This window comes from Odocoileus virginianus, chromosome 1, assembly GCF_023699985.2.
Source record: "Odocoileus virginianus isolate 20LAN1187 ecotype Illinois chromosome 1, Ovbor_1.2, whole genome shotgun sequence".
NCBI classification, from domain to species: domain Eukaryota; kingdom Metazoa; phylum Chordata; class Mammalia; order Artiodactyla; family Cervidae; genus Odocoileus; species Odocoileus virginianus.
This window is the reverse complement of record NC_069674.1, coordinates 106,143,622-106,431,106: the sequence shown is the minus strand read 5'-3', so window position 1 is coordinate 106,431,106 and position 287,485 is coordinate 106,143,622. Positions and strand designations below refer to the sequence as shown.

The 287,485-nt window shown below is 48.5% G+C and overlaps 1 protein-coding gene across 5 annotated transcripts; it reads left to right on the top strand.

The window, feature by feature from the left end:
- The first annotated feature begins 66,190 nt into the window (after positions 1–66,190).
- On the top strand, positions 66,191–283,659 carry GRB10 (growth factor receptor bound protein 10). Of its 5 annotated transcripts, XM_070472075.1 has the most exons (19): positions 66,191–66,396; positions 103,313–103,474; positions 123,555–123,597; positions 138,375–138,469; positions 175,620–175,710; positions 210,734–210,935; positions 216,110–216,251; positions 243,526–243,682; positions 249,848–249,963; positions 250,980–251,048; positions 253,360–253,497; positions 255,116–255,226; positions 256,877–256,975; positions 266,501–266,578; positions 268,217–268,333; positions 269,159–269,225; positions 269,430–269,517; positions 280,024–280,117; positions 280,838–283,659. In XM_070472075.1, exons 4-19 carry the CDS (start codon positions 138,389–138,391, stop codon positions 280,982–280,984), a joined length of 1,797 nt encoding a protein of 598 aa, XP_070328176.1. In that variant the 5' UTR covers positions 66,191–66,396; positions 103,313–103,474; positions 123,555–123,597; positions 138,375–138,388; the 3' UTR covers positions 280,985–283,659. The 5 variants fall into 5 exon arrangements, 4 of the variants coding, with proteins under 4 accessions (XP_070328176.1, XP_070328173.1, XP_070328179.1 ...); XM_070472072.1 differs by lacking the exon at positions 123,555–123,597; XM_070472078.1 differs by lacking the exons at positions 123,555–123,597; positions 175,620–175,710.
- The last annotated feature ends 3,826 nt before the right edge of the window (positions 283,660–287,485 follow it).

The following is a 287,485-nucleotide window of genomic DNA, read 5'->3' as shown; positions in this document are numbered from 1 at the left end:
AGGTAGACTCCCAATCTCCTCCTCTTTTGTTTGGTTTGGTGGGCATTTATCATGTTCCTTTACCCACTGAATATTTCTCTGCCTTTTCATCTTGTTTAGATTGCTGTGTTTGGTGTGACATTTCTGTATGCTGGAAGTTTGTGGTTCCTCTTTATTGTGGAGGTTCCTCCCTGTGGGTGGGATTGGACGAGTGGCTTGTCAAGGTTTCCTGGTTAGGGAAGCTTGTGTCGGTGTTCTTGTGGTTCAAGCTGGATCTCTTCTCTCTGGAGTGCAATGACATGTCCAGTAGTGAGTTTTGAGGTGTCTATGGGTTAGGTGTGACTTTTGGCAACCTGTATTTTAATGCTCAGGGCTATGTTCCTTCATTGTTGGAGAACTAACTTGGTATGTCTTGCTCTGAAACTTCTTGGCTTTTGGGTGGATCTTGGTTTCAGTGTAGGTATGGAGGCTTTTGGATGAGCTCTTGTCGATTAATGTTCTGTGGAGTCAGGAGTTTTCTGGTGTTCTCAAGTTTTGTATTTAAGCCTCCTGCCTCTGGCTTTCGGCCTTATTCTTACAGTAGCCTCAAGATTTATTCATCCATACAGCACCAATGATAAAATATCTAGGTTAATGGAGAAAAGATTCTCCACAGTGAGGGACACCCAGAGTGGTTCACAGAGTTACATGGAGAAGAGAAGAGGAAGGAGGGAGACAGAGGTGACTAGGAGGAAAAGAGGGGGAATCAAAAGGGGAAAGAGCAATTTACCAGTAATCAATTCCCTATGTGCTCTCCACAGTCTGGAACACTCAGAGAGGTTCATGGAGTTATACAGAGAAGAGAAGAGGGAGGAATGAGATAGAGGTGACCAGGAGGAGAAGAGGGGGAGTCAAAAGGAGAGAGACAGATCTAGCCAGTAATCAGTTCCATAAGTGTTCTCCACAGCCTGGAACGCCCAAAGAGATTCACAGAGTTGGGTAGAGAAGAGAAGGGGGAGGGAGGAGACAGAGGTGACCTGGGGGAGAAAAAAGAAAATCAAAAGGGGGAGAGAGCAATCAAGCCAGTAATCACACTCCTAAGTAAAAATGGGTACTGAAGATTGGATCCTTTTTTTTTTTTTTTAAGACTAGTCAAGTGCAGTAGTGAGAAGGGGGGAAGAGTAGAACAAGGAGTTCGATCTGTAACTGACTGTGAACAATCAATTGAGATAACTCACTACCTTCGGACCAGCCTGAAGATTGGATTCTTAAAGAAACAAAATTGATAACAAATACCAAAAAGCAAAGACTAAAAATCTAGAGTAGAGGCTGGACTCTCAAAAATATAAGATTAAAAAAACAAAACAAAATCACAAAAATTATAAATATATATATATATATATATATATATATATTTTGCTTTGAAAATAGGATCTTTTTTTGCAAGGTAATAGTAGGTTGTAAAAATGAAAATTAAAAGAGTAATAAAGAACTTAAAAAATATTTTTAAATTAAAAAATGATAATAGTAAAATATATCTAGGAATTTCTCTGGAGCTGTTGAGGGCAGTGTGGGGTCAGTTCAGTTTCAGATAGTTCCGTGTTCCAGCTTATACTTCTTCTCAAGGTCTATAGGTCCCTTCCAATGTAGCCAGTGCTACCTAAAGGGATTTAGTCTGTCGCACCTGTCACTTCCAATGCAGTTCCTTCTTATCTGTTTATTTTGGCTTCCGCTATTTGCAAGCCTCTTCAGTATCTAACTTCTGCCCTGACACAAGGGGGTGAAGATGGTTACTTAGTTAGGCTCAGTTGTTCAGTTGTGCTGTGGGGAGGGAGGGACACTGCAAACAAATATCACTGGTGTGTGTGGGGAGTGCTCGCAGTGTCTGGGCCACACTGGGTTCGCCCCGATCACGGCGTGTTGTGTTTGCTTTCCCAGTCTACACTGCTCAGGCTCCAGGTTGCTCTGCAGGGGAATTATCTAAACCTGGCCCTGGGTTGCATGCACTTCCCAGGTCTAAGCCACTCAGGTTCAGGTTCTCGGGTACTCCACAAAGGCACAGACTCGGTGGGGCCTGCATTTTGTGCCCTTCCCAGGTCTGAGCAGCTCAGGTGATCAGGTGCTTGGCAAGGGCACTCTCCCAAGTGTATGGTTCGTCTTAATCACCTCCCTGGTCCCAGCTGCTCGGTTTCCTGTGTGTGCAGCGGGAGCGCCCTCTCAGATGTGCCATGTGCCTCCTCTGGAGAGCTCATCTCTGACTGCGGCCCTCCTGGCGGATGTCAGCCGTCCAGGATCCCAGGAAGACTCGGTTTCCTGGGTGCGCAGCGGGAGTGCCGCCTCAGGTGTGCCGTGTGCCTCCTCTGGGGAGCTCATCTCTCACTGCGGCCCTCCTGGTGGATGTCAATCATCCAGGATCCCAGGAAGACTTGGATTCCTGGGCGCGCAGCAGGAGCACTGTCCCAGATGTGCCGTATGGTTGGCAACTGGGAGTCTTCTCACAGTTTGGTGGAGGATGCCATCTCTGGGGGTGAGATTGCCCCTCACCTTCTGGCTCTGGCCGGCGCGCACCTGCCTCTCTGCCTCCGGCGGGGGATGGGCTGATCCGCAGCTGGCTAGCTCTCCTTTGGTATTCACTCAACCCTTTTTTCTGTGAGCAGGCCTGGCTGTGCTTTTTGTGGGAAAGTTCTCTTTTTTCCTCTCTCTGGTTATGCCACAGTTTGGGTTTCTTCTCACATTAGCTCCCTCAGATTGTCCTCAGGGCATTCAGGCCAGGTCCCTACCCTAAACGTGCAATCCACGCCTCCCTGTTCAGCCCCCACTTGCTGGTGATGGGCACGAGCTTCTGGGCTATTTCTCCGCTGGGAGTTGCAGTTAGGCACATAATCTGTGGGTTTTTTTGGTTTTTGTCTTTTTCCTCCTGGTTATGTTCCCCCCGAGATCATAAAACTCCCCACAGAACGACCGGTGAGAGGGCTTCCTGGTATTTGGGAACTTCTCCTCCTTCACAACTCCCTCCCCAGGACAGGTCTCTGTCCCTAACTCTTTTGTCTCTCTTTTTATCTTTTATATTTTGTCCTACCTCCTTTCGAAGAGAATGGGCTGTCTTTCTGGGTGCCTGGTGTCCTCCGCCAGCGTTCAGAAGTTGCTCAGCATTCAAATGATCTTTCGATGAATTTGTGGGAGAGAAAGCGGTTTCCCCGTCCTATTCCTCTGCCATCTTAGGACTGCCGCTGACAGCAGAATTCTTATTGGAAAAATAGAAGTGACTAGACAATGTAGTAACATCTTTAAAATATTAAAAAACAAAAAACAAAAAAAACCTGTCGATCTAGATTTCTATACCCAACAAAGATGATTACTGAAAACAAAATAAATAACTTTTTGTTTATAAAGGCATGCAAAAAAAAATACCAGGTGGAAATCTATATCTTCACATAAAAATGAGCCTCTCTAGAACCCTAATGCTGGAAAAGATTGGGAAAGAAAGAGGACAGGAGGAGATGGGGACAACAGAGGATGAGATGGTTGGATGGCATCACCAACTCAATGGATATGGTCTTGGGTAGACTCTGGCAGTTGGTGATGGACAGGGAGGCCTGGTGTGCTGCGGTTCATGGGGTCCCAAAGAGTCAGACACGACTGAGTGACTGAACTGAGAAATATTAAATATGTGTATAAATTAAAAATGATTTTTTCTTAAAGTTTAAATATCTCTAAAAGATAACTGACTGCTTAAGCTAAAATAATAACAATGTAGTGAGGAGTTTATATCATATGTAGAAGTAAAATGTGTGACAAGAAAATCATGAAGAGCTAATAACAATAACACTAGTATCATAAAAATAGAATTTAAGAGAAAAATTGCTATTAGACGCAAAAGGATCATCCTCCAAAAATGAATAACAAATAGAAACACATATAAACCTAACAAGAGAACCTCACACATAAAGCAAGGACTGAAAGAACTGAAAGGAGAAACAGACATTTCAACAATAATAATTGAGGGTTTTGTTACTCCACTTTCAATAATGGATTAAACAACCTGACAAAATCAATAAGAAAAAAGAAGACTAAACCACACTCTAAAGCAACCAGACCTCACAGACACCTTGTGAACCCTCTACCCAACAACCACTATATACATGTTCTTCTCAAGTCCTATGAACAGGCTCCAGTTAGAATTTTTCAAGTTGGGCTATAAATTAAATCTAAATAGAATTTAAAGGGTTGAAATCATGCAAAGTACACTCTCTGACCAAAAATAGACTGCAACTAGAAATGAATAACAGATGGGAATTTGAGTGCTTCACAAATATGCAGAAAAGTGTTTTGGAATAATTTTAGATTTACAGAAAAGTTGCCAAGATAATACAGGGACTTCCTATATACCCTTTACTGAGTTTTCCCAAGTTGTTAAAATCTTTCACAACTATGGGATATTTGTCACAACTAGGAAGTCAGCACTGGGGCAAACTGCAGATTGCATGAAACTGCAGATGTCATTTGGATTTCATCAATTTTTCCATTAATGTCTTTTTTTCTGTCCCAAAATCCCATCCAGGATTCCATCAGGCTTTCAGGCTCCTATGTCCCTCCCATCTGTAAGACTTTCTCAGACTTTCCTGTTTTTTAAGACCATCAATCACCCTTTTGAAGAGTGCTGGTCAGGAATTTCATATGATGGCCATCAAGTTGAGTTTGTCTGATGTCCTTCATGATTAGACTGGGGCTGTGTTGCTGGAAAGACTCCCACAGAAGTGAAGTGTCCTCACACACCCTGTCAGGGGTCACTGACATCAGCATCAATGCTGAGGTTGACCTTGACCTAGGGTACATGGGGTCTGCTAGGTTTGTCCAGTGGAAAGTTACCATGTTTCCCTTTCCAAACTCAGAGAAGTTGAGTCTGTGGCTTTATAGAGGCGTTGAATTTTAAAAACTTACAGCACCTGTATCCCTTCTTTTTATTTATTTATTTGAATTTTAAAAACTTACAGCACCTGTATCCCTTCTTTTTATTTATTTATTTATTTTTGAGGCATCCAAGGACATCTGTAATAGAGTGCTTGGACTTGTGTCACACTCAAGGGGAGGGAAATTAGGCTCCACCCACCTCCTAGAGGAGGAAGTAACTACACAGGACTCCTCTCTATTGTTTGGAGTTCTTCAGTAAGAACTTGTCTCTTCTCCCCTTACTTACTTACTTACTTTTGCAGTCATTTTTTACATTTTTTTTAAATCATCAATGGAAACTCATGGATTGATCTGGCTTTGGCCATAGGGTACTCTTTCAGAATGACTCTTATGTCCTTTTGACATGTTCCCATCTTTCTTTCATTTTCCAAGTGTGCCTTTACTTTGGGGACCATAAGATGCTCCAGGGATCCAGTTAAGGGAAAGAAAAGTGTTAGTCACTCAGTTGTGTCTGATGCTTTGCCACCCCATAGACTGTAGCCCTCCAGGCTCCTGTCGTTGGGATTCTCCAGGCAACAATATTGGAGTGGGTACCCATTCCTTTCTCCAGGGGATCTTCCTGACCCAGGGATTGAACCTGGGTGTCCTGCATTGCAGGCAGATTGTTTACCATCTGGGCCACCAGGGAAGCCCCCAGTTAAGGCAGGAGGCTGCAACTGCTGGGCCTGATATAACTGAGGTCCTGCCTATTCCCAGGAGTCCCTGAAGAGGCGTCTCAAGAGGGTGGATACCATGGTTTCCACTTTTCTACATCTCCACAATTTTTGCAGAGGATGGAGTGCATGCTATAGTTAATAGTTACTCTGATACAGACTCCACTTCTTATACATTCCCTAGTCAGTGATTGATATAAGTTCATTGATGGATTGGAACCAAAAAGGTAGAAGAGGACCAACTCCTAGGGAGCAGATCCCCTGCTGCCCCTCTGCCTCATGCCACCAGGACCCTGTGTTTTTCTTTCTTTCTTTTTTTTTTAAATAACCATTTAAATCTAATACAATGCAACAGCCAACAATACATTTGCCAATATATCCATCAAAGTGTGATCTCAAATTCAGCATCGTTTTAACAGTGAGGAGCAGACAGAACTCTATGCTCTTCTTAGCCCTATAATGCAAATCACAATGTAATTAATGTTTTGGGCAGCTCCTTCACATCACTGACTAAGACTGAGCTTGTGGAAATTAAGTCCTATGAGGCTTTTTCATGTATTGCTATTGCCTTTTGGGGTTTTAAATTGAACGACAGCTGCTTTATAATGTTGTGTTGGTTTCAGGAGTACAGTAAAGTGATTCAGCTCTGTGTGTGTGTTCCCTTTTTTCCCTTTCAACTTTGATAGAATTCATCTATTGCATATATAATTATCTTTTGCCCCAATGTAGAGCAGATGTCAAGAGTATGTGGGCTTATTCTGCCTCTTGTTTAGAACGAGAAGATCTTGATTCTTCATGATTAGAATCAGTAACAATAGACGCCAAGTACCAGTCCTTTGGGCTGTGTTTCCAGTGAACAAGTCGGGAAGTCCACCACAGTGCAATGGGGCTGCCTGCTGAGTTCTGTGTTGGTGGACAGGAGGTGCTGCTACTGGGCCCAGATCTCCATCTTCTGTCAATAGTAACTTTTTAAAAGCTGGTCTTGTGGTCACGATGGAGAGATTTACAGATGTTCCAAGGAAGCTCTTTGCCTGGAATTTACACAGCAGAGCACATATTGACTTTGTGTCACTGAGAGCAGCAGGATTTATTATTCCTGGAGATGTAGTAACCTTGACTTTGGCTTGGTCAATATTTATCTCATGAGTCAATAAACTTGCTATAAATTGCAACAAAAGCCAACAGCTTCTGATCCTGGGCTGTGCTCTGAAGAGGACCCCACACACCTTGGCTCATTTTTGTAGTGAACCACTGATCAGACCTGTGAAACACTCTCAGGGATCCTTTATTTTTAGTGAATTCAATCTGGTTATGACAGTAGAGTTTATCCAAATAACTCGATGTGGGTGGAAATTACAGACTCTGAATCTTTCTGTCTTCTTTTCAATCTTTTTTTCCACTTATGCTTGCTTCTAGTTTTAAGTTTTACCTCTTACATTTAATTATATGGCCAATTTTTAAATTGGAGAATAACTGCTTTATAATGTTGTTAGTTTCTGTTGTACAATGATAGGAATCAGCTTTATGGATACAGGTCAATCATTTTGACCAAAGGAGCATCTTCTCGGCCCAGCTTTTTCTAAAGCTGATGTAAATGCCAACCTCAGCCCTGTCATGAGCAGGTGACGTGTGAACCTGTTATTCCTGGGCCTGTCACTCAAGGGTTAATCTTAGTTGCTTTCCTCCCTTTTTTTTGGTTTTTTTTTTTTTTTGGTAACCAGGATTTGATCCCCTGCCAGCCTCTGTGAACTCAAAATTCTCCTTTAGTGTTTGTTGGTTCAATAGCTTGTCAATGTTTGAAAGGATAGAGTACCCTAGGAACCACCAAAGCCTGTTTCCTCTATCTGGAAGTGACCTGGTGCTGTGTCCCCAGATGACGCCTCCTCTATAGCTTGAAAGGACCTCTACCCAGGATGGGGCTCTGGGCGGCCCCCTCTACCCCACCCTGTATGTTTTGGGTGTGTAAGTACGCCGTGTAAGTGAACACACACCAGCACTTCTGGTTTCACAGGGCAACAACAGAGGGGTGTCTGCTTGCCAGACAACTGCTGGACTTTACCATGAAGGTACTGGGGCCTCGAGGAGCCTGGCTCACAAAAAAAAATTTAAGTTTAAAAAAAAAGTTTGGTTCTTAAAATTGTTCTCTAGCTTTACTGAGAATTGCACAGTTCCACTGTGTAACCTAAGGTATACAATGTGATGGCCTGATATACACACATAATGTGAAATGAAGACCACAATAAGGTGAGTTAACAGCCACCACCTCACATAGTTACCTTATATGTGCATGTATTTTTTGCTGTTGTTTTGCTCTGCTAGCCTAGACTTTGAAAAATGGTTGATTTATACTGGAAACATTAAGATGGCATCACCTCTTCTTTCACATATCAAAAGTCATCAAATGTGAAATGGTCCCTAATGAAGGCAATCACTTACCACTTCATGTGCCTGAGTAAACATACAACAAAGACCGCTCAACATAAGGCAGCACCACTGCGGTTCATATTTGAAAAAGGTAGGTGTTTTCAATCTTTATTTGAAAACAAAGTATTGGATTTCCAGAAGAGAAAGCAGCTCTGCTTTGCCTCACAGACAAGCTGCTTTAGTCTAGAGTCCATTCGGCGTTCTCCTGCCCTGAAGAGAGCTGTTCTGATGTGTTGATGGCTCTACACAACGTGTAGTGGTGTGGTGACTCTCTACACAAAACTTTGCTTTCTGCTTCCCATCATAAATCTCTACTTCATGGAGGCCTTAGGAAACGGTTTTCCAGGTGCCCAGAGCCATATTTTCGTTCATCAAGACCTTCTTGAGACTTCCCTGGTGGTTAGTGGTTAAGAATCTGCATGCCAAAGCAGGTGACATGGGTTTGCTCCCTAGTCCTGGAAGATCCCATATGCTGACAGCAACTAATCTCATGCACAACAACTGCTGAAGCATGCATGCATAAAGTAGGTAACAAGCAGCCCACCTACGGCAACAAAATGTAGCCCCCACTCACCGCAACTAGAAAGAGCCCGCGCACAGCAATGAAGACCCAGTGTAGCCAAAAATAAATTAAAATACAGTAAAAAAAAATTTTTTTTTAAAGACCTTGTGGTGGTAGAGATAATGGTGATGGTGATTGTCTTTGGCGGGGGTGGTGTTTGGAAGGGAGGGGGCAGATTTATTTTATTTTACTTTTTTGCCCAAGTTGCTAGAGAAGTTACTGACAGAATACTGTATTCTATAAAATCTAAAACACAGACTGTGTCAAAAGGATTCCAAACAGACACTGAACCATTCAATGTCATAAAATACTTCCCAGATAATAGGATGTTTGTTTTCTAATATTTATGTTGGGAGGATGTGGCAAATAAAAGCAAGGATTCTGGAGCCAGGCCACCTGGATTTGGATCCAGTTCCTCCCACTTACCAGCTGGGTGACTTTGGGCAAACTAATTATCTTCTTGTGCCTGATTCTTCATAAGTAAAACAGAGATCATTGTAGTGTTCTCATTAGCACTGTTATGAGAATTGAGCTAATATTTGAAAAGCGTTTAGCATAGCGTAATGCACATAGTACCCTGGAGAAGGGCATGGCAACCCAGTCCAGTATTCTTGTCTGGAGAATCCCATGGACAGAGGAGCCTGGTGGGCTGTAGTCCATGGGGTCTCAAGAAAGACATGACTGAAGTGACTCAGCATGAATGCAAGGCACATAGTAGATACTACATTAAGTGTTTTATAAATATATTTTATCTTATAATGATAATGACTTTTGTTTAATAAACACTTGCAGTCAGCCAGTGTCTTCATGTACTTCGTCACATATAACCCTCACAATAACTCTCTAAGGCATGTTTTACTTTGCAGATGTAGAACTAGACACAAAAGAGATCATTTACTTTGCCTCAGGTGCCTGGGCAAGTGAAAAGATCTAGGGGTTTAATTCAGGTCTTTTGGGCCAAAAACCCTGATAGAACTTTCATTATAACATTGCCCCTATAAAATTCAAAAGCTACACTAACTGAGAAGTTATTACATAGTTGCCACCTTCACAGGTGTTACCTCAGTGACTGCAACAAACCCACTGAGAATCTTGCTCCCATTTTAAGGCAAGACCTGGAGCTCATGGAAATGAGTTATCTGTGTGTGTAGTAAACCCAGGGTTCAAACCCAGGTCTTCTGTGAACAGGCACCTGCCACCATACCCTGAAACCACAAGATGTCACATGTGTTGAACAGGCATTCTGAGCAGCTCTCACAATGGTATCCTCCCACACTCCAGCTTTTTGATTTGAAATTTTTCAGGTCTACAGAGATGTTGAAAGAATTAGATGATGAATACCTCATTATCCTTCAACTAGGTTCAAACATTGTTAGTGGAAGAATTTTTCAACATACAGAAAAGTCACAAAGAAATATTAAGTGGGCCAAGGAAGGCCACCTTTCAATAAATAATAAATTATAAAGGGTAAAATACACAATAAGATCAGTTGTGATGAGTATACAAGTATACATATCATCAAATTCATAAAGGCACTACTATGAGAAAAAACAGAAAGACACCCAGAGAATGACTTCAATTCATTTCTCTCCACTCATAAAACATGAAATAAAGACATGAAACATATATGACCTCCAAATAATAGTTGGTCCTCAAAGGAGCAGAGGGAGCCTAGAGACAGACTTGCTCCAAGGAGGCAGGACAGGAGAGGCATGACCAGAAGGCTTGGGAAGACAAGCAGGTGCAGATGAGCCAGTGCAGCCGGGAGCACGCCAATCAGAAAGGGCTCTTTGTGACCACACCTGCCGACCGAGGGAGGACTCAAGCCCCAGGCTGCTAAGTGGCAACAAAAACCACAGGCTCTGAAGAAAGATGGGAACAGGAGTCCTTCCTCCCTCTGCCAAACTATAAAAGCAAACAGACTCCTCTGAGTAAAGTCCTTCCCTTTGGGAATCACTCATCAAAGCAGCCTTTGCTTAGGTGGCCGGGGACAGAGGTCCTCAAAGTCAGGTGGCAAGTGTGCAGAAGGCAAGGGAGCAACTGAGTTGCTTGCAGCAAAGAGTGCAAGCGTGAACTGATGACTTCAGGGGTGTTTTAAAGCACCATGCAGATCACACGGCATCCCTGCCTAAGGGGCTGTATTCTCTTTCAAGGGCACCAGCTTTTCTTTCTGGATTAGTACCTAAGGTTTTCTTACTTCCCTTCCTTGCTCCAAAGTCTGAGACTGGGATTGTTTGAGCTGGCTGACTGCATCTGGTACAGAATGAGCTGCTAAGGATGAGTGATGTGTATGGGTCACAGGTGCCAAGCCCTGAACTGCGTGTGGGTCTGTTGGCATAAACTCTAGGCAACTTTGGCTCCTCTTAATTTTAATGCAGAGTTTTCTTTATAGTAAAGTGATAAATAGATATTTCATTTATTTTAAAGTATAACCTAAGGATATTAGGTACACCCAAAATAAGTACAAAATAGTATCTTCTGTTTCAGTGAGTTTTATGATTTTCAAACATTTTTGTGTCTATGGCCTTTTCTGAGCATCACACCTTCAGGCCATGAATCACCTGCTTCATGGGGCCTACAGCCATCTGTCCAAGAGACATGGCTGGGACAAGAAGAAGGGGCTGCCTGAATCCTCAGTACTGTGGAATCAGCTAGAACTGTGAAAGAGCAGGAATGGTGACAGCTAAGCCACTCTCACACTTGTCTTATGATCACGTAAAAATTGTAACAATTTCCACCAGTAGTGGAGTAAAATAACACCTAAAAATATTAATCTATGTGCTTTCCTCTTCCCACCGCCTCATAGGTGACCTCCTTCCAGGCGGCTGGAAAAATCCACGGGGCTTTGAGTTGGAACAGAATTGCCTCAGAGAGGAAGGGAAGAGGGGGAGGGAGGGGCTGTGGAGGGAAAGAGGAAAGGCAGAAGGAAGGATGTAAAGGCAGAAGGAAGGATGTAAAGAGAGAAGCTAATATTTACTTACATGCGTGTGTGTTTACTGTTAACAAGGACATGGGCCTGAAAGGGAAGGCTTCGGGGGAGTTGGGCCGAGGGTGTGGATGACCAGCAGAGCCCACCGTGGCGGGCTTGGGTGTTGGACAGCTCACGTCTTCTTGAAGAAGTGGAAGAGGCAGGTCTGGAAACTCAGCAGCCACAGGAGCACCAGCCATTCCTGCTCCTCTGAGGACATGACCCCGCTGCTGCCGCCCTGGCACCAGCCCCTCAGGCAGGACCCCTGCTCACTGCTCTGGGAAGCAACCAGGTCTGCAGAGGACTTGATTTTTTTTCTTCTTCAAATTACAATCTCCTCAAGACATACAGAACAAACCTGTGGACACAGCATGGGAGGGAGAGGGTGGGAAGAACTAAGACAGTAGCAGCATGGAAACATACACATTTAGTGTTCAGTTCAGTTCAGTTCAGTTGCTCAGTCGTGTCTGACTCTTTGTGACCCCATGGACTGCAGCACGCCAGGCCTCCCTGTCCATCATCAACTCCCGGAGTTTACTCAAACTCATGTCCACTGAGTCGGTGATGCCATCCAACCATCTCATCCTCTGTCGTCCCCTTCGCCTCCTGCCTTCAATCCCTCCCAGCATCAGGGTCTTTTCCAATCAGTCAGTTCTTCGCATGAGGTGGCCAAAGTATTGGAGTTTCAGCTTCAGCATCTGTCCTTCCAATGAACACCCGGGACTGATCTCCTTTAGGATGAACTGGCTGGATCTCCTTGCAGTCCAAGGGACTTTCAAGAGTCTTCTCCAACACCACAGTTCAAAAGCATCAATTTTTCAGCGCTCAGCTTTCTTTACAGTCCAACTCTCACATCCATACATGACCACTGGAAAAACAGACACATTCCCATATGTAAGATGGACAGCCAGTGTGAATTTGCTGTGTGACACGGGGAGCTCAACCCAGTGCTCTGAGACAGCCTAAAGCGGTGGGGTGGGATGGGAGATGGGAGGGGGATTCAAGAGGGAGGGGACACATGGACACATGTGGATATTCTTGTTGATGTACAGCAGAAACCAGCACAACACTGTAAAGCAATTATTTTCCAAAAAAAATTACAGTCTCCTCCAATCGCATGCGACTGACAGAGCCCAGGTCTGCTTGAACCTACGGGTCTACAGCCTGGCTGTAAGGACCCTGAGGAAGTGACTCCTGGCGCCTGTCCTGGAGCAAGGACTCATAACAGGGCACATTACCTCTACACAGGACAGGCGTTCAGAGGACTGTCTACCAGCCCAAGAGTAAAAGCGGAAGCAGACTGGAGAGAGAACGGGACAGCCTCCAGCACTGCTCACGTGCGGCCTCCCCCCTAGGGAAAACGCTAGGAAGAGAAGCGTGTGGGCAGGGACGAGAGCCAGGGGGCCCTGTAGGGCTGGGGAGGGGGCCCCTGGGCCCCCGGAAGGAGACGGCAAAGCACCCACAGTGCCTGGCACTTGGTGCCCACACGGCAGAGCAGCGTGGACAAGGTACTCACCGCAGGTCAGGAGAGCGCCCTGCAGCCTACAGGGCCTGGGCGCCGTCCTAAGGCCCCTCAGGACAGCCTCCCCGTCTTCCAGCAAGGGATGCCAGCCTGAGCCTTTCGGGATGTCCAGCTCCATCCCAGCAGCTGCATGTGGACCACCTCCCCTCAAGTGGCCCAGGAGCAATCAGCACAGGACATCAGCATCCAGAGCGGTAGGCATGTGGTGGGAAAGGAAGCCACCCCAGGACTCAGGGAGGCACTCACATGTAATGAAGCCCACCCCCACTGCATCCTAAGGGAGTAAATGCTACTTTTACAAAGAGGTTATCACATGGAAGCTAGACTGTGACGAGACAAGGAAAACACAAGAGCCTGGGAAAGAGCAGAGGCACGAACAAACACACACATGGAACTTGTATGTCTGCTCCAAAGCTCCTCCCACTGGACACGCAGGTGAAGAGGGGCAGTCATAACTTCACAGTGCAAGGCATGGTGACATCATCTCAACCGAGTGGGCTGACCTCATGGATACCTGGAGCAGGACAAGCATTTCTGGAGCATTCTTGCTGAAAATGCACAATCTAACCCTACTTGGGAGGTCGAGACATCAGACAATCCTCAAGTGAAGGACATCCTGGGGAATAACTGGCCAGCACTCTGCAAAAGGATCAAGGTCATGAGAAACAAAGCAAAACGTGGCAAATAAATGCCATGTGTGACCATGGGTTGTTCTCCTGAACCCAAGAAAGACATTAATGGGATGTGTTTTGAAATGTAAATAAGGCTGGAGATTATTACTCTAATTGCATCAATATTCATTACATGATTTTGATAAGTGGTCTACGGTTATGTAAGATTTAGGGAAGTTCACTGAAAAGTATGTGGGAATTTTTAAAATTTGAATCTTTTTTAAAAAAGTTATTTATTTTGTGGTCGCACTATACAGAATGTGGGATCTTATTTCCCTGACCAGGGATTGAACCCACACCCCTGCAGTAGTGTGGAAGCTTAGAATGTTAACCACTGGACCATTTTTGTAAGTGTGGGCTTATTTCAAAATGATAAGTTGACATTAATGAAATTGTATGTATTGGTGTACCAGAAGGAGAAGGAGGAGGAGATGTAGGATAGAATATTTCTATAGAGCAGGAACCAAGCCTGCAGATCACAGTTTCTGATGGTGAAGACTACCACCTGCCACCTGCAATGACTTACACATGGAAGAGGGAAGAGGGAAGTTGGTACGGCAGAAGTGCTCAGTCTGGAGCAGGACTCTGAGTTCTTGGGCTAAGCCAACATCATGGCTCCTTCCTTAGTTCTCTGTGGGCCCAAACCTTCAGGAGTGACAGAGTGGCTATAACAGTCACCCAGAGAGGCATGACTGAACCCCCAAACACTGGCACTATTGGCAGGCTTGAGCAATGTGCCAGTGGGGGATGTCCAAAGAGGCTGCACACGCCCAGGGAAGGCTGGCCTGTGGCCGCACAGCAGTAGCAGGTGTGTGCAGGTGAAGTCACGCCACTTCTCCAGGCTGCCTGTGGTTTATCTGGTGCACACAAGTGACTCCAAGTTCCCAGGTACCCAAGTGATACAGGGAAAGGCTGACAGTTTCAACAGACTGGCAGAACATGGGGTCTTGGACAAGGTTACTGAGGACAGGTCTTCAAAACTGAGGAAAGGACTTCACTTTGGGGCCAAGATGGAATAACAGGGCCATTGGAAACAAGTAAGAAAATGGACAAGACACGTGAAACAATGGTTTTTCAGCACTGGACATCAGGCAGCAGAGGGCAGGAATGCCAGTTGGGGGGAGGGAGAAGCTCAGGTCCACAGTGGCTGCAGGACCCTCCGGGAGAGCTTCCAGGGTCTGGTCAGGGAGGAACTCATCTGGCCGTGCCTGACAGTCCCCCTGAGCAGCGGGGCAGGGACACCGCGGTGGTTGTAGCACACAGAATGTGGAGCCACAGAGGAGAGTCTGCAGAGAGGGAGGGCAGCTCTGAAGATCAGTTCCCACACACTGACCAGGACATGCGGATGGAGACTGAACCAAAGCCAGAACCACCCAAAAGTGCAGGGGAAACAGCCGTCCCTCAACACAGAGGCAAGGGTAGTTCCTGCCCCAAGTCAGAATGCAACAGCTACTGGGTAAAGTACCCAGAAAATGGCTCGAAAATAAAGTAGCATGAGCTCTGGATAAAAGATTGCTTTGGATCTAACCAAGCTCTCAGGCCTCAAAAGTATCATACTGGCTGCAAGTAATTCAGTGGCATTACAGAATACATCAAAAACATTTACAGGAATAGAAAATACCAAGCATACGAAACCAATATGGAATTCATGATGTCTGCATCTAATAAAAAATGATCACTCATGCAAAGTACCCTAAATATACACCCCATAACAATGATAAAAATCAATTAGTAGGGGGACTTCCCTGGTGGTCCAGAGGTTAAGAATCCGCCTTGATATGTAAGGAATGCAGGTTCTATCCCTGGTCAGGGGACTAAGGTCCCACATGCCTCAGGGCAACTAATACCACTCACCATAACCAAAGAGCCCGCACACTGCAATGAAAGATCCTGCATGACACAATGAAGACCCCACGTCACAGCCAAATAAATAAATCAATTTAATCAGTTAGTAGAAACAGACCTGTCATGACACAGATGATACAATGAGCAGACAGAACCACTAAGACAGTTAATAGTTATTAACATTCCTTCCATGTGTTCAAGAAAGTAGAACAAGATTGAGCATATTAAGGAGAGGCACAGAGATATTTTAAAGACTCAAATCAAATTCTGGCGGTGAGAAAACTCTAAGTAGGATTAGACACCGAAGAAGAGAAGATTCATGAACCTGGAAACAGCAAGAAGACTTGTTCAGAATGAAACACACGGAGGAGAAAGCAGGGGTTGATCACTTACAAGTGTGACACAATGCCACAGGTCTGACGTGAAAAGATGGAGAGTGAGCCAAAGGAGAGAAAAGATTTTTGAAGAAAAAGGGCTGAAAATTTCCTAAATCTGGTGAAAACTTTAAAACCACAGACCCAACAATTTCAAAGAACCCCAAACAAGAAACATGAAGAAAATTCTGCTAAGGCACATGTACAAAATAATAAATAGAGACCTTAATAAAATAGAGACAAGAGGCCAGAGGGGAAGCTCCCATGCCCTAAGGTGGCAACAGAGTCCAGCAGGAAGAAGAGAGACTCCTCTTCTGGCCTGGCAAGAGCTCAGCCAATGACAGTCACTATTCAGTCAATGGAAAGCCTCTATATTTGGACCTCTCAGTTCCCCCAGTGGACCCTATTTACTCAATCCTCTTACTTCCCTCTTACCCTCTATAGGAGTTCTCCTCTCCTTGCTGTGGGGGCATTTGAACGAGGCTGACCCCAATTTGCAAGTCTTTGTTGATCCTGAGTAAGCCCATTTTTCTGCAGAAATAACTGGTAGTTTATCTGTTGTAGATCAACATTTTGGTGGCTCCTACAGGGATCCAGAAGAGACTGTTGACCATTCTGAAGCTGGTGAGGGAACAGGTGCACCATCCATAAAAAGCCCATTGATACTTTCCACTTCTCTCACCAACATGGGGGTTTGAGGTTGTGTTTTTATCCTGGATCTGAGCTCTACCTTGCTTGCTTTCTGAAGCTGTCCAGTTTTATTTGGAACCTATTTTAAAGCTTTGTCCTTTCCAGATCAATGTCTTGCTCTGTATTTAAGGACTCATTTGTCATTTTTCCCTGACTCCTCTGGAAACACTGTTCAATGGGAACTGGCTAGCCTTAGTGCCATTCCTTTGGAAACAGGAGCCGATTCATTGGAGCTATGCAGTTAAGACTGACTCCTTTGGGACTGGGCTATTTCATTAGAGCCGAGTTGAGCAGCCTTCACCTGGCTCTTTTGGGATGACACTGTTCCTTAGAACTGATTGGTATGAGGTCTACAGCTGCCTGAGTTACTAGAGCTGTTTGAGCTGGTTAGGGTGGTTGGAAATTGTTCTTATACTCTAGAGAAAAACTGAGAAACTGGATCTCAATTATATGTATTTTAAGGGTGCCCTCAACATAGGAAGCCCAGCTAATTTTATGTTTAAAAACTGTGATCCTTCTTCATGTGCATTTCTAGCTTAAACAGACTGACTTAACCAAAGGCAGTTTAGAATATCAACGGCCATAATGGGGAACCTCTGAAGTTCCTAAACTCACTTTCTTTAAAACTGAATTGAACAACCATAGCTCTAAAATTTTCAAAGTTGAATGGAATACCTATTTTGATTGGTATTTTGAGGCTTCCGAATGTTATCAGAGCCAAAAACTGATTCTGCAAAATAAGATTTTAACATTAACTGAGGCATTTAGGTTGCTTCCATATCTTGGCTAATGTAAATATTACTTCTGTGAACACTGGAGTACACACACCTTTTTGAATTGTAGTTTTCTTTGGATCTATGCTCAGGAATGGGATTGCAGGATTACATACTTAACTCTATTTTTAGTTTTTGAAGGAACTTTCATATTGTTCTCCATTGTGGCTGCAACAATTTACATTCCCACCAATAGTGTATGGGGCTTCCCCGGTGGCTCAATAGTAAAGAATTGCCAGCAATGCAGGAGAGGCAGGAGACCTGGGTTTGGGCCCTGGGTTGGGAAGATCCCATGAAGGAGGGCATGACAACCCACTCTAGTATTCTTGTCTGGAGAATCCCATGGACAGAGGAGCCTGGCGGGCTACAGTCGATAGGGTCACATAGTCAGACACAACTGAATCAACATAGCTTGCTCGCTTGCTCAACAGTGTAGAAAGGCGTCTTTTCTCCATACCCTCTCCAGAATTTATTTGTAGACATTTTAATGATGGCCATTCTGACCTGTGTGAGTTGATACATCATTTTGGTTCTGATTTGCATTTCTCTAATAAACAGTGAAGTGAAAGTGTTAGTCGCTCAGTTGTGTCCAACTCTTTGTGATTCCATGGACAGTAGCCCATCAGGCTCCTCTGCCCATGGAATTCTCCAGGAAAGAATACTGGGGTGGGTTGCCAGTCCCTTCTCCAGGAGAACTTCCTGACCCAGGGATCAAACCTGGGTCTCCCACACTGCAGGCAGATTTTTTTACCATGTGAGCCAGCAGGGATGTTGAGCATCCTTTCACGTGACTCTTAGCCATCTTGTGTGCCTTCTGCAGAGAAATGTCCATTTAGATCTCTGCTCATTTTTTAATTTTTTTATATTAAAGCTGTGTGGTCTATTTGTATATTTTGGAAATTAATCCCTTGTTGAACTGAACTGAGTTCCTCGTTGGGGGCATTGCTTGCAAATATTTTCTCCCATTCCATAGATTGTTTTTTCCTTTTGTTTATGGTTTCCTTTGCCATACAAAATCTTTAAAGACATGAAAGCAACCTAACTGTCCATTGACAGATGAATGGATAAAGAAGATGTGGTACATACATACCATGGAATATTACCCAACAATAAAAAAGAATGAAAGAATGCCATTGGCAGCAACATGGATGGACCCAGAAATTGTCATACTAAGTCATAAAAAGAAAGACAAATGCCATCATATATTATTTACATATGGAATCTAATAAAATGATACAAATGAACTTATTTACAAAACAGAAACTGACTCACAGACATAGAGCACAACCTTACGGTTACCAAAGGGGAAAGGAAGATAGGGATAAATTAGGAGTTTAGGATTAAATACAGACATTGCAATACACAAAATAGATAACCAACGAGGACCTAGTGTATAGCACAGGGAACTATATTCAATGCCTTGTAATAACCTACAATGGAAAAGAATCTGAAAATAAATATATATATATATATATATATGAATCACTTTGCTGTACACCAGAAACTAACATAACATTGTAAATTAACTACACTTCAATTTTTTTTTCAAAGTATTTTAAAAAGATTAACTGAGGCAAACAAATGATTAAAGCAAGATAAGGTGGCATCTGAAGCCTCAGGCTCCTCTTCCCTGGCTCCTCTGTCTCAGACTCGACCTCCAGCACCACCTTGCTCTTCCTGTCTATACCCCCTACACCTTCCCTATGTTTTCAATTCCCCAACACCAGTTCTCTGGCTGAACTTCCTCTCTTCTCTGAAACTCTCCTCACTCCTTTTTCCTTCTGATTTTGTCGATTCCTTTAAAATTAAGGATTCTGAGGACCCAGAGACTAAACCTTTAATGTCTTACCTTCCCTGAACTAAAACAGAACTGAGTCATAGTCAAATATTTTCCCAAAGTAATGAGAAATCCTCACTGATTTGCTGAGGAATTTAATATAGTCATTCAAACTTATCAACCTGACTTCTCTGACTTGTATCAGCTGGTTCACATGCTTTTCAGTGACGGCCAGGCCCAGCACTGGGTAAGAACCACTAATTGAGAAGATCCCCAACGGTCTCCAGGATTACAGTTGGGAGATCAGCCCACTAACTTATTAAGGGATCAGGCTCAAGCAATTGCTCAGTGACTTCATTCGGCAGACCCTGGGGCTTTTCTAAGGCCTCTCATTAGGACAAAATTTAGTCTTGTGCACAAAATATCAGCTGAACCTGTTCGTGACTACTATAGTCACCTTCAGATTGTTTTTAAGGAAAATTCTGGTCTTCCTTCCAATGTGGGTCCCACCTGCACAGTCTGAACTCTGTTTATTAATGGGCTGACCCAGGACTTTTCCATTCTAATAAAAATGAACAGGATAAGGACAGTGGTCCAGTGGCTGGGGCTTCACCTCTCACTGCAGGGGGTTGAGGTTTGATCCCTGGTCAAGGAGTTAAGACTCCCTATGCCTGGTGGCCAAAAACCAAAACATAAAACAGAAGCAATAATTGTAACAAATTCAATAAAGACTTTAAAATGTTCCACATTAAAAAAATAAATAAATAAACACTGTTCAATCCAGATTTGGTTAATCTGGCAAACCAGCTCTTTCACACTCTCTAGATGAGTCATCTCAAAGAGCACCAAAGTTCTAATCTTCAACTCCAGCAAAAAAAAGTCACCTAAACAAAGCTAAAACCCGTTTAGTTCCCGCTATTGTTGAAAAGAGCCAGGGACATTAGGAAAGGACTGTTACAAATCTAAACTCTTCAGGCACTTCAGTCTTCTAACCAGCTTTTCCAAGTCCTCCCAATTCTTCAACACATGGTTCCATGGACCAGGCTCTTTCGAATCCCTCTCTTATTTGACTTAGAGAAACATTTCTCCAGATGGGGGGGATGAGTTTCTTCTAGTCCTAACTGATACCAGAGCCACAGTCTTGGTGCTCAAACCCACTACCATAAACAGGCCTTGCCCCAGAGGACAAACACATTTCAAATTATGGCAATCTCTAGGGAGCCTCAAAAGGTTCTAAACATAGTCGCTTTTATGTAGGCCCTTTGAGAGAGACATAACCTTTTCTCCTTAGTGCCTCTACCCCCTATCCAGTCATTAGACAGAGACTTCTTAGAGAAGTATCATGCTGAAATGTACTTCTCCCAAAAGGGGGAAAGGAGTCAAGAAAATGACGGTAGTCATCAAAGTAACCCCCCATATGAATTAAATGACCCTCTGACGTCTTTTATTTCCTCTCTCTCAGAGCACAAGAGCTGATTCTGAAAGTGTTGGTCATTTTTCCCTGTTGAGTCAGCTACCATCCTCCTCATGGGGAAAATTTCCAGCTGACGGTGGCAAAATTCACAGTGCACCTCTCATCAAGATTCAAACCACCCCCTCAGAGTTTCTCCTCAGAATTAATCAGAAGTTCTCCAAGGTAAAAAGCCCATAATAGAAGATCAATCGAAGATCATTGTACCTTGTACTAGTCCCTGAAATGCTTCTATTTTACTGGTGAGAAAACCTAAAGGCTAAGGATGGAGGTTTGTCCAGAACCTCAGAGTGATAAACAGCATTGCTATCCCTTGATACCCTGCTGTTCCTCACCCTTCTGTGCTACTATTCATAACATCCGTTCCCCACAGGAAGCAAATTCTTAACTGTAATCATCAGGGCATCTTTAGAGAAGATGCCTTCATTAGAGAAGACAATTAGAAGACTTGGATAGAAAAGCCTCTGGGTTCTACTGAGAGTTCTTCTCACAAACCTGATCTGGATGATGTAAAATTCCCCAGAGGTTCTACTTTGTTGCAATGTGTGGATTTGCTTCTTTGCTCTCCTTCTCAAGCCTCCCTTCAGGAAGACAGCATCCACTGCTAAAACCTTTAGCTTTAAAAGGACCTAAGTTCTAAAAAAAAAAAAATGCAGTTGGTCGAATCCCAGATTTTATATTTAGGGCATCTGATATCAGAACAGGGCTACATCTAGATCCAGAGAAATTTTATAATGCCCTAAGTTTCCCTGACTCAACGGACATGAGTTTGGGTGGGTGATGGACAGGGAGGCCTGGCCTGCTGTGGTTCATGGGGTCGCAGAGTCGGACAGGACTGAGCAACTGAACTGAACTGAAGTTTCCCCATTCCCAAAACTAAGCACCAGCTGTGAGGTTTTCTCACGGTAGTTGATTATGGGGCTTCTCTGGTGGCTCTGACAGTAAAAGAATCTGCCTGCAATGCAGGGGACCTGGGTTCGATCCCTGGGTTGGGAAGATTCCCTGGAAAAGGGACAGGATACTCACTCTAGTATTCTTGCCAAAACTGGGTTTTGAATTTCTCTTAAGGCCACTCTGTATATTTTACTCCACAGTAGCAACCCCAGTATAATTTTGGGGAAGAACTGGTAACATAAACTTAAATGCTTTAAAAATAGTTTGATGATCCCACCTGTCCTTGGGTATACAAATGATCAGATCCCCCTTTTCCTTTTTGTATATGCAAAAGAAGGGGATGCCCCTGGGGTACTCACCTAAAGTGTGGTGACTGCCATTGACCCTTAGGATATAACAGGCAGCAACTAGACCTGGTGGCATAAGGATACCCTTCTTTCCTTAGAGCCACTGTGACCACTGCTCTTTTGGTTGAGGCCACCAGGAAAATCACGGTGGGACCCCCTTTACTGATCCACATACCTCATTCCGTAGAAGCTCTTCTGAATTGTCATCACACTCAACAATTCTGTCATCGGCCTCAATCCCTACGAAGACATTTTTTAACTGTTCTTCACATAAACCTTTGACATTATGACATAATAACTTTGTATTGTAATAACATTAACTATGCTGCTCTGTTGCTTCCATCATTGACACAGTCTCTCATTACCGTTCAGCACTGGCTGACAGAGCTCGTCTGACTGCTCGTGATGATCTACAGGAAACTCAGTGGTAAAGAACCCACCTGCCAATGCAGGAGACCCGGATGCGATTCCCAGATCGAGGAAGATTCCCTGCAGGAAGAAAGGGAAACCCACTCCAGTATTCCTGCCTGGAAAATCCCATGGACAGAGAAGCCTGGTGGCCCACAGTCCATGGGGTCGCAAAAGCGTCAGAAATGACTTGTAACTGAGCACACACACAGCTCCCTGACAATGCTGTCTTCTCATGGTTCACTGGTGGTTCTTACTCAAAAGGTGACAATGGCAAATACTGTGTGGGGTCCACTATCGCAACTCCTTTTAATGTTGAGGCAGCACATTTACCTATGGCTGCTTCAGCCCATCAGACTGAATTTTATCCTCTTACATGAGTGTATACTTTAGCCAGCAACAAAACTGGTAACATTTATACTGATAGTATATATACTTCTGGAGTAGCTCATGATTTTGGAAAGCTTTGGAAGCAACATGGCTTCCTTACTTACAGTGGAAATACAATTTTAAATGGCCCCTATGTTCAGAAATTGAATGTAATACTTTTCCCTGAAACTCTAGCTATTATTAACAGTCCAGGAAAATTCTAAACTTGACTCTCTGGTAGCTAAGGGAAATTACTTTGCTAATGTTTCTGAAACAATGCTGCCCTTAAAGGAACCAATAGCAGGCAAACCTTTATCATGGTCTAAAGGGATATCTTCCCAAATGATAACTTAGGAAAACTGGGGTTAGAGGGGCCCAGAAGTTGGCCTCTGGAAACAAAAAACATCAGAAAAATCAACAATTGTTGGTACAATAAAAAAAAGAAAGCTCTGGTTCAGGCCATATAATAACCCAGTCCTACTGGAGTATGTAGATTCCCATTCCTCACCATTGTTCATGCATTAAGCTACTGATCTACTGACAAGATGATAGCCATCATGAATCAATCTGGCAGGAAAACATTAACAAAGCTATAGAATGTGCCTACCTCACTTTCTCACTGTTCAAAATACACGTCAGGGAATCCTGTACTGTTCCCAGACATTTTAAGCTGCTTAATGGATCATTCAAGGTCTGGCAAGTAGATTTCATCAACTTCCTCCATGTCATGAACATAAATATGTCTTAGTCATGATTGGTATGTTTTCACATTCAACTGAGGCTTTTCCTTGCAGACAGGTCACTGACTTTTCTGTGGCTAAAAGGTCCTTACAGTTGGCTTGCTGTGGTTGTAGACCCCAAATTGCAACTCCTTGTTAATCTCAAATAAATCCATTTATGCTATTGTAGAAATAACTGCAGTTTATTGTTTTTGGTCAACACACATAATCAAATTGTTTAAAACCAATGATAAATCTTGAAAGCAGCAAGAGAAAAAGAACACATCACATGCAACAAAACAAAGTAGACTATAGACTTCTTGGCAGAAACATGCAGAGATTAAATCAGACAGGGAAAGGAAAACACAGACTTCGTTTTATTGTGCTTCACTTTACTGTGTTTCACCAATACTGTGCCTTTTATGAATTGAAGGCTTACGGCAACCCTTCGTTGTCTATCGCCGCCATTTTTCCAATAGCATTTGCTCACTGTATGCCTCTGTGCTACATTTTTGTAAATCTTACAATATTTCAAAATTTTCATTATTACCATACTTGTTAGAGTGACTTGTAATCAATGGCCTTTAATGTTACTATTGTAATTGCTTTGGGCACAACAAACTGTGCCATATAAGACTGAAGTTAAAAAATGTTGTGTGTCCTGACGGCTCCACTGACTGTTCCCTGTCTCCCTCTCCTCGGGCCTCCCTATTCCCTGAGACATAACAGTATTTAAAAACCTTAAATTTACACAATGTTATGTCCTGCAATGACCACAGAGTATGAAAGTGAAAGGGTTAGTCAACTTATGTGTCAAACTTAGTTGCTGTCTTAAGAAACTGCCAGGGGCAGGAGCCAAGATGGCGGGGAAATAGGACGGGGAGACCACTTTCTCCCCCACAAATTCATCGAAAGAACAACTGAACGCTGAGCAAACTTCACAAAACAACTTCCGATCGCTAGCTGAGGTCATCAGGTGCCCAAAAAAGCAGCCCATTGTCTTCGAAAGGGAGGTAGGACAAAATATAAAAGATAAAAAGAGAGACAAAAGAGCTACGGGACGGAGATCCATCCCGGGAAGAGAGACTTAATAGAGGAAGTTTCCAAACATCAGGAAACCCTCGCACTGGCGGGTCTGGGGGAAGTTTTTTAATCTTGGAGGGCAACCTAACTGGGAGGGGAAAAATAAATAAAACCCACAGATTACGTGCCTAAAAGCAACTCTCAGCAGAAAAGTAGCCCAGACGCCCGCATCCGCTACCAGCAAGTGGGGGCAGAACGGAGAGGAGCAGGCGGCATTGCTTAGGGTAAGGACCGGGCCTGAGTGCCCTGAGGGCAATCAGAGGGAGCTTTTGTGAGCTACCAACTTAAACTGTGGGATAGCAAGAGAGAGAGAGAGATAATTAACCATCCCGAACACACTGCCGGCCGTTCACACAAAGAAGGGACCGAGCAAGTCCAGAGGAGCTAACCGGCTGTGGACTGGCCCAGCCCCGCCGGAGGCAGGAGGCAAGGGGAAGGGGAAAGGGGCAGGCCTGGCCCCAAGGACTGCATCCCCTACCGCACTGCAAACAGGCCTCCAGTTTCTAACCAAAGACTTCCCGAGATTCTGGATGGTCGGCATCCGCCAGGAGGGTTACGGCTAAACACAGGGCACACACACCCGACTGGCGCGGGCGGGGACTGGGGCTGGGGACACAGAGGGCAGAAGGCACACACACCCAACTGGCACGGGCAGAAACTGAGGCTGGGACCGCGGAGGCGAGAAGGCGCACCGCACCCAGGGAGAGTGCGCCCGTCAAGCTCCTGGCTGCCTGAGATGCTTGGGCCGGGGAAGGCACAAAAAGCAGGCGCAACCGAGTCCGCGGTTTTGTGGAACACCCGAGGGCTGGAACCGCGCGCAGCACAGGGCCCGCTCCATATAGAGCAGCCGGGAGCCTGAGCAGCGTAGAGGGGAAAAGCAGCACCAGTCCCTCCCCGCAGCGCGACGGAAATAGCAACCTGAAGAAGAGACCACCTCCGCCCACCTGTGTCAGGGCGGAAATCAGGCACTGAAGAGACGGGCAAACAGAAGCCAAATAAACAAAGGGAACCACTTCAGAAGGGACCGGTGCAACAGATTAAAATCCCTGTAGATAACACCGACTACACCAGAAGGGGCCTATAGATATCGAGAAGTGTAAGCTGGAACGAGGAGTTATCTGAAACTGAACCGAACCCACACTGACCCCAACAGCTCCAGAGAAATTCCTAGATATATTTTTACCTTTTTTTTTAATTAAAAATAATTTTTCTTTTCTTTTCTATTTTTTTCTTTTATTTTCTTTTAAAATTCCCAATTACTTCCCCATTACACCTTAACTTTCATTTTGATAGATTTTCATGATTTTTTTATTATTATTATTAGGAAAAAATTTTTTCTTTTTTCTTTTTCTCTTATTTCCTTTTAAAGTCCTCTATTACTCCTCTACTAATCCTTAATTTTCATTTTCATTTCACTATAACCTTGCAAAAACAACAAAAAAAGAGAATCCCTATTTTTAAACTGAACTTCATATATATTTCTAAAATTTTTTGTTTTTGTTTTTAATATTGTATTTTTAAGAGTCTAACCTCTACTCTAGATTTTTAATCTTTGTTTTTCAGTATATGATATAAATTTTGGACATTTAAGAATCCAATATTCAGTTCCCATTTTTACTCAGGAGTGTGTTGATTACCCTCTCCCACTTTTGACTCTCCTTTTTCTCCCCCAGATCACCTCTATTTCCTCCCTTCCCCTTCTCTTCCCAATCCAATTCTGTGAATCTCTGTGGGTGTCTGGGCTACGGAGAACACTCTGGGAACACAGAACTGCATAGATCTGTCTCTCTCCTCTTGAGTCCCCCTTTTTCTCCTCCTGCTCATCTCTATCTCCCTCCTCCCTCTCCTCTTCTTCATGTAACTCTGTGAACCTCTCTGGGTGTCCCTCATGGGGGAGAATCTTTTCACCATTAACCTATAAGTTTTATTATTAGTGCTTATAGTTGGAGAAGTCTTGAGACTACTGGAAGAATAAAACTGAAATCCAGTGGCAGGAGACTTAAGCCCAACACCTGAGAACACCAGAAAACTCCTGACTACATGGAACATTAAGGGATAAGAGACCGTCCAAAAGCCTCCATACCTACACTGAAACCAACCACCACCTAAGAGCCAGTAAGTTTCAGAGCAAGACATACCATGCAAATTCTCCAGCAACGCAGGAACAGAGCCCTGAGCGTCAACATACAGGCTGCCCAAAGTCACACCTAACACACAGACCCATCTCAAAACTCGTTACTGGGCACTCCATTGCACTCGAGAGAGAAGAAATCTAGTTCCATGCACCAGAACACTGACGCAAGCTTCCCTAACCAGGAAACCTTGACAAGCCAATCGTCCAACCCCACCCACTGGGTAAAACCTCCACAATAAAAAGGAACCACAGACCTCCAGAATACAGAAAGCCCACTCCAGATGCAGCAATCTAAACAAGATGAAAAGGCAGAGAAATACCCAACAGGTAAAGGAACATGAAAAATGCCCACCAAGTCAAACAAAAGAGGAGGAGATAGGGAATCTACCTGAAAAAGAATTTAGAATAATGATAATAAAAATGATCCAAAATCTTGAAAACAAAATGGAGTTACAGATAAATAGCCTGGAGACAAAGATTGAGAAGATGCAAGAAATGTTTAATAAAGACCTAGAAGAAATAAAAAAGAGTCAATTAAAAATGAATAATGCAATAAATGAGATCAAAAACACTCTGGAGGGAACCAAGAGTAGAATAACAGAAACAGAAGATAGGATAAGTGAGGTAAAAGATAAAATGGTGGAAATAAATGAAGCAGAGAGGAAAAAAGAAAAAAGAATCAAAAGAAATGAGTACAACCTCAGGGACCTCTGGAACAATGTGAAACGCCCCAACATTTGAATCATAGGAGTCCCAGAAGAAGAAGACAAAAAGAAAGGCCATGAGAAAATACTCGAGGAGATAATAGCTGAAAACTTCCCTAAAATGGGGGAAGGAAATAGCCACCCAAGTCCAAGAAACCCAGAGAGTCCCAAACAAGGCGAAACACCCCAAGACACATATTAATCAAATTAACAAAGATCAAACACAAAGAACAAATATTAAAAGCAGCAAGGGAGAAACAACAAATAACACACAAAGGGATTCCCATAAGGATAACAGCTGATCTATCAGTAGAAGCCCTCCAGGCCAGAAGGGAATGGCAGGACATACTTAAAGTAATAAAAGAGAATAACCTACAACTTAGATTACTGTACCCAGCACGGATCTCATTCAGATATGAAGGGGAATTCAAAAGCTTTACAGACAAGCAAAAGCTGAGAGAATGCAGCACCACCAAATCAGCTCTTCAACAAATGCTAAAGGATCTTCTCTAGGAAACACAGAAAGGTTGTATAAATGTGAACCCAAAACAACAAAGTAAATGGCAATGGGACTACACCTATCAATAATTACCTTAAATGTAAATGGGTTGAATGCCCCAACCAAAAGACAAAGACTAGCTGAATGGATACAAAAACAAGACCCCTATATATGCTGTCTACAAGAGACCCACCTCAAAACAAGAGACACATACAGACTAAAAGTGAAGGGCTGGAAAAAAATATTTCAAGCAAACAGAGACCAAAAGAAAGCAAGAGTGGCAATACTCATATCAGATAAAATAGACTTTCAAATAAAGGATGTGAAAAGAGACAAAGAAGGACACTACATAACAATCAAAGGATCAATCCAAGAAGAAGATATAACAATTATATATGCACCCAACATAGGAGCACTGCAATATGTAAGGCAAACGCTAATGAGTATGAAAGAGGAAATTAATAGTAACACAATAATAGTGGGAGACTTTAATATCCCACTCACAACTATGGATAGATCAATTAAACAGAAAATTAACAAGGAAACACAAACTTTAAATGACACAATGGACCGACTAGACCTAATTGATATCTATAGGACATTTCACCCCAAAACAATAAACTTAACCTTTTTCTCAAGTGTAAACGGAACCTTCTCCAGAATAGATCACATCCTGGGCCATAAATCTAGTCTTGGAAAATTCAAAAAAATTGAAACCATTCCAGTCATCTTTTCAGACCACAGTGCAGTAAGATTAGATTTCAATTACAGGAAAACAATTGTTAAAAATTCACAACATATGGAGGCTAAATAACATGCTTCTGAATAACCAACAAATCATAGAAGAAATCAAAATATGCATAGAAATGAATGAAAATGAAAACACAACAACCCAAAACCTATGGGACACTGTAAAAGCAGTGCTAAGGGGAAGGTTCATAGCATTACAGGCTTACCTCAAGAAACAAGAAAAAAGTCAAATAAATAACCTAACTCTGTACCTAAAGCAATTAGAGAAGGAAGATGAAGAACCCCAGGGTTAGTAGAAGGAGAGAAATCTTAAAAATTAGGGCAGAAATAAATGCAAAAGAAACTAAAGAGACCATAGCAAAAATCAACAAAGCTAAAAGCTGGTTTTTTGAAAAAATAAACAAAATTGACAAACCATTAGCAAGACTCATTAAGAAACAAAGAGAAAAGAACCAAATTAACAAAATTAGAAATGAAAATGGAGAGATCACAACAGACAACAGACAACACTGTTGTCTGTATTTCAGACAACACTGAAATACAAAGGATCATAAGAGACTACTATCAGCAGCTCTATGCCAATAAAATGGACAACTTGGAAGAAATGGACAAATTCTTAGAAAAGTATAACTTTCCAAAACTGAACCAGGAAGAAATAGAAGATCTTAACAGACCCATCACAAGCAAGGAAATTGAAATTGTAATCAGAAATCTTCCAGCAAACAAAAGCCCAGGACCAGATGGCTTCACAGCGGAATTCTACCAAAAATTTAGAGAAGAGCTAACACCTATCTTACTCAAACTCTTCCAGAAAATTGCAGAAGAAGGTAAACTTCCAAACTCATTCTATGAGGCCACCATCACCCTAATTCCAAAACCAGACAAAGATGCCACAAAAAAAGAAAACTACAGGCCAATATCACTGATGAACATAGATGCAAAAATCCTTAACAAAATTCTAGCAAACAGAATCCAACAACATATTAAAAAAATCATACACCATGACCAAGTGGGCTTTATCCCAGGAATGGAAGGATTCTTTTAATATCCGCAATCAATCAATGTAATACACCACATTAACAAACTGAAAGATAAAAACCATATGATTATCTCAATAGATGAAGAGAAAGCCTTTGACAAAATTCAACACCCATTTGTGATTAAAACTCTCTAGAAAGCATGAATAGAAGGAACATACCTCAACATAATAAAAGCTATATATGACAAACCCACAGCAAGCATTACCCTCAATGGTGACAAATTGAAAGCATTTCCCCTGAAATCAGGAACAAGACAAGGGTGCCCACTCTCACCACTACTATTCAACATAGTTTTGGAAGTTTTAGCCACAGCAATCAGAGCAGAAAAAGAAGTAAAAGGAATCCAGGTAGAAAACGAAGAAGTGAAACTCTCGCTGTTTGCAGATGACATGATCCTCTACATAGAAAACCCTAAAGACTCTACCAGAAAATTACTAGAGCTAATCAACAAATATAGTAAAGTTGCAGGATATAAAATTAACACACAGAAATCCCTTGCATTCCTATACACTAACAATGAGAAAACAGAAAGAGAAATTAAGGAAACAATACCATTCACCATTGCAACAAAAAGAATAAAATACTTAGGAGTATATCTACCTAAACAAACAAAAGACCTATACATAGAAAACTATAAAACACTGATGAAAGAAATCAAAGAGGACACAAACAGATGGAGAAACATACTGTGTTCATGGATTGAAAGAATAAATATTGTCAAAATGACTACACTACCCAAAGCAATCTATAGATTTAATGCAATCCCTATCAAGCTACCAATGATATTTTTCACAGAACTAGAACAAATAATTTCACAATTTGTATGGAAATACAAAAAAAACCTCGAATAGCCAAAGTAATCTTGAGAAAGAAGAATGGAACTGGAGGAATCAACCTGCCTGACTTCAGGCTCTACTACAAAGCCACAGTCATCAAGACAGTATGGTACTGGCACAAACACAGAAATATAGATCAATGGAACAGAATAGAAAGCCCAGAGATAAATCCACGAACCTATGGTCACCTTATCTTTGACAAAGGAGGCAAGGATATACAATGGAAAAAAGACAACCTCTTTAACAAGTGGTGCTGGGAAAACTGGTCAACTACCTGTAAAAGAATGAAACTAGAACACTTTCTAACACCATACACAAAAATAAGCTCAAAATGGATTAAAGATATAAATGTAAGACCAGAAACTATAAAACTCCTAGAGGAGAACATAGGCAAAACACTCTCCGACATAAATCACAGCAGGATCCTCTATGACCCACCTCCCAGAATACTGGAAATAAAAGCAAAAATAAACAAATGGGATCTAATGAACCTTAAAATCTTTTGCACAACAAAGGAAACTATAAGCAAGGTGAAAAGACAGCCCTCAGATTGGGAGAAAATAATAGCAAATGAAGCAACAGACAAAGGATTAATCTCAAAAATATACAAGCAACACCTGCAGCTCAATTCCAGAAAAATAAATGACCCAATCAAAACATGGGCCAAAGAACTAACAGACATTTCTCCAAGGAAGACATACAGATGGCTAACAAACACATGAAAAGATGCTCAACATCACTCATCATCAGAGAAATGCAAATCAAAACCACAATGAGGTACCATTACACGCCAGTCAGGACGGCTGCTATCAAAAAGTCTACAAGCAATGAATGCTGGAGAGGGTGTGGAGAAAAGGGAACCCTCTTACACTGTTGGTGGAAATGCAAACTAGTACAGCCGCTATGGAGAACAGTGTGAGAGATTGCTTAAAAAACTGGAAATAGAACTGCCATATGACCCAACAATACCACTTCTGGGCATACACACTGAGGAAACCAGATCTGAAAGAGACACATGCACCCCAATATTCATCGCAGCACTGTTTATAATAGCCAGGACATGGAAGCAACCTAGATGCCCATCAGCAGACGAATGGATGAGGAAGCTGTGGTACATATACACCATGGAATATTACTCAGCTGTTAAAAAGAATTCATTTGAATCAGTTCTAATGAGATGGATGAAACTGGAGCCTATTATACAGAGTGAAGTAAGCCAGAAAGATAAAGAACATTATAGCATACTAACACATATATATGAAATTTAGAAAGATGGTAATGATAACCCTATATGCAAAACAGAAAAAGAGACACAGATGTACAGAACAGACTTTTGGACTCTGTGGGAGAAGGCAAGGGTGGGATGTTTCGAGAGAACAGCATTGAAACATGTATATTATCTATAGTGAAACAGATCACCAGCCCAGGTTGGATGCATGAGACAAGTGCTTGGGCCTGGTGCACTGGGAAGACCCAGAGGAATTGGGTGGAGAGAAAAGTGGGAGGGGGGATCGGGATGGGTAATACATGTAAATCCATGGCTAATTCATGTCAATGTATGACAAAACCCACTACAATATTGTAAAATAATTAGCCTCCAACTAGTAAAAATAAATGAAAAAAAAGAAAAAGAAAAAAAAGAAAAAGATAAAAAAAGAAATTGCCACAGCCACTCCAACCTTTATCAATCAGCACCCTGATCAATTAGCAGCCATCAACATCAAGGCAAGACCTTCCACCAGCAAAAGGATTACAACTTGCTGAAGGCTCAGATGATGTTTAGCATTTATTAGCAAAAAAAGTTTTTAAATTTAGGTATGAACATTGTTTTTTAGACATAATACCTTTGCACATTTAACAGAGCACAGTGTAGTTAAACATAACTCATGTGTGCACTGAGAAACAAAAAATTCATGGGACTCACTTTATTGTGATATTCGCTTTATCGTGGTGGTGTGGAACTGAATCCATAATATCTCCAAGGTCTACCTCTCTGTATGACATCACTTGTACATGGAATGTGAGAAAGCCAGATTCATAAAAACAGAGTAAGATGGTGGTTACCAGGAAGTGGTTGTGGGGGTAACAGGTGAAAAGTTGTTGAAGGCAACAAACTTGCAACGAGTAGATGAATGTGTCCCAGAAATCTAATATACAGTATAGTGAATATAGACAATATTCTCTCTCTCTCTATATATATATATATATATGTATGTGTATATATATATATATGTAAACGAATCAACACATTATTATTGCTGTTGTTGTTTAGTCGCTAAGTCGCATTCAACTCTTCTGTGACCCCATGGACTATAGCTCGCCATGCTCGTCTGTCAATGAGATTTTCCAGGTAAGAACGTGGAGTGGGTTGTCATTTCCTTCTCCAGGGGATCTTCACATCCCAGGGATTGAACCCATGTCTTCTGCATTGCAGACGGACTTTTTACCACTGAGCCACCTGAGCAGACCAGTGAACACACGGTATACCTTAAATTTACACAACATTATATCCAACACATTTACATAAATTTTTTCACCTTATTTTTACTGGAATATAATTGCTTTACAATGCTGTGTTAGCTTCTGCTGTGTGACGAAGTGAATCAGCTACATGTATACACACATCCGCTCCCTCTTGGACCTCCCTCCCAAGTAACACACAACCTGGAACCAACAGAGCAATGTCTTCAAAGTATTAAACCAGAAACTCCCCACAGAATTCTATGTCTATTGAAAATACCCATCAAATAAATGAAGTTAATATAAACAGGGACCTACTGTACAGCATAAGGAACTATACTCAATATCTTATGATAACTTATAAAGAAAAAGAATCTGAAAAAGAACAGATATATGTATAATACATATGCATGACTGAATCACTTTGCTGTACACTGTAACTAACAGAACACTGTAAATTAACTACACCTCAATAAAATGCTTCTTTAAATGAATAAAATGACAACTTTCAGACATGAAAAAGCTTTCAAAGCATACTTCAGCAGATTCACAGCACAAAAAAACTGCCCTTCCTTCGGGCAGAAGGAAAATGGCACCAAACGGAAATCGTGTCTACGCGAAGGTGTAACAAGCACACAGTGTGTTGGCAGTACAAAAGACCCCTTTTCCTGGTTTTTAAAAAGTCTTTAGGGGCTTCCCTGAAGGCTCAGTGGTAAGGAATCTGCCTGCCAGTACAGAAGGTGTGGGTTTAGTCCCTGATCTGGGAAGATCCCGCGTGCTGCAGAGCAGCTAGGCCCATGCGCTACGACTGCCGGGCCTGCGCTCTTCAACCAGGGAAGCCGCTGCAGGGAAGCCCTGCAGGGCAGCTGCAGAGCAGCCCCCACCTCCCATCTGCAGGGAAAGCCCACCTGGCAACAAAGACCCCAGCACAGCAGAAAACAAGTAGATAAATTCACTCAAAAATAATGAAAAGCCTTTAAAATATGATTGACTGCTTAAATCTCTCCAAATACAGATGCCTCGTGGAATTTATAACATGTGTAGGCATTGAAGGCATCACAATGATGCCCAGAGGCCAGGAGAGGGACTGGAGCACTGGGGGTAGGTTCTCAGAGTGATGTGAGCACCTACCACCTAATACCCATGTCTTCCTGCACTTGGACAGCTAGTTTGAAATCCTGGTTTCTTGAAGAGCTTTGAGAGACAAAGAGAAGGTCCACTGATGTTGACAGAAGATAAAATAGAGGTTCATAAACAATTTTTATCATTGCTATTCAAGTGATTCATAAGACATTTTATTTTATTTTATTTTATTTTTATCCAGGAAACTTTTGTTGCATTTTATTTTATTTTTTTTCCATTTACTTTTATTAGTTGGAGGCTAATTACTTTACATCATTACAGTAGTTTTTGTTACACATTGAAATGAATTAGCCATGGATTTACATGTATTCCCCATCCCAGTCCCCCCTCCCACCTCCCTCTCCACCCGATCGCTCTGGGTCTTCCCAGTGCACCAGGCCCGAGCACTTGTCTCATGCACCCAACCTGGGCTGGTGATCTGTTTCACCCTAGATAATACACATGTTTCGATGCTGTTCTCCTGAAACATCCCACCCTCGCCTTCTCCCAGAGTCCACAAGTCTGTTCTATACATCTGAGTCTCTTTTTCTGTTTTGCATATACGGTTATCGTTACCATCTTTCTAAAGTCCATATATATGTGTTAGTATACTGTAATGATCTTTATCTTTCTGGCTTACTTCGCTCTGTATAATGGGCTCCAGTTTCATCCATCTCATTAGAACTGATTCAAATGAATTCTTTTTAATGGCTGAGTAATATTCCATGGTGTATATGTACCACAGCTTCCTCATCCATTCGTCTGCTGATGGTCATCTGGGTTGCTTCCATGTCCTGGCTATTATAAACAGTGCTGCGATGAACATTGGGGTGCACGTGTCTCTTTCAGATCTGGTTTCCTTGGTGTGTATGCCCAGAAGTGGGATTGCTGGGTCATATGGCAGTTCTATTTCCAGCTTTTTAAGGAATCTCCACACTGTTCTCCATAGTGACTGTACTAACTTGCATTCCTACCAACAGTGTAAGAGGGTTCCCTTTTCTCCACACCCTCTCCAGCATTTATTGCTTGTAGACTTTTGGATAGCAGCCATCCTGACTGGCGTATAATGGTACCTCATTGTGGTTTTGATTTGCATTTCTCTGATAATGAGTGATGTTGAGCATCTTTTCATGTGTTTGTTAGCCATCTGTATGTCTTCCTTGGAGAAATGTCTGTTGAGTTCTTTGGCCCATTTTTTGATTGGGTCATTTATTTTTCTGGAGTTGAGCTGGAGGAGTTGCTTGTATATTTTTGAGATTAATCCTTTGTCTGTTGCTTCATTTGCTATTATTTTCTCCCAATCTGAGGGCTGTCTTTTCACCTTGCTTATAGTTTCCTTTGTTGTGCAAAAGCTTTTAAGTTTCATTAGGTCCCATTTGTTTATTTTTGCTTTTATTTCTGAAATTCTGGGATGTGGGTCATAGAGGATCCTGCTGTGATTTATGTCGGAGAGTGTTTTGCCTATGTTCTCCTCTAGGAGTTTTATAGTTTCTGGTCTTACATTTATATATTTAATCCATTTTGAGTTTATTTTTGTGTATGGTGTTAGAAAGTGTTCTAGTTTCATTCTTTTACAGGTGGTTGACCAGTTTTCCCAGCACCACTTGTTAAAGAGGTTATCTTTTTTCCATTGTATATCCTTGCCTCCTTTGTCAAAGATAAGGTGACCATAGGTTCGTGGATTTATCTCTGGGCTTTCTATTCTGTTCCATTGATCTATATTTCTGTCTTTGTGCCAGTACAAAGACTGTGGCTTTGTAGTAGGGTCTGAAGTCAGGCAGATTGATTCCTCCAGTTCCATTCTTCTTTCTCAGGATTACTTTGGCTATTCGAGGTTTTTTGTATTTCCATACAAATTGTGAAATTATTTGTTCTAGTTCTGTGAAAAATACCGTTGGTAGTTTGATAGGGATTGCATTGAATCTATAGATTACTTTGGGTAGTATAGCCATTTTGACAATATTGATTCTTCCAATCCATGAACACGGTATATTTCTCCATCTGTTTGTGTCCTCTTTGATTTCTTTCATCAGTGTTTTATAGTTTTCTATGTATAGGCATAAGACATTTTAGAAATTCACAATCTCGGGTCCTGCCCCATACCTACTCAACCAGAACTTTCACTATAACAAGCTTTTCGTGTGACTCACACATAACAAAGATGGGGAATCGATGCATGGAGACCCAGTGGGCGGAGAACAGAAGCAAGCGCCTTCTCTGAGTGAACACACTTCTTCCTGGTACAGTGTCCCTGCTGCCAGAACACAAGTCCCCAGGCATGCTTCCTGCACTAATGGCCAGCATGATCTCAAGATCAGCCGATGATGTCATGGCCATTTTTAGACTTGCTAACAGGCCCCGCAGGTGAGAGGCAAGTGCCTGGTGTGTATACAACTACAGCGGAGGAAAGTGCTGGCAGTGCCCAGCGGTGACCAGCGGTGCCCAGCGGCAAGGGGCACGTGATAGGGCTCGCCCCTGGCCCACCTGCGTCCTCCCAGGTCCCACTGTCACCCTGGAATGACAATTAAGGCTTTGAGAGATGCCTGGCATCATGCAAATCAAAAGCTTTTCTGTGGACAGTTTTTTGGGTATTTTCTTGTAAACCCGTGGACTACAACTTCTGTAAATGCTTATGAATACATCTCTCTTTCTTAGCAAGAGAGCAGATTTCCTGGCAGTGGATCAGGGCAAGGCCTCCCTCTGTGTGGGGAGGGCAGAAGGGGCGACTCCAGCTTCTCTGCATTCAGGTGGTATCGCTGTCTTTCCCACCTTGGGGGAAGAGCAAACACCCCCTGCTCACCTGAGAGCTTAGGCTCAGGGACAGAGGTTGTGAGCTTTCTGGAATGTGCTGGGTGGTGCAACTTGCCGTATCCTCCTGGAGGTACGGACAGGCAATCTGGCTTTGGTAGCCAAATGGAAGTGGACTCTTCATGGCTGGGTATTTATTCATGTTGTCTTCTCAGGCCACTGGCTATGATTTCCTTGCCTCTATAATGGGGAGCCCAGTTCCACAGTCTGTGGCGGGATCAAGAATCTAATTTTAGGGGAGGGATCAAGATGGTGGAATAAGAAGACGTGGAGCTCACCTCCCCTCATAATCAAACATGCATCTACATATGGAATAATTCTCACTGAAAGCTAAGTGGAAACTGGCAGAAAGACTCCTGTACAAGCAAGGCTGTAAGTAACATACACACGTAATCAGGTAGGAGGGAAAAATAGCATCATATCAAGACTTGAGTCCTTGGGAGGGGCCCAGAAGAAAGCGGAGATGCACGAGTGGAGATTCTCCCTGGGGAGTGAGCGGCTGCAGTCCTGGGGGCCCACATCTGGGAGCCGTGCCCCCTAGGCTGGTGGAAGGACCACTGGGATCGGCAGAAGGGCTGTGGGGAGCCTGGACTTCACCTGTGAGGAGTAAGCGCACTGCTGGCCCCCGGGGCAGGGTGGAGAGAGGTCTGCTCTCATGGCTGTGGGCTTCCAGTGACTGCTTCACTGTGTACCCTAATTCAAGTCAAGAAAATGCTCTGGCTATGCTTATTCCACATCGCACCATGACACTGGACCTGGAGCAGCCGGGTCTAGGGGAGAGACTCAGCAGGGGGATGCAGGGGCGAACCCGTCCCGGGATGGAGCCTGAGCAGTGGTGGAGGCCATGGCTGGTGCTCAGCCAATGGGTGCCCCAGAAGCTGCCCGGGGCTCTGACAGCAGCCCCTGAAGCACAGTCCGCCACCAGTGAGCACCGAGAATCCACGCAGGCCCTGCCACCGGGCAGTGTGGCACGCCAGCAGGGTGGGGGGCAGAGGCTGGGGCAGCGATCAGCTGTGAGCGACAAATTGGACTCGCTCCTGAGGCTGTGTCTGAGCGCTGCCTCGGGCGCCTGCACAGGCAGCCCATGGGACATCAGTCTGCACACGCGACCCACCTGCCTAAACACTTCCTTCCTTTGAGGCAAAGGTCGTGGTGCAGGGGAACAGAGAAACACACGCTTAAAAGGAGCACAGCCAGGGGCTTCCCTGGGAGACGAGCGGTAAAGAACTCTCCTGTCAATGCAGGGGATGTGGGTTCAACTCCTGATCCAGGAAGATTCCACATGTCACAGAGTGACTGAGTCCATACACCATAACTGCTGAGCCCACGCTCTACAGCCCGACAGCCACAACTACTAAACCCTCATGCCGCAAAGACTGAAGCCTAGAGCCTGTGCTCTGCAACGAGAAAAGCCACTGCGATGAGAAGCCCAAGCACTGCAATAAAGAGCAGACCCTGCTCGCCGCAACGAGAGAAAGCCTGCACACAGCAACGAAGACCCAGCACAACAAAAAATAAATCAATCAATTTTAAAAGAAAAGGAACAGAACCAGCCTGCACCCGACCCTCAGGTCTTCTGCTCCAGCAACTTAGGATCAGACCCTGCCCTGAAAGGGCAGTGACACTCACCAAGCAGAGAGGAAGTCCCACCACACAGCTGGCTCCAGCTCTAGCCCTTCCATCTCTACCCCCCACCCTCACCAAGGGGAGGGCTGCCAGGACAGCCTGAGGAAGAACACGGCTGGTTTCATCAAATCCAGCCCTCCCGCCAATGGTGATGGGCATATGAGATCTGTATAGGCACATTCCCTCACAAAAGCACCCCCTCAAGACCACTGTTCACCTAAATTCATAAAGATAGAGGTAGTTAAGCAAAATGAGGAGACAGAGGAAATTCTCTCAATGGAAAGAGCAAAATAAACAAGAACACTCCTGAAAATATAAATGAAACAAATTAAAAATCTACCAGATAAAAAATATAAAGGTTTATAAATAAAATCAGTAACTAAATTATGAAATTGATGTAAATAGTGAACACTTTAACATGGAACAAGAAAATATAAAGAAGACACAATCACTAATGAAGAATTTAATAGGTGTAACAAATACACTAGAAGGACTGAATAGCAGAATAAATGATACAGAAGAATGCATCAGTGATCTAAAAGATAGAATAACAGAAATTGTTGTTCACTCATTTAGTTGTGTCTGACTCTTTGTGACCCTATAGACTGTAACACGCCAGGCTCCTCTGTCCTCCACTATCTTCTGGAGTTTGCTCAAATTCATGTCCATTGAGTCAGTGATGCTATCTAACCATTTCATTCTCTGCTGCCCCCTTCTCCTTTTGCCTTCAATCTTTCCCAGCATCAGGGTCTTTTCCAATGAGTTGGCTCTTCACATCACACAGCCAAAGTATTGGAGCTACAGCACCAGCCCTTCTGATGAATATTCAGGGTTGATTTCCTTTAGGATTGACTAATTTGATCTCCTTGCAGTCCATGGGACTCTCAAGAATCTTCTCCAGCACTACAATTCGAAAGCACCAATTCTTTGTCACTCAGCCTTTTTAGAGTCCATCTCTCACATCTGTACATGATGACTGGGAAAACCATAGCTCTGACTATACAGACCTTTGCTGGCAAAATGATGTCTCTGCTTTTTAATATGTTGCGTAGGTTTGTCACAGCTTTCCTTCCAAGAAGCAAGTGTATTTTAATTAATTCCATGGCTCTAGTCACTGTTGACAGTGATTTTCAAGCCCAAGAAAATAAAATGTGTCACTGCTTCCACTTTAACAAAAGCAGACAGAAAGACAAATTTTACAAATTAAACGAAATTTAGGAGATCTCCGAGCAAACACTGAGCGTACCAACAGTTAACGTCACAGATGTCTCAGAGGAGAAGGGACAAGGGGGTCAAAGGCGTGTTTCAGGAAATTACGGCTGAAAACTGCTCAAACCTGAAGAAGGAAACAGATTCTAGGCAGGGGAAGCACAGAGAATCCGAAAGATGAGCCCAAATGAAACACACCAAGACATATCATAATTCAAATAGCAAACATTAAAGAAAAAGAATTCTAGAGGCACGAAGAAAAAAACAAAGTCTCTTACAAGGGAACCCCCATAAGGCTATCAGCTGATTTCTCTGCAGAAGCATTTCAGGCGAGAAGAGAATGGCATGACAAATTCAAAGTGATGAGAGGGGAAAACCTGCAACCTAGGATACTCTACCAACAAGGTTATTATTCAGAATTGAAGGTAAGATAAAGAATTCAGATAAGCAAAACCTAAAAGAGTTCATTAATACTATAATAAATCTACCTTAAAAGAACTTTTAAAGGATCTTTTATAAGTGGAAAAGAAGAATCTGTAGGAAAGGAAAATATATAATAAGGATTAAAGATCAATCACCTACATAAGCCAGTACAATTATTAAAAGGCCAAAAAATTATAAACCAATTAAATCTATAATGAACAAGGATGAACATGAAGATGTGAAATATATCATGAAAAACACAAAATGTGGGGGAGGGCAGTAAAAATATAAACCTTTTAGAATGTGTTTCAACTTAAAGCACTATACATTTAAAATACGCAGGCATAGTTATAGTTCAACATGTATGAATCACATGGTAACCACAAATCAAAAACCTACAAGAGGTATACACAAACTAGAAAGAAAAGAACTCAAGCATACTGCTAAAAAAAAATCATCAAACCACAAGTTCAGCTCAGTTCAGTAGCTCAGTCATGTCCGACCCTTTGTGACCCCATGAACTGCAGCACACCAGGCCTCCCTGTCCATCATCAACCCCAGAGTCTACCCAAACCCATGTCCATCAAGTCAGTGATGCCATCCAACCATCTCATCCTCTGTCATCCCCTTCTCCCCCTGCCTCCAATCCCTCCTAGCATCAGGGTCTTTTCCAATGAGTCAGCTCTTTGCATCAGGTGGTCAAAGTATTGGAGTCTCAGCTTCAACATCAGTCCTTCCAACAAAAGGAGATCCAGGACTGATCTCCTTTAGGATGGACTGGTTGGATCTCCCTGCAGTCCAAGGAACTCTCAAGAGTCTTCTCCAACACCACAGCTCAAAAGCATCAATTCTTTGGCGCTCAGCTATTTTTATAGTCCAACTCTCACATCCATACATGACTACTGGAAAAACCATAGCCTTGACTAGATGGACCTTTGTTGGCAAAGTGATGTCTCTTTTTTTTTTTCCATTTATTTTTATTAGTTGGAGGCTAATTACTTTACATCATTGCAGTGGTTTTTGTCATACATTGAAATGAATTAGCCATGGATTTACATGTATTCCCCATCCCGGTCCCCCCTCCCACCTCCCTCTCCACCCGATCCCTCTGGGTCTTCCCAGTGCACCAGACCCGAGCACTTGTCTCATGCACCCAACCTGGGCTGGTGATCTGTTTCACCCTAGATAATATACATGTTTCAATGCTGTTCTCTTGAAACATCCCACCCTCGCCTTCTACCAGAGTCCACAAGTCTGTTCTATACATCTGAGTCTCTTTTTCTGTTTTGCATATAGGGTTATCATTACCATCTTTCTAAATTCCATATATATGTGTTAGTACACTGTAATGGTCTTTATCTTTCTGGCTTACTTTGCTCTGTATAATGGGCTCCAGTTTCATCCATCTCTGCTTCTTAATATGCTATCTAGGTTGGTCATAACTTTCCTTCCAAGGAGTAAGCATCTTTTAATTTCATGGCTGCAGTCACCATCTGCAGTGATTTTGGAGCCCCCAAAAATAAAGTCAGCCACTGTTTCCACTGTTTCCCCATCTATTTCCCATGAAGTGATGGGACCAGATGCCATGATCTTAGTTTTCTGAATTGAGCTTTAAGCTTTAAGCCAACTTTTTCACTCTCCTCTTTCATTTTCATCAAGAGGCTCTTTAGTTCTTCTGCATTTTCTGCCATATGGGTGGTATCATCTGTATTTCTGAGGTTATTGATATTTCTCCCAGCAATCTTGATTCCAGCTTGTGCTTCCTCCAGCCCAGCATTTCTCATGATGTACTCTGCATATAAGTTAAAGAAGCAAAGTGACAATATACAGCCTTGACATACTCCTTCTCCTATTTGGAACAAGTCTGTTGTTCCATGTCCAGTTCTAACTGCTGCTTCCTGACCTGAATACAGGTTTCTCAAGAGGCAGGTCAGGTGATCTGGTATTCCCATCTCTTTCAGAATATTCCACAGTTTATTGTGATCCACATAGTCAAACGCTTTGGCGTAGTCAATAAAGCAGAAATAGATGTTTTTCGGGAACTCTCTTGCTTTTTTGATGACCTAGGGGATGTTGGCAATTTGTTCCTCTGCCTTTTCTAAAACCAGCTTGAACATCTGGAAGTTCACGGTTCACATATTGCTAAAGCCTGGCTTGGAGAATTTTAAGCATTACTTTACTAGCATGTGAGATGAGTGCAATTGTGTGGTAGTTTGAGCATTCTTTGGCATTGCCTTTCTTAGGGATTGGAATGAAAACTGACCTTTTCCAGTCTTGTGGCCACTGCTGACTTTTCCAAATTTGTTGGCATATTGAGTGCAGCACTCTCACAGCATCATCTTTCAGGATTTGAAATAGCTCAACTGGAATTCCATCACTTCCACTAGCTTTGTTCATAGTGATGCTTTCTAAGGCCCAGTTGACTTCACATTCCAGAATGTCTGGCTCTAGGTGATAGAGTGATCACACCATCATGATTATCTGGGTCGTGAAGATCTTTTTTGTACAGTTCTTCTGTGTATTCTTGCCACCTCTTCTTAATATCTCCTGCTTCTGTTAGGTCCATACAATTTCTGTCCTTTATTGACAACTGACAAATTCTGTCCTTTATTGTCCTTTATCTTTGCATGAAATGTTCCCTTGGTATCTCTAATTTTCTTGAAGAGATCTCTAGTCCTTCACATTCTGTTGTTTTCCTCTATTTCTTTGCATTGATCACTGAGGAAGGCTTTCTTATCTCTCCTTGCTATTCTTTGGAACTTTGCATTCAAACGGGTATATCTTTCCTTTTCTCCTTTGCTTTTCGCTTCTCTTCTTTTCACAGCTATTTGTAAGGCCTCCTCAGACAGCCATTTTGCTTTTTTGCATTTCTTTTTCTTGGGGATGGTCTTGATTCCTGTCTCCTGTACAAAGTCACTTACCTCCATCCATAGTTCATCAGGCACTCTGTCTATCAGATCTAGTCCCTTAAATCTATTTCTCACTTCCACTGTATAGGCAAACCACAAAGGAAGAGACAAAAAGGAGATGAAATGTACACAGAAGAATTACATAAAACTGGAAAACAAGTAATAAAGTGGCAATAAGTACATACATATCAACAATTACATTAAAGGTCAATGGACTAAATACTGCAATCAAAAGACTTAGGTGGTTGATTGAATTTAAAAAAAAAACAACAAGACCATAGGACTTCCCTGGCAGTCCAGCAGTTATGGCTCTACATTTTCACTGCACACAGTGTGGGTTTGATCCCTGGTGGAAATTAATATCCTGCATGCTGCATGGTGTGATCAAATTAAAAATTAAAAAAACAAACAAACTAGATCCATCTATATGCTGCCTAGAAGAAACTCGCTTCAGAGCTAAAGGCACAAATGGAGAAATATAGTTGAGGCAAACAGAAACAACAAGAAAGTGGAGGTAGCAGTAATCATATTAGGTAAAATAGACTTTAAAACAAAACTTATAACAAAAGACAAAGAAGGGTATTATATAATGACAAAGGGATCAATACAAGAAAAAACGTTATACTTGTTAACATATATGTACCCTATACAGGAACACCTAAACATAAAATGCAAATACTAACAGACAAAAAGAGAGAAATTGAAAATAATACAATAACAGCACAGGACGTTAACAGCCCACTTATATCAGTGAAGGATCATTCAGACAGGAAATCAGTAAGCGAAGAGCTGTCTTAAATGACAGAGTAGATCAGTTGGACTTAATAGATATCTATAAAACATTCCATCTCCAAACAGCAAAATACACATTCACTTCAAGTGTGCATGGAACATCCTCCAGGATAAATAACACACCAGGTCACAAACAAGTCTCCACAAATTTAAGAAGATAGAAATTATTACATCAAGCATTTTTTTCTGACCACAATGGTATGAAATTAGAAATCAATTACAGAAAGAAAAATGGGGAAAGAATAAACATGTAGAGGCTAAATAACATGCTATTAAAAAACCAAAGTGTCAATGAAGAAAAATCGAGAAGGAAAGCAGATGTCTCAAGACAAATGAAATGGAAACACCCTCCAAAATTTAGGCATGCAGAAAAAGCAGGTCTAAGAGGGAAGTTTATAGCAACACAGGCACTCATCAAGAAATAAGAAAAGTCTCAAATAAACAACCTACCTAAAACCTAAAGGAATTAAGAAAAAGAAAAACAAAGCACAAAGTCAACAGGAGGGAGGAAATAAAATGTTACGGAGGAAATAAAAAAATAGAAAAGACCAATGAAATCAAGAGCTGGTTTTCTGCAAACATAAACAAAATTGATAAATCTTTAGCCTGTCTTAAAGAAAAGAGAGAAGACCCAAATAAAGAAAAGAAATGAGAGAAATAACAAGAAGACCACAGAGATACAAAACAATTACAACAGAAAATACTACAAACAGCTGTATGCCAACAATGTGGAAAACCTAGAAATATACATCCTGCAAAACTGAAGAAAGAAGAAACAGACAATTTGAAGTGACTTATTACTAATATTGAAACCATAAAAACTCCCAGAAAGCAAAAGTCCAGGATCAGACAACTTCAAAAGTGAATTCTACCAAACATATAAAGAAGAACTAATACCTATCTTTTTCAAACAATTCCAAAAAAGTGAAGAGGATGGAATACTTCCAAATTCATTGTACAAAACCATCATTGCCCTGATACCAAAATCAAAGACAGTAGAAAAAAAGAAAATTACAGGCCAATATCTTTGATGAACATAGACACAAAAATCTTCAACAAAATATTAGGAAACCAAGTCCAATAATATATGGGCTTCCCAGGTGTTGCTACAGGTAAAGAACCTACCTGCCAATGCAAAAGACACATGAGATGAGGGTTCAATCCCTGGGTCAGGAAGATCCACCTGTTAAAATGACACTTTTCACAGAACTAGAACAAAGAAAAAGAAATGCAAGAAGGCAAAGTGGTTTTCTCAGAAGGCCTTACAAATAGCTGAGAAAATAATAAAAGCGAAAGGAAAAGGAAAAAGGGAAAGATATATCCAACTGAATGCAGAGTCTCAGAGGATACCAAGAAGAGAGAAGCAAGCCTTCTTAAGTGAACAATGCAAAGAACTAGAGGGAAACAATAGAATGGGAAAGGCTAGAAATATCTTCAAAAAAATCTGGAGATACCAAGGAGCACTTGGTGGGCACAATAAAGGACAGAAATGGCAAGGACCTAACAGAAGCAGAAGAGATTAAGAAGAGTGGCAAAAATATACAAAGAAACTATACAAAAAAGGTCTTAATGACCCAGATAACCATGATAGTGTGTTCACTCACCTAGAGCCCGAAATCTTAGAGTGTTAAGTCAAGTTGGCTTTAGGAACTATTACTACGCAGCAAGCAAATGAAGGTGATGGAATTCCAGCTTGAGCTATTTCAAATCCTAAAAAATGATTAATTGTTACAGTGTTGCACTCAATATGTCAGCAAATTTGGAAAACTTAGCAGTGGCCACAGGACTAGAAAAGGTCAGTTTTCATTCTAATCCCCAAAAAAGGGCAATGCCAAAGAACGTTCAAACTACCGTACAGTTACACTCATTTCACAAGCTAGAAAGGTAATGTCAAAATCCTTCATGCAAGGCTTCAGCACTACATAAATTGAGAACTTCCATGTGTTCAAGCTGGACTCAGAAAAGGCAGAGGAGTCAGAGATCAAATTGCCAACCTCTACTGGTTCACAGAGAAAGTAAAATAATTCCCCCCAAAAATCTACTTCTGTTTCATTGACTATGTTAAAGCCTTTGACTGTATGGATCATGACAAACTGTAGAGAATTCTTAAATAAATAGGAATACCAGAACAGTTTACCCGTCTCCTGAGAAACTTGTATATGGGACAAGAAGCAACAGTTAGAACTGAACATGGAAAAACAGGCTGGTTCAAAATTGGGAAAGGACCATGTCAAGGCTGTATATTGTCACCCTGCTTTTTTAACTTACATGCAAAGTACATCATGCAAAATGCCACGCAGGATGAATCACAAACTGGAATTAAGAATGCTGGGAGAAATATCAACAACCTCAGATATGTGCATGATACCACCCTAATAGCATAAAATGAAGAGGAACTAAACAGCCTCTTGATGAGGGTGAAGGAGGACACTGAAAAGGTTGGCTTAAAAGCAACATTCAAAAAACTGAGATCATAGCATCTGGTCCCATCATGTGTGTGTTCATGGTAAGTTGCTTCAGTTGGATCTGACTCTTTGCATCCCTATGGACTGTAGCCTGCCAGGCTCCTCTGTCCATGTGGTTCTCTAGGCAAGAATACTGGAGTGGGCTGTCATGGCCTTCTCCAGGGGACCTTCCCAACCCACGGGATCTAACTTGAGTCTCTTATGTCTCCTGCATTGGCAGGCAGATTCTTTATCACCAGTGCCCCCCTAAGTATGGCAGGAAGTGAAGAACTAAAGAGCCTCTTGATGAAAGTGAAAGAGGAGAGTGAAAAAGTTGGCTTAAAGCTCAACATTCAGAAAACTAAGATCATGGCATCCAGTCCCATCGCTTCATGGCAAATAGATGGGGAAACAGTGGAAACAGTGTCAGACTTTATTTTTTCCGGCTCCAAAATCAGTGCAGATGGTGACTGCAGCCATGAAATTAAAAGACACTTACTCCTTGGAAGGAAAGTTATGACCAACCATGACAGCATATTAAAAAGCAGAGAGTTACTTTGCCAAGAAAGGTTCATCTAGTCAAAGCTATAGTTTTTCCAGTAGTCATGTATGGATGTGAGAGTTGGACTATAAAGAAAGCTGAGCACTGAAGAATTGATGCTTTTGAATTTGGTGTTGGAGAAGACTCTTGAGAGTCCCTTGGACTGCAAGGAGATCCAACCAGACCATCCTAAACAGTCCTGAATATTCACTGGAAGGACTGATGTTGAAGCTGAAACTCCAATAATTTGGCCACCTGATGTGAAGAACTGACTCATTGAAAAGACTCTGATGCTGGGAAAGATTGAAGGTGGGTGGAGAAGGGGACGATGGAGGATGAGATGGTTGGATGGCATGACCAATTCAAGGGGCATGAGTTTGAGTATACTCTGGGAGTTGGTGATGGACAGGGAAGCCTAGTGTGCTGCAGTCCATGAGGTCGCAAATAGTCAGATATGACTGAGCAACTGCATTGAACTGAGTGCCCCTAGGAAGCCCTCTGGTCAAATCACTTCACGGCAAATAGATGGGGAAAAAGTGGAAACAGTGACAGATCTTATTTTCTTGGGTTCCAAGATCACTTCAGATGGTGACTGCAGTCATGAAATTAAGATACTTGCTCCTTGAAAGAAAAGCTATGACAAACCTAGACAGCTTATTAAAAGCAGAGAAATCACTTTCAACAAAGATCCATATAATCAAAGCTATGGTCTTTCCAGTAGTCAAGTACAGATGTGAGAGTTGGACTATAAAGAGGGTTGAGTGATGAAGAATTGATGTTTTCAAATCATGGTGCTGAAGAAGGCTCTTGAGAGTCCTGTGGATAGCAAGGAGATAAAACCAGTCAATTCTAAAGGAAATCAACCCTGAATATTCACTGGAAGGACTGAGGCCGAATCTGAAGCTCCAGTACTTCAGCTATGTGATGTGAAGAGCTGATTCACTGGAAAAGACCCTGATGCTGGGAAAGATTGAGGGCAGGAGAAGAAGGGTGCATCAGAGGCTGAGATGGCTGGGTGGACTGACTAAATGGACATGAGTCTGAGAAAACTCTAGGAGACAGTGAAGGATAGGGAAGCCTGGCATGCTTCAGTTCATGGGGTCACAAAAAGCAGGACATGACTTAGTGACTAAATGACAACGACAAAGAAAAGAGAATCCTAAAATTCATACAGAACTATAAAAGACTCCAAATTGCCAAAGCAATCTTGAGAGAAAAGAATAAAGTTGGAGGTATCATCCTCCCAGACTTCAGATAACCTACAAACTCACAGAAAAAAAAAAAAAAAAAACATGGTACTGTCACAATAATAGACACAAAGATCAATGAAACAAAGCACAGAAAAAAACTCTTGCATTATGGCCAATTAATCTACAACAAAGGAGGCAAGAATATACAGTGAATAAAAAATAGTCTCTTTAATAAGTGGTGTTTGGAGAACTAGACAACTACATGTAAAACAATGAGATTGGAACATTTCCTCACACCATACAGAAAAACAAACTCAGTGGGTGGATTAAAGATATTAATTTAATTTCATCTATTAAAAATGGATTAAAGATATGAAACTATAAAAGTCTGGAAGACAACATAGGCAGAACACTCTGACATATATTGTAACAATGTATTTTTTTGTCTCATAATGCTCCAAAATCACTGCAGATGGTGACTGCAGCATGAAATTAAAAGACACTTACTCCTTGGAAGGAAAGTTATGACCAACCTAGATAGCATATTAAAAAGCAGAGACATTAAATTGCCAACAAAGGTCCGTCTAGTCAAGGCTATGGTTTCTCCAGTGGTCATGTATGGATGTGAGAGTTGGACTGTGAAGAAAGCTGAGCGCCGAAAAATTTATGCTTTTGAACTGTGGTGTTGGAGAAGACTCTTGAGAGGCCCTTGGACTGCAAGGAGATTCAACCAGTCCATCGTAAAAGAGCTCAGTCCTGGGTGTTCATTGAAAGGACTTATACTGAGAGTTGACTCATTGGAAAAGACCCTGATGCTGAGAGGGATTGGGGGCAGGAGGAGAAGGGAATGACAGAGGATGAGATGGCTTGATGGCATCACTGACTCAATAAACATGAGTTTGAGTAAACTCTGGGAGTTGGTGATGGACAGGGAGGCCTGGCGTGCTGCAATTCATGGGGTCACAGAGTCAGACACGAGTGAGTGACTAAACTGAAGAAGAATGAAAAGAAATAAAAGCAAAAATAAACAAATGGGATCTACTTAAACTTAGATTGTGCACAGCAAAGGAAATCATTGACAAAATGAAAGGACAACCAATACAATTGGAGAAAATATTTGCAAATGATATAAACAACAAGGGAGTAATATTTAAAATACATAAACAGATCATACAACTCAGTGTCTAGAAAACAAACAACCCAATTAAAAAATAAGCAGAAGACCTAATTAGACACTTTCTCAAAGATGATATGAAGATGGCCAAAGGCACAAGAAAAGATGCTCAACATCAATAATTAGTAGATAAATGCAAAGAAAATAATGAGTTATCACCTTACCTCTGAATAACCATCATCAAAAAGTTGATAAAAAAACAAATGCTGGTGAGAATGTAGACAAATTGAAACTCTCCTATGATGTTAGTGGCAATGTAAATTGGGGCAGCCACTGTGGAAAACAGTATAAAGCTACCTCAAAAAAATAAAAATAGAACATACTATCTAGGGATTCCATTCCTGAGTATAGGTCGATAAAAAATGAAAATACTAATTTGAAAAGATACATGCACCCCAATGCTCATGGCAGCATCATTTACAATATCCAAGACACAGAAACAACTCAAGTGCCCATCCACAAATGAATGGGAAAAAAAGGAGTGGTGTGTATAATATATGTGTATATGTATACATATATTTATTGCATATATATGTATATAAACATATATTTTATACATATATATAAAATACATACAGACAATGGAATAATACTCAGCCATGAAAAGGGATGAAATCATCCCATTTTCAGCCACATGAATGGATCTAGAGAAAGTATTATGCTTAGTGAAATGTCAGACAGAAAAAGACAAATACTACATGATATCATTTATGTGTAGAATCTAAAAAAGCAATATAAACAAATATAAGCAAATGTAAACAAATATAGGCAAAACTGACTCACAGACACAGAACACAAGCAGGTGGTTACCAGCGGGGAGAGGGAAAGGAGGAGGGAAAGTTACGGGTCTGGGATGAGGAGATACAAACTACTGTGCATAAAGCAGATAGACAAGGACCTGCGGTATACTACAGGGGATTATAACCACCATCTTACAGTAACTGTAACAGTGTATAATCTGTAAAAAACTGAATCCCTATGCTGTACATCTGAACCTAAACTATGTATATACCTCATTACGAAAAGAGCCTATTTCCACAATTGTGCCCAGTCATGTTTGCTATCAAGCAAATTGGTGAAACAGAATGTAGAGCATCTGGGTGCCACAAAACAAAACCTACAGCTCCTTTTGAAGTCCAGGGAGAGTCTCCATGAGACCCCTGGAGGGTGCTTACCACAAGATCACAGCCAAGGTCCCAGCTGAGAAGTCCAGCGTGGGGCCCAGCTTGGCCTTCAGCAAATGCCACTTTCCTCCGCATCTCTGGCTTCTGTGCTTTCCACACAGAGCCCGCGGCCTTGTCTTGGCGCCACCGCCCTGCGAGTTTGATCCAGGTCTGCCAGCTTCCACATCAGACGTCCTTGGGCCCGAACAGAGGGGTGGGGCTCTGCCCCACGCCAGCTACGTCATCAGTTACCACTAACCTCCGATTGGCCACCGCGGGTCAGGTGACTTCCTGGGGCCTCTAAACTGGGCGGGGGAGCGAGACAAGGCCTCATCGCAGGAAACACAGCCTGGGGCGTGGCCATTGTCTGTCCCCTAGACGAATTAGCATGATGTTTTGTGTGTGTGGCTGCGCCCCACCGCGTGTGGGATTTTAGTGTCCCCATCAGGGATGGCACCCACGCCCGGGGCCCTGGTAGCGCAGAGTTTTAACCACGAGACTGCCAGGGAAGTCCTGGCATGATGTTGACCTGGGAAAAACGTTGAGCGACATCAAAAGTTTCTAGTTACAGCTAAATCACAGATTTCCTCTAAACCACCTTCCCTTTGCCGCCATGCCCTGGGCCATTTCTGCAGAGCTGGGCACAAGGAAGGCTCCCAGGCGTTGAGGGCTGAGAGGCAACGTCCCAGGCTGAGCGCTGCCACCACACGGAGCCGCTTCATGTGCTCTCCGGCCGTGACAGACTGCACAGCACACCTAATGTTTTTAAAAGGATATATTATGTGGTTTAAATAAATGTCAGAGGCCAGTTGCATGCAACAGAATCTGTAGCAGGAAATGCACTGAGCACCCAAGAGGTTGGGTGCAGAGGAGCCAGCTGCTATCTCCTTCCATCAGCAGTATCTCCATCAGTGGAGGGGCCTGCAAAGTGACCCCATTCTTCTCACCCATCAGGACATCTCTGACGTTGAGCTGCTCATCATCCAATGCCATGACAGCAGTTCATTTCAGCACAGTGCGTGTGAGCACCCCTGCCCGCTGGATGTGGCAGGCGCAGGTGTATATGGTGAGCGGGGTCCCCGTGGGGCCCCACCCCATTCTGATGGACAGAAAGCAAAGACCCACTGGTACAAACTATACAACCAAGGGGGCACAGAGCTTTGTGGTCAGGATCTTGAGTGTCTCTATGGAGGCTTCCCACCTCTGAGCCAGTGGTTCCCTAAGGCCAGCAAGCCAGGCTTGTCCACCCCCAGGGTTTGACCCAGTCAGCCACGGTGGGGTCCAGAATCTGAATTTCTAACAGGTTTGTGGGAAGTGTAGAGGCTGCTGACCATATCTGAGAACTCAGCTCTGCGTAGCTGGGGTGGGTCACTCTGTGTCCAGCCGGGCGGCTGAGTGGGCGGTAACCGTGCTGCAAGAAGAAAGCGGGGAGCAGGTCAAATCCCCCTGACTCGTAATGTCGAGTTCCATACTGGACCCCCCGGGAGAGGTCTGTGGGCTGAGAATGTGAGTCAGCTGAGGACATGCTGCCCTGCAGTTACTGGCCAGTCGGTGGAAAAGGGAAGTCATGGAGGTAGATGGGTGGGAGGCTCTGGTGGAGTTACCTGGTGTGAAAAGGAGTACAGATGCCAGGAGAGGAGACAACCTCGTCCTCCTGCTAGCCACCCCCTCCCCTCCCTTCTTCTCCCCCTGTCCCTCCTCCCTCCCTCCCTGCCTATCTGTCCCTCCCAAACACACACCTGAGTCTCTCCTCCCTAGTTTCCATTTACAATGTTCACTTCAGCTCTGACAGCAGGCTGTGGATGTGTCAGGCACCCATGTCCTTTCTCAAGTTCTCTTTACAAGCCCCACTCTGAGCTCACACCTAGGCCGGCCTGCAGGTGACCCTCCAGGAAGCTCCTAGATCTAGCCTGGCATCCTGCCTTGAGGTCCTCAGCCTTGGTTCCCAGGGGAGGGGGTGGTACTAAAACCTAGAAGAACAAGGAAAAGGAAGGAAGCAGCGAGGATGCGGCCAATAAGAAGCCATGTCCTGTCTCCCAGAGGGCCAAGGCTGGCTGGTCTTCATAAAGAACGTGCCCCAAAGGCCTCTCTGCTCAAGATGCATGTTCTGAAAGGTGGCGTGCATGGGACCATGGGGCCTTATTTAGGTGAAGGGGGAAATTTAAAAATAAAAAAGCACCTTATATTCCAGGCGGGGGCCCACCTTCCCCATGACTGCAGCTTGGGTCACCCAGGCAAGGCTGCAGGAAAACCTCTCTCCCAGGCCCCATCTACACCCGTGCCCAGAAAACCATGAGCCAAGAACATGGTGGTGGTTTTTGGGTGCTAAGTTTTGTGAGTGACCTGTGAAATTCCTTTGGAGACAAAATTTAACTAAATGTGCTGCCCTGTATGGTCAGCCTGCCCCCTCACACACCCTCCCTAGGCCAGGCAGCCTTGTGTGAATTTTGAGATGGTCTTTCCTATAAGCATGAACCACAGAATCTCAGACAGGGTCACTGGCAGTGAAAACAGTGCTGATGAACCCACGACGTCCTGAAGGATGCCCGTAACGAGGGGCAGAGGCTGTAGGGCAGATGCCAGCCAGTAGGCAGGCAGACAGGGAGATGTCCAGAGTCGACTGTCTTGTGCTCCCAGCGTATCCCCAGAGCAGCCTCTCCTGGGCAACTGGAGTGAACCTCCTGATGGAAGAAGAGAAGGCAGACTGCAGCTTTCTAGTAGATATGTAAAGGAATTTTTTATAAAAAAGGCAGCTGGTCCAAAGGTATTTATTGCAGTGCTATTCACAGCAGCAAAAAAAAGATAAAAAAGCCTGAAAAGGCTGAAATGCCCCCAGACAGGCCTGTGGAGTGGAGGGGTGATGTGTAAAGAAGGTACGTTCCAGCAGCTCCAACAAAAACTACAAATGCACCCCGGCAAGCACGTGGAGATAGAGACATGCACGTTGTGATGCTTTGGAAAAGGCAAAAGGTTATATAAATAGTTGACATTTCAGTATTTTTATCTGTTCCTGTAAACTTGCTTGCGAATATCAGAGAAATTTCACATGAAGTGAAAGCTCTTCTTTCTCAGATGGCTATAAAAAGATGTTCCATGCTGGCCCTCAGCATCGCTTTCTCTTTTCCTCCCCTCAGCACATCTCTATCCGCCGGTCCCTCCCTTGTCTGCCTGGGCGGGTGTCTCCAGGACTGAGTGAGTTCCCCCTTGGGGTACTTGGGGGGAGGAGAGGTCAGAGGGCATGGCTCAAAGCTCAGCTTGCAGGCCACCCTGCCAGACCTATGAACGTAACAGGGCGGGATGTGACAGGCTGTCGTGTCCCAGATGGGAGGCAGAGACCTGCTTTCTGTGGACACTGTCATCTGACTCACTGAGTGCTGTTCTAAGACTCTTCCTCCCCCAGAAGGCAGGCAGCAAGGCTCGTTAGGTCGGCCATCCTTCTGGCAGGAAGAGCACAAAGAGGAAGGGTCCTGGGGCCTTGTGAGCATCCTCAGCGTGAACTGATGGCTCCCCACCGATGCGCTGCTGTTTGCCCAGCTCCAGGCGGGGAAGGAGAGCAGAGAAAGCACCACAGGTGGGACTGGGGCAGCACGGCACCCGCTCCAGGCGTGGCTGGTCTGAGCATCACCGAGGTGCCTTGCAGGCGACAGTTCTGAGAAACCCACTGACAGCGCATGCTCCCGGTTGGGACCTGGCTGGGGACCCCAGGAGCCCCACCTCATCAATTCCATGCTCCTCTCGGTGCTTGTTCCTGTGGCTGAGGACACAGGTGATTGGATGAGCTGCACAAGACCCCACTTACGTGAAATCTGTGCTCTTCACCATGTTAAGAGTTCTCAGCAGCATTTCCGGGAGAACAGTTGTCCTCTATGTTGTAATGGGCATGTCATCCTCAAAAGACCCTAACATGTGCATTTGGGGACAGTGTTGACTCGGGTTGGGTGGGGGGCCCTGCGTAGGTGCCTTTTTTGCTGTTACTGAGGGCAGTTGGCATCAAATATTGGAGAGGTGCTCTGAGACATGTCATTGGAATGCCAGCAACAGATGTGGGTGATCTTATTCTCTAGAAAGTCTCCTAAAGCAAAGTGTTATTGTGTGTCTTACAAATATTTCTCAAAGACAGTAGAAATAGAGCATAGAGGAGTGTGAAGGGAATCTTCTGGAAACACCCAGGCTCTGTTGCAGCCAGTTTTCTGCATAAACCAGGGGATAAGGAGACAGCCCCGAGTCTCAGGAGAGGGTTAGTGCCTTTTCTAGAGGGGTCAGCATATGCAGCTTTCTGCGCCCTCCCTGGAGAGGCAGAGCACTCCACAGGTGATGTCATCATTGAGCCCTATGTCATGCATGAGGTCTGGAGTGACCTGTGCTGCCAGGACAGAAGGCAAAGGCTTCTGGGCAGAAAGGTGCCCCCTTGATGCTGCTTCTCTTTAATGGGTGTGTTCTCTGCGCCAGCTAAGTGGACATCTTTATTGGCCATGGTACTTTAAGCTGAGAGCGAAAAAGAAAACCAGCAGTCAGAAACCTCCATGGTGAGGATACATACTGACTCTTAGGACTGGAAGCCCAGGGCTGGGTGGTCTGAGAGAACTTCACAGGCTGTGTTCCCCTGCTGCTTCACTAGGGAGGGGGCCCATGGGTCCGCTTCCTTCTCAGCCAGCCCTGTGGAGCCAGGGGGTTGCTGGGGTAACAGGAGCTCCCTGTCTCCCTGTTCACAGCCTGTGGCCCAAGAGAAAGGACCTTTGCATGGTCTTGTCTAAGGACATCTGAAGGGGCGTTGCGGAGATGCTCAGGACACAGGTCCTGCATAGATACCTGTGTGTCCATGTTTTTCTGGGCATGGGGCATCCTCCCGACCCACTCCCTCCTGGATAGAAGCCCTATCTTGTCCTTGCCTGGGCCCTGAGGACCCGCCATGGACTTTTGCCCATGACTGCACCTTGGCCACCTCGGCCACCTCTGTGACGTCAGCCTATGATGGATGTTCCAATCCACCTCGCACCTCATCATGAGGAAGTTCACCCACTTGCAAAAGTCCTATCTCCTGGGCTTCGTGGGTTTGCTGCCTGGCTGCATCTGCTCTAACTGGGTTCCGTCTTCTCTAGGGCCGGCCCCTCCCACTGCCTGTATCCGAGTCTGCCCATCCTGTGGGTCCCTCTGGTCTCGATGGTCAGAATCCCCAAGCTAGCCTCCCAGCCAAGTCCTCAAACTCCCCCAAAGCAGCGGGGAGGAGGAGGAGGTGGGGCTTGCAGGTTAAAATCTCCAACTTGAATCATAATACCCTGAATGACTAATACTCTCCTCCACACCGGACTCAGGGCCACGTAGAAGTGAGGTCACATTTTGTTATCCTAAAACAGATGAGAGCCCTTTTCCCGAAGAGGGGATAGTTCATGATATTGAAATCTAATTGCAGAATTTTGCACAAAGAAATCCCACTAGGTCATACGTGTAAGTAACCAGTTATGTGGAAAATGACAAAATGACAAGAAGTGACAAGTGCAGACAGCGGGGGAGGGTGGGAAGAGTGGGACTGGAGCCAGACAAGTGCGTCTTCAGGCCCCAGCACCGTCCTTCACCACATGACCTGCAGAAGGCACCTCGCCTCCCTGAGGCGGCTCCCTGGACTGTGAAGTGGGGACCATAGTTGGTGGGAATGTAAATTGGTGCAGCCACTGTAGAGACCAGTATGGAAGGTTCTTAAAGAACTAAGTATAGAACTACCATATGATCCAGCAAACCCAGTCCTGGGCATAGACAGAGAAAAACATGGTCCAAAGGATATATGCACTCCATGCACAGGAATCCTCATGTAAGAGAATTCCAGAAAAAATCTATTTCTGCTTCATTGACCATGCTAAAGCCTTTGACTGTGTGGATCACAACAAACTGTGGAACATTCTTAAAGAGATGGCAATACCAGACCACCTCACCTGCCTCCTGAGAAACCTGTATGCAGGTCAAGAAGCAACAGTTAGAACTTGACTGGCTCAAAATTGGGAAAGGAGTACATCAAGGCTGTATATTGTCACCCTGCTTATTTAAAATTATATGCAGAATACATCTTGCGAAATGCCAGGCTGGATGAAAGCCAAGCTTGAATTAAGATTTCCAGGAGAAATATCAACAATCTCAGATATGCAGATCATACCACCCTGATGGGCAGAAAGAAGAGGAACTAAAGAACCTCTTGATGAAAGTGAAAGAGGAGAGTGAGAAAGCTGACTTGAAACTAAACATTCAAAAACCTAAGATCATGGCATCTGATTCCATCACTTCATGACAAATAGAAGAGAAAAAAGTATAAGCAGTGACAGATTTTATTTTATTGGGCTCCAGAATCACTGCAGACGGTTACTTCAGCCATGAAATTAAAAAACACTTGGAAGGAAAGCTATCACAAATCTAGACAACATATTAAAAAGCAGAGACATCACTTTGCTGACAAAGATCTGTATAGTCAAAGCTATGGTTTTTCCAGTAGTCCTGTACAGATGTGAGAGTTGGACCATAAACAAGGCTGAGCGCTGAAGAATTGATGCTTTTGAACTTTGGTGCTGGAGAAGACTCCTGATAGTCCCTTGGACTGAAAGGAAATCAAACCAGTCAATACAAAGGAAATGAACCCTGAATACTCATTGGAAGGACTGATGCTGAAGCTCATACTTTGGCCACGTGATGGAAAGAGCCAACTCATTGGAAAAGACCCTGTTGCTGGGATAGATTGAAGGCAAAAGGGGAAGTAGGAAGCAGAGGGTGAGATGGTTAGATAGTATCACCAACTCAGTGGACATGAATTTGGGCAAACTCCGGGAGATAGTGAAAGACAGGGGAACCTAGCATGCTGCAGTCCATGGAATTGCAAAGAGTCAAGCATGATTTAGCAACTGAAAAACAACCACCCCAATGTTCATAGCAGCGCTATTTATAATAGCCAAGACACGGAAACAGCCTAAAATGTCCATTGCCAGAGGAATGCATAAAGTAACTATATATATACATATATACATGGAATACTATGCAGCCATAAAAAAGAATGAAATGGTGCTATTTGCAGCAACATGGAGGCAACTAGAGGCTGGCATACTAAGTGAATTAAGTCACAGAGAAATGGAAGTATCACATGATATGGCTTACATGTGGAATCTAAAATATGACACCAATGGACCTATTCACAAAACAAAAAAGGGCCATAGATAACAAACATGATTACCAAAGGGAAGTGGGGAGGGATAAACTAGGAGTTTAGGACTAACAGGTACAAACTACTATATAAAATCTTCCCTGTAGCTCAAAAGGTAAAGAATCTGCCAGCAAATGCAGGAAACCCAGGTTTGATCCCTGGATTGGGAAGAGCCTCTGGAGAAGGGAATGGCAATCCGCTCCAGTATTTTTGCTTGGAGAATCCCATATACAGAAAAGCCTGGAAGGCTATAGTTCATGGGATCAGAAAGAGTTGGACAAGACTGAGCAACTAACACTTAACACTACATAAAATAAATAAACAACAAGGTCCTACTGTATAACATAGGAAACTATCGTTAATATCTTGTAATAAGCCATAATGGAAAAGAATATGAAAAGGAAGGTATATATGTTATAACTGAATCACTTTGCTGTACATCTGAAACATTGTAAATCAACTATACTTCAATTAAAAAATAACCTTATAGAACACTAAATAAACACTTATTAAGTGTGAAACAAAAAGAATGGATGATAATATTTACCTCAAAATGTATTGCTGGGATAAACTGAAATAGATATATATATAAAGTATGGCGTATATTGTGAGCCTCATAGTTTTTTCCTGCCTGGGGTGAGGCAGTCACTCAAGAAATGAGGCTTGTTTTAAGGACACTGAGAAAGGAGGAGAAGGTGAAATAAAATTAAGAGGAAGAAGAGAGGAAATAATGAGTTTCTCCTGGAAAAATCTGTCATGGGGTCCCTCAATCTTTCAATCTTTTGAGTTCTAAATAATAATGACCCTGGTTGATACTCAGCTCTGCACAAAGAAGAAAGACTTTGCATGGTCATAAGACCAGTTCTCCTGTGTACAGTTGAGACCTTCACACGTGTCCAACAGGAGCCCTGGCCCCAGATGGAGGCCAGCACCACTCCCTTGATCCCTGGCCACCTGAATGGCGCTTCTTCTCACCAGCCAGGGCTGGTTTTGAATCCTTATCAAGCACGTCTCCAGGATTAGCTGTTCTATTTTCTGTGAGCCTCACACCACTTGCAGGCAGATTAATCCTCTTAAAGAATGAATGCTGACTAAGTGGTTTCTGGTTTTAACGGTTTGAACACTAATGTTAAGATGCTGCCTTAAAAGCACAGAGTCACTAGCCTCACACACCGTACCAGTTATGCTCATGAATAAGAAATCTTCAGTCGCTCTAAATCAACTTTAATAAATTAAATAGTTCTGTCCTTATTTTAGATTCTCTTGTTAGCTCTGGAACTTTAGTTATTAAAACCATAAAAAGTACTAGGCTGGAAATATGTTTCATTAAGTAAAGTCTGTGTGATATTAGTATTAATTAACTTCTGATTGAGTGAAGGAGCTGACTTTATTTTTAAGTGGTTGAAAGAGCTCCTGATTTAGAGGCATAATTGGGTTTGGATACTTAAGGGATTTAGAAGCATATATCACCCCCTCAATCCTAATTCCCAGGATACTTCTTCTCCAGGAGGTGGGGGTCTCGGCTTCCCACTGTCACAGGGCCATGTTCTTTGGTCCAGAGATGGTTGGCTATCCATTTACCAGCCACCCTCCCTGGGCCTTCTTTCTTCTTACAACCTGCTCCCCAGTCAAGAGGTGAAGTGCCCATGTCCATCTTTGTACTTTTTTGCTGCTAGGGCATGGGCCTGAGATCATATTCTGGCCATTTGAGAATAAATCTTCTGGTGCCTTCTGGCAGGAGGCACAGGAGGAGATGTGTCCCCACTGTGCCTGTGACCACAGCTGTCAGGGTCACCAGTGTCTGGAGCTGCATCTCTACACCAAAGGCACAATGGCCTCCACCCAAGAGAAGCCAGAACCGGAGGGTGACCAGGGCCAGGGGCCTGGATGCTGGTGGTGGGTGCTGCTTTGCTCCCTGCAGCCCGGAGCATCCTGAGGGCACGGCGACCTTCAAAGGAGACGGCAATGACTCAGAATGAGCGTGGAGGTGGGGTGCAAAGGCTTCATGCCCACACCAGCCACAGGCCGTGTGGAGGAGCGGCAGAGCCACCTTCCCTCCCTGCTAGCTTGAGGCCTCCATGGCCTCGTCTAAACCCACAGCCACCAGAGTGGCTGCCTGAGAAGCTCAGCCTGGAAGACGAGTGTGGCTCGTGGGAGGGGATCCGAGGTTCCTCAAAGCTCACAGACACAAGACACCAGTTGAAGCCGGATTTCCAGGCAACCTGGATGACCCGAGGCATCCCCCCTCCCCCTTGGGAGGGCCTTGATCTTGGCCATGCAGGACAGTAGCCCGGAGTGGGCCTGGGGCCCCGCGGCCGGACAGAGCAGCCCCAGGGACCAGCCGCCACATGGGGACAGGGATGCCTCTTGCTAAATGTGCTGAGTTTTCAAGGGAAACTGAGGCTGTGATTTTAGGCAAAAGATTCAGGCTTTTAACCCTTTTCTAAAAATATTAGGTCCAGTAAGACCACCCCTTTTTCTCCCCACTACCAAGCCAACAAAAAACGTGTTGCCCACAATCACCTGGTGCTCAGGTTGCCTGCTGGAACTTCCTGTGTTTCCTCTCCTTGCCCCCAGCCTCTCCTCTGCTCTGCCAGGAACCTGCAGTCTCACCCCGGGCCCTCAAACGTCTGCCTCCAAGATCACCTTCTCTGACCTCTGTGTCACAGAGCCCCAATGTCCACACCAGCAGAAGGCCCCCCAGCTGGTCTCCTGGCCCCACAGTGCAGCCAGGTCAAGCTGTGACACCGATAGGCTCCCTCAACTCCTGCAGGTCCCCCAGCGGAGCAGTCTGACATCTGTACGCAAAACAAAACCAAACCTGACCCTCACCAAAGGTCGTTTAAAAAACTAACCTGGTTAGATGATTGAGCGAAACAGTAGTGTATACCCAGCAGTGTCTGACACTTTGTGACCCAATGGACTGTAGCCTGCCAGGCTCCTCTCTCTATGGGATTCTTCCGCAAGAATACTGGAGTGGGCTGCCATTTCCTCCTCCAGGAGATCTTCCTGACCCAGGGATTGAATCCATTTCTTGCATATCCTGCCATAGAGCTTAAAACTGTAAAACTTCTAGGAGAAAACATAGATCATTGTTACAGCCTTGGGTTAGACAAGAATTTCTTAGATGGGATACAAAAAAATTCAAAAGCACACGCTGATAATTTTTAACCTATAAAATGAAAAACCTTTGCTCTTTTAAAGACAGGAAAATGTAAAGGTTAAAATTTTTAAAGTCTGGGAGAATGTATTTGCAAAACACATATCTGCTAAACTATAGGTATGCAGAATATATAAAGAACACTTAGAACTCAATGTTAAGAAAATAAACAGGAAAAAAGGGGGGGGCAGAGATCTATAATTCAGAAAAAAATGTATACATATAACAAGCAAGCACTTGAAAAAAAGCTCAATGTTATTTGCCATGAGGAGAATGTGAATGAAAATCAGAATGAGCCATCATTATACACCAGTCAGGATGGCCAGAATTAAAAAGGCTGACAATACCAAGTGCTGATCAAGACATAGAACAGAAACACTCACACATTTGTTTATTAATTTTTTTTTGGGGGGGGGGTGCAGACATAAATGGCAGAGTCACTTTGTAAGTAGCTTGGCAATTTCTTCCAAAGTTAAATACATTTCATTTGACCCCATGATCTTGCCCCTAGTTATTTATTTACCCAAGAGAAATTACTTGAGTAATTTCTTACAACCCTAGAAAAACCCACGTAGCCTTTTTTCTTTTTTTAAAATTCATAATTGCCCCAAACTGGGACTAGCCCAAACATCCATCAGCTAGTGAGAGGATGAACTAATTGAGGAACATCCATACATGGAATAGCAATCAGCATTGAAAAGGAACAAGCTGTTGATTCACAGATCGACATGGATGAATCCCAAATGCATTCTACAGAGTGTGAAAAGTCAGACATAAAAGGCTGCATACTGTGAGATTCCATTCATGTGACAATCTTGAAAGGGCAAATCATTAGGACAGAAAATAGCCCAGTGGCTGCGAGGAGTGGGGAGGGGGCATCAGGGACCCTTTTGGGGGGATGAAACTGTTCTACCTCTTTACTGATGTCATGGTAACACAACTGTGTATCTTTATAAAACTGCAAAATGTGAATTTTTCTGAAGGCAAATTATTATTGACTGCACCTTGTGCTTTGTGGGATCTTAATTCCCCCACCAGGGATCAAACCAACGCCCCTAGCCGTGAAGTGCAGAGTCCTAACCACTGGACCGAGGGAAGTCCCTGAAAGCAAATTAAATCTCAGTAAAAACCAGACGTAGGTAATATCCTTCAGTGAATATCTGGTTGTAAAGTCATCTGATTCAAGCTTCCAAAGGAAAAGGACAATTTTATATGTTAAGACATCATAAGGAAAATGGGTTTCAATGGAAATTTGAAACAAGAGCTCCAGGAGCCCAGGCTCAGGGAGGCAGGAGATTGAGAGTCTGTCCCTGGGGCTGATGTTCAGCCTCTGTCTTCACAGACTGAGCCCAGAGCAGCTGTGGCTCACCTGGGCCAGACCCACTCCGGATCCCAGGTGCTGGCATCTGGCTGGTCCATCCTTCTGCCCACCAGCGAACACACACCTTGGACCAAGTGTCATCCCCGAGCACATCAGCTGCTATGTAGGAGCCACAGAAGGGCAGGGGGATCTATGGGAAGTTCCGCTATGAGGGGAGGGCATGGTGCTGCTCAGCCCTAGACAGGCAGATCGGACCCACACATCACCTTGGGGATAAAGTAGAAATGCCTGAGCATGACAGTGAAGCCCCTCCCTACCTTTGCATCTTGGTCTCTCGCCCAGCCCCCTGATGCCCTCATGTCCTCTTGCCTTCATGCTATGAAGAAATGCAACTACTAGATAAATTCTTCCTTGGCTTTGGCAGGGCTGCAAGTCTCCCTCCATCTGGGAAACCTTTTCTCTGGTTCGCTCTGTATGGAACTGACCATCTTGGATATACTCCAGGGCTCCACTGGGGCATTGCTGCCTCCAGGAAGTCTTCCCTCTGCATGCCGGGGGCAGTCTGTATTTCTCTTGTTTGGAAGAGTCAAAGGATCACCCTGTTTGGAACATGTGACTGGTGGGGGGAATCTTAAAAATGCAGAGTGACTTCAGGGGCGTGAACTCTGTCAGGCAGGCAGGGTGGGCCCCAGGCTTCTGGGGTGGGCACTGTGCTTATGTCCTGACTGCAGGTGGCTCCCACCCCCAGTCCTGAGTACTGACCACCAGCTTACAGCACTGCCTTCCTGGTGCACCTGCCTGGGCCCAGTGGGGCTACAGGCCTGACCTTTCCCCCATGCGGTCAGAAGTGAATTCAGGCCACTCTGCCCAGAGCATTTTACTGTCAGGGTGCCATTCATCTTGTTCTTTTCCTTCGTTAAGGCTATTGGCAGCTTTAGAGCTGGAACCTGGGCCCCAGGGCACAGCATTCCCATTTTCCATTCATTTGATCTGCTGATGAATTCATCTGCAGGATAAGCTTCCCAGTGATGACATACCGCCAGGTGCCCACTCAGTGCCAGGCACTCCCCCTACTGCAAGGATCCTAGTGAGCAGTGCGTGCTTACTCCTTCCCATGCCTGCAGCCAACAGGGGAGACAAGTATTAATCAGTTCATTTCTGATTGTAATTAGAGTCTATCAGATTCTCTACTTGCAACTAAAGGAGCCTTCTAGCACATCCTGGGATAACTGAATACTTCACCATCACGAAATCCCATTTTCTGTGCTGACACATAATTGCAGCCATAGGATTTCCCTCGATGAGGCTCTTGAGCCCAAAGCCACACTGCCTTGCCCCCAGTAGGCTGGTTCTCCAGGGTAAGTTACACCCTCGTGGCTGGACTGCATGGTGGTGGCATCCGTCCTTCTGAACAGATGCCAGTGGGCATTTGGAATTTGCAGCTAGGGAAGGCACTAAGGTGCAGTCTGCCCACAGGATCGGCTGGTCCGGATCATCACACAGGGGACAGCTGCAGCTTCTGTAGACATAAGAGTGACAAGTTCACGAACTTGGATCATGCAGTGGTGAGGAGTGGGCCCTGCCCAGAAGGGAGAGGCAGGCAAGGTCTACACAGAGCTGGAACATGTGGGGAATGAGGGCTTGTCCGAGGAATTCTGGGGATCTATGTCACCATGAAAACACTTGAGGACATTTATTTTCATCCCTTCTCAGTGAAGAGTAGTGTTTGAAAACCCATACATTTTCAGACAGCTAAATATGATACTTGAGTCTTGAGTGGATCTTTTGAGGGAGGGGAAAGAAATACCATAAGGAACATTGTCAGGCCAACTAGAAAAATTGGAATCTGGACCAAGAATAGATGCACATAGTCTATCACTATTAAGCTACAATTTGGTAACTGTACTGTGATTATGATAGATAATATCCCTACTCATAGGAAGGACATATCACAATATACATGAGTTTGCTCACTAAGTCACGGCTGATTCCTTATGACCCCATGGACTGTACCCCACCAGGCTCTTCTGTCCACGGGATTTCCTATGCAAGAATACTGGAGTGGGTAGCCATGCCCTTCTCCAGGGGATCTTCCCATACCAGGGATCAAAGCCCCGTCTCCTGCATTGGAAGGATTCTTTACCACTGGCAAGTCCATATATGGGGTAAGGGGCTTTAGTATGGAATTTACTTAGAAATGATCCAGGAAAATGTGTCTACATATAAGGTGCTTTTCAAACACCTATAAAAGCCCTCTATCAGGCTTTCTGGCTGGTTCATGGTCTCCTTGCTGACTGGAACCTTTGGCAAAACTCTTAAGAGTCAGACTTACATGGCTCTCCAGAAGTGGCCCAAGTCTTTTTCCTCTTTAATTTGCTCTGGATCCTTTGTCTATTACAGGAATCTTTGTGCTCATTTAAGCTCTTCCAGGAACTAAGTTTCTTTGCATTATTCTCTCTAGATGTTTCGTCTTAGGGTTTTCTGAACTCGGACCAATGGGGAGATATTTTCAGGATGCTTATTTCGGTTACAAGAAAGGAAGAACTTTCATGGATAAATCAGGCCAAAGGTGGGAAACACAAAAGTTATAAAAAGTGCCCTAAAGGGTTTTGGCAGAATCCTTATTCTGCACTTAGGAGCTACTTCAGTTCAGTTCAGTCACTCAGCTGTATCTGACTTTTTGCGACCCCGTGGACTGCAGCACGTCAGGCTTCCCTGTCCATCACCAACTCCCGGAGTTTACTCAAACTCATGTCCATTGAGTCGGTGATGCCATCCAACCATCTCACCCTCTGTCCTCCCTTCTTCTCCCGCCTTCATCTTTCTTAGCATCAGGGTCTTTTCAAATGAGTCAGGTTTTCACATCAGGTGGCCAAAGTACTGCAGTTTCAGCCTCAGTACTAGTCCTTCCAATGAATATTCAGGACTGATTTCCTTTAGGATGGACTGGTTGGATCTCCCTGCTTTCCAAGGGACTCTCAAGAGTTCTCCAACACCACAGTTCAAAAGCATCACTTCTTTGGTGCTCAGCTTTCTTTTTAGTCCAACTATCACATCCATTCATGACTACTGGAAAAGCCATAGCCTTGACTAGATGGACCTTTGTTGGCAAAGTAATGTCTCTGAACTCCGGCAAACTATCTAACCTCTGGGAGACTGGGTTTCCTAGTCTGTGCAGTGGGCATCTCCTAGTAACAAGCTCAAAGGGTGAAATCAGATGATTAATGAATATGTGGCACAAAACCCACGCTCAATGAAGGCAAGTTAGTACTGCAGCTGCTTTTATAATACCAAATCCCAGAAAAGACATAATTATTGTTATTATACTATTTGTATTATAATTTTGATTCGATAGAGACATTCATAATCACGTTAATGACAATGGTGTCCATGAATGCAGGGGGTTCCTTCTTACCTTTCGCTTTATGTTACAAGTTAACATCTCATTTAACCCTCAGGACATTACTCGCAGGCGGGCTTATCAGCCAATTGAAAAGATAAGGACCTTGAGGCCTGCTGGTATAAATAAAATAAGCAGGGCCTCCGACTCCACGCGCGCTCCGGGGCGGGTACGCAGACGGGGAAACTGTGACTAGGAGAGTCAAGGGTCCAGACCCCGCCGGTGGCGGGCGGACGCGGAAGCCCAGCTTCCCGGGTCCCAGGCGGGACCGCGGACCAAGGCACAGCCAGTAGAGCAGCCGCTCCTCAGGCTCCTCCGTCCAGTCTTCCCGCTGCGCCCGGGACGGGGAATGGAGCCGCACAGTTTCAGCTTGAGTTTCAAAGAATTCGCTTGCAAATTGCCTTCCAGGAGAGGTCTGATGTGTGTTTCGAGGGGGCTCCAGGCTGGGTGGTCGCGGTTCCGCGTCCGGGAGTCCCGGGAGCGGGACACGGGGTCCGGGCGCCCACGCCCAGCTGCCGGCTCCCAGTCCCCCGTGCCAGCCCCCGGCAGCAGAGACCTCCTGGAGCGCTCGACCCCGCACCCCGCCGGCGCCCCGCGCTCCCTCCGCGACCCGCCCTGCGCCCAGGCCGCGGCCCTGCCCGCGCTGGCGGCCCCGAGCGGTCCGGGCTGCGGTGGCAGCAGCGGCGGCGGCGGGAGGAGGAGCAGGAAAAGCGACCGGGGGAGGAGGCGGAGGCGGCGGAGGTGGAGGCGGCGGCGGCGGCGGGCGGGGCCGGGCGGGTTTAAAGCCCATCGAGGGGGTGGGGAGGCCGGGAGGAGGCAGGAAGGGACGCGAGCGGCGCGCCGTGGCGGGCTGGGCGCTCGGAAGCCGCGGAGCCCCGCGCGGAGCCAAAGTTTGCGCGCGGTCCCCGGGCGGCGGCACGCGGGGCCCGGGACCGCCCTGCGCGCCGCCCTTGCCCCGCGGGACGGGCGCCGCCCCGGCCGCGCCGAGGGTCGCGGGCGGCCAGGCGGAGGCGGCCGGGAACGGCGCCGTGGCAGGTACGGAGTTGGGCGGCGAGCGAGGCGCCAAGTTACTTTGTGGCCGGCGGGCGGGAGGGCTGCAGTCCCGGCGTCATTGTCTGCGCGCGGGCCGCTCGGGCCGGGGACGCCGGGCGCCGCGGGGGCGCGGCGGGCGGAAGGGCGTCGCCTCGGGCCGGGGGCTGCGGCGCGCGAGGGCGGGGACCGGGCGCGGCGCTCGGCGTCGGCGACCCCGGGGAGTCGGGGAGCCCGGGCGGCGCCCTCTGGAACCCTCCTGTCCGACGCCGGCGGCTCACTGGCCGGCCGGGGTGGGGGCTGCGCCGCCGGGCGGTCAGGGCCAAGGCCGCGCTCCCGGATCGCCTGGAGGGTGGGCGCCGCGCGCCCCTGCAGCCCCCGGTGCGCCCGTGGCCGGGCGGTGGGGCCGGACCCCCCGGAGTCGGAGCGAGCCCGATCCTGGGATCTTTCCCTTTGGTTCTGCTGGCGACCGGTCTCCCCGCCCCCGGGGCCTAACCCCTAGTCGAAGGTTCGCGGGTTAGCGGCCGGCCAGCCGAGGAAACGTGATAAGAGCCGTGCGGTTCTCCGAAGGCGATTCTGATGCAACTCTCGGCCTCCGGATCGCCTCTCCCGGCGCCCGCCTGAGGACGGCCCTGGAGCATGTGCGTTATGGAAATGAGACATTCTCTACTTTTTATTGTGTTTTTCTTGCCTTGGGGTGGCAAGAAAGGCCAACTTTCTGTTGTTTGTCTCGGCGAGGCGGTGGGTCACGTAGGGGAGCCACAGGTGACTTTGCCCGGGCCGGGATCTTTCTGATGCATTCGTTGGAGAGAAAGCTTTCTTGCAAACGTTGTCCCCGGCTTCATTCAAGAGATGCAAAGAAAAGACCCAAACAAGTAGCGCTCGTGAGTAAACACGCGTTATTGCACAACTTTCTCTTTGCTGCTGTTTACAAGGCCTAACCCAGAACACTTTGTTTCTGAAAATGCTGATTCAGCGGTTCGGAGCCCCCGAGTCTCCAAAGTGGTGCTTTCTCTAACATTTCGCTCAGTTTTACTAAGAACACATGTTGGCACAGCAACAGGCGTTGACTAGGGTTTACAGCACCAAGCCGGACGTTTTTCATAGGAGTTGACCCGCTGATTCCTTCGTTCTTTCCAGGAGGAAAAATAGATAGGTTCTAGGTTTCTCTAGCAAAAGAAGTTCTGACTTCTGGCAATGGTGGTGTCTTTTAGGTTAGTATTTGTTAGGAAAAAAGCTCTGAAACCAAAGTGTTTCCAGGAATGATTCTAGATGACTAGGTTTTGCGGTTAAAAATCAGAACTCTAGGATTATTGCATATAATATTTGAGTTTTATTGGAAACATTTGAAAGAGAAGGCCACACAGGCCAATCCCCGGATCACAGGGAGGGAATTTGAGGACAGTCACACACCCAGCAACTGGGAAGTAACTGAGAAGAGCAGCAAGGGATGCTTGTGTGGCCTTTCACTGTTTACCGGACGCGTTCAAAGCCAGATGACTCTTAATCCCCTGCGGCCTCCTGCTCCCCATTTTACAGGCTTGGAAATTGAGGCTTGGGCTTCCAGGTGGCTCTAGTGGTAAAGAACCCACCAACTAATGCAGGAGATGGATGTAAGAGACTCAGGTTTGGCCCCTGGGTCAGGAAGATCCCCTGGAGTAGGAAATGGCAGCCCAGTCCAGTATTCTTGCCTGAAGAATCCCATCGACCAAGGAAGTGGGCTATAGTCCTTGGAGTGGCAAAGAATCACACGCACAAACTCAGCCTCAGGAGGTTAATTGGCATGTCCAATCACATGGCTGGCAAATGCCAGAGCTATCCCCAGATCTTAAGCTTTGGGTTCTTTTTTTTTTTTTTTTTTTTCAGTCCTCTGTGGCTCATGCTTCTGTGCATCTAAAAGAGAAATGGCCCTAGGAGCGTCCCTGGGCCCGTCACACACCCGGAGAACCAGCAGGCTCTGTTCCCATTCCCGTGGCTCCTGGATACCTGCCCTATCACTAGCCTATTATCAATGTTTTCTTTTGTCCGCTCACTTTTTGTGCTTGATACACCTTTGTTTTGAAAGGAAATTTTGATACCACGAAGTCATGAGTCTGATATGGTGGTTATGTTTACTGTAATTAGAATTGTGTTTTAATAAAAGCTGTGCCCTGCTAAAGTCATCTACCGGGTATTGCCTGTGGTTTGTACAGCTTTTGGACTGGGCTAAGTGCCTTTCATTGTGGACTAGGAACCTGGAGCTGGGCAGGTTCATGCCAGGGCTTGTAGGGTGGTAGCTGCCAGGATCGGAACCTGGACAGCCCCGGCCCAGTTACAGGGACCATCTCTGTGGCCACTGACCCTCACACAGGAAAGAGGAACCAAAGCCAGACTCTGGAACTTTTGATTTGGATGATGAGGCTGTTCTAAGACTTGACAATGTATAGAAACCAAGCTCCTGCGTGAACAAAGACATCCACTGTGCCTTTACCTTCCTCTTACAGCTTTAGGAATTTTAGGTTGGTATAGCTGATAAAACTTTTCAAGATGACATAGTTTAAGGAACTTACTTCCTTGGAATTCTGCCCAACTCTTAACCACAGGTGAAAAGAACCATGCATGGTGGTTGGCCGGTCTGCCTGTCAGAACTCTGACACTGACCATAGGGAGTTCTGTCCTGCTTCATGGGAGGAAGTGTGTGTGTTTATGGCTTGGGGTGTGATCCCTTTGTCAGTTTCTCATACTGGTAAACCAACATGGAATTGTGTGATTCTATAAAGAGAAAACATTTGTTTTGCTTTTCATGTATGTAGTCAGGCATATGTTCATAATTTAACTAAAACTTTTTCTGCTTGTTGAGACTTTATTTCACCTGTCTTTATCTTTTGCTTAACTGGGCATTTGGGACATTAAGGAAGATGTTAGAACAGACAAGCGACTTGGTCAGCAAATGGGTGCTTTGGGGACCTGGGAACCATCTACAAGGTCTTTGTACCAACAGGTGTATAACTGATTGCATCCACTCACGCGCTGGCTGGCGTTTACATTGTGTTAATGCTTCATGGCACGTTTCTGGGGAGCTATCTGTTCTCCCACCTTCTCTGTTCAGTGTTTGTGCTCCTGATGATCATGTCTTGTTGACTGTAAGGAGATGAAAACAGGTAAAGCTTAAAATCACCAGTCTGCTGGCTTTTCTGTAATAACGTAAGGAAAAATGGGACGACTGTTTTTGAGACCAAAACAAGCCATCAAAAATCAACCCAGAGTTAGAAATGAGTGCTCATGACTTTCTGCTTTGGGGATAAAACAGCCCTGAGGAGATACCCCGTTTTGCTCCTCTAGTGGGAGAGTTGGGCTTGAGAATAAGCAGAGCCTGACCTGCTTGAGTGCTCTTTTGTTCATTTGGGAAAGGGGTGGATGTTGAGGTAGAAATAACTTAAGTTATAGTCTTGCTTTAGAATCCCTGCCCAGACGCATAGGATGAAGTTAGTGGGTCATGACTGGATGCCACTGGGAAAACTCAAATATCCCTGTTTTTCCACCAGTGACTTTACATCTGGCTTGGGCATGATTTTCCTGGATTGTTCAGGCCCCTGATTTGAGGGGCTTCTCATTTGGGCTTCCTCTGCCAGGTTGGACTGTGTGTTTTAGCATCTCCTGTGCCACCGTGTTGCTCTTTTCTGCTCTTGCCCAGGTGGGTGGACGATACTGATGACCCCACCAGGCACTCTGCCTCAGTTGGACCCCTGGTCTTCTTTAACTAGCTGGGTGAGCTCACGGAGCTAGCTTTTACTGGCTCACTGGTAAAACGTTAAGTCACAGGGGTGCCGACCTGCAGGGAAGGTGGGGTGCCAACCTACAGGGAAGGTGGGGTGCCTCTGGGGTCGTGTGCATCTTGGTACGTAGTGAGAGCTCAGAGATGCTGCGTCTGTGACCCTAAGCCTGCCTTAGAACAGCTTGCATGCTGGGTTATGCTGCTTTCTGTTAATTTACAAGGTCTCTCTGTGTTAATTAGAAAGAAGACTACTTTTTTGGTGTTTTTGTCTCTGGACCCATTAGCTGTACAAAACCTTGTGTCACTGGCTGAAATCTGCCTTCAGCACCAGTCACTGTGAGCAGAAGTTTCTCCTGGCCTGAGCAGCCCATGGGTAGGATGCTGTGAGCGGAGGTAGATGGTGGGATGGAGACCTCGCCTGGCCACAGACCTCTTGAACCAGACTGTGGGGAAGAGCAGACATCAAAAACTGGTTCTTTGTGACCAGGAACAAGACATTTGCAGTGGCTAGGATACACAGGCTCAGACACGCTGTGATGCTGGACGATGCATGAGCCCTCTGGACGCAGGTACATGGGGCTGGGTGGCCTCTGTCCTTAGGACCCCAGGGTGCTCGGTGTCTGGGGTCTGCAGAGACACCTCGCCCAGCTGGGACTGACACACATGAACGGCACATCCTGATGGGCTGCCTGTGCGCCTCAGGGGCCCCTGCACCGTGTCTGGGCGGTGCTGCAGGCAGCCTTGCGTCCCCCAGAAGTCCAGCTGGGGCTTGGAGCCAGGTCAGCGGGCCCGGGTACCAACAGCCGCGATCTCGCCTGGTAGCACAGGCTCAGAAAGCACTTGGCCTGAAAAGAGTTTGCTGTGTTTTGCCCTCTTCACCGTCACTGCAACTGAAACTACGTTGGGTGGCTGGGATCTTCAACTGTCTTCGTGCTGCCCCTGGCACTGCCTGGCGGCCTGCCTGTCTGGCCCTGGCTGCGAGCTCACTGTTGTCTGACTCTGCAGGAGAGAACCCAGAAGGTACCTGAAGATCCCCTGTCACATGGTTGCCAGCAGCAAGGGACCCCCCAGCCGCCTGGATCAAATTTGAGATGCTTGTTGGAGGGGAGAGACCCTGCGAGTACTCACTTCTCCCACCTGCTGGGCTTTTGGTTTATTTTTTTTGGAAACTTTTCATCCCTGGGAGTGTTTTCTCCCAGTCTTTTATGAGTTGTGAGCACACCTTAATACGAAGACTTTAATTGTATCCCGTATCAGTAATAATCTTAGGTTTTTTCTGCTCCAAGAAACTCACCTTGACCAAAAAGCTGCTACAAATGAGGAGCGTTTCTGTTCAGGGGGTTGTACGGTAGCATCACGCACACAGGCTTCCTGGGGGCTCAGTGGTGAAGAACCTGCCTGCCAATGCAGGAGGCACAGGAGACAGGTTCCATCCCTGGGTCTGGAAGATCCCTTGGAGGAGGAAATGGCAACCCACTCCAGTATTCTTGCCTGGAGAATTGCATGGATGGAGGAGCCTGGCGGGCTACAGTCCATGGGGTCGCAAAGAGTCAGACATGACGGAAGCAACTGAATGCATCGTGTGCATAGGAGGTCTCGTCAGGCCTGAGGGTGATGCCTGCATGAAATGTGGGACCCTGCTTGGGGAATCTTCCCGTGGGCTGGGAGGTTGAGCCGGGTGATGTCCTGTATGGACCAGCACAGATTGTGGGTGTGTTACCCCAAAGCCTCCAGGTTTCTTGTTCCAAAATGCTATTGGGTTCCTCTGAAGAACTGTGTAGATTTCGTGGGACCCCATAGGATGTTTCTATAGATAAAGGAGTGCATGAGACCTCTCAGCGTGTCCGCAGTGGAGGAGGGGTATGTCAGGACGGCTTCTTGCTCCCTGGTTGGGTCATTACCTAACTGCAGACCTGGCCTGGCCCCCCCTACCCCGGGACCTGCAGGGCTGCAGTGGACACCCCTGGCCTAGGTCATGTCCTCTTATTCCCAGGTGGGGCCCTGTCTTCCACTCGCTGGCCTGGCCTTCCCACACAAGTTCTGTCCATTTAAAGGGTCAGTAGCTTTCTAATCCCTCAATACCTCAGGCAGACTTTTGAAGTTTAGTGTTTTTTTTTAATCAGAGCAATAAATGTACGTAGTTTGAAGAGTCAGTTCCCCAGAAGTAACCAGGCTTATCAACATTTTCTGTATTCATCTCCATATTTCTAAGCAGATATTTAGCAATGTACTGCAGTTCTTTACCACCTGTCTTTCTCCCCCACCCACCCAAAGCTCAGCTTCGAGTAGGATTCTTTTAGTCGCCTTCTTGGAAGGTGAGGAGTGGGCGTCTGTCTCATTCGCATCCTGATTTGTACTTCCTGTCTCCCGTCGTCTCTGGTGAGAGCGGCTGGACCAGCACGCTCTGCGGCTGCCGTGGTGACAGCCCGAAAGGCTGCCTGTGGTCCAGCCATGCGTGCTGGGATCACTTTCTCTGTCTTCCAGGACGTCTTGTTTTCTTCTGGAGTTGTGTTTGCCTTTGCTTGGTAGTTTATGTACTTACTGCTCCCTACCCCAGCCCCCACTCCAAGCCGACACAGGTGTGCAAATATTCTCTTGGACACCTTTAGGTATCCAGCCAGGGGTGTCTCTGGGAAACAGTCTCGTGTGCCTTTTGTCCCCAGGGGCCTGGCTGCCCTCCAGCCTGCCTGCTCAGCTTTATCCCGTCTCCTCCTCCATGGTCCTGGCGGGCCCTTTGTTCTTCTCTTGGCTCTCATGATTCCTGTTTCGTGGCTTCTTCCCACAGTTTGATGGAGAGCATTTCATAAGAGCTTCCAAAGAAGAGATGCGTGCAAATTTTTTGAGACCTTGCTTGTCCAAATTTGTCCTTATTGTACCCTTCACTTTTCAGTGTTTTATTTATCTTTTATTCATTTATTTTCTCCATGTCTGGAAACTTGTAGGATTTTCTCTTTGTGTCTTTATTCAGAAATCCCTGGTAGCTCTGGCATCTACATCTATTGTGCAGAGGACATCAAGGCTCCTTCAAGCTGGAGACTCAGATCCTTGGGGGCCGTTTTTTAAATTAGTTCTTTAATTTCTTTCCCCTCCCCCAATCTTCTTTTCTTTCTTCCTAGAATCACTTTTATTTGATGGTTAGCTGCTGGACTGTTTCTCTAATTATCTTTTATCTCATTGAGTTCTTCTAAGTTGCAGAGTATATCAACTTGACTTTTAACTGGATTTAAAATTTTTGTTTTCATTGTTAATTTCTGAGGACCTCTTTCTTTATTATTATTTTTACTTTATTTAGACTTTACTTTTTGGACCAGTTTTACAGTTACTGCAGAATTGAGCAGAAAATATGGAGATTTACTGTGGACACTCCCTGTCTCCACTGCCCCCAGGTCTCCCCGCTGTCAGCATCCCCCACCAGTGAATGAAAGCGCTCCGTCGTTTCTGACTCTCTGCAACCCCCTGGACTGTAGCTTGCCAGGTTTCTCTCTCCATGGGGATTCTCCAGGCCAGAATACTGGAGTGGGCAGCTGATCCCTTCTCCAGGGTATCTTCCCAACCCAGGGATCGAAGCCAGGTCTCCTGCACTGCAGGCGGATTCTTTACCAGCTGAGCCACCGGGGGAGTTTGTTGTAGTCAGTGGCCCTGCCGTGGAGCATCACTACCCCGAATCATTGCCCCTGCTTTAATGCACAGCGCTCCTGTTTCACAGATGCACTACTTTTTTAAACCGCTTTTTGGATATACTTCCTTTTGGGGGGGGGTAGATTTCTTCCGTAGTTTCTCTTCTCTCCAATTTTTACTTTATTTCTTTTTCTGCACATTTGGCTTACCCAGAAAGCAGAGTTTATGACAAGCAAGAAGTTATATGTGGCTCAGAGGGTAAAGACTCTGCAATGCGGTAGACCCAGGTTTGGTCCCTGGGTCAGAAAGATCCCCTGGAGGAGGGCATGGCAACCCACTCCAGTGTTCTTGCCTGGAGAATCCCATGGACAGAGGAGCCTGGGGTTCTACAGTCCACAGGGTCACAAAGAGATGGACACGACTGAGCGACTGCACTTTCTTTCTTTCCTGAGGGAGGCAGTGTGAGGGGAGGAAGGGTGGGCCCTGAGGCTGGTCCCCAGCTGGCCGCCTGGGCCACTGAGAGAAGCTGATGGTCCACTATTGTGACCCCCAGGCAGTCCTGGGGGCGGTGGCGGAGAGGAAGAGCTGTCGGTTGTTGCCCGACCCCTCCACGGAGCTGTGGGTGCAGGCCACGTGGCACGTGGTCCTTGGCCTCGGGGCTTGTCGTGCCCGCACCCACAGGGTTCTCTCCAGCACTGGCCACACAGGAGCCCAGGCAGGTGCGGCAGAAGGGTGCTGTCTGACCCATTCTATGTGACCTTTGTCTTCAGGGCTCAAGGCTTTGCTTCGATGTCTGGGCCCTGCTGTGCCGCCCGTGTTCAAAGATGTCACTGGGAGGCTGATGGTGGGCCTCAGGGTATGGCCCTTTGGTGGCCCCCATTGTGCGGGGAGACCCTGGGGCCCCTGTATGGGGTCTCCTTGCCTTGGCAGCCCGGACGGTCTGAAGAAGCCTCTTCTCCGCCGTGCCTAGGAGGTCAGTGGGAGTCTGGGCCGTCAAGGTGTGGCATCAGCAGCAGCAGCCTCCGGTGCTCAGAGTGGCACTGGGAGCCCTGTTACTGCTTCAGGAGAGGAACCCACCCGCCTGTAGCGGGAGTGGGGCTTCGAGGGACCAGACTCAGCCCTGCACTTCCCGTGGGCCCCCCCTTGCTTCCTTGTCCCTGATGCTTGGGGCTTGCGGTGCGTGGGTCTCCATCTCCTCTCCTGGCTGGGTGTTCTGCTCTTACATTTGTGAGTGAGCCCCCCCGCCCCCCCAGCTTTATGCCTTTTAAAAGATCCCCTCTGGAGGTCCTCTCTTTCTGCTCCCGAGGCTGCAGGGCGCATGTGATCAGCTCCAGGAGCTCGCATCCAGGCTGAGAGCAGTGGGGTGGGTAGGCCGGCACACGTGAGCCTCCACCTCGAGGAGCAGCAGACCGGCCTCAGGTCCGGATCCCAGAGGAAAGCTGGGTCTCTCCTCCAGGGACTGGCCCTGGGACCGTGGCCAGCTCATCTCTGTGCGCGTTGATTTCTTCTGGCTTCTCCGGGTTGGGCCCTGTGCCTTGGTTCCCTCCGCATTGTGTCTGCCTCCGAGCTGTGGTGGCGGGCGCAGACTGGGAAGAGGGCTCAAGGTCCTGCACTTGAGGGTGGCCGCCCTGCTGGTTCTGAGAGCAGAACCTGCCTCCGCGGCTGTCACTGGATTGGCTTTAAAATATTGAAAGAACAGAGTCTGATCACCGTGGAGCCCATCCTCCTTGGGTGAAGTTCTGCTCCTTTGTCCGTCCCGGGAGCTGCACATGGGCGGCTTCTCTGCATCTGAGCTCGGCACCCCAGTGAGCCTCCCTGCTCCCCGCCCCTGTGAATGTGGCATCGCATCTGCGTTCCATGTTCTAAGGGCCAAGGACAGCTTCCAGCCCTCCCTGCCGCGTGCTCTGGTAGGGGCACTGTGGCATCCTTACTTGCTTGGACTCATGCAAGTCACTTACTCTCGGCCTCCGTCAAACTTTGTGTCAGGGCTGTGTGTGCATTTGTGTGTATATAGTTACATGTGTGCAATGTATATAAAGTGATTAGCACAGGACCTGCTCACATGTAGTGTGTTATTTTCTTTGCATCTTTTTGTTTTTTTTAATGGTCCTTTGTTTGGCTGCACCGGGTCTTAGTTACTGGCACATGGAATCTTCATTTGTTGTGGCACTCAAGATCTTCAGTTACAGCTTGCAAACTCTTCGTTGTGGTATGTGGGATTGAACCTGGGCCCTCTGCGTTGGGAACAGGGAATCTTAGCCACTGGATGGACCAGCAGGGAAGTCCCTCGATCGTTTTAAAATAGAGCCCTGCTTTCTCCATGACATCCAGTAGCTTTATGCTTGCGACTTCAAGAAATAGCCTTTCCCATCCCTGCTATTCTTGCTCTGACATTTTGAGGGCGGGTGTGACCCTGGAAAACTAGAAGTGGCTGGCCTTGCTGGTCACATGGGCCCCAGAGGTGTGAGGAGAGAGTCGAGGTGCCCAGTCATGTGTCTGACTGACGGTGCGTCTCGGATTTACCCATGCATGGGGCTCTGCAGGGCTTTGAGGATGGGTAACTTTGGCCACCTGATGCGAAGAGCTGACTCATTGGAAAAGACCCTGATGCTGGGAGGGATTGGGGGCAGGAGGAGAAGGGGACAACAGAGGATGAGATGGCTGGATGGCATCACCGACTCGATGGACATGAGTTTGAGTAAACTCTGGGAGTTGGTGATGGACAGGGAGGCCTGGCGTGCTGCGATTCATGGGGTCGCAAAGAGTCGGACACGACTGAGCGACTGAACTGACTGACTAAACTGAAGGAGGACTTTGGCATCTGACAGTGGCCAGTGTGTCCTTGTCCATCAGGGTGGAGGTGGCCTAGAGGGGAGCAGATGGGATAACCAGGGGAGGAAGGGGTTGTTTGGAATAGCCTCGAGAACCAGGGATCCAGGGGATGCAAGGTCTTGGACCATTGCACTGTCACAGGAGTTTGGTCCTGGATTCTCATGGTGCACCTGGACCGGCCATGCTCTGTACTTCCCTTGGAAGTGCCCTCCCCCTGCAGCAGAGGAGTGTGCCTAGGACGGCGGGCCAGGGTTCTGCTGGAGGGTCCTGTGCGCACATGTGGAAGGACGCAGTGAGGCCTATCCAGCACATCTGTGAGGCAGGGTGATTCCCACTCTCACTGGAAAGCCTTCCATGCTCCTCTGAGTTAGAGCACATTGGCTGTGTCTAGGGGTGTCTAGGGGTAGAGAATGCCTGCAATGGGGAGACCTGGGTTCGATCCCTTGGTTGGGAAGATCCTCTGGAGATAGGCATGGCCACCCACTCCAGTATTCTTGCCTGAAGAATCCCCATGGACATAGGAGCCTGGCAGGCCACAGTCCATGGGGTCTCAAAGAGTCGGACACGGCTGAGCGACTAAACACAGCACAGGGCTGCCAAAGTCCCCAGGACCCGGTTCTCCGTTCAGAGGCTCCTGAGCAGGGGCGGAGTCACATGCGCCCTGCCTGCGCCCTGCCTGCCAGCATGCAGCGGCCCTGTGCACGGGCTCTAGCACAGCCTGGAGTGGGCTGACAGCAGGATGCATCGGGGACCAGCCCACAGTGGTCTCTGCTCTGGTCCACGCCCCAGCTGGGAGGGGCCAGCCCAGGGTCACCTGCTCAGGCCCTGGTGGTCAGCAAGGCACCCTCCTAGCTGTGGCTTTTGGCACAGAGGGGCTCCAGGGGTGGGAGTTCTCAGAACCCGAGATCCTGGACCGGTCTCTGGCCATCCTGTCCCCAGAGTTGGGATCCCACGGCCTCTGTGGACGTTAGCTGTGGGGCGGTGTTATGTAACCATTTATAATCTTCATTGTTTAATGTGTAACAAGTAGTAACTGTGCCCAGATAAACCCAACCACTATCTCTAAGCCAAGTGGCAGGCGGTGGGTGTGGGAGCCAGCTGGGGAAGTGAACAGATAGAGGCTTTTGGGGAAATGGGACATTTTTCTGTGCTGAAAACGGTCTGGCTGGACATCTGTTTAATCTCGGTGGTGTGTAGTCTGGCATCAGGGCCTCAGGTAAACACATCTGGTCACATTGTGTCTTTCTCCGTGAGCCTTTGCCCACGTTGACAGTAGACCTCTGGGACCGTTAATGACATAGATGTTGTGGAGATCTCGCGTTCTTGATGGGGTCCAACTGATGGCTCCAAACACAGATGGGACTTCTTGCCCACCATCTTCAGAGACACAGCCAGGTCACCTGTTAACACGTGGACTGTCCCTTTGATCAGCTGCCCTTTGTTGGTTGACGGCAGGAGTTCCTGCCAGGGTGTTGATAGACGTTTCCTTGGAGCTGTCGCACACAGGTAGCTATTGTCCTGCCTCTTGTACTGCCAAACGCCTCCCTCCCAGCTGAGTGAGCAGGAAGTGGGCGCCTTCCCTCTTTGTTCTCTGTGGGGATGAAAGGCCAGCAGATCAGGGGTTTTGATGATGCCACAAAGTGCTGAGCTTCAGGTCCAGTTAGGAGTGGCCCGGGGGACCATACACCACCTTGACTCTGGTGCGTGTCTCTGCTCCTGGACCTTTGGTGGTCTTTGTGGGGCTGACCCTCTGCAGTGGGAGCAGGTCACAACCTTTATACTAAGTATATGTGGAGTATAATCTATAAAATTTTGAACCACTGTGTTTTACATCTGAAAATAATGTAGTATTGTAAATCAAGTATACCTCAGACCTAGAGCTGACTGTGGCTTGGAACACAAGCTCTTTATTGCAAAATTCAGACTTAAATGGAAGAAAGTAAGGAAAACCACTAGGCCCGGTATGACCTAAATCAGTTCCCTTTATGGTTATACAGTGGAGGTGATGAATAGATTCAAGGGATTAGTTCTGGTAGACAGGGTGCCTGAAGAACTGTGGACAGAGTTTTGTAATATTGTGCAGGAGGTGGTGACCAAAACTATCCCAAAGAAGAAGAAATGCAGGAAGGCAAATTGGTTTTCTGAGGAGACTTTACAAATAGCTGAGGAAAGAAGAAAATCGAAAGGCAAGGGAGAAAAGGAAAGATATATCCAACTGAATGCAGAGCTCCAGAGAATAGCAAGGAGAGATAAAAGGCCTTCCTAAATGAACAGTGCAAAGAAATAGGGGGAAACAATCGAATGGTAAAGACTAGAGATTTCGTCAAGAAAATTGGAGGTATCAAGGGAACATTTCATGCAAGGACGGGCATGACAAGGGACAGAAACAGTAAGGACCTAAGAGAAGCAGAAGCGATTAAGAAGAGGTGGCAAGAATACACAAAAGAACTATACCAAAAAGGCCTTAAGGTCCTGGGTAACCATTATGGTGTGGTCACGCACCTAGAGCCAGACATCATGGGGTGTGAGGCAAGTGGGCCTCAGGGAGCATCACTATGAACAAAACATTCTGGAGATACCAGAATTCCAGCTGAGCTACTCAAAAGTCCTGAAAGATGATGATGATGATGTTAAAGTGCTTCACTCGGTATGTCAACAAATTTGGAAAATTCAGCATTGGCTACAGGAGTGGAAAAGGTCCATTTTTATTCCAATCCCAAAGAAGAGCAATGCCAAAGAATGTTTAAACTACTGTACAGTTGTGCTCACTTCACATGCTAGCAAGGTAATGCTCAAAATCTTTCAAGCTAGGCTTTAACAGGACATGAATCAAGAACTTGTAGATGTACAAGCTGGGTTTTGAAGAGGGAGAGGAACCGGAAAACAAATTGCCAATATTCATTCAATCATGGAGAAAGCAAGTGAGCTCCAGAAAAACATCTACTTCTGCTTCACTGACTACACTAAATCTTTTGACTATGTGGATCACAACAAACTGTGGAAAATTCTTCAAGAGATGGGAATATCAGACCACCATACCTGCCTCCTAAGAAACCAGGCCGTAGGTCAAGAAGCAACAGTTAGAACCAAACATGAAATAATGGACTGGTTCAAAATTGGACAAGGAGTACACCAAGGCTGTATATTCTCACCCTGCTTATTTAACTTATGTGCAAGCTATATTATGTGAAATGCCAGGCTGGATGAATCACAAGCTGGAATCAAGATTTCTGGTAGAAATGTCAACAGCCTCAGATGCACAGATTCAGTTCAGTTCAGTTGTTCAGTCGTGTCCAACTCTTTGTGACCCGGTGGACTGCAGCACACCAGGCTTCCCTGTCTATCACCAACTCCCAGAGCTTGCTCAACTCATGTCCGTTGAGTTGGTGATGCCATCCAACCATCTCATCCTCTGTCATTCCCTTCTCCTCCTGCCTTCAATATTTCCTTACATCAGGGTCTTTTCTAATGAGTCCATTCAGGTAGCCAAAGTATTAGAGCTTCAGCATCAGTCCTTCCAATGAATATTCAGGACTGATTTCCTTTAGGATTAACTGGTTTGATCTCCTTGCTCTCCAAGGGACTCTCAAGAGTCTTCTCCAACACCACAGTTCAAAAGCATCAATTCTTCATATTCAGATGTGCAAATGATACCCCTCTAATGGCAGAAAGCAAAGAGTAACTAAAGAGCCTCTTGATAAGGGTGAAAGAGGAGAGTGAAAAAGCTGACTTAAAAGTCAACATTCAAAAAATTAAGATCATGGCAAACAGTCCCATTACTTCATGGCAAATAGAATGGGAAAAAGTGGAAATAGTGACAGGTTTTATTTTCTTGGCTCCAAAATCCCTGAGGATGGTGGCTGCAGCCATGAAATTAAAAAGACACTTGCCCCTTGGAAGGAAAGCTATGACAAACCTAGACAGTGTATTAAAGAGTAGAGAGATCACTTTGATGACAAAGGTTCATATAGTCAAAGCTATGGTTTTTCCAGTAGTCATGTACAAATGTGAGAGTTGGACCATAAAGAAGGCCAAGTGCTGAATAATTGATACTTTTGAACTATGGTACTGGAGAAGACTCTTGAGAGTCCCTTGGACTGCAAGGAGATCAAACCAGTCCTAAAGGAAATCAACCCTGAGTCTTCATTGGAAGGACTGATGGTGAAGCTCCAATACTTTGGCCACCTGATGTGAAAAGCCATCTCATTGGAAAAGACCCTGATCCTGAGAAAGACTGACTGTAAAAGAAGGGGCAGCAGAGCATGAGATGGTTAGGTGCATCACTGACTCAATGAACAGAATTTAACCAAACTTCAGGAGATAGTGGAGGATGGAGGAAGCTGGTGTGCTGCAGTCCATGGGGTCGCAGAGTAGGACATAACTTAGCAACTGAACAATAACAGCCATTAAAAAAAAAAAGTGTGTGTTTTTCACTTATTTTTTTGGAGGGAGCTGGAAATTTTCTGTATGGACACAAGTATTAATGGTGTCTGAAAACTGTACTTGTTAAACTTCAGCATGCCCACAGACCTCTGAGGGATGCTGTTATCATGCAGGTTCCAGTTCAGTGAGCTGCGTGGGGCCAGACTGTCCAGCCTGCAGGTCACGTGCATGCTGCTGGCCAGGGCCTCCTTTTGTGTACTAAGGTGCGTGCATTTCCTCTCGTTTTATTTTTGTTTTATTTTCTTTAGAAATTCTCCTAAAAGGACGCTTTACCTTCCTTGTAAGAGCTATTGTTACTGATGCTATTACTTAATTTGGGAATTTTGCTGACAGGTTTTAGTGATTAGCTCTATATTGTTATATGTGGCATTCTGTTTTTTTACCATTTAAAAAAATTAAATTTTTATACAGTTTTTTTAAAGATTACTTTCAATTTGCTATTGTTATAAAACATTGGCTAGATTCCCCATGTTGTATAACACATTCTTGACCCTGTTTTAAACCCAGTAGTTTGTACCTCCTCACCGCTATATTGCTGCCCCGCCCCCCAGCACACTGGTAACCACTACTGTGTTCTCTGATTTTGTTTCTTTTTCGGTCCCACAGATAAGTGATATTATACAGTATTTGTCTTTTTCTGTCTGACTTATTTCACTTTAGCATAATGTCCTCCAAGTCCATCCGTATTGTTGCAAATGACATTATTTCCATCTTTTTTATGGCTGAGTAGTATTCCATTCACACATTGTGTTCATAAATATGTCTATACTTTACATTTATAAAAAACGTGCAGAGTCTGCTTTGACATTTAGTTGGGTTCCTGTAGGTTGTTTTCAGTGGTTTCTTTTTTGTTTGGCACTTTCAGAAAAGTTTGCAGGCTTTTGGATCTTGAATGGCCTGGAAACCCTGCCTACTTATTGTATAATGATGCAATAAGATACAGGGATACATTGCAGCCCCTCGTGGCTGTTGAGGCTTTGCTTAGCTCCGTCCCATCTTAGCATCAGGTGAGAACCCCAGGTGACCTCAGTCAGTGGAGAAAGACCAAACCTGTGTCCCCAGGAGGCTGCCCGGCTGGGCTTGGACCCTGTTCATATTACTCTGTCAGCATGAGTTTCGCCCTGTGCAGGCACGTGGGGCAAGTGGTGTTTCCCATCAAAGAAAGTGACCTTGTCGCAGCCCTGGTCTTCTTTTCATCCGGGAAACTGCCTTCTGTGTCAGTCTTCACTCTGCATGGTCACTTCTTCATTCTGTCTTTTGAAAAATTCCACCACCAATATCCTTCCTTCTGTAGTGGGGTCTGGGGAGCTTTTGTGCTCTTGCAGCCTAGTTGGTCAGCGTGTGCATTAACGGGTCCCACAGGGCTCTGGACTCTGTTCCCTTGTCATCGATTATCAGGTATCGTGGTGATGCTGCTCAGCTTAGTGAAGTGAAGTCGCTCAGTCGCGTCCGACTCTTTGCAACCCTGTGGACTGTAGCCCACCAGGCTCCTCCATCCATGGGATTCTCCAGGCAAGAGTACTGGAGTGGGTAGTGCTTCTCAAAGGTTAATCCGTATCACAAGAGCTATTATTTTTGACCAAACATCCAGACTCTTCCACAAGAGCTGCACCGTTTTTCATTCCCATCAACCCTGCACAAGCGTTTCAATTTCTCCCACATCCATACTAATAATTGGTAATTTCCAATATCCCTCCCTCCTTCCTTCCTTCCTAATAGGCATGAAGTGATATCTCATTGTGGTCTTGATTTGCATTTTGTTCTTGAGTTGTAGGCATTTTTTAATCTGTTCTGGATATTAACCCCCTATCAGATACATGATTTGTAACTATTTGTCCCTTTCTGTAGACTGTCTTTTCATTCTCTTGTCTCAATAATATGCAGAAGTTTGTAATTCTGAAGTTCAATTTATGTATTTTATTCTTTTGTTTCCTTTCCTTTTGGTACCGTATCCATGAAGTCATTTCTAAATCCAGTGTTATGAAGATGTTCCCCCATGTATTCTGAGAGTTTTAGTTTTAGCTCTTGTGTTTAGGTCTTTGATCCATTTTGAGCTAGTTTTTGTTTATGCGGTAAAGTAAAGGGTCACTTCATTTTCTTGCATATGGATATCCAGTTTCCCCAGAATCAGTCATTGAAAGCACTATCCTTTCCCCATTAATATTCTTGGCATCATGTTGAAAATTTACTCACCATATATGTAAGGGTTTCTGGGCCTTCTGTTCTATTCCATTAGCCTGTGTCTGTTCTCATGCCAATGTTACAGTGTCTTGATTACTTTGTAGTAAGTTTTGAAATCAGGAAATGTGAATTTTCCAACTTTGTTCTTTTTCAAGATTATTTTGGCAATTTGGAGTCCCTTGAGGATTCATGCGAATTTGGGGATGAATTTTTCTCTTTCTGTAAATATGCCAGTGGGATTTTGATGGGGATTGCATTGAATCTGTAGATTGTTTTGACATTTGATACTAAGTTTTCCAGTCCATGAACTCAAGATAACTCTTTATTTATGTGTTCTTTATATTCATGTAGAAATGCTTTGTAGTTTCCAGTGTACAGGTCTTTTGTCTCTTGGTTTAAATTTCCTCTTAATTATTTTATTATTCTTGATGCTATTGTAAATAAAATTGTTTTTTAAATTTCCTTTTCAGCTTGTTCATTGTTAGTGTATAGAAACATAGCTAGTTTTTGCATGTTGATTTTATATCCTGTAACTTTGACACATTTATTAACTCATAATTCCTTGCGTGTGTCTGATTTTTAAGATGTTCTCATATAAGATCCATGTGCAAACAGATATGATTTTAGTTCTTTCCAGTTTGTTGTTGTTTAGTCCCTGAGTTGTGTCTGACTTTTCTGTGACCCCATGGACTATAGGCTGCCAGACTCCTCGGTCCATGGAATTTCCCAGGTGAGAATACTGGGGTGGGTTGCTATTTTCCTTCTCCAGGGGATCTTCCCTACCCTGGGATCGAACCTGCATCTTTTGCTTTGCAGGTGGATTCTTTACCTGCCACTGGGGTAGCCCCCTTTCCCATTGGGGTACCTTTCATTTCTTTTTCTTGCCTGATAGCTCTGGCAATGCTGTGTTAAATTGAAGTGTTGAGTATGGACATCCTTGTCTTTTTCCTGATCTTCGAGGCAAACTTTCAGTCTTTCACTATTTAGTGAGATGGTGGCTGTGGGTCTTCATGTTCGAAAAGCTTTCTCCCTGGCTGCACATATGGTCTATCCTTGAGGATGTTCCAGGTACGCGTAAGGAAAATGTGTATTCTCCTGTGGCTGAGGGGGCGTTCTGGGTGTGTCTGTGATGTTTGTTTGGTTTATAGAGTTGTCTAGGTCTTCTGTTTGCTTACTGATCTTCTGTCTGCTTGCTCCTCGCGTTACTGAAGGTGGGATGTCAAGGCCTCCAGCCAGTAGTGCTGTACATATATTTTCTTCAGCTGTGTCAGCGTTTACTTCATATATTTTGAGGCTCTTTTCTCAACATAGAATGTCCTTCTTTGTCTTCTGTAACAGTTCTGACTTACAGTATATTTTGGCCAATGTTGGTATAGTGGTCCCAGGTCTCCTTTTATTAATATTAGCATGAAATAGACTTTCCCATCATTTTCTTTTCAACCTGATTATGTCTTTGGGTTAAAACTGAGTCTTAGCACATTGTTGGATCCTGTGGTTTTTTTTTTTTCCCTCCATTCTGCCAGTTTAATCTTTTTACATTTAATTACTGATAAGGGAGAAGTTTACCAATCTGCAATATTTGAGGGTGTGCATCTCTTCCAGCTTTTTGTCCTTCATTTCTCTAGAAGCCTTTCTTCTTAGAATGATCTTTATGCTTCAGACAGAGTGTTAAGATGTGACAGTCACAGCGTAAGTGACTTTTAGGAGAACGCCATATGAAACACGGAAGCTTGAGGCGGTTGTTATGAGGCCCTTCACATCCTAGTCCTGTCCTTGCTGGGTGGGGTGATGGGGCCGTGTCTGCGGGACTCTAGAAGTGCTGGGCCAGCATCCTGTGCTGCTGTTTGGAAAGGAGCAGAGCAAGCGCTTGACTGGGTGAGGGGTGACTCCTTCCTCTGTGAAGCTGAGTTTACAGGAATGCATGTCGTGTGATCCTCAGGACAGCCCTGCTGGTGGGGGAAGAGAGGGTCTTCCCTCGGTACCTGGGGAGACGGGCGCCCTCAGAGACAGATGCCTTGTTCAGGGTCAAGTGTGTGTTGGTGGAAGGGTTAGAATTGCCTTCTCAGAACCCCAGCTTCATCATCCTCTGTGCCCCTGGGTGCCTCCAGGGAGGAGGAAGGGGAAAGGGGGAGGGGATGTGGATTCTTTGCTCCCAGGATTTGTGAACCTTAGAGGAAAATGCAAGTCAGTTCCTTGCATGGTGCCCGACACACAGTAGGTCTTCATTCATTTCTGTTTTCCTGGGGAAATTTTGCAGGAAAGATGATGTGTTCCTGAGAGTCCCGGGACCCTTGGGCTCAGGATGGTCTCGGGGCTGTCATGTCTACGGGCAGAGCCGTGCTCCTGCCCGTTTCCCGGCTGGGTGGTCCCGTTGTGGCTCGGAGTGTCGCGCCAAGGCCCAGGGTTTGAGGCCTTTTGGAGGTGGGACCGGCTCGTGCCCTCATCATGCCCATCACAGTTCTGGCCTTTCTTTACTTCTTGAGCCCCCGGTGGTTACTGGGGGCGGTTCCCAGGGTGCAGAAGTCCTCCTGCATCGAGTTGCATCCTCATGGCTGTCTCATGTAGCCTCTGGTAGGTCAGTGCTGGGTTTGGGGGTGCCCGGGTGCTGTTTGAGTGCACAGGGCCTTCTTTAAGCCTGGCAGGGTCACCTGGGGCTTGCCCGAGGTGAGGACGTGCGTGCAGGCACTGGTTCCTCTCGGCTCCCTGGGGAGTAGGAACCTGAGGATAGAGGTGACGGGTATTACGGAGGCCCTTGCCCTATTTAGCAGAGTCAATCTCACATTCTCAGGTCAGAAATAGATCCTCTTTCCCCGGGGGTAGTAATCCGTTGAGGAAACCCGAGGAGGCAGGAGACGCCGGGGGCTGCAGCTCCCAGGCCCCAGGAAGGAAGCACCATCGGGATCGGCTCTGATGGGGACGCAGGTACACTGTCACTGTCGCCGTCTGCCCTGCTGTCTGGGTCTGTGCCTGGCTCCCCGGGGGAGAGGGAGCCCCCACCTCCCAACTGTGAGGCCATTCTGGAAACACTGGACGTGTGACATCTTCCCTCTGCTGTGGGCCCCCTTTGGTAGCTTATTTGTTGGGGGCAAAGGAGAAGAGGGGAAGGTGCTGAGTGACCCAGAGCCCTGCGTCTTGCAGGACGGGGACCAGCCAAGGTCTGAGGGGTCGCCTTGGGTCCCCGTCCTCTGCACCTGGAGTGGGGCCCATGTGGGCTCTGACAAGGGATGCTGTTTGCAGGGCCACGTCTTGGATGAAGAGTTCTGAAGTTCAGCATCATTTCTAAGAAAATCTTTCCCAAGGATTTAGTCTCTGGGTCCAGAGTTACTGAGGCCAAGTAAGGGGAAGTCTGGATCTTCGGTCTCTTGGCATTCTCAGACTCTTTGGGTTTAAAATATGGGTGCAAAGTGGAAATTATGATGGCAGGAGCCACATGCCACTGGTCAGCTGAGGTGACCTGTGTTCAAGGCTGGGTCGGGGAGAGTCAGGTGGGGGCCCTTGTAGCAGCCTCCATGGGTGGGGAGAAGCTCTGCAGGATGGTCCAGGCTGCTGTGGGAGGGTGGTTCTGACATCTAGTCTGGCTGCATTGGCTGAGCACACCCTGCCCGCATCCTGCGTAGTATGGGCTGCCCCGTCCTACGTCATGGTTAAGGTGGGGGGTCTGAAGGGTCTCAGGTGCGTGCCTCAAAGAGCACTTTGGAGCTAAGGAGAGTGAATCAGCAGAGACCCAGAAGGCAAAGGGGGTGCTCTATTTATTGGATGCAGAAAAGCTGAGCTGTGATGGGGGAGCAGAGGGACCTGCCTTCTCTTCCTTCTGGCCCTCTTTCTGCTGGTGGATCTGAAGGGCCAGGAAGCATGCAATCTTCCGAGGGCGTGAAGGGCCCTTCTGAGCCCACGGGGTCCGGGGTAGGGGCCCTGCCTGGGGCCTGAGTTCCGCGGGAGGACAGACCTTAGCCACAGGACCTGTTTTGCTCTGTCAGGTTGAGCTGTTTTTACTCACAACACTTCTGACACCAAATGTAAGGTGTTTCCTCCCAACATCAATTCTCCAGCTCTTCAGGCACCAGCTGAGTGTCCTACTGCTCAGCTCAGCTCTGACACCATCTGCCCGGAGTTAGAACCAGACCCCACAGGTTAAAGGGCCTGACGTGGCCCCGGGACACAGCTCAGGAACAGCCAGATGGGAGTGATGCATAAGGTAAGGTGTAGGGGTGGGGTGCACCCCTCTCAGCACCCCGGAGTGTTCACCAAACCAGGAAGCTCCCCGAACCCTGTCCTTTGGGGGTTATGTGGAGGCGCCATTCCTTATATGTGATTGATTAACTCATTGGCCATTGGTGATTAATTCAGTCTCCAGCTCCTCTCCCCTCCCCAGAGGTCATAGGATGAGGCTGCAAGTTCCAGCCCTCAAACCGTACCTTGGCCTTTTTGTGAGCCCCAATTCTGAGGCTGTTTAGGGAACCCCAGCCCCCCAGCCGTCTGTCACCTCATCAACAAAAGACCTCACCACTCTGGAAATCCCATGAGTTTCAGGGGTATTGTACCAGGAACTGGAACAAGACCAGATACTTATCTGTTTCCCATCCAGGTAACGCATGCAAGGCTCAAAGCACATCATTGGCGTGTCGAGAACTGGTGAGCTTGGAAAGCGTGAGGACAGGGCAGGGGCTGGGAGGAATATGTGCTGTGTATTTGCAAAGAGGACTATCTAGTAGCTAAAGCAGGTAGTTTTGGTCACAATGGAAGATTCCTTCTTGGGTCTTGATACTGTCTTTCTTCCCATGAAGCCCCCTGTGTGGAGCGATGGCTCTTATCTTTCCCGGGCATTTGTCATCATGATCCACAATCACAGAAAACTAACCAATCTAATCACATGGATCACAGCCTTGTCTTACTCAATGAAACTACGAGCCATGCCGTGTGGGGCCACCCAAGCCAGACGGGTCATGGTGGAGCAGTCTGACAGAATGTGGTCCACTGGAGAAGGGAATGGCCAACCACTTAAGTATTCTTGCCTTGAGAACCCCATGAACAGTATGAAAAGGCAAAAAGATAGGATACTGAAAGAGGAACTCCCCAGGTAGGTAGGAACCCAATATGCTACTGGAGATCAGTGGAGAAATAACTCCAGAAAGAATGAAGGGATGCAGCCAAAGCAAAAACAACACCCAGTTGTGGATGTGACTGGTGATGGAAGCAAGGTCTGATGCTGTAAAGAGCAATATTGCATAGGAACCTGGAATGTTAGGTCCATGAATCAAGGCAAATTGGAAGTGGTCAAACAGGAGATGCAAGAGTGCAAGTCGCCATTTTAGGAATCAGTGAACTAAAATGGACTGGAATGGGTGAATTTAACTCAGATGACCATTATATCTATTACTGTGGGCAAGAACCCCTTAGAAGAAATGGAGTAGCCATCATGGCCAATAAGAGAGTCCAAAATGCAGTACTTGAATGCAATCTCAAAAACAACAGAATGATCTCTGTCTGTTTCCAAGGCAAACCATTCAGTATCATGGTAATCCAAGTCTGTGTTCCGACCACTAATGCTGAAGAACCTGAAGTTGAACGGTTCTGTGAAGACCTGTAAGACCTTTTAGAAGTGAAGTGAAGTCACTCAGTCGTGTCCGACTCTTTCCAACCCCTTGGACTGTAGCCCACCAGGCTCCTCTGTCCATGGGATTCTCCAGGCAAGAATACTGGAGAGGGTTGCCATTTCCTTCTCCAGACCTTTTAGAACTAACACCCCCAAAAGATGTCCTTTTCATTATACCGGACTGGAATACAAAAGTAGGAAGTCAAGAAACACCGGGAGTAACAGGCAAATTTGGCCTTGGAGTATGGAGTGAAGCAGGACAAAGGCTAATAGAGTTCTGCCAAGAGAACACATTGGTCACAGCAAACACCCTCTTCCAACAACACAAGAGAAGACTCTACACATGGACATCACCAGATGGCCAACACCAAAATCAGACTGATTATATTCTTTGCAGCCAAAGATGGAGAAGCTCTATACAGTCAGCAAAAATAAGACCGGGAGCTGACTATGGCTCAGATCATGAACTCCTTACTGCCAAATTCAGACTTAAACGGAAGAAAGTAGGGAAAACCACTAGACCATTCAGGTATGACCTAAATCAAATCCCTTTCGATTATACAGTGGAAATGAGAAATAGATTTAAGGGACTAGATCTGATAGAGTGCCTGATGAACTATGGATGGAGGTTCATGGCATTGTACAGGAGACAAGGATCAAGACCATCCCCAAGAAAAAGAAATGCAAAAAGACAAAATGGCTGTCTGAGGAGGCCTTACAAATAGCTGTGAAAAGAAGAGAAGCAAAAATAAAAGGAGAAAAGGAAAGATGTACCCATTTGAATGCAGAGTTCCAAAGAATAGCAAGGAGAGATAAGAAAGCCTTCCTCAGGGATCAATGCAAAGAAATAGAGGAAAACAATAGAATGGGAAGGAGTAGAGATCTCTTCCAGAAAATTAGAGATACCAAGGGAATATTTCATGCAAAGATGGGTTCAATAAAGGACATAAATGGTATGGACCTAACAGAAGCAGAAGACATTAAGAAGAGGTGGCAAGAATACACAGAAGAACTGTGTATTATCTTATCTTCATGACTCAGATAAGCATGATGGTGTGATCACTCACGTAGAGCCAGACATCCTGGTATATGAAGTCAAGTGGGCCTTAGGAAGCATCACTACGAACAAAGCTAGTGGAGGTGATGGAATTCCAGTTGAGCTATTTCAAATCCTGAAAGATGATGCTATGAAAGTGCTGCACTCGATATGCCAGCAAATTTGGAAAACTCAGCAGTGGCCATAGGACTGGAAAAGGTCAGTTTTCATTCCAATCCCAAAGAAAGGAAATGCCCAAGAATGCTCAAACTACTGCACAATTGCACTCATCTTGCGCAGTAATAAATTAATGCTCAAAATTCTCCAAGCCAGGCTTCAGCAATATGTGAACCATGAACTTCCTGATGTTCAAGCTGGTTTTAGAAAAGGCAGAGGAACCAGAGATCAAATTGCTAACATCCGCTGGATCATCGAAAAAGCAAGAAAGTTCCAGAAAAACATCTATTTCTGCTTTATTGACTATGCTAAATCCTTTGCCTGTGTGGATCACAATAAACTGAGGAAAATTTTGAAAGAGATGGGAATACCAGACCACCTGACCTGCCTGTATGCAGGTCGGGAAGCAATAGTTAGAACTGGACATGGAACAACAGACTGGTTCCAAATAGGAAAAGAAGTACCTCAAGGCTGTATATTGTCATCCTGCTTATTTAACTTATATGCAGAGTACATCATGAGAAACACCGGGCTGGAAGAAGCACAAGCTGAAATCAAGATTGCTGGGAGAAATATCAATAACCTCAGATATGCAGATGATACCACCCTTATGGCAGAAAGTGAAGAGGAACTAAAGACCCTCTTGATGAAAGTGAAAGAGGAGAGTGAAAAAGTTGGCTTAAAACTCAATATTCAGAAAACTAAGATCATGGCATCTGGTCCCATCACTTTATGGCAAATAGATGGGGAAACAGTGGAAATAGTGGCTGACTTTATTTTTCTGGGCTCCAAACTCACTGTAGATGGTGATTGCAGCCATGAAATTAAAAGACGCTTACTTGTTGGAAGGAAAGTAATGACCAACCTAGACATTATATTAAAAAGCAGAGACATTACTTTGCCAACAAAGGTCCATCTAGTCAAGGCTGTGGTTTTTCCAGTAGTCATGTATGGATGTGAGAGCTGGACTATAAAGAAAGCTGAGCACCGAACAATTGATGCTTTTGAACTTGGTGTTGGAGAAGACTCTTGAGAGTTCCTTGGACTGCAAGGAAATCCAACTAGTCCATCGTAAAGGAGATCAGTCCTGGGTGTTCATTGGAAGGACTAATGTTGAATCAGCTCCAATACTTTGGCCACCTGATGCGAAGAGCTGACTCATTGGAAAAGACCCTGATGCTGGGAAAGATTGAAGGTGGGAGGAGAAGGGGACAACAGTTGGATGGCATCACTGACTCAATGGACATGAGTTTGGGTGAACTCCGGGAGTTGGTGATGAACAGGGAGGCCTGGCGTGCTGCATTCCATGGGGTCACAAAGAGTCGGACACGACTGAGCGACTGAACTGAACTGAACTGAACTGTCATCTTGATGATGGCAGAGAATGAATTCTAGGAAGATGAAGGTGAACTTTAGGCATCTGTATAGGTGACCATTTGATGTTAGTCTGTTTTGACTGTTTCCATAGCTCAAATCATGGGCAGATGGAGAATGAGATGTTAAGTTTGAATTTTGATGCTGAGGTGAAGTCTGAATTAGCTTTGCAGTAGGAGACAGCCCCCTGGACACCATCCACATGAGGGACAGTGAGTATTCTGAGGGGCACTCACCTAACTCAGGTGGGTTTCCGAGTAGTGTGCTTGGGACACCAGGCCCCTCAGTAGCTATCTAACTGGTGAATGGCCTTCCTGTTTTTCCTTTCCTCTGGTCCAAGGAGTAAACTTCTCCAGACTTAGGGGGACCTGAGTTTTGGTCAGTGATGTGTCAGTGACTTGGATTCCTAAAGAAGTATAGCAGTCATTTAGGGCTGTTACCAAAGGGGATTATCAATAGCTGAGAGTCCCCTGCTGGATTCCTGAGAACAAGTTCATGCAGAAGGTGTTTCAAGCATGTGCAGGCCACTTTTGCAGCATCGACAAAAGCAATGATTTTGCATGCATGCTGCAGGCTGTTTCTCTTCCCATGTCATCGTTCCAGGGTCTTGACCAAGATTTGGCCTCACACCTATATCTTGCATTGAAAACAAGCTTAGGGACCGTATCTGATGGTTCTGTGATTCCCCATGCTGGATTGAGAACATAGTGAGTGCTCCATGTATATTGGTGGAGTGGATTCAGGAGAAGAATGATGAATTTCAGGGCTCAGATGAGCATGCAAAGAGGTGGTTAAGGACGATAGTACCAGCCGTTCAGTGGTTGGCTGGGAACTCCTGGGTGGATGAGAGCCTTAGTGTGATGTGCTGCCTTCAGCAGCAGGAAGCTTTCAACTGGTTTCTAAAGAACATGCTCTTCTTTCACAGGAATTGATTCTGGATGAGAGTTACTTAGGAATCGAGGCAGCAATATGAGTCCTCACGTTTTCTACACAGTGCTAGATCCCCGTAGAAAGAGAATTAACTGCCTGAGCCCGTGTTTCCTGCACCACCACCCCCCCCCCCCGCCCCACTGGCTTTCCAGACCATGTGTGATACCGCAGACTGTCACCTTAGGAGGAGGGCCCAGTCCTCCACGTCTGCCCTCTCCTACACAGCCGCTCCTGAGTCGCTGGGAGCGAGTGCTGGGCGAGGAGAGGGTGCGAGCCTAGGGCCGTGAGTGACGCGGTGGCTGCATCTGCATTTTGGGAAGCCCGGCTCTGTTCTGTGCTCACCCTTACTCTGCATCCTGATAGAAGATGCCCTCCTTGCACAGAGAAGCAGCCTGAGATCCAGAGTGTCCTGGGGATTCTGCTCGCAGACCCAGCTCCCGAGGCCCAGCGCCCAGAACAGGTGTGCAGACCGGGGATGGGGAGCATGGGAAGGCGCGACGCGTGGCGGGAGGGCCTGCCCTGCCCAGTCACCCCACTGGTCAGAGCTTTAGCCCTGCCCCAGGCACAGTGTGAACAGGTTGAATACTCGATGACCTGACGGTGTGCCAGAGCAGGGCGGCCAGGCCCTGTCATGATGGGCTCACTGCGAGGTGGCATCTGGGAAATGAGTTGATACAGAACCACGTATGGACTGTTCCCAGGCCCCAGTGGATACCCTGGAGCCTGAGCCTTGCCTGCAGAGTGCCCAAGGGCTGCAGGGTCCGTGGGAGGGGCCCCTCGTCTTGGCTGCCACGCTGTGACATCCGTGGGACTAGCAGACGTGGATCCAGAGGACCAGAGCCTGGGTTGCCCGCCAGACCAGAACATTTTGCTTGCTGGAGCGTGGCCCCAGAGCCTGCAAGTCCGAGTGAAGGGCCATGTGGCAGAGGAGAGCCCGTCCTCCGAGGGCTGGTGGCTCCCGGTGCCGAGGCCAGGCTGCGGGTCCCTCATGCTCTGAGCTCAGGGAGCATCAGTCTTCCTGTCTCTCCTGAGCAGCTGTGCCGGGGGCGGCCTCCAGGTGCCCAGCCCGCCTAGTCTGCGGGGGCTGCTGTCACGCACGACACGCGCACCTCCCATGGCTCTGGAGGCTGGACAGCCGAGATCAGGGTGCCGGCAGAACCGGTGTCTGACGAGGGCACCTTCCTCGTTCGCAGACGCCCGCTTCTCCCTGTCCTCTCGTGGTGGACACGCGCTACACACTCACTTTCTGATCTCTCCTCTTTTGCTTCTTCCCAGTTCTTCTGAGATGTAATTGACATACAGCGCTGAATATCTGTAAGATACATAGTATGTTGATCTGATACATCCATCATGAAATGATGGCCACAGTATGTACAGTGAACACCCATCATCTCATATAGATCCAAAGTAAAAGGGAACAATTTTTTCTATTACAATGAGAGCTCTTAGGATTTACTCTCTTAACTTTCACATGTAACATGAGCAATGTGAATTATATTCACCGTGTTGTACGTTATGTCTGAGCTCTTCTTCTGAGGGTCCTGATCCCATTATGGAAACCCCACCCTCATGACCTCATCTCACTTAGTGACCTTCCAAAGGCCCCTCCACCTTGGGGGTCTGGGCTTCGCCCTGTGGATTTGGGGGGCACGTAGCAATGCAAGCAGTAGCAGCCTCTCAGGGACCCATTCCTGCCTGTGCCGCCCCGTCAGTCCGCTGTGGCTTGCGGACGGAGCAGCGGGAGCAGCTGGGCGGGCTGGTGCTGTTCTCTGGCTACTTGAGGGCTGAGCGGCCCGGCCAGCAGGGACTTGGTGAGCCACTGATAGAACTGTGAAGAGGGCTGTCACATGGAGACGAAAGTCATTGCAGGTTCATGCTGTTAGATCTTATGAGAGGAACAGCCGCAGAGGAAATGGTTAAGTGCGGTAGTTTGGAGTGTGCCTCCACGCTGGGTCTGGGCTCAGCCCTGCTAGACCCGCCCTCCGTGTGTGATAGCCCATCTCAGAGCTGCGGGTCTTCGCGCTCCAAGCGCTTCTGCCTCGGGCAATCCTCTGTGTCTGCCATTCTTTCTCAAATGCTGATTTCTGTCTGAGCTGAGGACCATCTAGTCATACTTTATCCTAGAAACCTAGAACCCACAGCCATGACTCCTGGAGGGCCCAGAGGAAGAAAAGGTGTGCTTCTCTTTGAAAAATGAAGTGTGAGGCTCAGGGGGCGCTGGACTTTGGGGTGCACCCTGTGCGCTAGCACATGCTGGTAATGGGCTGTTTGCAGAGCGGCAGGAAAGCACCCGAACAAGATCGAGTCCGTTTCCTGTCGGTTTATCTGGTGAGCAGAGGAGAAGCCCTACCCAGCTGCTGGCTGGTCCCCCTTCTGCAAAACTGTTGCTGCCTGAAGAGTAAACTGCTTTCTCCACGAGGTACAGAGTCTTCACTTACTTTTCCTCATTCTGTTTTTTTTTTTAACCTCCGAAGAGAAGAAAGTACAAAAGAAAGGAAAAGAAAAGAAAATAGAGGCAAATCCTTGGCATTTCTAGAAACAGCCTGTACAAAAGAGCCCTGAGATCATTTTCATGTGACCTCCCGGAAGCATTTAATGGCCTCATTGTTGGAGGGAGGGGGCAGTGAATTCTCTGGAATTCCTAGAATGGTCAGAGGCTGCTTGGGCAGAGGGAGGAGATGCCTGGGAGTCACCAGGATCCAGGGTGAGGCGTGTGGAGGGAGGAGGAGCAGGCAGGACCACTGCTCTGAACCTTGATGACAGTTTTTCCTAGAAAGATAAATGATATTGTTACATAATTGCCTTCCTGTGAAAATTCCAGCCCCGAAGTCTGCAGAATTGAGTCCCTCTCGCTCTCTGTTCCTCCCCGCGGCCTCCCTAACATCAGAGATGCTCGGGGTTCTTCTGGGTCTTTTTCATGTGGAATTCCAGACAAGCTCGTGCACTCTTGTCAGTTCCCCCTTTTTGCAAGACTGTGAGTCCTGATCTCTCTTCCTCCTTCACCTTAGTCACTGTTAGTCAAGAGCTCCCTTCCCGGTTCTCTGAAAAGCGCCCATAGAGTTGCATCACTGCGTCCTTGAGTGAGGTCAGGACTGGGTCATCTCATCCCAGGACCCAGAAGCTGCGGCCTTGGAGGGAGCGTGCTGCTTGCTGGGGCTGTTAACCTCACTGGTGGGGTCCTCGCCGTCGGGACCACCTGCCAGTCCCTGCGCTGGAAGGCCTCCCCAGGCTCCCATCGGGAGGGAGTGCGCTGCTCCCTGGGGCTGTTAACCTCACTGGTGGGATCCTTCCCGCGGGACCACCTGCCAGCCTGCAGCCTGCTCCAGAAGACCCCTGCTCCAAGCTCCCATCAGGAGGTGTTTCCACGCTGTCAGCAAAGCCTTGCGCCCTCGGCCTGTGCTGAGAGCTGAGGCTGTTGCAGTGTCTGGTACGGGTCTGGGCCCCAGCTGTGGAGTGGCTCCTTGATGGGGAAGCAGACACAAAGTCAGCAGCAGGAAGGCAGCCGTGGACCCCCGGGATGGTCTCCAGGGCCTGCGGGGTCCTAGAGCAGCAAGTAGAGCCAGAATGGGGAGGAGAGGATGCATGCTGCAGGGTGTCAGCAAGCTGAACTTGGGTTCTCTCACTGGGGCACGGCAGAACCCATCAACTGACACGGGTCGTGGTGAAGGAAAGTGCAGTGTTTATTGCAGGTGCTAGACAAGGAGAAGGGGCAGCTCGTGCGCCAAAGACCCGAAATCCACGATGGCTTCCAGCAGACGGTTGTTAAAGGCAACGTTTGGGGCGAGAGGTGCAGCTCCTGGACCTTCTGATTGGTTGCTGGTGAGGTGACAGGAATCTGAGTCATCAGCCTTCTGGTTCCAGCCAGTCTGGGGTCTCCACACTTGTAGTCAGCATGTGGTCACCACCCTCCACCTGGGGAGTTTCCGCAGCACAGCTCACAGATGAGCACCACGTTGTCATGCTGATCCCTTACGGAGGCGCTGGGACCCTGCTTTATCCTTGAGCTGTTGTCACTAGTTTCCTTGCTGGACATTAGTTTCCTGCCTTTCCTCTGTTTCTGCATTCCCTCGCTTCCCTAGTTAGTAACTGTTTGGGTCTGCTCTTTGGAACTCAGGGAAAGTGTAGGAAATGAAAGCCTTTTTCTACAAGCAAGAAATGGGGATAAAGAGGGGCTTTGGTGCTGGGGCGGGGTCCTGCTCCATTTCCATCCTCCCTTTTCTTTGTCAGTCCTCAGTCCCCAGGGGACCAGGCGTGGGACAAGAAAGGGAATAATGTTTTGGATGGAGAGGTTAATCATAAAGTTGGTTTCAAGGAGAGGAGGAAGAAAGGGGATCATCCCGGACAGAGGACACAGGGGTCACAGGAGGGGAGCGGCAGGACTTGGGGCAGGCCAGTGGCCTGGAGGGTGAATCTTGGGCCGGCCATTTCGCAGGAGCTTGAAGGCAGGCAGGGCTGTTGGTGGGCGTTCTGTGTACCCCAAGGTGTATCCCAAGCGCCCAGCTGGCTTGTGAGGGGTGAAGGCGCAGCATGTGGAGGGAGCTGGGTCCAGGTCAGATGGGACTGATAGCTGGTGTTGGCACCTGAAGGCCGTGGATGGGTTTCAAATGCTTCTCTGGCCACAGTTAAGTGGCCTTGTGGGTTGCGCGGGCAGGAGGTCAGGGAGGCCACAGATAGCCCCTGGGTTTCTGCCACGCGTACCTGCTGGGAGCCACTGCTGGGAACTGAAGGGGGGTGGTGGTGAGCAGGTCTGTCTGGGTTGCTCCAGCTTTCTTGTGTTCCCGGGTGTGGCAGTGACTGCTTTTTTGGTGTGTGTGTGCACACTCAGGTGGCAATAAGTTACAAGAAGTGAGATTCCTGCTTCTAACACTGACTTTTGGGAGATGCTCGGCCGCCCAGAGCCTGTTCAGGAGCCCCGCCTGTGGCTTAGGAGAGCCCTCTTGCTCCAAGGCCATCCCCAACTCCCAGGGGTCATCTCAGTTTTTTAAATGTGCAGCAGTCAGATGTGTCAAAATTTATAGCTCATTCATTGCTTCTATAATTTGTGTTTCCATGGTTACTTGGGAAGTTGAGCTTCATGTGTGTGTTTGATGAATTGTTTGCTTCTGTCCTCTCCCTGTTCTTACACTGGGCTTCTCATCCCGTGTTATTTTAATAAATGAGAGATTTACTGAGTGCAGATTGTTGCCTGTGTTCATGGTCGTTTCTCTCGAGGCTTTCTGCTTCCCTTTGGACTTTGCACAAATGATCTTTGGTTATAGATGAATTGATTTCTCCTTCCTTGCCTCCTGGTGAAGAACTTGAGTCTGGTATGTATTTTTTCTTTTTAACTTTTTATTTTATATTGGAGTATAGTTGATTAACAATGTTGTTAGTTTCAGGCATATAGCAAAGTGATTCAGTTAACCATATACATGTATCCATTCTTTTTCAGATTCTTTTTTTCATTTAGGTTGTGAGAGAATATTGAGCAGAATTCCTTGTGCTATTCAGTAGGTCCTTGTTGATTCTTTTATATATAGTAGGGTATATATTGTCAATCCCAAACTCCTAATTTATCCCTCCTCCCAAGCTTCCCTCCTGGTGACTGTAAGTCTGTTCTCTATGTTTGTGAGTCTGTTTCTGTTTTGTAAATAAGTTCATTTGTATCCTTTTTTTTTAGACTGCACATATGAGTGATATCATATGATACTTGTCTTTTTCTGACTTACTTCACTCACGATGATCATCTCTGGGTTCATCCATGTAGCTGCAGATGGCACTGTTGCCCTTTTCGTGGTTGAGTACTATTCCATTGCGTGCATGAACCACATCTTCTTACCCATTCCTCTTTCACCCATGGTGCTGCAGATGGCACTGCTTCATGTTTCGTGGCTGAGTACTATTCCATTGCGTGCATGAACCACATCTTCTTACCCATTCCTCTTTCACCCATGGTGCTGTAGATGGCACTGCTTCATGTTTCGTGGCTGAGTACTATTCCATTGCGTGCATGAACCACATCTTCTTACCCATTCCTCTTTCACCCATGGTGCTGTAGATGGCACTGCTTCATGTTTCGTGGCTGAGTACTATTCCATTGCGTGCATGAACCACATCTTCTTACCCATTCCTCTTTCACCCATGGTGCTGTAGATGGCACTGCTTCATGTTTCGTGGCTGAGTACTATTCCATTGCGTGCATGAACCACATCTTCTTACCCATTCCTCTTTCACCCATGGTGCTGTAGATGGCACTGCTTCATGTTTCGTGGCTGAGTACTGTTCCATTGTGTGCATGAAGCACATCTTCTTACCCACTCCTCTGTCGGTGGTCAGTCAGGTGGCTTCCGTGGCTTGGCTGTTGTGAATCGTGCTGCTGTGAACACTGGGGTGCACATATCCTTTGGAACCATGGTTTTCTCCAGATGGTCTGTATGCCTTTTGGTGCCTCTTTCTTGTGTCGGCCACCTGCCTGCAGGAGGTGTCTGGTAGGTGCCTGTTATAAGGTTAAGAAGGCTCCTTATTTTATGCCCATCACTGAAATACTGATTCCTGCAAGCAGGAGCTCCCCCCACCCCCCGCCCCGCCCGCCATCCTCTGTGGTTTGAATTTCAGGCCCTTCTTTATGGCTATTTTCTATTTCTCTAAAAGAAAAAAGTTAAACTATGCTCCAAAAAAATGTAATTGAAAGAAAAAAAATGAAGAGCAACCTTACAAATAAGTGCAAAGGTTGTCTATTTTATTCTCATGCAAATGATAGTTTATCAGCAAGATGCAAGAGCAGGTGGGTGGATTCAACCATCTATGGATTTGAATCTCACCTTTTCCATTTCTTAGCTGTGTGAGCTCGACAGCTAGTATGTTGCCTCCCAGGCTTGGTTCTCCACCTATAAAATGGGGTCATAATTCTACCTCAAGAACTGGCAATATTTCATTATTCTTAATTAAGAACCACTCATTTGTGCCTTATTGTGAGTCTCATGTCCTTTTACTCCTTTTCATCTTCTAGAACGGTTCTAAAGCATTTGGTGGGATGTCTGACACAAGAGGTTGTCACTCAAGGGTGGTCATGGCCACCTCCTCCGTCATCATGGTGTCATCTTTATCTTGGGCAGCATCATCGGGAGAGTCAGGGCCCCCCATCCCACGGGTCCTGTGTGCGCGTGGTGGGGAAGCTTGGGGATTCGGCACAGTCTCCCGTTAGGATAGTTTGTGCCGCTGTAATGCGATGGTAGCGTTCATATTTGTAAGCCCAGCCCTTCTGGTGGTGCTAGAAGGATTTCTACATAGCACCACCCTGTTTTAATTACTTTTGCTTTCACAGCGTCTTCTGTGATGAGCAGATTGTTCTCTTAATGCTCTGTGATGGACAGTCTTACCTTTTATTGTATTTTGTCAGTTTTCATGAGATACTGCCTTTCATTGACAAAATGAATTTTAATTTTTAAGTTCATTATTTGAAGACAATCAAAACCTTTGTGACAGTCAATCTTCCCATTTATGAACTCACGTTTCCAGACACCTAGGCCTTTTATCTCCCTCATGGAAGGGTGGTGATATTCCTTATTTTGTTGGGCTGGTCGTAGTGCTGAACTAGCACAGGCATGTATGCCTGTCAGCTATGGAGAGTGGCTATTTTCCGTCTGTCTTCTAGTCACTTACCAAGTGTGTCTGTGTGTGTCCTGCCCCTCACTGTCCTGCGGACTCTGGATTCGTTTTGGGGAGAAGAGTCCTGCCTCTTCCAGGTAGGCAGTCCCCTCATCCCGCTGCATTTCCGTCCTGTTTGGCCTTGGACAGGCTTCCTTGGACAACCCATCTTCAGCCTTGCGTGGTGTCCCCCAGAAGCCCCGTGGTGAGGACTGGTAGTGTCCTTGGTTCTGCTTGACCCTGAACTTGAGAACCAGGTAGGGTCTGGATCCATCCGTAGGTTTTGGGTAAGTTTCCATGACGGCATCCAGTTGGGAAGCTCTTTCTGGGACACAAGTGCCTGGTCCTGGGCCCTGCTTTGCATCCTCTGGAGCTCGGGGTGTCTCCTGACCATGGTCCCAAGGCCACCATGGGAAGGCGCTTCCTAGACTGGGTCAGTGTCACTGCTGAGTTGTTCCCAGACCTTTCCTTTGTGTGTGTGGTTTGAAAGCAAGATGTCGGCATTTGGACAGGAATGATCCTGGGTTTGAGCTTCCTTGTGTTGCCAGCATCCTCACATTCTAGCTTCTCTACCCTGGAAGTAGCTGTAGCATCACTGGAATGCAGGTCCTGTCTAGGTGCGCCTGACGGCAGTGAAGATTCTCAGCTTTAACTGTGTTCCTTTTCAGCCGCCCAAAGGTTCTGGCAACAGCATCCTGAGATTTTTATGATCACTTAGAAAACGTTGCCTTTTCTTCAATTCCATTTCTTTCATGTATTTCTCAGTTTGTCTTATAAGTACCTTCTTACGCCATGAAAACACAGTGGCCTCTGAGGTCAGTACAATCCTGAGTTTAATTTTTTTGATGAAAGGTATTTTGTCCCCTCTTGAGAAGCCCCAGCCTTCATTCCAAAGTGGCCGAACAGCCTCATCATGAAGCTTGGGATTTGTTGAGTGTCTAAATAGTCACTGTTATGACTCTAAATATTTAGTGTGAGAAAGCTAGACAGAAGGAAAACTTTATATTAACTCAGGAATTTCTGGAAGGGATCAGCAGCACTCAACAGAAATCAAGAGGTCCTTTGTTTCTGAAACATTTTGGAAGTAAGTGAAGACATTTCTTTTTCGCCCAAGTCTGTATATTCTTCAGGTTTTTGTCATGTCTGCCTATGGAACCACCTGATTGGTGATCAGCACCCAGAAATTTCCGTCTCTTCTGTGGGTCGGGTGCAGCTGGTCTGGTTCCTACAGGAAGCCTGTGGGTCTGTGCTGGTGGGGGTCCAGGTGATGGGGCCCTGGAAATAGCGTTTGTGCCTGGGGAGGGTGCTGTTATCTCTCTCTTCAGCTCATCAGGTTCAAAAATCATGTCTTTGTTTTATCTGTTACATATCCACTTTCTTAAAAACACATGAAAATGCGTAAAGTGGTGAACAGCTTGACAGGCAACTATGTCTGTCATTTTTTAAAAAATTTAGTATAAAAAGTAAATCTCCCGAACATATATTGTCAGCTGAAGGTCATAGGCATGAAAGATGCATTTGGAATTGGTCCTGGGGCTTTTGGGTGACGTCCAAGGAAAGATTTTTCCTCTGGAAACGAGGGGAGACCTCTCAGGATGTGAGGGTGAGAGGTGATGACGGGCATGTGGTACTCTGCTGTCGTATGACCTGGTGCCCTTGCCAACATGCCAGCCGGTTGTTCAAAGACCCTCATGCCTGTGTGACCATTCGCCTTTTTGTTTTCTTTTTTAAGACTTTTAAACTTGGAGTCAACTTAGCTCCTGGAATTGAGAGTTGTTCCACTGGACATAAACATTGTAACACTTTTCAGGCTTCTACATTCTTTGAGGGTGAAAGCAGGCACCTTTCATCAAATGCCTTTGCATGCATGGGTAATATTCAGCTTTGAGCACTCAGATAATCCTGTATCAGGGTCTCTCCCATTTTGATCCTAGAAGTTGAGCGTTCCCTCTAAACACCAGCAGCCTTTACAGCTTGCAGGAAGCCACTGTGTTCAGCATCTGACAGGAGGGGACTTGCCGGCTGAGTCCTAGCTTATAACTAGTGTTTGTCTAACATTTACTGTGTGTTGTATCCTAAGTCTTGACATGCGTTTGCTCACTTCATGCTCATAAAAGCCCTGGAGGGAGATGTTATCTTCACAGTGGGGGACGCTGAGGCTCAGGGAGTGGGGTGATCCACCCACAGGTCACCCGCTGAGAGGGAGTGGGGTCAGGGGGTGGCGGACGTTGTCTGGCTCCCGCACCAGATTCTTAGCCTGAGTGCCCAGATGGACCTTCTGCAGGGATTTCTAAGTCCTCGCCACTGGCCTCTCCCACGTCAGGTCGGAGGCAGGGCAGGCTTTGTTTCCGCCATTGAGTGGTCAGGGTGAGCTAGTTCAACATCCCTGGGTGACATGTCCCCACCCAAGGACAGTGCGTCGCAGACACAGGCACAGCGGTGCTCGGGACTTTTGTCCACGGAACTGTGCTGTCTGCCGATCTCCCTGTCGTCGAGTGAGTGTGTCTCCTCTGGACTTGGGGAGATTCCGTGGCATCCAGTGTCACGTGCCAGGGCCCTCTGGGAGGCGGCTGTCTCTCCCCTCTGCCTTGCAGAGGAGTGAAGCTCAGAGATTCCGTGGCATCCAGTGTCACGTGCCAGGACCCTCTGGGAGGCGATCCTCTCTCCCCCCCACCCTGCAGAGGGGCGGAGTGCAGAGCTGTCTTGGTGACCAGATGCTGCCCTCTGGCAGGGGGAACCTTCATCTTTGTTCCCCACCCCCCAACTCTGGAGCAGGGTCTTGGCCCTCAGAATAGAAGTGAGAGTGTTGAATCAGAAGAAATAGCCTGATTCCCGCCCCCACCATGGCACACACTTGGGCCCTGCCCTGGGCCTCTCAGGCACTGCACACCATGGGCCAGAACCTGGTCTCAGATGAGGATGGTCCCGGGGGATGGGGTGAGGGCTGTAGCCTGGCAGGACCTGGGAAGGATGTGGGCTGTGATCTAGGTGCCATGGATGCCTTGCAGATATAGACTTGGCCTTGCAAGAGAGCAGAGGCCTGCCCAGTCCTTACCTGCCTGGCTTTGGGCGGGGAGGGGGGAAGCAATCGGGCAGTGACTGGGGACCAGCAGCTTCCCAGGGCTTCTCTGGTGTCTGCGGGCCTTTGTCCCTGTGGTCAGCGCCGTGGCGACCAGCAGCCTGCTGCCTGTGGACTCCTTTCGAAGTCTGTCTTTTAAACAGTCTCTTTGAAAAAAAAGAAAAAAACACTTCTGTTTGTTTAAAAATTGTTTTAAAACTTGTATTCTTGGGTGCAGGGTGTAAAATTCACACTTGTGCAAATTCAGCATGTTCAGTGAAGGCCTCCTTGCCTTTTCAGCTTTGGAGTTGGGCATCATGCTGAGCCTGAAGAAGGGGCTGCAGGGGGCAAAGGCCCCATGACCGTGACTGTGATCGTGACCTGTGACTGAGACCAGCCGCTACTTCTACGTTCCAGACAGCTGGCCCTCAGACGCCCAGAGCCCCAGAAAGCCCCCGACAGGTAAGCTCTGTTTGGATACTTTGCAGGACATGGGTCTGTTCACTGTTGGTGACAGGGACATTAGTTAATGCATCCTATTGCAAATCACCAAGTGTGGGCAGAGACGTCCCACTGGGCCCTTCCTTCCAGGGCTTCTGCTGGGAGCCCCGCCTGCTCAGTGGCCTCCCCCCTCCGCGTCTTTGAGCTGAGATGGGTGGGATGGGAGAGCACAAGTCGCTGGGTGCAGGCCCTGCAGCCCAGCCTTTGTGCCACCGTCCCTGCTGCTCGCCCGCTCCAGGCCCCTTGCGTTCTGTGCAGTGAGTGCTGATCTGCACAAGTGCTCAGCTGCCCAGTCGGGTCTGACTTTTCCACCCGGTGGACTGTAACCTGCCAGGTTTCTCTGTCCATGGGATTTTTCCAGGCAAGAGTACTGAAGAGGGTGGCCATTTCCTTCTCCAGGGGATCTCCCCAACCCAGGGATTGAACCTGTGTCTCCTGCATTGGCAGATAGATTCTTTACCACTGAGCCACCTGGTAAGGCCTGAGTGCTGATATGCTTCCAGGTTATTCTGAGATTTCCATGGCGAGCCCTCAGGAGTTGGCAACTGTTCTTTTTAGAGCTGGGCCAGAACAGAGCCGAGGTGGAGGGTCCTGCTGAGGCCCTGTTTTCTTTGTTGGGGGTCTGCCCACCTGTAGCACTGCGACTGGGTGCATGTACGCCTTGACGTTGCAGGGCGGGCGCGCTAGGACGGTCTAGGGCATGTGCGCCATGACATCCAGGGTGGACGTGCTGTGACGGTCCAGGGCATGTGCGCCGTGACGTCCAGGGTCGACGCACTGTGATGGTCCAGCGCAGGCGCGCAGTGATGGTGCAGGGCATGCTCGCCAGAACGGTGCAGGGCAGGTGCGCCATGACGGTGCAGGGTGGGTGCGCCGTGCTGGTGCAGGGCGGGCGCACCATGACGTCCAGGACATGCGCGCCGTGATGTCCAGGGCGGACGTGCCATGACGGTCCAGGGCGGGTGCTGGCCCCTTCCGCCTCACTGCATCCCGAGGAGGCTGACCTGGTGACGGACCTTCTTTCTCACTCCGGCTGGCCTGGCTATTGGTTCTTAGCATGCTCTTGGTGGGTCTGAGGTGTCCGGTAGAGCACTGAGGCTGAATGGCCTTCTTGCACGTGCACCTGCTGGAGCCTTTGCGCAGAGAGTAGTGGGTAGTGGAGACTGTATCAGCCAGCTCAGTTCAGTTCAGTTCAGTTCAGTTGCTCAGTCGTGTCCAACTCTTTGCGACCCTGTGAACTGCAGCAGACCAGGCCTCCCTGTCCGTCGCCAACTCCCAGAGTTTACCCAAACTCATGTCCACTGAGTCGGTGATGCCATCCAACCGTCTCATCCTCTGTCGTCCCCTTCTCCTCCTGCCCTCAATCTTTCCCAGCATCAGGGTCTTTTCAAATGAGTCACCTCTTCGCATCAGGTGGCCAAACTATTGGAGTTTCACTTTCCGCATCAGTCCTTCCAATGAACACCCGGGACTGATCTCCTTTAGGATGGACTGGTTGGATTTCCTTGCAGTCCAAGGGACTCTCAATGAGAGTCTTCTCCAACACCACAGTTCAGAAGCATCAATTCTTCGGTGCTCAGCTTTCTTCACGGTCCAACTCTCACATCCATACATGACCACTGGAAAAACCATGGCCTTGATTAGACGGACTTTTATCAGTCATCTCAGCCGCTGGCATAAACCACAGTCCGGCTGGCGATCTTGGAGGCCAGAAGTCAGAGATCAAGGTGTGGGCGGGCTGACCTCTCCTGAGGGCTGTTTCCGGGTGTGTAGACAGCCGTCTTCTCCCTGTGACCTCACATGCTGTGTTTCTACGTCCTCTTCTTAGAAGGACACCAGTCATATATGGGATGAGGCCTCTGTGAAGTCATTTTACCTTGATCATGTCTTTAAAGCACAGTCACATTCTGAGATCCTGGAGGTTGAGGCTTTACCATGGCTGTATCTGAATTTATCCCCTAACAGTGGGGACCGCCCCCCAGGCCAAGTGGCTGAAGGGACTGGGGACTGGGGTCCACAGCCCTTGGCAGGAAGGCTGTACTCTGTCCGCCTTGCGTCCTTCCCCTTCCCATCTCGTTTCTCCACCTCTCCTTTCTGCTGCCTCCTTGCTGACCTTGCTCTTCCCCTCCAGGTTTCCTCTGTGGTCCACAGAGCAGAACAGAAGGGTTCTGAATCTTTGTGGTTCATTCAGTAGACGCTTCCCAAGTGTCTTCCTTATCTTAGAGGCTAACATGGTGCATGTTCTGTTCCGAGCTCAAAAAGTGCACATGTGACGTTTTTGTGATCCCCTCCAGTCAGTGGGCAGGACGGCTGATGTTGCCTGCAGTGTGATGCTCTTCCCTGGGTGTCAGTGAGGCTTTTCAAACTTTCCTGAACCTTCGTGGCCTTCGTGGTAGACAGATTGTGCTCTCAGACAGACTGCTTTCTCTGACATGGGACCTCTCCTCCCAGCAGAGGTGTATGAAGACCACAGAAGCACCTTGTCTCCCGGGAGAATTAATTATATTGAAAAAAATGCACTTTGTGGCTGATGGCAGCGCCAGCTCTTTGGAGTCCGAGGCTTCAGGGCACAGGCCCCAGGTGCTGGGGCTTGTCTTGTCCCTGTGTAGACTGTGTGGGGTACTGTGGGGCCTGGGCCACATCATGCTGTCAGGCTGGTCCCCTGCTCCTCGGTCCTGCCTCCCCTTTACCTGTGAGCCCTTCTGAATTGTCCTGAGATGCCTGGAGGATGGGGACTGTGTGTGTTTCTGCTGAGCCTTCATAGTGTGGAAGAGAGACATCTGAAAAAGGCAAGAATACACCCTTGGGCCTCCTGAGCCCCGCTTCTCAGCGCACCTGACCAGCCTGCACCTCCTGTCCTTCTTCTGGTCAGGTTGGTCAAACACAAAAGACTTAAACCTATGGGTTCTGACAGTCTGGCCAGGCACCTCTTGGCATGGACACAGCATTGAAATAAAGCCTCGTTTCACAGTTAATCCTCCTGTTTGGGCTCGAAATCTAATTATCAACGCAGCTTAGGCAGTGGGTCCACTGGTGTGGAAGGCACAGCATGGGATCCATCCCACTGACCCCCGAGAGTGGGGAGCTGTGTCTGTGACCACCTAGCCCTGGTTCCCAGAGGGTCAGCAGGTGCACTGACTAAAGAGTGACCCCAGAGAGTGCCCTGTGGGGACTTTCCAAAACCTTCTCAGCCCCAGTAGCCTTCCTTGACCGGGACTCTTGCCCAGGTGCCCTGTCCCAGCACCACGTGGAACCCACGGCTGAGCCGGGGCCTGGAGCGCCCGCTGGCCCAGAGGGGCAGGGGAGTGGGGGCCTCTGTTGCTTCTCTGTGTCCCTGTGACCGTTCTCGTGATGGACCTCAGCAGGGATGAGCAGGTAGAAAGTCTTTGGCTTTCTAAAGCCGGTTTGTGGTATTCCGTGGCTGCATACTGCATCCTTCTCCCTGGCCAGTTCCTGAAATGCATGCTGGTGGGATGTGCAGGGAGTGGGGGGGCGCACAGGTCCATGGACTCCACGCTCAGACCATTACTGCAGGCTGTGTGGACTTTGCCTGCCCACCAGGGTGCAGGGTGGGGATCCTTGGCATCCTTGATGAGCCTCTTCAGTACAGGGAACATATTTGACCCAAGTTAAGCTCACCTGAGCACATTAAATACCATGCTTGGTTGAAACCATCAGTAGATCAGTTCTTACTTTCCTGACTTTGATCTACTTATTCTGTAAGTTCCTCATGAGCAGACTTGTGATACCAGGTCTGTCCTCGGTGCTGGGGGTACCTTGGTCTGCAAGCATGAAACGCACTTGAGTAGCATGATTCCGTTAAGCACCCTTGTTCTGTTGGATCTGTGAGTTGGGTGGAAGCCAGCCCACTGGAGATCCAGACAGATGTTGTATCACGAAGTAAGGGGGCCCGAGGGGGCCCAGTGGGAGGGCAGTTAGGGAAATGGTTATGTCACCTCTGGCTTTTTTATACGGTGGCTCCCGCCAGGGCACCCAGCCCAGACCTAGGTGAACCCAGTGCGGGAATCACGGATTCATGGGTGGTGAAGTGGGGTGGGATGGATCGGATGACAGCAGAGTCTACTGGATCTCAGGAGACCTGTTTGATTCAGGGTCATGGTGATGAGGGAGAGAAAGGTACAAATGATTTTCATCATCCGATTTCTGTCTTCCCACTCCAGGTCCCAAAGAGGCCGCTGAGTGCTTCCCTCCGCCTCGCCATCCTCGGGCCCTGTGTTTTGGCTGGTTGTTTTGCTGTCACTGGATAACTTTTAACTCACTTGGGTCAGAGCTTTGCACCCCAGGCTCAGCGTCCCTGCTGTGGCCCCACTGGCGGCCCAGCCTCTGGCGATCACCCTCCCACCATGGTGCATAGAGGCGGTCCTGCCCCTGCCCTCCCTCTGTGGCCCATAGAGGCGGTCCTGCCCCTGCCCTCCCACCGTGGCCCATAGAGGCGGTCCTGCCCCTGCAGGGTGGCTGGTGAGAGAGCGCCTCTCTCGCTGGCTTGTTTGCCCTTGAGGTGCAGGCAGAGGAGAGCTCGTTTTTGCTATTGCAGTTATTTTAACTTACAGCAAGACAGGGCTAGGCTAAGGGTAGAGACTACTTCTCTGCACAGTTGCATGGATCAGTCGTTCCTTCCCATTGACAGTATCATTTGAACCAAAGTGTCCTCAGAATCTCACTAAAGATGGAACGACTTCTGCCTTCCTCTCTTCGAGGGCAGAAGATCACAGCGTGCGCCCGGCTGTTTGGTCCTTGTGTCAGCTCACCGTGAACAGGCCTTTCAGACGCCCGTGCGCTTTGACGCGTGCCTTCTTTCCTTCCCTCCTGGGCATTCTCTTGTCTCTCGGTTTCTGGATCAGCGTGCTGCCCTGGCTTTTCTGTGTCTGCTGCCCGTTTCCCCTCCCTCACTTCCCCTGTTCACTGTGTCTGCCGTCATCTCTGCACGGAGGGCATCCTCACATTGTTTGGGCTGACTGCACCCTCCGGCAGAGCTCCCATGTGGTTTTCTTTCTGCCTTATTTGGGGACTTTGCCCTTCCTGCCCTGAGCTGGTGATGTTGCCCATGCCTGTCACCGTCACTGGGTTAAACCCAGAAGCAAGGTGAGCAGGCCTGAGCAGGGCCGGGTGACCTCACACATGGCGGGATCCCAATAAATGCCTAATTAGCTCTGTTGGGTCCAGATATGTTGAAGCTGTATCTTAGCAAATTATTCTCTGATGAAAAGGACCTAAAAGTCACTTAAGATTGAAGGAAGAGAAATGCCTCAAGGCTGTCATGCAGAGTGAAGCAAGTCAGACAGAGAAAAACCAAATACTGTATATTAACACACATATGTGGAATTTAGAAAAATGGTGCAGATGAAGCTCTTTGTAAAGCAGAAGAAGAGATTCAGATGTAAACCACCAAACATATGGACACCAAGGGGGACAACGGGGTGGGCTGGATTGGAAGGTTGGGTTGACGTGTATACACTGCTATGTATAAAACAGGTAACTAATGAGACCCTACTGAGCAGCACAGGGAACTCAACTTAGCGCTGTGTGGTGACCTCAGTGGAAAGGAAGTCCAAACAAGAGGAAATGTGTGTGTGTGCGTGGCTGGCTCACGGTGCTGTGCGGCAGAAACTAACAACGTGATAAAGCAGCTCTATTCCAACAAGAATTTAAAGAGAAAAGGAAGAGAAATAATGTTTTTCCCTGCTTAGGAGGCACTTGGAGGTGTCGCTTTTCAGCTTGCATTTGTTTGAGAGGGTTTGCAGCTCCTGTGGAAGCGTGTTTGTGACTGCTGGGCTGAGGCTCTGGACACGGTCTCCGGGGCTGCCTCTGTCAACAGTCCGTGCTCAGTCCAGTTGCATCAGCCTGGTTCTCAGTTGTGTTTTGGACGTCTTGGGTTTGTGTCGGGGGACTCTGGATCCTGTTTTAACCTTCTTGGCAGAGAGTTTCACTGTTGAAGTGTAGACGCGGCCTTGTGGGTGGACGTCGGCGGCCCTGGGGTCTGTGATTCTGCAGGGTGCACCACGCTGCTCACCACGGTCGGCGTGGGTGAGCGCAGCTCCTCTCCAGTCTCTCTCACGCCTTCCTGGAGCACTGCCTCCCCTGGGCCCCTGAGAGCAGGGCCACGAGCTCAGCTTTCTCACTGTGCAGTGGGACGGATCTCCTGCTGGACTGGGACGTGCAGGAGGGGGAGAAATGCCAGTTCACCCCTCCTCTCACCTCCTGATCCCCTCCTGATGCCATCAGGCTGGAGGCAAAGCTGCCGTGCCCCTACAGGGGAGCTGGGTGTCTACTTCCTCCAGGTGGGAGGAAGAAGACCAGGTCTTCTTGGCAGCAGGCACAGTGGCAGGGGGTCTGAGCCTAAGCACCAGCTACCCATAGGCCAGGGGCCAATGGGGTGGGAAGTTAGTGAAAACTGACACCTGGGTGGGTGGGAACATTTCACCACTGGCCTTTGTTGGAGTAGGGCGGTTATTCCTGGAGAGGCTCTGGCTCTGTTGGGCTTTTACTTTGGGGTAGGGTGGGGGTCAGTGGGAAGGGTGTGGCTCTGTTGGGTGGGGCGGGATCACTGGCAAGACTCTGGCTCTGTTGGGTGGGGTGAGGTCACTGGGAAGGCTCTGGCTCTGTTGGGGTGTGGTGGGGATCACTGGGAAGGCTCTGGCTCTGTTGGGGTGTGGCGGGGATCACTGGGAAGGCTCTGGCTTTGTTGGGGTGTGGCGGGGATCACTGGGAAGGCTCTGGCTCTCTTGGGTAGGGTGGGGGTCAGTGGGAAGGGTGTGGCTGTGTTGGGTGGGGTGGGATCACTGGCAAGACTCTGGCTCTGTTGGGTGGGGTGAGGTCACTGGGAAGGCTCTGGCTCTGTTGGGGTGTGGCGGGGATTACTGGGAAGACTCTGGCTCTGTTGGGGTGTGGCGGGGATCACTGGGAAGGCTCTGGCTCTCTTGGGTAGGGTGGGGGTCAGTGGGAAGGGTGTGGCTGTGTTGGGTGGGGTGGGATCTCTGGCAAGACTCTGGCTCTGTTGGGTGGGGTGGGGTCACTGGGAAGGCTCTGGCTCTATTGGATAGGGTGAGGTCACTGGGAAGGCTCTGGCTCTGTTGGGGTGTGGTAGGGATCACTGGGAAGGCTCTGGCTCTGTTGGGGTGTGGAGGGGATCACTGGGAAAACCCTGTTTCTGTTGGGTAGGGTGGGATCACTGGGAAGACCCTGTTTCTGTTGGGTGGGGTGGGATCACTGGGAAGACTTTGGTTTTGTTGGGTAGGGTGGAGGGTCACTGGGAAGGCTCTGGCTCTGTTGGGTAGGGTGGGATCACTGGGAAGATTCTGGCTCTGTTGGGTACGGTGGGGTCACTGGGAAGACTCTGACTCTGTTGGGGTGTGGCGGGGATCACTGGGAAGGCTCTGGCTCTGTTGGGTAGGTGGGGTCACTGGGAAGACTCTGGCTCTGTTGGGGTGTGGTGGGGATCACTGGGAAGACTGGCTCTGTTGGGTGGGGTGGGGTCACTGGGAAGGCTCTGGCTCTGTTGGGGTGTGGTGGGGATCACTGGGAAGACTCTGGCTCTGTTTGGTAGGTTGGGGGTCACTGGGAAGACTCTGGCTCTTTTGGGTGTGGCGGGGATCACTGGAAAGACTCTGGCTCTGTTGGGTAGGGTGGCGTCACTGGGAAGACTCTGGCTCTGTTGGGTAGGGTGGGATCACTGGGAAGGCTGTGGCTCTGTTGGGTAGGGTGGGGTCACTGGGAAGGCTGTGGCTCTGTTGGGGTGTGGTGGGGATCACTGGGAAGACTCTGGCTCTTTTGGGTGTGGCGGGGATGACTGGGAAGACTCTAGCTCTGTTGGGTGGGGTGGGGTCACTGGAAAGACTCTGGCTCTGTTTGGTAGGTTGGGGGTCACTGGGAAGACTGGCTCTGTTGGGTGGGGTGGCGTCACTGGGAAGACTCTGGCTCTGTTGGGTAGGGTGGGATCACTGGGAAGGCTGTGGCTCTGTTGGGTGGGGTGGGGTCACTGGGAAGGCTGTGGCTCTGTTGGGGTGTGGTGGGGATCACTGGGAAGACTCTGGCTCTTTTGGGTGTGTCGGGGATGACTGGGAAGGCTCTGGCTCTGTTGGGTGGGGTGGGGTCACTGGAAAGACTCTGGCTCTGTTTGGTAGGTTGGGGGTCACTGGGAAGACTGACTCTGTTGGGTGGGGTGGGGTCACTGGGAAGACTCTGGCTCTGTTGGGTAGAGTGGGATCACTGGGAAGACTCTGGCTCTGCTGTGGTGTGGCGGGGATCACGGGAAGACTCTGGCTCTGTTGGGGTGTGGCAGGGATCACTGGGAAGACTCTGGCTCTGTTGGGTAGGGTGGGGATCACTGGGAAGACTCTGGCTCTGTTGGGGTGTGGCAGGGATCACTGGGAAGACTGGCTCTGTTGGGTGGGGTGGGATCACTGGGAAGACTCTGGCTCTGTTGGGTAGGGTGGGGATCACTGGGAAGACTCTGGCTCTGTTGGGGTGTGGCAGGGATCACTGAGAAGACTCTGGCTCTGTTGGGTGGGGTGGGATCACTGGGAAGACTCTGGCTCTGTTGGGTAAGGTGGGGATCACTGGGAAGACTCTGGCTCTGTTGGGTGGGCTGGGGTCACTGGGAAGGCTGTGGCTCTTTTCTTGGCTCTTTGGTGGTAGGAACAGACACTCTTGGAGCTTTTCTTTTCTTTAATATATATAAATATATTCTTTTTCATATCCTTTTGCACAATAGTTTAATCCAGGAGATTGAATATAATTCCCTGCCTAGACAGTAGGACCCTATTATTGCTCCATCCTGTAGATAAGCAAGAGGGAGAGGGGGCGACAGGATGAGATGGCAGGATGGCATCGCTGACTCAGCGGACACGAGTTTTAGCAAACTCTGGGAGATGGTGAAAGACAGGGAAGCCTGGTGTGCCAGTTCTTGGGGTCATAAAGAGTCAGACATGACTGAACAACAGCAATGGATAAGTTTGCATCTGTTAATCCCAAACTCCCAGTCCTTCCCCCCTCCCCCCACTCCTTGGCAACCACAGGCCTGTTAGAGCTCTGTGTCCATGAATTTGTTTCTGTTTCATAAGTACATTCATTTGTGTCATGTTTTAGATTCCACATATAAGTGAGATCATGATACTTGCCTTTCTGACTTTATTCATGCGTTGAGACCCATTCATTTAGCTGCCCCTGGCAGTGTTTCGTTCTCTTTATGACTGAGTAGCCATTATTTCTTTTTTTGTTGTTTTTTCCAAATCTTAACTTTTTATTGACGTATAGTTGGTGTGCAATATTATATGTTACAAGTATACAATATAGTGATTCACAGTTTTTAAAAGTTATACTCTATATAGTTATTATAAAGTATTGATTATGTTCCCCATATTGTACAATGTATCCTTGTAGCTTTTTTTTTTTGGAGTATAGTTGCTTTACACTGCTGTCACTTTCTACTGCACAACAAAGTGAACCAGCTATCCATATACCCCCTCTTTTTTTCTTAAAGCTTCATGCTTGTAAGCAGTGACAATCAATGTCAAAGTTAAATTTGGACAAGTGCACTGCAGGCTTGCAGTTGGCATGTTATTTAAGATAAGTCATAGGATCTGAACCCAGCATTCTCAGCTCAGACGCGACCCCTGTGTGACGCCCCCAGTGTCAAAGGACGTGGCGAAGGGATGCCTGGCTCGGTCTGCACCGTCTTGGATATGGGAGCTGCAGGCAGCAGATAGCCTTTCAGAGCACATGCTCTGTGGAGTGAGGAGGCGCAGAGACCAGATAGCGGTGACACCCAGAACAGTGGCTGTAAGAAGTGCATTGTGTGTATGTGTGCTGGGGCCTCTAGTAAGTGCTTCTGTGGATTAAATTATCGGACCTTCACAACAGCCCTCTGAAGTGAATATAAACTCTCCCCATTTTACAGAGAGGGCACCAAGGCCCCAGGAAGTTAGAGACGGCTCATCCCCTTTATTCACCCTGTATCACTAACGTTTATTTGTGGGCCTTCAGTGGTGGTCCAGTGGTTAGTCCTCTGTGCTTCCAATGCCAGGGGTGTAGGTTTGATTACTAGCTGGGGAACTAAGATTGCACATGCTGCATGGTGCGGCAAAAATAAATGAAACGTTGATGTTGTGCTTGGTGAAAATAAAGTAATAATTATAAAAAAGTTTATTTGTAACCTCAAACTAATACAATTGATGAGTTTGCATTTTCTAGAGCGTCACATAAAGCTGCCTGGTTTATTTTGTCTGGCCTCTTGCCCTCGGCATCGTTATTTTGAGAAGCATCTGTGTTGTAGCAAGAACTTGTTCCTTTTTTATTGCTGAGTAGCATTCCTTTGTGTGGATCCGTTGCAGCGAGCTTATCCATCCACCTGCGGGTAGTCATTTGGGCTGTTTCCAGGTTTTTGAGGTTTCAATACAGCTGGCATTTCTTTACTGCCTGGGGCCCTCTTTCAAGGAGTGCCCTGCCCTTCTGCCACCCTCCTTTCTGGACCTCATTTTCTCCTGTCCAAGGATGGAGTTTCTGGTTTGGGGTGTGACTGTGGGTCTGCCAATCAGCTCATCTGTGTTCTGGCCTGGGAGAGAGCAAGGGTAGGGCTGGTCAGGGAGATGATTTCCAAGGCCAGCCAAGGCAGTGAACAGGCACCAAGACAGGTCTGGACACGTGTGGACCCCACCTTACTAGTTCGTTCCGAGCCTCATTATAGTGTCAGGGACCAGACCGCTGTGGATGCTGTGAATCTGCCCTTATTTTGCTGCTTTTACTCATGTTGGGAATGGTTAGAGATGATTCCTGGGGGCATAGGGAGCTCACTGTAGCTTTCTCCTCAGATAGCTCGGGCTGTGGTCTGTGAGGTCCCATCCTGGTTAGCAGCGAGTTATCACAGGACCTGGAGGTCCTTGCAGGCTGAATCTGCAGTCTGGGGAGATCATCATCTAAGGTATTTGCTGTCTTTGTCCTCGTAGGATGGTGGTCGGCAAATTTAGACTGGGAACTTGTGGATCTTTTTGATATAAAAACTTGCCTGTCTTGCCTTGCCATTGGGATGGACTTGGCTTCACATGTTGGGGAGTGGGCAGACCCTAAGCCTGAGAACTGCCTGTGTATTTCTTTCTTTCTTGTTAACAATGTATTATTGTATTTATTTGGCTGTGTCAGGCCTAGTTGTGGTACACAGGACCTTGGTTGTGTCTGGGGGATCTTTCTCTGCAGGCCACGGGCTCTGTAGCTGAGTGACAAGAGCCACAGAGCGTGGGCTTGGTAATTCAGCATGCAGGCTCAGTTGCTACATGGCCTGTGGGGTCTTAGTTCCCTGACCAGGGCTCGAACCATGTGCCCTGCATTGCCAGCTGGATTCTCAACCGCTGGGCCACCGGGGAAGTCATGATGTATGTCCTTCTGCCTGCAGTTGGTTGTTTGAAATTAAGGGTAGCTAACCCAGCACGACTCCATTGCTCACCCCACAAGTCACTCTTGCCAAGCTTGACCTGTCTGTGGTCATGGAAGCTTCCGGTGGGCAGGGCTGCCCCACAGTGGAGACACAACGAAGGGTGATGATGGGAGCCTTTGTGTGCGCACCTGCTCAGGTAGAAACAAGAAGAGATGCAGCAAGGAAAGCTGTTTTTCTTAGTCTTTGGTCTTTATCCAGTGATGGTAGTAGCACATTCATCTTTCCAAACAGGTCTGACAAATGGTTAGAGCTGCGTCTCCTGATGATGTTGTTGTTTAGTTGCTCAGTCATGTCTGAATCTGCAATGCCATGGGCTGCAGCACACCAGGCCTCCCTGTCCATCACCATCTCCCGGAGTTTGCTCAAACTCATGTCCATTGAGTGGATGATGCCATCCAACCATCTCATCCTCTGTTACCCCCTTCTCCTCCTGCCTTCAGTTTTTCCCAGCATGAGGGTCTTTTTGAATAAGTCAGTTCTTTGCATCAGGTAGCCAAAGTACTGGAGCTTCAGCATCAGTAGATGCATTCAGCATCTACTGAATGTTTGGGGTTGATTTCCTTTAGGATTGATTGGTTTGATCTCCTTGCAGTCCGAGGGACTCTCAACAGTCTCTCCAGCACCACAGTTCAAAGCCATCAATTCTTTGGCATTTAGCCTTCTTTATGGTCCAACTCATGTATGGATCTGTACATGACTACTGGAAAAACCATAGCTTTGACTATACAGACCTTTGCCAGATAATTGACGTCTCTGCTTTTTAATACACTGTCGAGGTTTGTCATAGCTTTCCTTCCAAGGAGCAAGTGTCTTTTGATTTCATGGCTACAGTCACCATCTGCAGTGATTTTGGAGCCCAAGAGAGTAAAATCTGCCACTGTTTCCATTTTTTCCCTATTTGCCATGAAGTGATGGGACCAGATGCCATGATCTTAAGTTTTTTGTGTGTTGAATTCAAGCCAGCTTTTTCACTCTCTTCTTTCACCTTCATCAAGAGGCTCTTTAGTTTCTCTTTGCTTTATGCCATAAGGGTAGTATCATCTGCATATCTAAGGTTGATATTTCTCCCTGAAGTCTTGATTCCAGCTTGTGGTTCATCCAGCCTCGCATTTCGATTGATACATCTCCTGAGATGTTACCTATGGCCAACTTTGTAATTTTCCAATGGACTTCCTGCCTTGGTACCTCCTGGTGGATCTTGATCCTGGGATAGCAGAGGGGGCTCTTTCTAGGGGTCTTCCTCATGGAGGGCTGCCACAGGCTCCCATGTGGTTTGCAGGCCAGACATTTCAACTGCTGTCAAGAAACACATTTTCCTCTTCTCTTCCTGTGAGTGAGGACAACCAGTGGCGATATCAGTCGGAGCGTCACTGGATCCACAGGCCTTGACAGTCTTAGTTGAAAGGAGGATTTGTTTCTTTTTAAGTTAGACTCTCAAAGGAAGATGGAAGGATGTAATAACATGCAATGAGATTTATGATAAGTACAAACTGATGAAAGAGCTCCATTTGAAAGTGTTGCATGCTTTCAGAAATAACAACCCTTGGCCTGAACATGGCATGGAGGAGGGGAAAAGGTAACATTTCAAAGGTGCTGTTTCTTTGTACTGTCAAGGAGTATTTTGACAAATTACTCCATAGACACGCGAGTTGGTGTGTGAGGTCCAGCAGGTGTGTGATGGATGTGGATGACTTCATCAGGAGATTATTACTTTCTTAGTTACTGCAGTTCTTGGAATCATGGGGGACAATATTGCCTTGAAAATGACAGATCCTGCGAGTTATGCAAACTCCAGAAGAAAAACTCTTTGTGGATATTTTTAGTGACTCTGATAATGTGGAAGTGTTGTGACCAAGTAGATACAACATCTTTTTAAATTTTTTTGGAAGCAAAGCAATTTAAAACTCATAGTTTAAAATTTCATAGTTAAGAAAAAAAGAACTTTGTAATACAAAGCCAAATTTCATACATAACAGATGAATATGTTTATAAATACCTAGATATTCAGAGTTTTAAGAATTTTCAGCATCACCTAGATTGTAGAGCATGGACCCATTCAACCTATTTTAAGTGAGAAGACAAGATGTTTTAAAAATTTTAATTTTGTAGTCTTCTTAAAGCAGAAACTGTGATTTTCCCGGGATTTTTAAAATTAATGTATTTTAATTGGAGGATAATTACTTTGCAATATTGTGATGGTTTTTGCCATTCATGTCAACGTGAATCAGCCACAGGTGCACTTATCCAGGATGTTTTTGAAAGAAATGCTGCAGTAGCTTTCCCCCTTTTGCATTGTCCATGAAAGCAGAGCTGTCTGATACTAGACTCTCTGGCCAGAACGGATGCCACTGTGTTTTCCTGGACCAGTGTCAGCCATCTGGGCTCCATCCATGCTCCTTCATCTCTGGAGTTTGTTCCTCTGCCCTCTACCAGCTGGGCCCACCGCTGCCTAACTTCTTCCACTTTGCCACGCTCAGCCTGCACACCCGCCAGGCAGCCTAGCCCGCCCACCCACCATGGCCCTTGTCCGTGTCCACTGATACCACGCAGCCCACTTGTGGGATGACGTTCAGGTCAGAGTGGACTGTCCAGTGTCACACCACTCCCGGGGGTGCCTGGGGCTCAGGTGCCAGGACACGTGTGATGTCCAGACTGTGGTGTCAGGGGTGCCCCCACCTCCCTGTGAGGCCAGGCCTGTGCTCAGGTGTTCTCCTACTGAGTGAGTGGGGCAGGGGGTTGGGCGGGCATCCCGGACCCGTTGGGTACCCCTCCTGGATGTGTATCCCCCACCCCTCCAGACTCTGCTCCAGATAGCCCTTTCCTACCCCTGCCCCACCCCACCCCCGACCTGCCAGGGAAGGCAGAGTGGACGGTCATTTCTGTGCAGGGCTCTGTTAATTAATCCAGATCCCTGGGACCCCTGAAGGCGGGGAGGGCGGTGTGTTTAGAGCAGGCCTGCTTTCAGCATCCCCACCCCCGCCCCTCCCCAGGTAGCAGGTTCTTAACATCTGCACACTGAGGCCAGAGGACCTTCCCTGAGTCCTGTTTTCTGGAAGTTGTGTACATACTGGAAGGACTGATGTTGAAGCTGAAGCTCCAGTCCTTTGGCCACCTGATGCAAAGAGCTGACTCATTGGGAAAAAAACCCTGATGCTGGAAAGATTGAAGGCAGAAGGAGAAGGGGATGACAGAGGATGAGATGGTTAGGTAGCATTACCAACTCAACGGATGTGAGTTTGAGCAAATGCTGGGTGATGGTGAAGGACAGGGGAGCTTGATGGGCTGCAGTTCATGGGTTCACAGCGTAGGACAGGCTGACCACCAACGTCTCTTACAGATTAAACCTTTCAGACAACTTTTCCTGTGACATTTGGGGCTCGTTTATATCTAAACTGGGAGGACTTTAACTGGGGTAAATATAGGCTTTATTTTTAAACAGTGGGAAATGGTCTAAGGACGCAGTGAGTGATCTGATCTTTCATGGGATTTGCAGCGCATGGCAGCGGTGGTCAGACCCACACCTTGCAGCGGGCAGCCGTGTCCTTGACCTAAGTGGTCACTCCCAGTGGTGGCCCCGTGCTGAGTGGGACCCAGAGCCTCCTCCAGGCCGTGGCGGCGGGCACTAGTCTGCACTGGCCTTGCTCTGCTCAGGTTCCCTTCTTTTTAATGGGGTTGGCAGGGAGGAGGCAGGTTCCTGGCGCCCCACTTTCCTTTGCTGTGAAAAGACCTCACAGTGAAACCCGTGCATTTTATGTGAAGCTCGGTGATTTTCTTTTCCTCCTGTGCTTCTCTGAGCCTTTGATTGAGCAGAGCAGCTTTCGTGAGCAGAAGGGGGTTGGGGCGCTTTTCAGACCTGGCCTGACCTCCTCTGTGGTCCTCTGGCCAGCCTCTGCCCTGCCCTGACCCCTCCCCCGTGTCCTGCCTGCCCCCACGGGGATGCAGAGCCTGTTTCGCGGTGTGGCTTTCACTCTGAGAGGGACGGGGCTCCCTGGAGGCGTGTGAGGGGCTGAGCAGCACTGTGGGGCCTCGGGGTTGAGAGGGCGGGCTGGCTTCTCTGCTGGGGAAGCGGCTGTCGGGAAACCCAGCGGCAGGGCCCTGTGCTGGGCGCAGGTCCAGTCGGGGAGGCCCAGCTGGTGCCTGGGTCCCGCGTGGGCGGTGTGGGGGAGAGGGTGGAGCCAATGGCACTGTGGTCTTCTGACCGGGCCGCGGACGGGGTGATTCTGCTGAGGCCCAGAAGTGGTGACCTCCAGAGGACCAGGACTTTGACAGCGGGGCTTGAAAGGCCCGGGGACAGCGGAGTGAAGCGCGCAGGGTGGCGGTGCACGTGTCCTTAGAATTCGCGGCGAGGGTCGAGGGCGCCCGCAGTTTCTGGTGTGTTTAGACGGTGAGGGTGGGTGAGCCCGTGGGGAGGGGGGGAGGGTGAGGTCTGAGCAGTGGGTGCTGGGACCCTCACTGTTCAGGGGACTTGAAGTTCGGGGGCCACTGCTAACGGGACTGGGAGTGGTGGGTGAGGGAGCAGGGCAGCGGGGGCGCGGCCTCGGGGGCTCCCGGGAGGGGACAGATGATGGTGGGGGTCGAGGCCCGGAGCTGACCTGTGCCCGTGGCCTGGGGAGGAGGTAGGGGGCAGAAGCCCAGCAGGCAGACTGTGGATCAATTAGGAGGTGCACGTGTTTGCAGGGTAGAAAATACGACCAGCCTTGAGAGTTAGGTATCTTCCTGCAGAGTAGAAACTTGCAAGCATCACCCTGTGGCCCAGTGCCCCCATGACATGCATGAGTGTGTGGGGTCTGTGTACATACATGCACACGCTAATCTGTACACACACACACTAACCTGTACACATGTGCACATGCTAACCTGTACACCGTGCACACACTAACCTGTACATATGTGCACACGCTAACCTGTACACATGCGCACATGCTAACCTGTACATATGCACACACTAACCTGTACATATGCACACATGCTAACCTTTACATACATGCACATGCTAACCTGTACATATGCACACACACTAACCTGTACATATGCACACACACTAACCTGTACATGTGCACACACGCTAACCTGTACATATGCACACACGCTAACCCGTACACAGGTTCCCAGAGCCAGGCATTTAGGTTATTTCCAGCTGTACTGGAATAAAAAGGTACTTGTGTGCCCATTTGAGGCTCCTGGATTAAGAACACCGGTGAAGCGCGAGGGCAGGTGTCTGGAGATCTCCAGGGCTGCGGGCAGTTTGCAGCTGAATCTGCCGCCTTTCTGCGTGGCCTCCCCTTGCAGGTCACACCTGGACAGTTCTTTAGGTAAAGGCTCTGTGCCCAGCTCCAGCCTCAGTCGGATGGATGTGGGGCTTGGAGCAGGATTTGGAAACACCTCATGGCTCAGTGGTAAAAAATCTGCCCGTAATTCAGGAGACCCAAGTTCGATCCCTGGGTCGGGAGGATTCCCTGGAGAAGAAAATGGCAACCCACTCCAGTATTCTTGCCTGGAGAATGCCATGGACAGAGGAGCCTGGTGGGATACAGTCCGTGGAGTCGCAAAGAGTCGGACACAGCTGAGCGACTGACATTTCATTTTCGTTTCCGGGGGTTCTAGTGTGAGGGCAGAGCTAAGAACCGGGATTCTGTGGGGATGATGGTGGGGTACTGAGAACGGCCAGCACAGCAGAAGGAGGAAGGGAATGGGGGGGGGGTCTGCTTAGTGGGGGAGGGGCGGGGATGGGGAGGCACCTACTGACTCGTTAACCAGAGTGGGGACCGCAGGTGGAGCGGGTCTACAGGGCGTCGCTCAGCTTCTGAGGGCTGCTGACCTGTGTGGGGACAGCTCTGGGCTGTGGGAGCTGCGAGCAGGTGCTCTGCCGAGGGCAGGGCTGGGAGATGACGCACAGTCCACGTCCACAGGGTGGATAAGCCAGGGTGGGTGGTGGGAGGGGCAGTGAGATCACTTGGAGACACACCTCCTGTATGATGGTGTCAGAGAGCCTCTGTGATCTGCAGGAAGAAGCACTGTGAAGTCAAGCCCAGAGAGGGACCCAGAGAAGAGAGTCCTTTGGCAGGGTTCGGAGCACTGTTGAGACAGTTTCGGTGGTGAGGCAGCGCATGGATTTGGGGGATCCAGGCCGTGGGTTTAGAAGCTACTGTATCAACATTTGCGGATGGACGCAGGGAGACAGCAGAGCTGAGACCGCTGATTAAGCGTGCCCCCTCCTTCCTTTCCTCCAGCCTTCTCCCCTTCCTCCCTCCAGTCCTCCTAATATGGGAAATGAGTAGGCACATTCCTCGGCCTGGGAAGGAGCAGTGTGGCAGTGGGATGGAAGAGCTCTGAGACCTAGGGGCGGGAGGGCCCGGAGCCAGGAGTGAGCAGAGAGCTGGCTGTCCCCCAGCCGCCCTGCAGGGGTTTAGACTCTGCAGGGGGTGGCAGCAGGATGCCTGAAAGGAGGTTCAGAGTCACAGAAAATGAGTCAGTATTGCTGCTGTGGAGAAAGTGATGACCCAGGCTGAAAGACAAATCCGGATTCAGGGAGGTCCCTTGAGGCCGCGCCTTGGTGGCTGATGTTACCCCTTCTGCTCCCTGGGAGAAGTCCTGCAAGCATCACTCCGCCGTGGTCTCCGTTTCCTTGTGGCCCTACAATGTCGACTCTTCGCTTCCCCACTGGAATCTGGGTGCCCTGAATGTCAGAAAACTGACGTTTCTCTGTAGCTTGTGGCTTCTTCCTCAGAGGGAGCGATCAAGTCACACCTGGAACAAAGCGTTGTTATTCTTTATCAGCAAAGAGTTTAGTCTTTAATTAAAACTGATACATTTAAAGTGAATCGATCTGCATTATTTTGAAGCTGTGGACACTTCCTGTGGCTAAACTGGATCTAATCGGTCCAGTCTTATGCCCTGGGACACTTAAGACAGTAACACAACAGGGAAACCCACCGTGATGAAGCTTAAAATTCCAGGGCTGCTGTTACGGAGTCCAGCTTGCGGCAGCCAGACCCTGGGAATTACAGGGTCTCCTAGCGTCGCGACACTGAGTTAACCTAGACGGCGGTCACCGTGCGCTGGTTTGGTCTTGTCGCCTGGTCGCCTCTCACCTCGTGCCCCTGCCCGAGAGTGACGTGAGGTGCTGCGCAGTCCTGGCTGTGTGTTCCTCGTGAGCACTGTGGGCAGAAGTGGACTGGAAGCCTGAACCCTGGACTCGGGGACGGGACACACGGGGGAGCAAGTCCTCTGTGCCAGGCCCCCGGTTCATCGCTGTTAGATGGACTCGTGTCCATTTCTACAGGAACAGGAGCGGACGCCTAAGCCCACCCTGGGGAGAGACTTAGGAGGTGGATCCTGTGTCTGGTGGATCGGCACGTAGGGGGCTCTGGGGGTAACAGCTCAGAAGCAGCAGCTCCGTGCCATCCATGGTCCCTAGGGTCTCCAGGCTGAGCTGTGACAGAGAGCTCCCCCAGACATTTCTAGGCTGAGGTGACACGCTCAGAAGGCCTTCACGTGTCAGGGCTTTTTGCTAAGTGTGACTCGAAACACTGAATCAACAGATTTAAAAATAAGATTGTCTGTGTGCCCCCAGATGGCTAAGGTGGTGGACGAAGCAGGTCTTGGGAGTAGGGTTAGGCCACAGAATCACACTCTTTCTACTGCCTGACGCAGTGAAGGGCCTGAAGTTTAAGAGTAAGTCCCACATCTGTACTGGTCAGAGCTGGCAGAAACAGGCCAACACGGGACACGCTGCTGGCTGGCATCATCACAGCTGGCCTGCCCAGGGCCCCTCGAGGTGACCGGACGCCAGGCCCCTCTCGGAAACACTCTGCAGATCCGCAGCGCTGCGCCTCGCCACCCTGTGGACCGAGCAGAAGCGAGGCTTGCTGCTCTGACCCACAGTGAATGTGAGTCTGATACGATGAGAGCCGGAAAGAATGATACACCTTTCGGAGTTCACCACAAATCGTAGCAAGGTTTCAGGAGCTCGAGCTGCATCAGTTCTTTCCAGAATTTAAATACAGAGATTGTGTTCATTTATTTTGAGGGGTAGGTGGTTCAGATACCCACACAACATTTTATGGGTCCAAAGGGGCTTCCATGGAAAGGTGAGCCTCCACGCCCACCCAAGTTTCCAGCCCCCAGAAGCGGCCGCGCTGAGGCTGTCAGCACTCTGCTGAGAGGCCTCCTCCCCGCCTGTCAGATCTGCCGCCGCCTTTGTTCTCTCCGCTTCTCGTCACGCCAGGACCTTAGAGCACCACCCTAAGGAAATGCCGTGTTGATTTGCTTGCTTACTTATGTGCTTAAACTGACTCATCGGAAAAGCCCCTGATGCTGGGAAAGACTGAAGGCAGGAGGAGAAGGGGACAACAGAGGATGAGATGGTTCGATGGCATCACCGACTCAATGGACATGGGTTTGGGTAAACTCCGGGAGTTGGTGATGGACAGGGAGGCCTGGCGTGCTGTGGTCCATGGGGTCTCAAAGAGTCAGACACGACTGAGCGACTGAACCGAGTTGAAGTATAGTTGATTAACAGTGTTGTAGTAGTTTCTGGTTATAGCAGAATGATTTAGTTATATATATTCTTTTTCATATTCTTTTTTATTACAGTTTGTTTCAAGATATGAATATAATTTCCTGTGCTGTATAGTAGGTAGGTCCTTGTTTTTCATCTGTTTTATATATATAGTAATGTGTATCTGTTAATCCCAAGCTCCTAATTTATTTCTCTCCCCTTTTCTCCATTGATAACTGTAATTTTTTTTATGGGGGTGAGTTTATTTCTATTTTATAAACACGTTCATTTGTACTTTTTCTTTATATTCCACATATAAGCAACATATAATGTCTTTCTCTATCTCAATATGACAATCTCTAGATCTATCCATGTTACTGCAAGTGGCATTATTTTGTTCTTTTTTATGGTTGAGTAATATTTCATTGTATATATACCACATGTTCTTTATCCATTCCTCTTTTGATGGGAACTGAAGCACCTCTTGATGAGGGTGAAAGAAGAGAGTGAAAAAGCTGGCTTGAAACTCAACCTTAAAAAAGCTAAGATCATGGCATCCTGTCCTATCACTTCATGGCAAGTAGTTGGGGGAAAAGTGGAAGCAGTGACAGATTTTATTTTCCTTGGCTCCAGAATCACTGCAGACAGTGACTGCAGACTTGAAATTAAAAGACACTTGCTCCTTGGAAGGAAAGCTATGACCTAGATAGCATATTGAAAAGCAGAGACATCACTTTGCCAACAAAGGTCTCATAGAATCAAAGCTATTTCCAGCAGTCATGTCCAGATATGAGAGTTGCACCATGAAGTAGGCTGAGTACTGAAGAACTGATCCTTTTGAAGGGTGGCGCTGCAGACTCTTGAGAGTCTCTTGGACAGCAGGGAGATCAAACCAGTCTATCCTTAGGGAGATCAACCCTGAATAATCACTGGAAGGACTGACACTGAAGCTGATGAGAGGGAACCTCAGGCCTTTATGAGAATCACTGAAAGAAGGAAATTAAGATCTGATGCCATCACTTGCTGTATTTTGTATTTTACCAGAAACCTGAGTCCAGAATCTGGAAAATGTGATTTAGGTATAACTTCTTGGGACTTTCTTTTCAAGTTTTCTTTATAAGAAAAGGCTCTTGTCGGTGATCTGAGTTTTATTATAGGGACAAGTGCTTTCCTCTTGGATGTTGATTGGAAGAATTTTGGAGTGTCCGTATTTTATAAAGTATTTAAATCAAGGGCTGTTTGTATTGTGTCCTTAGTTTTTCTGATGGCTGTGCTGCGGTGGTGGTGGGGTGGCTGGTAATGTGGGTGGCATCGTGGTCATTTTCCCTTCTTGACTTCATTGATTTAGTCTCTTAATTTCTGTTTCTCTTTTTATAATTTTCATGTGCAAAGAACCATCCCTTGGAAGGTACCCAGAGGCAGTTAGTTTGTAGTGATTCATAAAACTTAAGGATCAGGATTATCATAAGTGATGATGCCAATAATGAAAATAAAATTTTAATGAATTTATATATGTGTGTATATATATGTAAGTTATTTTCAAAGGACCCCAATTTTAGATCTGTATGCAATTAATCCACATTTTCTATTTCAGATTGTAGTGGCTTTTCTTCTTGCCCCATCCTGCCCTCTCCAGGAGCCCCCAGTCACAAGTGGGCAGGATGTCCCAATGTGGGGGGCACCTTGTCCTCCTTTTCGCTGACTCTCAGGCCTGCAGAGGTTTCCTGTCCATGAGACCATGTGTCCCTACGAGGCCCTGGGCAGGCTGGTGTCCCCGTCTGAGATGTTGGGGTGACCACATTCGCGGGTGTCATGTTGGGTAGGGTTCACTGCCCTGTGTGGGTGTTGCCTATCCTCTGTGCACGCTTGCCAGGGTAGGTGGGGTCTCCCTGGACGTGGACGTGCGCAGGACCTCGTGTGGCGTTCATGCAGGCTCCTGCAGGCGTCCAGTGCTGCCCCGGGCCTGCGTTGTGATGAAGTTGCAGGGCCTGGGTCCTGAGCCTCCTGCCCGTCTCTATACTGTCCTCCCCCCTTCATCTCCTGACTGTGCAGTGCTGCCACCTTCCTTACTGGAATGTTGGAGAGTTGACACATGACCTCCAGGGCCACCTGCTCCCACCGTGGGAGAGGAGGGCGGGGGAGGAGAGTGTCCCCAAGCCCGCTGCCAGGGAGAGGGCAGCAGAAGGCTCGGGGGTCTCCCGTTGGCCCCTCCAGGCTGCACACCCGAGTCCCATCCCTGGGAAGTTTGCATCTCAGCCCTGGTCCCCGGGTTTGGGCACAGGCAGGCTGCTGGTGGCTGTGCAATGACCGGTGGGGTGGTCACTCTCCATCTCCACGTCCGTTGGGTTGGGACAGTAATAGTGTCTTGACGGGGATTGTGGAAAGGATTCAGTGCTTCACACAGGTAAACGCAGACAGGGGCGTGGCCACCATCAGGGGGTCTGCAGTGGGGCTGCATGTTCTTACCCTGTGTCATCCTTGTGGCTCACAGTCATTATTCATCTGAAAATCCCACTGATTTTCTGTCAGGATGCTGAGCAGCCCACCTAGGTATGAAGGCCTTGGGACTCAAATAGCCTATTTTTCTTTTTTAATTGAAGGGTAGTTGTGTACAGTAGGATATATGTTGCAGGTGTACAATATAGTGATTCAAAAGTTTTAAAGGTTATGGTCTATTTGGGGTTATTATGAAATATGTGCTATATTCCTTGTGTTGTGCAGTATATCCTTGTAGATTATTTTATATATAATAGTTTGTACCTGTTAGTCCCTTGCTCCTATACTGGCCCTCCCCGACACCCCTTGGTAACCATTACTTTGTTCCCTGAATCTGAGTCTGCTTTTTTTTGTTACAGTAGTTTGTTGTTGTTCAGTATGACTCAGTCATGTCCGACTGTGCAGTCCCATGGACTGCAGCACACCCAGCTTCCCTGTCCTTCACTGTCTCCCGAAGTTTGCTCAAACTCGTGTCCTCTGAGTTGATGTTGCTATTCAGCCATCTCATCCTCGGTCATCCCCTTCTCCTCCTGCCCCCAATCCCTCCCAGCATCAGGATCTTTTCCAATGAGTCAGCTCTTCACATCAGGTGGCCAAAGTACTGGAGCTTCAACTTCAGCATCTGTCCTTCCAGTGAATATTTAGGGTTGGTTTCCTTTAGGATGGACTGGTTTGACCTCCTTGCTGTCCAAGGGACTTGCAGGTTGCTGGTTTCTTGTAATTTTTAGATTCTTCACGTAAGTCACATCATACAGTTCAAGTAGCATATTTCAGACAAGTCTCTTTCAAAGTACTGAAAAGGTGAAGTCCTGGGTCCTGGTCACACACATGGGGTCAGCTTTAGACCTTTGTCTTTCAGGACACACAACTTTGAATGATGGAGTCATTCTTTGCTGCAGGTGGTTCTGACAGCTATTTAACCTGTGTCCTGCCCTGCTTCCACTGATGCCTGGAGGAAAAAGGCTAAAATTCATATTCTAAAAAGAATTCTTTATATCTGCATAGGAAAAAATAATAGATGTTTAAAAGGCAAAAACATCCGAGGCACAAGCTTCCAGTTGAGAGTCTAGCCCTCAGCATTCAGTTATGGCATTTCCAAAACAGAGTGCAGTGTGTGTTCCACTTCAAACAGCTTCAGAGCTGTGGATTCCCCTTCCCCAGCCTCTAGAGAGGTGTAATTCTTCAAAGCTTCCTTGCAGGTGTCTTCCATTTTTCCCCCCTTTGCAGACATTGTTTAAAATGGTGTAATAATTGTAAAAGAAGGAGATGAGAGTGGTGGTTCTCCAAGTCGGAAATACTCTGGCAGCTTAAAACAGTGCCCCTCCCCTGCTGTGAAGTGGCGCTCTCTCTGGTCAGGCGTGCAGCCCAGTCCTGCAATTTTAGGAGCTCCCTGAATGGGTTTGCTGCATGGCCCCATGGTAGGGCCAGGTCGGCCCATGTGCACCTCCTGAAACACACGTGGTCTTGCAGGCCCCAACCCCAGAGTCTCTGATTCAGTTGGTCTAGGTCTTGGCTAAAATTTGCTTTTTAACGAGTTCCCAAGCGATGCCTGTGCTGTCTGCTCATAATTGAAAACCACGGGACTATAAGGTTCTAGTTAAGAAAGTGGGCTTCTGGACCAAACTGCCTTACTGCGTTCAGGTCTTCCCATCGCTCGCTCTGGGACCCTGACCATCTTGCTTCGTTTCCTCATGTAAACCATGGTAATCATACACACACAAATTCATAGACATGCTTAGCCCAGAGCCTGGTCTAAACACGTTCATGGCACCGTTTATATTGGAAAAACGTATGTTGGAAGGAGGGTGGGTTTTATGTAATTGCATCTATGCTGTTTTCTATCTTAAGGTTTATTTTTTAGTTTCTTCTGATTTGGTATGTACTTTAAATTAAAGTTATAATTTCACTGACATTCCCAGAGTTCTCTCTTTGCCTGCATGTGTATGTGCGCAGTCGTGTCTGACTCTTTGCGACCCCGTGGACTGTAGCCCGCCAGGCTCCTCTGTCCATGGGGTTCTCCAGGCAAGAGTACTGGAGTGGGTTGCCATTTCCTTCTCCAGGAGATCTTCCCCACCCAGGGATCAAACCTGTGTCTCTTATGTCTCCTGCATTGGCAGCTGGATTCTTTACCTTTGTGCCACCAGATATATTTACTAATGTCCATAGAATTACTGTATGACTAAAAGAAATCATTACAGTCCTTTTTTTTCCAATTAAAATCTTATTTTAATTTAAAATTTTAAAATTTTATTTTAATTTTTGGTGGGTTTAAAAATTCTTAAGAGACTTGTCTTTTATTATCTTTCTTGGATTTTCATAAATTTCATCATGCTTTGGTTTCTGGTTTTTTTTTTTTGACCAAATTTCCTGGCTTCTACTTCAAGACTGGGTTCACATTTTTCATTAAATTTCTTTTTCCTTTTGTGGATGGTGCAAGAATCGTGGCCTTACTCCTCCACTGTTTCTCCTACTTCCTGTTACCTCTCTCCATGATGGATGGTATTCATTGACCTAATTGTCCGGAGTCTGTTCTTGTATTAATTTCCTCCTCGACCAGCTATTGAGGCCAGGGATTGTTTTTAATTTTCGAGTGGCTGAGTTGTTGCTTTTTACACGTACTTTTAAATTTCTAGTTGTGCTGTGTTTGGCTCTAGCTCTAGGCGGGTTGGAATGGTGGTTGGCCCTCCCTGTGTCTGCCCTGGGACAGGTGGAGTCAGGTCTGTGCCTTTGTGTGGCTGGGAGGAACGACTTCAGCACAGCTGACCCTTAGTTCAGAGATCTTGACGTGTTAGCAAAATACCCTGATATTCCTTGTGGCTTAGTATTTTTTAGAATTCACAGGTATTTGTAAATATTTGCAGATGCCCACTTTTCATACATATTCATGAATTCTCTTTCATGATGCAGAGTTGTATATTCTTTTTATCCTGGTTTGATTCCTTCTTTTGCCTGAAGGGATGAGCACACGTGTCCAACAACAAACACTTTTTCTCCATTTCTTCTGGTAGGTGTCAGAGTTTTGGTTGGTTTGTTGGCTTTTACCGTAAACTTTTTACTGAAGCACAGCATCCATGTTTATAATTTAAGATGCATTTTTGTGTGGATTTGTTATTTGGAGAGTGAAGACCTAGTACTGCTTTGTATATTGCTTATTATACTTTTACCTTTGGGGACTGGTGTCTCTTTGTTTTAATTATACTCCTCTATCGTTGCCGTCACCGTTGTTTTGAGTGCGTGTTTTGCTCTCTGTCTCTCTCTCTCCCTTTTCTAGCTCTTTTCTTAATGCTTTTCAATTTCAATTTGCCCTGGGTATCTTTTTTTCTTTTTACATTGGAATATTTTTGTTTGAAAAGAAAGGAATTGGACAGTTGACGTTTATTGCTGCATGTCCTTCATCTTCTGAACCAGTTGTTTCTGGTTTGAATGCTGCTTCATCTGCCCATTTTCTGTTTTCCCTTTGATGTTTCATGTATTATTAGTTTCCTTTTATCCTCTTATTATGATGTAAAATGCAAATATTCTCCTTTCAGTTCTGCAAGTGATTATCTTAATGTATCATGAACATTGCTCAGTTATATTGTTTTCCGAGCAAGGAGCAGTCTTTCATGTGAGGTACAGATTTCGTGTTAACAAATCCTGCAGTGATTTATTTTAAGATTTGAAGCATCTCTTTTCGATTTTTTAAAAAATTAAAAATTTTTTCCAGTTTTACTGAGATATAATTGACATATAAAACCATCTAAGTTTGTTGTACCATGTAATTATTTGACTTGTTTATTATGAAATGATGACTACAGTTATACTATTTAGTTTTATGCTATCATATACATCACATCATGATGCTGTTTAACCTTCTAATAGCCAACTAGTGTGTTTCCCTGGTGGCTCAGCTGGTAAAGAATCCACAGGCAGTGTGGGAGACCTGGGTTCAATCCCTGGGTTGGGCAGATGCCCTGGAGAAGGGAACAGCTACCCACTCCAGTATTCTTGCCTGGAGAATTCCATGGACTGTATAATCCATGGGGTCTCAAAGAGTCAGACACGACTGAGCGACTTTCACTTTTTTTCACCTAGCCAACTAACAGTTGACATATCCTTCTTGAAACCCTACCGTGTGCTGTCTAGGTGTCAAGGCTGAATTCTTGAGTGAGGAGGGGTTTAATAACGCCCCACAAGGAATTTTGGGTGAATGTCCAGTGCTGCCTGTCGCTGTGGCCAAAGGTAATAGGGCAGTAAACTTGGACTGTGTGCTGAGGGGTCGGCAGAGGCAGGCACGCTGACTGTTCTCTGAGGGTCCTGCAAGAGGGATAGTGCTTGGGGAGAGAGAAGAGAATGTATGAAGCAGATGCTCTGGGAGTATAAACATTTCTTGTGGACATGTAGCAGAGTTTCCCCACAGTATTAAATGCACATCTTGAATGTGTGGTTACCTAAACATAGAAAGGGACCGTTTACACAGTCGGGATTCAGGGGTCCTGGGAGTGGCCGGTTGCCTTACGTGAAGGTGTCGTGGTCTTTTTCTAGGAATGGGTCGGAGATGGAGGTAGACACGGTGAACGTTTCTGGAGCTGATGCCTGGAAGGAGAGGCGCTGGGGTGGGGGGATGGAGCAGTCGGAGGGCAGCTGCCTCCAAGCTGCAAAAGGACAGCCCATGGACGCTGGAGGTGGGTGTTGACCACAGGCCCCATCCTGACCCGTTTTCATATTCTGGGTTGCAACCCATCGTTGTGCCTGGATATCAAGTCAAGATGAAAAGCATGTTTAATGAGGAAAGCAGAGCAGAAGAGAAGTATCAGGGTGGACTGCGTGGAGGCTCCACGCTGGCTGAGCTAGGGCGTCTGGGTGCTGCAGGAGCCATCCAGTGTCTCCCGCAGTCGGCCTTCTCGCGTCAAAGTCACCCTGACGGCAGGGGAGCACAGAACACCTTACCTCTCCCGTGAGCATCACGTATAGTTGTGACCTGAAAGCCGCGAATAATCACTTCATCTGCATCTGCCGGAGTCTCCAGAGTTTCTGGTGGGAGTGCCCCATGTACTTTTCAGAAAACGTGTTATTGAGTGCAGCATTTTTCAAGTTTATGACCATTGTATCATTCTAATTTAGTACACATTGCCCTAAAGTGGAAAAAAAATAAACATGAAATGCAGAGAACAAAGCCATGTTCAAGTTCAGCTGCTGGGTTCATCCAGAAGTGTAAATATTTACAGTATTAAGAAAAATGTTGACTCAGGAATCAGCAAACTTTTGACTTTGCCTGAGCTGTTTTTCTGAACTACAGTCCAATAAGGGAAAAAGTGCAAGTTGTGTGAATTTTTATCACAAGTTCAAAACTCAGTCAAAATGTGGCATACATTATTTACATTGGAATTCGTGCAGAAGAGGACTTAACTTTCAGAATTAAGGGGTTGTGTGGAACTGTGACAGAGAGCAAAACTTGCCAGTGAACCCCTTGAATCGAAAAAGTGAGACAAGAGTTTGGTACAGTTTCTTAGTCATTCTACACCTGTTATTGAGAATGCCTTTTATCATCATAGATACACAGTTGCAATATCAACCTGCTTTGGAAGTTGTTCCTGCTTATCTGTATAAGCACACTGTTTTTATTAAATCCACTGATGATTTAAAATTTAAATTCTTTAATGTAGCACAGTCTATCAGAACTTCTGTGCTGTTGTAGGACATTTAGAAGAAACGTTTTCTCAAACTCCCAGACATAGAGAACAGACTTGGGGTTGCAGTGGGGAGGGATGGATTGGAAGTTTGGGGTTAGCAGATGCAAACTATTATATATAGGATGGATAAACAGTGTCCTACTGTATAGCACAGGGAACTATATTCAGTATCCTGTGATAACCATAATGGAAAACAATATGAAAAAGAATATATATAAATATGTATAATGGGATCACTTTCTGTACAGCAGAAATCAATACAATTTGGAAGATCAACTATACTTTAAAAAAGAAAAAAAGAAGATTGAGGTTGCCTGTCCAGAGATGGTACAAGCTTTTCAGTCTCCATGAGAATAGGATAATATTAGAACTTTTAGTCTTTGTCAGGTATGGGTGGTAAGATAATTTTTATGCAGGACTTGCTGAATGGATTTCATTTCACCTGCCAGACAGCTGGGTTATACAGAATTGCAGAACTGAGAAAGTGTATTGTTGGTCGAGACACATGGAAATGTAAAAACTTGACTAAAAAAGAAGTATTTGGAATCACTACTTTATACATCCCCAAGCTTTAGCATCCTAAGAAATTCTGCCAATTCTATTGGTTATATTAAAAAAAAATTAGTGAAAGTTGTTAATTTTATTAAAGGAGGCTCACTGAATAACCAACCTTTCAGTAATTTTTTGCAACATGGGGATAAAATATAAAAAACAAAATTTGCCATTTCAACTGTTTTTAAGTGTGCAACTCAGTGGAATTCATAATGTTGTGTAAACATCACTGCTATTTCTAGAACCATTTCATTATCCCAAACGCAAATTCTGTGCCCTTTAAACAAACCCTCCACCTACTAGACCCTGATAACTTCTATTTTTTGTCTTTAAACTAGATATTAACTCATGTAAGTAAGATCATATAGTATTTGGACTTTGTGATTGGCTTATTTCACTTACCATAATGTCTTTAAGTTTCATCCATGTTGTAGCATGTATCAAAAAATCATTCTTTTTCAAGGCTGAATAATAGCTCATGGTTTGTTTATAGTGATTTTGATTAGTCAGTCATCTGTCAGTGGACATTTGGTTTAGTCCCATCTTTTGGCTCTTGTAAATAGTGCTGCTTTGAACATGGGTGTACAGGTACTTCTGATTCTTTTGGGTGTATACCTAGAGATGGAATTGCGGGAACTTATGCTAATTCTGTGTTTAATTCTTTGAGGAATAGCCGTGCCCTTTATTGTGGAGGACATTACCAGTCCACATTTTTACTAGCAATGCAGAAGGGCTCTAAGTTCTCCGCATCCTCACCGTATTTATTTTTATGGTGTCTTGTTGTGGTTGGATTTGCCTTTCCCTGATGACTGATGATGCGGAGCATCTTTTCATGTGTACTGATCCTTTGTGTATCATCTTTGGAGAAGTGTCAAGTCCATGGCCCTTTTTGTACTGTGGTTGTATTATCTTGGATGTTAAGCCCTTATCAAATATATCATTTGTAACTATTTTTTTTCCCTTTCTGTGGGTCTTTTCACTCTCTTGAGAATGTTTTTGGCACAAAAGTTTTTAATTTTGATGAAGTCCAGTTTCTGTGATTTTCCTTTTTTTGCATATGCGTTTGGAGTCATGTCCTGGAACTCATTGTCAAATCCAGTATCATAAAAAATTTTCCTTATGTTTCTTTCCAAGAGTTTTATAGTTTTAAGTCTTTGATCCACTTTTAATTAGTTTTTGCTTGTATGGTAAGGTAAGAGTCCAACTTTATTCTTCTGCATGTGGATATCTAGTTTCCCGGAACCAGTTTTTGAAAAGACTGTCCTGTTCCCCATTAAACGGTCTTGGGACCTTTATTGAAAATCAGTCCAGCATGTGTGTGAGTGTTTATTTCTGGTCTCTCTGTTGTGTTCCATTAGTCTGTGTGACCTTATACCAGTATTACACTATCTTAATTACCACAGTTTTGTAGTAAATTTTGAAATTAGGAAATGTGAATCCTCCAACTATGTTCTTCTTTTTCAAGATGTTTTTGGTTACTTGGGGGTCCCATGAGAATACTTAGGAATTGTAGAAAGATTATATTAATCTCTGCAAAAATGCCAGTGAGATTTTGGTAAGGATTACATTGAATCTGTAAATTGCTTTGGATAGTGTTTTCATCTTAGCAATATAAAATGTTTCAACCCATGAATACATAATATTTTCCCCTCAGCATCTTTATATTCTTATAGCAACATTCGGTAATTGTTGATAATTGATGCACAAGTCTTTTGTCTCCTAGATTAAATTTATTCTTAATTATTATTGTTGCTATTTTGAATGGAGTTGTTTCCTTGATCTCCTTTTCATTGTTGGTGTTTAGAAACACATGTGATTTTTGCATGTTGATTTTTGTATCCTATAATCTTGATGAAGTTATTCATTAGCTCTAGAGGGGTGTTTTTGTAAGTGTGTGTGTTTGTAAGTGTTTGTAACTGTTAGGGTTTTCTGTCCTCTGTGAACAGAGATAACTTTAGTTCTTCTTTTCCTGTTTTCCTTTTTCGCTCGATGGCCCTGGCTAGAATTTCCTGTAGCTCGCTCAATAGAAGTGATGAGAGGATCATATGTACCTCGTTTGTGATCTTAGAGGGAAAAGCTTTCCATCTTTCATCACTGAATTTGATGTTAGCTTTGGGTTTGATACATCTTATCGGAGGCCAGTTAATCCAAACCTTTTGCTATGTCTGACTATGGTTTTCTTTTCCCTAAGAACCTACTCGACAGAGCTTATGGAATATATATTTTTCTGGCTGAGAAGCAATTCCATCTGGCAGAGTCTTTCAAAGGTGACATTTAGGTAATAAAACTGACATATTTAAAATTTTCAGCATTCTTAACACCCACTAAATTTGAAACTTAAGGGGAAAGTCATATGTTTCTGTTTGCTGAAAACATCCAGGAGTTCTGAAGGCCTGCGCAGTAGGGCAAGCGAGACATACCGAGTGAGCTGGGGAGAGAGCGGGCAGTGCCAGCACGAGGAGGCAGGGGCCTGGGGGCAGCCTGATAGTGGAGGGCACAGAGAGGGTCCTCTGGGGCCAGGAGGACACTGACCCCTCCCCTTGGCCGTCGGGAGTGGGTGGCCCCAGGAGGGTGAGGCTGCAGACGGGCGGAAGGCGGGAGGAGTGTTGGGGAAGGGCCGGGAGGTGGGCAGACCGTGCAGGCAGGCTGAATGGTGGCCGATGGAGCCGTCAGGCCCCTGCGGCCCTGTGTTTGTGGTGGGGAGGCCCGAAGAGGCATCCCAGGTCCTGGGGTCCTGCTGTCAGTGCTTGGGGTGACGAGGTCACGGCTGTCTAGTGACACTGCCCATGCATGTGTGCGTATAAGGAGACGGAAGGAGTTGGCTCCACTGATAGTCTGACGGGCAAGTCAGATCCGTGGGGCAGGAGTTCGCTGCAGCCTTGAGGCCAGATTCTCTCTCCTCCAGGAAACTTGGGGTCTTTGCTCCTTAACCGTCTTTGCCCTCAAGGCCTCCAGCAGATGGGATGAGGGCCACCCCGCTGTGCTCGGGAATTCGGGCCAAGTGACTGCAGATGTTACCATGTCTCCAGAATGCCTTTGGAACAAACCCACTTTGGAGTCTGATCAAAGGGCTGGGTGGTAGAGCCGGGACAGAAGGGCACGTGAGACTGACGACCACGGAGTGGGTTGGCTCACGGAGCTGGGGGAGCCTGGAGGCCTGCGGGCTGCGGTTCCTGCGCCCGCTGCCGGCAGGCCGCCAGCCTCACCCGTCTTGCTCTGGGGACGAGTCCCCCCCCCCCCCCCAGCCCTGCCATCTTGTTATCACCAGGTCTCCCCAGCCCAGCGGCCTCTCCTGGGTCATTCTTGCATTTCTGTGTTGATTTAAAGAATCCCAGAGACCTTGTGGAAAACATAAATGACTTGTGGTAAATGTTACAGGTTTAGGATGCTTCTGTTCCTCTTAGCTATGATGACAGTTTGCTGGTGTTTTAAGAATTTGGGGTCTGTAATTGTTTTCTAGAACCACCATAACAAAGAACCAGAGACTCGGCGGCTTAAACAGCAGGACTTTGTTTTCTCGTAGCTGGAGGTGGAGCGCCTGAGGTCCGGGCCGGGGCCGCTCCCCTCCCCCTCCCCCTGGCGCGCATGTGTGTGTGTGTGTGTGTGTGTGTGTGTGTGTGTGTGTGTGTGTGTGTGGCTGCCTTCACCCCTTCCTCTCGTGGTCCTCCGCTCTGTGCATCTGTGTCCTCATCTCTTCTGTTGGATTCGGGTCCACAGTAATGCCTCATTTTAGCTTAGTTACCTTTTTAAAGACCTTTCCTCCAAAAACAGCAACATTCTGAGGATCCTGGATGTTAAGGGCGTCAACATATGACTTTGGGCCAGGGGACACAGTTCGGCCCATAACTGGATCTTACCCTGATGTTTTTGCTGTTTTGACTGGTGACATTAATATCCCTAGGGCTCCCCTGGTGGCTCAGTGGTGAAGAATCCAAATGCAATGCCGGTGATGCGGGTTCGATCCCTGAGTCAAATGGAAGGGATTGGCTACCCATCTCAGTGGTCTTACCTGGAGAATTCCACGGACAGGGGAGCCTGGCGGGCTGCAGTCCATGGGCTTGCAAAGAGTCGGACATGACTGAGCGACTAAAGTATAATAAATTAATATCCCTAATTTTATGCCCTGCCTAAATCATTCAGTTTTCCTCTGAGAAGCTTCTGTGAGTCTTTTAATTCTGACTTCTGGAAGATTGAGCCTGTGAGCTGAAGGAGAAACCTGAAATGTGAGGAGCTCTGTCCTGGGAGGCTTTCTGGGGTCTGTCCTTTCCAGTCTGTCCTCTGCGTCCTGCGTTCCGTCCTAACCTTCCTGTCTTGGCTCATTCTCTCTGTGGACTGTTTATGGTGCTTCTGTAATTTCTTTTCCGTGGGTTTTCTTTCCTACATGTCAGTTCTGATGTGAAGGCTCCCAGCATCTGTCTTGGGTAGATCTTTGAAGGCTCCCAGCATCTGTCTGTCTGTCTTGGGTAGATTTGCCTGAAGTCTTTCTTCCAGTCCCCCTTTTTTTCCTGATTTTCTAACTTTTCATTAAGATAAGTGAACCACTTTTCTAAATTTTTCTTCATTTCTCTCAAAGTAAAGCCATTTCAGGGAAATAAGTCCTTCCAGGCCCCAGAGGATTAGATGAGGAAACGGTTTCTCAGCTCTGGTTCCTGGTTTGCTGGTCACCAAGGCTCCGGCCACCATTCACTGAAACGCAGCCCGAGCTGAGCCGTCTACTTGAAGGGGACGCCGGACACCCGCCTGTGTCTCGGGGAACCTGTGGGCAGAAGGGTCCCTCCAGGTGGCCCAGGACAAGGGTGGCTGTTGGAACTGTCTGGCTTTCCCTCATCCGATGGGGTGAGGACCCCTTTGGGAATCCTGTCTCTGTGGATGTGGCTGCGGAAAGCCTGTTGGGGACTCAAGTCCTGCACAGTCAGACAGTGTCTCTCTGCCGGCACTTCCTGAGGGTTTTGCTGCAGAGCAAGCCTCTGTCTCTAGTAAGCACATGGTTCATTTGTGGGGAGTGAGACCAAGGAGGGGCATTTACAGCCCTGTGTGGCTTATGGAAAGAGGGCTGTGAGCCCAACGTGTGGCCCAGGAGCCCAGAGTGGATATTGACTGAGCCATCATGGGTGGTGGTGATTGGTGAGGGACAGTCCAAGGGGCCTTCCTGGAGGAGGTGGCCCCTGAGCTCAGTCCTATAGGGCCGTAACACTTGTAGCGGCCGACAGAGCTCAGAACAACACTCTTCTTCCTTCTGGTGATTTCTGAGAGAGAAGAATGGTGTGAGGGATCTTTCTGACCCGAGCGCTGGTTCCTCTCCTCCTGCTGCAGTCCAGAGTATGACTTGTAACAGTCTTCTGTCTTCATGGAAATGAAACTCTGACTTCTGCTGAGATGTGCGCTGCAGAAAGCTGTGTTAGATGGCCTCTGGTCTGTGAGTGTCAGGTGGTGGGTCCCCATGCAGACCGAGCTGCTGTGCCCGCCTCGCTCCTGCCCCCCACCCCCCGTCCTCTGCATTGCTGGGGGGGTGGGTTTTGTCGGGGTCAGTTCTGGAACTCTCATGGACCATCCTGTATGGATCAAACCTATGATCTGTGCCGCAGGAGATTAAAGAGAGAGCTGGGATCTTACTTCCCTGCTGTCTGGGGCTCCTTGTTGGAGCCGAGTGTGCACTTTGACGGAGCTGAAGTCGCTCTGGCACTCCCAGGAGGTGGCACGTCTCACATCCGTTCCAGAGGCCGCAGCTGTGAGTGGTGTTCTCCCAGGCGGTCCCTGCAGGGAGCCTGTTGGGTCTGTGTGTGGTGGTTTGATGCTGCTGAGAGGGTGCCTCCTAGGGTTAGGGTTAGGGTTCTAGGCTGTGGGTGGTGCTCAGAGGACCCCAGCAACACCCGCCCCGCCTCCCCACAGGCTGAGCCTGTGCTGCCCACAGTATGAGAAGGTCCTCAGGCTGCTTCGTGACTGCCAGGGGAGGAAGGGTCAGGTGACTCACGGGGCCTGCTAAGCGGGCGGCACTCAGTTCTCTGTGGGGCTCACCCCTCTGAGCACCTCTGCCCAACAGGCCCTGTGACCACAGCTCAAGCTTCTGGAGTTGGGGCCAGTCCCCTGATCGCCCAGGATGCAGGTGGTGTCCAGGTCAGCCCCTTGCCCCTGGGCCCCTGGAGAGCAGTGGGCCTGCCCTCTGTCTGGGTTTCTCACAGTCTGTCTCTGTTCCAGGTCCCGTGCAGTCCATGTGGTTTGAAGACCGCGGGAAGGAACCGATGGCTTTAGCAGGCGGCACAGATTCCTTCCTGCACCATCCGTACTACCAGGTAGGGGGTCGCGGACGGCGGGCTCTGACAGGGGCGCTGGCCGAGGGCCAGGGCGCAGGCAGCGCTCATAACCTGCCCGCCCATCACTGGCAGATGAGTGAGGAGGTGCTGGGTGGGGCTGTGGACGCGTCCGGCACGTCTGCACGGCCTTGCTTCCTTGCTCTGGGAGAGTTCATCTCTATGGCCACGGCACCCTTCTCTGCAGGGTTTTCATTGAGGTGCACACTTGCCCACAATGAAGCAGGCCCTGTGTTGTTCCCTGCTGGGCCCTAAAACTCCAGATGGCGAGTGGGAGTGGTGGCAGGCATTAGGCTGCTGAAGGAGAGACAGGCGCTTACGGGGCGGGAAGTGGGACGGAGGAGCTTCTTGGCCTGGCAGTGACCTGCCTGTCACAGGTGGGGCCCTTCTCACCCTGAGAGCGTCAGGCAGCCTTCGTGGGGGAGTGGGTGTCCCCAAGCCCCTCTGCAGGGGCGCTGTCAGTTTCCTGTGTGTGTCTCCTGAGGCAGGTTTCCGCTGGAACTTTTGCTTTATGGTGTGGATGGGCACATTGGATCCTTAGATCTTTGGACTGAATAAGAGAATTTGCATTTCTCCTTACGAGCCCTGCAGCACATAAAGCACTTGAATCATCTCTTGGCCTCCAGTTCCCAGCAGGGTCTTAAGTTTTGAAGTCCCTTGATCCGATGTTTGCACTTCTCTGAGCTGGTCTCTCTCTCCCTTCGTCTGTGACATCCTGTTTAGCTGTGGTGATGATTATTTGCATATAGCATCATGGCTGCAGAGAGGTGTCTTTTTGATTTGTGTGCGTGTGTGTGTCATAGAGAAACAGGTCTTGGAAGAGAGACTGGAGACTAGGAATAGACTGGGAACAGGATCCGCTGTAATCACTGGATTTGAGACAAAGCCACCATCAGTTTCAAGTGAGAAAAGAGGCGCAAGCCTCAGTAGAGCCGCGACGTGTGCTCCTGACCCCGGGCGTGCTCAGTGGGTGAGCTTTTCCAGGCCCTGTCCTCGCCTCCTGCGGGACTGTTCGCTTGGTCTTAAAAAGGCCGGGTTGCCTCACCCTGTTGATTGACACTCTAAGCTGCCTCCGCGGGTCATGGTTTCAACCCTCACTTGGCCACAGCTTTGGCCGATTGTCACCCAGCCTACTTCCTTACACTTGGCACCAGTGCTCCCAGGAAAATGGGATCTTCAGGAGCAGCCTTCCCCCGGGAAATGGGCCTGAAAGTTCGCTGAGTGTTCTCTCCGCTGGTCACCGAGCAGACCGTAAGGCCTCAACAAGGCACAGGGAAGGATCCGCCTGAGGCCCGCTTAGCTCATCGCCCTGGCATCTCAGACTTCCTTTGGTTCAGGCGGAGACGGCAGCGCTGCCAGCTGCAGCTGGTGCCCGGCTTCTCAGACTTGTGAGGTGTTTGTAGTCAGCGTCCCAGTTGCCCGCGGCTCTCTGCAGGAGCCAGAAGGAGGCGGCCGCACCGTGGGCCTGCCAGCAGACCCTGTCGCCCCGGGGAGAAGTGCTCGGTCACGCTGTTGTGTGGCTTCCGCAGGCGCTGTCGCGCTCTTGTGAGTCCGGCAGGCCGGCTTGGCAGCTCTTATCCTGTGTTCCTGGAAAATCAGCTGACAGTTCCAGAATTTCTCAGAACATGGGATGATTTACAGTGCGTTCAGTCTTGAGTAATATGTCGTTACAGCAAAGAGATAAATCTCCAAGTTTTTATAGAGAGGAGTTTCTTTGTACGATCTTCAGCAAACAAGCAATGTTCTCATTCTGGCTGCTCAGCCATCACTGTGGCTTTTGGGTTAGGTGCGGCTTCAGTAAGTCAGCCGCCGCGCAGTCTTTTCTGGACCCAGAAGCACCAGGAGGACTTTGTGTATTTAACTAGCCTGCTTCCTGCTTCAAAGACGTTGGCGGCAGGTTGGTGGGCCTGGCGGGGGCCTGGCGGGGGGGAGGTGAAGGGCTTCTCTCCGCAAATCTTTGAGCTGTGGTGTTGTAGGTCTGTGGCCTCCGGGGAGTGATGGGATGCTTCAGGGGCCCTGCTGGTGGAAAGGGTGAGTGACGTCAGGGTGCTGTGGGACCGGAGGAAGGGTGTGGGGTATGCCCAGTAAGGGGCCAGCCCCGTCTCAGGTGCCCGCCCCGGCTGGCTACCAGAATCCCTTGGTGTTGACTGAACACCGGCCGGGTGCCAGCTCTCCCCCAGCAGATTCACTCCTGGGGCTCCTGACTCCTGGTGAGGGAGACAGTCCCGGGGAAACTGGTATGTGGGATCCTTGTGAGTAATGATGGTGATTCTTAAGCAAGTAGAACAGGACAGTGGGGAGAGATGCCAGGAGGTCAGGGAGGCCCCCGCCAGGGTATGCCTAGAGCTGGGGATGGTACCCTGGCCTGGCAGAGCCTCTCCAGGGCCAGCGCACCTGGCCCGCAGAGCCAGGGACGGGAATGGATGTCTGTCACTTAGGAATGAGAGGTCTTCAGTGCTGGTGATTTAGTGGCTCCGTTGCGTCCAACTCTGTGCGACCCCATGGAACCGTCCAGGCCCCTGTGTCCCTGGGATTCTCCAGGCAAGAATACTGTGGCGGGTGTCCATCTCCTTCTCCAGGGGATCTTCCCGACTCGGGGATCAAACCCACATCTCCTGCCGCAGGCGGATGCTTTACCAACAGAGCCACCAGTGGAGCCTGAGAGGTCTTTCAGGCTTTTTACGTAAAGGCCCACAGCCTGCAACTCTAAACTCTCCAAACCAAGAGGTTTCTTTGCTTCTCATGTCTCAGAGAATCCAGCCTGATCACTCAGGACTGGGTCCCTTAGGCACTGAACGGGCTTGGTGACAGGGCCGCCCTGGACCCTGTGTCATCTTTCTCAAGTCCAGACCATTCTTAATTTCCAGCTGTATCCTCCAGGGTGTTGACAAAGGGATTATGCACCTATTATGAGATGTATTTTATTTATTTAGCATACATAAAAAAACATTTGCTGTGCTTCAAAACACACACACACACACACACACACAAAGACTGCTAGAAAATAGAATGAATAGAATGTTGAGCTGTTATGTAGAAACAAGATTCTTAAATGTAAATTTAAGATAAGATGTTAAGATTATTGGCACATCTCCAGATATTTAATCCAAATATTTATTTCTAAATGCTTATTTTATAACTTTTTTCCTGATTTTTGATTTGAAAACACATCCACCTGTATTCGAAGTAAAATGTTGTAGAAGCTGTCCTTGTGATCTTTCTCCAAAGACTGTTTGCTAGTTGTTGTTGTTTAATCGCTAAGTCATGTCTGACTCTGATCCTGTGGGTTGTAGCCCACAAGATCCCTCTGTCCATGGGATTTTCCAGACAAGAATACTAGAGAGGGTTGCCATTTCCTCCTCCAGGGGATCTTTCCGACCCAGGGATCAAAGCTATGTCTCTTGTGTTAGCAGGCGGATTCTCTACCACTGAGCCACCAGGGAAGCCCCTGTTTGTCAGTAGAGCGTAGAAAAGCAGCCTTCTGTGATGCCTTCTCTTCCCCTCCTCCTCTGTTTGTAGGGTAATTTCATAAATGCTGTCCCAGCCCCACGTCTCTGCAGATTGCTTCCTTGGCCCCATTTCAGTTGTACATTCCTGAGCCTTCTGACGAGGCGCCTCCCTTTGCAGGGCAGAGGTTGGCAAACCACAGCCTGTGGGTCATATCTAGCCCTAGCCCCTGCCTGCTTTTGTAAATAAAGTTTTATCAGAAAACGGCTATACTCATTTGCTTACATCTTGTCTCTGGCTGCTTTGGGGCCTCACCAGCAGAGCTGAGCAGAGCCTGGCCCTCCCAAGCAACTCCTGTTTTAGGACGGTGATTAGTGATAGGAGTTCTGGGCAGACGGAGACCAGAGTGGGCCCCCTTGTACCCGCTTGTGACCCCCTTCACTGTGGGGGCAGCAGGAGCAGCACGCAGCCTGAGCGTGAGCGTGAGCGTGAGCGTGAGCCTGAGCGTGAGCGTGAGCCTGAGTGTGAGCGTGAGTGTGAGCGTGAGCCTGAGCCTGAGCGTGAGCCTGAGCCTGAGCGTGAGCCTGAGCCTGAGCCTGAGCGTCAGCGTGAGCCTGAGCCTGAGCCTGAGCGTGAGCCTGAGCCTGAGTGTGAGCGTGAGCCTGAGCCTGAGCGTCAGCGTGAGCCTGAGCCTGAGCGTGAGCCTGAGCCTGAGCCTGAGCGTGAGCCTGAGCCTGAGCGTGAGTGTGAGCGTGAGCCTGAGCCTGAGCCTGAGCCTGAGCGTGAGCCTGAGCCTGAGCCTGAGCCTGAGCCTGAGCGTGAGCCTGAGCCTGAGCGTGAGTGTGAGCCTGAGCCTGAGCCTGAGCGTCAGCGTGAGCCTGAGCCTGAGCCTGAGCGTGAGCCTGAGCCTGAGCCTGAGCCTGAGCGTGAGCGTGAGCCTGAGCCTGAGCGTCAGCGTGAGCCTGAGCCTGAGCCTGAGCCTGAGCGTGAGTGTGAGCGTGAGCCTGAGCCTGAGCGTGAGCCTGAGCCTGAGCCTGAGCGTGAGCGTGAGCGTGAGCCTGAGCCTGAGCGTGAGCCTGAGCGTGACCCTGAGCGTGAGTGTGAGCCTGAGCCTGAGCCTGAGCGTCAGCGTGAGCCTGAGCCTGAGCCTGAGCGTGAGCCTGAGCCTGAGCCTGAGCCTGAGCGTGAGCGTGAGCCTGAGCCTGAGCGTGAGCGTGAGCCTGAGCCTGAGCGTGAGCCTGAGCGTGAGTGTGAGCGTGAGCCTGAGCCTGAGCGTGAGCCTGAGCCTGAGCCTGAGCGTGAGCGTGAGCGTGAGCCTGAGCCTGAGCGTGAGCCTGAGCGTGACCCTGAGCGTGAGTGTGAGCCTGAGCCTGAGCCTGAGCGTCAGCGTGAGCCTGAGCCTGAGCCTGAGCGTGAGCCTGAGCCTGAGCGTGAGTGTGAGCCTGAGCCTGAGCGTGAGCCTGAGCCTGAGCGTGAGTGTGAGCCTGAGCCTGAGCCTGAGCGTCAGCATGAGCCTGAGCCTGAGCCTGAGCGTGAGCCTGAGCCTGAGCGTGAGTGTGAGCGTGAGCCTGAGCATGAGCCTGAGCCTGAGCGTGAGTGTGAGTGTGAGCGTGAGCCTGAGCCTGAGCATGAGCCTGAGCCTGAGCGTGAGTGTGAGCGTGAGCCTGAGCCTGAGCATGAGCCTGAGCCTGAGCGTGAGTGTGAGTGTGAGCCTGAGCCTGAGCCTGAGCGTGAGCCTGAGCCTGAGCGTGTGCCTGAGCGTGAGCCTGAGCGTGTGCCTGAGCGTGACCCTGAGTGTGAGCGTGAGCATGAGCCTGAGCCTGAGCCTGAGCGTGACCCTGAGCGTGAGTGTGAGCGTGAGCCTAGCCCTCACTTTCCAGTCACACAGCTTTGAGCCTGTGGCTGTGTTCACATCCGGTTCCTGCCTCTGGAGAAGCCGGACGGTGTCATCTGTCATGCTCTGGATTTGGGGTCATTCTCTAGAATTAATTCTGTTCCCAAAGTTGGTCAGTGTCACTGTTTTTTTTAGCCAGAGTCATCCTGTGGCTTCTTTGTGTTTTATCTTACACACGTGTATTGGCAAAGAGATTGCTTCATTGGATTATATTTTCTTTAAGAAATCTGTGGACAGTTCCTTCCACTTGCCATGGTGGGAGAGACGGATGCAAGGATGACTTGAGACCTCACTTATTTTTATTTTATGAGACTCTTCCAGTAGATAGGACCTTCATCTAAAGTGGTTTTTTGTAAATCTTTGGAGATTATTTCTGGATTTAGTGACAACCACTGTTTAATAGAGATGTTTTTTGTGAGGTGAAGCTGGCGACTGGTGAATGCAATGATGATACAGTCTGAGTGGCTGCACCGGTGGGGACCCTGCATCATCTCTTCAGGGAACCTGACCCTTACCCCTCAGTGCAGGCTGGGTAATGGGGAAAGGATTCAGCACTTCTGTTGACTTGTCTTGGGTTCTCTTCTTTTACCTTCCACCAACCACTGGAGACATAACCTTCACAGCTTCAGGATACCCATTTTACAGACTAGAAAACCAACTCACTCACTGTGCACTGGTTCTCAAGCCAAGGACTTTACTTGGATTTTTCTAAGTAGGAGTCTTGCCACAACTCTGTGAGGTGAGTCCTTCATGTTCTCCCCTTTTCAGATGAGGATTGCGAGGCAGGGAAGGCCGTTACCCCATCAGGTGACGGCTGTGTTTTTCTCAACACCCCTGTCGATGGGGGCTGTGAGTGTTCACGTTGTGGGGACCACACGCGTCCCACTCTGCAGAGCCTTGCAGTGATGCGACTGTTTGTGTCCTGGGGTTCTGCACTCACTGCACTTCCGTGGTCCTAAAGTGCCATGAGATAAGACTGTGAGTGCCACGAGGGTCTTAGTTGTGGCACATAGTTGTGGCACGTGGGATCTAGTTCCCTGACCGAGGATTGAATCGAGGCCCCCTCCATTGGGAGCTTGGAGTCTTAGCCACTGGACCACCAGGGAAGTCCCTAAAGGGTCAGTTTTAATGACAACTTTTCATTCAAAGTAAAGATTATCACATATCCTCCTTAACATGGATTGGTTGGAAAATGTTTGAATTTCAAAATCGTAAAATTGGAGGGGTTTCTTAGAATCAGTGAAATACTACTAGTACATGATAAATAAAAATTAAGAAAAACTTTTTGTCAGGGAGGGACAGACTTGCTCTGTTCTGAATGTTTTGTTTGTTTTACCTAAACCTTATTTTCAGGAAGAGGGTTGGCTTCAGGTCTTACATTCCCTCTGAAGGACTCACAGAGCTCTGTTTATTGAACACCTTCTCTGTGTTCTTGCTGTTCTCTGTTCATGCTTGCGTGGCAAGCATGGTGCGTGGGTTAGGCTTCTGTTTTGTTTAGGGGACCAGGGCTCAAAGCAGCTCCCAGCTCATGTCGCTGGTACCTGGTAGACTGGGGCGGGGTCTGTGGCTCTGGGTTTCCCTGCCCTGTTGCTTTGCTTCTCCTGGGCACCTGTGCTTGGCTGGACAGGTATGTGATGCCTGCCTATAGGCTGATCGACTGACTGAGGGGCTGAACTTAATTAATACTCTGTCAAATGAGATTTCACAGTCCAACAGAAAGGCTGCAGGGCTGGGACTTGGGCCAGCAGAATGACAAGTTGTCAGGGAGAGGGCAGGACTGCTTGGGGAATGATATGCTGGGGCCCTGGGTCCTCACGGGCTGCTCAGTGTTGGGCTGGCCTGGTCTCTGATGTCAGCCCCTCAGCCACCTGCTCCCCTGACGTGTGGTTGCTGCTGTCCCAGGACAGAGCCTGCTCACAGGCACTTGCACTTTCTGGGGTCAGCTGGATTGTCAGCATCATCGCATCATCCCATGGGACCTGGGTGGCCCTGCTTGGTGTGGCCCGCCGACCCACCTGGCTTGTCCGCTCCTGGCCTTAGTCACCTTCCCGCCAGCTGCCACCCACTGGCTGTCAGGGCACCCCACTTCTTCACGTGTCCCCGTGGATGGACCTGGGCCCCGGCGAGCACGCCTACTTCCTCACACGTCCCTCTGGTCTCAGGTTAACGAGCCATCTCTGCAGGAAAGGGGACTCGGCCTCCCCAGCGAGGTGGACAGGGGTCCCGGTTTGTCCGTCAGACCCGAGCACCGCCTGCTGCTCTGCCTTCGTCCGCACCGTCGCATTCTGCCCCCGTGACCCCCACGTCCAGCCCTGCATTGGCCTCACCTGTGTCCACGTCCACCTGGAGCCTCAGGCCTGTTTCGCTGGAGCGGGCTGGCTGTGTCGGAGGCGGGGCGGCTGGCTCCAGGCTTGCCCACACACTTGGTTTCCAGTGTGAAAGCAGGCTCCGGCCCTGCAGGGAGACCGCAGCCCTCGTGTCCACCCAGCGGCGTCCTCCCCGGGGCTGCAGATCAGAGGCTGTGCTTGCCTCCTGCGGCCTGTCTGGTGAAGGGGTCTCGTGAGGCGCCGAGGCTGCAGGCAGTTTCTGTGACTCTGACTAGTCTGAAGACAGGACCACGGGCGGGGTCCTGAGACTGCGTTATAATGTCTGATTATGGCCCGTTGTGCACACGGTGGTCCTGTTAACTTATTCTTGGAGATGAAGCGCGCCGTGTCTCTCTGTCCAGTCTGAAAGGTGATGGAGTGATGTGGCACTTTCCCCGGCTGGGTTCTGAGTGCTGAAGAACTCCTGTTTGCTTGGCTGCGAAGGGAGGAATGAGTTGGTTACTTTGCAGGTGCATCAGCCCAGCAGCCAGAGGACGTAGGTAGGTTGTGAGCACGCGGACAGTGCTTCGATGGATGGAAATTTTGACAGTAGCAACTGTTTTTTAAAAATGGCGCCTTTGGGCAGCAGGAAGAACCTTAAAATTACTTTTATTAAAGCATATGGATAATTTTAACACAATTTCCTGTTTTAAGTGTTTGGTCTTAAAGTGGAGCCCTGCCAGTCTGCCCTGTCCATGGGATTTCCCAGGCAAGAATATTGGAGCAGATTGCCATTTCCTCCTCCAGGGGATCTTCCCAACCCAGGGATTGAACCCATATCTCTTGTGCCTCCTGCATTGGCAGGCAGGTTTATTTACCTCTGTGCCACCTGGGAAGCCAAAGTGGTAGCTAGTTTAAATTACATTCTTACATCCTGTGGGGTATTTAGCTTGCAGTGCGCCTCACCGTGGCCTGCATGTGTCCTTGTCTGGCTCCTGCTTGCTTCTTCCTCTTTGCAAAAGTGTCCCCTGCCCCTGGGCCTTGCCTCCCCTGCTGCCGCCGCCAGTTAGTAACCCAGCAACGATCTTCACAGACACTCAGCACTCACCTTGTCACTTTCCCCAGCATTTGCTAGATACTTTGCATGTTTTGAAGGAGACTCTAGGAATGTGGCAACTGGTCTCTTAAAAATTATTTCTATTATTGTATTATAAACCAGGGAGAAACAAAAAGTATTTGAGGTTACTCTAATTAAGATTAGCATTATCAACATCTATAAGATTTTCCTGTAATTGATGTTTAAGGAAAACTCTTACTGAATTTTCTGTCACTTTCCTTTATTTTTTCTGGAAAGGCGATAGGGAATCTTGCATTTCTTTTTCTGGCTTTCAGCTTTTGGGGCGTTCTCCTGGGCTTGCTGACACAGAGGAAAGTTCTTTGAAGGTTTTCGTGCCCTGCCACTGGGGCCGGGAGGGAGCAGACTGTCTCCACCAGTTGCTTCCAGGGCCCCGCGAGCCTGCTTAGGAGAAAGAGACTGGGCTTAAAAAATAAATTAAAAGAAAAAAAAAAACTATAAAAGGAGCATAAGCTCATAGCAAAAAGACAGTGTTATTATTGGTAGAAACTTGTAAAGGAGCATAGAAGTGTAAGAAGCTGCATCTGAAGTTTATCTCACAGGGAGACCAGCCTTCCTTGCAGGCGTTAAGGTTGGTCACCGTCAGGATGAAGATGCTGAGTGCACTTTGCCCAGGCTGCCGCCTGGCCTGGGCAGAGGTCCTGGGTCCATGGCGCCCTTGACACCTGTGCCTTCTGCCCCACAGTCTTTGTTCAGGGCCCGTTTCTAGAAAGTGAGGTTTTCCCTCCAGTTTTATTCAAATTGCATCTTCCTCCCCTACTTAGGGGTTTCCCTGGTGGCTCAGACGGCAAAGAATCTGCCTGCAATGCAGGAGACCTGGGCTTGATCCCTGAGTCAGGAAGATCCCCTGGAGAAGGAAACCGCTAACCACTCCTGTAGTCTCGCCTGGAGAATCCCATGGACAGAGGAGCCTGGTGGGCTACAGTCCATGGGGTCGCATAGAGTCGGCCACGACTGAGCGACCTCACTTCACTTTTCCCTGGCGCCACCCTCTTCAGTTATAAAGAAGTAAATTGCACTGAATGTTTATTGCTTACTGTTTATTTTCTCCAGATAAAATCTAAACACTCAGAGGCAGGATCTTTGCTTTAGGTGCGGACACGCTGGCCTTATGATAGAAGCTCGAGGCGTATCTGTGGAATGGTTGAGCCTCTTTGAAGATGGACTGTGTTTCTCTGACCCTCAGGTGGCCAGGTGGTGAGGCAGCCTCATCTCTGAAGCACTGTGACTGCTGCCCTGGTCACGGTGTCACCCAGGAGAGGATTCTTTCATCCCCATGAACTTAAAAGACATCAGTCACTCATCACAGACTTCTTTTCTGCCTGTGAGCTTCAAGAGCGGTTTCCAGGGCTGATCCTCAGAGTGGGTGTGGCATGTTTTGGGTTCCAGCGAACTGGGTGTGGATGTATGGATAAAACCTGCTTCGTAAGGAGCAAGTTCTCAGACTGAACCAGGGGCGCAGAGTGAGGATGGGGTCTCTGGGCTCATCCTCTTCCTCCCTCCTGGTGTGTGACACGTGCGCGGTGCTCACATCTCAGCTTCCCCTCCAGTCTCGGTTCAGGGCAGGACGTGGTGCGGCCTGGCCTTGGGGTGCTGCGTGGCCACAGGTGAGAGCCTGGGTGGACACTGAGCTGGGGGGCTGGGTTGCCGGGCTCGGGGTCATCTCCATTGTGGATTAGACAGTGTCTGAGGCCCCCTCTCATGTCTGGCTCAGGCACCGAACTGATGGACTGCCGAGCGGCCTTCACTGAAGCATGTCTGGGGCCAGCATTTCAAAATAAAGATGTTTCAAATCTGGCTCATCCTCCTGTTGCCCAGACTGGCCTCTCCTCCCCTCTGCTGTGTCAGCGCCGTCCCCGGCCCCCTCCCCCCAGAAGGCCTGGGCCCTTCCTGTGTCCCCCCTCCATCACGTCCTTTTCTTTGCACGTGGCCCTGGCTCTGGTTGGGGAAGCCCCGTGCTGCCTGGTGGGCCTGCCAGGCTCCCTGGAGACCCTGGACTCCCCTGGGGGGTGAGGGGGGTGGGTGCACTGGGTGCTCTGGGCTGGGTGGCTTGGCTCCCTGCAGGGTCGTCCTGGCCATTTGGAGACAGCTTGTGTGGTGTGTGGTCATGGCCTGTGCCTGCTTCTCTTGGGTCCTGCCAGGAGCTGTCGTCGCGGCATCTGTGAGCCCAGGACTTGGTTTCAGAGGAGGAGTCCTCAGGCAGTGGTGTCGAAATACGGCTTCATCAGATGCTTGGGTGAGGTTTGCTGATGCCAGAGGATCAGCCTTGCAGGTGTGCTAATGGGGAATGGGACTTGGGACTTGAAGCAAGGGTTGGGGTGAGGAGTATTTTATAACCTTGGTGTTGGGTAAAGAAGGGCTCTTGCGGGGTCTGTAGGTTCTCTCTGCCTGGGTGCGTTTTAAATTTGTGATGCTGTGTTTCCACATGTGGTGCCATTAATACACACACACACACATGTCTGCCTGCTTTCACGGGTGTGACTCCCTTGGTGACAGAACCAGGAGTCACAATCCGGCTAGCTGATGTCCTTGCCGTCAGCCAAGCCTGGGGCAGCCCCACCGCTCCTGGGGGTTCATCATGTACAGCTGCCTTTCCAGGGTGACGGGGTGTGTGCAGCTCTGAGAGAGCTGGGGGCCCTCCATGCATCCCACACCCACGCAAGTGAGGCTGGGATACAGGAGGTCGCCACCTCCCTGGGGGTCGAGAAAGGAGTTGGCGTTTGTTTTGTGCGGGGACTGTTTGTGCCTCATCTCGCAGGGTCTTCCCAGCAAACCCTGTGAAATGAGTTTCATTGTCCAGGTGACACTGCAGCTTGAGGATGTCTGGGGACGTAACAGCTCAGACCCAGCAGCTGGAGTGTGCCAGGGGTCTGTCCACCCTCTGCTCTCCCTGTCCCAGAGCCCGTCCTTCCCCCTCTCCCCACCTTGGGCATAGTCTGGGGGGAGGGGTTTGAGCACAGCCTTCCTCTTGTCTCCTCTGTGCTTTATTTTCAAGCCTTTCCATTGCTTTGTCTTCATGGGGGCTCCACTACCCCGATCACTCCAGCCCTCTCTGGGGGGGAGCTTTTGGGGCTCCACTACCCCGATCACTCCAGCCCTCTCTGGGGGGGAGCTTTTGGGGCTCCACTACCCCGATCACTCCAGCCCTCTCTGGGGGGGAGCTTTTGGGGCTCCACTACCCCGATCACTCCAGCCCTCTCTGGGGGGGAGCTTTTGGGGCTCCACTACCCCGATCACTCCAGCCCTCTGTGGGGGGGAGCTCCCCAGGGCGTGGAGGGAGAGGGGGGAAGGGGGCCAGCATCTTGTCGGCTGTTGATCCCATCGGTGTAGTTTTCATCTCCAGAGATCAGATTTGGTCTTTGTACGCCTTTCATTTTTTTCCCTGACCAGGTCACGCTTTCCTTTCCCTTCATGAACACATGGGCTGTATTTCCCCCCAGTCGTTTTAATACCCCTGTCTTATGCTGTTGTCTCTGACACTTCTGTGTCTGTTTCTCTGGGTTGATTCCTCTTATCATGGTAGATCTGATTGTCTTTTCATGCCTGGCCCCTTTTGATTGGATGCCACGCATTGTGAATTTTACATGCTTGAGTGCTGACTTTTTTTTCTTTCTAGGGGTATTCCTTTAAATGAGGCTTCCCAGGTGGCACTAGACATAACAGACAGGGTCTCAATGCCCGTGTCAGGAAGATCCCCTGTAGGAGGGCATGGCAACCCACTTCAGTATTCTTACCTGGAGAATCCCATGGACAGAAGAGCCTGGCAGGCTACAGTCCTTGGGGTCACAGAGTTGGACACGACTGAAATGACTTAGCAGCAGCAGCATTCCTTTAAATATTTGGGGGATTTGTTGCAGGAACAGTTAGGCTTCTTGGAAACAGTTTGATCCTTTTGAACCTTGCTTTTAAACCGTGTTAGCTGGCCCTAGAATCACTTTTGGTCTCGGCATAATTTGTCCTCTCTGTTAAGGCAAGACGCTTCTGAAGACGTGATTTAGTGTCTCGTGTATAAGGAGATTTCCCACCTGACTGGCACAAATGCAGACTTTGCCCTGCCCTGTGTGAGCTCTGGGACTTGTTCTGACCGCTTCTTTCTTTTTTTTAAATGGAGGATAATTGCTTTATTTGCTTGAGAGTCTCTTGGACAACAAGGAGATCAAACCGATCAATCCTAAAGGAAATCAGTCCTGAATATTCATTGGAAGGGCTGATGCCGAAGCTGAAGCTCCAATACTTTGGCCACCTGATGTGAAGAACTGACTCATTGGAAAAGACCCTGATGCTGGGAAAGACTGAAGGCAGGAGGAAAAGGGGGTGACAGAGGATGAGATGGTGGGATGGCGTCATCAACTCAATGTATATGAGTTTGAGCAAACTCCTAGAGATAGTGGAGGACAGAAGACGTTGCCTGCTGCAGCCCATGGGGTCGCGGAGAGTCAGACAGGACTGAGTGAAAACAGCAGTTGCTTTACAATGCTGTGTTGGTCTCTGCCATACAGCAACAGAAACTAGCCATAATTATATGTGTATCGTCTCTCCCCCCTTGCATCACACTCCTCTAGGTTGTTATTAGAGAAATGCAAATCAAAACTACAATGAAGTATCACCTCATACCGGTCACAGTGAGGTGACCATCATCAAAAAAATCTACAAACAGATGCTGGAGAGGGTGTGGGGAAAGGGGAACCCTGTTGCACTGTTGGTGGAAATGTAAATTGATACAGCCACTATGGAAAACAGTTTGAAAGTTCCTTTATAAATTAGGAATAAAATTACCATATGACCCAGCAACCCCACTACTGGGCCTATACCCTGAGGAAACCACAATTCAGACCCGCGTACACCAATGTTCCTTGCCTGCTGCTTTCTGGGGGGTCTTTCCTGACCGTGCCTGCTCTCAGACACCCTCTGCACATCTCCAGGACCCTCCTCCGGGCTGTCCCCTCCTCTCTGCCCACCTCCCTGAGCTCTGAATTCATCCTCCTTAGAGGGACCCCCAGGCACAGTCTGCGATCCCTGCCTGGCACGTGACTGGAAACTGGAGCCCCCCTGGGGAGCCCTGGGCGGGCTCCCCACATCTGTTTCCCCTCCCTTGGAGCTGCTATCCTGTGCTTCCTGTTGTCCAGTATAAGAAACAGGCAGCCTGTTTTTGGTTCCATTTTTTAGTTATTTCAGAAGAGAGGGTATATGTAATCCTTGTTGTCCATCTTGGCTGGAAACACAGAAGTCTCCATAATTTATTTTAACCGTGGTTTTAGGAATAGAGCAGGCTTGGTACATTTGTATGTAATATACAGAATCAGCTTCAGAGCGGAAAAGGTGTAGAGGCGCCATGTGGTCCAGAGATGTCACATTATCAATGAGGAACCAGGCACGGCCCGTACAGTTACTGCTGAGGATCAGAGAGTTGGTCAGAGCAGCGGTTTACAAGCATTTGGCTCACACCACGATGAGACTTTTCATTGTGCTTCTCCTGGCTGGTGCTGAGGTTGGGACCCCATGACCCTGCGTGCTGCAGGGCGGGCCAGGTCCAGTCCCACAGAGCTGAGGAGCCTTTGGACAGAGAAGCGAGTGTGCTGTGCCGGGGACCTATGCTTCTCCTTCACTTCTGTCCTGGCCGCTTTCTTGGCACGAAGCTCCATGGAAAGCATGCTTCAGGAGAGCGTCACCTGACCTGTCAGCCGGGCCCTTCTCCATGCTTCCAGACCTGCCCTCTGGGGAGCTGTCACTTCTGACCCAGGTGCAGCGTGGAAATGCAGTTTGGATGCCGTGGGGACCCAGCTTCCCTCGTTCCGCCGCCAGACCCTCCGCCAGGGGCTGCTGCCATGCACCCCGGCCTCCTGCTCTCTGCTCTCCAGAGGGACAGGGAGATGAGGAAGAACCCCCTCGGGGATTATACCATGTTCAGCCCTGGGGCCTTTTCCTGGTCCCCTAGGGTGGTGAGAACCCTGTCCAAGTTCTGAGACTGTTGTTGAGAAAGCTCAAGGAAGAGGTGTGTGCTCACCCTGTTGATCGGGGCCGGGGAGTGGGGGGCTGGTGCTCTGCGGAGCGGGGGTCCTGCCTGGCTGACCCGGCAGCCGCATCTTGAACCAGCCTCCCGGACCTTAGAGCCGGGCTCTTGTAACCCAGCTTCATTACCCAGCCCTTGCTGTTTGAGGTGCTTGTGTGGGTGAGTGACCTGACTGCCTTTTCCTCCTGGAGGGATCCGGCCCGTGGGTGACACCTGGCTTGGTCCTCGATGCTCCCTGACGCTCGATGCTGGCAGAGTCAGGACACAAGTTGCCTCCATTTGAAACTCTGCTGTTTATCGCATGGCTGGGTAAATTAGAGCGTCCGTGGCTTCTTGTTTCTCAGACCAGTGACTCTCCAGCATAAAGCAGCCCCAGGTGCTGCTTGCTGACCCCTCTGACAAATATGTGTTGTGTTAGCCCTCATGGACGTTTGGTCCTGACTCATTTCCCTTTTCTCAAGAGAGGAGAATCCCAGGGGACACACCGAGTGGGTGGCGGCGTGCAGGCCCTCCCGTCCTGCCTCTGGTGTTCACGCTTGTCACGTTCCCAGCATCCCCTCCTGCAGCAGTCTTGTAAGTGGGGCGTGATGTGACTTTGTGCCTCCCAGGCCGGGCGGCATCAGAGGCAGGAGGCTGGGCCCTCTGTGCCCGATGGGCCAGGTCACGTCGGCAGCTGTGCCCCGTCTCGAGTGAACCCCTGCTCTCCCGTCACAAGGGCTGAGTGACCGGGTCATCAGGAGAGTGCGGCCTGACTCTGACTCACTGGTCCCTCCCGGGAGGGGAAGGAGAAACACTGGGAGCGCGGACGCCTGACCCAGGCCAACAGCCTGGTCTGGCTGAGAACCAGCAGCCCAGCCGGGGGTCCTCTTCTGGGAGAGCCAGGTGGCCTCCAGCTCATCGCCTTCATCGGGAGAGCTCTGTGGGCCCTAGAGGACAGCCAGGATGCCCAGGGCAGAGTTTATGACAGGAGCCCAACGCTTGCGCTTACAGTCAATAAGTTAGTGACTTGGAAACTCTCCCACCTCATTGAAAGGCAAGGATAGAAGTGAAGTGAGTGCGGGGAGCCCTGTGCTGTCATTCACTCAGCGGGCTGTTTGTGACATCACGTTTCTGGCTAGTTACCGTTTCACCTACGTGAGCTCTTTGGCCGCCTTCCTGAGCCACAGGGAGTGTTTTGGCAGGAATTCCTCACCTTTCCCTAGATCCCGAGACACAGAACCGTTGTAAGAGTATACAGTTGGGAGGTGTTGGTATTTGCCAACCACCGATGTTCGTGTGCATTTCCGAGGGACGGCTGCCCCTTCTCTGAAGCAAAGTCTGGTCTTTGCTGGGCTGTCACCCAGCCCTGAGGTTTAGTTCGTGTGTTATCTCTTCTGATGTTATTTGCATGTTAACTTCTATCTGTAATTAAGAGCTTGGATATAGTTAGCAGCCCTCAAATAGTGCAAGAGTTGCTGTTTCCTTGGGGTGCCGGAGAGGAGATGGGCGCTGTCCTGGATCAGGGTAGAATAAGCGATATGAGGAAGGAGTTTGCTGGGGTGGCATCTTCCTGTTTTGGAGAGTTTTTTTGTACCTCTCTTGATCAGAGATGGTCTAGGAATTTGCCTGTCAGACTCAGTATCTGTGTTCAGTTTTTACTGAGTTCGTTACAATGTTGCTTCTGTGTTATGTTTTGGCTTTTTGGCCACATAGCTCAGGATCTCAGTTCCTCGACCAGGGAGCAAATCCACACTTCCTGCATTGGAAGACAGAGTCTTAACCACTGGAACACCAAGGAAGTCCCGTTTTCCCTTTTCTTGATGAAAAAGTTTGTATTTTATGGTGAGGCAAGGAAGCTTTAAGTTCTCTGCTCGTTTGGACCTCCTCCCCCGCCTTTAGTGTTGGTTGTGCATCTCCACGAACCAGACCTCCTTAGGAGCTAACTCCCTCTTCATCTCATCAAGGGTCACTACTCCCTAGGAGATAATCTTTCATAATCTTGTGAGGGGCCGATGATGACGCATGACTCACTTTGTACATGGCGATCTGGCGTGTGTAAACTGTCAGTAGCACTTCGTTTGATGTATAAAGCTTTGTCTCAAAAACTTACACAACCTTGCTTTGACGTCTAACAGATGGAACAGTCTTTGGAACTTTCTGAAGGACTGTCTCCTGGGTTCTAATCCTCCGGTTGGCTCCAATGAAACTTTTTGTGTCCTTCGTAGACAGGCTGTTGATCAGCTTTTTGTGGACACGCTCATCACAGGTTCTCGGACCTAGATATGGGCAAATGCGTGATGTGGTCAGTGTGATGTGTACGTCTCGTTCTCTGCTCATGCACGGGATAACCAGTCAGAGTGCCATTTGGGGCACAAGCTGACCCTCCGTCATGGATTATGCGTGTATCTCCGTTAGTGTGCGTGTGTGTGCCCCGTCGCATCTGACCCTTTGCAGCCCCTTGGCCTGTAGCCTGCCAGGCTCCTCTGTCCGTGGAGGACAGGGGCTAATTGTGCAGAGCCGGCAGCCTGCACAATGTAAGGTGCTGCTCTTTTGTCAAATTCTCTGAAGTGTTAGACTTGGCATGGTTGGTTAGCAGAGTCACAGCGTGTGTGTGTAGGTCAGTACTGGCGAGAATGAGCTCTTCTATCAGACTGCATGTGGCCCACAAGGTAATTAGCTCTGCTGCTGGGGGCCTGTCCCCTTCCCCCTCATCTGTAAGAGTGGGGGTAAGACAGTACCTATTAAAGAAAGGACAGAGATGAGAATGCATGGAATAGTCTAGAAATTGATGATTTCTAGGAATGCACAAGTCGTGCTAGAACGCTTCCATTTCTTTTTTTTAAGATTTTTTTTTTCCATTTATTTTTATTAGTTGGAGGCTAATTACTTTACATCATTACAGTAGTTTTTGTCATACATTGAAATGAATTAGCCATGGATTTACATGTATTCCCCATCCCGGTCCCCCCTCCCACCTCCCTCTCCACCCGATCCCTCTGGGTCTTCCCAGTGCACCAGGCCTGAGCACTTGTAATTGACATCCTCCATCCATTCCTTCTGGCCCTCATCCCCTGTTTGTACCAGCCACCAATCTGTTCTCTGTATCTGTATGGTTTTACTTTTATTTATTATTTTGATTCCACCTATATGAGAGACTAAAAAATCATATAGTATTTATCTTTCTCTGTCTGATGTATGTTACTGAGCATAATGCTCTTGAGGTTCACCCTTGTCACAAATGCCAAGATTTTATTCTTTTTTAGATGTGGGTAATATTCCACATCTAAAAAAATATATATATTTCCACATCTATATATAATATCCACATCTAAAAAATATTCCACATCTAACAAATGTAAATATAATCATATTTATATGCCTCATCTTTATCCATTCATCCTTTAGTGGACATGTAGGTTGTCTCCATGGCTTGGCTATTGTAAATAATGCTGCAGTGAACATAGGGTGCATATATCATTTCAAATTAGTGTTTTGCTTTCTTCTGATGCTTGGAAATAGAATTGCTGGATTTTTCTTTTATTCCATTGGAGCACAGATTTCAAATGTTAAGCCATTCAAACATTAATAAATATTCCCACTGTTATTCTTGAGTCTTGATGATTATTGCGTTTAGATCTGTTTTTCGTATTCTGAGGAGACTCTGACCTGGTTTCCGTAGTGGCTGCACGCATCATTTTATGTTTTAGTCACTGCACAGTGCCAGAGGGTTTCCTCTCTCCTCATCCTCTCTAACTCTTCTGTTGTTTCTTGTCTTTTTGATAAAAGTCACTCTGACAGGTATGAGGTAATATCTCGTAGTTTTGATTTGCATTTCCCTGATAATTAGTGATGTTAAGTATCTTTTCGTGTATGTGTTGGCCATATGTATATCTACTTCGGGAAAATATCTGTTCAGATTTTCTTCTCCTGTTTTTAAAATTTATTTTTTTATTCAAGGATAATTGCTTTACAGAATGTTGTTTTCTGTCAAACCTCAACACGGATCAGCCACAGGTACACACATACCCCCTCCCTTTCGACCTCCCTCCCATCTCCCTCCCCATCCCACCTGTCTAGGTTGATACAGAGCCCCTGTTTGAGCTTCCTGAGCCACACAGCACATTCCCGTTGGCTCTCTATTTTACAGACGGTCATGTAAGTTCCCATGTTACTCTTCCACACGTCTCACCCTCTCCTCCCCTCTCCCCATGTCCATAAGTCTATTTTTTCTGTGTTTCTTTCTCCATTGCTGCCCTAAATAAATTCTTCAGTACCGTTTTTCCAGATTCCATATATATGTGTCACAATACGATATTCATCTTTCTCTTTCTGACTTACTTCACTATGTATAATAGGCTCTAGGTTCATCCACCTCATCAGAACTGACTCAGCTCTGTTCCTTTTTATGGCTGAGTGATAGTCCATTGTGTATGTGGACCACAACTTCTTTATCCATTCATCTGCCGAAGGACATCTGGGCTGCTTCCATGTTCTAGCTATTGTAAACAGTGCTGCAATGAACAATGGGATACATGTGTCTCTTTCCATTTTGGTTTCCTCAGGGTATATGCCTAGGAGTGGGATTGCTGGGTCGTATGGCGATTTTATTCCTAGTTTTTAAGGAATCTCCATACTGTCTTCCGGAGTGGCTGTGTCAATTTACATTCCCACCAACAGTGCGGGAGTGTTCTCCTTTCTCCACACCCGCTCCAGCAGTTATTGTTTGTAGACTTTTTGATGGTGGCCATTCTGACAAGTGTGAGGTGATATCTCACTGTGGTTTTGATTTACATTTCTCTGATAATGAGGGATGTTGAGCATCTTTTCGTATGTTTTGTTAGCCGTCTGTATGTCTTCTTTGGAGAAATGTCTGTTTAGGTCTTTTTCCCACTTTTTGATTGGGTTGTTTGTTTTTCTGGCATTGAGTTGTATGAGCTGCTTGTGTATTTTGGAAGTTAATCCTTTGCCACTTGTTTCATTAGCTATTATTTTCTTCCATTCTGAGGGTTGTCTTTTTTCACCTTGCTTATAGTTTCCTTTGCTGTGCAAAAGCTTCTAAGTTTAATCAAGTCCCACTTGTTTACTTTCATTTTTATTTCCATTACTCTAGGAGGTGGGTCATAGAGGATCTTGCTTTGATTTTTGTCATCAAGAGTGCTGCCTATGTCTTCCTCTAAGAGTTTTATAGTTTTTGGTCTTACATTTAGGTCTCTGATCCATTTTGAGTTTATCTTTGTGTATGGTGTTAGGAAGTGTTCTCATTTCATTCCTTTACCTGTAGCTGCTCAGCACCATTTATTGAAGAGGCTGTCTTTGCCCCACTGTATATTCTTGCCGCCTTTGTCAAAAATAGGTACTCGTAGGTGCATGGGTTTATTTCTGGGCTTCCTATCTTGTTCCATTGGTGTATATTTTGGTTTTTGTGCCAGTACCATACTGTCTTGATTACTGTAGCTTTAGTATAATATGAAGTCAGGAAGGTGGATTCCTCCAGCTCCATTCTTCTGTCTGAACACTGCTTTGGCTATTTGGGGTCTTCTGTGTTTCCATATGAATTGTGAAATTTTTTTGTTCTAGTTCTGTGAAAAATGCCTTTGGTAATTTGATAGGGATCGCATTGAACCTGTAGATTGTGTTTGGTAGTATAGTCATTTTCACAATATTGATTCTTCCTACCCAGGAACGTGGAATATCTCTCCATTGGTTTAAGTCGTCTTTGATTTCTTTCATTAGTGTCTTATAATTTTCTGTGTACAGTTCTTTTGTCTCCTTAGGTAAGTTTATTCCTAGATATTTAATTTTTTGTTGCAATGGTGAATGGTTTTAATTCCATAATTTCTCTTTCTGATTTTTCATAGTTAGTATATAGAAATGCAAGTGATTTCTGTGTATTGATTTTGTATCCTGCAACTTTGCTAAGTTCACTGATTAGCTCTAGTAATTTTCTGATACTATCTTTAGGGTTTTCTATGTACAGTATCATGTCATCTGCAAACAGTGAGAGCTTTACTTCTTTTCTGATCTGGATTCCTTTTATTTCTTTTTCTTCTCTGATTGCTGTAGCTAGGACTTCCAGAACTATGCTGAATAATAGTGGCTAAAGTGGAACCCTTGTCTTGTTCCTGATCTTAGGGGAATGCTTTCAGTTTTTCACCATTGAGAATAATGTTTGCTGTAGGCTTATCATATATGGCTTTTATATGTTGAGGTAGGTTCTTTCTATGCCCATGTTTGGAAGAGTTTTAATCATAAATCAATGCTGAATTTTTTCAAAGGCTTTTTCTTCATCTATTGAGATGATCATATGGTTTTTATCTTTCAATTTGTTAATATGGTGTATCACATTGATTTATTTTAATATACTGAAGAGTCCTTGCATCCCTGGAATAAACCCAGCTTGATCATGGTGTGTGAGCTTTTTGATGTGTTGCTGAATTCTGTTTGCTAAAATTTTGTTGAGGATTTTTGCATCTATGTTCATCGGCTATATTGGCCTGTAGTTTCTTTTTCGTGTGTTGTCTTTGTCTGGTTTTGGTGTCAGGGTGATGATGACCTTATAGAATGAGTTTGGAAGTGTTCCTTCCTCTGCAATTTTTTGAAAAAGTTTTAGAAGGATAGGCATTAGCTCCTCTCTGAATGTTTTGATAGAATTCTGTGAAGCCATCTGGCTTTTGTTTTTTGGGAGATTTTTGATCACAGCTTCAATTTCAGTGCTTGTAGTAGGGTTGTTCATAATTTCTATGTCTTCCTGGTTCAGTTTTGGAAGATTGAACTTTTCTAAGAATCTGTCCATTTCTTCCAGGTTATCCATTTTATTGCCATATAGTTGTTCATAATAGTCTCTTATAATCCTTTGTATTTCTGCATTGTCTGTTGTAACCTCTCCTTTTCCATTTCTTTGTTGATTTGATTCTTCTCTCTTTTTCCTTGACAAGTTTGGCTAGAGGTTTGTCTATTTTATTTATCTTCTCAAAGAACCAGCTTTTAGTTTTATTAATCTTTACTATCGTTTCTTTCATTTATTTCTGCTTGGCTCTTTATGATTTCTTTCCTTCTACTAATTTTTGGGTGTTCTTCTTTTTCCAGTTGTTTTAGGTGTAAAATTAGGTTGTCTATTTGATATTTTTCTTGTTTTTTGAGGTAGGATTGTTTTGCTATAAACCTCCCTCTTATAACTGCTTTTGCTGCATCCCATAGGTGTTGTTTGTCATTTGTTTCTAGAAATTTTTTGATTTCTTCAGTATCCTGTTGGTTATTTAGAAATGTGTTGTTTAATCTCCTTGTGTTTGTGTTTTTTATAGTTTTTTCTTATAATTGATATCTAATCTCATAGCATTGTGGTTGGAGAAGATGCTTGATATGGTTTCAATTTTCTTAAATTTATTGAGGTTTGATTTATGACCCGAATGCCAGAATCTATAGATACTGAAGTCCCTTATATAAAATGATGTAGTGTTTTTGCATGACTTATGCACATCCTTCCATGTACTTAAATCATCTCTAGGTTATTTTTGGGAGAAGGCAATGGTGACCCACTCCAGTACTCTCGCCTGGAAAATCCCGTGGACGGAGGAGCCTGGTCCTCCATGGGGTTGCTAAGAGTCGGACAGGACTGAGCGACTTCACTTTCACTTTCATGCATTGGAGAGGAAATGGCAACCCACTCCAGTGTTCTTGCCTGGAGAATCCCAGGGACGGGGGAGCCTGGTGGGCTGCCATCTACGGGGTCGCACAGAGTCGGACACGACTGAAGTGACTTAGCAGCAGCAGCAGCAAGTCACTTCTAATACCTAATACAATGTAGGCCCTATCTAAAATGTTGGAAATGCAATGTAAGTATATTACAGTGTTGGTGTGCAGCCCTTAAAGTCTGCTTTTTGGAATTTCCTGGAGTTTTGTTTTCCAAACATTTTTGATTCACAGTTGATTGAATCCCCACTTTTGAGACCCATGGGTACAACGTACCAAGTTTTGTTTGAACTCAGGGAACATGATGCCTCCAGCTTTGTTGTTCATTCTCAAGATTGCTTTGGCTATTTGCGGTTTTTGTGGTTCTATACAAATGTTGGGAATATTTTTTCTATTTCTTTGAGAACTAATGTTGGAATTTCAATTGAGATTGCTTTGAATCTGTAGATTGCTTTGGGTAATACAGACCTTTTAACAGTATTGATTCTTCTAATCATTAAGCATGGAATTATCTTTCTTTTCATTTGCATCTTCAGATTCTTCCATTAATATGTTCCTTTTTTTTTTTATATGTATAGGCCTTTCATCTCCTTTATTAGATTTATTCCTAGGTACTTTGTTCTTTTTGATGTAATTGTAAATGAGATTATTTTCTTTATTTTTCCTTCTTATAGTTCATTGTTAATGCATATAAATGCAATTGATTGTGTATCCTCCAACTTTAAGAGTTCTTTTATAAATAGCTCTAATGGCTTATTGACTATGCCAAAGCCTTTAACTCTGTGGACCGCAATAAGCTGTGGGAAATTCTTCAAGAGATGGGAATACCAGACCACCTGACCTGCCTCTTGAGAAATCTGTATGCAGGTCAGGAAGCAACAGTTAGAACTGGACATGGAACAACAGACTGGTTCCAAATCGGGAAACTAGTATGTGAAGGCTGTATATTGTCATCCTGCTTATTTGACTTATATGCAGAGTACATCATGAGAAATGCTCAACTGGATGAAGCACAAGCTGGAATTAAGATTGCCGGGAGAAATATCAATAACCTCAGATATGCAGATGACACCACCCTTATGGCAGAAAGTGAAGAACTAAAGAGCCTCTTGATGAAAGTGAAAGAGGAGAATGATAAAGTTGGCTTAAAGCTCAACATTCAGAAAACTAAGATCATGGCATCTGGTCCCATCACTTCATGGCAAATAGATGGGGAAACAGTGGAAACAGTAGCTGACTTTATTTTGGGGGGGCTCCAAAATCAGAACAGATGGTGACTGCGGCCATGAAATTAAAAGATGCCTACTCGTTGGAAGGAAAGTTATGACCAACCTAGATAGCATATTAAAAAGCAGAGACGTTACTTTGCCAACAAAGTTCCGTCTAGTCAAGGCTATGGTTTTTCTGGTAGTCATGTATGGATGTGAGAGCTGGACTATGAAGAAAGCTGAGTGCCAAAGAATTGATGCTTTTGAACTGTGGTGTTGGAGCAGACTTGGACTGCAAGGAGATCCAACCAGTCCATCCTAAAGGAGATCAGTCCTGAGTGTTCTTTGAAAGGACTGATGTTGAAGCTGAAACTCTAACACTTTGGCCACCTGATGTGAAGAGCTGACTCATTGGAAAAGACCCTGATGCTGGGAAAGATTGAAGGAGGAGAAGGAGATGATAGAGGATGAGATGGTTGGATGGCATCACCAACTCAATGGACATGAGTTTGGGTAGACTCCAGGAGTTGGTGATGGACAGGGAGGCCTGGCATGCTGTAATCCATGGGGTCACAAAGAGTCAGACACGACTGAGTGACTGAACTGAACTGAACTAATGGTTTTCTGATGGAGACCATAGAGTTTTCTGTATGTAACTTCATGGTTTCTCCAGTGAGTTTCACTTTTTAGTTTCCAGTTTGAATGCATTTTGTTTTCTTTTCTTGCCTCATTGCTCTGCCTAGTGCTTCTAATACTGTGTTAAATAAAAGTGGCAAGAGTGGACATCCTTGTCTTGTCCTGATATTAGAAGAAAGGCTTTCAGCTTTTCACCATTGAATGTGATGTTAACTGTGGGGATATCATATATGGCCTTTACTATGTTGATGTACATTCCCTCTGTACCCAGTTTCTTGAAAGTTTTTATCAAAAATAATGATGAATTTTGTCAAATGCTTTTTCCTGTGTCTGTTGAGATAAATTTTTTGATCATATGATCATTTTCTTGGTGTAACACATTTATTGATTTGCATAAGCTGAACCATCCTTGCATCCTTAGAGTAAATCCCACCTGGTCATGGTGTTGAGCTTTTCAATGTGTTGTTGAATGTGGTTTGCTAATATTTTGATGAGGATTTTTGCATCTAAGTGCATTAGGAATATTAGCTTATAATTTTCTTTGCTTGTTGCATCTTTGGTTTTGGTATCAGGGTAATGCTATCTTTATAAAATTTGGAAGCATTCCCTCTGCTTCTGTTTTTGAAAGAATTTGAGAAGGATTGGTATTGCTTCTTCTTGGAAAGTTTGATAGAATCACCAGTGAACTCATCCAGTCCTGGACATTTGTTTGTTGGGAGGAGTTTTATTACTGATTAACTTCCCTTAGTAGTAATGAGTTTCTTCTGGTTTTCTGTCTCATCATGATTAAGTCTTAGCAGGTGGTGTGTTTCTAGATATTTATCCATTTCTTCTTGGTTGTCCAGTTTATTGATGTATAGTTGTCTGTGGTAGATTCTTGTGTTTCTCTGTATTTCTGCAGTATTAGTTGTAAAATCTCTTTTGTTTCTGATTTTGTTTTCTTTTTTATGTGCTGCTGAGTCTAGCTAAAGGTTTGTCAATTTTATTTTTTTTTTCAACGAATGGGATCGTAGTTTCATTGATTGTCTCTGTCATCTTTTTAGTCTCTATTTCATTTATTTCTGTTCTAAATTTTATTTCTTCCCTTCTACTGTCTTTTTTCTTCTAGTTCCTTGAGGTGTAAAGCTAGATGGTTTATTTGAGACCTTTCTTATTTCATAAAGTAGGCCTGTATCATTGTGAGTTTTTCACTTAGAACTGCTTTTGCTGTGTCCCTCAACTTTGGTTTGCCGTATTTCCATTTTCATTTGTCTCATGATATTTTTCATTTCTTCACTGAACCATTGGCAGTTCGGTAGCATGTTGTTTAATCTCCACTTATTTGCCAATTTTGCAGTTTTCTTCATGTAATTAACTTCTAGTTTCATACTGTTGTGAGAAGAAAATAGTGCTGGATCTGATTTCTGTTGTAACTTTATTAAGACTTGTGTTATGGACTAACATAAGGTGTAGTTTGGGAAATGTTCAATGTGTACTTGAGAAGATTGTGTATTCTGCTTACTTTGGATGGAATGTTTTATATATATATATATATCTATTATATATTTATTTCTATTCTGAGTGCATTCTAATGTATCTTTTAAGGCTAATGTTTCCTTATTGATTTTCTGTCTGGATGATCTGTCCAATGGTATAAGTAGAGTATTAAAGTCCCTACTATTATCGTATTGCTGTCTATTTCTCCTTTTAGGTCTAGTAGTACTCAGTTTATATTGTTAGGCACTCCTGTGTTGAGTGCATAGATATGTACAGATGTTGTGTCCTCTTACTGGATCTGACCCTTTTACCGTTACGTGATGCTCTTCTGTGTCTCTCATTACCAAGTCTGTTTTTTCTGGTATGGCTACTGTAGCTCTCTTTTGGTTCCTATTTGTGTGAAATGTCTTTTTTTTCCCCCATCCCTTCACTTTCAGTCAGTGTGTGTCTTTATATGTGAATTAAGTCTGTTGTGGGCAGCCTACAGATTGGCCTTATGTTTTTGTCCATTCAGCTACCCTATGTCTTCTGATTGGAGACTTTTATACTTAAGTTAATTATTGGTAGGTATGAATTTGCTGCCGTTTTGTCATTTTTTCCCTGGCTGTTTCTGTAGCTTCTCTTTTTCTGTCTCTTCTCCTCCTCCTCCTTTATGATTTGATGACTTTCTTTTGTGCTTATATGGTGCTTTTATTCCTTTTGCTTTTATGTATTTTCTATATAGGTTTTTGCTTTCTGGTTACCATGAGGCTTACATATATTAATTTGTATCTATAACAGTGTATTTTAGGTTGATAAAAACTTAAGTTTGGTCCCATTCTAAATAAAGCTCAGCATTTCTACTCTCCCCCTCCACCATATCTTAAGTTTTTGATGTTGTATTTTATATCTTTGTATCTTGTTATACCTTAACTAATTATTTATAACTGACTGATTATAGCTCTACTATATATTTACTTTTCGGTGAGATTTATTATTTCAAACATTTTCTTGTCAATCCTACCCCAGCTCATGGTCATCTCTCAAACCTGTGTGCTTCTCCCAGAAACCCCTTGTATTTTTGGTGTCTGCTAGTCATTAATGATCCACCGAGACCTGTCACTGTCTTTAAGGGGAGGATCTCAGCACCTGCATACAGGCTGTTAGGAAGCCCGATGCTCAGACAGCAGCTTTTAAAAGTGTATAAGTATATACATTCCTGTGAGACCCCAAACATAAGTCCCCTTGGACGGCATTCTGGTGGTGTCCCCTGGGTGGCAGTCACAAGTGTCAAGACTCCATCTGCTCTCAGCATTGTGCCCTTGGGTGGCATCTTTGCAAGAACTATCTCTTCTATTGCCAGAGTCTTGTGAATGCCAGGAGTGCAGGCATATGGCTGCCAGAGTCAGGGGGCCAGGTGGCATCCACTGGGAAGCAGCCACAGAAACCAGGGCACCAGACCAGGAAACGGGGTACCTATAGTCTGTGAAGTTCCCCTCCAGAGACGCTGGTGCTCTGAAGCCGGCAGAGGGAGGCTGTGAAGGTGGCTGCCGCCTCTGAGCTGGGTGCTGGGCGGGTGGTCCCCTTCATTCTGTTTTCAGTGTTGTTCTTTGTTTGTCATAGCAGAGTAATTAAGGGCACCTTCTGTGTCTTTGTTTAGGTCCCTAAGAGATTGTACACAGACAGGTCTGAGGACACAGCCCTGGGATGCCCACTGGAGAGATCTTGTTTACAGTATTCTTGTCCTTGTTTCTTTCTGAACATGGAATGCCTGGTAGCTTTAGTCAGGGAGAGACCCTTCGTTTATATCATTTTAGCTCAATCATCCCAGCTGGCCTGTGAAGCAGGCCATTTTGCCCCAAGGAAGCACCGCGATGCAGGAAGTTGCTAAATGTCACAGGCCAATCAGCATGTGGGAAACTGACCTTTAGCTGTATGTTCCATTTATTATCCAGCAGATGCTGTGCTGACTGTTACACTCCAGTCTCATCAGATTTCCCTAGCAGCCTCCCGAGTCACGTGTGGTCCCAAAACCACTTGTCTGCCCAGTACGCTTGTTTCTGGTCCCTGGAGCAGTTCTTCTTGGACATCTCATACTGTTTCTCAGCAGCTCAGGCAAGGATTTGTGAGACGCAGGTGCCGGCTGACAGCAGGCAGACCCCTGCCTCTCGTCTTTAGTGCGCCTAGGCTGCATTGTGATGCTTTTTCTGGAAGCACAGCTGGTCCTGCTGGCCTGCAGCAGGGGGTGGTGTGTCCCGAGACAGCCTTCCAGGGCCCCCCTTCCATCCCAGGGTCTCACCTGCACCCCCCTCCCTGGGGCATCCCTGCCCCAGGTCAGGGATGAGGCTGGGGTTGGGCTGGGGTCCTGAGGAGACAGCCTGGGCGTTGCTCCAGGAGAGGAGGGGTACACCCTTTTTACTTCTCACTTTAATTGAAGCCAGGTAGTGGGGAGAGGGGAAAGTAACCACTTTCCTCTGGGCTGTCACAGAAAACTCCAGAAGGGGGTGCCTTTTGGCCTGGACCTGCAGGATATGCAGATGGTATACATGGAGGGCAGAGAATATTCCAGACAGTGAGGACTCCATGCAGAGCAGGAGGGTGAGGTACAAGTGCTGTGGCCCCTGGAATGTTCCAGTGAGTAAATTACCTCCCCTCCCACCCCCACAGTCAGGACAGCAGAGCCCATGAGCCTGAGTCAGTATTTGTCTCCTGTTTCTCCAGGTGTGGCCGGCCTGCTGCTCTCGGGGCAGACCGCACTTTAATAGCCCCTGCCCTGATAGGCAGGTGCCTGAACCCTGTTGCCAGGCCCAGCAGAGTCCTGACCTCGACTTGAGTCACTTTTTATATGTAATCTTTAAACCTGCAGATTCCGCCATAGCGCCTCCATGAGCAGAGGCCTTAGCAGTGGGCAGTGGGCACTCCTGGTGGGTGGGGGACACGGGTTCAGAGGAGCTGGCCAGGCTGGTACCCTAGCCTGGGGCCAGCAAGAGGCCTGGAGGAGCAAGGCTGGGGGCGTCCACGTGACCCCAGCAATGGAGCTCACTAAGGAACTTTCTAGAGGAACACGCGCCTGAGCCCCATCACACCCAATGGCTCACCCCCATTACTCCGAGGCCTCAGTGACCTTTGAGTGAGGTCACTTAGCATGAGGTTACCTGCAGGAGTAAGGTTTCTGGGCCTTGCTTACTCCTGACTTTGGAACATGTTTCTAAAGCACGTGGGTTGGGGGTCCAGCACCAAATAGTGAAGTTGCCTGTGCAGCTTTACTGAAGGGGCTCCCAGCCTTCCACCTGTCTGAGAGGAATCAGCACCGTGGCCAAGGCTCTGGTTTGGAGAAGAATGCTCATCCTCGGCTCTCAGCCACCTTCAGAGAAGGACGCTCGCCTTCCTCTGCGTCTCCCGGGCCTTCTGCAGATGAGGAGGCTGTGTCCTGCTGGCCTCCAGCCATGGCCTGGCTGCCTTGCCCTCCTGACTCATAGGGAGGCCCACCAACCCGGGATGGCTCAACCAGCCCTGGAAGAGACCAGGCCAGCCCAGTAAGAAGCCTGTCCCCTCATCCTAGCCTCTATCAGTATTACTCTGTGTCTCTTCTGTACCTGACCTTCCAGCCATGTGGGGAGTTTCTGTTCTTTACAGACGTGATGCGCTTCTCCTGGCTGCCTTCATGCTCTGCCTTTAGTTTATAAACACTGTCGTTTTTCCATACTGTTACATTTTCCTTGGCTTTGCAAGATAGCAGAATGCTTGCCTGAAGCTTCTCTGTGTTGACTTCTGCTGTCGATCTGGCAGTTTTATATATGAACAACAAGGCATTTGTCAAGATTCTGTTCTTACTGCTGTAATTTTTCATGCAAACCTGCCAGATTTCCAATGGTACTTTAGGTATAAAGTTGCCATATAAAGTATAGCATGCCCAGTTAAATTCAGATAAACCACAAACTTTTTTTTTTTTTTTTTTTGGATAAGCCCCATATATTATTTGTGACATATTTACACCAAAAAAAACTACTAGTTGTTTGTCTGAATTTCAAGTTTCACTGAACATCCTGTATTTTTAGTCGCTAAATCTGATCACACTATTTAGACAAGTTTGCCTTTAACTTAGGTTGGAAGGTTACTTGTCTTAGGAGCAAGGTCTCGGTGGGGTCTGGTCTGCTTGTCACTGAAATGGGATGTTTTCAGGAGGGCAGCATGTCAGAGCTTGACTGGACTGGGTCTCAGACCGGCGTGTCCACAGGAAACACCCAGGCACTTATGTACGCAGTGGGTCACGCCCAGCCCCAGGGATGCCTGGAGTGGGGTGGTGGGGCTCAACTTCCTGGTTTATACTCTATGCTTGTGTGGTCTGATTGTAATCGGATGGCCCACCCCCAACATTCATATTAGTAATGGGTAACAATTACTTAAATGTAAGGAAATATTCCAGATAAGAAGTTTTAATAGTTTAAGTAAACTTTTGTTACCAAATGCAAGTTCCTCTGCTGGATGCACAGGGAGGCCTAACAATATTGAAACATCAGAGTTTTGGGAGCAGGAAAGATTTATTGCAGGACTATGCAAGATGAGTAGCTCACATCTCTCAAACACCAAACTCCCGGAAGGGTTTCAGCGAAGCGTTTTTAAAGGCCAGATGAGGGAGGGCAGTGGTTGGCTGTTGCAGAGTTTTTGGTGTCAGACTGCTTTGTTCTTGCAAGCTGTCCACGTAGGTCAGGTCACGATGTTCCTGTAAACCTCCAGCAAGACAAATGCTATTCGCCTAAAATTTTTTGCCTCTATGTTAATGGAAGAGTGTTATTCCCTTAAGTCTGAGCCTTGAGAATGGGCTATCCTGTGTATTTCAGATTATAAGCAACATTCTTAACTGGAGGCAAAAGCAGTAGAATACAAAAGTAAAACAAATAGGTCTCATATGGGGTCAAATTTGTTCTTTCCTATGACACTTTTTTTTAACTTCATTTTTATTTGTTTATTATTTTGTAAAATTTTTATTGGGGCATAGCTGCCCTCCAGCGCTGTGTTCCTGCTGTGCAAGGAAATGAATCGGCTACGTGTACACATGTCCCCCACTCCCTTTTGGGGTTTCCTTCCCGTCGAGCTCACTGCAAGTGCTGAGTCGAGTCCTTGTGCTGTACACGCTCTTCTCATTAGTTGTCTGTGTTATACATACAAGTGTGTGTTTGCCAGTCCCGGTCTCCCAGTCTCCCCACTACCCCCACCTTTCCTCTCCTGATGGCCGTATTTTTATTGTCTGGGTCTGTGTTTCTATTTCACCTTTGCAAATAGGCTCATTTGTACCATTTTTCTAGATTTCCACATATGTATGTTAATTTACAATATTTGATTTTCTCTTTCTAACTTACTTCACTCTGTATGACAGCCTCTAGATCCATCTACGTCTCTGTAAAGGGCAAAATTTCATTGCTTTTTATGGCTGAGTAATATTTGATTGTACATATGCATCATGTTTTCTTTATCCAGTCATCTGCCGATGGGCATCTAGGTTGCTTCTGTGTCTTGACGGTTGTAAATAGTGCTGCAGTGAATATTGGGGTGCATGTGTCTTTTGGAATTATGGTTTTCTCTGGGTATGTGCCCAGGAGTGGGATCGCTAGGTCATATGGTAGTTCTGTTTTTAGTTTTTTTTAATTTTTGATACTACTTACTTAGAAGAAAAGAGCTGAGGAGTTCATGTAAACGCAGCAAAAAGGGGAACTTGCTGATAATGAACATGCCAGGCAGCTGAGAGTGTGGAAACCTGGGCGCTTACCCAGCGAGGGGCAGGTCATGTCTCTGAGAGGATGCTGGACCCTTGTCTGTGTAGATAATAATATGTGATGAGAGTGACCTTCCGGGCCAGACACAGGGGAAGATTGGGTGATAAATGGGCCTGCATGGACTCGTCAGTTTATGGCCTCATCTTTTCGTGCCCTGCCATGTAAATAGTAGAGAAATAAAAGGGAATGCTTCCGGTTGGAGAAGAAACCAGGACAACACATAAAGGATGTTATTTATTTTTCTTTATAATGAGTGAAAGCAGTTCTCAAGCTGAAAATAATAAGCCTAAAACAAAAGTTCAGGAAACTTGGCTGCATTGAGTTAAACTCTGAGAATTAAAAATATGAGTAAATTTCAAACAAGGTGGGATAGTTACTTGCTACAAAGGGGATCAAGCTTTGTTTCTTATTATTTTAAAGAGCTTACCCTGGAAGCATTAAGAAGCAGACTGATGTTTCTGGTGGGCTGGGACCTCCCCAGCGTCCTACAGGGGTCGTGCAGCCCATCTTAGAGATTTGCCACCAGACCCAGCAAGTCCAGACACTGGCCCTAAACCCTCACTGGGTGATGGGGTGAGGCTCCTACATGGAGGGCTGGACTGGGAGAACTTGCACTGCTCCAGCTGGCCCGTCAAAGGGTAATCCAGAAGGAGAAAGACAAAGGGCTGATACAGGTATGAAAAAATGTTCAACTTCATTATTTAAGACCTTGTGAAAACCACTGCCTGCCTCTGGGATTGGCAAGAAAAAGTTCCAAAATTGTTGCCTTCCACCTGCTGGCTACCTGGGGGCTGGGGAGAGGGCCGTGCTCTGCTTCTGATGGAGGGTAGCCTGGGAACCAGAGCTTGACGGTGTGTATCCAGACTCAAAAAGAAAAAGCACAGAACTTTTGACCTACTCCTCCTACTTTGGGGATCCTAAGAGAATGATCAGAAATGTGGGCAGGTTTTATGCACAAAGGTGTTTGTTGGATTGTATTTATATTACCCGAAATTTGTGACTGAAAGTGTTTCCGAGAGTAGTTTAGAATCTGGAAAAATGATACTTACCAATTTTTTCAAAAAAGAACCTTTTGTGATGCAAATTGGGGGGAAATTTACATTTTTTCAGAACAGAAAATTGTTTGCTGCTGCTGCTAAGTCGTTTCAGTCGTGTCCGACTCTGTGCGACCCCATAGACGGCAGCCCACCAGGTTCCCCCATCCCTGGGATTCTCCAGGCAAGAACACTGGAGTGGGTTGCCATTTCCTTCTCCAATGACTGAAAGGGAAATGTGAAAGTGACGTCGCTCAGTCGTGTCCGACTCTTTGTGTCCCCATGGACTGCAGCCCACCAGGCTCCTCCGTCCATGGGATTTTCCAGGCGAGAGTACTGGAGTGGGGTGCCATTGCCTTCTCTGAGAAAATTGTTTACAGCCTATGATTTGCGCAGTGTCCAGCTGTGTGTAGTAAAGGTGCAAAAGTCAGAAGAATGCTGCCTTACCCCACTGCCAGGAGGTGCTGTTCACTCACTCAGTCATGTCTGACTCTTTTCGACCCCAAGGACAGCAACATGCCAGGCTTCCCTGTCCTTCACTGTCTCCTGGAGTTTGTTCGTGTTCATGTCCGTAGGATTTAGGCTAATTTTTAATTCTACTTTGTATTTTCAAATACTTATATGGGTGGTTTTAAAATTTGGGAAAAAAGGAAAAATATTTCTCTCAGATGGTAAAGGCTGATTGAGTGGAGAACATTGGGCTGTGGAGTTGTAGAAAGTGGGTGGGGTGACCTTAGATGGGGAGACTGCTGAATCTGGGGGGCGGGGACCACTTGGTTCTCTAACCTTGACAATCTCGCTCTATCCTCAGCACCTCAGGGAGGGTCTTAGCAGCATCCCTTTGGCTCCCAGACACCATGTCCTCCAAACTAATTTCTCCCCTCTTTCCTAATCAAAAACTTAAGTTTCTTAACAAATTGTACATTCGCCAGTTGGGTATTAATGAAAGAAATTGTGTTACACGGCTACTTAATGTGGTATGCTAGAATTTTGAAAGGGCTGTTGGGGAATGTTTGTTGCCATGGAAATTTTTGAAAATATGCGTTAAAATACAGCAGTGGGTGTCACGATGGTGATTCCGTTCTTTATCAGGATCAGTTGTAACCCCCATGTGATTCAAATATAACATAGATGCTGTCCATAAATAATTCAAACATTGCTACCGCACAAACTCTGTGTGTGCATTTTTTTTTCCTCTGAAAGAACAGATCAAAAACTGATTGGATAACATCCATGGGTGAACAAAAGAGGTTTATTTTAATTTTTATCTTTATTCTTTTCTTTAGCATCTGTGTGTACTCAGTCACTCAGTTGTGTCTGGATGCGACCCCATGGACTGTTGCCACCAGGCTCCTCTGTCCATGGGATTCTCCAGGCAAGAATCCTGGGGTGGGTTGCCATTTCCTCCTCCAGGGGATCTTCCCGACCCAGGGATTGAACCCAGATCTCTTGCGTCTCCTGCACTGGCAGATGGATTCTTTACTACTGAGCCACCTGGGAAGTCCCTTAATGCCTAGATTTTCCTAACAGGCAAGCATTACATCTGTGATTTTAAAAACCAAGAGAGAGCTAGCTATTCCTTTCGAAGGGAGAGAACAGAGAGAGAGAGAAGCAAGTGAAAGTCTCTCTTCTTCAGAGGTCTTTGTCTGGTTTTCCCAGGTTTTCTGGAGGGAGGTGTGAAGGCAGCTGTGCCTTCCCAGGGAGCAGAGCAAGCATCTTCCGTCCCTCCTGGACTGTCTGTGCAGTGCTCCCCACGGTGGCCCCCAGCAGACTGTGGACCAGACCCACCCTGTGGACAGAGGGTGGACTTACCGCCATCCCCTCACTCAGGCAGGCAAAGACTGTGGGTGCAGGAGCCACTGACTAGGGGGCATTCAGGCCCTAAAGCATCTGTCAGAATAATGTGCTTTTTTGGAATTCCTCGGGCAGCTTGGGAGGGAAAGCATGTGGGCTCTGAAGCCTGGCTGCCTGGGCTCCAGTCCCAGGGCTGCCTCTAGTCATGGGGTGGTACTGGGTGGCTGTACCTTCTGTGTCCAGCTGGCAGAGTACGCGCCACAAGACGCTGGCACTCCTGGATCGGGGGGACTTTCCACCTGCAGAGCTTTGCAGTACCAGGAAGGGTGAGGTTGCTGAAGGTACCTACTTGTGTTCATGTTAATTTTTATTAATATTAACAGATTTTTCCACGAAGATCTTATACTTTCTGACACAGTTCTAAAACCTAATTACAGTGGTAAAATGTGCATTATAATAATTCCCAAAGTTTCTTTAATCTGCCAGAGAAATTTGCTATCTCTTCACCCCAGGTTAATCACTGCTAATATTTCCTTTTCAGCATATAAAGAGTTTACAGGCCCATTTTCCACATCTTCCTGTGCATTTCATTGGATTGATTATAATCCTATGAAGAGGTTTTTCTGGAGTGGTGTGTGGGCTTGGTTTTAAGTTGCTGTTTTTAACTTTTACTTAAAATTCTTATTCTTACTTGAGGTCTAAAAAGTGCCACTGAATATTTACACTATTATGTATAAAATAAACAACCAACCAGCACCTACTGTGTAGCTCAGGGAACTCTACTCAGTATTCTGTAATAACCTGAAGGGAAAAGAATTTGAAAAAGAATGAATATCTGTATACTGCATCACTTTACTGCGCACCTAAAACTAACACAGCCTTGTAAATCAACTATACTCTGATAATTTTTTTTTTTAAAAAAGAGAGAAAATACTGTATACAAACGAAAGACAACAGAGAGGGTCGAAAAAGCTAGAAAGTTATCCTCTGAAAATATCAATAAAATGTTTATCTCACTAATCAATGAAATGAATCAAGAAAAATCCCACCAACAACTACTAACAGTGAAACTATAGTGATATCTCTTCAGATAATAAAGTGAGAGGATGTTATGACAATAAATTTGAAATTTTAGATGAAAATAGGCATACTTCTATAAAAGTATAACTTACTAAAGCTGGTGTAAGAAAAAATTTTAGTCTGAATAAATCTTTAATGTAAGAACATTTTTTTAAAAAATGCCTCTGAGCTTCTGATGCTTTGTGGAGGGTCCAGTTATGAAACAGTCACTGGGTGTTTGCATCCCAGGTGATAGACCGCATAGGGCTTGATCACCAATAATTGTTACGGAAAACCCTGTGCTCCAGGGAATGCTAATTCTCGGTATTCATGGCTTAAATCCTGCCGTCGACAGTAATTCTTTTTGAACTGCTATTCAGAGAAAGCAGTTTAAGCCAGAAAATGAGAGTAGCTTTTCTTCCGGCTCCCTTGCCAAGCAGGCTGTCCATTTTCGTGGTTGATTTTCCTTTTACAGTGTGTTTTAAACAACTGTCATTTAAAGTGAAAAAAAGTAGTTGAAAGGAAGGAAGAACTGGGGGACGAAAAGCAGTGCTGGGGGTGATGAGCGTGACAGGTGTGAAGTGAGGTGGCGGCTGTGACAGGTGTGAAGTGAGGTGGCAGTTGTGACAGGTGTGAAGTGAGGTGGCGGGCGTGACGGGTGTGAAGTGAGGTGGCAGGTGTGATGGGTGTGAAGTGAGGTGGCGGCTGTGACAGGTGTGAAGTGAGGGTGGTGGGCGTGACAGGTGTGAAGTGAGGTGGCGGGCGTGACAGGTGTGAAGTGAGGGTGCTGGGTGTGGCAGGTGTGAAGTGAGGTGGCGGCTGTGACAGGTGTGAAGTGAGGTGGCGGGCATGATGGGTGTGAAGTGAGGGTGGTGGGCGTGACAGGTGTGAAGTGAGGTGGCGGGCGTGACAGGTGTGAAGTGAGGTGGCGGGCGTGACGGGTGTGAAGTGAGGTGGCGGGCGTGACGGGTGTGAAGTGAGGTGGCGGGCATGACGGGTGTGAAGTGAGGGTGGTGGGCGTGACAGGTGTGAAGTGAGGTGGCGGTGTGACAGGTGTGAAGTGAGGGTGGTGGGCGTGGCAAGTGTGAAGTGAGGTGGCGGGCATGACGGGTGTGAAGTGAGGGTGGTGGGCGTGACAGGTGTGAAGTGAGGTGGCGGCTGTGACAGGTGTGAAGTGAGGGTGGTGGCTGTGACAGGTGTGAAGTGAGGTGGCGGGCGTGACAGGTGTGAAGTGAGGTGGCAGGTGTGAAGTGAGGTGGTGGGTGTGACGGGTATGAGGTGAGGTGGCATGCGTGACGGATGTGAGGTGAGGTGCTGAGTGTGAAGGGTGTGAAGTGAGGTGCTGGTTGTGATGGGTGTGAGGTGAGGTGGCAGGTGGGATGGGTGTGAGGTGATGTGACGGGTGTGAAGTGAGGTGGCAGGTGTGAAGTGAGGTGGTGGGTGTGACAGGTGTGAGGTGAGGTGCTGAGTGTGACGGGTGTGAAGTGCAGTGATGGTGTGACAAGAGTGAAGTGAGGTGACAGGTGTGAAGTGAGGTGGCGGGTGTGACGGGTGTGAAGTGAGGTGGCGGGTGTGACGGGTGTGATGTGTGGTGGCGGCTGTGACGGGTGTGATGTGAGGTGGCGGGTGTGACAGGTGTGAAGTGAGGTGGCGGGTGTAACGGGTGTGAAGTGCTGCTTCTGACCGGAGCCTTTCCATGCCCATCTCTGCAGGGTCAGGTGGAGCAGACACCGCCTCACCGTCCTGGGGACCTGGCAGGACCTGGCTTCCCAGCGCCGCCCGACCGGCTAGCGGGGCACCAAGGTGAGGACGGAACCGAGCGCTCCCCTGACTCAGGCTGTGGTTCCCATTATATTGTGCAGCAGTGCTTGGCATCCTAGTCTTAAGAATCCATTCCTGGCACTGATTTAAGAAGATCCTGGCCTCAGCTCGACTTTACCCCTTTAAGGAAAACACATTCTGTAAAAGAGAGATACTTGGTTATATCTTCATAGAGTTTTCTTTCAATGAGCTGACTCCAATGATTGAAACTTCAAAATCTATTTCATGTGAGTTTTCCCAGGATTCAACTTAAGGATAACCCTAAAGGCATATTCAGGGCTCCTCCATGGGGAGATCCTCTTAGTTTTTGGCATTTTTATTGGCAGTGAAACTATTGTGATGGCCAAAAAGTTCTTTTGGTTATTGAATTCATTGTTCAATGTGGTTCTCAGTGAAAATGAAAAATGTGTCCTTTACTTAAGACCAAATGAAATTTTTCCCCCCTGAATGGATTTTTTGGCCAATCTGATAGTCTTGCTTGTATGTACTTGGTGGCTGTTTACCTAGCTAGGGTAGAGATGCCTTCTATTCCCTCTGGTTGATTTCTGATGGACTCACCGTGGGGAAATGTCTTAAAGAGATACAAGGACTTCGTAAATTATGTCTCATAAGCCCAAGTTTTGATGCAGTCCAGGATTTAGGAAGAGAGTGGGCCTGATCATGAGATGGGACAGGCTGGCGCTTTAGGTTATTAGAGCGCTTTGTTTTGTGGCTGTGCTGGATCTGCGGTGCCGCACGTGGACTTTCTCTGGTTGCGGTGAGCAGGGACTCCTCCCTAGTCCCAGTGTGCGGGCCTCCTGTTGGGCTGGCTGCTCTTGTTGCAGCGCACGGGCTCTAGGTGTGCAGGTGTCTGTAGCTGTGGCTCGCGGGCCCTGGACTGTGGGATTCACTCGCTGAGGCGCACAAGCTTACTTGCTCCACAGCAGGTGGTATCTTCCAGGACCAGGAATTGAACCTGGATGCAGTGTATCCCCCTGCATTGCCAGGGAGATCCTTAACCACTGGCCCACCAGGGAGGTCCCTGTTGGAGAGTTTAAGTAACAGAAATTGTAGGGTTTAGAGCTGGTAGGGAGTAGAATATTTAGATTTAGAAAGAGAATGAAATTTAGCAATAATAAAGTCTGGGAGGTGACCATGAAGTCAAAAGGATGTTTTCTCAAGTGTTAGAAGACTGGTAAAAGCCGTCAGGAGTCCTGTGTCAAGCATAACTGTAGGGTCCCCTTTCAGAAGACCATTACACTAGGTGACGCAAGGGTAGGAGCACCAATTTGATCATGTTGGCTTTGGAACTTAGGGAAATTTTAATTTATTCTGTTTCACTGCTCACAGTGAGTGAGTGAGCTGGGATCTGCCCTGACTCAGTAACTGCAGCCAGGCATGGGGAAGTGAGCAGATGTGACTCCATGGTGAACTCAGCTTCAGAACTCAGAGAGGTCAGGCCCATCTTGACATTGACCACCTTTCCCTGCCATCCTCAGTCATTCTGCAGACACAGCCCACAAAACAGGAAGGCCAAAAGGAGACCGCCTGGCTCGCACAAGATAGAGCTGTCTGCAGAGCAGTGAGTGATGCTGACACCATGCCCAACGGACTGCAGGCTCCATAGGCACCAGTGATGGTGGGCAGTTCAGGTCCCAGGGAATAGGAGGGACCAAACTTACACAACTCACTGGGCGCGAGGGCAGGGTACCCCCAGCTTGCTCCTGAAAGACCCTGGAAAACGGTCCTGGGCAGAGACCCACAGCACCCTAGACTCCCCTAAGGAGCACCCCTGAGCACCCCAAGCCCTACACACACAGGATGGGTGGGGAACACACAAGCCCAGTGCAGCCTAGATGCCCTGCAAGCCAGCATTCCCAGCATGGGCAGCTGTCTACTAGTAGGCACTGCAGCTCCTGGGATGGTGAGATTGCCACTTCACACACACAGGTAAGTGTGTCTGTAACACCCTGGAGATGAATGCAAGAATAACATCCACCAAGGAGGACAAGAAACTATGAAATACGATGGGAAGACATGAAACAAGAAGATGGGGGTGTGAAAGAGAGCCCCTGAGAAGTTTGGGAAATGAGATGAATAGCCATTGCCATTTCCAAATTGCTGGATTTGGTCTAAAGAGAATGAGTGAGCTGGAGTCACCTCCCTCCAGCACTGGACACAGTCACTGACACCCATAGGGACAGGAGAGTGGAAGGAGTCAGGGTGGGGTTTGAAGAGATGTTGATGGAGAAGGGGCCAGAACTGAGAAGGCAGAACCCCAGCTGCACTCAGAAGACTAAGAGGAAAAATGGAGATTCATCCACATCCAAGAGCGTTTTGCATTATTCCATAAAATGGAAGACAAAATCTGAAGGGAAGCAACAGATTTCCCAGCTGGGAATGGCCGATGGATGGATGGGTGACGTGGGCCCAGTAGGAGCCAGAGAACAATACTGGAATTTGTCAAACTGTTGAAGGAAAGTGATCTGTCCATCTAAAATTTTATATCACCATCTCGTGAAAGCAAAACAAAGCTTTCAGATAAAGATTGAGGCAGTTTGCTACTGGTAATCCTCACTAAAAAAGTGAATAAATGTTGTACTTCCAGAAGAAGAAATATGAGTGGTGAGGAAGGCCCAGAGCATGAGAACAGTAACAAGCTGAGACAGGGATTCTGTGTCTTAAGTTGGATTCCATGTGGATTGTTCAAACAAAGTAAAACTAAAACTTTGGGTATTTAGCCAACGGGATTGTGTGTTTAAACATGTGGTCAAATCATTAATAAGACTTTAGTTAGGATAAGAAGAATGTAAAGTTATTGAGACTACATGAGAAAAAAAGATAGTTATGTGTTTCAAAATACTGTTGTTGTTGTTGAGTCACTAAGTCATGTCTGACTCTTTGTGACCCCATGGAATGTAGCAGACCAGGCTCCTCTGTCCTTCACCGTCTCCTTGAATTTGCTCCAACTCACGTCCATTGAGTTGGTGATGCCCTCCAACCATCTCATCCTCTGTCGTCCCCTTCTCTCCTGCTTTCTATCTTTCCCAGCATCAGGGCTTTTTCCAGTGATCAGCTCTTCACATCAGGTGGCCAAAGCATTGGAGTTTCAGCTTCATCATCGGTCCCTCCAATGAATGTTCAGGGTTGATTTCCTTTAGGATTGACTGACTTGACCTCCTTGCTGTCCAAGGGACTCTCATGAGTCTTCTCTAGCACCACAACTTGAAAGCATCAATTCTTCAGTGCTCAGCCTTCTTTATGCTCCAACTCGCACATCCATACATGACTACTGGAAAAACCATAGCTTGACTACGGACCTTGGTTGACAAAGTGATGGCTTTGCTTTTTAATATGTTGTCTAGGTTTCTCAATATTAGATGCAACTAAAGTATTTATTATAATTAAGAATATGTGTGTAATCTAGTTTCTGACCTAGCAGGAAAAAAATATAAGGGAATCTATATTTTATTAAAGAAAAAACAAGCAACATCAAGCAAAAAAGGAATAAAAGCAAGATATGAACTAAAAAGGATGTCAAACAAGGTATGAAATATGAGGTGTAATTCCAGGAATACCTCTAATAGTATTGACAGGTTCAAATTAGTAGAAACATGTAGAACCCTGCACTTAAGAGACAGACTGATTCTTCTCTAAAATCTGTATAACTGTAAAAGGTTGACCATATATGGGAAGTTGAACTAAATTTTAAGCAATCCGTTTCATGCATGCCATTGTCTTTGACCCACCATGATTAAATCTGAAATCAAGAGAAAATGTTCAAAACAAAATATTTGTGTACACATAACTTTACAACATGTGGATAAAGGGCAAATCACTGAAAACATCAGTTGCTTAGAACTGAATGAAAAGGACATCTATTATAGATTGAAAAGTTATATAGTGCTGCCAAAATGGTGTTTAAATAAATTTCTGATCTTTGAAAGGAGGAAAAATTGAAATTAGAAGAATGAAAGCTGAATAACTCTAAGGAATGTAGAGAAGGAAGTCACTACAAAAATTAAGATCAGGAATTACTGAAATGATGAAGAAAATATCAATAGACAGTAACAGAACCAAAGTCAGTGTTTCCTAAAATCTACCAAAATTACTCAGGGGGAAGAAGGACATACAGGAGAATCATGTGATGAGCAGATCAGAGACTTAAAAAGTTAAATAAGAAAACCATGAATGATTTTATGCCAGTAAATGTGAAATTATGCACGAAATGGATAATTAATATATTGCAAAGATATACAAACAAAATTGCAACACCAAATGCTGGAGAGAATGCAGAGCAACAGGAACTCTCATCGTTGCTGGTGGGAATGCAGAATGGTGTGGCCACTTTGGAGCATGGTTTGAAAGTTTCTTACAAACGAACCATCCTCCTACCATATGAGACAGTCAGTCATGTTCCCTGGTATTTGCTCAAAGGAGTTGAAAATTTTTATCCACATGAAAATTTGCACACAGATATTTGTAGCAGCTCTATTCATAATTGCCAGAACTTGAAAGCAACCAAGAAGTCCTCCAGTAGGTGAATGGAAAAATAAAACATGGCACACCCAGACAATGCAATATTATTCAGGGCTGAAGAGAAATGAGCTACAGAGCCATGAAAAGACGCAGAAAATCTTAACTGCATATTACTAAGTAAAAGAAACAGTCTGAAAAAGGCTACATGCAGTGCAAATCCAACTATATGATATTCTGGAAGAGGTAAAACTATGGAGATGGTTTAAAAGGAAAAAAAAAATCAGTGGTGGCAAAGGCAGCTGTGAACAAAGATGAACAGGCAGAACAGAGAGGACTTTTAGGGCAGTGAAAATACTCCATGTGATATAACACTGGACATCATCACTGCCCTGGTAGCTCAGCTGATAAAGAATCTGTATGCAGTGCAAAAGACCCCGGTTCAATTCCTAGGGCAGGAAGATCCCTGGAGAAGAGATAGGCTACCTACCCCAGTATTCTTGGGCTTCCCTGGTGGCTCACAGTAAAGAATCTGCCTGCAATGTGGGAGACCTGGGTTCGATCCCTAGATTAGGGAGATCCCCTGGAGGAGGGCATGGCAACCCACTCCAGTGTTCTTGCCTGGGGAAGTCCATGGACAGAGGTGCCTGGTGGGCTGCGGTCCATGGAGTTGCAAAGACTCGGACATGACTGAATGACTGAGCACAGCACATCACAGTGGGCACATTTATATAAAACCATAGGGTGCACCAAAATTCACCAAGAGTGAGCCCCAAGGTCTGCTCTGGACTTCATATGATTATGGTGTATCAGTGTTGGTTTATCCTTGGTAAGAAAAGGTACCATTCTTGTGAGCGATGGGAATCATGGAGGGGTGGCTATGCATGTATAGGGTTCAGAGATAAATGGGAAATCCCTGTAACCCTCTTAATTTTGTTGTAAACCTGAAACTGCTTTAGAGAAAAGTCTTTTAAAAGACAACAAAACTGGTTACATATGAAAGAAGAAATAGCTTAGAGATTACCTTTGAAAACCAAGCATTTTTCTTCTGTGCCACGTGAATTCAATATTATTGACCTGATGAAAAATACAGCTCTGTGAGTAGATAGCACTCAGACGTTTTAGATGGAGAATCCTGAGAAAATAGTGAAGAGAGGTGAAAAAGAAGAAACATAGTTGACTCTTGGAGAAATACAAAATTTTATTGAAGAAAGAACCCTGAAAGAGGGAGTCTGTAAGAACTGCCACCTCCTCAGAAATGCTCAGGGAGTTCTGCAGCTGAGTGTCACGAAGGCCTCAAAGAAAATATCCTGTCTCTGTTTATGCCAGTGGCTGAAGAGAGAGGGCATGTGCTTTTCTGCCCATCTTATAATGTTCTGTAACTTCGCAAGAGACAGTCCAAGAAATTCAAGTACAGACCTATTTCACATATTAACAAACAACCAGAAAGTCTGCATGCCATTGATGAATTGAGTTTAGCAGTTTATCTTAAATAAAACAGAAACAAATGTTACGACCAGGTTGGGTTTATCATAATAATGTAAGGATGCTTTCCATCATTAGATTGAACACATTTAACATTTTAAAAGATTAAAGGAAAAGAAAATGATCTTCTTACTGGAAACAAAAAGATTAACAAAGTTCACCACTCATATAATGAGAAACAGACAATAACAACCACACACTTACTATTATTATATATAAACCAGGACGATCTTTCTCAACTTACATATCCCTGTAAACTGATAGCAAGTTGACAGTATCACTGTCAGAAATGCCTTTAATATACCTAACTCACCAGAGCTGAGCCTCATCCACCTTAAAGGTTTTCAGAAGAGTTACATTGCAGTTGGACAAAGTCTAACACAAACCAGTTTCATAATGAAGTGTTAACTGTGTCACCTAATTTATTGAATGCTTAGAAGTGAGCGGCAGAACGGTTGTCTCGGTCCAGGTGGTTGTAAGCATTATCGACGGTTTCCCCTTGTAACTGTAGGGGCTGCCTGGGCGCTGAGGCTCACTGCCCTCGTCACAAGTGAGAGCTAAACAGCATGCCACTAGCCTGGGAAAGGTCAAAGCTCAGAACTCGCAGGGCAGGCTCCCCTGAACGCTCATCACTTTCTCACCACGGTGAAGCCAAAAACTATTAAGTGGAAGTACATTAAGTCGGGGACTGTCTGTACTAAAAGAAACCTCTGTGACCTGTTTTTTTTTTAATATCTATTTATTTATTTGACCTGGGAAAAATGTATTTATTTGACCTGGGAAACCAGTCAATCCTAAAGGAAATCAGTCCTGACTATTCATTGGAAGGACTGATGCCGAAGCTGAAACTCCAGTACTTGGGCCACCTGATACGAAGAGCTGACTCATCTGAAAAGACCCTGATGCTGGGAAAGATTGAAGGCAGGAGGAGAAGGGGACGACAGAGGATGAGATGGTTGGATGGCATCACCAACTCAATGGACATGAGTTTGAGCACGCTTCGAGAGTTGGTGATGGACAGGGAGGCCTGGTGTACTGCAGTCCATGGGGTCGCAAAGAGTCGGACATGACTGAGCAACTGAACTGAACTGATTTTTTGGTTTTCCTGGGTCTCAGTTGAGGCATGTGGGACCTTTCAGTTGTAGCAAGTAGATTCTACTTCCCTGCTATTGCTAAGTCACTTCAGTCGTGTCTGACTCTGTGAGACCCCATAGACGGCAGCCCACCAGGCTCCCCCATCCCTGGGATTCCCCAGGCAAGAACACTGGAGTGGGTTGCCATTTCCTTCTCCTTCTACTTCCCTGACCAGGGATCAAACCTGGCCCCCCTGCACTGGAAGAGCAGAATCTTAAGCAGTAGACCACTCAGGAAATTAAAAAACCTCTGCAAGCTGTTTAAAGTTTGTTGAAGATGTATAGAGCCAGCATCCATGATGGAGAGATATCAGAGTATGTCCCTGAAAATCAGGAATGACCTAGGAAGGACTGCTGTCACAGGAGGTCTTCTCCAGTGTCATAAAACAAACAAAACGAGGAAGGCAAACACCAAAAGGAAGAAGGGAAATCAGTGCCTCTCTGCAAATGATACTCTTATCCATGTAGAAAACCCATTTAAACCAGAAGAGTTCTTCAAGCTGGTAGATAAGTGAGATCAACAGATAAAATTTAATAATGCCTTGTGCAACAGCTTCCCCAGTGGTTCAGTTGGTAGTCTGCTGGTGTAGGAGACCCAGATTTGATCCCTGACTGGAGAAGATCCCCTGGAGAAGGAAATGGCAACCTACTCCAATATTTTCGCCTGGTTAAATCCCATGGAGAGAGGAGCCTGGTGGGCTACGGTCCATGAGTCAGACACAACTGAACGACTAAACCACCACCAATGCAAATAGAAATCCCACTTTACATAATTATGAAAATTTAAGGTATCTAGAAATAACTTCAATTAGATTACTTGACATTATAAGATATTGTTAAAGGACATAAAAAAGACCTGAATAAGTGGAGAGTAATCATATATTCACACATCATAAGACAAATTATGAGAGTGTTACATCTTCCCAAGTTAATCTTTAAATTTAGTGCAGTTGAAACCAAGTTTTGAGTCGTTTTGGTGTGACTTGACAGATGGTTCTTTTGTCTAATATGGGCAAGCAACAGAGACAAATTAGAACATGAGCAAAGTACATGGAGGCAGAGAAAGGTGATTTGCACCATCAGGCAGCAAGGCTGCTTATGAGGCATGGCCATTAGCAAATCATGTTGCTGTGTCATGGGCGGACAAATAGACATCCCTTAAGGAGGCCCACACAGCTACAGAAGCAGCATGCCGCAGAGAAATTGTGGCAGATCCCTGAGGATGGGGGCCCCAGACTCCTCCAGAGTTGAGCAAGGACAGGAGTTGGGGGACTGCCTGGGTCCCTGCCATCCATGATCCACAATCATCAATTCCAGGTCAGTGACTCTTTAAAAGTAAAAGCAATACTTTTACATCTCTCCTAATAGGAAGAACTAATGAGAACTGAGCATCTTTATACTTCCAGGCTGAGAAGGAAGTTTCTAAATAAGACTTTGTTGTTGCTTAGTCACTAAGTTGTGTCCAACTGTTTGTGACATGGACTGCAGCACGCCAGGATTCCCTGTCCTTCACTATCTCCCAGGGTTTGCTCAAACTCATGTCCATTGAGTCGGTGATGCCATCCAACCATCTCATCCTCTGGTGCCCTCTTCTCCTCCTGCTCTCAATCTTCCCCAAAATCAAGGTCTTTTCCAATGAGTTGACTCTTTGCATCAGGTGGCCAGAGTATTAGAGCTTCAGCATCAGTCCTTCCAGTGAATACTCAGGGTTGATTTCCTTTAGAACTGACCGATTTGATCTCCTTGCTGTCCAAGGGACTCTTAAGAATCTTTTCCAGCACCACAGTTTGAAAGCATCAACTCTTCAGTGCTCTGTCTTCTTTATGGTCCAACCCTCACATCTGCACATGACTACTGGAAAAGCCATAGGTTTGAGTATACAGACCTTTGTTGGCAAAGTGATGTCTCTGCTTTTTAATATACTGTCTAGATTTGTAATAGCTTTCTATCAAAGAGCAGGTGTCCTTTAATTTCATGGCTGAAGTTACCATTCACAGTGATTTTGGACCCCAAGAAAATAAAATCTGTCACTGCTTCCACTTTTTTCCCTTCTGTTTGCCAGGAAGGGAGGGACCAAGAGGCCATGATCTTAGTTTTTTTAATGTTTAGTTTCAAGCCAGCTTTTTCCCTTTCCTCTTTTACCCTCATCAGGAGGCTCTTTAATTCCTCTTCACTTTCTGCCATTAAAGTGGTATCATCTGCATAGCTGAGTTTATTAATATTTCTCCTGGCAAACTTGATTCCAGCTTGTGATTCATGCAGCCCTGCATAGTGCATGATATATGCTGCATAAAAATTAGATAAGCAGATACAGACTTTTCATGCTCATTTCCCAATGTTGAACCAGTTAGTTGTTCCATGTCTGGTTCTATGTTGCTTCTTGACCTGCATACAGGCTTCTCAGGAGGCAGGTAAAGGACTCTGGTATTCCCATCTCTTTAAGAATTTTCCACAGTTTGTTGTGATCCACACAGTCAAAGGCTTTGGCATAGTCAATGAAGAAGAAGTAGATGTTTTTCTGTAACTCTCTTGCTTTCTCCATGATCCAATGATTGTTGGCAGTTTGATCTCTGGTTTCTCTGCCTTTTCTAAATCCAGTTTGTACATGTGGAAATTCTCAGTTCACTTACTATTGAAGACTAGTTTGGAGGATTTTGAGCATAACCTTGCTTGCATGTGAAATGAATACAATTGTACATTAGCTGAAACATTCTCTGGCATTGCTCTTCTTTGGGATTTGAATGAAAACTGACCTTTTTCAGTCCTGTGGCCACTGCTGAGTTTTCCAAATTTGCTGGCATATTGAGTGCAGCATTTTAACAGCATCATCTTTTAAGATTTGAAATAGCTCAGCTGGAATTCCATCACTTCCACTAGCTTCGTCACAGTAGTGCTTCTTAAGGCCCACTTCACACTCCAGGATGTCTGGCTCTAGGTGAGTGATCACACCATCTTGGTTATCTGAGTTATTAATACTTTTTTTGTATAGTTCTTCTATATATTCTTTCCAGCTCTTCTTAATCTCTTCTGCTTCTGTTAGCTCCATACCATTTCTGTCCTTTATTGAGCTCATCCTGTCATGAAATATTCCCTTGGTATCTCTAATTTTCTTGAAGAGATTTCTAGTCTTTCCCACTGTATTGTTTTCCTGTTATTTCTTTGCATTGTTCACTGAAGAAGGCTTTCTTATCTTTTCTTGCTATTCTCTGGAACCCGGCATTCAGTTAGCTTTATTTTTCCATTTCTCCCTTGCCTTTCATTCCCTTCTTTTCTTGGCCATTTATAAAACCTTCTCAGACAACCACTTGCCTTCTTGCATTTCTTTTTCTTTGGAGTGGTTTTGGTCACTGCCTTCTGTACAGTGTTACAAACCTCTGTCCGTAGTTCTTCAGGTACTCTGTCTACCAGATTTAATCCCTAAAATCTATTTGTCACCTCTACTGTATAATCATAAGGGATTTGATTTAAGTCATACCTGAATGGCCTATTGGTTTTCCCTACTTTTTCAATTTAAGCCTGAATTTTGCAATAAGGAGCTGATCTGAGCCACAGTCAGCTTTCGATCTTGTTTTTGCTCACTGTTTAGAGCTTCTCCTTCTTCGGCTGCAAAGAATATAATCAATCTGACTTTGGTGTTGACCATCTGGTGATGTTCATGTGTAGAGTCTTCTCTTGTGTTGTTGGAAGACAGTGTTTGCTATGACCAGTGTGTTCTGTTGGCAAAACTGTTAACCTTTGCCCTGCTTCATTTTGTACTCCAAGGCCAAACTTGCCTGTTCTCAAGGTATCTCTTGACTTTCTACTTTTGCATTCAAGTCCCTTGTGATGAAGTTCAATCAGTTCAGTTGCTCAGTCGTGTCTGACTTTGCAACCCCATGGACTGCAGCATGCCAGGCCTCCCTGTCCATCACCAACTCCCGGAATTTACCCAAACTCATGTCCATCGAGTCAGTGATGCCATCCAACCATCTCATCCTCTGTCATCCCTTTCTCCTCCTGCCCCCAATCCCTCCCAGCATCAGGATCTTTTCCAATGAGTCAGCTCTTCGCCTGAGGTGGCCAAAGTATTGGAGTTTCAGCTTCAACATCAGTCTTTCCAATGATCTCCTTTATTATGGACTGGTTGGATCTCCTTGCAGTCCAAGGGACTCTCAAGTGTCTTCTCCAACACCACAGTTCAAAAGCATCAATTCTTTGGTGCTCAGCTTTCTTTATAGTCCAACTCTCACATCCATACATGACCACTAGAAAAACCATAGCCTTGACTAGACAGACCTTTATTGGAAAAGTAATGTCTCTGCTTTTTAATATGCTGTCTAGATTGGTTACGGAGAAGGCAATGGCACCCCACTCCAGTACTCTTGCCTGGAAAATCCCAGGGATTGGGGGGTGCCTGATGGACTTCCATCTATGGGGTCACACAAAGTCGGACATGACTGAAGCGAGTTAGCAGCAGCTAGGTTGCTTATAACTTTCCTTCCAAGGAGTAAGCTTCTTTTAATTTCATGGCTGCAGTCACCATCTGCAGTGATTTTGGAGCCCCCCAAAATAAAGTCTGACACTGTTTACACTGTTTCCCCATCTATTTGCCATGAAGTGATGGGGCCAGATGCCATAATCTTAGTTTTCTGAGAACTACGATGTCCTATGATGAAAAGGACATCTTTTTTTTGGTGTTAGTTCTAGAAGGTCTTATAGGTCTTCATGGAATCATTCGACTTCAGCTTCTTTGTCCTTATGGTTGGGACATAGACTCGAATTACTGTAATGTTGGATGGTTTGCTTTGGAAATGAACTGAGCTCATTCTGTCATTTTTGAGATTGCCCCCAAGTATTGCATTTGGACTCTTTTGTCGACTATGAGGGATGCTCCCTTTCTTCAAAGTGATTCTTGCCCACAGAAGTAAATATGATGGTTATCTGAATTGACTTTGCCCATTCCCTTCCATTTTAGTTCATGTCAATGTTCATTCTCTACCATCTCCTGCTTGACCACGTCCAATTTACCTTGATTCATGGACCTAACATTCCAGGTTCCTTTGCAATACTGTTCTTCACAGCATTGGACTTTACTTTCACCACCAGACACATCCACAACTGAGCATCATTTCTGCTTTGGCTCAGCCATTTCATTCTTCCTGGAGCTATTAGTAATTGCCCTCCACTCTTCCCCAGTAGCATATTGGACACCTTCCAACCTGGGGGGCTCAACTTTCAGTGTCTTATCATTTTGCCTTTCATATTTTTCACAAAGTTCTCACAGCAAAAATACTGGAGTGGTTTGCCATTTGCTTCTTCAGTGGACCACAGTTCAGTTCTGTTCAGTTCAGTCGCTCAATTGTGTCCAACTCTTTGCAACCCCATGAATCACAGCACACCAGGCCTCCCTGGCCATCACCAACTCCCGGAATTTACTCAAACTCATGTCCATTGAGTTGGTGATGCCATCCGGCCATCTCGTCCTTTGTCGTCCCCTTTTCCTCCTGCCCCCAATCCCTCCCAGCATCAAGGTCTTTTCCAATGAGTCAGCTCTTCGCATGAGGTGGCCAAAGTATTGGAGTGTCAGCTTCAACATCAGTCCTTCCAGTGAACACCCAGGACTGATCTCCTTTAGGATGGACTGGTTGGATCTCCTTGCAGTCCAAGGGACTCTCAAGAGTCTTCTCCAACACCACAGTTAAAAACCATCAATTTTTCAGCGCTCAGCTTTCTTCACAGTCCAACTCTCACTGGAAAAACCATAGACTTGACTAGACCGATCTTTGTTGGCAAAGTAATGTCTCTGCTTTTTAATATGCTGTCTAGGTTAGTCATAATTGGTTACTGTAAAAAAAAAAGAAAGAAAGAAAGAAAGTCCTATATGTGAGAGAAACAGTCAAATAGAAAAACTGGCAAAAAGCAAGAGCAGTTTGCAGAAAAGGCCATCACGCTGTGTATGTGATGCTAGATTCTCATTTCACATGGAAACCTGGAGGTTGGCTTGGCAGGGCTGGAGGGAGCCTGTCCTCCAGGTGTGTGATGTGGAGTAAAGCAGGGCTTCCCTGGTGGCTTAGAAGGTAAAGAATCTGCCTGCAATGCAGGAGACCTGGGTTCAATCCCTGGGTCAGGAAGATCCCTTGGAGAAGGGAATGGCAACTCACTGCAGTATTCTTGCCTAGGAAATCACATGGACACAGGAGCCTTGCGGGCTATAGTCCATGGTATTGCAAAGAGTGGCACATGACTGAGTGACTGACGCTTTCTTTCTTTTTCTCTCTCTCAAGTGCATCCCAGTGCCACATGCTCAGCATTCGTCTAGCACCCCAGCAGCCCTGTATGTCTGTGTCCGTGTGCTGTGTGTTTATGTGTGTGTGTGTGTGTGTGTGTGTAGGGGGGAGGGCTGGGGTTTGCAGCCGTCACCAGTGCAGCACGGAAGTGGAGCCCCCCCAGATGGGGTGGTTCTGCAGCCTGCCTGTGGGGAACCCTTCCTGCGTTCCTGAGCCTACCCTCCTTCCCTTAGTACCTCCGCTCCAGAAGCTCTTCCTAAGATGCCTCGGAGCACAGGACATCATGTAACAGAGACAGAGCAGTGTTCTCTGGTGCTTCCTTAATCCTCAGGCACCCAGATGCTCTGCCTCTGGGCCTCAGGTGTCTGTGATGTGTTTGATCTGGTCCTTTGCAAAGGACTTGATGTTTAGACTAAAAGATTTGTTGTGACTTTCCTTGACCTGTTCCTTCCCTCTGGCAAAGAGGATTTATGCGCTGGTTTCTGTTAGCTCATTCCTAACATAAGCAGCTTATTTTTGTGTGAGGGTTGCTAAACACGCTTCAGATGTTTCCCAGCAGCAGGCTACAGAAGGGATGCTCTTCCTTGGACAGTGGGTGGTTTTGCAATAGCTGGAATTACTATCTGGACAGTATTTTAAAAATATGTTTTTATTAGGGTAAAATATCCATAGGATAACATTTACCATCTTAACCATTTTTAAGTGTACGTTTTAATGGCATTCATGACATTAATCGTGTTGTGCAGTTTTCACCACTGTCTATTTGGAAAATTCTGTATCATCCCGAATAAAACTCTGTGCCCGTTAGGTGAGAGTCCCGCAGCTCCTGGCACTTCTGTCTCACTCTGTGTTTGCCTTTTCTAGGCACTTCCTGTGAGTGGGCTCACTTGTCCATTTGTGTCTGGCTTGTTTACTTAGTATAATATTGTCAGGGTTCATCTTGGTTGTAGCGTGTGTGGGAATTTCGTTCTTCTTGCTGAATCATATTTTGTTGTCTATAGCCTGTATGTATTTATCATTTCATCTGCCATCCTACCCCTGGTTGGCCTCCGCCTTTTGGCGGCTGTGAATAATACTCTGAGGAACACGGATGTGCAAATAGCTGTTCTAGTCTCTGCTGTCAATTCCTCTGGGTACATACTTAGGAGTGGAATTTCTTAATACTATGGGAATTCTGTTTAGCTCTTTCTTGACAATATTTTTGAGATGTGAGGTCTCCGAAAATTGTGCGTTTTGGAAGTTTGGCCTTTTCTCGTTTTAAACAGTTGTGTCTGAGCAAGAATAGTTGCTCAGCACTGAAGCTGAGTGGTCCAGCCATGTCTTGCTCCCTTGGAAGATGAGCGGAAATGCCCTGAGGAGCAGAGAGGTTTGAAATCCACCTGCACGTGCGCTGTGACCACGTTCTCTTTGGAGATGGGACCATGTGTGCACACGGCCAAGCCTCCGGAGATGTGACCAACACATCACCCATGATCCCTGGAGTCTTGAACCTCAAAAACAGGATCAGTTCCCTGACTGAGAAGGAGACTCCAAAATCCAGCCTTTGTCTCCCAGAATCAAGGAATGCCTTCTGGACTCTGGCTTCCAGTGATCCTGTCACCCTACCACAGCTCTTTTCTGCTTTGGTTACTTCTCCGGGTTTTCTTTAGACCAGAAGTCTTGTTATTAGGGTGCAGTTTTAATGCACAGTTGTATTTGGTGGGGTGCTTTTTTCTAGGGGCATTGTAAGTTCAGAGGAAAGATGTAAAGTTGGGGCCATTTCAGAAACCCCAGTATTTCATGGAGAAGTCTGTTTGCTGAGTAGAAAAGACCAACATTTAAAAAGACTGCCATTTACCAGAGCTGGTAATATAGATCCGTAAAGATCATCTTGTTTTGGATGTTCCCCTTCAGGAATCGTTCTGATGTCCCCAGATGCTGGGGACGGCCGGGCATGAGGCGGTTGCTCTGCCTCTTGGTTTATCTTGCCCTGTGACAGTGGGCAAGTTAATAAGCACCTTGCAGAATAGATTCTTCGTTTGCATACACCCATCTGGTGTAATTATTGTGAAAATTAATAGTAGTGATGATGACAAGTTGGGGTCCTGTGCCTGTCGCCTTTTGTCATCGAATCATCAAAGCCACTGAAGGGGAAACCGAGGTCAGCACTCGTGCAGAAACGACAGAGAAGTCACACGGCAGTGAAGCTGGACTCAACACAAGTCTCTCCTGCTTCACGTTTTGAGAAAATGGAGGGGAAACGTAACACACACCTGTACAGAAAAGCCACCTCCTAAGTGTTACTTCGTGTCTCATAGTTTTCCCCGTTCCCCTGAGATGATGCATATCTTAAGGGCAGGAAGCATGTGTTACTGATCTCAAAGGTTCTGCTGAAGTGCTTTGTCCATAGTTGGACTTCGTAGATATTGGTTTAAAGGATTTCTGAAGGCACCCGTGGGTCCCAGAAAGATCCTGCATTCCCATGTGAGTCTTCCACATGGGGAGTTGTGTTGATTCCGGCTGTGCAGCGACAAAGACCGGTTAGCACAGCCCCTCCCTTCTCGTGCTGCCGATGAAGCGTCGGGAGCCTTTGTGTGAGAAGCCGTTTTCTGCGCATTTTCTCCCTGATCGTCCATCTGGCTCTGCCCTGTGGCTGCTGGGCTTCTCTCTGGCCCTTTTGGATCCCGGTGTGGCTACAGAATGAATGGCCAGCCGCTGCTGCTGCAATATTCAGGGACCCGCCTGGCGAGACCTCACTGTCCCTTCTGGCTTCTGCTCACACTGTCCTTGCACACGTGTCCCCTGGACACCAGCGGCACAGACGTTCCATTCTGGCCATTCCATTCCATTCCAGTCTGTGCACCCTCACCCCACCCCGCTGCTAACACTGGCAGTTCTTCTCCATTCTGACACCCTGCTCCTTCCTTCGGTCCTGACTCAGACGCCTTGACCACCTTCCAGGGCACCTGCCTCTTAAATAAGCTGCTTCCCCTTGGATTTTCTCCTGTGGCTTTTTACTTGCCCAAACTTATTACACTTTGTTTCATGGCATGCCAAACACGTATGTGTCTTTCTTATGTATTTCTAGGTTCCTTGAGATCAGGGATCTTTTGTTTTTGTTTCTAATCTTTGGGGGAAACTAAGAAACTGTTGGTTCTTTAGCCAAACTGAAGTAAAAATCAAGATTTGGCTAATAGCTGTGTGAGGTTATGTGTGTGTTTCAACCTCTCTGGGCCTTGGCTGTCTAAACTTGTGATAAGGGAGAGAGAGCTCAGGGGTGTACTACACGTGACCTGAGATGCCACAGCACATCTCTGTAGTGATTCCCCTCACTCTTTCTGAAAATCACTCTGCTGACCTCTGTGCAGTGTGTTGGTCACAGCAGACAGAGAATTTTTTGTTTTTCAGTTGCTGAGTTGTGTCCGACTCCCTGCAATGTCATTGACTGCAACACACCAGCCTTCCCTGTCCTTCATTATGTCCCAGAGTTTTCTCAAACTCATGTCCATTGAGTCAGTGATGCCATACAATCATCTTATTCTTTGTCACCCACTTCTTCTCCTGCCCTCAATCTTTCCTAGAATCAGGGTCTTTTCCAATGAGTTGGCTCTTTGCATCCCAAAGTTGTTGGAGCATCAGATCAGTCCTTCCAAGAAATATTCAGAGTTGGTTTCCTTTAGGATTGACTGGTATGATCTCCTTGCAGTCCAGGAGCCTCTCAAGAGCCCTCTCCAACACCGCAGTTCAGAAGCATCAGTTCTTCGGCGCTCAGCCTTCTTTATGGTCCAGCTCTCACATCTGTGCATGACCACTGGAAAAACCATAGGTTTGAGCTTTCCTGGTGGCTCAGACAGGGAGATGGAGAAAGTGAAGTGAGAGTGAAAGTCACTCAGTTGTGTCCAACTCTTCATGACCCCATGGACTGTACAGTCCATGAAATTCTCCAGGCCGGAATACTGGAGTGGGTAGCCTTTCTGTTCTCCAAGGGATCTTCCCAACCCCGGGATCGAACCCAGGTCTCCTGCACTGCAGGTGGATTCTTTACCAGCTGAGCCACAAGAGAAGCCCAAGAATACTGGAGTGGGTAGCCTATCCCTTCTCTAGTGGATCTTCCCAACCCAGGAGTTGAACTGGGGTCTCTTGCATCACAGGCAGATTCTTTACCAGCTGAACTATCAGGGAAGCCCAGAGAGAATAGTTATTAAATAAAACACTGAATTTATTTTTGGGGGCTCCAAAATCACTGCAGATGGTGACTGAAATTAAAAGACGCTTACTGCTTGGAAGGAAAGTTATAACCAACCTAGACAGCATATTAAAAAGCAGAGACATTACTTTGCTCACAAACGTCCATCTAGTCAAAGCTATGGTTTTTCCAGTGGTCACATATGGATGTAAGAGTTGGACTATAAAGAAAGCTGAGCACTGAAGAATTGATGCTTTTGAACTGTGGTGGTGGAGAAGACTGTTGAGAGTCCCTTGGACTGCAAGGAGATCCAACCAGTCCATCCTAAAGGAGATCAGTCCTGAATATTCATTGGAAAGACTGATATTGAAGCTGAAACTCCAATACTTTAGCCACCTGATGTGAAGAACTGACTCATTGGAAAAGACCGTGATGCTGGGAAAGATTGAAGGCAGGAGTAGATGGTGACGGCAGAGGATGAGATGGTTGGATGCCATCACTGACTCAATGGACATGGGTTTGGGTGGACTCCAGGAGTTGGTGATGGACAGGGAGGCCTGGCGTGCTGCAGTCCATGGGCTCTCAAGGAGTTGGACACGTCTGAGTGACTGAACTGAACTGAAAACCTGAATTAGGCTTTGCCATGTGGGAACGTGGAGCCGGGAGCAGTGAGTGCAGGACCTGTAAAGCCTTCCCTTTTTTCCACTTTCCCTCTGTAAGTGGAATCCTGCCCAAGGCAGCACCCAGCATCCCACGAAATGCCAGCTGCTCATGTTCCAGCGTGATCTGCGGGCAGAGCTTGGGACTAAAGGCAGTGGTTTAAGGAGAGAGTGATCATACATTGTGAGGCTCCTGGTACCGAGAAGGACCCATACTTGGCTTACATGGTGCTGGAGTGAAGAGGCAGTGATGGGAAGTGAGCCTTCTGCCCAGCGCAGTGCATCTGTGCCAGGAAGAACATGTGCGCCAAGAGGGAGATGCCCACCAGGGGCCCGTGGCGGCAGCTGCATGCCCTGAACTGAGACAGAGGCAGATCCTTCTGTGGTTCCTGCGACCTTGTGGATGGCCAGGCAGGCCTGCTGTGGCCAGGGAGGCTCACACGAACAGCAGAGGCCTGCCCTGACTGCTGATGCTTCCTGCAGGACATCCCAGGCCTCGTGTAGCCCTCATCCCTAATGGAATTACAGCCTCTGCCTTTTATTCACCTGGTGGCCTGGGCGTGACCTGTCTGGTCGGCCTTTCTCCAAGGAATGAAGGGACTGGGGACTCGGCAAACCCCAGAGAGTTTGGGAACTCTGCCTGTCTGACCTCTGTAGAGTTCTGTAGTGTGATTTATGGAGACTTGGTAACTCCACTCTCCACATCCTCAGCTGTCATCCGCCGACCACCTCCTGTGTGCCAGCTGTGAAGTCAGGCAGGAAGCCATGCAGGTCCAGCCTCTAGAAACTCAAGGTTAGTGGCAGAGAATGATGCCACTAAGAAATAAAGCTAAAACTGAAGTTTAATAGGAAAACAGCTGAAGAAAGTTAAAATTCCAGTGTACCAGGGCAGTGGTCTGTCCACCCTTGAAGCTGGGTTTAACCTCCCTGTCCGTCCATGGTGGCTCAAGCAGTAAAGAATCAGTCTGCAATGTGGGAGACCTGGGTTTGACCCCTGAGTCAGTAGTATCCCCTGGAGAAGGGATGGGAACCTAGTCTAGTATTCTTGCCTGATTAAACCTATGAACAGACAGGGGAGCCTGCTGGGCTACAGGCCGTGGGGTCACGAAAGAGTCAGACACAACTGAGCAACCAACACTAACTCCATCTTGGGAGTTGAGTGACCCTGCACCTCAGCTTCTTCTGAAATCTTAAATATGCCTATTTGGCTGTTTTGCTAGAAAGATTGAAAATTGCTTGAGCTACAAGCCGTGCCTGGCATAAAACCTGGGGCTTTGTAGGTGGTCAAAGCACGCTAGCTCTTGTGTGTCATCATCATTAATAAGTGCAATGGTATTTGTGCAGAAAGTAAAAATCACAACCCTCTCTCAGGAGTTCAGTACATGCAGCCTCTCTCTGGGATTGCTTCTTCATAATTCCTATCCATCGAGCCCAAATTCCAAAACAGCCCATCATGAGATTTCCTTCTCCTGGGACGTTGTTCAGAAGGTGCCGCTTATACATGTGCTATTGTTTTTCTTACCACAAGACTCATAAGCCCTCACTTAGGAACTGTTTGTTCCCCTGATCCCACTCCAGAGATTTGGATTCAGAGTGAATCGAGGCGAGTCCCAGGAACCTGTTCTCCCAAGCAAGCCTCGTCGGGGGCGTGCTCATCAGACAGAATCCAGAGGGGAGGATCTCCACAACCCCACCTGCCCCGTCCTGAATGTCCCATCTTTCCACTTAAGCCCCGTTTCCATCACCTCCTGGGAGGACAGCTCCTGTCTCCTGGGCATTGCAGTTCTGGGAGATGTGCCCTTTCTTGGAATCACCCAGTACGTTCTCCTGAAAGGACTTTCCCCATCCCCAAGAAGTTGGCCTCTTCATGCAGCTGAGTGCCCTCCTCTTCACTGTCTGTCTTACATAACTGGGATTTCGTTGTAAGGTCCTCTCTGCCAAGTAGTGAGCACAGCAGTTCTGGGAGAGCAGCTGGCCTCTGGAATCGTCCTCTGGTGTAGATAGTTCATTAGCTCTGCCGGGGCTGTTTCCACCCGGGGACGGACTGCCCTCCTTGCCACGTCAGCTGCCCCCGCGTCCCTAAGCCCTCTTGTCAGATGCTCTGTTGGGACTGAGGTCACCCCTCTGTGAGGAGCCCAGTCTCCAGGATGTCTCCATCCCCTCACCCCCTACCCCAGAGCTTGTTTCAGCTTCTTCACGGGCGAGGTATTTTTCCAGAGGTGGTGAAAGAAGTTTCAGCTCTTTCTTTGCAACTTTGTATTTTGCACCTCATTCTTTTCCAGTGTGTTGCCTAGGACTACATTATGTTCAGGTGGCAGAATTCTTGTCTGTTTTGTTAATGTTTGTATTTCCAGTTGCTGGAACAGTGTCAGAGATACACTGGGTGCTCACGGAATATTTGTTGAATGAAGAAAAACATGGGTTACAACCTGAAGGAAATTTGTATTTATGGAGATAAATTCTCAGGATCATAGAGAGTTAATGTCAAGTGGGATCAGGATCTCCAGGTGTTTAGTTTATCTTGAAAACTTTGCCCGGTATGTGAGTACAGTGCCAGTGAGTTGACAGACTTTTGGACTGGGATCTGGATTTTCCCTGTTCAATTCCATTGTTCTCAGATTAATATTTTTAGGATTAATGGAGAATGGGAACCTTGCAGAATGACAAGTTATTGCATCATTTCTTGCACCCAGGCTTCTGCCTGATTTATGATGTAATAGAAGAAGTGGGAATCAAAACCAGAAGGCTCAGAAGAGACAAATCATTAAGGCAGACTTGAGAAAGGTACAATTAATCATTTGCCCGTTTTGTGTAATATTTTGAATGTTTCTCTTCTCCCCACCGCCCACCCCCCAGTTGTCCTCTTAGGAAAAATCGAGATTACACAGTAGAATCTGTACTTTTTTCCCTGCAATTTGTAGCCCGAGGCCTTGGTCCTTGCTTGGCAGGTGTAACCTTTTGGTGCAGAGTACAAACAGTCTTAAAAGACCTGAAAGAAGCTTATGTGATGTCCGGCCCTTCCTGGCAACAGTGTGGCAGGATAAAAGTTCAAGAAAGAAAGGGAACTTACACTCTTTTCAGGGAAAATCAGAGGCAAGCTCTTGGATGTCAGTGAATGGGAACTCTGAGTGGAATGCGTAGCTTTCCTTGTTTTCCTGATTTATATTTTGGATAGAATCATTCTGCAGTCTCTAAGACATAGATTGAACAAGTGCATCTCACAGGAGTCAGAGTCCAGAATCACTCATCACTTTTTTGCTTGTCTGCTCTGGTGGTAGAGCCTATGTGTCCGGCTGCCAGGATGTCCATATTTGCCTTTTTATCTGCCCCGGAGACTGCACATCTTGCCCTCCGCGTGTTGCAGCCTCCTGGTGTCACACACCTGATGGTGAGATGCAGCCTGGCCTTTTTCCTAAGAGTCACTGCAGTCAGCATCCAGGCCCCTTCCAGCTGCTCCGGTGAGATGGGTGAGGCCTGGCTGTGTGGGAGGATGCAGACTGGCTGTTTCTGTAGGTCTGTCTGTTCAGCCTCTGTTGATGGCTAGGCTCTGCATGAGCCCCTCATAACACCAACACCTTCTTGGAGGATGTGCACAGATACAGTTGAATATGTACCTGTCACAGTCCACAGCATTAGTGGAGAAGTATACAAGTATGTACTGAAGTTTAGTGTTAATTGGAAAGAGGAATTCAAGTTTCGTTTAACTTAGGAAATGAATGTACCTTCATGAGCCAGTCTCCCTAACCGGTCACCCGAGAAACCAGCCCCAGGGTCTCCCATATGGCCCTCAACCTCCATGGCCTGGGCACGTCCCAAATCTTATTTTACTTCCTGGCTAGGTCCTCCATCTCTTAGATGAAATACCTCTCTCCTGAGATGGACCCTGGACTCTTCACACTAAACTCCTGGCCCCACTGGTCACCCTAGGCCAGCTCACTGGCCTCCAGAGCCCACCCCTGTGATGGCCGTGTCTTTCTGCTGGTGGAGGAAGTCACACGCGTGCAGACAAGGAGCAGGAGGCGAGTGGCTTTCTGCTGGGGAGAAGTGAGGACCTCAGGTACGCAGAATGGAGGCCAGGGGCGTCTGTCCACCACGGGCAGGGCTGGAGGCTTTGGGCCAGCAGGGTGTCCCCTGGAATGTGATGTGTGTTGCAGGGTGTAATCCACGACGCCTTGCCTATGAGGTCCAAGTATGGGGCATTGGTTCCATGCAGGCAGCTTTAGGGTCAACGACTTCCCAAAGGCGCCCAAGTAGATTAGCCAGAAAAAGACCTTAAGTGACCGCATTGTAGCTCAGTTGGTAAAGAATCTGCCTGCAACGCAGGAGACGCAGGTTTGATTCCTGGGTCTGGAAGATCCCCTGGAGAAGGAAATGGCAACCCACTCCAGTATTCTTGCCTAGAGAATCCTACAGACAGAGGTCCCACGGTCTACTGTCCATGGGGTTGCAAGAGTTGGACATGACTTAGCGACTAAAGCAGCGCCATTTGAGAATATTAAACATTCCAATTTTAAAAATGCTTTTACTATTATTTTTACATTTATATTATTATTATATTTTTTTGTGTTAAAACATGCCTAACACAAAATCTCCATGTTATCCATTTTTAAATATGCAACCCAATAATTTTCAGTAAATTAACCCAATGCAACTATCACCACCGTTCATGCACAGCACTCTTGTCACTTTCAGAACTGGAATTCTACCCCCAGTAAATAATTACTACTATTCCCCACCCCCAGCTCAGTCACTGGCACCCGCCATTCTACTTCCTGTCTCCATGAGTTGGACTGTATGAGTTTCTTCATACAGGTTTGATCATGAGCACATAGTATTTGTCCGCTCATGCTCACGGGCTTGTCTCTCTCAGCGTGGTGCCCTCAGGGTTCACCCATGTGGTCGCGGGTGTCAGTTTCCTTTTGCTTCAGTAATAAGTGCAGTCTGGTCATGTGGCTCAGCCTCATGCATTTGGTGTATCTGCTCATAGCTGGACTCGAGAACTTTCTCACCTCTCAGCTCTCGTGCGTCGTGTTGCTCTGAACACGGATGTGTGAACATCTGTGAAGTCTCACTTTCCATTTTTAGGGAGGTGTGTACAAAAATCACTGCGGATGGTGATTGCCGCCATGAAATTAAAAGACATTTACTCCTTAGAAGGAAAGTTATGACCAACCTAGACAGCATATTAAAAAGCAGAGACATTACTTTGCCAACAAATGTCCGTCTGATCAAGGCTATGGTTTTTCCAGTGGTCATGTATGGATATGAGAGTTGGGCTATAAAGAAAACTGAGTGCCGAAGAATTGATGCTTTTGAACTGTGGTGTTGGATAAGACTCTTGAGAGTCCCTTGGACTGCAAGGAGATCTAACCAGTCCATCCTAAAGGAGATCAGCCCTGGGTGTTCATTGGAAGGATTGATGTTGAAGCTGAAACACCAGTACTTGGGCCACCTGATGCAAAGAACTGACTCATTGGAAAAGACCCTGATGCTGGGAGGGATTGGGGGCAGGAGGAGAAGGGGACAACAGAGGATGAGATGGTTGGATGGCATCACTGACTCGATGGACATGGGTTTGGGTAAAATCCGGGAGTTGGTGATGGACAGGGAGGCCTGGCGTGCTGCGATTCATGGAGTCGCAAAGAGTTGGACACAACTGAGCGACTGAACTGAACTGAACTGTACCTGCTTTTACTTTCTGAAAACAGCTCATAGAAGAAAAAACAGGTTCTATCTAAATTATTTGACCTCATTATTGAAGCTTAATTGAACATTAATAAACCCAGATTTTTCATTGCAAGACGAGCACTGAGGTATACCTGATTTGTGTTTCTCATCCTCCCCTTTCTAAGATGTTTTTGATGTGGATCATTCTCAGTCTTTCTTGAATTTGTTGCAACATTGCTTCTGCTTTATGTTCTGACTTTTTGGCCATGAGGCATGTGGGATCTTAGCCTCTTGACCAGGGATTGAACCCACATCCCTTTCATTGAAAGGTAAAGTCTTAACTGCAGGACAACCAAGGAAGCACCCACTCCCTGCCCTGACTCCCTTTTTGATGAGGCTGAGACAATGATAGTTGCAAACAAACTAAAACCATTTTCTATATTGAGCTCTAATTCCAGTTCCTGTGGCCGCCCAGCCTCAGAGTCAGATATATTTTCAAGTGTAAATACCCATTTCTGATTTAAAGTAAGGCTTGTTCATGTAGAAAATTTTCAACTAGAGAAGAAAATGAGTTATAAAAGGGGACAATGACCCAAGATGCTTTAAAACCACTGCCCAATGTGGTGCCATTGCGTGTGTTTAATTTTGCGTCAGCAAGTGTCAGCTGGTGGAGTCTCTAGCACTGGGTGAGTTGGTGCTGTACTGAGCCCCAGCTGATGGATCCAGGAGGTGTCTGAACAACATCTTGCCAGCCTGGCTGGGGCAGGGGACAGTGTTCTACTTTCCTTCAGCTGTGGTCACCCTCCTGTCCCCACCCCAGGATTCTGCGCTCCCCATGCAGGGCTGGCTTCACATGGGGCTGAGGTGTTGGGAAGGGTCGCAGCTGGCAGGTCTCCCCAGAAATGCCCAGACTGGCGGGCTGACTAGGACCAGCCTGCCCCTCTGCCCGCATGCAGTGAGGTCCAGGTGTTGGGACCAGGGCCATGTCTGTTGGAGTGGGTCAACCAGGCTCTGTCCATTTTGGTCTGAAGCTTTGCTAACTGGGCTCCCTTGGGCTCTGGGACCAAAATGGGATTTACCCAACTCATGTCCCCTCAGGAAGGTGGAGACAGCGTGTTTGCCGTCCATCTCCTTTGGTCAAGGGTGGAAAAGGATTCGTGACACTGACGAGAAAGCAATGGTCCCACGTAGGCTCAGTGTCATCCTAACAAAGGGACAATTCCCGCTTTTGGTTGTATTCTTCATGCCTTTTCTATTTCCAGAAAAGTCTTTGTACATCATCAAAAGTTAATGCATGTACTACGTTGTGACTGCACTTGTTTTGCAGCAGCTGCTATCTTGACCTGGTTTATCCGAGTTTGCAAGTCCCTGGGTTAATTTCATTTGCTATTGTTCTCATTGGGTTTCCACTTTTCCCATTTACACCAAAGAAATACAGTCAGAGCATTAGTCCATGTTTTAGAGGAAGTTCTCAAAGTCCTGAATTTTGGGAAAAAGTGATGCTTGCTGAGACTTGCCAGGTGCGCAGAGGAGCTGTGCTCGGGTGCCAAGCTCTCAGCTAAGAACCCTGCTTGTGGGGTTCTCCTGGGCTGAGTTTCCGGGGCCTGGCCTTCCAGGAGCATCACAGAGCGGCTGTTGTGTAGTTGAAATAAGCACTTGGATGTTTTTGAGAGAAGAAATTGGAGTTCTGCTGTGGGCTTTGTCTCCCGCAGCCAGGGGACCTTCACTCCGCTGAGCACCAGATTATTTGCCTCGCTGCGAAAGAGCTGTCATTATCCCTAGTGTTTGGAGGATTAAACAAGTCAGCGATGTGAGATGTGACGGCACATGGCCGGCGCCAGTTTGCTAACTCAGGATGGCACCGCCCTCTATCAGGGCGGGAGGAAGAGACGATGCAGGAGGCTTCCCCGGGGTGCTCCCCCCACGGTGCTGGGATGGGAGGTGCAACATGTTGGAAATAGGTTCACGGAGCGAACAGGAACCCACATGACATGTGTCCAGGTTCTGCCATCAGCTGTTGCAAGAGCTGTGTTAACTTGACTCTGTCCTGCTGCCCAGACGGGGCTGTGACCCTTGAGGGTAGGCTGTGCGTGGGAGGAGGGGACCCAGTGCACCTGGGTGCTGCTGGTGACGGAGGAGTTTTGGGTTTCAGGTTTCTGGGATTGCTGGAGTCCTCATCTTCCCTGAGGGGAGTATGATTTTAGCCACTCATCCCTGGAATTCTGATTTTTCTCCATCCATGGTTAACCCTCGTGCATTGAGGGAGCCTAAGATGGAGGCATCCGGTCCCATCACTTCATGGCAAATAGATGGAGAAACATCTGTTTACTTTTTTGGGCCCCAAAATCACTGCAGATGGTGACTGCAGCCATGAAATTAAAAGACGCTTACTCCTTGGGAGAAAGGTTATGACCAACCTAGACAGCATATTAAAAAGCAGAGACATTACTTTGCCAACAAAGGTCCATCTAGTCAAGGCTATGGTTTTTCCAGTGGTCATGTATGGACGTGAGAGCTGGACTATAAAGAAAGCTGAGCACTGAAGAATTGATGCTTTTGAACTGTGGTGTTGGAGAAGACCCTTGAGAGTCCCTTGGACTGCAAGGAGATCCAACCAGTCCATCCTAAAGGAAATCAGTCCTGAATATTCATTGGAAGAACTGATGTTGAAGCTGAAACTCCAATACTTTGGCCACCTGATGTGAAGAACTGACTCATTGGAAAAGACCCTGATGCTGGGAAAGATTGAGGGCAGGAGTAGATGGTGACAGCAGAGAATGAGATGGTTGGATGCCATCACTGACTCTATGGACATGGGTTTGGGTGGACTCCAGGAGTTGGTGATGGACAGGGAGGCCTGGCGTGCTGCAGTTCATAGGGTCGCAAAGAGTTGGACATGACTGAGCGACTGAACTGAACTGAAGATGGAGGGATTTGTGCACCTGCAGTCTTTTACAATGTCTCCCCTGGGGTCAGAGCAAAGATAGCATGAACTTGTAGCCCAAGGCAGAGACGAAGTCCAAGGTCCCTGTAAATGCAGTGGCCTCTGGGGTGGAGGAGCCCAAAGCTCTCAGGACTGGCCAGTTCCCTTCATCATTCTGCCTCTGCTCCCAACAGTCACTAACCCATGAGCAGCGCCCACAGACTTTCTCGTCTGTATTATCGTTACTGTGCATGCTCAGCCATATCCGACTCTTTGCAACCCTATGGACTGTAGCCCACCAGGCTCCTCCTGTCCGTGGGATTCTCCAGGAAAGAATACTGAAGTAGGCTGTCATTTCCTCCTCTAGGGGTTCTTCCCAACCTAAGGATCCAGCCTGCATCTCCTGCATTGCAGGCAGATTCTTTACCTGCTGAGCCATAGGGGGAAGCCCATCACTTCTTGATGGTACTGAATCTGAGTCCCCGCTGTAGACACTTAAGCAATCCTAAGGGCTGGTACTTCTTTAGACGGAATGCATGTGTGCATGCTAAGTTGTGCCTAACTCTTTGTGACCCTATGCACTGTAGGCCACCAGGCTCACCTGTCATGGGATTCTCCAGGCAAGAATACCGAAGTGTGTTGCCATACCCTCCTACAGGAGATTTTCCCGATCCAGGGATTGAATCGGTGTCTCGTATGTCTCCTGAATTGGCAGGGGGGTTCTTTACCCCTATCGCTACCTGGGAAGCCCCTTAAATGGAATGTGAAGGTGAAAGTTGCTCAGTTGTTTCTGACTCTTTGCAACCCCATGGACTGTAGTCTGCCAGGTTCCTCTGTCCATGGAATTTTCTAGGCAAGAATACTGGAGTAGCCATTCCCTTCTCCAGGGGATCTTCCGAACCCAGGTCTCCCACATTGCAGGCAGATTCTTTACCATACGAGCTACGAGGGAAGCCCAAGAACACTGGAGTGGGTAGCCTTTTCCTTCTCCAGGGCATCCTCCTGACCCAGGGGTCGATCTGGGGCCTCCTACGTTGCAGGCGGGGTTTTTTTTACCAGCTGAGCTACCAGGGAAGCCCTTGGATGGACTATGTAGACTTAAACGTGGCTTTGAGGAAAGCTGGATACAGACTGCATGAAAGCAGAGGATTGCTGGTCTGCGTCGTCTGCAGACAGAGCCGCCTGGTGGATGCTGACACTCACTTGCTGCGGGGTGCTCTCGGGAGGGTTCTGGGAGCAGTTCCTAATAACAGAAGAAAGGGCCAGAGCTCTCAAGCAGCCAGGCACACGACCAGATATGCTGCCTCCTTCCTGAGCACACAGTGCTGCATCTGGCTTAGGAGAAGAAAGACTCTCCAGAAAAAATAGTCAGGCTCTCAGCTATCAATCCAAAGCGAGACACAGATTCCCCAGCATCAGCAGATTGGGAGGGATGTTACCATGGTCACTCTGTCTAACTGGATTGGTCCCAGGATGTGTGTGTGTGTGTGTGTATTTGTCCAGTTTCATGTCACCAGCTGATCCTGACGATGCTCTGGGTGATGGTTCCAACCACGTGGCCTGTGGGTCCTGTAAGAGGGGACTTCTGAGCCCCACAACTGCCCTAGAAGTGCAAGCAGCACTTTTTAGAGTATATCTGATCCCAGTGAAAAAAATACCATGCAGGTTCTTACAGTTTGTTAAAGTAATCAATTTGTTGACCTGTATTTCTCAATTAATACAGATTGAATTTGGCAATTACTGTTGTCTGCAGGGTCAGAGAGGAAAAAGAAGCTATTTTGTCCCATATGTTGTGAAAATGTTTCTCTTGTTGACACAGAGAACAGGAGGAGTTGTGGATCACTCCAATGCTGTGTTTATATTTATTTCCATGTGTATGCCGGACAGACTAATTCTAAGGGTTTTTATTTCCTGCCTGTCCATACTAACCACTGAAATAAAACATTATTTTGTTTTTTAAGTGATAGAATTTGGGAGTTCCCCTTGTATTTTTGTTTGGAGTTGTGGTTAGGTGATTTGCTTTTATATTTGCTGAATATCTTTAAATATCATGATCAGAACAGAAAAGAATGCTCTAGACAGCTCTAATGGTGGAATACTAGATTTTCTTTTTCTGCTTACTTATGTCTAATCAACTCTACATACTAAAAATTAAATACATGTGACTGGAATTACATGAGAATTGAAGATGAATTGGTGTGGAAAAAAAAGGTATTTCAGCAGCATGTTGAATTATATTTGTACAAGATTTTAATTGCTTAGAGGTCAACAGAAGTAACTCCTGGGGAACATGATTTAAGTTGAAAGTGCTTTTGCAGGCCAGACCTTTAGTTCTTGTCCAGGTAGAAATGGGTTAGAACTTTGGCCTTTGCACATGCGTTGGGGAATTTTCAGGTACAGTGCTGTCAAGAGAATTCTCCTTTTCTTCTCTTGCTGAATATCTTGTTCTCAGAATTACTCAAAGTGAATCTCCCACCCGATTTACTGAAGCAGCCTACTGTCAGGAAGACAGTATCCTGACTAGTTATAAAGGGTACAGCTCAGGAATGGCCAGGCAGGAGATGCGAGGCAGGGTGCCTGGGGAGGGGGTGGGCCTTCCTGCTCTCCGGGTCACCCTCTCAGCACCCCACCTGCACCCTGACCTGGAAGCTTCTCACGGTCCAGTCCTTTAAGGTTTCTGTAGAGGCTCACCACACAGGCATGATCGGTGAAATCATTGGCTGTTTGTATAACCACTATCCCTTCTCCCCTCCCTGGAGGACACGGGTGGTGCTGAAAGTCCCAGCTCTCTAATCACATAGCTGGTTCATCTGACAGCCATTCTCCATCAGGTGTCTGGGGGCTTGCCAGAAGTCAACTTGATCACATAAACTCAGGTCTAGTCAAAAGGGTCTTGTTACAGTCAACAAAAAGCACTTCTTTCACCTTCAATAGTAGCTCTAGAGCTATTTCAGGAGCAAGGACAACAGAAGACCAGATAAAGGAAAGATGCTCCTCCCCTGACTGTTGTCACTTAGGAAATAACAGGGATTTTAGGAGCTGCATGCCAGGAACCAGGAGCCAGGGAGGAAGACCTGGAAGGGCTGGAAGGACGCATCTTGTACTCAAGGTGCAAGTAGCATTTCTTTAAGGTGCCAAAATGGTTTCATTAAGTGGATCCAGTGTCATGTTAACTATCTAACTAGAGAAGCCACCAGAGGGTGCTGTGAACCAAGCAGGGGCAGTGAAGCTGGAGGGGGAGCCGGGAGGAGGTTGAGGAATACCAGTCAGGTCCTCACATGACTCACCCTCCCCTCTGCCGGCGTCCTGGCCTCTTCCTGGCTTGGTTTCTGGAAGATATTCCCCCAGAATAATTTATTAGTCCGAACATGAATTTGTTTCACTGAATTAGTACTCACTTTAGACCTCATTGTGCCTCCGTTTGCTAATGACAGTGAGACCAGATGTATCTGTGAGTTTATAATCAGATGATCAACTCAGACATCTGGAACAAAAGTCAGTGCCCAGCTAAGGACTGGGCTATTTAAGGAAGGAAAATAACTATTAATAACTTGATTTAAACCGTATTGTTTGACCTGCATCTGTCCAGTAAATATACCCTCAAAGATCTGCATGGAGTGAAATTTCACCTATAAAATTGTTTTTTGTCCCCCTTGTGGGATTTCTTTCAGAGGTCCTGGCTCACAGCAGGTATTTTGGCCTCAAGTTAGCAGCGATAACTGTCCTTTACAGAAGCATCTACTTTGTTGATGCCCTGGTGTTTGATTCTGCCACTTGCCTGACCTGTAGAAAGGCTTCCTCACATGACTGAGTGCTGACCCCCGGGGGTGCGTGCAGGTGGCAACATGTGTAAGAGACGTGGGCCACGTCCCTTCACAACGGACTGGGTCATGAAACGTTCGAAAGGACTGAATGTCAACCCAGAAAAATTTCAGTGTACGTATTTTTTTAAAAGTACCATAGCATATGGCCGTGTCCTCTTTAGAATCAATCCTTTAAAACCCCTCCTTGGAAGATTTGTTAAGTCTTAATTATTACTCTAATAGAGTTGGACAAAGTTTAAGTAAAAATCAGACAACCCAAAGTGAGTTTATTATCTAACCAGACAAAATGCTATTCATAAATGACCCTGGAGGGAATTTTGAAGTCTGCCCTAGATTAGGATATTTTATTAGACTTTTTTTTGGTACTATAGTTGCTTTATACAATGTCGTGTTCATTTCTGCTGTACAGTGAAGTGAATCAGCCACAGGCTCACAGGTATCCACTCCTTGAACCTCCCTCCCCGCTCCCGTCTCACCCTCTGATTTATCACAGAGCATCAGACCAAGCTGCATTTGCGATGCAGCACCTTCCCGCTGTGTATTTCATACATGGTCGTTAGTGAGTATATGTCAGAGCTACTGTCCAGCTCGTCCCACCCTCTGCCTCCCTCACTGTGTCCTCAAGTCCATTCTGTACGTCTGCATCTCTGTTCCTGCCCTGCAGATAGATCCATCAGTACCCTTTTTCTAGATTCCATGTATGAGTGTTAAAGAAGCAATGCTTGTTTTTCTCTTTCTGACTTATTTCACTCTGTATGACAGACTCTGGGTTCATCCACATCACTACAGATGACCCAATTCCATTCCTTTTTATGGCTGAGTAATATTCCATTGACTCTATGTACCATGTGTTCTTTATCCATTCATCTGGGCTGTAGAAAATAGACAAGTTTGAAATATGCCAGTGTAGAGTCTATTCATGAAAATTGTAACCTACTAAGTATGTTGTTAAATGATTGAAGTGAAGTGAAGTCGCTCAGTCGTGTCCGACTCTTTGCGACCCCATGGACTATTGCCTACAAGGCTCCTGGCTCTAATAGATCCACAGTTGAATGTATTCTATTAAAGTAGAAAGCAATTTTTTCAATAACCGACCTCGGAGGAGAGATAAAGCACTTGAAGGGCATGCATTGCTCATACACCTTTTAGCTTTGTGTTTACCGTTTTACCTTTATATTTACTTTGATGTCAGAATCACTGTGTGTTCCTGAGAGCACGCGCCCTGACTGCACGGAGGGGGTGCCCAGGAGGGGCCTGGCTGGTGAGGGAAGGAGCAGGAAGGAAAGGACAGGACCCTCGGAGGACTGCCCTCAGTGGGCACAGCCAGGGCTCTCAGAAATACAGTGTTGTTCAACCGCTAAGTCATTTCAGAAACGTGCAAGGATGATAACTTGAAGGAAAGTCTACTTAAGGGGAGATTTTCTTGGCAGACATCTGTCAGAGTGAGAACACTATTCTTGTTTGATTTCTAAAGCACGATGAAAGCCAGGAGAACAGTGGCCTCTGTGTTCTGGTGAATTTCCTCCCCATGTTAATCAAGTAGGCTACCCCGCTGGTAATGAAATACCATCAGATCCCCGTTGTGCTCCATGCTGCCCATCCACGCCAGGGCCTCCCGTCCTTGACAGAGGCCACTGCCCCCAGCAAAGGCTGATTCGGTAATTCCAGTGGACTTGGCATGTCATCCTATTGGTTCTGAAATGGTTCGTTAAGCTGGAAATTCTGAGTTATTAATAAGGTGAGGGTAGCATGTGGGCTTAATGTTTTATAGAGTTTGAGATGAGCCGCGGTTACAGTTCATGTGCATGTCAGTGAAGGAGATGAGTGGCCGCCCTGATGGACACATTCTAGAACTTTACAGAAGTTCCAACCTGAGAACTCCAGTACAACATGCACTTTTCTTTGTTGGATGTCTAGCCAAGGGCTCTGGAAGCAGCGGCAGAGTTAGCGCTGGCTGTTTAGCAGCCATTGTCCGGTTGCCAGATGCCGCTCCCACTTTACCCATGAGGACCCAAGCCCCCTGGCCACGCAGGGACCCCCTACAGGGGTTTTTCTGATTGGTCCGGGTCCTTCCCCACCTGCACCAGCCTCCTGCTGCCCAGGCTCTGTGCAGAAGCCCTGCCTGCTGACTCCCACGTTCTCCCTTGTGATGATTTCATGGTTATTATTAATTACTGATTCAGTATATTGTCTCTCTAATATCTGGCTCTGGGATTAATATTTGACAATGCGCTCCCCCCAAGCACCCTCCTTCTCCCCCAGCGCTGCTCCATTCACCCTGCCTGGGCCACTGTCCTTGGCTCCAGCAGGACTGCATGCTCATCACAGCTCTTTCAGCAGCCTCCTGCCCATCTTTCCATCCATCTGTGTGTCTGTCTGTCCTCCTTGGGGCCCTACCTGCTGCCTGTAGCGTCTCGTCTGGCCCAGGCCCTCCCCAGACTCCTCTTCTGGGCACCACTGCCTGCAGAGTGAAGGAACCTTGGGAGGAGGCTGTTCTGCAGTCTTCCCACCTCTGCCTGGGCCTCCCGTGCCTGCCCTCCATCCCCCAACCCAACCTCCTCCAGCCTGTGCCACCCCCACCCCCACCCTGTGCCCTGCAGCTTCCACACCTTCTAGAAGGGCTTTTGTTTGTTTCTGTCTCCTTGTGCCCTCCTGCCCAGCGAGACAGCGAGGCTGAATGGAGGAGGGGACAGTGAGGCAGGGGAGGTCAGTGTTCCAAAAAGATCTGTGCGTTCATTCATCAGGTGCACACCTGGTGAGGTCACCTTAGCAGCTGCAAACTTGCTTTCGGGTTCCCTCCTGGTGTGATCTGGGGCCAGTCACTTGCCCGCCCAGCTCCACCCTCTTCCCCACCTGCCCCAGACCAGTCTCCTGGCTGTTAAACCAGGTTAATAGTCACCGCCCTGTTGTCACTTATAGAGTGAATAAATAGAGCAAATAAGTGACATAGAGCAAATAAATAGCACTGACTGAGTGTTTGCCCTGCTCCAGGCTCTGTCGCTGAGCGGGTAATAACTCACTGACCTTGTGCCCACCTGCAGGCCAGATACCCCTGTGAGCTCCAGTCAGAGATGCAGGCGTGGGAGATGGGGATCTGAGACCAAGACCTGACCCTGAGCCACATGGGCAGGGCGGGCCCGGGGCCCGGGGCAGGCCACCTCGGGAGCCGAGAGGCCTGATTGTCCTGGGCCCTAAGCTCTGGTTTGTTCCTGGGTGACCCCGGGTTGTTGGGAGCAGATGGACTGTGAATCGGGTGACGTGTGACCTACTGCATTAGAGGCAGCCCCAGCTGTGTTGGCCACATTGTTAAAAAGTGACAGGTCTCCAGAAACTGAGGGCACAGGATGTGCCTTGCTGCATTTGGGGTGCTTGTTGTGGGGAGTTGGGCTTCCTGGGTGGTGCTAGTGGTAAGGAATCTGCCTGCAATGCAGGAGTCTTAAGAGACTCAGGTTCAATCCCTGAGTAGGGAAGATCCCGTGGAGGAGGAAATGGCAACCCACTCCAGTATTCTCGCCTATACAATCCCATGGACAGAGGAGCCCAGTGGGCTGCAGTCCATGGGGTCACAGAGTTGGACCTGACTGAGCGTCTGCGCATGATGACTGAGGAGTTGGCATGCACACCCGTGGAGGCTGTGTCCATTTCTGTGGGGGTCCTCGGCCTTATCTCCACTCACATGATGGGGGGCTGTCTGCTTTACCCAGGGCCCTCAAAGTCACATGTCACTGTCATCTGAAAACAGCTTCACAGAAACACCCAGGATGATGGTGGACCAGTGTCAGCCTCGCTGAGGCAGAGCGTCACCTGTCAGGGTGCCTCCGTGCGCATCTCTTTCTGGCGTTCTCCATGGCCCTCTCTCTCCGTGGTCTCAGGTCTTCTTGCGTGCGGGCAGGCTTCCTCTGGTTCTTGGGCACCCCGAGTCCTGCAACTGTTCACCCTCGGGGCCCTTCTGCCTTGCGCGTGGCCCTGCTGCTGGCCTCGCAGGGGAGACTGCGGTTGGGGTCGGTGCGCCCCGTCCCCGTCTCTCTGCTTTGTCTCTGGAATTTTGGGGAAGGGAGCGGCCCTGATTGGCCTTATTGGGGCTCCATGTGCACCTGGGACCCACCAGCTGGGGTTGGGGCAGAGGGTCCAGGCTGCGTGGAGCTCCCCAACCCCAAGGGGCATGTGAGCTGAGCAGATGCCCTGATAGGGTCTTCTGTACAGACAGGAAGTGTGGGTGGGCTCCCATTACAGGGTTGCTTCTGGCGGATCAGCAGGTGATACATGTGACACATCCGTGTCTTCCCAGAACGCTCTGCTGTCTCAGGCACCGGCCTCCATCTGCTCCTCATTTTTAAGTGTCAGGAGCTTCGGAAGCCGGTCGCTGGGACGCCGCCTGCCGTGGCCGCTGACCGCTGCTGATGCTTGTCTTTCACTCTCCATGCGCAGAGGACGACGTGGACTTGGAGGCACTGGTGAACGACATGGACGCGTCCCTGGAGAGCCTGTGCGCAGCCTCGGAGACGGCGCCCCTCCTGCACAACGGCCAGCACAGCCGCGGCCCGACTCCTGGAGCCAGGGTCCTGCAGCCACAGGCGGCCCCGAGGCAGAGGGTGCAGCGGTCCCAGCCCGTGCGCATCCTCGCCGTCAGGTGGGCCCCCGCCTCCCCTCGGGGACCAGAGGGTGGGTGGTGGGGTCACTGCGCCACCCCGCCTCCCCTCGGGGGTCAGAGGGTGGGTGGTGGGGTCACTGTGCCAGCCTCTACTTGGCAGGCCCCTTCTTTCCCTCTGTCCAGCAGGACCACTGGGGTTGGACCTGGTACCCAGTTCAGTTCAGATCAGTTTTATGAGCACCTGCTCTGTGCCAGGTCGGTGGTGTGTGCAAAAACACCATCCAAGAACATTACTGTGTTACTTGCTTAGTCGTACCCAGCTCTTTGCCACCCCATGGACTATAACCCATCAGGCTCCTCTGTCCATGGGATTCTCCAGGTAAGAATCCTGGAACAGGTTGCCATCTCCTTCTCCAGGGGATCTTCCCCACCCAGGAATCGCATGCAGGTCTGCATTGCAGGCAGATTCTTTACTGACTGAGTCACCAGGAAAGCCCAAAATGAATGAACAGCCAAGCAGCCCCTGGAGGGCTCTCAGACCTCACTGCCCAGCCCAGGGCCTGGGGACAGAAGCCTGCAGCCTCGAGCCTGGTCACATTTCCCAGGGGCTGACGTGGAGAGGCTCAGCCTGGATGGAGAGGATTCTGGGGAGTGGAGGAGGGCTCCTTGGAGGAGGCTGTTTTCCTGAAAGGTTTCACTTTCATCTCAGGCTCAAAGGATTTGTTAACAAAATAAGCCACTTGTTATATACATAAATAATATTTATGTATTTATTAAAGAATTATCTAGCTTACTTTCAATACACTGACATTAAAAGAGAAGAGAGAGCAGAGGATAGATCACCAAATCAGGTTCTGACCAACATCCGGACTCAAACAGCGCTGGGAAGTCCCGTGCCACAGCACCTCTGGAGCCACAATTGGGAAAGGGTCCCAGGCAGCACGTCTGCTCCCTGGGTGAGACTTCAAAGATTGAAGCTTGGGGTCCCACTTGTAATCCTAGGACGGACTCAAACTGATATCCTAGTCAATCTGGGAGCAAATTGCAGCTGTGCTTTCATGTCAATGCTGTTTGTTTTGTCTTGTAAAACTTGGAATGCTGCTAAGCCTGGGGCTTGGTTGGCCAGGCCCCTCCAGGGGCTCAACAATCTCAAGATTCCTCCCCCATCTTATCTAAGGTGCTGCAAGTCTTGCACTCACAGCAGGCAGGCACTCACGGTCACTCACAGTCAGGGCAGTGTCCAGGCAGGTTAGAAGCAAGGTCAGAGGCCTGCTCTGCTTTGTCTCCAAAGCCTAAACAAGACTATTCATTTAATTTCCCTAACAGAGGCAGACTTCTGAACTGGATGTTGAAGGGGAAGTAGGAACTGTGGGATGGAGGTAGAGACTTCCTGAGCAAGAGAGATGATTCCTGGTGTCTCAAGTGGCCGGCCCCGCCTTTTTTGTGACTGAGTGATATTCCCTCACGTGTGCACTCCATGTTTTCTCTATCTGCTCCTCCGTCACTGACAACAGGGACCGTGTGCCCAGTAAATAGGACCCACAAAGAAGGGCAGTTACCACGTGATTCCACTTCCACGAGAAGTGAAAGCGTCCGGAACAAGGACGCAGGTAGTGGAGAGGGCTGCCGAGGCTGGGGTGGAGATGGGAGGTGCTGATGGGAGGGCCAGAGGGGCAGTCTGAGCCGGTGGACGAGGCCCGCAGACGTGCTGTGCAGAGCCACCTGAGATAGCAGCGAGGGGTTCGGGCCTTGCATGACGTGTCCATGTTACACACATACACTCAAGACAATGATAATAAGCACACGGAGAGTGTGGGCGTGAACGTCCGGAGGTGGTGGCCAGACCGTGGGGACCGTTCTTCTCTAAACTTCTCTAGTTGTACACATTGAATACACGCAGCTTCGCGCATCCGTCAGACCTCAGGGGTGGATTACAAGAGATCCCAACAGGTGGGGTGAGACCCGGAGCCTGCAGGAGCCGCTCCCAGGGCAGAGGTGGGAAAGGCGAGCGCGGCTGGACCTGGGTTTTGGCAGGTCACTGCAGCGGCCTTGGTTCACGGGGGGGATTCGGAAGCCGTTTCAGGACTCGCCCCGAGTGGTGCTATCCCGACCAGGGGTGGTGGAGGAGGCGGAAGCTCCCGGGTGCCAGCTCCGGGATTTGGAGGGGGTGGGGGCAGAGTGTCGGGGCACTTCCGCTGTTTCTGCCTGGGAGGGGGAACGTCGGGGCCAGCAGCTGTGAGGTGGGGGTGATGGAAGACCTTCGGGCGGAGACCTCTGTGAAATCCAGCAAAGACGCCCTCTGTGACCCCACCCAGGCCCCTGCCGGCTCTGGTGGGTTTTCGGGTGGGAGTAGGTGAAGAGCTGACACCTGCTGCCTCTCGGGGCCTCTAGGGGAAGGTGTGCTCTGTACCGTGTCTTAGGCACCTGTTGGCTGGAGCACCTTCTGGGTCTCCTTTCCTTTCCTTTTGGGGAGGGAGCTTTCCCTCTGCTCCCGGAAACTTCTGTGAGCCTTCTTTCCAGCCCAGCTTCCTAAGTCTTCTGCAGCCAGGTGACTCTTTGGCCCAGGGCGGCCAGGTCTGTCTCGAGGAGGGGAACAGAGTAAATACAGAGCTGTCTGCAGCTGTCCGCGGCAGCCTGGGCGGCCTGGGGTCGCCTTCTCCCCTCTCGGCTTCCTGCCCTTTGTCACATCCGTCCTTCCAGCGGATGGGCCGCTCTGCCCCCTCCACCAGCACCCTCGTGTTCTGAGCTGGTGAGCTCAGTCTCAGGGGAGACATTCTTTTCTCCTCTGAGCTTCTCTGGGTCTGGAGGGTGTCAGCAGCCCATGTGTGGTGGCCTCAGGGAGGCCCAGCACGATGGAACAGCAGTGGTGACGGTGCCTGAGGCCGGCCCAGGCTGAGGGCGGCGGCGGTACAGGAAGGCCTGCTCTCCTGCCAGCTAGCTGCCCGGGACCCTCGCCTGGGACCCCAGCCATGCCTGGCCCTCTGCCCCGGGGCTGCAGGTTCTGAGTCCCACGGGACGGATGCATGCCCGTTGCTGGAGAGTGGACGCTGGCTCCAGGCCGGCCTTTTCTCAGTGATAGCGGTCCTGTTGTTTCTAACCGTCAGGTGCCTTGTTAAAGACAAGTTGACCAGTACAGGATGCCCAGAGACTCGTCTTGTGAACGGGTCTGCTGAGGACTCCCTGGGTTCACGAGCACCCGTGTGGGCTGAGCCCCTCCTGTGTAGAAGCAGCTCATGGAACGCTCGCTGCAGCCTCACCAAGGGGGCCGTGTGGTGGCTTCTCATTCCCAGGTGAGGAAGCTGAGGCCCGTGCCTGGTGAGTGGGGACCCTGGCCGCAGAGCCAGGTGAGGGCCTGAGGAGAAGCCCGCCAGCTCCTGGATTTGGAGGGGCGGGCGACACAACGTCAGGGGCGCCTCAGCTCTGTCTCTGCCTGGGGAGGGCAGAAGTCGGGGGCGCGGTGTGAGGTGGGGGTGACGGGACTGTCACACTGCTGAGAGGGCGCAGAGGAGACAGGTGCTGAGCAGAAGCTGGAGCCAGTGCAGGGGTGACGGCTGGAGGAGGAGGTGGGACTGCAGTGAGGGGCAGGGCCGGGGGCGTGTTCTCACCAGTCGGGTGGACAGGCGCAGCCCCACCCTTCCTCCCGTCCCGACCTCGCCCCCTGCATCCCAGCTCCACTGATACAGCTAATCATAGAGGGGTGGACCCCGTGGCCACAGGCCTCTTGAGTGGAATTCTTCTCAGCTAAGTCTAATGCCACTTAGTTTTTTGCTTTGAGTGATGCTTGTGAACTACTGTAAAGGAAACACGGGACTTTAAAAAAAATAATTTATTAAGGTAAAATGCCTGTTGCATAGACTGAATCACCACCGAGCACATGTTCGGTGGTAGGCAGGGCACCCCCAAGACTGCAGCACCCCCACCCCAGTCTAATTCCTGAGAATCTCCCTCCCAAGACCCTCCAGCCCACTGAGCCCGGCTCATGCCTCCCCGCCGCCCCCCCCCCCCACCACCACCACAGCCCTTGGCAACCACCATCTGCCTTCCATGCTGTGGACTGATCTGTCCTGGATATTTTTTACAAATAGAATAGTAAAATACGTGGCCTTCTGTGTTTGACCTCTTTCAATTAGCATTATTTTCCTAATAAAGATTTTATTTTTAAGAGTAGTTTTGGATTCCTGGCAAGGGTTGAGAGGCAGATGCAGAGACTTCCCATATATTCCCCGTCTTCCCTCCCAGCATACACTCAACTCCCCAGCATGCATCCACACCATGCAGTTCCTTTGCTGTACCAGTAACCATCAGCGCCGTCCATCACCCAGAGCCCCTGCTTCCACCAAGGCCAGCTCGTGGTGATGTGGAGTCTATGCTTTGTGGACAAATGTATGATGAAATGGGTCCAGTTTTAGAGTATTGTATGGAGTCATTTCACCACCCTAAAAAGCAAAACTTTTAAAAATGCTTCAACAACCTCCTCAAGAGAGAAGCTTTGTGAACAACTAGGATGTCAGAAAGCCAGCCTCTTGTGCAGTTATTCAAAACAAAGTCAGACATTCGCTCGTGAGTCACTGGTTCGGAAACTGGGGGCTGGGAGGTCCTGAAGATGACCTTGGCCACTCACCACCGCCCCCCACCCAGCCCCGCACTCTTGCTCTGTGGATGGCCCGCCACTGTGAAGCTGCTACAGAGGGGTGGGGTCTGTTAACAGTGAGCTAAGCTCCCTGGCATGTGGCCCCGTGATCATAGGAAGGGTTTTCATCTAGTCCATCTATCTGCTGAAATTTTTCATCTTGCAAACCTGAAACCCTGTCCCCATTAGAGACTGACCCCCCGTCCCCCTGTCCCCAGCCGCCACCCTCCACTCCCTTTCTGAGTGTGCTCGTTTCAGGTGGTTCATTGCAGTGCGGGCCTGCAGGGTCAGTCTTTTGCACCGGGCTTGCTCAGCAGGGTGTCCCCACGGGCCGCCTGTGTCAGAAGCCCCTTCCCGTGGCGGCTGTGTGACACCCCACTGCATATGGATGCCACGTCTTGTCATCCGCTCGCCATGACTCCCACCCGCGGATGGTGGCGAGCTATGCGGGGTGTGGTGTGGGTCCAGGTGTCCAGACACCCTTCTGAGTCGTCCCCCCCCCGGGTTTCTGGGCAAATCCCCCAATGTGGGCTGCAGGGTCCCAAGCGCGGCAGCTTCTGATGGGCGTCATCTCTCCCCGCAGGCGCCTGCAGGAGGAAGACCCCCACTTGAGGACCTCATCGCTGCCAGCCATCCCCAACCCCTTCCCCGAGCTCTGCGGCCCCGGGAGCCCCCCTGCGCTCACACCCGGCTCCTTACCTCCTGGCCCGGCTGCTGCGAAGCAGGTGAGCCCAGCCTTGGTTGGAGCACCAGGCCGCTCGTGGGTGGAAAGAGGCCGCACAAGCTGGCCCGTGACTTAGGGAGGGAGGGAGGGACACTATGGGATCTTCACTCCCCATTTTTCTCCTGGTGCTCCCACACTTGTCGCCTGCAAGCCTTTTTAATCTGTCAGCCAAGATGCTGCTTAGGTCTGGGAGGTTTTTAGAAACAACATTTAGGACATTTTAGATGTTTACATGTAACACAAAGAGTCCCGTAAAAATGATAAAAAGAATACTAATCATTTGGTGCGGAAAGATGAATTTCATTCTCTGAAAAAAACATCACCACTGTCGTCTTCATCTGGATAAATGAGGCGTTAAACCTGGGCTCTTCCAGGTACCTGGGCCAGAGGGTAGTTGAAGAGTCTGTAACATTCCTGACTTTGAGTAGGATCTGCTCAGGGCCGGGGGATTTCTACTTGACCCAGAAGGTGACAGCCACCTTTTAGACCAGCAATTTCTGCCGTAAAGTGAGACTGGGAGGTGCCTATTTTATAGACATCACCCCAAGGGAGGACGCAGGCTGAGCCTCAGTAAGTCAGGGTCAGATCACCGGTCACCACCTTGTCAGAGGGCTGGGCCGGCAGCCCCGCCCTCCCGGTTGGCAGGGCCTGGGCCAGTGTGGCCGGCAGGCTTGGGAGGGAGACCAGCGACGCTCTCCCATGGGGTATGCAGTGTGTGTGCTCGGTCATGTCCACCTCTGTGTGAGTCCGTGGACTGCAGCCCACCAGGCACCCTGCCCATGGGATTTGCCAGTCAAGAGTACTGGAGCAGGTCGCCATTTCCTCCTCTAGGGGTTCTTCCTGACCCAGGGATCGAACCTAGATGTCTTGTGCCCCCTGCATTGGCAGGCGGCTGATTTACCGCTGAGCCACCTGGGAAGCCCTGTGATACTCTACTGTGGGTATAATAATAATAATAACAACAACAATGATAACGGTAACAGCAAAGATGACGGCAGCACCCAGCGTTCACTGAGGAAAGTCTCTACAAGTACTGTTCCCAGTGGTTTATATATTTATCTACAATAAATACTTTTACTCCTCAGAACAAACCTAAGAATTAGGTGGAAATGGCAGCTGTGTACTGCATCTGGGAAACTGAGGCCAAGCTGTGAGGGTGGGGGTGGGGGGACCCCAGTGTGGGTGGGGGAGCTGAGATGGCCCAGAGTGGGTGGAGGTGCTGGGGGCAGTGGGGTGGGGCAGGTGGAGGGCCCCAGTGTGCGTGGGGGCACTGGGGGGCCCACTGTGGATGGGGAGCTGAGATGGCCCAGGGTGTGTGGGGGGCTGTGGGGCCCACTGTGGATGGGGAGCTGAGATGGCCCAGGGTGTGTGGGGGGCTGTGGGGCCCACTGTGGATGGGGAGCTGAGATGGCCCAGGGTGGGTGGGGGGCTGGGGGGCCCACTGTGGATGGGGAGCTGAGATGGCCCAGAGTGGGTGGGGGGCTGGGGGCCCCACTGTGGATGGGGAGCTGAGATGGCCCAGGGTGGGTCGGGGGCTGGGGGCCCCACTGTGGATGGGGAGCTGAGATGGCCCAGGGTGGGTCGGGGGCTGGGGGCCCCACTGTGGATGGGGAGCTGAGATGGCCCAGGGTGGGTCGGGGGCTGGGGGCCCCACTGTGGATGGGGAGCTGAGATGGCCCAGGGTGGGTCGGGGGCTGGGGGCCCCACTGTGGATGGGGAGCTGAGATGGCCCAGGGTGGGTCGGGGGCTGGGGGGCCCACTGTGGATGGGGAGCTGAGATGGCCCAGAGTGGGTGGGGGGCTGGGGGCCCCACTGTGGATGGGGAGCTGAGATGGCCCAGGGTGGGTCGGGGGCTGGGGGCCCCACTGTGGATGGGGAGCTGAGATGGCCCAGGGTGGGTCGGGGGCGGGGGGGCCCACTGTGGATGGGGAGCTGAGATGGCCCAGAGTGGGTGGGGGGCTGGGGGCCCCACTGTGGATGGGGAGCTGAGATGGCCCAGAGTGGGTGGGGGGCTGGGGGGCCCACTGTGGATGGGGAGCTGAGATGGCCCAGGGTGGGTCGGGGGCTGGGGGCCCCACTGTGGATGGGGAGCTGAGATGGCCCAGGGTGGGTCGGGGGCTGGGGGCCCCACTGTGGATGGGGAGCTGAGATGGCCCAGGGTGGGTCGGGGGCTGGGGGGCCCACTGTGGATGGGGAGCTGAGATGGCCCAGAGTGGGTGGGGGGCGGGGAGCCCCACTGTGGATGGGGAGCTGAGATGGCCCAGAGTGGGTGGGGGGCTGGGGGCCCCACTGTGGATGGGGTGCTGAGATGGCCCAGAGTGGGTGGGGGGCTGGGGGGCCCACTGTGGATGGGGAGCTGAGATGGCCCAGGGTGGGTGGGGGGCTGTGGGGCCCACTGTGGATGGGGAGCTGAGATGGCCCAGGGTGGATCAGGGGCTGGGGGGCCCACTGTGGATGGGGAGCTGAGATGGCCCACTGTGGATGGGGAGCTGAGATGGCCCAGGGTGGGTGGGGGGCTGGGGGGCCCATTGTGGATGGGGAGCTGAGATGGCCCAGGGTGGGTGGGGGGCTGTGGGGCCCACTGTGGATGGGGAGCTGAGATGGCCCAGGGTGGGTGGGGGGCTGGGGGGCCCACTGTGGATGGGGAGCTGAGATGGCCCAGGGTGGGTGGGGGGCTGGGGGCCCCACTGTGGATGGGGAGCTGAGATGGCCCAGGGTGGGTCGGGGGCTGGGGGCCCCACTGTGGATGGGGTGCTGAGATGGCCCAGAGGGGGTGGGGGGCTGGGGGGCCCACTGTGGATGGGGAGCTGAGATGGCCCAGGGTGGGTGGGGGGCTGTGGGGCCCACTGTGGATGGGGAGCTGAGATGGCCCAGGGTGGATCAGGGGCTGGGGGGCCCACTGTGGATGGGGAGCTGAGATGGCCCACTGTGGATGGGGAGCTGAGATGGCCCAGGGTGGGTCGGGGGCTGGGGGGCCCATTGTGGATGGGGAGCTGAGATGGCCCAGGGTGTGTGGGGGGCTGTGGGGCCCACTGTGGATGGGGAGCTGAGATGGCCCAGGGTGGGTGGGGGGCTGGGGGCCCCACTGTGGATGGGGAGCTGAGATGGCCCAGGGTGGGTGGGGGGCTGGGGGGCCCACTGTGGATGGGGAGCTGAGATGGCCCAGGGTGGATCAGGGGCTGGGGGGCCCACTGTGGATGGGAAGCTGAGATGGCCCACTGTGGATGGGGAGCTGAGATGGCCCAGGGTGGGTGGGGGGCTGGGGGGCCCACTGTAGATGGGGCGCTGAGATGGCCCAGGGTGGGTGGGGGGCTGGGGGGCCCCGGTGGGTGGGGAGCTGAGATGGCCCAGGGTGGGTCGGGGGCTGCGGGGCCCCCAGTGTACGTGGTGGAGCTGGGCAAGACTTGACCCCAGGATCTGGCACCTCTGATTTTAGCCGCTACACTAGGTGCCCCTGGGCCCTCGCTGTTCCTGCTTTGCAGCAAGCGTATTCAGAACCTTCTTGGCCTTTCCCGCGGGAGCCGCTCTCCTCTGCCTTGTCCTCAGGCATCATGCACCACACGTCCTCTTCCTCTGCAAACCTATCCCCAGGCCACATGGGCTCTGCACTCAGGAGGGAGGCATTTCTCCCGGGGCTCGGCGAGCTCTGCTGCCTGCTGGCCTCGCGCCTCGTGAGCCCCCCCGCGCCCTAGGTCAGCGCCCCCTCCGCGGCCGTGCTGGCTGGGCTGCAGCCCTCGTCACATGCCCGCAGTCTGTCGGGGACATCTGTCTCCCAGGTGACCTTCTGCTTCACATCAGGGTCTAGACAGGCTGTCTGTGGACTGGGCATGGAGGCTGTTTACAACATTACCCATCCTAAAATAAGACCGTGAAAGTATTCCCTGGCTCTCCCAGTGGCTGGCAAGGAAACAGGCCTCCACCCCGTGGGCTGTCCAACTCTGTAAGCAGAACCAGGACACCCAGGGGCTTTGTCTGCTGTTTTTCTTGGGATCGGAGCTACTTCCCCCACGAGCACTTGGCATCAGTGCCTCTGTTTCTGTTCCCGAGATAGCACTCCCCTTGGGCCCAGCAAGCAGGAAGGATGCACCACACTTAGCCCTACTTGTAGAGACTTGGTGTCCTTCCTTGCTGGCTAACTGGCTCAAAGTGGTCTCTGCCACAGTGGGCCCTGACTTTTGATCTCCTGAAGCATGTGTTTTGTTGGAATCACTGGTGTTGATGCCTCACAGTCTCAAGCCACCTGCCTCAGCTCAGTGTCAGGCTGTGACGGGAGTGGGGGCCCTCCCTTGTCACCTAGCTGAGGGCAAGAGAAACCTGCCGTCCCCTCTCTTCCTGCCGAGTCGGGGGAAATGGGGATCAGCAGGCAGCTGGAGTTCTGAAGTGGTTTGAAACTGGACAAAGCGCACTGGATGCAGGAGACTCACCTGACGCCACTCCATTGACTGGAAGAAGGAGTCAAGAGGGAAAGAGGAAGCCGTCTGGAAGGAGCAGGGTGCAGGGGCATTGGACGCCTCTTTCTGGTCACTAGACAGAGGGGGTGGAAGGAGCAATACATTCGAGCAGCCACTTGAAACGAGAACCTTCCAGCCCAAGTCATTGTGGCCAGAGGACCTGGAACATGGTACCGGCCCCAGGTGGCGGGACCAGAGTGGGGGAGAGGAGTGGGGAAGGGGTCTGGGGCCCACAGGACGGCCTGCCAGCCCCACGTGCAGGCCTGTGTTTGCCCTTGTGGGGACTGGGCAGCCATGGAGTCCCAGCAGCCCTGCCCCCCTGGGCTCTGTGGGTGCAGCTCTTCCCGTCGGCCCCAGAGACAGACCCAGCCCTTGTCTGTCTCCCTGGGTTGAGGATGGCGGGTGCCATTTCAAAGAAGCACTTCCTGAAAATGCACAACTGCAAGTGTGCCGAGTCAAGATGAGTGTGGACCATGGAGGGGACCCGTGGAGTGGCAGAGGCTGAATTAGATCCTCTGAGGGTCACTGGTGTGTCTGTAGTGGGATCGCTGGAAAGCGCGAGAATCACTTCCCTCCCATCTGAGACAGATAAGCAGAGGCGACCAGTCAACCAAGTGATGTTGACAGGTGGTCCCACGCAGGTCCTGCAATCCCACCGGGAAGGCCGGGTTTTTCAGCATCTGTTTCAGGGGGGTTGCTGCACATTTAATTGTCACAGCACCTCTCCACACGGCAAGGGGCAGGCTGTTTCCATAGTGTGTAACCCCAGCCCACCAGCTGCAGTAGCATGGCCAGACACAGTGGCAGGATGTGAGCTTGGCTTATTTGGATGATCCTCTCACTCCTGGGGTCCTCTCTGCCCCTTGCAGGGCCTGGCACTGCAACCTCTGGGCTTGAAGGAGATCCCGACGGTCGGGCCTCCTTCGAGGGCCAAAGAAGCCTCCCGCGAAATCTCAACCACTAGTGTTTCTCTGGACTATAAATATCTTTTTAAATATTAATTCTTTCAACTTGAGATCGTTTATGACAGCATTGAACATCTCTTGGTATCTGTAGCTGTCAGAAGTATTAGAACAGTGGACACTTAAATTATCTCTGTCTTTCAGGGGGAAAATGCCCATACTTTTACCGAAAATCTAAGTGTGTGCCTTGCCCACTGTGGGTGTTTGTGATCGGGTCCTGCTGCATAATGAGGGGCCAGGCTGGAGCAGAGCAAACAGCTGCTGGGGTCTGCACATAGGCTCAGAAAGGGCGGCCTGTTTTGCTGGATTGAGAAGTGAGTTCCCTTGGCAAACGAATCTGCTAATTCTTGCTGTTGCTGTGATTTGCAGTTTCTTTAGGGAAAAAAGGTAAAGAATCAGAAGATGGACTTTTGGCCTGATTACCCTCTCTGATGGCTCTGTTATAAATGCATGTGATTAAACACCCTCACAGTTCATCCCATGCAGAAACTTGCCACGTGCATGGAGCGTGAACACCTGTGCTTTCGTAAAAGCCCGTGGACATTCAAGAGGGAACTTCGGTTCCATTCTGTGGTCTGTGAATGTGTCTTGTTTTGCAGTTGAGAGTGTTTTGTGAAGGCACAAGTTGAAAAGTGTCCATCAGACTTTGGGGTCTTGGTTGAAGGGGTTCCATGCTTTGGCGAAGTCTCCTCCGCCTGCTGGGGCAGGACCGGGTCCGTGCCTTTCCACGATCACGCAGAACACTCAGCAGAGCCTTCCGTACTCACGTCCCTGGCTGGCTGTGGCCTTTCTTGTCTCTGCGTCTCCCCTGGCCACTCTGCCCAAGCCTTGGCCTGGTGGGCCCCCTTCCTGTGCAGCTGGTGCCTGCCTGGAGTCTGCCCTTCTCTTCCCCGCCTTGGCTGTTTCATCCCTTTCTTGGGCTCTCATTTCCTTCTCTTAACAAGCATGAAGGAAAAGCAATGTGAGTAATAAAAAAATGTTTTTCATAAAATTACGAGAATCACTGGAGGAAACCAAGTGAAGGCGTTTTGAGTGTCTCCAGAGAGAGAGTTCAGTAAACATCCGCCCACACCCCTCCTGTGACTGCTGCGCGGCCAAGTCTCTGCATTTCTAGGAAGAAAGAAGACAGATGTGAGCTCGTTGGGAAAGAGTCTTAAGTGGACAGCCTCCGCTGGTAAATTTTATTTTAGAACCGAACACTAATGATGAACGCAGTTTATTTTCCCTTGCCCCAGAACAGCTTCCTCATTCTAATCCCACATGGAGTTGCTTGGGAATCAAAGCAGCAGTGTCTCAGCACCCTGATTCTAGAACGCTGGATCCTCAGGGTTCATTTGTATCAGGAAACGCTGCACAGGTTCAGGTGGCAGCGTCCTGTGTGACAGCTCCACGGGAAGGGCAGGTGGAGACAGCTGCCCTGTGCTGGGGACATCATCCCCTCCAGACGGCGGTAGTGCTATTCCGACTGGACCTCGGTGTTAGACCACTGGCTCCGTGCAGACCATGGTCAGTGACAGTGGCAGACAGCATCATCTCCATCCCTTGAGGGATGGAATGGCAATCCACTCCAGTATTCTTGCCTAGAGAATTCCGCAGACAGAGGAGCCTGGTGGGCTACAGCCCGTGGGGTCACACAGAGTCACACACGACTGAGCAGCTACACTGCCACTTTCACTTTATATTTACTGTTCCACAAGCGTTCTGCGTGTCTCTTCCGTGACCTCTGCAGAAAGCACTTTTAATAGCTGAAAGTTGTTAAGGAGTGTGTTTGGGGGCTGCACTCAGACCCAGGGTAAGGGCTGGATATTTGCGTGGTTTCCAGTTAGTTGGCTGTGCTGTGGGTGATGCTTCCCTGAGTGATGTGATGTAGCCTTTGTCAGGTTTTGACTCTTCCCCAGAAGCCAGGTTTCTAGCCCAAGTCTATGGTGTTCTGCGGCTCCAGCCGCGTATTGCTGCATATTTGCAAGGGCCTCTGTTCCTGTCAGGAAGTTTCCTGATTTCTCCGCCCTGACTCCTTATTTCTGTCTGTGAGTGCATGATGTCTTTGGAGGCCTGGGTGATCTCCCTGCCCAGGTGGGCAGCTGCTGGCCGCAGGGACTGTAGGGCCAGGGCTGTGGTGGGGACACAGAAGGAGCCAGCTGGTCCCGCCTGCCCTGTCCTTCTGGTTGAACACACCTTGCTCTCTGCCCTGTCTCTTGGGTCTTCAGACTCCACGGCTGCCCTAGCGAGGCTCTGGCTGTTCTGAGGCTCTTTCTAGGCCTGTAGCGGTGTGTGGCCTTGCAGCGCCCATGGAGCTGAGGTGGAGAAGGAGATTCTGGTCCATTGGATGTAAGGAATGTTCCATGTGTGGTGCTGTGGGGGACCACGGCATGGATGCAGGCGTGGAGAGCAGAGTCCAGTGGTCACATCCTGACTTGGGGGCCCAGGCTCAGGCTGCCCATCTCCTGCAGGTCTGCAGCCCAGCCCCGCTCAAACCTCCCCGACGTGGTCTCCAGTCTGGAAAGATGACCAGGAGGGAGCGCCCTGGTGACAGTGACCAATAGGGCCTTGTGAATGCGTCCCCACATGGCACCCCTGGAAGCTGACTGCTGCCTGCCCTCATCCGGGACGGATCCACCCGGGGCATCCAGCCTGCACTGCTGCTTCCATCTCGGGGACCGACTCCCCAGGTTGATTTGGGAGGCTTCCTCACACCTGGCCACCGCCACAGCCCTGCCCTCAGGAGCCCAGGAACTGCTGTGAGAGACAAGTGCTGGCCACTGCTCAGGGCCCAGAGTCACCAGCGGGTGGACATGCAGGAAAGGCAGCAGCTAGCAAAGCAGCTGGGACTGGAGGACAAGGAAACGGGAGCTGGGTTGGAGGCAGAGAATGTTCCAGGAAGAGGGAAGGAAGGCGATCAGGTGGGACACAGGGTAGGGTTAGGGGGCCTGGAGGTCTGGCAGGGATCCATCTCTGCAGAGCAAACTGTGCCGAGTGTCTCGAGAGATGCGAGGCAGATTTTTTTTTAACGGAAGTATAACTGATCACTGTTGTGTTACCATCTGCTGAGCAGCAGAGTGGCTCAGTTATGCACGTGTATGTACATTCTTCTGCATCTTCTTTCCCATGATGGTGTATCACAGGCAGTTGAGTATAGTTCCTGGACTAGACAGCAGGACCTTGGGGTTAGCAGACCTTGTTGTTTATCCATGTTATCTACATTGGGTTGGCCAGAAAGTTTGTTCAGGTTTTTTTACAGAAAACCCCAAATGACCGTTTTGACCAACCCAGTACCAGTTTGCATCTGCTAACCCTGGCCCCTGTCCCCTTCCCCTCGGAAAAGGCTGCATGTTGCATTTTATGCCCAGGATGGCAGACGTGGGGACAGCCAGGTAGGACGAGGACACAGCAGGAGCTGCGATCGGGGGACTGGGTGGATTTGCGCGTGTGACTTCTCGCCTTTCTGTAGCTTTCTTGTCTCTGTAACCTGCAGCTCTGCTTCACTCCTTTAAAAACATGTCCAACCCTGTCCTTGGGTGTTAGCGCCTAAATTCCATTCTCTACTCAGCAGGCAGGGCCACACAGCAGACGCTTGATGGATGCAGGGGTCCTGTCGTGGGGACCCAGGAGCTGCTTGAAGGGCAAAAACAAGGGGGTAACTCGGGGCTGTGGAGAGCCTGGCAGGTGCCACCTTCCCAAGCAAGGGTTCCCGGGTGCCATCCCGAGGAGTGGCCGGGGGGCATGCTGAGAAGGACAGAGTCCACTTCTGTGCAACCAGACTCGAACCAAGACCCAGGACCTTCCGGCAAACGTCAGGCTCCTCAACGGTGTTGAGGTCACAGAAGGCCCCAGGAAACGAAAGCTCGGGTACAAGCAAATCTGAGGAGACGTCTAGCTGATGGAGACCAAGAAGACAGCGGGCAGCTGAAGGGGGCCAGTGGGCCCAGAGGGGATCCTAAATTCAAATACTGCATTTTGGAGACGTCCCCGGTGGTCCAGCAGCTAAGACTTTGTGCTCACGATGCAGGGGGCCCAGTTTCGATCCCTGGTCAGAGAACTGGATGCCATGTGCTGCAACTGAGCACTCACACACCACAGCTGAAAGAGTCTGCGTGCCACAATGAGACCAAAGACCTCACAGGCTGCAGTGAGGCCCAGCGCGGCCAGACACACACACACACACGTGTGTTCTTAGAAGTTGCCTTCTCCAAGAAGGACACTACTCGGACACTGGCGAAATTTGATTGAGGTATGCAGTCAGCTGATGGTTATGTATTGATGTGATTTCCTGATTTTAGTCCTTGAACTGTGGCTAGAGTTGCTGTTTTGAGGACATAGACATCAAGTTGTCCCGGGCTGCAGGGCCAGCTGTCTGCAGCTCACTGTCACAGGCAGGCAGGGACAGAGGGTGAGAAGATGATGAAGCCGACGGGACGATTGGGAGCCTGCTGCTGCTGCTGTTCAGTTGCTCGGTTATAACCGACTCTTTTAAGACCCCGTGGACTGTAGCCCTCCAGGCTCCTCTGTCCGTGGGATTTCCCAAGCAGGAATGCCAGAGCGGGTTGCCGTTTCCTCCTCCAGGGGATCTCCCTGACCCAGGGATCGACCCACATCTTCTGCACTGGCAGGCGAATTCTTTACCACTGAGCCACCTGGGAAGCAGATAAACCTAGACGGAAAATATGTGTAAAAGTCATTGTACTAGGTTTCACACGTTTTCTGCTAGCCTGAGATGTTCTCAAGATAAAATACTGAACAAAGAAAAACAATGTGAAAAACCCGAATATGCCTCTTCTGTGCACAGATTTATGCAGCGTGCTTTTCCCCAAGAGGAGCAACATCCTAGAAAACATCACAGGAGTCCATCACGTTCATCCTCCAAAAGGCCACAGGCAGTGCAGGACCAGGGGAGACGAATGGGCACACCCTCCGGCCCTCCTGCCCCAGCCAGCGACCCCGAGGGCTGAGGCAGCTGCCCCCGGCTGGTTCTCTGCGACCTCTGAGTCAGAGTGTTCAGCTTGGTGCTGCTGGCAAAGGGAGGCACGTCCCTGTCCTGGGAGAGCGTCAGCGAGAACACACTGGTCCCTCTCCTTTCCTTTCACAGGGAACGGAGTAGCCTCAGTCCCACTGGCGTAGCAGGATGTGCTGAGCGGGTCTGTCTCTACATGCTCAGCCTCGATGCCAATTCATATAAATTGCAACCAAGGGAAAGAAATTCCTGCCGTGAGAGTGTCAGAGCCTCAAACTGCGAAGGGTCCTGACCTACAGAAAATGTGCAGGATCATAAGTAAAACACTGCTTTCCTCCAAGGCTGCGCCAGCCCCGGAGGGATGCTGCTGACTGCTCTCCTTGGGATTCTGTGCCAGGATGTCCACAACCCACAGGAGGAAGGTCTTGTCACCACATCCGTGCCGCTCGAAGCCTGCCTTTATGTGCCCCCTTCTGGCCTGTAATCCGTCTGGGCAGATCCTCTGTGCAGGTCTTTGCGGGTTTGAGCAGCGGGCTCTGTAAACAGTAGTAGCACCTTTTCCTGACTTGCTGCTTCTCCAGCTAGGCGGGCAGCTGGCAGCCATGTGGCCTCTAGTGTTTTTCTTTTTCTTTTGGGGGGTGTTGGGCCAGGGTGTGAACTTCAGACAGCAGACAGCACCCTTCCTGCTGAGGGCTTTTCTGCCTGGAAACCCATGAGCAGCCATGCAAAGCTGAAGCTGTTGTGGGGAGGCTATTCCTTCTTCTGTGAAAGGGAAGTTTTGTGTCTGCAGCCTCAGCAGGTTCTGAGGGGACCTGGTTTGGATGCCACAGGATGTTCACTGGTGCCCGTGTGGCCCTCACAGACACGGTTCCTGGCCAGAGGTCAGCAGAGAGGTGCCCCTGGCCCGCGGCTGTGTGGTATGGGCTCCGACCTCCTGCTCTGGCACCTCTCCAGTCCTGCCCAAGTATCCCTTGGGGGCACACCCTGGTGCCCAGGGCATGGCTGGCAGTGGCCGGCTGGCGAGGAGGGCGATCCACGGCGGCTGCAGCCTGCTGCCAGGGCCTCCCAGCCGGCCTGGCTCGGGGCAGCTGCCAGGACAGAGTTTAAAGAAGACCCGTGATCTGAGCTCAGCAGATACTTATCATTAGTAACCGGGTTCCAAGCAGGGAAAAAAACCTCCACTTGATTCCACGCACAGTGTCATATGTACCAAGAATGTCATGAGCCTATGACGTGTGATGATGAAACTGTGAACTGTGCTGGGGAAGGAAGGGATGCGAGCCCTTCAGGAACCAAAGGGAGCATCTCAGTGCTAATAATTCCAAGTCATACACTAACTCAGGTGTCCTAAGCCAGAGTGAGAAGCACAGACAATGTCGGGGATGCATAAGAAAAACCACTTTGGTAGAGAAACCTGCAGAGTGTAAACACGGCCTGTTTGGTGTCAGTTTTCACTGGTACCGTGCTGTGATGACATCTGATTATTTTTAGGGTGGTTTTGGTCAGAAGCAGTGGAAATCTCCAGATCCATCTCACCCTGCTGGGGGGTCCTTGGGGCTCTGCTGAGCGTGGCTTTCTGGATCTCAGGCGAGGCTGTTCTGCCTCACCCGAGAGACAAAGGAGCTGTTTGTTCCTGTTCTTTTAGGAGCAGCTGGGTCTGTGACCCCAACCCCCTGAAGGCCCTTCATCTCTTATTCTCTGTATCCATCTTTGGAGTAATTTGGAATTCCCCTAATAAAGACAAGCAGCTCATGTAACACTGACGTTGTCACGGCAGGCGACTGTCACAGAGACCAGAACAGATGCCCTCCTGCTGTGACAGAGGCCCTGGTGGCACCGTGGGGGCCTGCTGCCCAGCGGGCCAAGTCTCGGGGACCTGAAGGATGTCTACAGAACCCCCAGCTGTGTGCTGCTGTCTTCTGTTTATCCTGGATACCAGTTCACTTACTTTTATAGGTGGGGTGCTTGGTTTAATTTAGTTTTATATTGCCTTAGTCACTGAATCAACCTGATATGCAACCAGGAGCATGCATCAGTTTCACAAACTTGAAATCCAAACTCCTACCTAAAGATTCCAGAAGAGGCAAGGTCCCTTCCCCAGGGAGGCTCACGCAGACCCCCAAGGTGGCACAGTCAGAGCAAGCACAGCCTCAGGGCCTGGGGTCTTGGGCAGCGAGGGGCTGTCACTGGGTTCCAGGCTGCTGAAAGATTGAATTTTATGGGAACCCAGAAGAGGCCAACCGGATTTCACCTCTGAGCGTGAGAGGTTCCCCCTTCAGAAGAGTGGTTTTGACCTTATGAAACTGCTGTCGGAAACCATGTGGTTCTGGTTTTAAGCAGAGACTTCTGTGCTTTGCAGCAGGCACTGAGAGAAAGAGCCAACAACTCCAAGCACCAGAATATCGTGAACAAGGCATCATGATTTAATTCACTGTGCTCCAACAGTTATCAGCTCTTTGGAGGAAGAGCTGAATTAGGGTCTTATCCTTTACTGCATGTTATTGTGAACTGTATGGCACCTCCCTCCCCGATTCAGAGGTGAAGTCCTGAAACCCCTGAGACCTTTGACTATGACTCTGGGAATAGAGGAGTTGCAGATGTTAGTCATTAAATTAAGATGTGCTAATGCTGGAGCAGGTGGGCCAACCCAGTAGGACTGGCGTCCTTATAAAGAAGGGACATTTGGACCCACACAGAGGGGAAAGCCCTGAAAATGCAAGCAGTGATCAGGGTGATGCTTATATGCCAGAGATGGCCAGCAGATCCCCAGGAGCTGGGAAAGAGGCATAGAACAGAACCCTACTCATAACGCTCAGAGGGGACCACCTTGTCTCTGATGTCCAGTGTCCAGAACTGTAGGACAGTACTGCTGGGTTAGCCACCCCATTTGTGTGCACATGTGTGTGCTGAGTCGCTTCAGTCACCTCCGACTCTGTGACCCTGTGGACTGTAGCCCACCAGGCTCCTCTGTTCATGGGATTCTCCAGGCAAGAATACTGGAGTGGGTTGTTGTGCCCTCTTCCAGGGGCTCTTCCTGACCCAGGGATCGAACCCACAGCTTCTGCATGGCAGGTGGATTCTTTACCGCTGAACCCCTGAGGAAGCCCTTGTATGTACATAGACTGAAATAAATTCTAAGTGGCATAAACTGTTAATAAAAATTCAACTCCTGGTGGGAGCTCCCCGTGCTTGAGACCCAGGATTGGACTTGGGGTCTTTATTCCAGCTGATCCTAGAGCCATCCCCTCCATGGGAGAAAAGCTGCATTGAAGTGAGACCACCAGAGGTTGACTCTCCTCCCCCAAAGGTCTTCACAAAGAAGCAGTCTCTCTCCCTCGTCTGCATCCTTCCAGAGAAGCTAGTCTGTTTAGATAGACCACACAGTTGGGCAGATGGTGGTGTTGAGCACAGAGGTAAGAGTAGGGCCTACACTGGCCTGACTTACTACCAAGTCACCTGTGCTCAACCAGGGACCAAACTAACAAACAAAATGAATTGTTTTAAATTGAAAAAGTAACACATGCTCACAGTAAGATCAAAAAGTGAAACTTAAATAGTACAAGGCAGTCTATAATAAAAAGTAAGGTTCCCTTTCTCATTTCCCAACTCGCGTCTCATTCTTAAGGCATAAGCAGTGTGGATGGATGTTGTCTGTCTTGTCTAGAATTTACCTGTATTATCACATTTCCACCAAAAACCTCCTGGTGCTCCACTGAGTGGGGATCATACTTGGTTTAAGCTAACCCTCTTATGACGAACAGTGTCATTGTTTGCAGTTCTTTCTTATTGTAAACAAAGCTGAAACAAACATTCTTGCATATGGGTCTTTGGTCACTTAATGGTGGAGAGCTGGGTGGTTAGATAGATAATGGGTAGGTGGGTAGGTAGATAGATAGATACACTGATAAACTTAGATAGATTCTCAGCACAGCAATTGCTGATTAAAGGCTGCGTGTGTTTATGACTCTCTCTGTGTGCGTATGAAGCTCATTTTTATAATTGCCATCAGAGGGCTGTGTACCCTGATAGTAGAACGAGAAGGCCCTGGAGCCTGGCTGAGCCCTGTTTAAGGAGCAGAGGAACTCGGTATGGGTGTCTTGTGTCTCATTTCACTGGCCCCCGAGCGGCAGCTAAGTCACTCCCCCGTGATGAAGCCGACTCCAAGCAATCCGTCATTTTCATTGGCTGTTTCCGAAGCTTCAGGAAACTCTAGAAGGTATTTACTGAGCCCGTCTGGAAGCAAAGAGACAGACCCAAAGGGAGGTTTGCAGCAGGGGCGTTTGCTTACACGTCGCCCTGGAAACCTCTGAGTTGGAGACCGCGGTGGCTGGAGGGTGGGGTAAGGTGCGCGCTGTCGCTTTCAGGCACTTCCCTCTTTGGCGTTGCATCTTCCGAGTCCTCGTTGGTTAGAACCTTGCGCTTTCCTGGCTGTTGAGGAGGTGGCCCCGCTGGTGTCTGGCTTACGTTTCTCCCCTGCGGATCCGTGGTCTAAGGTGAGCAGAACTGAGAAGCCCCGCTGGTCGTACTGATGGATGGCGCTACAGCCCAGGGGTCCAGCCTCGGCCCTCGGCACAGGGTTTCCCTGCTGTTGCCTGATTTTAGTTATGAAAATGCAGCAAACAGGGATGCCCACTGATAGCAATGAACATGTTCTGCTTTTTAAGGGACTTCGCAGTCATTACTGTTAGTAACTCTTGATCTTTAGCAGTATTCTTGTTACTATATAATCTCACTGTAATGGTAGATAAGTTGACTTTCCCAAAAAGAAAGTGTTATTGGTGGTACAAAGGTAATTAGTATAAGGTCATTCCTAGAAGATATGTTTTAGAGGGGAGTTTGGATTTTGAGAGTGAGAATTGTATCTACAGATACGTATTCTTGACTCTTAGTAAAAAGGTAGCCCCGCACATCAGCCCTGTGGCTGCGATCTAGACTGTGGGGCTCACTGTCTGCATGGTCTGCACCCAAGGTCGGTCTAGAGGTTGTGGTCCTTTTATAACCTAGCCACTCATGTCTCTCCCTCTCTCAGTTCCTTGAGTTTCACTTTTTTCTAAACTTCCAGTAAATCTGTCAGCCTTCAGGTGTATTGTGTTCTTTGCATCCGGCTGTAAGTCCTCCCTTGCCTGCACTCCCGGATACATCAGCGCGATAGTGGGGCAGCGGCTGGGACGTCTGTGCTGGCCGGGTAGGCACCAGCCAAGGTCTGCATAGAATCTGATATCCTGCCCTCATTGAGGGGGCCGGAGATGCTGCTTGGGGCGCAGCTGGAGGCCCCCTCGTCCCTAAAGACCCGAAAGACCTGCCCTGCCTCTCAGGCCAGACGTTCGCTGAAACTGGATGCTGGTAAATACATTGCGCAGCTTGAGATAAAGATAGCACATTGGCCCGAGGGCAGAGCCACCAGAGGCAGTGCGGCTCCGGTGGTCTGGGGGGCTGATCTGTGGGGCGGCCTGCCCTGCCATCAGCGCGGAGGGACAGGCAGCGCCGGGGGTCCTGCGTCGCGGCTCGGCCTGACGGGCTTTGCGCGGCCGCCGCGCGGTGCGATGGCGGGGACGTGGGCTTTCCGAGGGGGAGTGCGGCCGCACACCTGTGTGAACCGAAGCGCCGTCTTTGCATTCTGCACATATTCCTGGCCCCGACCGTGGCTGAACTCCCTGGCGCCTGCGGATTTGGGGTCAACCCTCCCGACAGTGAAGACAGGTACTTAATGGGGAAGGGGGAGAAGCCTCCTGGTGCAGAGCGCGGTCTTTGTGACGCTGCCCCCTGTCGGCGATGGCACGCCATGAGATGCTCACTGAGGTGGGACCTGCGTGTCATCATTGTCGCACGATGTGTTTTTTAAACTTTTGCTTTGAAGTAACTTCCAACCTACAGAGCAGTTGCAGTGATAACAAAGCACCCCTGTAGCTCTTGGCCCAGATTCCCTGGTCGCCAGCCTGCTGCCCGGTTTAAACCGTTTTCCTTGCTCCTGTGCGTGTCTGCCAGTGCGTATAAATGTGTGTATAACAGGGCACACTGTAGCACGTAGCAATTACCAAAATCAGGATGTTCCACTAATAAGTGCAGGGATCCAAACCTTAGTCAGAGTCGCTAATTGTCCTTTAAAAAAAAAAACTTTATTGGAATATAGTTGCTTTACAATGTTGTGTTAGTTTCTGCTGAACAACAAAGTGAATCAACTATACATATGCCCTCTCTCCTGGGTTGCTTTCCATTAAGGCCCCACAGAGCGCTGAGGAGAGTTCCCTGCGTCACACACAGGTTCGCATTGGTCACCTGTTTTATACGTAGTATCGGTAGTGTGTACATACCAGTCTGGCCTCCCAGTTCAGATCGCCCGCCTGCCTTCCCCCCGCCCCGGGATCCACACATCCGCCCAGTGGCCCTATGGCTTCTCTCCTTCTGGTTCAGGAGCCCACACAGGAGCCCCCTGCACTGGTCTCAGGTCTCCGGTCTGCTTCCCAGTGGCCCCATCTGCCCATGCCATGTGCTCCGTCACGGGAGCGGTTACCGGAGCCCGGTCTTTGCTCTGTAGGAGGTTTCTTTGGGGCCCCTTCAGGCTGTCCGTGGTGGGGAGACCATGGGCAGCCGCCTCCTTCTCGGGGCAGGAGTTCAGGCTGCTGTGATGCTCGTGTGCCTCTTCTCACTGAAGTTGGTATTTATTACTCTTGTCAGCTGGGTTTCTCCATTGTGACGTTGCATCGTGCCCTTGTAACTAGAAAGTAGTTCAAAGGAAGAGACCTTGGAACCACGTTCCATGCTCCCTCCTCCCACCTCCTCCGGCTGGTTTTGTCAAGTACTGCCGGTTCCCGTGTGGTGACTCTCGCCCTGTCATCCTGCGTCTACCAGGTGGCCTTCAGCCATGAGGACGAGCGGCACTTCTCTCCCAGCTGTGTGGAGCGGGTTAACTGTCAGTAAGAGCGGGTTAACTGCCACTGGACTCCGTGACTCACTGCCACTGCAGTCCTCGTTTGGTTTGACCTCACGCTGTCCCGCTGGGGCTGTCCCCTTTCATTGTGACATGCTCTCGTCGGAGCGCATCCTTGCTGAGCCCGGGACTCCCCTTGCTCTGCATACGTGACATTTGGGACTAGAGTCCTCGGATGCGGGGCTGTCCTGGGCCCTGGGTGATGTTCAGCAGCAATCGTGCCTCTTCCCGCAGAGGATAGTCCCCCCCAACACACACCAGCTGTGACGAGCAGAAATATCTCAGACGTGGCCAAAAGTGCCTCGGTGGGGGAGAGGGGGTGGGGGGAGTGTCCAGCCCCCGCCAGGAACCACTCAGGGTGGGAAGGGGTACTGCTTTCGCTACTACATTTTAAGATTTGTAAGAGAAAACGTGGGTTCATTTCTTCAAATAGATTAGCTAGGAGAAGTCTTCAAATTTGCTTTATTTCTCCTGGTGGCTTTCTTTATCCTTCTTTTTCTATGAAGAATAGAACCTGTACAAAAGTAGAATAGTGTGGTGAGCCCCACATGCCCCCCATCCAGACCATACAACTGTCAAACCACACCCCCTTACATATTATATTGTTTTGACCCAAAGTCCAGCCATCGTATCATTTATCTATAAATCTTTTAGTCTCTTTCTATAAAAGATCTGGACTGTTTTCTTAACAATACTGTTAATACCATTGTGACACCTAATTCCTTAATCTCACTTTTGAAAAACTTTGTACTCAAGTAGGAATTGCATTTACACTGCATGTCAGCAGCCCTAGTGCCATGAGTTCCCTTACAAGACACTGCCACCCCAGGGAAGGGCTTGGCCGTGGGAATTTGCTCCCCCAGGGACTCTGACCCACACTGAAAAACCCAGCCCCAGGCCACCTTGCAAGTTTCAGCACCACATTCATGGTGCAGGGCTGCCTACACCCAGCAGAGCTAGAGACAGAACCCGGTCAGCAGACCCCTTACAGGTCATCTGGTCAACCTGTGCTCTGGGCAAAGCACAGCCTCCACCCCACCAGGATTGACGGGCCATGATAGGGGCCCCTTTTCTCAAGGACCATCACTGCCTCTCATGGTGGGCTTCAGCTGCTTGAAATACAAAGCAAACTTTGAATTCTTGGATTTTCAACTACTTAGACCAGAAACAGTTGAAAGCCCCATAGAAGTGTCTGAGCTTAGCAGAAGCCCAGGGTGAGCTTCCTGCCAAGTGCTCACTCTTCCTGAATTGATGCTGTAGACAGTCTCTGTCCTGCAGCCCGTGGGGAGGGGGATCTTTTACGCACATGATGCCTCAGGAGGAGGAGTCGAGAGGAGTGTGTCTGGAATGATTGTATATGGAGCGTTTGCTCTGGGCTGTGGAGCTGCATGCATTTCTGTGAATGACACTCACCATCAGCCTGTATAACATCCCTCTGTTTGGGGTTGAGGATGTCAAAGGTCTGGGGTGGGATGGCTTGGGCAGGGAGTGGAGAGCAGGAGCTTGAATCCCATGCTGGCAGATTCTACAGTCTCCGTAATGATGCACTTAAGACAGCGTGGGGTTGGGGGTGGGGAGTGGGGTGCCTTGGACATCCAGGAGAGGGGGGCCAGCACAGCGCGTGTGCTTGATGAGTGCTTGCTCAATGGGGGCTGGAGGTTCGGAGATGCTCAGAGGAGGCCTGTGCTTTAAGGAATAGTACGCATTCTGCCGAGTACATGTCATCTCCTTCTTGGAACTATTTCCCTTATTAGAGGTGGGACTCTGGGAAAATTGACATTTGGCTGTTTATCCGGAGAAAGTAATTCATCCCACACTCCAAGAGTCACGTACAAAGATGTGCCAGGGAGCTCTGTGAGGAGAAGGGTCACTGAGAAACCGCTGAGTGGGCAGCCCTGGGGCAGCACCACCCTCCCCACAGCCGTGAGCAGAAACCCCCCCACCCCCAGCACTGTCGCCAGAGAAGCACAGGGACCTGGGGGTAACGTGATGTTGCTGCTGTAACGTGAAGCTTGACACCACGATTGCAAAAGCTCAGACGCCATCTGAGCCCAGTGGTGTGCATGCCTCTATTTATAACAGCTGTGCGGGAGACGACAGGAAGGACACACGGGAGAACTGTAACTGTGCATGTGGGAGTTGTCAGCGATGGTCCCCTTCTCTCCTTTGTCCTGTGTGCGTTTTCCAAACATGATGCAGTGAAAACCTGTAAGAAAAGATGAATGTATCTGTGTTCCCTTTAATGCCTTGGGTTTGAACGTGGGCATTTTTCAGCGCAAACATGACAGTGCTGCTATCGCTGGCATTGGGTGACCAACGGAAGTTATACTCAGATCAATCCCTCTGCTGGCCAAGGGTCAACTGTGTATGTATGTGTGTATGCATGTGTGTTTGTTTGTATGTTTGTGTGTATATGCATGGGTGTATATTTATACATATTTATGAAGGACAGGGAAGCCTGGCATGCTGTAGTCCATACAGTTGCAAAGAATCAGACATGCCTTAGCAATTGAACAACAACAAAAATGTATGTGTCAGGAATGTCCACTGTATATGATCCCATCTGCTCCTGACTTGGCACACCCTTGCCCTTACACAGAGCTCAGAGCGTGGGCACACCCATGCCGCCTGTACCCTGAATAAGGTCCTCTGCTTTACGTTGTAAAGCAGCCACCCTCCACAGCTCTCAGGGCCACAGTGCGGGCAGGCAGGACGGGGTATGTCTCGGCACAGACTCCATACCCCCTGCATGATCCGGAGCCCAGCCGTGGTGCCTAGTCCTGGAAGCTCACGGGGAGGGGAGGCTTGTAGATGAGAATGGCTTGGTGCAGGGCTGCAGAATCACAACAGGTCACTGCGCTGGAGTGGAAGCCTCACCTGGGCTCTGGGGCCCAGGAAGAAGGGAGGCAGGTATAGTAGGAAGGGAGTTCACCTGGCCCCCTGCCCAGGTGAACAGGCAGTCAGAGCAGCAAGCCTGGCCAGGCCCCAGGCGCTCTGCAGAGAAAGACATGGGAACAGACGCTCCCAGGACAGCTCAGGACTGTGCTAATGGGGGGCCAGGTGGGCCCCCAGAGCAGCCCTGTGCGTGCAGGGACTCTGACACCCAGAGAAGCACTGAGAATCTTCTCTCAACTCCATGGAAGTGGGGCCTCTTGGGTCCTCTCTACCTCAACAAAGGAGAATAGGATTTGGGGGAAGAGGGTGCAGGGGTGAACCATTTTTGAAGGCTTTATTGAATTTGTTACAATATTGCTTCCGTTGTTTATGTTTTGATTTTTTGCCTTTGAGGCTTGTGAGATATTAACTCCCTGACCAGGGATCAGACCCACACCCCCTTCACTGGAAGGCAAAGTCTTAACCACTGGACCTCCAGGGAAGTCCCTGGGATGTTTTTAAAACAGCTGTTATTTTTGTTTCCTGTAAGATACCACTCTGTACAAATTGCTTTTGTCAAAGTAATAGGCTGTATGTATTTATTCTAGAAAACTTGAAAAGAAATATAGGTGAGCCAGTCAAAATTGATTCTTCCAGATAGTGACTTTGAGGTGCCAGCAGGCAGCCTTGCGCCCTGAATCTTGCCCGTGAGCACCAGGCAACAAGGGGGTCTGTGGGGGGCTCCAGGTCTGTGCCTGACTTCCAGGAACTACTTTGTGAGTTGTTTTTAGAACTTTAACTCCTTTAGAAAGGATTGTGCGGACTTAAAATATTTTTAATTGTCTCTGAAACCTTGAAATCAATAGATTATAACACAGACTCCTGTTTTTTTAAAAGTCCCTTTGGGTCCGTGTTGTTGAAGAGAATGATGCTAATGTTATTACCATGTGTGGTGGGCCTATGTGATCGTCTGTAGCAGCTTCAGTTATCATTCCTTGTGGCTCAAAGGAACACCAGTTTAGAATAGAACTGAAAACAGCATTCAGTAGAATTACATTCTTTTCTCTAAAACAAACCCAGCCCAGCCCTGGCCCTGCCCTAATCTGAAGTACGTCTGATTTCGTCCACACTTGCTAGGCCTGCCCCACATGGGGGCTCTGAGGCCCCTGGAGTCTACAGCCTCGTGTAGCTCCCGGGAGGCCTCTTGCCGACAGAGAGAAAGGCAGACAGAGGCCCTGCTTCAGAGCTGGAACCCAGTGGCCCCGTCTCCTCCCTCTGGGAGGGCGGTCCTCCCGTCCTGGGGCTTCCACCCTGTGTCTGGTGGGAAGAGAGGGATGCTGGCCTTGGAGGGAGCTCACGTGGGGCCCCGCTGTGGCCTCTGCAGAGCTCGGGGGTGTGCCTGCCGCTGCCCAGACGCCAGTGGCTTTGCTCTTTTCCCTCCTCACAAGCCGGGCCAGACCAGGATTCCCTCCGCACCTCCCACCCCCGTCACCCCGTCTTCCCTCCCTTTTGATGTTTATTTAATTGAAATATAGTTAGTTCATAATATGTTGGTTTCATTTATACAACAAACTGATTCAGTTCTATGTGTGTGTAGATATATATATGGATATATATATGGATATATGTGTATAATATGTGCTTCCCAGATGGCACTGGTAGTGAAGAAACCCCTCCCAACACCAGAGACCCAAGGTCGAGAAGATCCCTGGGTGGAGAAGATCCCCTGGAGGAAAGCCTGGCAAGAATACTCTGGTACTCTTGCCTGGAGAATCCCATGGACTGAGGAGCCTGGCAGGTTACAGTCCTAGGGTCACAAAGAGATGGAAACGACTGAAGCAGCTTAGCGCACAGAATGCAGGTGTACATGGATCTCCTTGTTCAGACTCTTTTCCATTCTAGTTTATTACAAGACACTGGGTGTAGTTCACTGGTGTACAGTAGGACCTTGTTGTTTTATATGGAGTACTTTGTATCTGCTAACCCCAAACTTCTAATTAACCCACCCCCGCCTTTACCTTTGGGAACCACAAGTTTTCTTTGTGAGTCTGTTTCTTTTTTTAGACAAGCTCATCTGTATTTCATTCTGTAAATGAATGCAGGAAAGATGTCAACAGAGCTGCAGGAAACATGGAACCTCTGTCACCAGGTCAAGGCTTTTAGGACAGGCTGCAGCACCAAGCCAGTCGGAGGACTGCATGTGGTAGAACCTTCCTCCCCCCATTAACCCTGAAATAAAAGAATCTCAAGCTGTTGACATAATTACCCCTCTCTAATATTATTTTTTAATTCAGAGTTTTTTATTTTTATCACTTATACAGCAAGAGAGCAATGCAGTCCAGGAATTTATTATGAATTTATTACTGAATTCTGCCATGCGGATAGCATATGTTCTCATATTTTCTAAGTATATAAAGAGGTGTTATGTTGGACATGATTTGCTCTTCTTTTAGTTTTTTGATATTTAAAAAATTAGATAGTTTATATACTAGTGAAAGGTTGTTTGCTGAAAGATAAGATGCCGGGATTCTTGGCCTCCGGAGGAGACGAATTCAATCCGGGGCCAGAGACGAGGCTGGATCGCTCAGAGCTTTTGTGTAATAAAGTTTTATTATAAAAGTATAAAGGAGATAGAGAAGGCTTCTGACGTAGGCATCAGAAGGGGGAAGGAAGAGTACCCTCCCGCTAGTCTTCAGCTGGATGTTATATAGTCACTAGCAGTCTGTTAATGAAAAGAAAGGAATGTCTTAAAACTCAGAATGGCACCAGGCCCCTCATCCATAAATTGCATTTTGGGATAATCTTGGCACCAGATGATTCATCCCAGGCCATAAAACAATTGACTTGAATCTTGTAGAAGGGCATATTACCATACAAATAGTTTCATTTACATAGATTAGGGGAACAATATCTGAGTATAACATACTGGTTTGTCAAGTAGGTTCTGAGCCTTTTGGCTGAATGACTTGAAGACAGAGTCTGGGGTAAATGCATAGCATATTAATATAGCTTAAGACAAACATTTCCATAAGAAAAATGTATTGGTTAACTCAAGGCTTGAGAATAGTTAACTTCAGGTGAAACCAGGTGTCATTATGGAAACACAGTATTTTAAGAGAAACCTCCTTTTAAATTTGTATAGAGAAGGAAAAAAATATTGCTAGTTTGTTTCCTCCTGCCGCTTAAGAGAGATAAAAAATGTCTGACACTTAGAGCCTATTTCCTCCGTTTGGAGACCCCTGGCCTTCCTGCCTGTTACCCTCTCATTAGGATATAGTTGATTTACAAGGTTGTGTTCACTGCAGGTATAAAACACAGTGATTCAGTTAATACATATGCATGGATCTATTCCAGGCTTCCCTGGTGGCTTAGGTGGTAAAGAATCTGCCTGCAATGTGGGAGACCTAGGTTTGATCCCTGGGTTGGAAAGATCTCCTGGAGAAGGAAATGGCAACCCACTCCAGTATTCTTGCCTGGAAAATCCCAGGGATGGAGGAGCCTGGTAGGCTACAGTCCATGGGGTCGCAAAGAGTCAAACATGACTCAGCAACTAACACTTTCATTTTCATATCTAGTCTTTTTTCAGATTCTTTTCCCATATAGGTTATTCTGTAATAAATGGTAGTTTTGTCTTTAAAAGCAATTAGCTACTTAGTTTCCTTTGCAGTGTAAAAATGGAAAACTCAGCAGTTGGCTTTTCTGACTGAATTGTTCCCCCTGAATCTCAGCGATCATGAGGTCTGCTGTCTTAGCTGCAAACTGGAGTCCGTCACGGCTGTCCAGGTCCGGTCCCCCGCCCCTCGCCTGTGTCTCAGGCCTTCAGCGAGCTCCTGCCTTGTCCCCAGCTCCGCAGCGCATCTGAGGGCACCCCGGGGGTGGGCAAAGGGAGCCAGGAGCTGTTCAGAAGAGGCTCCCGTTAGCCCCAGCCAGGCTGACCCGTGAGGCTGCTGCCACTGCCAGATCCCTGCTTCACAGAGAGGCCAGGCTCAGCCAAGTCCCCATGGCTAGTTGCTGATGAGACTGGATTGCAGTGGGTCTGATTCTCCCCAGAACCCCCACCTCGTCAGGGGGTCGTGAGTGATGCTTCCCCTTCCATCACTGGGGTCACAGAGCCAGGGAGTGACCGGGCTGGACTGGCGCTGCAGGTCTGTGCCCCGAGTCCCCCTGCCACCTCACAGGACCCAGATCCGTGTGTTCCCCAGAGACCTGTGTGCCCTCGGCGTCAATCTCTTCCTGGCTGAACTGTTAGTGGAGCAGAGGCCTTGGCCGGCTGACAGGGACGAAGCTCCTGCATCCTGCCTTTGCAGGACCATGAGCATCTCACTTGGGAACTTAGCCTGCTCCCCAGCATCCCTCAGCCAGGCCTGCTGCACCAAACGCAGAGATGGAAGACCCTCACTTGTTTCCAGGATGAGCCCAGCCCTGCCCAGTTGCTGACTGTAGGGCTGGTGGGCACAGGGCGAGATGCCCCTTCTGGAGCTGCTTTCTTTAGAGGCTGGCAGTTCCAACAGCATCTTCCTTTGTGCATTTGTGTTGGTTACACTCTCCTCTCCAGCTCACCATGCTCCCTGGGTGAGACTGGGTGTGTATCCTGGCTTCCTTGGATTTCTGTCTCTGGGCCTGTTTCATCTGGTCAGCAGGCCCTGGTGGCTTTGGAGAGATAACTGGATAGCGCTGTGTCGGGAGGAGAGCTGGCAGTACAGGATCTGAGGCCCTGTCCCGGCAGCCTGTGACCCTTGTGTCTGTCTGTGTCACAAGCTGCAGCCTGCCCACCCCACCCCCAGCAGGTCCCCTGGCTCTGGGGACCTGAAAGCTGGGGACGTGGCCATATGACAAAACATGTCTTAGATTTTAATACTAGGTCTATATTTAGGCCTCTGGGAGCATGGTCTTGGAGCTAAGGGAAGTGAAGAAAGAGTTTGATGAAAAGTGCATTAGGACTGAAAAGAAGATTTAAAAGCTGCTGCTACAGCTGATTTGGGCAGGAAAAGACTTGGAGAGAGATGGGAAACACACTTCAACCTAATGTAAATTTCCTAGGGAAGATAATATTCGTTGTAACAGATAAGTTACAGATCTGTTCTAAGTGAACAGATAAGTTCACTTAGAAACTTAGGAAAGAAGGAAGATTAGGAACATACTGATTTGGGTATTTGTATGTATGCACTGCTGTGGAAGATTTATACATTTATAATTTACATATTTATAATTATATATGTACTTGTGTGTAATTAGCATATATATCAGTTGTATGAATTCTTCTTCTAGGTTTGTTTTTCTTTTGTATTAATGTATTTGTTCTTACAAAGCTTTTACCTGTACACCAGAGACGTGTTTCCTTTGTTGAAATTCCATTTTGTTTGCATAAACTCAGTCATGTTATCTGTATTTGAATATTTAACTGGTTTTGGAGAAGTAGAACTGTCCTTCAGTGAAATGTCAATTCCAGAAAAGACATGGAGTGGGTTCCATTTAAGGTGAATGTGAGTTATAAGCAGGCTACTGGGCCCGATGCTCCCCCACCCCACCCCGGGTTGGGGGGCTGGTGGAGAGGGGTGGGAGCAGTGACCCTGTCCCGCTGACAGCTCAGTCCCCGGGGTGGTCCTGTCTGCCCTCTGGCTGTGAGAACTCCAAGTCTGCTGTGCAGTCCTCGGAGAACGCACCCTCCCTGTGGACTTCATCTGAGCAGCTCACTGCCCCCTGCGGGACTTGTCACAGTGGAGAGAAATGTTCAAAGTCTGCACTTAATCAAAATGCGAGAAAAGGCCTTGGAGCAAAGAGGGAGGGAGTGGAGCCAGCTCCTCAGGGCCAGCTGACACTCAGGCCGCAGAAAGCTCCAGCTCCAAACTTGCAAGTGATAGCATGCCTTGCGGGGCTCAAGGTTGCTGAGAGATTTGGCAGCCAGGCCTGAGTTCAGAGAACACACATGCCCAGGCCAGGCGTCCTGCCTGGCGCTCACTGCCGTGGGGGGGGTGGGGGTGGGGTGGGCGGGGGTTTGCTGGAGCCCTGGTCTGAGCCTCGTGTTGTCTTGTTGTCATCACCTCCACCTCGGGCGGGATCACTGAGCAGGAGAGTGATTGCATCAGGCCCAGGCAAGGTCCTGATTGGTCTGCCCCGCGTGGCTTGATTCACTAGCTAGAGGACCGAGCCGAAGGCAGCCTGGTAGCAGCTGCCCTGCTGCCCAGAGACAGCCTGCCCAGCAGGCTTCTGTCGGTGGCCCAGCGCCTGGAGTGGGGGTCCTGCCTGCCAGGGACGGTGGGAGAGGCTGGGGACACACTGCCCTTCAAGACGCAGTCTCGGTTTAAAATGCCGTCTTGTTCCTCTGACTGCTTCTTCCACGCTGTTGAGGTAAGATTTCTTTAAGAATCTCATGCTTCCTGTCAAGGCTACACCCCTATTGATTTTGCAGCTGGGGCAGAGAAAATGTTTCATCCTCTGGATTTCTGCTTGGCCATCCCCCTGTCTGGGAACTGTTCCTAGGTCATGGCTTTGAACAGCACTGGGAAAACAAAGCTGGCTTGGAATTTTGTAGGGGGAAGGGACCAAAGAGTTTGGGGACTGCCCTTTTTAGCAGTTTAACTTTCGGCATGTGCATATTTTTCTCATCTTCTTCCGAATCCACAGTGAATATGAGGTGGGTAGGGAATGACAGGAGGAGGCAGTGGGTGCCGCCTGCTGCACTGGGGATCCTTGGGAGGGAGAACAGCTGGAGGCACCGGAGTTAGGGTTACTGCAGGGCGTCAGTGGCTTTGATTGCCCAGTCGGCTCAGCTGTAACCTCCAACCCCAAGACCACCAGCAGCACTTAAAAGGAATTCTGTCACTTCCCGAGACAGATCATGGCAGCGCGGCTCGTACACTGGTTTGGCCGTGTGTCCCCGAGGTCTCCTGGGTGTTTTCAGAGCCTGTGTTGGAATCCTGTGTGCCCCATGCATCCACGGGGGTGATAGGGGAGTGTTGATGGGTGCAGCCTGCAGTCGCCTGCTGCTTGGAAAACCAGTAATACATGTTGGAGCGCCGTCATCTATGCTTTTCCCGTTGTGTGTTGTATCAGAGTGTATTTCTGAAGACCCATAGTTGTTCATCCACAAGTGTCCCCTTCTTGTGTTGCAGGATGTTAAAGTCTTCAGTGAAGACGGGACGAGCAAAGTGGTGGAGATTCTGGCAGACATGACAGCCAGGGACCTGTGCCAGCTGCTGGTTTACAGAAGTCACTGTGTGGACGACAACAGCTGGACGCTGGTGGAGCACCACCCACACCTGGGATTAGGTGGGGAGCAGCTCTGGGTGGGGGCGCTCCAGGAGGGGGAGCAGCTCCGGGTGGGGAGCAGCAGGGGGCTGCTCAGGGTGCTGTCAGCTGCAGACCACACCCCCGGATGCCAGACTGTCCCTGCAGGGTCCCCTGCCAGTGCAGCAGGTGGTCTGTGCCTGCTCCTGCTGCTGCTCTGCTTCTGAACTCTCCGCTTCCTCGCTCCCGCCCTCTCCCCTCTGGTGCTTTCAGAATCTCGCTCTTGGGTGTTTGGAGCAGTAGTTCTCAAGGGCTCAGACGCAGTAGGAAGGAGGGTCCCTCTGGTTCAACAGGACGACGGGCTGTTAGAGGCCCGGGGCTTGCTGCACACCTGTGCTCGGGGGTCAGCCAGAGGTGCCCTGGAAGATGCTGGCATCCCTTTGCAGAGCCGTTCCCCCACCCTTTGGGGCCGGGGGGCTGTGGGGACCGCCTACAGAAGGGCACAAGGAGGCCCCCAGAAGTCGAGGGGGCAGTGTCACCTAAGTTTGAGTTTCCACAGTGTCTCTGGGTATTTGAGAGAGCAAGAGATTATTTTGAAATGTGTTCTATTTCCATAACTTATTAAAGTTTGGGGTTTGTTTGTTTGGTGGCTTATTTCAGGTAAAGAAGCTTTTCAGACTTTCATTTAATTTCTTACTGGATAATGTATGGTGCTTCCAAAATCATAGGCAAGTATTTAAAACCAGAATTTTCTGTGAGTCAACAGCTCTATTTTCTTTCCATGTCTCGAAGGAGAGAAAAACTGCACAGCTTGCAAACTTCTTCCCACAGCTGAAAGTCTTTTCATAACCTTTTAGAACAATTAATAAATTGAAATTAAACCTAGGTCTGGCATATTCCTTTCACTAACGGGCATTTGTGCAACTCCTGTTATACAGTCTAAGCCCACGTCATATGAGGTCCGTTTGAGCTGGCACTGCTCGGGGCCACGTGTTCTGGCTCCCTGTGCTGTCAGACAGACGGTGTGTGGTTTAAAGTAAACACTTTGAACTTCTGACTTCTTTCCTGTCACTGCGGATGTGCAGTGCACTTGCGTGTCATCAGAGGCTTTTTCCTTCGTCCCCAGCAGCCTCCTAGTGGGTACATTCAGTGGTGCTCAGCAGGGCAGCTGACTGAAAGCCCCAGTGTGATACATCAATGAATGGGCCCTGATGCTCTGATAGGGCCACCCACGGCATCTGCTGACACGCAAGCAATTTGGAAACTAGATAGTGTCGGAACCCTGCAGTTTGTGTGCACACACATGTGTATATGGACATGTATACATATGTCTGTACACATGTGCATATATACCCATGTACATGTGTACAGACATACATGGAGAATTAACTTTAAAGACATCTTTAAATTTGGATCTGCATAATTAGATCCAAATATAATGAATATTGTTGAAAGACTGTTCAAGAGTCTGACCACTTCTAAGTTACAAGGAACTATGAAAGCATCGTCAGCAGATATTCTAAAACATGACTGTCACTGTACACAGAGAATATATGCAGTGGATGCAGATACACAGAACATTGTCGCATTCAAGGACTGCTTGAGAAATTTTTGTTCAAGTGTTTCTTTTCATAGCACCTGGTTCCTATAACATCACATAGTAGAGACATGATATATGTTAAAACTTGGGAAATGATTCCTCACATGAAGAAAATTTATTCTTAGGGAATAAGAAATGATAGGCACATACACAGTAGTCTCAGGGATGTGATAGTCATAAGTTTTATTCTTTATTCTTTCTCTTAGTCACAGATGAGTTGACATACTGCCCTTTAGGGAACAATAGTTCATTATAACCAAGTAAAAAGGGGGGACAAAGAAGGGGAGGAGCAAGTAAAATCGTAAAAATGACAAAGACTGTTTGGACCCTGTTTGACAAAAAGAAGTCGGTGAGCTGAACTACAGACACAGAAGGTCCCCTCGGAAGGCTCTCCTCGCTTTCCCCCATTGGGCCCTTCAGGAGCAGTGAGCGGGCCCGTCACCCTCGTGCCCAGGTCCCGTAGAGGGTTCTACAGGCTCACATCCACCAAGTCGGCAGCATCCGGGGACACCTCCCACTGTCCGCAGGGAGCTCACCCACTCCCGTCCCTGTCAGTTCTTCTCTTTGTGATCTGAGCCTATCATTTTCTTTCTGACCTGTTGCTCTTTAGGTGAAAGTCCTATTCTCACCATTTATCCCCCAGCATTTAATGGTCAGACACCCAGCAGCAAGAAGAGGAAGGTCTGGCAGCCTGTCTCAAGCTTTCTGTGGGGCAGGGCTGTGGGAGCACCTTTCAGAGCAGCAGGGTGTTTCAGCATAACTCCCCTCACGTGAGATGTTCTCTGTGCTAGATGGCGTTCTTGTGTTCCCAGGACCCCTGCCGCATGCATCTGCCACCTCTGCCCCACCATCCTCAGGGCAGAGCCACCAGCCCCATCTCCCCGGTCACTGACTCCCCCTTCCAAAGGTCACACTCTTGCCAAGTGTATGGCGGGAATGCTCCTGGGACCAGCATGTGTGCAAGGCTGTGGGCTCAGGCCAAAGGGAGATGACGCGAGCTGATCCCTAAGGCAAGTGGCTGAGTCAGTGTGTAGCCTCAGAATTTGAGGATTTCCAGCCACAATTACTGTGCCAGTCTTTGCAGCTAAGCTATGATAACCTTAACAGTACTAAACTTTTTCACACTCAGAAGTGAGTGATGATTTAGGAGATGTGGGACAGTTACTTCCTTTCCATTAGTCAGAGACCATGTGTATGTGGGGGGTCTCCAGCCTCTGAGGGTACCCTCAGCATAGCATCATGCTCACAGGAGCAGGGGCAGCTGCCAGCATGAGTGGGCGGCATCTCTGGCTGGTGGGACCCTCTCTGCCCTCCCCCTGAACTGGACTTGCTGCCGCAGCCGGGAACAACGTCCCTCCTGGTGCTACTGACAGCCCCCACAGGTCCTGCGGCACTTTGGCTTAAATGTTGGGGCAGAGCCCTGAGTGATCCGTGGTCTTGGGTGGCTGTGTCACGAGTTCCCTGATTTGGGTTTGTTCCTGGTCAGATGAGAAGGGCATGGCAGCCGCCCTTTGGAGGGCCCAGCGCATCCGGACCCCGACATCTGCACATGCAGACAGGGGTGGTGGGAGGAGGAGCTGCCCACCTTCAGCCCTGGTGCTCACAGGTGCCTTTGCAGGCTGATCCTTGTCTCTATCCCTGTGTCTGTTACATCTGAAAGGCACCAGATGACGCCCTTTCCCCACTAATGGATACACCTAGCGGGAAGCTGCTTGTTGGGCAGATCTAGACATCAGGATGCTTTCTGAGGGTCTGTTTTGCTTCTCACAATTCTGTGTAGCCAGGCAACACCCTGGGCAGCGGTTCAGTGCTCTGATCTGTGCCATGTGAGCTGTGCTGGTGCTGAGGGGCCGCGGGGGTCCGCGAAGTGGGATGCTGACACCTCCTAGTGCTGTCGGCTGGGCATTGGGTCTGCCAGCCCCACCCCACCCGCTGGGGCTGCCCGGGTTTCTGCCGAGGAGTCCTGTGTCCGCTGCATGGCCACAGAAGTAAAATAGACTTTTTAAAGAAACATTGAAGTGTAGTTGATTTACAGTATTGTGTTAATTTGTGCTTCACAGCAACGTGACTCAGTTCTACACACACGCACACGCACATATATATTCTTCTCTGTATTCTTTTCCATTCTAGTCTGTCACAGGCCCTGTGGTGTACAGTAGGACCGTGTTCACCCATCCTGTATGGAATAGTTTGCATCTGCTAATTCCAGCCTCCCAGCCCTTCCCTCCCCCAGCCGCTTCCCCCTGCAGCCACAAGTCCGCGCTCTATGTCTGTGAGTCTGTTTCTGTTTCACAGACACATTCACTTGTGTCGTGTTTTAGATTCCACATAGAAGTGACACTGTGTGGTATTTGTTTCTCTCTTTCGGCTTACTTCACTTGATATGGTACTCTCCAGGTCCATTCGTATCGCTGCACAAGGCACAATTTCATTCTCTTTCATGGCTGAGTAGTCTTCCATTGTGTACCCGTGCCGCATCTTCTTTGCCCATTCCTCTGTCAATGGCCATTTAGGTTGCTTCTGTGTCTGGGCCTTGTGGAGTCAGCAGAGTGACCCCGGGCAGAGACGCGTCTGCTACTGGGACCCTTCACAGCCTGCTAATGCTGTTGTGTGTGGCTCTCCCAGGGCTGCTGGGCCGGGAGGAGAGGAGCCTGCCCAGACGTGGTGTCTGGGTGCCCCATGCAGCTGGTAGCTCCTGTCGGGAGGACCAGGTCATTGCCACCTGCTGTTTTATTTCTCCTTATTCTACCTGTTACGTGTGTCTATTAGTCACTCAGTCATGTCTGACTCTTTGCAACCCCCTGGACTCCTCTGTCCATGGAATTCTCCAGGCAAGAGTATTACTATAGTGGGTTGCCGTTTCCTTCTCCATATTTTACCTGGTGGAAAAACCTTAATTGTATAAACCAACCATTATCAGCCTATTGGGTTGTAGTGGTTCCCCCCCCCATAACTACAGAAATATTTTTCTCTGAATTAAAATCTTCAGGAAAGTCATGAGTTTGTTTTAAATGGAAGACATGTGCTTATTCCTATTTTGTTGTTATCTATCTTTATTTTATCCTGTGTGCTGACCCCTGTCTTGGAGGTAGACGGAGCTGTTTTAGCCATGCTGCCCCTGATCCTTCTCTTCTGTCCTGGGGAGACCTCGCGCAGTGCTTGTGGTTCATGAATTGCTGGCCAGTTCCCCTCACATCCGGGGCCTGTCGGTGGGTCCCTGGCAGTGCCCAGTCTGGCCCATGCTGAGGTGCCCGAGCTTTCTGTCCATCAGGGGGAGGAAATTCAGGCTTTGAGTATGTCTCTACCAAGGAATCCTACCCTGATATCAAACCAAGGCTGAGTATTCTCTGCGTGCCATCATACCCGGCTCAGACCAGCGCCCTAGTGACTGTGTCCTTCATGGACAGGAATTCTCCCACGTTCTGAGATGCCTTTCACTCAGAATGCTGTCACCCTCCACTTCATCCTCCCTTGAAGATGAGACTTTCTAGGGCTTCCCGGCTGGCAGTGTAAAAGGAGGTGGGGGCTGGGAAGGGCTGACACGGCCCTTTGGGTCGATTTCATAGCATCTGCTTCTCCACCACTTTGGCCTCGGTTCACGCGCGAAGCTGCCCTGGGTTCCCTCCGGTCCTGTGTCGCCTTAGGGAATGGGGTTGGTGCTGGGCTGCCCCATCGGCAGGCTGCGTGTGGACACGCAGGGGGCGCTGGGCCACGGAGCAGACTGCTGCCTTGTGCCCCCGTGGAGCCAGAGTGTTCAGGGGATGCAAGAGAGCCTGCCCCCGGCTGATGGCGTGGCTGAATCCTCGCCGAGGAGTGTGTGTGTGCACGCTCGCACGAGGGCCGTGCGATGCGCGTGTCCTTCCCAGCAACCCGCCCCAGCTGTGAGAGCGGCTCCAGGATGCGTGTGGCTCGCGTGGGCTCTGGCACTCGGCCAGGTGTGGGGCGGGCTGCCTGCTGGTCGCTCCCTGCCCCATGCTCACCCCGGCGGCTGAGTTTCACGCAGTCAAAGCCGTACCCCATGTGCTGCCCCTCTATCCATGCACCTGTGCATCCTCCATGCTCAGAGCCCTCCCGCTCTGTCTTTGGGTATTTCCCAGTTGTTAGAGTCCCTGTTCTTTTCAAGAGTTGACATTTCTTAATTTAAAGGCAAAACCATTTACAAGGAGTCCTTTTTAAAGATAGTTTTTATTTGGCTGTGCTGGGTCTGAGTTGTGGCACATGGGTCTTGGTTGCCCCACACATGTAGGATCTTAGTTCTCTGACCAGGGATCGAACCCACGTCCCCTGCATTGTAAGGCAGGGTCTCAACCGCTGGACCACTAGGGAAGTCCTATGAAGAGTCTCTATTGACTCTCCTTAAGCTTTGGTGATGCCAAATTGAAAAGAAGTACGCAAAAGCAAAGATTGACCTGAGTTCCTTATACTCTGAGTCCTCAGACCTCTCATGCACTTGATAACGCGCTAAAGTGAGATTTCACTTTACTTTCGCTCTCAGTCTCACCTTCACCACGACGCTTAAAGGATGGAAAAGTCAGGTTTTGTATTTGGTTGCGAGGCTGCCTTGAAGGCTCTGCCTGTTTCATCTCCCGCAATACTTTCTCCTGCAGAGCGGTGCTTGGAAGACCATGAGCTGGTGGTCCAGGTGGAGAGCACCATGGCAAGTGAAAGTAAATTTTTATTCAGGAAGAATTATGCAAAATACGAGTTTTTCAAAAATCCCATGGTGAGTTTTATCCCTTTGGATTTGGGGTTTGGAACTCTGGAAATATTGCAAGTATAAACTTCTTGAGTTTCATTGTAGCTGATCACAAAATAACTAACTAAGATGTAGTGGGAGGCAGATGGTTTGAGAATCAGGTTGAGAATCAGTTAACCCAGCAATACTGGCTCAAAACTGTCTCTCTGATGCGTAATTGAATGCCTTTTTTCTGATCAAGGTAACCATCGCCTTTTCCCAAAAGTAACAGTGGGTGATGAGATCAGTCTCTAAATGGAGAGAGAGAGCTGGGGTGGGCTTCTTCAGTTATTTTGGAAATTCTTAGTTCAACTGGAGCAACTTGGTCAAATAGTAAAATAAAAACTCATCACTCTCGGCAAGTAGCAAATATTGCTTTGGGATTATTTGGGGAAGAATCAGTAGAGAAATCAACATCCGGGTATAATGAGCTAGTTTCTTGGAGTTTTCTATTTGGGGGGCTAGGGCCCGTGCCTTGTGGGATGTCAGGATGGGGAACCTCGTACCTGCCGTGGCGTGAGCCCTAGTCCTGAGTCACAGCAGCGGTAGCTGTGGGGAGAAGTCCCGGTGCCTACTTTTGGTCCTGATAGTTTAGCTGCTTTTTTATTGAAAAGAAGAGATTTGAGAACTGCTTTTGGATAATGCACCAGAAAAGGCTTCTTCACGTCCCCGTGCCCATCTCCTGGTTTCAAGAGTTCTTTGTCTTGTGCACCCACCTGTGTCCTTGAGTTAGGGGTCGGGGCAGCCCACTGCCCGAGTGCACTGTGAGGCATGGGTCAGAGAGGGCATCACAGACTTCAGACTTGATCCTGCATTTAACAGAAGATGCAGCCTTTTGAAGATAGTGTTTCCACTGTGTAATAAAGAAATTAAAAGGACCATCATTTTAAATACAAATTGTCTATAATCGTACCTGTAGGGATGTTTTTGTTCTGGCATATCTGTAAGTATGTTTTCCCCACTTGGAAGCTAACCTTTACCATCTTTGTTTTTCCACATCCTAGAATTTCTTCCCAGAACAGATGGTTACGTGGTGCCAGCAGTCCAACGGCAGTCACACCCAGCTTTTGCAGGTACTGGGCAGGAAGAGGCTTCTGCTGGAGTTTCTGCATAGATGCTCTTGGGCTGTCCCAGGGTCCTGGTAGAAACTTGGATCAGTTGAGCTCTTCCTCACAAATATGAGCATTAGCTCCTTTTGGAATTTAGAGTATCCAGGAATATATGTTTACTTGGGAAAGCTGTGTATAGCCAGGCTTCCCAGGTGGCGCTACTGGTAAAGAACCTACCTGCCAATGCAGGAGACATAAGAGACAGGTTCGATCCCTGGGTCGGGAAGATCCCCTAGAGGAGGGCATGGCAACCCACTCCAGTGTTCTTGCTGGAGAATCCCATGGGCAGAGGAGCCTGGCAGGCTACAGTCCATGAGGTCGCAGAGTTGGACACAACTGAAATGACTTGGCATGCATGCAGCCAGGCTCCCTCAAAACAAGCACTTAGAAACAGGATAAACTGGCAGAGGCCATCAGAGCAGGAGGGTGGGGTAGACAAGCTGCAGCTCCCGTGTTCCCTGCGAGTACCACCCCCAACCTCCAAGCACAAGGCCCCGGAAATCACTACAGAAAGATTGGGTCTGTTTCATAGTAAAAACTGATCCATGCATGCATACTAAGTAACTCAGTCATGTCCAACTCTTTGCGACCCCGTGGACTGTAGCCCACCAGGCTCCTCTGTTCATGAGATTCCCCAGGCAGAATACTGCAGTGGGTTGCCATGCCCTCCTCCAGGGGATCTTCCTGACCCAGGGATCGAACTTGCATCTCTTAAGTCTCCTGCTTTGGCAGGTGTGTTCTTTATCACTAGCACTACTTGGGAAGCCCCCAGAACTGATTAGGTTGCTCTAAAACCTTTAACAAGTTGCTTGTTAGACTCTAAAAAAAACCCAACACACCTATCTTCATTGTCTCCTCACTTCCTAAAGTCTGTTCCAAGTTACACCTGGCCTTTCCCTCCCCCACCAATGGAAGGGGCCACCAGCTGCCTCTCCACATTTAGTGCTGACTCATGCTCTTCTAGGAGGCCAGAACATTCCTCTGCACCCCCAAAAGGCATCTCTTAACAGCATGTTAAGTGAGGGAATAAACAATTCGCTAACGCAACCAGCACTGTCTGCTGCTGTTGCTAAGTCGCTTCAGTCGTGTCCGACTCTGTGCGACCACCTAGATGGCAGCCCACCAGGCTCCCCCGTCCCTGGGATTCTCCAGGCAAGAACACTGGAGTGGGTTACCATTTCCTTCTCCAGTGCATGAAAGTAAAAAGTGAAAGTGATGTCGCTCAGCAACCCCATGGACTGCAGCCTACCAGACTCCTCCATCCATGGGAGTTTCCAGGCAAGAGTACTGGAGTGGGGTGCCATTGCCTTCTCCGAACCAGCACTCTCTAGGTGGCACCAAATATGAGAGAAAGTAATAGAATGTAGTTCCTATAGAATTCTCCCCTGAGCCCTCCCTTTCCTGCTTTATTTCTTCTGCCTCTGGAAGCTGAGAGCCTCTGTGTTCTGTCCTGGGCCCTCCCACCAGAGCATCTGTCTGCTCTGGGCTAGAATTGTCAATACTTAGTTATCCTGGTTTATGCACAATGAGGAGCAAATGATTTCCTGCTTCTTAGTTGCCTGATTTGAGATGATTTGGTGCTTGGTGAGCGGGTACAGTGATCTCTGGAGAACCCAGAAGCACTGCCTGGGGGCACTAGGACCTGCCCAGCTGGCCTGTCCCACCTGCAGGAGGAGAAGTGTCTGTCTCAGTGGAGGGGACCCACAAGGGTCACCCCAGACCTGGCTCCTGCCCTCTGTTTCCCAAAGAAAGAGGTGCTGCCAGTGGGCGGAGTTAACGGGGACAGTGGGCTGTCACCAGGGTGCTTGTTTCAGGAGACGGACAGATACAGGATATGCAGCTTTCACCAGAGGATATGTGGTCAAAGTGATGGCCAGATGGTTTCTCCCAGCCCACATGCTCCTGATCAGTGCTTCTGGCACTTCTGTTGCCCCAACTCTGAGGATCAGACTGGGATTTTTAAGGAAAAATAGAATCAAGGTCAGGATGCTTAAACATATGGTCTTATTAGGAGATTTATGACTTCTGTTTTTCACCATTAAAAAGATCTATTTGCTTGTGTGTGTTTAAACATGAATTATATTTTAGGCACCACCAATTTAGATGGGAATTTTAAGACTTTTGAAAGGAAAAACATTTGAAAACAATCAATTTAACACAAAAAGAGTATTTTGGTAATTCATAAAATGTTCCAATGTCAATGATGCTCATAGTATATCTGTTCTCATAATTTCACATCAGTATTACCTGACTTTTAAAATTTGCTCTTCAACAGAATTTTTTAAACTCCAGTAGTTGTCCTGAGATTCAAGGGTTTTTGCACGTGAAGGAGCTGGGAAGGAAATCGTGGAAGAAGCTGTATGTGTGTTTGCGGAGATCTGGCCTCTATTGCTCCACAAAGGGAGCTTCGAAGGTGAGTTTTAAAGCTGCAACTGCCAGTCACAGGGCTGGGAGGGTTCCGAGTAAAGGTGCGCACCGTGGCCGCCTCCCAGCTCCTGACGTATTAAGCTGAGTGTGAAGCCGCTGAACTCAGAGATCCTGGTGCAGAGGTCTCCCTGGGAAGCCAGGTGATGACAGACCTAGGGACCCGGGGGCTGTGTGCCGCCCCCCCACCAAGCGGGCCAGCCTGGGCTCCCTCTGTGGGTTGGCAGCAGAGCCTCATGGGGGTCCGAGTCCCTTGGAAGATGCTGACTTAGTGTCTGTAATTTGGACGTTGGTGTCTAGGATAGCCATGAGGATGTTCAATAGATTATTGTCACCCTGATGCCAGTCTAATACATGTTATTGTAGATATTTTATGGAATAAATTGCAGGTTGTGTGTACCCACACTAAGAAGAGGAGGTGAGGGATTGCAAATGGCTGCAGGCCTCTGAAGACAGTTGGGGTATTGTGGGCTGGCCTGGCTGGGGTCTCTTTTGGTGTCTTTGCATTTCTGACCTATTTTCCTGTAATATCCGAGGGCACCTGCCATGGGAACATATCCAGCTGACCTTGGCCATGCTTATACCATCCAAGAGCTGTAGTCTCTTCTGTCCCCGCAGGAGAGAGAGGGGAGGAGCTGGGGACGCCAAGGGAGGGTGCTGGCCCAGCCTCAGGTTCTGGGAAGTCAGGAGAAAAGGAACATGGCCACCAGAGAGGAGGGTGTGGCCACCAGGGAAAGGGGGCGTGGCCACTAGGGAAAGGGGGCGTGAGCTGGAGGGGAGGGGTGTGGCCACCAGGGAAAGGGGGCGGTGAGCTGGAGGGAAGGGGCGTGACCACAAGAGGGAAGGGGCGTGACCACAAGAGGGAGGGTGTGGCCACCAGGGAAAGGGGGCGTGCGCTGGAGGGAAGGGGTGTGGCCACCAGGGAGAGGGGGCGTGAGCTGGAGGGAAGGGGCTTGGCCACCAGAGAGGAGGGTGTGACCACCAGGGAAAGTGGACCTGAGCTGGAGGGAAGGGCGTGGCCACCAGAGGAGGGGCGTGGCTGCACGCCCTTCCTCTGAGGCTGCAGGCCTTCCTTGCTCACAAGGAGGTCCACTTCCTAATTTCCCGGCCCTGATTGTGTGGCTTCTGCGTCCTCCTCATTGCTGCTGAGCCCCAGGTCATTTGTCGCCTGGAGCAGGAAAAAGATGTGGGATGGAGAGTTAAGGCACAGGATGGGACAAACTGTTGATGCTCCCATCAACAGTTTTTTGCAAGCACAGTTGGCCGCTGATCGCTCAGCATAACAAAGGTGGCGGGGGTCTTGCATTTGAGTGTGTGCGCGTAACCTTCACCAAGGTTTGCAGATGTCCTGGTTACCGCTTTGAGTGTTACCTTATGAGGCGGAATATCAGATACATTGTATCCATCTGTCTGAATATTGGGAGGTTTTTAGCGGGCCCTGGGGGATATGGTTTTAACTTGGAACTTCTGTTACACCATGTAGACTGTCAAAGGGGAGAGGTGTTGAGAGCGCGCGTAGACTGCCCTCTGCTGACAAGGACAGGAAACACTTGCTCTTGGCAAGTGCTGAGAAGCTCCCCCCTATAAACCTGATCACCTCCCTGCAGGAGCCCAGACACCTGCAGCTGCTGGCCGAGCTGGAGGACAGCAGCATCTTCTCCCTGATTGCCGGCAGGAAGCAGTACGGTGCCCCCACGGACTATGGCTTCTGCATCAAGGTACCGCCCACCCCGAGACTCATGGACCACATCCCACTGTGAACTTTGAAATTAAACCAACGACCTCCTCTCTTGGTTGTTGCTTTTTTAAAATAACAAACAGTTTCACATTGGATTTATGCATTGGTATAAAAATATTTCATGTGTGCTTTCAATGTGTCAGTCTTTGAATAGCTCAGATGCTCAGAGAAAAGCAGAATCCATGATAGACAATGCCACATGGTTTAGGGACGATGGGTCCCGTGGTTTAGGGACCCCCGCAGCCTGTCACCTCAGTGGCCTCCGGGGTACTGAGTGAGCTGATGCCTTCTGTGTGGGCTTCCAGTAACCAAGACATTAGACTAGGGGTGCCCACAACTCTGCTTCTCACTGCAGGTGTGTGAGGGCGCCTGCTCACGCTTACACTCACTTGTGCATGTATGTGCCTGCACACACCTGTGTGAACAAGCACACGCACACATGTGCACATGTAGACATGTGTGGACGCTTATGTGCACACACACACAGTCCTTCCGACTCTGAGGCTGTGATTCAGTCATCATAATAGCAGATATTTATTGAATTACCCATTGTGCATGAGACATTCTGCTGAGGTTTCTACCTCCATCATCTTCCTGGGTCTTCCCAGGTGCTCACAGAGTGGGAACTGCCCAGCCCTGTTGCCCACATCAGTGAGCGAGCCCATAGTCCCCCAGCTGGGCTGTCTTCTAAACCAGAGGAGGAGACCGGGCACAGGGAGCCTATTCCATCCCAAAATACCATTTTTCTGCTTGACTTAGTGAAGCTGCCTTGGTTACAAGTGGTAAGAACCAACCTCAAACCTGCTGAAGGCTGTGGTGCGCAGGCAGCTGGTGGAGGGCGGCTGGGGGGGTGGTGGGGGGGAGAGGCTGGAGCCCTCCGGTCTGGCACCGCCCACCCCCTCCCCTCTGGCCCACACGCCAGCCCACAGCCCTGCAAGCCTCTGCCTCTCCCGTGTATCCACCACACAGAGGGCTGTCCTTCAACCCTCCTCGCATCCAGGTTCCCAGGGCAGAGAGCTGGGTTAGTCTGACCCCGCGGAGCCCCTCGGGTCTGGGCTCAGAGGGCCCAGCCCAGCCTGTGCCTGCAGGCTTTCTTCCGTCACAGCCGGCCCTGCCCCTGGCTGGGCACCTGCCAGCTCCTCTGCCTCCTCTGCGGCCACGTGGGTCTCCCTCTCCGGACCTTTCCACAGCGTGCGTCCTTGGCCTCCACAGCCCTGAGTCTTGGAGGCTTCTCCCTGCCTTGCTCAGCCTGCGGGCCCTTCCCGCGGCTGCCTCTCGCTCGGAGGTGACTGAAGGCACCTCCCTGCAAAACACAGGAGTGGCTGTCCTTCCAGGAGCCCGCCCTCCCGGGCCCCACCACCTTGGTGGTTTGCACCCCGTCTGTGTCCCCAGCACCCACTGCGGGAGGGGGGCTGGCCACTCAACTAAGCACTGCGTAACCAGCTAGCAGGCCCGGCCTGTGCCCCACAGCACCGTGAGTGATGCCCAGTGCCCAGGTGCACACACCTGCCCGTGCTCCCGTTTTTGCCACCTGCTGGGCTGTGCTGCGGGTGGAGCTCAGCTCTGCCCTGAGAGGAAGGCTGGTCCTGGCTCACTGTCACACTCACAGGTCTTTCTTCTCCGCCTGTAGCCAAACAGAGTCAGGACCGAGGCTAAGGAGCTGCGCTTGCTCTGTGCCGAGGATGAGCAGAGCCGGACATGCTGGGTGACAGCCTGCAGGCTCCTCAAGGTGGGTCCCTGTGGCCGCGGGGTGTGTGTGTGTCAGCCCCGGAGGTCACTGTGTGGGTCACCTCCTGGTCACTGGGTGTGTGTGTGTGTGTGTGTGTGTGTGTGTGTGTGAGCCCACGGTCACTATGCATGCGGCGGTCACTGCGTATAAGACCCCGAGGTCACAGCGTGTGACAGTGCACACCTCTCCATGGATGAAGCCTTTCCCCTCCACGTCCCGTCACTGGGCTCTAGGAGTCGAGGGTCCTCACATGTTTTTTCAGAGTCTGAGAAGCTCCCACAGAGCCATTGTATCAGCGGAGCCGGCTCAGTTCCTGACCTGGAGCTGGTGGCATTTAGGGAGGGAGCAGGCTGTGCTGCACTTTGCAGGACATTTCGCAGCCCTGCCCTGATCTCTCCCGTGAGATGCCAGCAGCACCCTAGCATCTGAGACAGCCCCAAGCGTCCCCTGGGTGTGTGGGGTGGGTTGAGAACCACTGCCTTAGAGAAATGGGGAGCAAAAGGTCGGGACCCAGGAGTCAGCAGATGGGGGTGGGGTGGGCACACATAGGCCATCAGGAGGTTGGTGGTTTTCCTGACAGCATCACACTCCGGAATTCCCAAAATGCCAAGGCCTTGCAGGAAACATGACAGATCGTTTGGCTCCTCACAGGGTCTCATGGGAGACAGTGTCTCCCGACAATAATTCTAAAGGAAATGTCTTGCTCAGACCATCTCGTGGGATCGCACCCCACAGCGATTTCACAGAAACAGCCCAGGTGACCTTGCATGCCCTTTAGTAGAAGCGCAGGGCCATGCACAGCCCTATAATGTGGACCAGAGTGTTCTTCCGCACACACACCACGTGCTGGAAGCTCCTTGGAATAGAAAGTCCTCCTGAGTTACAGGTTAGCTGATAAAACAGACTTGGCCCAAGTCAAGGGCTGGAAGGGATGCGTGTCTGCTTAGCTGCGGCCACCACATGCAACCAGTCTTTTAGAGAGGTCCCCAGCCGTCCTGAGGATTCCAGCTACTCCGAGACTCTGGGTGGCGTCTCTGGGAGACAGACGGGGGAGACTGAGCTCTGAAGACTCCTGAGAGGCGCTGCAGTCTTCCGGAGAGGCGGCCAGTGTTCTTCTGTCCCAGAACCTTACTTTGTTTATTTTTTGTCACTGAAAAACAGAGAAGGGTTAAAATATACATTTTACTGTTCTGTAATAGAGGAGTAAGTGCTGCGTCGGTGCAGGACATCCTGCGTCATAGGCTGCCCCTGACGTGGTGCTGTCCTCAGTCGCTCACTCGTGTCTGACTCTAAAACCCCATGGACTGCAGCCCGCCAGGGCCCTCTGTCCACAGGATCCTCCATTTCCTCCTCCAGGGGATCTTCCCAACCCAGGGGTTGAACCCTTGTCTCAGGTGTCCTGCACTGGCAGGCAGGTTCTTTACCACTCTCGCCACCTGGGAAGCCCCTTGCTCCCTGACAGTCAGTCAGTTCAGTTCAGTTGCTCAGCCGTGTCAGACTCTTTGCGACCCCCGTGGACTGCAGCATGCCAGGCCTGCCTGTCCATCACCAACTCCCAGAGTTTACTAAAACTCATGTCCATTGAGTCGGTGATGCCATCCAACCATCTCATCCTTTGTCGTCCCCTTCTCCTCCCACCTTCAGTCTTTCCCAGCATCAGGGTCTTTTCAGATGAGTCATTTCTTCACATCAGGTGGCCAAAGTATTGGAGTTTCAGCTTCAACATCAGTTCTTACAATGAATACTCAAGACTGATTTCCGTAAGGATGGACTGGTTGGATCTCTTTGCAGTCCAAGGGACTCTCAAGACTCTTCTCCAACACCACAGTTCAAAAGCATCAATTCTTCAGCACTCAGCTTTCTTTATAGTCCAACTCTCATATCCATACATGACCACTGGAAAAACCATAGCCTTGACTAGACCGACCTTTGTTGGCAAAGTAATGTCTCTGCTTTTTAATGTGCTGTCTAGGTTGATCATGACTTTTCTTCCAGGGAGTAAGCGTCTTTTAATTTCATGGGTGCGATCACCATCTGCAGTGATTTTGGAGCCCATATAAAGTCTGCCACTGTTTCCCCATCTATTTGCCATGAAGTGATGGGACCGGATGCCATGATCTTAGTTTTCTGAATGTTGAGCTTTAAGCCAACTTTTACCCTCTCCTCTTTCACTTTCATCAAGAGGCTCTTTAGTTCTTCTTCACTTTCTGCCATAAGGGTGGTGTCATCTGCATATCTGAGGTTATTGATATTTTTGCCTGCAATCTTGATTCCAGCTTGTGCTTTCTCCAGCCTGGTATTTCACATGATGTATTCTGTATATAAAAAAGCAGGGTGACAATATACAGCCTTGATGTACTCCTTTTCCTATTTGGAACCAGTCTGTTGTTCCATATCCAGTTCTAACTGTTGCTTCCTGACCTGCATACAGATTTCTCAAGAGGCAGGTCAGGTGGTCTGGTAATTCCCATCTCTTGAAGAATTTCCCAGTTTGTTGTGATCCACATAGTCAAAGGCTTTGGTATAGTCAATAAAGCAGAAATAGATGTGTTTCTGGAACTCTTTTGGTTTTTGGATGATCCAGTGGATGTTGGCAATTTGATCTCTGGTTCCTCTGCCTTTTCTAAAACAAGCTTGAATGTCTGGAAGTTCATGGTTCACATCCTGTTGAAGCCTCGCTTGGAGAATTCTGAGCATTACTTTACTAGTGTGTGAGATGAGTGCAGTTGTGTGGTAGTTTGAGCATTCTTTGGCATTGCCTTTCTTTGGGGTTGGAATGAAAACTGACCTTTTCCAGTCCTGTGGCCACTGCTGAGTTTTCCAAATTTACTGACATATTGAGTGCAGCACTTTCACAGCATCATCTTTTAGAACTTGAAATAGCTCAACTGGAATTCAATCATCACTCCCACTAACTTTGTTCATAGTGATGCTTCCTAAGGCCCACTTGACTTCACATTCCAGGATGTCTGGCTCTTGGTGAGTGATCACACCATCGTGATTATCTGGGTCATGAAGATCTTTTTTGTACAGTTCTTCTGTATATTCTTGCCACCTCTTCTTAACATCCTAAATGGTTAGGTCCATACCATTTCTGTCCTGACAAGCTGGTGTTAAAGCCAAGTGTCCCTCGATAGGGAGCTGGTTCCCTGAATTAAGGGATTTTCATGCAGAGAGCCCCCATGTGGCTGGAGAAGCAACAGGCTCCTCTCAGGTTTCTGCAGTGGGGAATGTTCCAGGATGTACTATTAGCAATTCAGCACTACAGTGCAGAAGGGTGTATAGAGAGATCAGTGCATTTGTGGGGTGAGGGCTGGAGGTGCTTGCTCACATTTGCTGGTGTGTAATCGTGAGGTGGCAGGTGAAGGTGGAGGCCACTCACTGGAGCTTGGGGGCTGCGGGGCAGACGGGGCAGAGGTGCAGGGAGGCCTTCACGGTTTCGTGTTTGAGGGATTTCACTTACGTTTTTCTCTGCAAAAATATAACCTCTTTTGGAAAAAGCAAAAAGGAGGTGCAGAAGGAAGCGATACTAAGGCGTCATGTCCCGGGGGTGACAGGCAGTGATGTGGCCCTGCCTTTGAGCCGGTCTCACACGTGAGGAGGGTGGGTGTCTCTGTGCTGTCCTAACCAAGTGCAGGGCGGCCGAGCTTGCAGCGGCCGTGACGCCTGGCTGTTAGTAGTGCCAGCAACACGTTTTGTGTGTGCTGGTATAGTGTGCACATTCCAGAGCATCCACTGCGGGCCACGCATCACCTCACACCTGTGACCTCACTGCTCACAGCCTCAGAGTACAGGTGACGGACCTGAAGCCCAAGACATGCCCCACATGGTGCTGGCATGGGGCCGAGCCAGCAGCAGAACCCCAGCCTGCTGGCCCCAGAACTCCACCCCTAACCGGCACTCTCACTGCCTCCCTGAGAGTCTCCGGGAAACCGAGGTCCATCCAGCTCCAGATGCAAGCCTGTTGTCCCAGTCACATTGCCCCGAGGGAACCACTGAGTGCACAGCCCACAGCGCAGTGCTGCAGGGAGGCAGACCCTGGCCCCGGTCACTGCAGCAAGGCAGTGGTGGCCGGAGCCTTTCTCAAGTGAACCGCAGTGGGGTCATATCCTCCCATCTTGGCTGGTCACACCCTGCGGTTCCTGCCTCTACAGAGTGGGCAGCCTCTGGTGTGAGGGATTCCCTGCAGACTTCCGGGTCTCCTCCCTGCCTGCCCTCAGCTCTGTTCATCTTGCTCACTGGGGGGGAAGCATAATTGGAAGACAACGTCCTCCTTGATGACCTCACCCTGCACCCCCACATTGCCTCGAGAACAGGATGTGTTGTGCTCTGGAGACTTGCACCCTTCAAAAGTGCTGGGGAACCTTCCCCAACGCCTTCTGTTCCCCTGGCCCTGCTGCATCACCAGCTTTTTGGACTGTGAGCAGTGCTTCAGTCAGTGGTCGGTCTTGTCTTCTTCACGAGGAGACTAGTCCCTCAGGCTGCAGGGACCTGACCTGGAGAGGCTCGAGGCTCCCTTCACTTTTCCTTGCATCTGCTCTCATGTCCAGGCTCCATCCTGCCTGGCTCCCCCAGATCCTCAGAGCTGGGATGACCTAGTGCTCAGAACATAAGAGATGCTCAGAAAATGTGTATTGAATGAAACTGGAAACTGACCCAAATACCTATGTCTGACTTTGGGTGACATTGCAGCAGCAATTTGGATGGTATAAAAATCCTAGGGTGTTTTTGAGAGGAAAGCCTTCTTTTGAGTTAACTTAGGACCTTCCCATTTCTCTTAATTACCAACCCACTTACACCTCCTTTAAAATATATGTGTGTACATATATATAGCTCAAACCTCTTCGGGAGAAAACTGGCTAGTATCTGCTTTTGTTCCTCTACCTTCCTACTGCAGTGTTTCCTAAATGACTTCATAGAGACTCCAGGGGCTGTGCCGGGAACATGAAAACTATGTTAGTTACCTACCATGTCCTTCCTGTGACCCTCCACCTTCTAGGAGCTTCTTAAGCTGCTATTGCAATTCTTCCCCAAGAGGGAGATCTTGCTTCATCAACACAAGATTCTGTAGGTCAGTGGTCCCCCCTGCTCTTTGGCACCAGAGACCAGTTTTCTGGAAGATAACTTTTCCATGGACTGAGGCAGGGTGGTGTGGTTTCCAGATGATTCAAGCACATTGCATTTATTGTGTACTTTACTTCTGTTATTATTACATTAAAATATATGATGAAATCATTCTGCAGCTTACCACAGTGCAGAATCAGTGGGAGCCCTGAGCTTGTTTTCCTGAGCTCAGGCAGTAATGCAAGTGATGGGGAGTGGCTGTAAGTACAGATGAAGCTTCACTCGCCTGCCCACCACTCACCTGCTGCTGTGCAGCCCAGATCCTCACAGGCCGTGAACCGTGAAAGTTTGTGACCCAGGGGTCGGGGACCCCTGCTCTCGGGAATCCCCTGGTGGTCCAGTAATTAGGACTCAGCGCTTTCACTGCCAGGGCCCAGATTCAAGTCCTAGTGGGGGACTAAGATCCTGCAAGCTGCCCAAGCAGGGCTAAAAAATACATATAATTTTTTTTTTTTTTAAGTCTGGAGGTCTTAGAGAAGCTTTAAAACAACAACAGCAAAACAAAACAAGAACCGCCACAGAATTCTGTAATGAATTACTTGACGTGGAAAAGGCGGTTAGAGTGGATGCTGGGCACAGAGGCAGCCGAGGTGCCTCCTGCTGGCACAGGCCCCCGGAGCAGAGGTGCTCACAGCACGTGGAAGCAGCGCAAGTGCAGGGGCCGGGAAGTTTCGGGTCAAGGCAAAGCATCCCAGCCCTGGCGGTAACACCGGTGGCTTGCGGCGTGCTCACCACATGCCATGCACCGGCTGGAGCTTCATGTTACCCCATTTCATCATCACGGGAACCTGGGGGAAAGTTCAGCCCTCACAGTTTGGTGAGGAGAGAGTGCGGGAAGCTGGGCCGGCCAAGGCTCCGTGTCCCTTGGGGGACTCTCTTAGGAAGCCCAGGGGGGACTTGGAGAATGGTCAGGTGTGTTCCAGCCTCCCGCCTGGTGGTGCCACCTGCCAGCACACACAGCCAAGCTCACTGCCTCTTTGGATCCCAGAGTTCGGACCTGTGGTCCGCAAAAGCCAGTCCTCTGACTACTGAGCATTTGGAGAAACATCTTCTCTAGGGCCAGACTTCCCTGGTGGCTCAGTGGTAAAGAATCTACCTGCCAATGCAGGAGACACAGGTTTGATCCCTGGCCCAGAAATATCCCCTGGAACAGGAAATGACAACCTTCTCCAGCATTCTTGCCTGGAGAACCCCATGGAGAGAGGAACCTGGTGGGCTGTAGTTCATGGGGCTCAGAATTGGACACAACTTCGTGACTAAACAACAGTTTCTCTAGGGCACAGCAAAACAAAACAAATGGGGACAGTGCAGTCAGCTTTCCACAAAGCTACTAATGTTAATAGCTGTGTTCATGGTATTGGCTTTATTCTTTAATCTGAGGTTTTGTAAACTTAGCTAATTTAAACTATAAAACTCTGATTGTCTGATCTACTATTATATCAACAGTATTTTATAAAATACTGTTGATATGGTGGTATATGAGCAATTAATTTTTGGTGTGTGTGTGTGTATATTGCCTTATTTGGAAAATTAGTTGCCAGGGCTTAAGACGGTCATAGAGTTTTTTTTTCCCCCAAAATCTGCTTACTTCGTGAAACCTAAAATAATGAAAGTCCCTGATGTAGACCTTCCCTTTTACCTTCTTCCCTGCAAGAAGATCTCTCAAGTCTACTGGCTCCCAAATTTTATTTTTATGTAGCAGAGCCTATTTTCCCTCCTCAGGCAAAATCTTGGATAATTCTTCAATATGTGGAATAGATAAAAAGACTGAATGGATTACATGGCATATCAGGTTATTGCTAAGTGGCAAATAGTCCCTAATCTCAGCAGCTATAAGAGCAAAGATCAGTCCTGCTCAGATGTGGCAGGTGGCACAGCCCCATCCTGACCACTGCCGGGGAAGGGAGGCAGAACCAGGGGTCTCCCATCCACAGAAATGACAGGTATCCATCCCACTCACAGTCGAGGGTCCAGACTGCTCTCCTGGTCTCTGCGAGAAGAGCCAGCCCCTTTCTTGACTCAAAAGCAGAGCCAGAAACTCTCAGCAGACAGGCCAGTGTCTAGCATGCAGGTGCAGTTTCAATTTTTCTTTAGAAACAGACCCCACTCATAGCATCTCTGAAGTGCATTTCCACCCTGGAACAATTTGAAAGCCTGCCTGCCCCATTCCTCCCTGCCTCTTGCCCACCTGCTGCATTGCATGGTGTGTGAGCAGCCCCCAGTTCATACCTGTGTGGGCTACAAACACATGTCTTTTCTACATAAACAGATGGAAACAGGAATTAAAGTACATGGAAAGTAGAAAGGAAGGAAGAAGTGTAAAACTCGGTCATATTAAAAATGGGAACAGTGAAGACAGACTTGCATTTCTACCTACGCTGTACTTTTAAATCAAGATGAAATGGACATTCTTTGCAAAACAGAAAAATCTTAAAATTAACTGGAAAACCCAGAGGGAGAAATTGAACTCCCATTTTTTTAAAAAATGAATTCCTTTAAACTTTGAGAAATATTCAAGCTCTGTGCTGTGTAAACTGTAACAGAACCAGAAATAGCACTGTATACTGAAGTTTTGGTCACCTTCATACATCAGGGCCTGTGCTGTCCTTTTGGATACCAGTCAGATGTGGCCATAGCGATTGCATTTCGTTTTTCCTGAGTCCACATTCTTCTCTCTGGGACCAGAACTCCACTCAGCAGCCATTTGAATATGGGCCTGCTGACAACTAAATCTCTCCATGTTTATTGGGTCTATTTTGACTTTACTTTCATTATTGAAGGAACTTTTCACAGTTGGTCAAGTCCTAGATTAGGGATTATTTTATCCTGTGCTTCTCCCATCCCATTGTCTTCTAACTCTCATCATGCAGGTCAGAAAGTCCACTGTCCTTCTCATTGCTTCTTTGAAAATAGCAAGTCTTTCTCTGGTTGCTTTTACATTTTCTCTGTTTCTGTTTTGCATGATGTTTCTGGCTGGTTTTGTTTATTTGTTCCTTTTGTTTTGCTTTTATCCTGCACCTAGATTCTGTAGCTTGGCGTATTTTTATTTGTTTGGAAAATTCTTGGCCATCATCACAAACATACTTCCTTTTCATACTGTTCATGGAGTTCTTGAGACCAGAATACTGATGTGGTTTGCCATTCCCTCCTCTGGTGGACCGCGTTTTGTCAGAACTCTTCATTATGATCCATCTATCTTGGGTGGCCCTGCACAGCATGCTTCTTCGCTTCTCTGAGTTACACAGGCCCCTTCTCCACAACAAGACTGTGATCCAAGGAGATCAAATGAGGTAATCCTAAAAGAAATCAGCCCTGAATATTCATTGGAAGGACTGGTGCTGAAGCTCCAATTCTTTGGCCACCTGATGCAAAGAATCAACTCATTAGAAAAGACCATGATGCTGGGAAAGATCGAAGGCAAAAGGAGAAGGCAGTGGCAGGAGATGCAATGGTTATATAGCATCATCAACTCAATGGACATGAATTTGTGTAACTCCAGGAGATAGTGGAGGACAGGAGCCTGGGAGTCACTAAATTGGACATGACTTAGTGACTGAACTACATCTCAAACATTTCTTTTGATCTGTTCTCTGTCTTCCTGTCTCACTGGGGTGCGATTGTATCTATGGAAGACCTTTTCATCATGTTCTAAGTATGTTAAGTTTAGAAGTGAGCACATACCGCTGGTCCTTGAGCTGGAAATGAGCTGACATCCATGAACAGCAGTGAAGAGGAAGATGCAGCCCTCTTGAGGCCTGTTTCCTCTTCCTTTTTTTCTTTTCTGTGTGATTTGAAGGTGTAATTGAGGAGTGCAGGTTGAGACATCAGGAGTGTAGGAGGCTTTGCAGGACACTCAGTGCTTATTGACCGAGGAAATCAAGCCCAAACTGCTGAGCTGGTTGGGCAGGGAGGCTGGTGGTTAGGAAGAGCACTGGTTTGGAAGCAGGGTTGTACATTCAGAACCCGAATCCTTACGTTACTGTGACCTTGAGCAGCTTGCTTCACATGTTTGTGTTCTGTTGTTTGTGAGATGAGGATAAAGTACATATTTCATAAAATGGAGAGGATTAAATAAAAGAGCAGCATAAAGCACTCAGAGCTTTGCCCACAGCAACATTCAGGAAGGCTAATTGTTCTTGCTATGCATTATTATGTTGTCACTTCCTTGACTGCTCCCTGCCCACCCAGCACCCCCAGAGAGAGTGGTAACTGACCGTGGAGTGTTGGTGGTGGCAGGCCCCAGAGACAGGGCTCTGCTGGGTGTTTATTCTTAAGTCCACCCAGTCATCGCCCATTGTTCTATATGAGTGTGGCTCTTGAGTGCCAGGGGTTTGCCCCGTGTGGGGCTTTGGGGGCTCTGGATGCCCTGGTGACTGACTCTGGCCCTCCTTACCTCTTCAGTATGGGATGCTCCTTTACCAGAACTACAGGATCCCACAGCAGAGGAAGGCCATGCTGTCCTCCTTCTCGACTCCAGTGGTAAGTCACGCTGCACCTCTGAAGCCACATTCATCTTCAGCTGCTGCATCAGCATGGGCTGTGGGCATCTTTTCTCAGTGAGCCTGCCAGAGGAGCCAGAATATCTCACCAGCATGCGTTTCCCAAGAGATGGACTTTGTCATCTCAGCAGTGTGACTGCTGGGAGCAGATTCCTCTCTGCCCTCTCCCCTTTCCCACATCTCCCTGCAGCGTTGCTTTGGTGAATGGCTCCCACTGAGAGCTGTATTCTAGTGTTCAGAAATGTTGACAGCAGTGCCCATGTCTACTGAGGAACTGCCTTCACCACCTTTGCTTCTGTCCATTTCAGCCAAGGGGTCCATGGTGCTGTTGACCATGATGCTTGAGTCCTTGCAAAAACTGAGATTGTAGTGAGTCTTCCTGTCATCTCAGGATGGACTTTATGTCCCAGAGGTGCAGAAACACTTCATCCTCCCCAAATATGATCTTAACACGTTATTGACTGGGTAATGTTTTAACACGTCTTTTGTTATCCAAATGTTTATTGGCCAGGAGTATCAATACATTTTTAGAAAGTGATAGAATTAACATCACTTGTGAAGTTGTTAGACCTTAAAATTGATCAAAGGTTCATTATACAGTTTATGATTATTGTTATCACTCAGGTTTTGCTCCATTAGGTTTTTGTTGCACCCTGTGTATATTGTAAATGTGAAATTTTCAAAAATGACACATCGAGAAATTTTGAGTGAAAAATTTTTTGGTGAATTTTATGCAGATATTTTCTCTGATTGTCCAAGTCACATATATGTCAGTGTCTCAGAAGATGATAGTTCTTCAGAATATAATTCTGATTCAGACGATGTGAATATCAGACCAACAAAAAGACAGAAAACCTTAGTGATTGATTCTGATGCGGAAAGTGAAAATGAAACTCACAGTGCTGGAGAAAACTTTACAGGGGTAACTATTGAATGTGATAACCTGCAAAGTGTTACTGAAATAACAGAATTAACTTTTTGACCAGCCAAAATAAAAATCATCACCAACCACAGGTGTTAGTTTCTGCAGAAATCCCCCAGTTGATAATGAGTTAACAATCTCTCAATGTCGATTCCTCAGAGATGTCAAAGTGCCCACAGAAGGGGTGCCCGTGTTTCTGTGAACTGACACCTGAGAAGGGATTTGGCTGCCCGTGAGGGCTGGCTCGCCTGTGATGTTACCATTTCTTTGATGAGTTTTTGTGGGTGTTTTTTTGTAATGGAGGAGAAAGAAAGAATGACTTTATTACTTTGCCAGCCAAAGGGGGACCACAGCAGGCTAGGTCCTCAAGAACTGTGCCCTCCTTTGATGAGTTTTAATTCACATTAGAGACCCTGTGGAAGACCACATGGGTTGACCCAGTGGCCTCAACCAGCAGCTCCCGAATATCTTGAGAGAACTGGAAGGTTTCTTTCCTCTTCTTGAGAAAAACCAAAGCCATTTTTCGTCCAAGGGCCCTTCAGAAGCTGAGTGTTCTGTCGGATCCTTGGCGGCAGGGTCCTTGCCCGTCCTCTGCTGCCCCTCCCTGGGTCTGCACAGTTCTCCCACACCGCGGTCCCCACCCGCGGCTCCACCTGCTTCCCTGCATCGTAAGAATCCACGGCCTCTCCTTTGCAGCGCAGCGTCTCTGAGAACTCCCTTGTGGCAATGGATTTCTCTGGGCAAACGGGCAGAGTAATCGAGAATCCAGCTGAGGCCCAGAGCGCAGCCCTGGAAGAAGGCCACGCCTGGAGGGTAAGACTGTGGCCCGGTCCCACCCCTGGTCTGCCCCAGAGAAATAGCTCTGTGCTGGCGGCAGGGATGCGGAGCCAGGGAGGGGGCGTGGCTGTGAGTTCTCACCTGAGGGAGGCTGTGGCCAGCCTGGGCTCCTCCACGCCCCGGCACCCGGCCACCCCTCCGGGCAGTCCCTGGGCTCCCTGGAAGGAGGGGCAGGAGCAGAGCCCTGAGGCCTCTTGGCCCACATCCCTGTCCCTGCTGACGTGTCGTCAGGGCCCCATGGCAGAGCGCCGGGCCAGTCGTTTCCATCGTGGCTCAACCGCCGACCAGCTTCCCAGCCTCGAACAGTCTCTTTACCCTGAGATTCAAGTTCCTAATCTCCAGATGGAAGAATTTCACCCAACTTCCAAGCCTTTCTGAGCTTTCAAGGCAACTCTAGCTCAGAAAGCCTCCCCATCCTTCAGCTTCACAGTGTTCGGAAAAGGAGAATGTCCCCAAAGCTACAGGCCAGAGTTCCCTGGACGCACATGGTTTTCTCCTAAGGGGTATCGGGAAGCGCACTGCAAGTCTCTGCACAGACACAGCCCAGCTTCAGTGCTGGGATCGTTAGCAATACACCGGGGTGGGACGCTTCTGGTTTTGCTTTTAACAGCTGCGACCCGTAAGCTGTCTGCCCTCCTGGTCACATGGGCGGGGTCCTTGTGACCACACGGGACCGAGGCGGCAGTCCCCCCGCCATCAAGTGTCGTGCACCCGGCCAGCCTCCTGCCCTGGTGTGTCCCGGGTGGCGCGGTGATTGTGTTCACGGCTCCCTTGGCGCTGACGCGGGGATTTCTTTTGCAGAAACGAAGCACGCGGATGAATATCCTAGGTAGCCAAAGCCCCCTCCACCCTTCCGCCCTCAGTACAGGTAAACACGGCATGCTGGCTTGATATTGTTGTACATAAATAACATAAAAGCACTCCCAGCCCTCCCCCGCCTCAAGGCGGGCCTGGAGTGCAGCGCGCGAAAGCTGGGGCCACAGGAGTCGGGGCCCCGTGTGACCTGAGCGCTCTTAGCAGGGCGGCTGCCGTGCGCGGAGCCCGGGCTGCCCTCCTTCTCTGGTCCCCACAGTGATTCACAGGACGCAGCACTGGTTTCACGGCAGGATCTCCAGGGAGGAGTCGCACCGCATCATTAAACAGCAGGGACTCGTGGACGGGTAAGGGACGCGCCCCAAGCGGCGGGAGCCTGCTGGGCTCAGCCCCTCAGAGCATCCTGCGGTGCGTGCGTGCGTGCGTGCGTGGGTGCGTGCGTATGGGGGGGGCGGGCAGAGGGGACGAGGGTGGTGCGGCAGCCTCGTTTTAAATGGGAGCAATGTGCTCAGGAGTATGAAGGTAGTGCAGGGTGTGCACGGCTAGGAAGTGGACAGAATGGCGGTCCTTTTGTCCAGACCCCATAATCCTCCTCCACCTGTTCGATGCAATTGCAACAGCCAAAGGACACACTCTAATTAATAAGGCAATAAGCAAATGGAAAACTGTCTTTTTGCCTCCACCTTATACTTTATGCATTATATCCTTTGACTTTTGCCCCAGCCACCACACACCTCAGTGGCTTAAAGCGGCTGGGGCCAGGATGGCTGCGCTTAGTGGCCAGTGGCCAGTGCTGCTGTGGATGGGTGATGAGGCAGCTGGGTGCAGGCCTCTGGCATGCTAGCCTGGGTCCATGCACTTCTTGGCCATCGTTGGGGTCCTGGGGGTAAGAGGTCAAACCCCAGTGCACAAACACTTCTGAAGCTGACACCTGCTTGGACAAGGCAAGCCACGTGGCCAGGCTCGGCATCAAGGGAATGCGGGGGATCTGCCCAGAGTGGGGCTACAGATGCATGAGAGCCCAGGGGAGTGGTCCCTGCGGAGCTCAGCCAGAATTCTGCCTCCACGCCCCCAAAAAGAGGCCCTGAGGAACTGGTTGGAGGTCTTGGTCCATCCTTGTCAGAGCTGCTTCTCACTGGGTCTACTTAAAAAACAGATTCTCAGAAGCTGCTCAACTCAGAACACTCCTTTTGTTGTTTAAATCCTTCATCTTTAAAAAGTTTTATTATGGACATCTGAGAATTCACCTGAGAGAGCCTAGTATAACAAACCGCATCCGCCTCTTGCCCAGCTTCAGAACTTGCTCACCTGAGCCTGTCTCTTCCCCTTCCTACATTTTTATTATTTTTTTTCTCCTGCTTCTTCCAACTTTTCCGACTTTTCTTCCTTCTTCTTGAGGCTTTTAAAGGAAATCCCAGACACTCAGAATTTTTCCCAGTAACCGTTGCAGTGAGTGTCTCTATGTCTTTCGACACAACCACAATATCATCATTGCACTTAAGATAAACAGGAATTTCTTAGTGTCCTCAGAAGTGCTGTCATGTTCATGCACAAAGCCCTTTAATGTACTTGGTCTAAATGGGGAGCCATCCATGGCATCTGGTTGCTGTGTCTCTAAGCCTCCCTAAAAAGAACAGGTCTCCTGCCACTGCATTTTCTTTCCCCTTTTTTTCCCCTTGTCTTCCCATTGTTGAAGAAGGAGGTCATTGGCTAATTGTGTGTTTGTGGTTTCTTTACTGTGTTCCTCTGTCTCCCTGGTTTCCTGTGAAGTGTGGGCAGAGGCTCCTTCTGGGACAGAGCTGCGGTCGCTGTGTGTCTGCACTCCTCTCCCCAAGTTGTCCTGCTCCCTGATCCTGGGCTGGGCAGGGGTCTGTATTGTCAGCCCGGCCCCCCCCCCTCCCCCGCCCAGCTCCCAGCCCCCGGGGTCATCGGTTTATTAGAGGTTACAAAATCGTCATTTCCTAATTCTTTTATTCCTTCATGGTCCCTTCCTTGAAACCCTTTCCCCCATCACACATTTGTATTTTGGGGAGAGGTAACTAAGTGCTGGATTTTTTTTGATATGTCCGTTTATTTGCTTTGGCTGTGTGTGTGGTTCTTTGTTGCTAGGGTGGGCTTTCTCCAACGGCGAGCAGGGGTTGTTCTCCAGTTGTGGGGTGCAGGCGGCTCATCGCAGGGGCTCCTCTGGGCGGGGAGCACAGGCTCTAGGGCACGTGGCTCGGTAGTTGTGGGACAAGGGCTTAGTTGCTCTGCAGCGTGTAGGATCTTCCCAGACCAGGGACCATATCCATGCCCCCTGCTTTGCAAGGCAGACCTTCAACCACTGGGCCACCAGGGCAGCCTGGTTTTCCCCTTTTATTTGTCATTTTCTTTTTTTCTTTTGGGGGGGGATATATAATTGCTTTAGGGTATTGTGTTAGTTTGTGCTGCACAATGATGTGAATAAGGTATTTATGTACATATATCCTACCCTCTTGGATTTCCTCCCATCCCCATCCCGCCCCGCTAGATCATCAGAGAGCAGTGTCCGTTCCCAGGGTCATTTGGTACCCTGCCATCTTCCAAGGCTGACAAATGAGGTGCTGTATTTTGTATTTTAACTCTGGTGATGAGCTTGATGCTGTGTGTTCGACTTCTTTCAATCCAAGCTTAATGTTCTTGATTTTCTGGATGCTTTCTTTTGGGCTCGGGGGGTGTGCCTCTCTTAAGTTGGTTCCTGAGTTCTTTTGACTCAAAACTAATAGGGTTTGTTTTCTAGCTGTGACACATTCTCTCAGATGCCCTAACTTTTTGGATTGGAAAATGGTGTCTGGAAACCAAATCCGTAGATCTTTTCCATGGACAAAGCTAGTACATATGCTTTTTAAACTGAAAAAGATTACAGGTTCACATTGATTTTCTAGTTCAGTCATCTCAGTTGTGTCCGACTCTTTGCGACCCCATGGACCACAGCACACCAGGCCTTCCTGTCCTTCACTATCTCTTGGAGCTTGCTCAAACTCATGTCCATTGAATTGGTGATGCCATCCAACCGTCTCACGCTCTGTTGTCCCCTTCTCCTGCCTTCAATCTTTCCCAGTATCAGGGTCTTTTCTAAGGAGTCAGCTCTTCACATCAGGTGGCCAAAGTTTTGAAGCTTCAGCATCAGTCCTTCCAATGAATGTTCAGAATTGATCTCCTTTAGGATTGACTGATTTGATCTCCTTGCAGTCCAAGGGACTCTCAAGAGTCTTCTCCAACAGCACGGTTCAAAAGCATCAATTCTTCAGCACTCAGCTTTCTTCACAGTCCAACTCTCACATCCATACATGACCACTGGAAAAACCATAGCTTTGACAACTCAGACCTTTATCAGCAAAGTAATATCTCTGCTTTTTAGTATGCTGTCGAGGTCGGTCATAGCTTTTCTTCCAAGGAGCAAGTATCTTTTAATTTCATGGCTGCAGTCACCATCTGCACTGATTTTGGAGCCTGAAAAAATAAAGTCAGCCACTGTTTCCACTGTTTCCCTATGAAGTGATGGGACTGGATGCCATGATCTTGGTTTTCTGAATGTTGAGCTTTAAACCAACTTTTTCACTCTCCTCTTTCACTTTCATCAAGAGGTTCTTTAGGTCCTCTTCACTTTCTGCCACAAGGGTGGTGTCATCTGCATATCTGAGGTTATTGACATTTCTCCCAGCAATCTTGATTCCAGCTTGTGCTTCCTCCAGCCTGGTATTTCGCATGATAGACACTGCATATAAGTTTAAAAAGCAGGGTGATGATATGAAGCCTTGATGTATTCCTTTCCCAATTTGGAACCAGTCCATTGTTCCATGTCTGGTTCTAACTGTTGCTTCTTGACCTGCATACAGGTTTCTCAGTAGGAAGGTAAGGTGGTCTGGTAGTCCAGTCTCTTGAAGAATTTTCCACAGTTTGTTGTGATCCACACTTCAAAGGTTTTAGCATAAGTCAATGAAGCAGAAGTAGATGTTTTTCTGGAATTCTCTTTTTCAGTTTAAAAAGCTAGGACATAGGCTTTTTCTTAGACTTTATCGTATCTCTCTTTTCTTCCTCTGAAAAATCTAGTGTCATTAGCTCTTGCTTCACCTCACTCTGTATTTGTGAGCTGTATCCCATATCACACCATAAGAACATTCATCACATTACTCCAGTAAGATCACTGAGCTCACGCTTCTTTATAGCCCTTTCACCCTTAGGGAACATTCCAGGCAGGACCGCGTTAGAATACTAGCCTTAAGGTAATTCTTCTTCCCCCCACCAAACTGCCATGCCTCGGGCTCCTTCCTCATTTTTGATTATTAGTTAAATGGATCTGATTTCTTTTCTCTTCCATTTAATGCTGCTTTTAAAAAACTATTTGAAACATTGCCTTGATTCCAAAGTCAAAAATCTAAAAACAAGGCACTTTGCCTGGTGACTTGATTCTCCTCCCCAACTCCACCGTTGGTAAACATTTTCATTGGCGTTTCTTTATCCTTCCGTTGTTTCCTTTTTCAAATATAAGCAAAACACATTTGTGTTTGTAATCTGCCTCTCCTTAACCAGGGTGTGTGCTGTCCGTGGAGGAGCAAGCCTGAGCGTAGCTGCGTCCTGAGGAGGCTGGGAAGGAGGGCCACCTCCTGGTCCCCTGCTGTATTCGCTTTCACACATTGTTCCAGCTTCATTTTTTCCAGGCCTCTGTTGTGGTGCACTGTGCCCCATCTTCTGTTTCTGCTCGTGAGTTCGTAGACAGGGGAGTGTTGAGCAGTGAACGCTGTAAAATGTGCCCGGTTTTCCTCCCCAGGGTTGCCTGAGATCCACCTGTGGGTCCCTTGTCCAGGAGGCTGAGTCTCTTGCTATATGTGTAAGGACCAGTTTCACTTCTAATCCTTTCTGCGATGCTGCACTGTTGATGTATCTTTTGCCCGATTTTTCTCTATCCATTTTTTACAAATAGTTTTTTCCAGGTTGTTCTTTGTGTTTTTGACTTAGCCGAGGGGGGTTTTGTTTTGATTTTTGGTTTGGTTGTACCGTTTTTCTAAATACGGTCACATTTATCTTTTCTGTCCTTCAGCCTGTATCTTTCTAGATTTTTGAGCCCTACTCATACAAGTTTTCTCCATTCCTCAATCATAAAGGAGTTTGTTCATGTTATACTCTAGAACTTGTATTATTGATTACACTTGCTTCCTTTTCTTCATGATTATTTCTTCCATTTCTGTTCATTCATTTTTGTTTGCATGTTTAGATCCCAAGTGCATTCGGAATTTATTTATCCTAGTTCTCAGTGTAAAGATGGATCTGATTTTTTTTCCCATGTGGGTGTACAGTTGTTCCAGACAGCTTTTCTGAAATGTCACTTGATCATAGAACAGTCCTTTTACAGCCTTAGAAGTGGCCCATCCTGACTACAGACTAGATGCTTCTCCTCTGAACTTTCTACCTAAGAGAGAAAAGCCTACCCTCCTCTCTTAGTGATGGTTCTTGCATGTAGGTTTGTGTGTTTTCCAGGGGCTTCAAGGATAGGATGCTTACCTGTTGCAGGCCTAAACCCCAACCAAACTAAGCCCCCAAATGTTCTCATGGGGCCCCATTTACCGTATCGTATGTGGGGTTCATTTTCAGAAGTCAAGTGGTTTTCCGTGCCAGGTGACATCTTACTGTAACCTAAGCCAGGTTCGGCCACTCCGTCACTCATAAACCAGTAATTCAAGAGACAAGTGTGAGCAGAAAGGAAAGCTTCCTTAATCAGAAAAGGCAGCAACCTGGGGAGAAGGTGAACTCATGTCCTGAGACCAACTCTGAAGATTCTGCTCAGCAGTGACAGATTTTAAAGGGAAACGGGGCAAGTGGGGGGTGAGGGTCTCGGTGCATCATGAAGGCAGGAGGTTAGATTCGTACCATTCTCCGATGAGTGCAGACTGGGCGACTCAAAATGTTATCTTGCCCACATGGGCTGCCTGCAGGATTGCTTAGGGAGGCCGTTTTGGGTAGAGAGGTAGCCATTCTTTAACTGCTTAATTCTCCTTTTTATTTGTACTTCTTTTTACTGTATTAAGGAAAAGACTCAGCAGGTTAGACAAGGCATAACTCGTTCAGGAGAGAATAGGTCAGGAGTTAATTTCAATTGCCTAGTGATTCATCCCTATAATTAGGTTCTTTTAAGGTTAGAGGGAGACAGAAATGGGCAGACAGGAAAGAGCTGCTCTCAGCACTGCCAGAGAAGTGCCGGCTCCACGGGAGGCATCACTGGGTACCATGCATCCTTTCTGGGGCCCAGGGCAGTGACAGTGGCACCCGCGTCCCTGAGAGGCTGACAGGCCAGCCCACTTTGCATTAAAAGGAGCAGTCCTGGGGTGGAGAAGCCCCAGGGTGGGGAGGGCCAGCATGCTGGGCCCACAGCACTGTGTCGGCTCATTTTTTTTTTTAAACCCCGTTTATCTTGCAATTCAACTTTTCCTGGAGCCAAGCCCCAGTTGGCAAGGTTCCCTCTGTCCAGCCTTGGTGAGGAGTGGGGACATCTTTCAGCTTTCCTCTCACCCCCAGTTGCTGTGTTCCTCTCTATCCTTCCCTGGGTCTGAGTTGCCTTTAAGGTTGTATGTTAGATCCTTCAATCCCAGCCTCCGGCTGCTGGCGCTCTAGCAAAAACTGAAGGCAGGACCCATTCAGGTGTCATCACAGTGGTATACATCGTCCACTCACTCCCGTGTTTAGGGAGGAAATGTGCTTGGAAAGTGAGGTAAATTAAATAATCAATGCCAAATCATTATGAATCCCTGCAGAGGTAATGGAGGAAGCCAATTTAGAGTCTGACAACAAACAACCCTGAAAGGCAGGCCAGGATGACAGCTCTTATAAAACACTGCTGCCGAGACCTTCAGCCTCAATCACGGATGACAAAGGGGGTGCAAGAGACAGCGGAGCCTGCAGTCAAACCAGAGGGGCCTCTGAAGCTACCTGGATGCGGGCGCCACCCCACGCCCGCCCCCACGGGTGACCTGTGTGCGCACGGAAGCCTGAGCCTGTACACACATGTGCGCGTGCATCTGCACTCACAGCCCCAGCCCTGCAGAGCCCAGCGCTGCCTGGCTGCCTCCTTCCTGCCCCTCTTGCCGCCCGCAGCCCGTGCGAGAGCCCAAGATGGAAGGAGCTTTCCCAGGGGCTGGTCCTGCTCTGCAGGCCCCGCTGTGGCTCAGCCCGGGGCTCATGTCAGACTTGCAGCGCGCAAGGCTCTATCCTGCCCCTGCCTGCCCCCGCCGTGTCCACACTGGGGTCCGCGCCACTGCCCCCTTGCCATCTACAGCCCCGGCCTCTGTGCCTTTCATGAGCTGGTCCCTCCGTCTCCGCTCCAGGCCCCTCCACTGTGCAGGAGGCTGTGACTTTGCCGAGATTTGTGTTCTCTACGGCTCTCCCCACAGGCAGAGTGGGGCGCTCTCAGGGCTGCCACGGCACCCTCAGGGGAGTGTAGCATCCTTGCCAGCCACGAAGGAGCCCCTGCACACTTACTCCGGCTGCGCCCGGACTCCCCTGTGATTGCTGCTGGCGGTGTGGCCTCGGGGAGTTTGCCTCACTTCTGTGGGCCCCCTCGCCTCGCTGTAAAATGAGGACAGTGACAGGGTCACCCTGAGTCCTGAGCGAGGTGATGTGCACGTGCCTGGGCCGCGTGCCTGAGCTGTGCTGTCCCTCTGATCTGCGTCAGCCCCGGACATGAGCAGCCCTTTGCTCGGCCCTGAATAGATGCGTGAACCCCCTGATTTGAGTCCTGACGGCAGCAAGGACGCCCTGGGCACCAGCACCTTCGCTCCGTGTTCCATCCTGAGTCCCAAGCAGAGACGTCTCTGGGCACGACGGCCCCCAGCCCGTCTCAGCAGTGCTCCACCCCCAGCAGAAATCCCCGCGCCTGCAGTTTGCTGACGGCAGTCAGCACTGCCTCCCGTGCGCACAGCGTCTACACTGCAGCTCCCAGCACGTGCACGGTCCTGCAGGAGAGGCCGGGGAAGGTGGCAGATGGCCGTCGACGCTCCCGAGTGTGAGATCCAGGAATCTCACTGACTCCTGGGCCCTACCCCCGTGCCTCCCTGTCGGAGGTCATTTCAGGTAGACCACTATTAGGCACAGGCCTTTGGGGCAGCCTCAGGATCTCCTGGTCACACCCCGAACTGGGCAGCAGACAGACAGCATCCGTCCCTGCCTTGCTCCTTGGTGCTCGGAAGGAAACAGCTGGGGGCTCATTGAGAGCTCGGCTGAGAGTGCCCAGTCCTAGCTTCTCCTCCAGGAAGGTCGAGGCCCTGGGCTTCTGCTAGGGAAGCACGTGGAGAAGAGAGCACAGCCTGGGAAGGACGGGCACACAGCCCTGCCTGGGAGAGGAGCCGGCCCTCCCGTCCCCCTGGCTCCGGCAGCACCGAACATGTCACACACACATCTGCTTCATGGCCACTCCCCTCCTGCCCTCCCAGCCCCATGCTGCAGTTCCATCCTGCTTGGCATCTCCAAAATGTATCCTGCCGAACATGCATCCTGCAGAATGCCATCGAAGAGGGGCTGGTATATAATAAAAGATGCTGTGAAGAGTCAGGTAAGATAGGAAACCTCCTGCGGGGGCCCTAAGGGAGTCACACTGAATATCTACATTCTAAAGGCTCTGAGATGTCTTGTGGTGAAATAAAACGTTTTCACCTTTATAACAGGATTTCCCAGGCTTATTGAATTGCCTTCCATCTGAATTTACAGTCTAGACACTGATGGTTTATCTGATTGTCACAGTTTGGTGTCTAATGCCTTTAAAACATGTTTCCTCTGATGCCATTTCTTCTTTGTCCCTGGAATTAGGGCCCTTTCCTTTCTAAAGAAGAACTCTGTCTTAACATCTGATTCCAGATTTGTTCACATAAAAGCGATGATTTACACTTCTTCCTGCTATTCTAATTTTCAGTTGAAGTATCACTGATTTACAGTATTGTGTTAGTTTCCAGTGTATAGCATAGTGATTCAGCATTTTTGCAGATTTTTCTCCATTACAAGATAGTGGGTATCATCTTTATGCTGCACTGTACATGCTTCTCGCTTGTCTGTTTTACACACAGTGGTTTGGATCTGTTGATCCTATGCCCCTGACTTGTCCCTCCCCGCTTCCCTCTCCCCTTTGGTAACCACAGGTTGTTCTCCGCACCTGCGAGCCTGTTTCTGTTTTGCTTATATATCCATTTGTATTATTTTTTAGGTCCCACATATAAGTGGTATCATCCAGGGCTTGTCTGGTTTATGTCACTGAGCATAGTGTTCCCTAGGTCCATCCATGTTGCTGCAGGTGGCAGGACTTCACTCTTTATTATGGCTGAGTAACATTCCATTGTGTGTATGTACCACAGCTGCTTAATCCAGTCATCTGTTGACGGGCATTTGCGCTGCTTCCGTGTCTCGGCTATTATAAATAGTGCTGCTGTGAACATTGAGGTTCATGTATCTTCTCACATTAGTGTTTTCATTTTTTTCCACTTACGTATATACAGTAGTAGAATTACAGGTTCATGTGGTGGTTTTAGTTTTTAAGGAAACTCCATACTGTTCCCTGTAGTGGCCGCACCAATTTACATTCCCACCAACAGTGCCCCCTTCTCTCCACATCCTGGCCATCACTTGTTATTTGTAGACTTTCTGATGTAATTTCAAATTGTAGAAGAGTTGTGTGAATCATGTAACAGACTCCTTCCTGTACACATGTTACCCAGGTGCCCTGAGTCATGAATGTTGCAGCACCTTTTGTCATGTTCTCTCTTGCATTTTTTTATCAGGACCGTTTAGGAGTGAGTTGTAATTATTTCAATATAAAATTTCTAAAAACATGGACTTCTTTTAGGCAACCACAGGCTCGTTATAGAAATTAGGAAATTAGCACGAATGCAATTCTGTCCCCGGGCATGCCACTTTCCCAGATTTTCCCAGAGGTCTGACTTGTATCCTTTGTTGCCAAGGAAAGGAACTTCCAGACCCCAGCACCACCCTGGGCAGCACAGGCCTTGTCTTCCTTTGTGTCTCGACACTTGCAGGAGCCGTAAGGGCAGAAGTACCAGGTGCGGGCTCATCTGCTCACTCCCAGGAGGTGATGCCGAGTCATCTTCAGTGCATCCTGTTGGGAGGTGCTGGGGCGGGTTGTGTCATTCCTGTTGGTGGTCACTTAATACCTGAAGATGATGTCCACCAGGTTTCTCTGTCAGAAGGTTACTGTTGGTCCCTTTGTCGTAAACATTAGTGGGTAGATCTTTGAGACTATGGAGATACTGTTATTCTCATCAAACTTTGATGCTGGTTTCAGCATCCTGTGAATATCTGCTTAATCAATGGTGATATCTGGTGATTGCCAGATGGTGGTTTTCTAATCCATCTTCTTTGCTTGTGTAGCTGGCCTTCTGCTCTTAGTAAGAGCTTTTTTTCCTCCTCTGTTATTTATTTGTTGATTTATTCATCACACCAGTGTGGACTCAGGATTCTTGTTCTATGCTATAGGTCATAATCAATCACCAGTGTTATTCACTTAGATGCCTGGGTGTGGCCACACTGCCTCCTAGGTTAGCTTTCTTTGAGTACCTCCTTACTTTCTGACACAAAGTATACCAGCTTCAACCTGTACCTTTCCTGCCTCAGCCCTAGAGGCAGCTGTGTCCCCAAGGAGCCGTGTTCCCTGGTTCCTTTTGATGGGGAGTGACAGCCAGAGCACAGTCTAGGTGTGGAGGGTGGTCTCGCCCTACAGCTCACTCAGCTCCCAAAGCTTCCTGAAACTTCACCTCCTGAAGCCTGTCTATGTTGATGTATACAGATAACATGCATATTCAGTCTGGAATTAACAGTCAATTAATTCTTTCCATTCCCAGGCTCTTTCTCCTCCGTGACAGCCAGAGTAATCCAAAGGCATTTGTCCTCACACTGTGTCATCATCAGAAAATTAAAAATTTCCAGATCTTACCTGTAAGTATTGACGTTTTCACACTCATTCTTACTCTTTTGTGTTCTGGTTTTGTCCCTCATGCAATTTTTGAACTAACCACACTAGAGAACAGTAAATGTCGGACAGTTTCAGGTCTACTAGTGAGATCTTTATAGGAGCTACCTCTATGCACAGGGGCGTGCCATTTGCATGGATACTCAGGTCAGCTGGTCAACCTCACCCTCCTCTGTGGGGTGTGCTGAATACTCACATGGACACTCACAGGATGACTGGTCAACCTCACCCTCCTCCACGGGGTGTGCTGAGTGCTCACATGGACACTCAGGATGACTGATCAGCGTCCTCCGTGGTGAATGCTGTATGCATGGATACTCAGGTTAACTGGTCAACCTCCCCCTCCTCCATGGGGTGTGCTGAGTGCATGGACACTCACAGGTTGACTAACCAACTTTGCCCTTATGAGCAAGGCGAACTGGGAGGAGCTTGGGACCCTCCTCAGACGTAGGGGAGCAGTTGTGCCCTGAAGCCTTAGGTACTTCGCAGTACCTCTCCCAACCTACATCCACACAAAAAACTCACTCCGCGACCTCCTGCCCTGTTATTTTCGAGCTCACTTCACTGATTCCATGTGTCGCCCTAGAACCTCGGCAGGGGTGGAAAACACTAATCCTGACGGTGGGGCCTATTTCATCCCCCGAGCTGTGGCCTCTTACTTAGCTGGTCTTATTGTGTCTCTCCAGTGCGAGGATGACGGGCAGACATTCTTCAGCCTTGACGATGGGAACACCAAATTCTCTGACCTGATCCAGCTTGTTGACTTTTACCAGCTGAACAAAGGGGTCCTGCCTTGCAGACTGAAGCACCACTGCATCCGAGTGGCCTTATGACCTCAGATCTAGCCTGGCTGCAGGCCGGTGGGCGCTGACACTGGACTGAAGAGGCCTGTGCATCCTTCAGCACACGTCTGTCTGCACCCTAGGGCTCGGAGCAAGACGGTGCATTTGGCGCCGGCTGACCACAATCGACTCATCTGTTGGACTTGACGGTGGTTCGCTGCTGAAGATGCAGCAGGGCTGCCCCTCTCTCCCTGGCCTCGTCGGGGAGGGCAGGAGAGAGCAGATTATTCGAGAGTAAACTGGAATGATGGTCTTGGCTGGGCCATGGAGGAGCGCTAGCCAGAGAGAAGTGATTGGAAGTGAGCGCTTGCCCTGGAATAATCTTGACAATTAAAACCGATATGTTTACTTTTTTGTATTGCTCCCTTTTTTGCACTCCTTGTTTTCAATATTGTATTCAGCTTATGGCAGGAGGGGCCGTGGCTTTTCCGTGTGTACGAGATGTGAAGACACTTGAAAGGGGGCAGCCCCCAGAGGTTGACCATGTTTGCAGAGGGTGGTGCATACGCTCTGCACATCACTCCCAGACAGCAGGCACCCAGCCCCCCAGTATACTTGAAAGCTTTTTGAGATAAAAGGTGTTCTTGAGGTAGGCCCGTGGTGTGCTGCGTGGCCAGAGGCGACCCAGGCTGCCATCCCCGCTCTGGCCCATCCCCCACACATGCTGCCACCTGCCTTCCATGTGTCATCTTGTCTTCCCCGCTGCTGGACACGTGTTTCTTTGGAAAACTCGCTGTCCCACAACACGGAGGGGCTGAGTGGCGGCCCCTCGTTGGCCACAGGCCAGCCTTCCTAATTACAGCGAGTGCCCATCGCCCGCCTGCCCCACCTTCCAGCCTGCTCTAGAACCATCGCTGCCTTACCCCTCTGCAGTGGTGCCAGCCTTCCAGGGCTGCTCTTTCTGCCCTGGGGGCTCTGAGGATCTGAAAGGAGGTGGCACCTGCGTGGCCGGGTTTTCATGGTGGCAGAGGGCAGCCCCACAGGGGATGGTCTCTCTCGGTGGCCTCCGTCCTGCTGGCAGCCCAGTGGCCATCCCCTGCAAGGCCGCAGGTGGTTCCTCCACTGGCCCAGGTCCAGAGGCCCCCACGGTGGGGCTGGCCATGGACAGGTCAGCAACGCAGTGCTGTGTGCTGCCCCAGGAGCTAAGTCAGACGGTGGCCTGAGATGTCCCCGCCCTCCGCCCTGCCCAGTGGCCAAGTCTTCAGGCGTGCAGGCGGCCGTTCCTCTGCCTTCGATCCCTGCAGAGCAGAAAGGGCTCCCCTGACAGCATGCATGCTGCTTGCTGAAAGATGACTTCCGTCCCCAGGTCACAGCAGCCATGCTTCCCTGGCCCCTCTGGACCGTGCTGGCTGCTAGAGCCCTGGATTGCCCACTGCAGCACTTCCCAAGGGAGACGAGCGGCCTGGGACACAGTGACGCATACCCGCTGTACCTCGGTTCGTGGTATAGACACTGTATTTTAGTTGACAAGACACACTCTACTTATTTTCCATGAAGTGTCTACTTAGACAAATGAAGAATTTTTAGTAAAATATGTTTTTAACCATGAACGTTCAATGGCTTTTTTTGTTTTGTTTTGTTTTGGGGGGGGTTTTTTGGTTGTTTTCTAGCCTGTTAATCTTTCCAACAGTTGACAATTAGGTAATTTTCAACTCCTACCTGGCAGCCTGCTTCCCCTGGAGGGACTGATGCTTCAGTTACACTAGTAGACATTTTTCTCTTTACCAGTTGGAGGTAAAGCCTTTCAAAAACAAAAAAAATCCAGCAAAAAAAAAAAAAAAGCCACCTCTCCAGTTTCTTTTTTCTGTTTACATAGACCAGTCTCCACCAGTGAGATGAGACTCACTCAATAGACAGCTAGTATCTGCAGTATTGCGTATTTATAAATACACCTTGTATTTAAAAAGAGAACTAAAGCTTGACTCTGACGCACGGTTCTGTGTGTACCCTCCTGGCCGCAGTGAACTGTCACAGAGGGTGACCCTCCCAGGGCCCTTTGTACCGGGCAACTGGGGATCCACCTGCCATTGGGCAGCCCCTTGTAGGAGATGGGCGTCCAGCTGGGCAAGCCAGGGGCTGAAGGACATTCGACTTTTATTTTTGTATTTAAATGACATGAATGTAAACGGAACAGCTCAGGGTCATTTCGGAGCCTGTTGACTTTTTATCTCTTCCTGTGATTTTCTGTTGTGAACAGAAACTCCATGTAGCAACCTGGACTGAATTGAGAAAGAAAACGCCAAATGCTTTGGGGATAACGCTAAGTAGGAGAGCTTTGTGACCTTATGTGTTAGAGTTTCAGAATGTTTTTCTGTTTGCTAAACCTTGGAGAAATATGTGCCTCAGTCTAGATGTTTTGTCTTCTCTTTTCTGCACTGAATACCTGAGGGTTTGACCAATCGACGCACCTCTGCAGGGGTGGGGCTGGCTCGCGGGGGCTGTGATGCCAGTGTGGTGAGCATGGCATCGCCCGACGTGTAGACGTTTTCAGGGAAAGCAGAACGGATTAACCGAAAAGACAAAACCTTTGTCCCATGTGCTTTGCTCCTTTCTGTACATAGCTCCTCGGCTCACGAACCTAATTGTAAACATTCAGGTATTTTTGTACAATAAGGGACTGATGTTCTGTTTGTCATTAGAAATAAACATGAATACAGTGTTCTTCATTTTGCCTGTGGTGTGTGTTTATATTTTAAAAACGGCCGGCTGATCTAGCACTAAACACCAAGGGAGATGATGTGGGATAGTTGAGTGATGTGCTTCTTACCTGGCTAAACAGTAGTTACAGACGAGCGGGTGTGACGTGCAGACAGATGACCCTGCCCCGTGCTGACCACAGAGCGGCTCCACCGGCCTCTCCTCCCTCCCCCGGGCTTCCTCCGCAAGAACAGACCCGCGGAGGCTCCAGGGCACTGCAGACCCTTTTGCAGGTCGGGCAGGCTTTGCTGTGGAGGGATGGGTGTCATTCCCCTCCCCGATCCCGGGGGTGCCATGCGTACTTTCAGCCTGTGAGCAGATCCAAGTCTGGTTTGATCTCTGAAAGTTTTCTTGAATCACGTCTAAATCTGGTTTTGTTCCATCACTGCAGGTCTTGTTTTTAATGACAGCAATGATATGTGTTGGGTCTCTCTCACCTCCCTTTCCTCAGATTTACCTTTTCTCAAACTAGCTGACTCCGTTTGGCATGCACATCCCATCTGTGCCCCAGGTCACGCTCAGTCTCTGGGCGGGCTGCTTACTCCCTGAGCCACCGCCAACCTGCACCCCTACAAGCATGTTTCCTTTTCCCTCCATTTCTCTTTGGAGTCATGCTGGCTTCTGTTGCATATATTCCTGCATCACTGCTTTAAGCTTTGGTGAACTGATTGCTTTGATTTTTGTTTTGTTATTTTATTTTATTTCATGGTATTAGGTTTGATTGCCAGTTTAATCTCCATGTCAATGTACTTCTACTGAATACTCCTTACTACCATTCTTTTTCCTACTCTTTTCTCCTTTTCTCTTGGGCATCTTCATGGTTCCTTGAAGAATGTGCATCTTCTTGACTGAGTCTTTCATAGGAAGTTTGTGTAGTAAAGAAAGCAGGGATTGTGTCTGATGCTAGCAGGACAAAGTAAATGAATGCTATCTCAGTTCAGTTCAGTTCAGTCGCCCAGTCGTGTCTGACTCTTTGCGACCCCATGAGCTGCAGCACACCAGGCCTCCTTGTCCATCACCAACTCCCAGAGTTTACCCAAACTCATGTCCATTGAGTCGGTGATACCATCCAACCATCTCATCCTCTGTTGTCCCCTTCTCCTCCTGCCCTCAATCTTTCCCAGCATCAGGGTCTTTTCAAATGAGTTGGCTCTTCACATCAGGTGGCCAAAGTATTGGAGTTTCAGCTTTCAGCATCAGTCCCTCCAGTGAACACCCAGGACTGATCTCCTTTAGGATGGACTGGTTAGATGTCCTTGCAGTCCAAGGGACTCTCAAGAGCCTTCTCCAACACCACAGTTCAAAAGCATCAATTCTTCAGCACTCAGCTTTCTTATCAATAAACACAAAGGGTCATGGATGTGAATTCCAAGACCTTGACATTAGTCATCAAGATTGATCTTCCAGCCAACTCCCCTCCCTCCCTGGGGTCACACCTGCCTTTTCATTCAGCCTCACACACCTTCCAGACAAATGTCCCCGAATGATTTCATATTATTTTGCAATGCAACAACTTTCCCCCCTTGGCTGTTCTATGGAAAATTATGCAATGTCATTTTTTATAATTATGGAGTTTTGTCATTTGAAATAAAAACTATGAAAAAGTCTCTTAAAAAAAAAAACAATCTATTGTAATTCTACATTTTTACACAAACTCGTGCACACACATGAGCATAGATGTCTACGAGGGCTATAGCACAGGATTCCTAGGGAAGACCTGGGGGCCCAGCTCAGGGATTTGTCTGGAAGGTGTGTGAAGAATGAAACAAAGGTGGGTCTGAGCACAAATGAATGGAGAATGTGCCTTTATCCAGGTGTGTGTTGTCCAATTCGATAGCACTAGGCATGTGTGACTATTAATTAAACTTCAATAAAAAATAAAATGAAAATTTCAGTTCCTTGGTTGCACCATCCTCATTTCAAGTCCTTGATAGCCACATGTGGCAGCGGCCACCATACTGGACAGTGCATTGATAGGACGTTGTCATCACAGGAAGTCTTGTTGGACACAGCTGGTCTTATGGGACTCATAATGAGAGGCTAAATTATAGACATGGGAATGGATAGTTGGAAGGAGGGGGCAGTTCCCTTGAGAGTCATTCTCCCTGTGTCTGGGTGATGTTCTGAATTAACAAAGCCAGGTCCAAGGCTAAGGGCACCTGCACTCATGGGCATCTCTGCCTCACCCCCATGGGTAAGTCAATGCTAACTTCTCATTTGCCATAACAGGGTGACACCATTCACTGTCTCCAGTTTGTTTGGGTACACTTTGCTTTCCAGTTATAATTGAATGGTTTCACATCATAGGCATACACTGTATACAAAATTCAGTGATGTTCACTTAGTGCCCCCACCAACAAGACTCCACTGAGAAAACGCATGCTTCCCAATTTGACATCAACCTATCCAGTGACCATATCTCCTGGAGTGAGCCAGAGGTAGAAACTCTACCTATTGTATTTCCCAAAACAATCACCCCTACTGTGAGCGTCTCCCCAGACTGAGTGTAGCTTTAATGTCTGAATGTAAAGTGCATGTGTTTATACATGACTCTCGATGTACCGGCACTGTGTTGCTGTGCATCTGAAAGGACAGCCACGTCTCTGCAGGGGTAAGAACGAGCCAGGTGGGACCTCTCAGAGATGGCTTTGTCCAGGGTGATTACACGGAACACAGGGATCATTCTTGACACTTTGACATTAATTCAAAACCAATCTGGACAAAGTGTTGGAGTTTCTGTGGATGAACTAAAGCATAGTGGAGGATTCATCCAGCCAACCAGATTCAAAAATATGCAATGCTTCATGTATTTTTTATTAGAGGAAGGAAACTAACATTTTAAAATTTTGTATAAAAAGTGAAATTACATTAATATTTTGTCATTGTGCTACTTCTATTGTACATAAAATATGACTTCATGGAACTTTCTGGGAGGACTGAAGTATATTCTGAGGTCATTCATAACATCGGTGGTTTTCTGCTGCATTGCTGAACCATGCTTTAAGGGTGGGCGTCACAGCTGTGCCAAACCTGTGTTTCTGACACTTCCTCTTCAGAATGGACACCTTCAAGATGATGCAGGGCAAGTATATTTCTGGTCTTACTCCCAGGGGCCTGACTCAGAAGGCTGGGTAGGAGACAGACCCATGCCTCTGTACCAGCTCAGCAAGATTCAGTGCAGCTCCCACGGGAAGGAGAATTCTAGAAGCTGCCCCAGGAACCAGGCTTGTGTGTTCCACATCCTCAGGCCCCTGTCAAAGCTACAGAATTAAAATCTCTGACTTGGCGATAAAAGCGTTCGGCCAGCACAGGGGGATGAGACCGTCCCCAACTTAGGATGAGCTTTGGGATTTTAGGGTCCAGGTACCCACTGTGTTTTCATCCCTCCCAAACCACCAGAGCCTTCAGCTCCTAAGATAGTGATCTTGGTAGAATGTGATGGGAAAGGCTTAGATTAAACCCAAAAATGCCTGAAGCTGTCCTGGAGAGCACCCAGTGAGCGCACGGCCGGCATATCTGGAAGGCCACTGGGGACTCAGTCCCTGGCAAGACTCAGGCACCTCCAGACTCTCTCTGCCCGCTGACAGGCCCCATATGGTGGAGGCCAGACAGCCCCCACGGTGCCCCCTCCCCACCCCCGCACGCCGGCCCGACCGCCGCTCAGGAGGGCTTGTCGGGCACACAGCCAGCCGCAGCACAACCGGGGCTGGCCCGTGGCCTCTGGACTCTCCGACCAGGGGTCCTCTCGTGCCTTCTCGCCACTCTCATCACACTGAGTCACCCACAGAGGCTGGC

Excerpts from the sequence above, each read along its gene's own strand:
- GRB10 (XM_070472067.1), top strand. Across the intron at positions 251,049-253,359 it reads GTCACACCCAGCTTTTGCAG|AATTTTTTAAACTCCAGTAG; the intron begins GTACTGGGCAGG and ends GCTCTTCAACAG. Across the intron at positions 269,226-269,429 it reads CCCTTCCGCCCTCAGTACAG|TGATTCACAGGACGCAGCAC; the intron begins GTAAACACGGCA and ends TGGTCCCCACAG.